This window comes from Rhipicephalus sanguineus, chromosome 3 (genome assembly GCF_013339695.2).
Source record: "Rhipicephalus sanguineus isolate Rsan-2018 chromosome 3, BIME_Rsan_1.4, whole genome shotgun sequence".
NCBI classification, from domain to species: domain Eukaryota; kingdom Metazoa; phylum Arthropoda; class Arachnida; order Ixodida; family Ixodidae; genus Rhipicephalus; species Rhipicephalus sanguineus.
The window spans coordinates 24,299,321-24,535,397 of NC_051178.1; the positions used below are offsets into that span (position 1 = coordinate 24,299,321).

The following is a 236,077-nucleotide window of genomic DNA, read 5'->3' on the forward strand; positions in this document are numbered from 1 at the left end:
GAAGGACTGAGGTCTAGCTGCGGCTTCGGCGTAACTGTGTGGGGCAGCCGGAGGGATTACTGGGGACGGTCTTGCGACAACTTGGGCGTAACTCAGCGGTGCAGGAGCGGATGGCGCTGGTGGTACTCAGGCATGACTTCCGCGATTTCCTGCTAAATCGCTCGACGGAGGGGAGGGAGAAGAGTAGTTGACGGCTGTGGCACGTACTGAGGGCGAGCAAAGTCCAGCAGAGACAACTTGTGCGCGATATCCTCGCGCACGAATGACTTCACCTCTGCGAGCAACGCGCAGTGGTCGGATGTGGTCGACAAGCCAGCGAGCGCGGCGTCGCGTGATGGGGAGCGACGGGTCATCGACCGCTCCCGGCGCAGCTCCTCATAGCTTTGGCAGAGTGTTATGACCTCTGCCACTATGCTGGGGATTTGGCGAGGAGCATCGTGAAGACATCGTCGTCGATGCCTTTCATAATGTGCCTGATCTTGTCAGATTCAGACATGGTGTTGTCGGCTTTCTGCCATAAATTGAGGATATATTCTATGTAGCTGGTGAAGGGTTCACCGGCCTGCTGGGCTTGTTCGCGTAAACGCTGTTCGGCCTGCAACTTACGAACGGCAGGGCGGCCAAACACGTTGATAATGGCTGTCTTGAAGTCGGACCACGTCGCAAAATCGGAGGCGTGGTTGTTGTACGGCAGGCCTGCCACACCCTCGATGTAGAAGACCAAGATGGTCTCTTTTCCTGCGTCGTCCTGAGCGACGTTCTGAAGAGGACGACCCTCTAGAAGCCTCTGGAGAGGGCAACCCATTAAACAGTACCAAGGCTTCGCCACAATATATATATACATGTGTGTGTGTGTGTGTGTGTGTGTGTGTGTGTGTGTGTGTGTGTGTGTGTGTGTGTGTGTGTGTGTGTGTGTGTGTGTGTGTGTGTGTGTGTGTGTGTGTGTGTGTGTGTGTGTGTCAAGTAATAACGACACGTCAACTTTTTATCCCTCTGCAACTGGTTTTCGCGGGCACACAATATTACTCATAAAAACTTGGAGACTCTTCAGCTTCGCCTTCAAGAGTACAACGCTATACCACGATCACGCCCTGTGCACCTCGCCTTCGCAAGTGCTATCTAGGCTTCAGTTCTCGGTGCATGCCTCAAGCGCCCTAAGGAAACGAATGACTGTGCGCTTAACATTGGCCCTTTCAAACTATCCTACAATCTCTACTGCAAGTACAGTTGCTAAGTGCCCACTACGCCATAATTCTTTCTTTTGAGAATCAGCGCAGGGCCCGCTACGCATCCGTAAAGCAACACGGCTTTGTAATGGGTGGGCCTTTAAAACACCCACTCGTTCCGCAATTTAAATGTTTTGACGCCTGGCAGGATTGTGCGCTACTGCGACGCAATATTACACGTGTTAAGGAGACTCCATCCACTAGATGACATACTTAGAGAGTTCTTCCCGAAGCAGATTCAAGCAATAGCATAGATCTGTTGTAGAACACCTGCTTGCCGCGCTGAAGCCTGGGTTTGATTCTCACTTGAACTGAGTTTTTTAGTATTTATTTTATTTCACTCTTTCTCGATTTTCCTGTCACGGACAAGATGGTGATCTTTCGCACACAATCAACGACGCCGACGCCGACGCCGACACCGGAAGTTCTGCAAAATGAGCGTTTTAACGTTTTCCCGTTAATGTTTCTTGGCGCGAGCTGCGCCTGACTGCTCGGAGCCCTTCTACGCTCTCTTCGACTGCCGTAATCAGATTGACCTCGGAGCTATGGCGAACTCCAGCGATAGCCCTGGAATATTCAATCGCGCATGTATAGACGTCGACGCGTTTCAACGAAGTGTCAGATTTTCGACGACCGAATACGTTGTCCGCCGCTATCATTGTGCTGTGGGTGTTACTTGTTTTGCTCGCCCATTAAAGTGTTCAGTGCTGAGAGGTTAGGCTTCTACTTTCTTTCCCGTGAGAAAGCACAGCACAATATTTTGAATTAAATAATATTGTATTTGGTGTCGGCCTTGTTCGGCATGAAAGGTACATGGCCATGTTTGGAGTGGAATTTAGTATATGAAATACACTGTGAGATATCTCGAACCAAAATTATTTGATTCAAGACCCGACATTTTGGAGCCGGCTTGGGTCCGTCCTCAATATTGAATGTCGTTCTGTCGGACATTAGCGGCGAGAAGTGGGGAGAGAAGGGACGTTTGCGCCTAAGTAAGGAGGGTCAAGTGGTAGAAAAAAGGATAGGAAGTACTTGGCATACTGGGTGGTGCGAGGCTGGATGCGGGCGTAATTTTAAGTGTGAAATACTTTTAGCTCCCGTTGTCGGCGGCCTTCAAGTGATCTTGAGCCCCAAGCCAGTACCGTCATCGGGGCACATGAAACGAGACATCCCGAGGCTTTCGGGACATGTACATGCCGCGCCACCTCTCGGCGGTGGCCCGGCGCCCCACCGTAACTGAATGGGAAGCACACAAAAAAATCTCGGTTTCAGATACTGGGGAACCAATGTAACATTTTAGGCGTAATACCAATAACACGCCAGAAAGCGCCTACCTTCCCAGGCTCTTTGAAGATTTTACCACAGCCTATGTGAGCTGCCTCAATTGAGACCCAGTTTGGCCGCTTTCACCTTCGATTGCAAAGCTCAGAGAAGAGTCATACTGAAGATTATAGCGCACGAAAAAACACAAAGAAATACGTGACACACACAGGCGCTGTTAAAATACTATATAGCGGATTTTTGCAATACACAACAGAAGAGTTATTACATTTTTGCTTCTTTAAAGGAGTTCTTGAAGGATGCGAGACATCTCACAACTACAGCAGCCCCTTTCGGTCTCAATCCTAAACAGGCCCGTCCTTACCACCAGCTTCTACTAGGATGCTATGTTGTGGATCTGGCTTGTGCTTCTTTGTGGGGTAATGTTGACCGAACTATAAAATGCGCCTTGCTGGCAAGATGCTACATAAATGCATGACCAAAGAGCAACATAAAAAAGGTGCTTTTTATACACTTACCCAAAAGAGCAAGGATTCTGTCAAAATCCTTCATTAAGTTCTCCAACAAGGTAACCACGCCGTCTTCTCCCTGTGGCAGATGAAAGAAGCGTGTAGGCCGCAAGTAAACTATTTTTCTACCTCAGGAATTCTAGAAAAATTGTAAAGCGACAAAGACACATCCCCCATCCACAGTGTGAAATTTCCTGAATAAAACCGCGTATTAGGCAGAACGCAAATAATATTAGTTTCAACATGGAAAAATGCCATATGCGGAATAATAAGGCTGTTCTGTTTCGCCTGCTAATTTTCATGCTGAGGAAAAAAATGTACCAGAGTGTATCGTGACAAGATAAACAAATGCATGTAAAAACAAAAATTTAAAAACTCTCGTATATCTCGTAGTAGCCTTCCAATCGTCTTGGCTCAGCTGAAAGGGCACGTGGGCATTTCAGCTGGAGATTACAGAGTGAACATTTATGTTATTGTGGTAGCAAATATATGAACACTCTCGGCGGGTTTTTGCGTCGCCGTCGCAGTCATGCTCCGCGTAAAGTCCAAATTGTTAACATCGCCCGAGCATCGTATGTTCTACACGCTAATAAAAGCGTGGGAGCGCTGGGGACCAGCGCGGTTGAAGAAAAGATGAAAGGAGCCGGTCGTCTCATTCGCACAGAGAGCATATGCGATAACATCTCCAGAGTGCGAGGCCTGGTGTCGATCGCTCCTCAAGCAGAGAGAAAACGCAAAGGAGAGTCAAGGGGCACCAGTGGCGAGAGGGGGGGTGGGTGGTAGGGGCTGCGTCGCTCGAGCAAAAACTGCGAACTTTTCTCGTAAAGGGGCCCTGCGACACTTTTTCAAGTAACAAACGCACGGCTTCACTAAAGGCGTTTATTGCATCGCGAATTGGCCCCGGAAAAAAATTTTTAAATCTTCTCTCGTCCCAACGAGCGCGCTGGAAGCTAAGCAGGGAGTGATGGCACGGGAGAAAGAAGTTACGTCACGCAAGCGTCAGGACCTTGGCCATTTTTTTCTTTCTTTTTTTTTTGAACGCGCGGCTGACCTTCAGTGAGATCGCGAGCGTGGGCCCGTGGCGGCCTTCCTCGGCGGGCGCAGTAACTATGCCACCCACGATGCTGGAATGAGCCAATGACCGAGAATTTGGGTACATGGCGCGGTCGTTTCAGTATATGGCATCATTTGTATTGAGAACAGGGAGCGATATTTAGCTACCTTTGAGAATAAATTGCATATTCCAGGCCGCATGCTGCGCTATAATGTTTGCCTAGCGTGTTCTCAGGAGCCTCGACTATCGATCGGCAGCGTTTTCTGAACTTGCTGAAATACTGTTGCAGGGCCTCTTTAAGGACGTGGTTGCGAGCGCTGGCGCACGCTATCTCGACAAACATCAGGAGAAGACTCGTAAACTTGCTGTACTCTCAACGTTTACTTCGCGTTTAAACGACGGAAAAAACGAAACCCGCTTCGGTCCGACGAGTGACCCCATTCCCTTACACCAATAACTCTTTTTTCAGTTACGTGCGATCGATTCTAAAAGGATGAGCTGCCCGGCATACTTTTTCTAACGTTCCAATGTGTCGCTACCCTGTTCACTTCTTCCGATTTGCAGCGAAACTATTATTTATAACACAAAAGTGCTTGATTGGGCTGGTTGGTGCTGCATGGTCGACGATGTGCCAAAACAGCGCTAAACACGGGACGAGAAGAGTCCTCCTCTCGTCCGGTTTTAGCACTGTTTTCGTTCTTCGTCTACAACACAAAAGTGTTTTATGCCAGGGTCCACCAACTCTTCACAGACGTCACTTTTGTTACGGAAGTGGCTTCGGTACAATGCACACGAACAAAGTAACATCATAAGAGAAAGTTTCGTTCATTCGGATGACCTGGCAGTACCCGCGTCCCCTTATTTCGCGAAGGAAGGTGCCGTGCGCTTCACCGATGCATATCCCCGAAGCTTTACAAACGCGCTTTATAACTAGTGCTCCGTGTTTTCGGTGCTTATATTTCTTGAACATCGGCGGGTGTTTATCGGAGTTTATTTCTTGTAAACCCGCAATTCTCCGAACTTCGGAGTTTTGCATTATTGTCAAAAACCCCAAAATTTAAATCAATTCCTATGTGAATACCAAGACATCAAAACACACGAAGCACATTTTAAAGTTGGAATGCACAAAAACATATATGCACAAGCAGAATACTTGAATACAAAACACCTCTATTTATGCGTATAACAAGCTTAGCTTAAAGCTTATTTTAAAACACGCAAGCATACTTTGCGAGGTTTCTGTCAGTGATCGGAGTAGGCTGCTTTCGATTGACGACTCTCAGCTTTGAAAATGCCCTTTCAACTCTAGCGCTAGAAACAGGAAGCGCCAGAAGACGCAGCGCGCAGCGAGAAACACTGGCCACTGGACATTGTGAAGTCTCCATAACGACAGGGGTTCAACAATGTTACATATATCATAGCACTGATAGTTCGCAAAAACAGTCAGGAGCTGGCTCATGTCGTCAGTTTCAAGAAGCACTAATTGAAAAATAGGCGCATATGTTTAGAACGCGCACGGCAGCTCATGCTTCACATTTGGATTCACAATTTCAACACTGTACCAAAACGATTCTTTGGTGCATTGGAGTTGATCGCACGGGTTCCTCTCAGATGTATGTCTTCACTTTTGGGCGACAGCAGCGTATAGTATCGTGAATGTCTGCGACAGTCGTTAAGCGGTCATTCTCGTCAAGGAAGTCGAACAGACTTGTGACATCTGATGCGAAGACCTCGGTTGGATCACGCCATTGGCTGATGAGTGCGTGCAAACGAACCCCAATATGGGATAAACTTGGTGTGCAAGCGTACCCTCTGCCCCAAGTTCCTTAATGCTTGAGAGCACAGCACACGAATTGGTCTTCAGAAACGTCAACTTAACGAGCAAGTTGTGTACGGCTTCAGGCGATGAAAAAACTCTTGTGCTTCTCACAGTTCATTCGCTTGGCTTTGTCGCTTCCCACGAAAAAGAAAATGGCGCTCCAGTAGTCCAAAATATCTTCTAGAGCTTCATAAGAAGCGGACGACCTCGACGAACATATGGTTTTCAGCGACTTCAAGGACATGCCCATGGCCAAGCACACAAGACCGAAACTCAGGACGCAGCTCCCGCAACGACTTCAACAGGGCAGGAAAGTGCACAACAAACTACTCACTACGTTAAGCGTGCTCGTCCTCATTCGATTCTTCAGAGCGTTCTTGAGTGGGTGGCACGGATCTTTAAAGTGAAGCGCCTTGAATTCGGGGTTGGAGAGTTGCAGGTACTTGTGAAGCTTCTGCATGTAGGAAGCTGAGTCGGAGCACAATACAGCTACGTCGCCAAATACAACTGCGCGCGGTGAAATTTAAATCGGTCAAACCAGAAGATGTATCAGTGAGCGCTTAGAACTTACCCTTTCGATAAAGAACGGAACCAGTAGAATAAAAAGTTGGGTGAGTTGGTGTTGGTCCAGGTCATATCGGAGTTTATCGGATAAATCCGAATTGTCAAAAATTTTACCGGCGAATCTTTACCGGACTTTTTGGATAAAACCGAAAACACGGAGCCCTATTCATGACACACCAGTATGTCCCTCTCGTACCGCTCTTGGCTGGCGAGGTCTGTGTCACTGTCTGGGAACGGTGAAGTACGGCATCATCATACCCGCGAGCGCCGATAGGGAGCGCTTCGGTAGTTTTCCCTCAACGGAGGCTTCCGGTCAGTATTGTAGGAAACACTACGGTCGGTGCAACGCAGCGTACGTGGTAATTCGGTTCGAGCGACGCAGTTACGTGCTTTGCCTTTCGCGTGGTGTTAATGTCTGACGACTCGTCGCCAGGGTAGTGCACATGCCACGTACACCAACGGCGTTTCTCAGCCGCCTACGGCTTCGAGAGCGATAGCACCGACTAAAAGAACTGCTTCAATAGACGCCACAGAAAAGCACAGACGTCGACGGGCTAGTGTAACACAGTTGGTGCTTTGGTGTCACCAGACACATGTCAGCGGGAAGCGGAACGTCTTCCCACGTGCACAGCTGAAGCTACAAACTCGGCCTTTCGCGTTCCCGAACCGCTGTGTGGTATATGCAGGAGCACAGGTGTACGTTACCGTATTACTGGGAACGCACACCTTGGCGTTTCTCTGCTCAAATTACGACGTTTTGAATGCGTACGTATCGAGTACCAATGTTTATTATGTGCTCGTTGATGCCATCTTTGTGCGGGACTTACGATATGCTGGGTCCAGGTGTATGTTAAGCTCTCCAGCTCCACAAAGGATTAATCATGACCATAGACGCTAGTAGTCGGGATTGAGATGTGCCACTAGGCCTAAACTTCAGTGCATTAACGTCAAAGAGTGATATAGCTGCCATATACTTATAGCCATCGTACAAGCTCTCGTGTATAAATTTAGAACAATCAACACTTCAGCACACACTTCGCATAGATATCTCACTATACGTAAAAATGTGAATGGCATCATGCAGCGCGCAAGTTAAAGGCTCATGTCCAAAAGGAAAGGCGCCCTGCCGGCTGCCAAAAACCATCAGCCCAAACTTGACGATCGTCGTAGTGCCGCTGAGGACGTCGCATATAGAGCATATAGACGGTCCACAACGTGAGCGAAAGGAGAAGCTGCGTTCTTTAATAATATACTATTATTTCTTGGGCTTTAACATCCCAAAACCACAATATAATAATGAGACACGCGCGTTCTTTAATCAGCACAGAGTCAACTATTGTGTTGTTTGGTCGTTGTTCTGTTCGTTACATTCACACTACTGCATTTCTAAAGATCATCGACAAAACGGTCGCTTGTGCGCGGTGCTTGCAGCTATTTGCGCATGGCACTCATGCCACCGTTCGAACAGAGAACGCTGTCCTGGTTTGGCCACTGAGTCAATTTCAGCGCATCCTGGACGGCTTATCTACTTCGCTGCCTCGTTTTTTTTTTTTCAACCAAGTGTGCTCCGACTACTACTGGAGCGCCAGTGGCACTTCCGCCGCCGGTGGTACAACAGCACAACAACATTGATGGTGCAGAGGACGATGACGACAACAGCAACGGCAGCAGCGAGCGTCAAGCGTCCGTGCTATTCCTATCGCAATAAAGGTTGCACATACGGGGGCATAGCGTATGCTGCACTTTGAACGTCACTTCCAAGGCACGTGTACGGGTGGTTCATTGCTTCTCACCTTTTGTGCGAGCGCCCATACAACAGGGCGCCCGATGAAGGCGGCCTTGGCGCCCAGTGCCAGTGCCTTGGCCACGTCTGCAGCCTGTCGCACTCCGCCGTCCACGTACACCTCAACAGGCGTGCCTCGAAGTACCGCCGATACCTCGCGCAGAGCCTCCAACTGTGTGAAATGTACAATGTTTAGATTTATACGAGCAGAACGTGTAACTGATGGAGTTGGTACATAATAAGAACAAATATATGGCTACTTCTCGCTTCCCAATTCTTAAAAAGAAATATTTCAGTTCATGTGCACGTGACTGCTCGTTTTAATGTGTAATCGAGAAGTATGACTACTAGACATGATGCGTGCAAAGGGCGAACGAAAAAGAAATTAATATGTATCCAACACATCCTGATCTTGGGCGGTGCGTAGCGAAGCTGTCACACCTTCTCTAGTTAGTCTTACTTATTAGGCATCTCCGAATGCCTACACGAAAGGGTGCATTAACTTACTGTTGTTTTTCGTTGGCGGGCCATTGACTACTGGAGCCGGTTGCACTTATGAGCCTTGCCGCCACTGGGTTGGCATGAACAACCACTCGCTCATAGCAGACGCATTGTCCCTAACGAGAGCTCTGAGATGTTGAACAAAAGCCTTCCATTTTGTCTATCTCACTTAGGTGGAATTCGCCCACTACAGTAGTTTCACACTCGTCAGAAGAAATATGGTAGTTTGAGCCAATGCTGCAGTATAGATTTATGCTAATATATACGATGCGACATATGGGGCCACTCCTTGTGTGAGCATGCGAAATTACGTCTAAATTTGAGCTCCATGGCAACAATTGACATTACATTATTGAGTACTCGTGGCGGAACAGAGAAGATTACAAAGGGTGGACCGCTTTCAAGACTACTGCACTGTTCTTTTTACGACTGCAGGCGACTGGTTTCGTCAGCTTGATGTAATTGTCGCAATGTTTGCGGACTAATTAACGAATCATATTAAATTTCCTTTTCTTTACTGAAAGTAATATGCGCTGTCCGTATTATCCGAATGTACGATATTTTGATAACATTCAGAATACGTGAATCACACGTAGTTAAAGCAGGATCCAGTATAAAACAATAAAAAGCCGGGAGGACGCTTGAGCTTCGCCTTCAAGAGTAGAACGCGGTAGCGTAGTCGGGGCCCGTGCGCATCGCCTTCAACCGTGCCGCAGGGAAAGGAACGTTTGTGCGCGTAACGCTGGCTGTTTCAAACTATCCTAGAAAGCCTACTTCAAGTACAGTTGCGAACTGTTCACTACGTCATAATTATTCCTTTTGCAAATTGGCGAAGTACCCACAACGCGTCCGTAAGGTGCCACGCGGACCTGCGCAGGTGCACAGTTTGTAATGGGTCGGCATCTTTAAACCACCCACTCGTTGCGCAGTCCACATGTGTTGACACTTGGTCAGATTCTACAGTTCTGCAACGTAGTATTACAGCGTTAAAGAGAACCCTCCCCCTCGATCACATTCTTATCAGGTTTTTTAACGAAGCAGTTTCAATCAGTGGTGTGGCTCCGTGGCAGAACACCTGCGTGCGACGCAGAAGGGGTGGGCTCGATTTTCACTTGAACCAAACATTGCTTTTTATTTATTTATTTATTTATTTATTTATTTATTTATTTATTTATTTATTTATTTGCGTCTGTGCCAAATTTTCGCTCATGGAAAATGCCAATTTTTCGCTCACAGCCAACGACGCCGCTGCCGACGCCGACATCTACACCGGCACCAGAATTTCAGCGAAACGAGCTCTTTAACGCTATCGCGTTCAAAGTCTTTGCCCCGTTTCGTCGACACAAGCTCGACGTTGAAGATCCCAAAGGATGCGGCAGGAGTGGATATTGGACAGATTTAGTTGAGCGTCCGCAACAACGTACGGACGCAGCCTGCCATAGGAAATGGCTGGCAGGCTGCGTCCGTGCGTTGTTGCGGACGCCCAGCTAAATCTGTCTATTGTTAGCAAAGGAAACGTTGCGTGGTTTTCCGTCGCCCATAAGGTGCGCCACAAGGCGCCCTAAGGAATGGAGAAAAGTGATACGGTACCTGATGCATTCGCCTAAAATGACTCGAATGCCAAAGCCATCTTTTTCTTCTCATTCGATTTCATTGATCCCGCCGCAAACGAAAGGTTTCCCAACCTAGCCTGGTTTACAGTGCCTCCGACATCGGAGGCATCGCAAGCTTTCTGCACCTCACGCACCACCGGGATCGACGCAACTATGACCAAGCGATGATGTCATGTGACGATGCCATCATGCGCAGTCACCGCAAGTGACGTCACAATCTCGTGCTGTGCGCTGCGCCATGTTGGCGTATCGTGATGTCTTCACGTCATGGTGATTTTTTACATTACTCGTGTTGACGCCCACGGTCACTTTTCGTGTCTGATGAGGCGCCTAATGCTTTCACGTCAATAACAAAACAATATTAGTAACTGGGGTTTTACGTGCGAAAACCACGATATCATTATGAAGGACGCCGCAGTGGAGGGCTTCGGAAACTTAAACCGCCTGGGGTTCTTTAACGTGCACCTAAATTGAAGTACACGCGACACAGCATTATTGTTTCCTTCGAAAATGCGACTGCCGCCGCCGACGGGTAACAGAACAGCAGGGAGAGAGGAGATGGGAAAGTGTAGCATGCGGAGGTATGTCGGCATGTCTGCGATTTCCACTGAGCAAGCGAAGAAGCCTTCTTCTATTTTGTGCGTTCAGTAAAGCACAATACTGTTTTCCAATCAGTGGGTCCCGACTATCTCTTTTACTTGAACGGAATTTTACAACGTCAAGGAAACTGCGTCCACATATCGCAACCCAACCTAATAAAGGGCACACATTTGTTTCGGCACGAGGAAACATTACATGAGACAAGTTGGTCCATCGCGCCTTCCGTTACAGGATATTTAAACATCCAGGGCTTCTGAAAAATTAACGTTTTCTGCGATTTGACGATATTGATACTTACGGTAAAGAACTTTTAATAATGAATGAACCCCCCCCCCCTAAAAAATGCGGGAAGTCCACACTAAGTCGCGCAAAGCCTGGAACATCGAAGCACGGGCCCGTCGCCACTCGCTGGGCAACGTATTTTGTTGCGTTAGCTACACTTGCCTAGCCGGGGTCGATTTCGCGTGCATCCTCATGAGCCGTGCTGCGCATGCGCAAGGACCAGTGATGTCACACAGCTGGCTCACCGCTCTCCGCCACCGCGCTCTCTGCGCCACCGTAATCTCACGCGCTCTCCGCCACCGCCACGCGCGACTCGCCGATGCTGTTCTGCGCGTTCGGGAGGCGTGGCGTCGTAGCTGCGGCAGACACATTGGCGCCGACGCCTGCGCAGACTCCGCCACCGCCGCGCGCGACTCGCCGCTGCTGGTCTGCGCATTCGAGAGGAGTGACGTCGTAGACGTGGCAGACACACTGGCGCCGGCACGCGCGCAGCTATTCGCATTCGCTGTGCAGTCGCCATCAGACACTGCGCTGGAGCCGCGTGATAGCGCCTCTGACTGGCGTTTGCAGGTGGGTAACGAACATGGAGAAGGAGAGCGCAAATGCTGCTCAACGGCGCAGAAGAGCCGAGAAGCTTATCTCATCGGATCCCGAAGTAGTTGCCTGGCAATTAGCGGTTCAGCGTACGAACAATGAACAGAAGAAGGCTAATAATACTAGACAATCTGGAAAGCTAAGAATAATCAGCTGAACCTTTGCTAACACTACGTATATCCTGGCATAGGCGAGTTGAGCCACTGCAAATTTTTTTCTATTACTCTTCATTTCTCTATAGAGCTGGGTGTCTTTCTTTGTTTCACTTTAGTTTTCTCTTTCTTTTTCTCCCTCCCTTTCTTTTTCTCTCTCCTCTCTGCTTTATCTGTATTTTTTATCTATGTTTATATATACTGCCTTCTTTTTCCTCTCTCTCTTTCTATTCATTTCTCTTTTTATCTTTCTCCTTTTTCCTATCTTTTTTCTTTCTATCTCTCTCTTTCTCATTCTCTATACGCTATGCTCTACTCTCTCCCCTCCTTCGTTCCCTCGTCTTCACACTCGCTTCTCATTTCTACTCCCTTGCTGTACGATACTATACAAGGCTGTATGTTCTGTCAGCGTGCCTGGACAGCCGAGTGGTTGACATTCGCCTTCGGATCGTGTTTGCGCGGGTTCGTATCCCGCCGCCTCGTAAAGAAATTTTTTTCGCCAAGATTTTCTCGTTTTTTATACTTTCTCTCTGTATCACTTTTGCTTCCTCTCTTTCTTTCTTCGTCCTCCTCCTCACCCTCACATCTCGCCTTCACTTTGTGCTTCAGCCTTGCTATACACTGAACAAATCGGCGCCCATGTTCGGGAGGCGAAGCAGAAGAGAACGAAGAGTGCGTGTGACGGTTCGTAATGATGATAATTTTGGGTCACGACATTTCACGCCGAGCTAGAACACCTTCAGAACTTCAGGCTAGTTGGTTCATGTCTAAGTACAAGCCACAAAGAATGGCTGTTTCTTGCGCGAGGAAATAACGAGGGAAGGGGTCCAGGGGAGCGCTCCCCTGGACCCTTCTCTCGTTATTTCCTCGCGCAAGAAACAGCCATACTTTGTGGCTTGTACTTAGAACAGCTTCGCTGTTAGAAGCCCGATCGGTAGAGCAAGGCCGTATAAAAAATATTTCCCATTTTTTATCTGTATTATTGTTGCGTTTACGTTTGAAATCTGTTTATTTACAGCGCGAGGTGGGTGGTCGCATAATGATGGAGTGCATATGCTACAACACCTCACGTCTCCTTGCCCGGCTCTCCATGCCCGGCTCTTGCCTACTCCTTGCCCGGCTCTTGCCATAGGAATCTATGGTTCCCTGACCAAGGCCACTGGGCGAGTTCAAATCACTGGAAAATCTACGGGAAATCACTGTTGAATTGCCACGCGATGAGCCGGGCAAGAAGAGGAAGAACGCGTGAGATGCTTCAGCATATAGATACCATCGCTGCCTGACCATCAAACGCGCCATGTAAATAAACACATGTCGTCCACAACCAGATGATTCTTTCCGATGTTACCACCAAAATTGAAAACGCTGCTGTATAAGAGGAAATACATTCCGTTGCTGGCCTAGCAAGTAGAAAAGTGTGTACATGAGAAGTTTAAAAGTAACAACACAAAGAAAAACATGGCTGATCCCTCTGTCATAGAAATCGGCATAACACAAAAGTAAAGCGTGTCTTCGCAGATGTAGTTGAGCGTTTAATGTGTATTGTTTCGCTCCGAGGGCGAAGGAATGAATGCTATAGCAACAAGTTGTAATCTCACGCGAAGAACGGCAAACAGCTCGAAACTTGCAACACACTGCTCAAGCAGAAAGGACGCACCGAACGAACATACACAGGATCAGCGCGAAATAACTGTCACAGCTCGACAGTTAATGTGCGCTGCTCAAATGCAAAGGAGGACGCACGAAACGAACGCACAACTATACACAGAATGATTGCGAACTGCGAAAGTTCTACCTTATTTGTTTGTGAGCAGCGCGCTTTCGCAAAAGCGGCTGCTGCCGTTAGCGAAGCGACCTTCGTGCTCTAACTTCAACGCAAGCTTGCAGTATGAGCGCAAGACATACAAATCATCACCATCACAGTTAAGCGCGCGCGCTCGAGCGACCACGTCCCGTAAAGACGCAAGCTCATCTCAACGCGTGGGGCGACAACCTTTAGAGCGCGCCTTTCGAGCCCTTCGCGCCATTTCGCTAGTGATAACGAAAACACGCCGATGTACCACCGATCTCTGAGTACCGCCACAGGCAAAAGGTGTATATAAATAGCACGCCGTTAGTACGACGAAGAACGTGCCTTCTGTGGCGGAATCGAATCGCGCTCCGCGCGGGGAATCGAGGGGTCATAAGTTCTACACCAGGTGACGGAACTTTTTCTTCTAGTTTTTTCTTTGCCATATGTTCGTCTTTATATTTTAATACGTCACATCTGTGACGGAAATCCGTCAGTGGAGCCGTGGTGGACCCCGCCATAAAACAATTTCGTGTTAAAAAAAACTTGGAGGACGCTTGAGCTTTGCCTTCAAGAGTAGAACGCGATACCTTAATCGGGCCCCGAGCGCATCGCCTTCTCAATTGCTAGCCTCGCTTTGGTTCTCGGTGCATGCCTCAACCGCGCCATAAGGAAAACACACAGTTTGACCGCATGGGCAATGAATGCCCATGCGATAGCAAAAAATTGGAATGTCACACGAAGAACGAGAAGCAGCTCGATACTTGCAGCGTGCCGCTGAAGCTCAAAGAAGGACGCCCGAAAATAACGCACAGGCATGCACAGGGCAAGCGTGAACTAACAACTGTCGCAATTGTTTCGTCTTTGTGCTTGAGCAACGTGCTCCAAGTATCGACAATATAGAGTTTGAGATTTGGGGCCCCAAGAACCTTTAGGACCAAGGAGCTTGCGAGCTGCCAGGGCGCATGCGCAGAACCCAAGCCACTCATGGGCTCTTGTGCTCGCGTTGGCCCAAGACCGAAAAATCGAATAGTAGCGTGGGTCCCCAAGACGTCTTGGGTCACCGCGAGACTATGCAGACGCCGCGCGGGTCACGACGTTGTATGGCCCGCGTCTCGCATGATTTTAATTTCACCGCGTGTGCCGCCTCGTGCGTTTGGGCCAACGCAACTTGCCTTTGACCCAGTTCTCAAGCTCTGCTGATCCTCCGAACGCAAGAGCAGCCTACCCAACGCAGCTTGGTGACCCAGTGCCTTGGGTCCCCAATTCCAAAACTCTCTAATGGAGAATCAGATGCATTTAGATATTTCTTTTTCTCTTAAACTGCGCCGCGTGGAGTGATCCCCTGCCACACGGGGGCGTCTGATGCAAGGTGTGCCAAAGTCCCTGGATATCTTTTTGGAAAATACCGTCTTTCCCTTAGCCGAGCCGTCGAGCCGCGCGCCCTCCTCTCCCTCCTCTCGTCTCGGCGCTTTCCGGAGCGCCGCTCGGGCCATCGCCCAGGAAACGCACGCGAACCATTTTTTGTGCGTGTTTTCAATATTCGCTGGCGCTATCAGTTAACAGGATCGCTATCACCTACCAGCCAACGCACTGGGCCGGCGCCCGCACGGCGGCCGTTGGGGAAAGGGTATAGAGGAGGTGCGGCCTGTTGAGAGAGGAGGCTCAGCCTTTGAGGAGAGGATGTAGAGGACGAAAACGCCGGAGTAGAGGAGAGTGTGGCTACTTTCTATATTAGGGGCTTTAGTTGTGCCTGGTGTGCCCAGTGTTCTTTGATTTTTTTTTTCTTCTACGTCACCAGTGGGTACAGAAAAGGGCCAATTTGTCGTGCGCGTTTCAAGGGCAGTTTTCACATCGAAAGAAAATTAGGAGCGTTGAGTCTGGAAGTGTCGACAACGGAGATTCAGACGCTCTTAGATATTTCTTTTTCTTTTAAACTGCGGCGCGTGGAGTGACCCCCTACGTCTCCTACCACACGGGGGCGTCTGATGTAAGGCGCGCCAAAAGTACCGTGACCGTCCTGCCCGCCGCCATATTTGGTCCAGCGCGGCCGAAGCTTCGCCGGCGCGGTGTTGATTTCATGCGAAGTAACGCATGTTTTACGCATTACCTGCGCTTTTGCAGCCCCGAATGAAGCATATCGTTGTTCTCTAACTGATTAGGAAAGAAATAGCGGCAGTTTTCACTTGCCTACATGCGCACGCACGCGTACTAACGCGATAAAGAAATGCGAACTGCGCTGCATTTACGCGCTCGGCTATCGGAATTTAATAAATGCGAATAATTTATTAGCGAACTTCTGCGAGTTTCAACGTAGTATCTATCTATCTATCTATCTATCTATCTATCTATCTATCTATCTATCTATCTATCTATCTATCTATCTATCTATCTATCTATCTATCTATCTATCTATCTATCTGTCTATCTATCTATCTAGCCGCCCACGACTATGTGCTCTCCTGGCCGTTTCGTTAATGGGATGTATACGAAATTTGGTATGGCATAACATGACTGTATGACGAATATACACTACATGTGGTAACATGAAAATAATGACATGTACGGCATGATTTACATGCCACGCTCATGGTGCGCTCGCGGCTGCTTCGCTAGAGTGACACACACCAAAATTGGTATGGCGTGACAAGAGTGTATGAGGTACATAAGTTACTGGTTATAACGTGCAAATCACGACAGGCATACCCTGTAAAACATAATTTACATGACATGGCCTCAGGGCGCTCGCGGTCGTTTAGTGAAATGCATATATACGAAAATTGATATGACAAGATATTTCTGTATGATGAACGTTAGTCACAGGTGGTAACATGAAAATCATGACTTGTATGTCATGTACAGCATCACTTACTTGCCACGCTCATGGTGCGCTGGCGGCCGGTTCGGTAGCTTGATATACACCAAAATTGGTATAGCGCGTGGTGACTGTATGACGAACATGAATGACAGGAGGTAACGTAAAAACCACGACATGCATTACATGTACGGCATGGTTTGCATTACACTGTCTTTGTGCGCTTCCGTCCGTTTTTTAACTGGATGTATACTAAGTTTGGTATGGCATGACGTGGGTGCGTGACGAACATAAATTACAGGTCATGCGTTGTATATACCAGATTCTACATGCATGCATGCATGACAAACATGAGACATATAGTGAACTAGATGTTATGATATGAATGACTTCATCTGTCTCAAAGACGAACAAGGCGATATATGCAGTTATTTGCTGGTTGCTTCGCATTATATTGATTCCCACAATGCATGGGATCTGCAGGATTGACACAAAAGGCACATTATACAGTCACGTCACGCGCTACCAATCTCGGTGCATATCAAACCAGCGAACCGGCCGCGGGTGCACCATATACATGGCATGTAAATCATGCCTTCATGACATGCGTACCATTATTTTTATGTTACCACCTGGTATTTATTTTCGTCATACAGTCACGTCACGCAGTACCGATTTTGGTGCTATAAAGCCAGCGAACCGGCCGCGAGTGCACTATGGGTTGGCATGTAAATCATGCCTTACATGACATGCGTGCCATTATTTTCATGTTACCACCTGGTATTTATGTTCGTCATACAGTCACCTCACGCAATACCGATTTTGGTGCATATCAAGCCAGCAAACCGGCTGTGAGTGCACCATGGGGTGGCATGTGAATGATGCCTTACATTACATGCGTGCCATTATTTCCATGGTACACACTGTTATTTATGTTCGTCATTCAATCACGTCACGCAATACCAATCTGTAGCAGTCAGTTTTCATGGCGCACTGATCATTATATGTGAGCCCAAAGGCGTCATTTATGCCAAACATAAATAAGAGCTGCCCGGCAATATTATTGTGCATGAACCTTCTGCAGAACCACGCCAAACAAGCTGCACTAGTGCAACGGAGACGCCAACTTTAACCGAAACAGCATTTGCGAATTCTCAATGAAACGCTTGCCTCACAAAGGCGGGTATCAGTCGCGGGAACTAATTTTTCGCGCCGTATTCTGTGCAGCCACACATCCCGTCGCTTGGGATCCTTTTTCCCGCTGGGAATAGCAAAGAGGGCTTTGCCCGTTTCCCGCCGGTTGCTGCTCCCGAAAGCGCAGCCGGCGCAGCACCCAGGCCTTCATCGATGCCTCAACATGCTTGCGATGAAGTGTCAAAACGATACGGGATGGCGTAATGTTCATGCACGCTTTTCTGAGGCTATAAAAAAATTGCCCTTCAAAGCGCAGTGCGTCGGCGGCCGGGAGACGCTAGCGAGGCGAGCGAGCTGGACCATTTATGTGGCGAAGCCGACGAAAGGGCGCGGCGGCGAAGGGAAAAAGAACGCGGTACTTTTCCCGTTCCAGTGACTTTAGGCGCGCCCGGTGTTCTTTGTTAATTTTTTCATTCTAAAACGACAGGGCGTGTGCAAACGGACACAAGAAAGAAGTCAGGACACCGCAAGCGCCGAATAACAACTGAATATAATAATAATAATAATAATACCTGGGGTTTAACGTCCCAAAACCACCATATGATTATGAGAGACGCCGTAGTGGAGGGCTCCGGAAATTTCGACCACCTGGGGTTCTTTAACGTGCACCTAAATCTAAGTACACGGGCCTCAGACATTTTCGCCTCCATCGAAAATGCAGCCGCCGCGGCCGGGATTCGATCCCGCGACCTTCGGGTCAGCAGTCGAGTGCCATAACCACTAGACCACCGTGGCGGGGCAATAACAACTGAAGAGACGCACAACGGCGGAAAAGAAAGAAGGCACGAAAACTTATCTGCGCATGCCCATGCAACAGGCGAACCTATCAATCCGGCACGCGTGGGGGTCTACGCGTAACATAACTGATAAGGTATTTATTTCATCTTCATGCATGTTAATCGATGGTTGGCTCACGCATGCGCTACCACTGTTATCGATATGACATGCTTCAATCATGGAAACTTTTGAAGGCGCCTTAGGTAATTCGGGTATTAAGGTTTTTCGTTATGTGGACGATTACTTCATTTTTTGTAGTTGGGAGGACTTTGAAACTGTGGTTACCTGAGTAAGCGAAAAATTTGAAATAAATGGAGGAGAGCTGTACTTTACTAAAGAGGTGCCTCAGAATAATGGAATACTATTTCTAGACATTTCCTTAACGTTCCAGAAGAACCACGTGTGCTGGCAGTATTCTCCTAGATCTTCGAAACCGCTGTTAAATTTTTCGTCGAAGCAGTCGAAGGTTCTAAAAAGCGGTATAGCCATGTCTTGGCTTAGGTCAGCCCTCACCAATTCGTGTGAGCACAAAATGAATGATAGCTTTAACGCACAGGTTACGCGTCTTTTAAATGTGGGGTATCCTCGTGATCCAGTGGGAACTGTTGGTGAACGTTTAAAGAAGTCCATTATGTTAAGTCCGAGCATGGTTGCTGAAAGCGATAGGAAGAAACGTGTCGTAGGTATACCGTACATTCATTGCGTATCTCACAGGCTAAAGAAAGTATGAAGTAGATATGGCGTTAATGTTGTTTTCACGGCTGCGAATAAGCTAGGTAAAATTTGTGCCGCTGTGCAGAGGAAGAATGAGCGAGTAAAAGACAAGGAGCGGACCGATATTTGTTTCGTAAAACACAACAACAAATTCACTGATTGCCATATATGTGTGGTGTATAAGGTCCCTTTCAGCTGCGGCAAATCTACGTAGGACAGACGGGCCGATGCATTAACCAGAGATTGTTGGATCGCTAACATGAGGCTCACCTTCTAATGTATCTTTGCATTGTCGAGATTGTAAGTGCACGCCAAAATTCGATGAATGCGCAGTGTTGTGCCGGCATAGAAATGAAGAAACGCGCCTGATGATTGAAGCATGGCATATCGAGAATAGTCGTAGCGCATGCGTGAGCCAACCGTCGATTAACTAGCATAAAGATGAAATCAAATACCTTGACAGCTATCTTCCACGTAGACATCCACGCGTGTCGGATTGATAGGTTCGCCTGTTGCATGGGCATGCGCCGATAAGTTTTCGTGCCTTCTTTCTTTTCCGCGGTTGTGCGTCTCTTCAGTTGTTAGTCGGCGTTTGTGGTGTCCTGACTTCTTCCTTGCGTCCGTGTTTGCACGTCCTGTCTTTTTAGAATGAATACTTACCAATTAGCTCAGCTCTCCGTTATGCTAAGCTTAATTTTTTTCTTCCACATCACGAGTGTGTACAGAAAAGGGCCACTTTGTCGTGCGCGTCAGTTTTCAACTTGAAAGAAAATTAGTAGCGTTGCATGATAGAAAACACGCTAAAGCTCCTCAGGGATTTGCTAACCACTAGCGGTAAATGGTGAATATAAAGTAGTCGCTATTATTTCGCCGGCGCATTCATGGGGTATGCTTGACTTGTCCAGTGCAGCAGGCTGGGGAGCGAGGGGTCGATGGTTCGAATCGGCGGTCGGGTGCTTCGGAATTTGTTTGTTCTACTTTATTTTATATATATACGTAACATACATATCCGAGGCATGACGGCGATGGCGACGGCAAAAATCAGCCGAGAGTGTCCATATAGTTGCTTTCGCAATAAAACGAACGACTGTGCGCGTAGCATTGGCCGTTTCTGGGTATCCTAGAATGGCTACTGTCAGTACAGCTGTTAAGTGCCTACTACGCCATAATTATTGCTTTTGCGAATCAGCCAAGGGCCCACCAGGCGTCCGTAAGGCAACACACGATCCCACGCAGCTGTTCACTTTGTTGATGCTTTTGCTGATGACGATTGAATATGGCTGAGCTCTTTGTAATGCGGGGGCCTTTAAAACACCCACTGATTGCGCAATTCACATATTTTGACTCCTGGCGCGATTCTATGCTTCTGCCACGCATGGTTACACGCGTTATGGAGACTCCGTCCACTACACGATATTCATATAGTGTTTTTTCCGAAGCAGTTTTAAGAAATAGCGTGGCTCTGTGGTAGAACACCTCCTTGCTACGCAGACGGCCTGCGTTCCATTGTCACTAGAACCCGAAGATTTTTATGATGATTTTTCGCTCACAACCAACGACACCGTCACCGACGCCGGCGTTCACACCGACGCGGACGCCAACAACGGAATTTCTGCGAAACGAGCTCTTTAGCACCTATAGCGTTAATATTCCTCATAACACTTACATTTAACCTCCTGTTCGAAAGGCCAACTTGTGCGTGTTTGTTCCTGAAGTACCCATCTTGCAACCTCATATCTGGTCACTGTTGACGTGATCACGTCGCTTAAAGTAGATATAAGACGGTTATGCGCACTAATAGACGTCAGACTCTGCCCAGGCGGCGCTGCGAAAAACACCGCCACCAGCGCCCTCATCGTAGCCCTGGCACTAACTGGGTAGTGCAAAGAGAGCCGCCCGCAAGCGAATGTGCATAGGCCGCAATATAACCCTCCTCTTTCGTTGGTGTCGAGGCGCGGTTTCCTGAAAATCAAGGACCTGGAAAGCTTGTTCCGCCAATCCACGCTTCAGAAACAAAGGAAGCTGATCAAAGCGAACTGCGAGTACAATGCAAAATAAGTTTTAGTTATTCCCGCGCGCTGCAACTCGCAAGTACAAGCGAGCATCACACGACACCGAGTTCGAGGCAAGCCCTCCGACACCCGTTCTCTAGAGCCTAAATGCGTTAAAATCGGGTATATACGTATGCCACAGCGATAAAGTACCTACATACACGATCAATTTACTTAGCTATGCATCTTACGATCAGTGGTACAAAACTCGGTTCATCAGGGGCGAATGGCTCCGGCGATTTTTGCCTTTTCAGTTGCATTCTCCCTTAATTCATCTCTCGCTTCCTGTGCATTGGAGTGTTTTATTACGCATCCTCAAATGGTCACTTGATGGTCGTCTTCCGTTTGTACGTACTGCAAATGGGGATACGTGCGTGTCCACTTTCGCGGGGTACAACCAAAGGCAAAACCGTGGCCTCCGAGATAGCTACGGCAACCGCGGAGGACACGGGCGAAACAAACCTGAAGGGGGTCACGACCAACATTCTGCGATTTACTTGTATGACGCACGTGGTGTTAGCTAGTTAGAACCAGAACTCTGAGCCTTCAAAACGTACATACGTCCGCGATGCAGTGTTGTGACGACCAACTCGTCGCGGTGTGCGTATCACGCGTCTCCAGTCTGCCTCTAGCTGCTCACTTCGTGTTACACGACAAGCACGGCGGTGAGAGCCTCTGCTGAGCTTCATAGTAAAGGTTACCACGGTTTTGCATCAGGGCTACGCAAAACAACAGCAGAGCCACACATTCATGCCACCGTCTGCGGAGAACGCGGGTACTTCGCTTACCCAACACGCTCGCGACGGCCCGTATCCAGCGCTCTCGCCTTTCTTCTTCGTACGACAACTATGGAAATCGGTAAAACTGAACGTTGTTATTCAGTCTTTTACGTCCGTGGCAATTCACAACGCAACAGTGCGTCTTTTGCGGAGTTTCTTCGTAGCGTGCGGAGGGCTCTCGTCTGCTGCTGTTTTCGCCGTCGTTCAGGCGAGTGATCCAGCAAGCATTTCACGACGGCTCGGTGGCGCGTCCGACTAGCGGAGAGCAATTAACAGCTCTCGTTCTGAGTGCTAAATGCGCAAACACACGCAATATTAAGCTCAATCGTTGTTTCGCACTCGCTAGTTGCACCTGGTCCCATAGCAAACTGTGCGAGAGAGTCGGTCTATGCACTACTCAATACTTCTCCGACAGGTGGCGCCACACATCTTGGAAACTCCAGAGTCTGACGTCTATAACCACAAGAAACACACAGAGACGGACGAGGACGCCTCGTCCGTCTCCATGTGTTTCTTGTGGTTATTAGTGCACTATACCGTCTTATATCATGGAATACCAACTAGCCCAATCACCCACCCCGCTTAAGGTAGGTCACCACCTTCTAGAAAAAAATTTACAGTTTTAGTCCAAAAGTTATATTTATGGTTTTGGCTAGTAGGGCTTAGGTAGATTTAAGTTTTAGAATGATGAAACTGCTAAAAATGTAAAAAACAAAATTTATAACAATAAATATGTTCCAAAATATGCATGTTGCGCCAACAGTCATACGTACAATATGGTTGGTGCGATCGAAACGGAGCTTGGAAGGTGCGTTGTGAGGACACTATCTTGTGCATCTAACCTCCAAGATCAACCCATCTTTAAGCTAAGGCGCATTATCGTAAAAAGACTGAAAAATTTATATTTGTCGGGTTTGTTTTGCACACAATTCGCGCTAGTGCAAGAAGTTACAGCTTGTTTTCAATATTCTGCTTGAATGCGCAGTTCAATCTACAAAGAATTAGTACGCAAAGTTGCATGTGAAAGTGTTTATCAGAAGGAAAGTTATCACTGTTCGCGTACGTGTAGGATTCAAAAAATCATGTTTTGAGAAAAATCGCTTTACATATTCGAATCGGATGTCCATATAAGAAAGAAACATTCAATATGTCTGAAGTTCTCCAGAATCATAGCTTGGGACCTCCTCTGAAGCGGCGCATTCTCCTTTAAATCGAGCTGAAGAATATATGCTTTCTTTTCTAGCTCGTTTTGCGTGTCCAGCTGACTCTAGTCTACATGGGCCACAGCGGGTCCACGCTTGGTATATTGATTCCATAAGTTGAATTGATGCTTTCTTTTGGTCCTATACTTTGGCACAGTTCGTGGAGTACTATAACTTTCTCCTTAAAAGGCCAGGACTAAGTCCACGAGCTCGAAGTGGTGTACAAAAAAGCACGGACAGCCGAGCGAATACACGCGCAACCTAAACAACAGAGTGCCGCTACTCTGTAGTGGAAATTTTCAAACAAATCGTAAACATCATGTCCCACAAGCTTAAGAATGTACTTAGACAACTTAGCATTATGTAATACGTATAAGGAAAAATATTTATGATGATATGGCAAGAGTTGTGAAATGGGAAACCTTCAGTTTCGGTTTGGAATGCGTCTGAGAGGGGTTGGAAAAATGGTCATAACTTTCGAACAGCTGAAGATAACTACACAATTCTTTTTTCTCGATATTTTTGAATAGACAAGGAGCTTGAAAATTTCGAATCCAAAAAAAAGCATTTTTTTTCGAAAAAATGCCATTTTGAAGGTGGTGATCTACCTTAACACATGGGGCGGTGCCAGATCAATAGCTGGAGGTGAACAGAATTGTTTTCTTGATGTAAGCTCAGCAAGCTTGAAGTATGATTGAGAAAAAGAAAGTGGCAAATTTAGCGGGTTACCAAGAAATTTAGTTACTGACAAAGCAAGCTTCAATGCGAGACTTCAAAATAATAGCCAGGCAACTGACAAAGAGATTCAGTTAGAATAACAGAGAGCTGAGCTAGTTGGTAAGTATTCATTCTAAAAAGACAGGGCGTGCAAACATGGACATAAGAAAGAAGTCAGGACACCACAAACGCCGTGATGTCCTGACACAAACGCCGGCGTTTGTGGTGTCCTGACTTATTTCTTGTGTCCGTGTTTGCACGCCCTGTCTTTTTAGAAAGATTCAGTTAGTTTGACAAGCTAGCCTGCCTCCGTGATTCCCAGCAGAGTAATCTGCATTCCCTGAGGCTCAATTACACGAAGTCATGCTCAGCACGCACCATTTCTCTCATCAGTGCACATACCGTAGTTATCGTTCCATCCAGCTGGCGTCCACCATGATTTGACACCAGTATAGCAGCCGCGCCATGTTTTGCAGCAAGCAAGGCGTCGTCTCCTGCGCTCAACAAAGCATGTGACGTACAACAGAAGCTTTAGATTCTTAATAAGTGGCCTCTAAAGCACCTCCAATGTCACAGCAAAACAAAACTTACATTGCCGAGTAAAATCACGCATATAGATAAAATTTCAGCGCAGGCATCCCGCACTCACGGCTTCCCTAAACGTAACCTTAACGACGGTCCAGCATCGACCAAATCACTCGCATATTTAGCATTCGTTCGTCCTCAACTTGAATTTGCCTCATCAATTCGGTCCCCTCATGTGGCCTACCTAATCAAGGTCCTTGAACGTGTTCAAAACCGCGCCGCGCGCTTCACTGCTAAAAATTACAGCCAACATTCCAGCATCACTCACATTAAATCTTCGCTGTCATTGCCTTCCTTAGATTCCCGCCGAAAGATCGCTTTGATCTGCTTATTCCACAGAATAGTATCCGGGTAAACACGTAACCACCCTCCCTCTTTCCCAACCTACACGAACGTCCCGCCGTTTGCACAATAGCCGTTCCTTCAAAGGCATTTTCGGACGTCTAATGCATTCAACTCATCTGCATTGCCAGTAGCACTTGAATAACGGAACGGTCTTCCCGATAACGTTGTAACATTCATGACTCTATATTGTTTCTTCACGAAGTAAGCACCATTTTTTCATGACTATAGTGGCTCCTACCTCCCATTAAATCATATACGTGCTCTTTGCTAACTATTGTATAATTTGTTGTAGTCAATGATGTCCCCTTACAAATGAGTATCTCTGCATTTTGTTTATTATTTGTACGTCACGTTTGCTCTCGCTAACACTTATATAACGTTATTTCATAGTTTTATGCAGCATAACATGTATTCGTTTTAAGGATTCCACTTATGTGATCTTATACACTGTATAATTTCCCCCCTCACGCAATACTCCTGCTGGAGCCTGTGGGAGTTTTGTGAATAATAATAAAAATATAGGAGCATGACAAGTTGTCGCTACGTGTGCAGTGTAGGTTAGGTTGCCCATGCAGTCAAACTGAATCATTCTCACTAAAGGGCAACTCGTGTAAGACAGACGACACCTACAAGAGCCAACTTATGAAAGCCAGGAGTTGGCGAGATTCTAAATGCTTTATAAGGATGTTCACAGCCTCCTTTGCCAAAAAAAAAAAAAAACATCATGAACTCTACGGCGTAATCACGATTTATTGTATATACCTCACAGAGATGTTTCATTTGTGTTGCTAGACAGGGATACATCAAATTTATAGGCTTCCACATTGCGCATTCTTACTGCACGTCTTCATATGCGCACATACTTAGCACTAAGCGTACATTCTATCCGGTTGTCATGAAGTACCCCGACGAAGGATTGCGGACGACGACGAAACGGCAGCAGAAACGCGCCGGCAGGCGCACAGCCGTAACAGCCTTTGGCGCCTCAATGAAGACGCCTAACAGCACGTGCACACGTGTCACGCGCAAAAGACGAAGCAAAATTGGCCGCGTATCTGCGTGCTTCGCTGCAAATGTCGTCGAAAGAGGGTAGTCTTCTGCCGGCCGTGCTACATGAGTCCTCCTCCTCTATGTTGAATCACCCGCATTTTCAGCGCAGCCTTAGAAACTCTATATCTTCAGAATTACGCATGACTTTTTTTGCTAGTAAAAGAACACACCACCTAATACTTACGTATTGCTGTTGCCCCTCAGATATGCGTAATATTTGCTTTTTGATCGACACTGTTCACAAGTATGAACGTCGCTACCAGTTCAAGATGGCTGGGCTTTCAGCAAGTACTTTAACTTTGGCCGGATGGCTCAATCGTGTGAGAGACAGACAGACAGACAGAAAAAAAATTCTGCGTTCAAGTATCCAAAGAGAGACTATCGGTTTTAATAACGTGCCGCCTTAGCCAGACAGACGAAGCCAGAAGCGGGAGCGGAGTCGACTCGTTGGTCTGGTCGGACGTCAACGTTCGGGTGGTCCACACTGTTGGAGGCGCCTGGTCGAGCGTCAACGCCTGAGAGACACGTCTTCTGCCTCGGTGCCCAGCGAGCGCAGAAGAACCTGCGACAAACCTCCTGGCCCTTCTTGTCCAAGAACAGCAACGTAGCCACCACCGCCACGTTCAAGCCCGAGTGCGCGAGCGCGGCGTTTCTTTGAACTAATTTCTAAGGACAGCCTCTTTATTGTGCCTGCGGTGCTTTGTATTGTGTTGTTTATGCTTTTATATATCAGAATAAATATGTTTGTGTGTCGTGCCAGCTGCGTCCGCTTCCATACTGTCCTAACCAACGTCTCTGATATCACTCAGTAGGCCTCCTCCTGTATCGTAGCACGGGTATTTCTCTCCTCTCGCCTTCCCCAAGTGAAGCGCACCAAATAACATAGTTCTCGTAACATCACTGTCTCCCGTCTCTTTCTTATTTTCCTCTCGGATCTAAGCGAGCTGTGAATGCTTTGATTTACGCTGTTTTTTGGTGCTTAGCCTGTCACAAACGCACGTGCTTCATACCTCCGGTATACTTCTTTGTGCTTTACCGTAGTATCTAAATTTGAGTGTAGATATGTAGCCAGCAAACCTATAAACTATCAAAGAAAATCTATGATGATTCCGTATCCGGCTGTGGCTTCATTTTATAGGTTGAATAAACCCGCCACGGTGGTCTTTTGTACGTTAGCTACTCTTCCCTAGCCGGAGCCGATTTCGCGTGGATCCTCATGAGCCGTGCTGCGCATGCGCGAGGATCAGTGATGTCACAAAGCTGGCTTACCGGAGCCGGCATCTCACGCGCTCTCCGCCACCGCCGCGCGTGAATCGCCGCTGCTGGTCTGCGCGTTCGAGAGGAGTGACGTCGTAGCCATGGCAGACACACTGGCGCCGGCGCGCGCGCAGCTATTCGCCTTCGCTGTGCAGTCGCCGTCTGACACTGCGCTGGAGCCGCTTGATAGCGCCTCTGACTGGCGTTTGAAGGTGGGTAATGCCATGGAGGAGAGCGAAAATGCTGCTCAACGGCGCAGAAGAGCCGAGAAGCTTATGCCATCGGATCCCGAAGTAGTTGCCTGGCAATTAGCGGTTCAGCGTACGAAGAATGAACAGAAGAAGGCTAATAATCCTAGACAATCTGGAAAGCTAAGAATAGTCAGCTGAACCTTTGCTAACGCTGCATATATCCTGGCATAGCCGAGCTAAGCCACTGCAAATTTTTGGTTATGGTGCTCGACTACTGACCCGAAGGTCCCGGCATCGAATCCCGGCCACGGCAGCCGCATTTTCGATGGAGGCGAAGATGTTTCACTCCCGTGAACCTAGTTTAGGTGCACAGAAGGGAACCCCAGGTGCTCGACATTTCCGGAGCCCTCCACTACGGCGTCCCTCATCATTATATCGTCGTTTTGGGACGTTAAACTCCAACGATTATAATATAGGTTGAATATATTTTTTCGCCGTTACTGGCCATCTGCAATGGCAAGGCCGATCAAGCGGCACAGCAACGCTACGCTGTTTCTTGGCACCCTCAATTTTGAAGTGGAACTGGCCACAACTCTTGTATCTATGTAAGCGGCTCAGCTTAACATCTCGTTTGCGATGTAATATATATACGCAACTAATAAATCGTATCGATTGTGCCATTTTAATGAACAAGGTACAGAAAAAGCATTAACAAGTTTTCGGTAATGGTAGATGTGAACTATCATGTTTAAGGCGAAGGTATCAGTGTGCTTGCCCTGCGATGGAAGCTCGACAGTATCGCAGAACTTCATGTCGAACAAGTTAGCTAATGATCTTCAATTTAACTATTTAAGAAAAGTCTACGTCATTTAGGAGGCAGTAGAAAAAAGTGCCAGTGCGCAATTTATATGTCCAGCCGAATGACAAGAATATGCAAAAGCGGACAGATGCGCAGGCTTGCGTATCCTACAGCATCTAAGCCCGTATTTAGAACAAAGCGAGTAACGACAAAATACGAAATACCCATGTTAATTTTTTTCAAGTGCACGTTTTTGTCGATTCATTTACATAATATTTGTTTTCGCGTGCGCGATAATACGAACCGCAATTAGCGATACAACATACTGCGCTGATAAAAGTCTAGTAGACATGGAATAGCGGCGCTATGTTGCGAATACACATTGTATTCAATAGTTAAGCAGCTCACAGTCGCAGCATATGTGTACCTAAGGACCAGGAGCAGTTTTTAACGCAAGAATACCTTTACCACCGAACTGGCATCAGTCTAGTACAAATCGGTATATTTGTTCTCCATGGCACATAATTCTGCGGAGGAGGTCTGCGAGGCAGTTGGCTTGAAAACTTGATGTATGTTAAGAGGCAAAACAAACAGGGCTCAGTTTATGGTCCAGGTCGCGACGATTCCCATCAGAAATTCCGTTTTACAGCCAAGGCATATATAACTAAGGGTCCTTTAGTTTACACAGTCCGTGGACAAGTTGTTAGTTTCATCTGGCTCCGAGGTGGCAGTAGTCATACATACCGAACGCACTCTGCCACTTGGGGCAACAGCAAATTATTAAATTGATAAAAAACGTCTTAGGGCATCCATATCTTGTTAGAAGGCGGCGTAATTGCCGCTGGAAATGCCTAGTCTGTTCCATGCCATGAAAACTGTCGTGTGGGATGCTTTACCACATCTATTACGTGAGTGTGGGGAACCGTTCGCCGAGCTCGCTGTGTGGCCGGCGGGCGGCACACCTTCGCTTGGCTTAGCACAAAAAAAGACTTCTTTTCCCATTTCGAAAAACGTGAGGTCGTTACCGACAAAAAATTAACGAGATACCTATGTCCTGCACAATACTGCAATATAAACGATATATCGAAAAACTATTTCTCTACGAATACATACTAATATATTTTTAAAATGCATAGAGTAAAAATTAAAATAGATTGCACTGGAGGGAGGCACAATGCTAAAGAGACAGCAGAGCTGATGGGCACCTATTTTCGGATACAGATTTAGAAGTCCGCGGCACTTCCTCCTCAAAGGCGGATGAATACGAGCCTGCATGCACTAATGGGCGCGTACTCCACACAGACGTCATGAGCTGGACGGCTGGTGACACCGTCCTCCGGCTGTACGTCCGGCTTATGAGCGAGACCATTTCTTTAGTCGCGGAGCCACTCAGCGTTCGCGCTTCGGTTGTCCAGGCGAGGCCCCTCCAGACTTCTGAAGTTGTATCCGACTATTCGTAGTCCTGGCTGTTTTGCTTAGTTTTGCAAATGTTCTTTCTCTCTTCGTCTCTTTCTTTGTTTTTCTTTTCTCTCTCTTTTCTTTGTGTATTTTCCCCCAGTGTTCTTTCCAACATGTTTCTCTCTCTATTTCTTTCTCTTTCTCGATCTCTCTGTCATTTTTTCTCTATATTCCGTTTCTTTCTCTCTCTTATTTGGCGCTTCTTTTTCTTTGTATCTCTTTATATCATTCGCAATTTTTTTGTCTTTACTTGCTTCTCTCGCTTTCTCACCTTCTTTTTCTTTATGCCTCTTATTCATTCTATTTCTCTCTTTTTCTTTCTGTGCTATGATTTACTTTCTCCCCTCCCACTTCTCTCACATTTCTCCTTCTCGCCAACACTTCCCTTTCCTACCCCCTTGCATACAATACATGGCTATGCTATGCGCTGCTAGCGTGCCTGGATAGCCTAGTGGTTAAGACGCTCGCCTACGAATTCTGGGTACGCGAGTTCGAATCTCGCATCGCGAAGATTTTTCCCCATAGAAATTCTCTCTTTCTCTATCTTTATCTCTCTTTCTTTCACTCTCTCTCTCTACTCGTTGTCTCGCCCATCGGAGTTATTGAATCCCGCGTCGGACCAATCGGCTCACGTGTTTTGGCAGCGAATGAGAAGATGAAGTCGACGACGATGAAGAAGAGGACAAAGAGAGTGCGTGCCCGCGCAGCTGTGGCAGTAGAGGTTGTTAGGCAGTGCGATGAGCTCCGAGGCTTTTCTTTACTGCGATAGCAATTATATAGACACTTTCGGCGGATTTTTGCCGTCGCCGTCATAGCCCGGATATGTATATGCATATAAAAGTCACAAATAAAAATAACTCAAACGAAAAAGATTCCAAAGCACTCGACTGGGGATTCGAGCCTGCGAGCCCTCGCTCCCTAGCTCGCTGCCTTAAAGGGCCCCTCACCAGGTTTGACAATTTTGAGCTGACGAGTGCAATGCATGCACTCGGCGTTCACGATTACGTCTGCCAAAATTTGCAACGCTACGCGCCGCGTAAATGGGTCAAATTTCAAGCTGAACGCTGCTTTCCCTTCTTCTCGCGTCCGCGCGCCCAGAGAATGAGGGGATGACGTACATGAGAGAATGGCCCTACGTAGATGGTAGTGCTGTGACGTCGCTCCTCTACGTAGACGACAGTGCTCTGACGTCGCCAACAGTAGCACGTGACACTGCGATAATTATTTGACACGACGTCTAGTTTGTGTAATTTGTTGCTTGAATGGATGAATAAAACTTGAGAGCAATGATAAAACACACAAACGAAATGTGTGCGTTTTCTTTTTTTAATTTTTACTGCGAATCGCAGCGAGATTCGAGACTAATCTACCTCCGTTTCGCACGCGTTCGTGTTCTCGCGCTTTGCGCATCGTGCAGACGCCACCCTTTGCAAAGAAACTAATTTTCTACCGCGTCCCAGCGCTCATTAGGCTCATTTATCCTCCCGCGTCTAACTAGATGTTCATGCGGCACACCGCTAGTCTCGCGTCCGTACAAATGTTGCAGCTTTCGTGCTCAGTAATAGGTTAAAAGCCAAGTGATCGGCGAGGGCGCATTTGGCATAACTTGCAGAGATGAAGCGCAAAGAACGCCGCCACAACACCGCTCGCGTCTCGGGGGCTGGGGCTGGTTCGGGCACGTCATGCGCTCGTGACATTTTGTGCGCATGACGTGTTCATGCGTATGCGTTATGTGATCCTTCTGCTCGCGTGCCGAAGAGGGCAGGGAAGGGATTTGGCTTGCGAAGGCTACACGGGGCGAGCGGCAAGGGCTTGCAGCTCACCTCCTCGCATCATGGTTTCGCGCCGCTACAAATTATCGTTTTTCTCAGCTTCTAACCGACCGATTAGAAAAATTCTTGTGGCAAAATGCTCTTTATTGGGCTCGCAACAAATTGCAATGTCTAACTAAAATTCGTTAGGTCACCTGGTGAGGGGCCCTTTAAACAATTACGCCATGCCTCATTCATTCTCCAGGATACTGACAGCAGAATAAAAACGCACGCGGCGCTGGGTGAAAGGCACGGCACGCCACACGTGGCGAAATTAAAAATATGAAATACGCGGGCCATGCTGCATCGCTGCCCACACTGCGTTCGCGTCGTATCGCCGGCGACCCACGCTAGTTTTGCATTTTTGGGGTTGTTGCCCCTCGCCATTCGTGGCCAGTCGGCCAGAGAAAAAGAAGAGCGTCTCGTTGCTCGTGGTGGCCCGAGCTAGTGGGAAAACTTTGACTCTTGTAGACTTATGCCACAGGAGTAGGGGTGTGCGAATAGTGAAATTTCACCTCGAATCAAACAGTGCCCAATTGTGTCCAGAAATATCGAATAACGAGTCGAATATCGAATGGTATATATACACGAAATGTATACCGCCAGTTACGGCAAGACAAAGGAAAAATGTGGGACGCTATAGCGTGCCCACAGTTTTATTGCGCACTTGTTCGAGAATCCTTTTATTTTCCGTTTCTATGGGCGCGCAAGCATGTGGAGAGAAGAGCTGCCATTCCAGTCAGCAGCGCCACTCTTAACCTCATAACAGAGAGGAGTACGGTGGCTAGTTTTCTTTCCCCGTGGTCGCGCAATACGGCTCATCTGACAACGGTAATGTTGTGCTTCATCGCCACGGGTGCTCCGGGCTCCAAAATCTTCGGGCGCCCGTTCGCAGCAGCGTTTTACCTGCGTGCCGAAACTATGGAAGTTTCTTAATGAGTGGTTCGGTGCGACAGTGGCGTCTGCCCAGAGTGAACAAGTTTTTAGATGCAAAGCCAATGACCGTGGGTTTCGCAGGCAAAAGTCAGGACGTTTTACGACGCTTGCGGCATACGCGACCGAACTACGGAAGATGTACGTGCCTTAGTTTCGCGAACGAAGTTGCGAAGCGCTTGACAGTTTCCTCATGTGTTTTTCTACGTGCGGAAATCACATAATTCCCTTTAAGATCAGCATGCGCTCGCTCATGAACCAGGACGTCAGTGAAAGTTTTAACCAAAGGCCTACTGTAACGACGTTACCATTAGTTTTTGCGACCCCACCCTAACCAAGTTGCACCATTAGCCTTTGTCGCGTTTTAGATATTCGTCCGGTCGAACTATTCGGAACTTCGAATACTAGCTATTCGAAAGTCGAATCGAAATATTCGATCAGGTACTATTCGATTCGAATTCAAAATTCGAATATTCGCACACCCCTACACAGGAGGGAAGAAACCTGACGGCTGAACCACGATCACGGTATATATCTTACACCGCGACCAGATTCCTGAGACTAAAGTTACAACGGAAATGCTCAAGAAACCCACGAACAAAAGAAGTGTACGGCACAAGCCCTGACTAACAACTGCTTTATTCTTTCATACGCCAATGCATATATATGCTCAAGGCAACCTTACTGTTGTGTCAGTGCGCGTGCGTCAGTGCGTGCGTGTGAGTGCAGCGCAGTACGGGACCGGCAGCCCTACAGAACCTCGGTGGAGGACGGCGGCATGGCTGCACATGGGCGGTTCGAACCGTTCGTCGAAGATGGGGACGAAGACTTCGAGTCGTACGTCGAGCGCTTCGAACACTACCTCCAAGCCACACAGGTGAGCGCTGAGCTGAGGGTTTCTGTATTTGTAACGGCCATGGGAAAGAAAGCATATCAAACGCTGAAGCACCTGCTTGCCCCAGAAAAACTGGATAACAAGGATTACCAAGACCTCGTGAAGGTTCTCAAAGCTCATTACGCTCCGAAAAGAATGGTAGTCGCGGAACGGTTCCGGTTTAACCGCAGAGCAAAGCAAGAAAATGAGCCCGTGGCAGCATTTGCGATTGAATTGAAAAGGCTCGCCACGTCGTGCGAATTCGGTGATTTCCTAGACGAAGCTTTGCGAGACCGTTTTGTCGTTGGATTTGGAGACCAGGTGACTCAAGCAGAACTGTTGAAAAGGAGCAAACTGTCGTTTGTGGACGCGTGCCAAGTCGCAAAGATTATCGAGCTGGCCTGCGCAGAGGTAAAGGTAATACAGCCGAACTTCTCTGAGGAAACAGAAATTAACACGGTAAAACGGCACGCTCAAGGTGAAAGGTTGGAATCAAAAGCCTGTCGGAAAAGAGCGGCAACGAGTACATGGGCAAGGTCAGAACACAACGTAGAAAAATGTTTCCGATGTGGACAGAACGACGCCGCCAGCGCATGCCCATTCCGAAAGTACCGGTGCCGTGCTTGTCATCGACTGGTACACCTTGCTAGGTGTTGCCAAACGTCAAGGGCAATACAAAGTCTGGAAGACAGCACCGATGATACCGAAGCACACAGTGCCAGTGACGTACTGCTGCATAATATCTTTTCTTGTGACGATAGCAGTCATAGCTACACTGTGACCGTTAAAGTAGCCGGAAGAAATGTGCAAATGCAAATCGATACGGGGGCGTCTGTTTCTATCGTGCCAGAAAAGGCTTATAAGAAATATTGGCCTGATTTGCCTCTAACTCAGTGTACCTTGCGGTTGAAAACGTATGGAGGCGTTTCGCTAAAAGTTCTAGGTCAGTGTAAAGTGTTTGTTGAGCATCACGGCCAGAAAGCAAATCTACCACTTGTGGTGGTACGAACAACACAAAAATGCGAAACGTTGCTGGTCGGTCGAGATTGGCTGGAGGCGTTAAAACTAGACTGGATGAGCGTGGGCGGTATCAGTCCTCATAAAGCGGCGACACGGATCGAAAAGTTTGCGGAAGTGTTTGAGCCAGCACTGGGATTAATCAGTGGCATTCCGGTCAAGTTGATCTTGAAAGACCGGTTTTCTGCAAGGCCCGGACGGTGGCTTTCACTTTGCGAGACGCCGTTGCACAAGAGTTGCAGTCCTTGGTGGAAAGCGGAGTGCTAGTCTCCATTCAGCAAAGCGACTGGGCAACGCCCCTGGTCGTAGTTCCGAAGCCAAATGGCAAGGTCCGCATTTGCGGTGATTACAAAGTGACTGTGAATCCTCGCCTGTGGACTGACCATTACCCATTACCCGTAATGAAAGACATCTTCGTAACCTTGCATGGATGTATATACTTCACTGTATTTGAACTTTCTACAGCTTATCAGCAACTACAGCTAGACCAGGCTTCGCAGTCACTCGTCACAGTAAACACGCACGTGGGACTGTTCAAGTACACGCGACTGCCGTACGGAATTACCAGTGCCCCAGCAATATTTCAAGCGGTCATGGATGAAGTGCTCAAGGGCTTGGATAGAGTGTCATGCTATCTCGATGACGTCATTATAGCGAGGCAAACACTGGAAGAGTGCTACAAGAAAGTGGAATGCGTACTAGCAAGGTTCAAGTATCGACGAATCAAACTGCGAAAAGAAAAGTGCAAGTTTTTTGAAAGATCGGTAACTTATCTGGGTCATGTTATTGACGAAAGAGGGGTCAGGCCTTCCAACGAGAAGCTGCGCGCCATTAAGGAAGCACCAACACCTCAATACAGGCAAGAGCTCCGATCCTATCTCGGGCTGTTAAATATTTACGGCAAGTTTGTGCCAAACATGTCGACACAGTTAAAGGCGCTGTATGATCTCGTGAGTGAGAAAGCAAAATGGGAGTGGACGGCTGAAACAGAGCGATGGTTTCGGATGACGAAAGAATGGCTGACGCAGAATTTCGTGCTGTCTTTCTATGACCCGACAAAGGAACTTGGTCTCGTCTGCGACGCATCGGCTTACGGTGTTGGTGCTATACTTTTCCATAAGATAGGCTCAGAAGAAAAGCCTATAGCATTGGCATCCAAAACACTGAGCAAGGCGGAACAAGGCTACGCCCACATCGAAAAAGAGGTACTGGCGGTTGTTTTCGGGGTACGCAAGTTCCACAAATATTTGTTCGGCAGAAAATTTACAATATACTCAGACCACCAACCACTGCTTGGCATATTTGGATATAAGAAGCCGGTCCCTGCTATGTCAGCGGCACGCGTGCAGCGTTAGGCCTTATTACTGGCAGCATACAACTACCAGTAGGTATACCGCAAAGCAAATGATATTGCAAACGCGGACGCATTGTCAAGGTTGCCGCTTCCAGGGCAGGGGGAGGAACCGGAGGAAGTGCACTTCTTTTCGGTGTTTGATGAAGTTCCGCTGTCCGCGAGGCACACCAGGATTGAAATGCGGAAAGACAAAGTGCTCTCTAAGGTCCTGTTATTCACAACAAATGGGTGGCCATCAAATGTGACAGACGAGGCGTTGATGGAATATTTTAGGCGACGCAGTGAACTTTCGGTGGAACATGAGTGTGTAACGTGGGGAAACCGGGTGATTGTGCCAGTGTCCTTGCGACAAAACGTTCTGTCAATGCTGCATGAAGGTCACCCAGGCATGGCACGAATGAAAATGTTATCGCGAAGCCATGTATGGTGGCCCGGCTTAACTGAAGACATTGAGCAAACAGTGACTGCCTGCGCCACGTGCCAGCTGACCCAAAATTCAGCATCTAGAGTTCCGCTGTTATCTTGGGGATGGCCTGCACGCAGGTGGCAGCGAGTACATCTCGACTTCGCATATCGTGATCAACCGTGGTTTCTTGTGTTGGTGGACGCTCAATCGAAGTGGCTGGAAGTTTTTGCTATGAACTCAACAAACAGTGAAAAGCTGCGCAGTGTGTTTGCTGCCTATGGTTTACCGGAAGAAATAGTCACGGATAACGGTTCATTTCGTCCTGCTTTGAGACCTTTTTGAAACGTAATGGAATCCGCCATACAAAGACCCCTCCTTACCATCCTGTCTCGAATGGCACTGCTGAGCGTTGCGTGCAAACGGTAAAGCGGCACCTTCTCAAACAAGTCTTAGAGGAAATACAAAATGGCAAACCGCGGTCACTCCATCATCGTATTGACCGATTCCTCTTCGCGTACAGGAATACGCCGACCGGAACAACAGGAGAAACACCTGCCCAGCTATTTCTATCATGGAAGCCTCGGACACGGCTCAGTCTTCTGCACCCCGATCTTTAACAACGAATGCAAGAAAAGTTGGAAAGGAGGAAGGATACCGCAAACCAAACCCGAGGAATATGGCGAGAATTTGTGGCAGGACAGCCGGTGTTTGTGAATGGCTTAAGGCCGGGTGAGTAAACATGGCAGGCAGCAATCGTGCTCAAGCGCGTGAGTATATCCATCTCTTTGGTACGTACGGGGAGTGAAGAGCGGTATGTTCACGCAGACAACCTACTACCTCGCAGTTTACCGGAGAAGTCGACGCCTAATATTCGGCCGACAGAATCCTACGACGAAGCAGACACACCACCCTAATGGCGCGTTCACACTGAGACATTCGGCGGCGAGAGCGCGCGGAATCCGCTTCGGCGGCAGCGAGATCCGCCGGAAAAGCCCATTTCGCGCCGATCGGTCCTGGACCGACTTTTGCGGCAGCTGCCGCCGGATTGCCTCACCGCGAACCAATTGGAACGCGAGTCGAACATTCGAAAAATGGCGGCGCGCTTGTGATATCGCAGTCGTCGAAGCCCGCAGCAACAGCGAAGTCTTTCGTAATCATCCTGTAGCTCTCGACAACTGCCAAGTGTTGTCGCGATTAGCATCTTTGCAATACATCATCGCGATCTCGCAAAACGGGTAGCATTATCTCGGCTCGACCAAGCTTCTCATGTCTTGCAAATCAGAGCGAACCAACCACGACTGCTTGCGTCGTTTCTTGTTCGGCGAACGCATGTTTCTCCTCGTCAGACATCGCCAGAAAGTTCCTTTCCAGCAGGCCCAGCGGTTCCACGACCCTGCTCCTGTTTATGCGCTCCGCCATAACGAAACGCGTACACAACGCAGAGCGCGTCGATGCCAGCGTTCCTTCGCGCGAAGGGACGATGATAACTGGGCGCCCTAGTTTCGGCGGTGCGGTCGCTAAGCGGTGTGAACAATGTTGAATTTCGGCGGCGCGCGAATTCCGGTCGCTGTGGCCGGCTGATTCCCCAGTGTGAATGAGCCATTAGTGACACCGACACGGGTTCCAGAAGGGATAGACGCAGGCACCGGGGACCTCACATCAGTGTTAGCACCAGACATGGTCCTGCGAAACTCCAGCCAACAGCAGGGGACTACTTCGCCCATCCAGTCGCCACCAGAACAAGCCGAAACAGCCTCTCCACAAGGCCACTCTCCACCTCCGTTGCGTCGCAGCAATCGAGACGACCCCCAGATCGCTACGTCCCGTAGCGCCCTGTTAACTCTCGCATAAAGGGGAAGAAGTGTTGTGTAAGTGCGCGTGCGTCAGTGCGTGCGTGTGACTAGACAGACGTCATCACTATCGCGATTACTGCCCTTATAAAAGGCAACCAACTTATGTTCTCAGTCACTCTTTCTTTTAAACAATTTCTGTTAATAAACCCTTGTTACTGTGCAAGCAAAGGTGTTGCGCCATGTCTGCTGAGGTCACAAAACTTACCGCACACAACAATAGCTCTAAACCAAAATGTGTTACAAGGATGATAGTGTATTGCATGCGCGAAGACATGAAATTATATGCTGATGGATGCAGGGACAAAGAAGTGAAGAAGAAGTAAGAAGGTCAAAGAAGTGCGTTTGCGCTTTAATTTTAGCCTCAGCAATATGTACTAACGAGTCAAATGAAGTTAAATCATAGTACCAAGAATTGACACCCGCAGGGAACGCGAGCCGTAGCTTCACGTGCCAATGCCAAGCACCGTCTTTATTTCCTTCTCTTGAGGTCGCGCGCTCTGCTGTTTTGTTTGCCGCTCAAAGGAACGCGCTCCAGGGTCTTGCGTCAACGCGAGTGCAAGAATCCGAGAGTGGCGTGCGTTCTGCGCGTGCATCCTGGCGGCTCGCAAATTTCTTGGGCCCCCAATTCTAAAACTGTCTAGTGTTTCGCCAGAGTTTAGATGTGTGCCTTTGACTTGTACTTAGACATACAGGGCGTGGTCGACCGTGCGCGCGCAGTTATCTTTCGAGGGGGAGCCTTGCACGTCTTGTGCTTTCACCGCAAAGTTTGCGTTGAAGCTAGAGACCACAAGTAGTATCAATTTGCTCGCTGCAGCGGCCGCATTTGATATGCTAGCTAGAAAAGCCAAAGTAAGGGTTTGTTGAAGTAACAACTGTTCCAGCTCGTGCTCGTCGTATGTATACCTGTGCGTTCTTTTCGTGCCTTCTCTGTGCTGCAAGTATCGCGCTGCAGGTGTCAAGCTGTGACAGTTGTTAGTTTGCACTCGCTGTGTGTGTTTTCTTTTCTTGCGTCATTTGTGCTCGAGCAGAACGTAGCAAGTTCCTAGCTACCGGCCGTTCTTCCTGTGAAATTCCAATTTCTTGCTATCGCTTTCATTGCCTCGCCCTTGAGGCGAAACTGTGACTGTTTCTTTTCGTAAGTGACCGTTCGCTAAAACTTTTACGGATGCTGCAAGATAAAAATATTACCTTGCATTCCTTATAATACGTATATAGGACTTTCATTACTAGCAGGTCTTCTTGTGGACGACTACAGCTATCTTCGCACACGATACAAATAATGGTTACCGCAAAATATAGGCTATGTATGCTGTGTTTGGTATCACGCACTGCGCAGTACTCCTTTTACCACGATGGGCAGCTCTGTGATGCTTCGGAGCCACTCGAGGTCTTCCCACGTAGCACCGGCGTCCCAGAAGGCTGGCCTAGCCGCTTCCATGCCCCACTCGTCGAAGTTCGGACAGCTGCGAGAGAAATCAACGTCAGAGTTACGTTTCGCGAAGCCGCTGGCGGCATTTCTCGCATCAAATCCACTTCACACAGGTCAACATGCTTTGCTACCCTGTGACACATTTTTAGAGCGAAGCTTCAAATTGAAACTGTCCCTCACTTTCTGGACCATGTTGCTCGATCTTGGCGAAAGAATGTCAGCAGCATTAAAAGAGTGCAAGATATACCGAGACAAGAAAACAGAGACAGAACAGGAAGGATGATGGACTATCAACTGACTTTATTCGATGAAAACGCGAACAAGAAACCGATATGAACATGCGCGGCTGCCACAGCAATCACATTGAAAGGCACCCTATCACTACGTGCCAGTGTGTCGGAACGGAACGAAAACCGAAAACGAAAAACGAAAAAAACGATTGTTTTGACCGCAACGAAAACGTAACCGAAACGTTATCTACTATTTCGTTCCGGAGTGAAACCGAAATTTTTTCAATAGTTTTTTGGTTCGCGAGAAAACTTCGCAATCCGGAACAACTGAACTCATCCAGTGTGAGCATATCTCAGAGTACAGTATTAGCGCGTACCTCAGGCAGGAATTCCAAAGCAAAGATATGTTGAAATTGTCCGAAAACCAAAAACAGTGGCAACCTGAGATGTTTATATTAACGCAAGTGGACTTTAGCGCGCCTGTCGCGCAGGCCAAAGTGGACAATAGTTATTGTGGGGTAAATAGAAGAAAAACATAAATGAACATACCCCGACCCGTACCACAAGTATAACGGGTTTGTATCCAATAAAAATAAATAAATGAATAGAGCAGATGCCAAAAGAGAAATTTTTGGGGAAAAAAAGAAGAAAAAAAGAAGAAAAAAAAGGAAAAAGAAGGGGGGGGGGGACTACTCCTAGCGAACCACCACCAAGGGAACGGGCCCGTCAACAGCGGGCATTTATTTAAGTTTTTCTCTTTTTTCTTTTTCTAAAGCGGTGTCTTGAATCCTGAACCTTGATTGGGAAGTTGTCTTGCTTCCAAAGTGGCTTGAATCTTGAAACTTGAAATTGGGAGGTTTTCTTGGTTCCAAATGGTTTGTTGATCCATAGTGGCTTTTGGCTTGTGGATCCCGAGGCCGGCTGAAGATTACTGGTATGAAGTAGTATTTTCGCAAACTGGGAAGTTTTCTTGCTTCCAAGGTGGTTTGTTATCCCAAGTGCCTCTTGGGTCGTTGATCCCGTTCCAAAGTGGCTTTTCCATCCAAGGTAACTTTTAGCTTGCTGATCTAGAGGCCAGGCGAAGGGTAATGGTATGAGATGAGGTTGTATTGTCCGTCGAGGGGGCTGTTGCCTTCATCTGTTTTCTAGGTATGATGTCTTGAGACGTCTTCACTGATGGTTGATTCTTCATCACCCAGAACGCCCCGAGGAGCCCGCCAGGACGAGAAAGCGGGAAGTGCTGCCAGCTTTATTGAAAAAGAAATAGATATAGATGTAAGTTGAGTATAATATGAGGAAGAGTAGAGTGGTGCTATGTTGTAAGCCTTTGTTGGTTCGTAATTGTTTGGCGATTTGGTTTGGTTTGTAGGAGCGAAACCCTCATTGAGGTATTGTTCTGGAGCATATTTAGATACGGTGACCTTCAATGGCTAAGATGAGATGTCAACCTCTACAATGGGGTCGCATATAAAAGTATTTTGTCCTTGATGTCATTTTCCTTGTAGATGTCTTCGAGTCCAGTACATCTGAGTGTGAGCCCGGCCCTGCAACCGTTTGTCAAATTGGCTGAGGGCTCAGTGCTCGTTACTCATTTATGTCTTAAGTGGTTTTCTTTCTTTCACGATGTGTATCGTAGTGGACCGGACTTAAGTGGCAGGGATTTATCCCTGTGAGTCCGGTTGATTCCAGGTGGTACTCCGCTGATGTCAGGTCACTGGAAGTTTAACTTGATGGCTTGTTTTCATCATCAAAATAGGGAGTGTGTTATATTTCAGATGGCAAGGTGACTTGCTCATTTTTAGTATTTGCACCAGAACATAAAGAGAAAGGTTTGTGAATTATTGTATGAGGAATGAGAAAGTGAGATGGAAATAAGAAAAGAAGTATGAGAAATGAAAAATGAGTTATGTCGTTGAAGAAGTAGAGAAGTACGCCGGCAGCACCCCACGCCCCCAATCGCCCACCGGGCCTCCCGCGGCACTCCGAGGAAAATTTTTGTATTTTTCTTTAGATATTTAAAACAGAAGCCTTGTCTATGCTGGGAGTGAGGGGGAGGACCCCACCTCGTTTGGCTGAGCTCACTTCCAGCTCGACAAAAGACCTTGGTTGTTAACATGAATTTTTTTTTCTAAGTATGATTATGTGGAATGGATTCATTAATGTATTTGATCATTGTTTCCAATGTTTTTAGCTGTTGCAATTCTTTTACTATTTCTGGTTTGTTAACTAAAATGTTTCGAGTAAATTTCGAGAGTTCATCTCTGAATTTAAGTGTGCTTTTGCATGTAGTTAAGTAATGATCAATATCAGTGACGTTTTCTCCGCAAATACAAATATTGTCATTTGTTTTTCCAAACCGCTGCAGGTAGAATGGGAATCGTCCATGTCCTGTTAATAATTGACTCGTATAGTAGTTTGTTGGGAAATGTTGTGGGATGTGGTAGACACTTTAATTCCAGTCGTGGACTGTTGTCTTATTATGTTCTGTTTGCCAAATTAAGTTCCATTTGTTAATTGTTTCTTTCTTTAACTGAACTTTGATGAAATGTTTCGTTATTGGAACTGTCAACGTTGTCCCTGATCTAAAAGCTTTGGAAGCTAATTCATCTGCTAGATCATTGCCGAAGTCACCTGAGTGGCCCTTAACAAAAGAAAATGTAATTTTATTTGATAATTGTACAGATTTTACCAGTAACTTTATTTCATTAATGAATGTATTCGTGTTATTTGCATTGTTTAATCCTCTAAGGCATGACAAACTGTCTCTGTTGATTTGAAACTTTTCTTTACTTTGCAAGTCTTTGATGTATTGAAGTGCTTTAATTATGGCCACTGCCTCTGCTTCAAAATTTGAGCTGTATGTTGGTAACGCATATTGTCGTGTGTTAATAATTTTATTATTATTATCCATGTGAACAAATGCCGCTCCTGTAGTTTTATCTGTTTTAGATCCATCCGTGTAAATCAAATTTTTGATTGAGTTTGATTTTACTGATTTCGTTGGTATAGCCACTCTATCTGCAGGGTGTGTACTCCTTATGTCATATTTATTGGATATGTCTTCACTATTGAATATCTTGTCTTCCCATGTGAATGTCTCTTTATTGTGGAGGATTCGATATATTTTGATTTCCTTCTCTATGTTAGGTGTACCGGCGGGACATTTGCAATAACGGGCAACACTGTGTTTGAAGTTGTGCGAAAGGCTTTTGTTATTTTGATAAGTGGTATACGTTGAATTGCTTGTAGGTTACGTAGAATATGTGAGTGTGGTCTGTACCATGCCGGTGCTGCGTATGTGATCATTCTTTCTGTAGCTCTAATATATATATCCCGTATTGGTTTGCTTGACCTGCCCCATGTATTGCCAGAAAATCGAGCTAGGTTAGATGTTAACTTATTAACCTTGTGTTTAATTTCATCCAAATGTGGGAGCAATAAGAGTTTACTATCGTATGTAACTCCTAAAATTTTTAGGTCATTGGAACATTGTATTTTCTTTTCTCCTAGTTTAATAATTGGTGGTCTGTTTTGATAATGTTTTCCTATAATTAGAAACTTACTTTTCGCCAAGTTGAAGGTCACTTTTTTCTTTTCTGCCATTGTATTATTTTTAAAGCTTGATTTGCTGTGTCTTCAATTACTTTGCGAGTGGGTCCTTGTATTATAAGTGTTATGTCATCTGCAAACGCTTGAATTTTGGTATTTTCGGGGAAGTCTGTTTGAAGTAAGTCTGAAATTGTTATGTTCCAAAAAAGTGGGCTTAGTGGTGAACCCTGTGGCGAGCCTTGTTTGAGATTCTTTTCAATGTTTAAGTGTGTTGTGGTATAGGAAATAACTCTATTCATTAAAGTGTTCAGTGCTAGGGTGCCAATATCGCTTGGACACTTAACCCTTTCGAAGTATTCTTTAATATGTCTTGGTTGTATATGATTAAAAGCATTCCTAATATCTAATGAGATTAGAATTGATTTGCATGTTGTGTTGCTGGCAATAGTGTTTGATATTTCTTCAATAGTGTTTGATATATTTCTGCTGTGTGTAAATCCAAACTGGTTTCTTGGGAAAAAATTGTTTACATATAAAAAATGGTATATTCTATCATTAAGAACTTTTCTAACACCTTTCCAAGTATGGAATTAATTGCCAGCGGTCTGTATTGTTGTGGTTTCGGATTATGTATGTCCAGTTCCTTTTTTGGTATTAGTATTATTTTAGAGTTCTTCCAAACTGACGGGAAGTGTCCTAGCTTTAATGCAGCATTGAAAATGTTAAGAAAAATTTTTTTATGTTTCAGATAAAGACACTGGATTAATTGCGTAGATAAGTTATCAGGGCCTACTGCGACTTTTTTGCGAAGGTTACTCACAACATTATATATTTCTTCCTCCGAAAAAGATTTATCCTTATCGGTATTTTCTAATCTTATCTCTTCCTCTACATTTGTTCGTTGTGTTAACGTAGGGAATAAAGTTTCCAATATATAGGTAAGTGATTCTTCTATTGATTTCGTTTGTTTATTTCCGGGTAATTGCATGGACTTAATTAAAATGGGTGTTTTTAATTTTTCTGCTGCTATTTTGTATGGGAGTGTAAAGGGATTGTTTTTTGTTACCGTACTGCAAAGATTTTTCCAGGATTCATCTCTAGCTTTACTGACTTGTTCTTGATAACTCTTAAGATTTTTAAGGTAGTTTTCTTGATATAGTTCTTTGTTCTCCTCTAGCCTTTTGAAAACGTCTTCTTAATGCACTGACTCGTTTCCTCTCTATTTCTAATTCTGCAGTCCACCACTTATTATATGTGTTTGAACAATTATTTATATTTTTCGAATATTTCTTTTTTAATATGTAAATTTTTTCATATAAGTGCTTTGTGACAAACTCTAATCTTCTAATTGTGTTAATTTCATATTCTGCTGTTTCTTTCATCCAAGGGTCTTTTTCTAATTCTTTAAGTAGCCTGTGCTCTCCATTTTGCGTTAGTCGTTTTCCCTGTTTTACTGCTTCATTAAATATGTTATATTCGATATATCTATGGTCGCTAGAATTTTCTTCTTCATTAACGTGCCATTCATATATTTTGGGATAGAGGTCTGCAGAGGCGAAAGTTAAATCTATCCAGCTTCTCCCGTTTTTGGTTTCGAATGTAGGTGGTGCGTTTGGTAGGTTTAAAAGTTGAAGATTATGTGCTATTATGAATTCAAATAATATTTCCCCTCGTTCATTATTTTGATTCCCACCCCAAATTTTGTTAAAGGCATTGAAGTCTCCTGCGATTAGTATTTGGTCACTAGATTCTGCTATAATAGGTTCAATTATATTTAAAAGCTCCTCAATATTTCCTTTAGGTGGTGCGTAAACATTCATAATTAGAACTTCCTGTTTATTCCAATATATTTTTAGTACTATAACATTTTGTAAAATTAATATAGGGAACGTTTGAATATTAGGATTATGTATTATAACTGCTACTTTTGGGTTTGTTTTGTGGCTTATAATTGTGTGTTTGAGGGGGAAACCAGTTATTTTGTTTTTGTAATGATAAGGTTCTTGGAGAATAGATAGATCGAATTGGTTGCAGTTTCGATGAACGTTAAGGGCTTCATTTGCTTTGCTGCAGTGGGCTAGGTTAACTTGAATTATTCGGAGAGAGTGTATTCTTGTGTTTGTTTTAAAGCTTGCCGATGCGCTGTTTGGATTTTTGACGTTACCTGTGTTTTTTTTGCGGGCTTTGCATATTTGTCCGTTTATCGTTGTTGTTTTCGAATAAACTTTGTACTTTACTCTTCCCAATTTCGTTCTGCCCGTTCACGCCACTCTTGGGCTATCGGGCAGTTTGGGTCTCTGATTGAGTGATCGTCTGCACCATCAGATCCCGCACTTAAGCATGCAGCGCACCGGGAAAAGTTGGCTCTACACTCTTCAATACAATGGTTGCCCGCACACTCTATGCAGCGTCTCCTCTGCCTCCTGTTGCAATTTTTTGCAAGATGTCCAAAACTAGCACAATAATAGCAGATGAGGGGGTGGTTATTGGCATAGATGGCTGCGCGAGACCATCCCACATTAACTGTGTACAAGTTCCTCAATTGTCGCCATATAGCCGGGGCGGTCTTCAAAATGTTTACTCTGTTTCGTTTCTGATTTATATATTCTGCCAGAATTGTTATTTCCTCTGGGCGTCCTGTGATGTTGCTTTGCTTTAGAATTTTCTCTGGGATATCGTCCCTTACTGTGTCTGGGTCGATACCAACCACTTTGAATGTGGAAAGTCTTGGTGAAGGTGTGAACACCTGCATTTCATTTGCTTCGGGGAGTCTATTAAGACATTCCTTTAACTGTGTCATTGCTTCACCATTTGTCGTGCTGATGGTGACAGCTGCGTCATTTACGTTGAGTTTCACGTCTGTGAGTTTTAACTTTGCCGGATCAATATCCTTGACAATTCTCTCCTTTAGTTCTTTTGTTGTCACTTCCCCTGTTGTGGGTTTTATGACCAGAACCGATCGCTTCCCCGGTTTCTTCACTTTGTCTTGTTCATCACAGTGTTGTAGGACACTAGCATAAATGCGCTCTGTTACCTTGCTATTCGGTTTCAGTTCACTCAGCTGGCCCCTCATTGAGGCGTTGTCCAAGGCTATCTCTAAGAGATTTGTCTTAATTGCCTGAAATGCTTTCATTAGCTGTTCGCATGTGTTTGTACCTGCACCCTGTTGTTGTGCAACCAGGAGTGCCTGGTAGAATGCTGTTTCACTTTCATTTATTTGTTCTGATATGGGAGGCTTTTTTTTGCTCTTGCAGCGTCTCATTTACTGGAGGCTGTCTGACTGTCTCTGTTTTTTCCTCTTGCTGCCTTTGAGTGTCAAGGGTTTGAGACCTTTCTGTGTCTGCTTTGTTGTGTACGTTTCTTGAGGATTCATCCTCGCTTTCCGACTCAGAACTGGCATGTACATGCTTGCTTAGTTCTGCATGATACTGTCTCATTACACAGGTTGAAAGCGCAAAAGACGAAGACAGAAAAGAGGCTTGACACACACCAAACCAACAAGCCCAAACAGCTACCCTAGTGGACTGTCTCATTCTTTCAATTGTTCTCTTCTTTTTTCCCTTTCTCTGCGTTTCTGTATCTGTGTCACCCCACCAATAATCAGTGGGGTCACCTGTGACCTTGGTCTACTCATTTTCGGTGTCATTATCTTCTCTCGTGTTGTGATATTTGTCAGGATGCTCAGATCTCTTGTTTTTCTCGTGTTTTGTTTTGTTGTCTGAGATGGTTGAGAGGGCATTGTCGGCGCTGAAGTTTGTAACAGCAAAAGCTGTTATGGGATCACAACAGCTGATTTTGGCGCCACACTTGTCCGCCGCCGCCTGTGTCCGTAACCGCTATCGCATGGTATAAGAAAAAAATTAAATGAGAAACAAATTTCTAGGATCGGATGGGATTTTAAACCGCGCCCTTTGCGTGGCAGTACGGTCTCCCACCACAGTGCCACGCTGGTGCTTGTAACTCCTTGGCACAAATACTCTATACGGGCATCATTTCGGGCAAGGAATCGTGTTAACATACCTGATATAGCGTGGCAGAAGAGTAAAACAACAAGCAGTCATAAGACAATGATAATAGCGCAATGAGTGTGTGGTTTAATGGTTCCCACCAGTGTTGCGGAGTTACCCCGCCAGAATTGCGATGACTCCGGAATCATTCCACATTTTCGCGACCCCGGAATGGGCACAACGTTTGGAGGAATCAAATGGGAATTGAATTAAGCTCATTTTGCACGGAATGGAATGGGAATGGAATTACGTCTTTTTCCGAAAATAGAGCGCGTTTTCGCCAACGTGCCCTTTTTCAAACTTCAAATATTAGTAAGTCAGAGCTTAGAACATTGACAATAAAGCAGTATTTTTAAAATGGCTTGGCTTATTACAAGCACGATACATTTATAGGCAACGCGTTATAAGCAACGGTTTTGTTCCGCATTAACCAAATCTTAGTTTTCTTCATATTCACGACCGCTCCAGACGCGTGGCAAAGCTGCTTGGTCCTCTTGAATACTACTTTTGTCAGCATAAAAATACGCTATGCCTCATTTTAGCATTGACACATTTAAGCCTAAACAATAATAAAACACCACCATTCGTTCAAACATGCTGGCCATGTAAATACTCTAGGTATAGCGGGAGAACTGCCCCCATGGGAATTAGTATGGTAGTTGTACACACCAGATATGTCACCAAGCTACTATCCCTCGACCATGGTAACGTGCTCTGCGTAGTTTTGCAGTTCTTAATGCATCTGATGACATCAGCTTTATGGGCGTTTATTCTTAACTCGAAAAAACTATATCAAGATGTCTTTCCTACGTTGAGGAATGACAGGAATGGGTTTGAACTGCCCGCCCATTCCCAGAGTGCGAATGGGCTAAGTTTTTTTCATTCCGAGGAACTGAAGCGAATGAAATTGCGGCAAGTTCTAAATCCCCGGAATGGAATTGGAATGTTATGGAGGCACCCATTCCGCAAAACTGCTTCCCACCCACTGCAAAGTGCCCAGGCATAATACTTGATCATAATCAGCCACAATACGAAGTGCACATAATGCCTTACAGATGTGTAGCGGGTACCACAATTCTCCGAGGAATGACGAAAAATGGCATAGTGGGAACTTCACTACTTCAGAAAAATTGCAATGATTTATGGCGTAGTGGGTACCTTGCATGTGTACTTGTATTAGTTGCCTCAAGAGACTTTACAACGGGATCTACAAAGTCTGCTCTTCCAGCTTTCGCTGTGACTGTGCTGCGTGTTTCGCGATCTTTTTATCAGAACAGCGGTCTCGCGCATCAGAGAGTATACTCAATAACGTGCTGCTTCTAACATCGTGCTCACTGCCTGGACATAAAGCACTGAGCCCGCTAAAAAAATTCGTATTTGTCTTTTCAGGAAATAAATACTGGTTTGTGCCAGTTAGTAAAAATTTGTGGTACAGTTACTTCTGTTCCTCTGAGAAACGTGTTTTACCCTTGTCCCACTTTCTTATGAGGAGGGAAGTAACTACATCACAAATCCAATGTTATTCCCTATTGGAAAAAGTCAAATGGTGGACATGGTGGAAACCACCATCCACCATTATAGTGGATTAATGTAGTGGGTGGATGGTGGACGGTGGTGGATGGTGGACGGTGGTGGGTGGATAGTGGACGGTGGTGGATGGTGGACAAGGTGGGTGGATAGTGGACAGTAATTTAGGTGGGCAGATGGTGGACGGTAGCCTTGGTGGCTAAAAATTATGCTGTGTACAAGGTACGCGGCAGGTATGGAGATGGCGGGCATATTTGTCAATGAACTATTTCCCTTTCAATGCTATTTCAGTTATATTTCAAAACATATTTGTTACACAAGGCATACAGGTTAACCACAGATTGGTAACTCTCAGCTTTGGTTCCAAATGTGTTATCAGGCAAAACAGGCACAATAATACCATGTTTGCACTAAGCAAAAAACACACTGGCTCAGTGAATAAGTTTATTCCCTTTTCTACATTTCTTGGCGTTATGCTTACTCCTTTGCCTCGACGAGCAGCTTCTGCAGAAAACCCTTGTAGAAAACCCTCACCACGACATCACGGTAGTTCCTCGGTGGCTATAATTGAAGCGGCTACAAAGAGATACATTTCTCCAAGCAACCTGAAAAATATTTAAAAAGCATCATTAAAAAATATAAATGATTTGTTTATAATCAATATATTGATGTGTCTTACACTGCTCCTTTCAATCAAATAAATAGTACTATAGTGAGTGCTGCAAGTATGGCATGTTGTTGGGCTAGTTGGTTCATAGATACAGCAGACACTTTTAAACTGGGCGAAGACAACACGTTAGAAGACAGAAATAACGTGTCTGCTGAACTTACGACTAAGTGACTTTTGAATTAATACAGTAAAATTGCACTACAAATCACTACAGCTGGTGAGGTACTACCGGCTGTTATATTATTTTTTTCGCGAGTTGCCGTAAGCGAAATAGTGCCGGCATTCCGTGCGAGGACAATTACTTGCCCTCGCAACAGGTCGGCAGCGTTCACTTGATTGTAGCCCTTGAAATAAATCTTATTATAACCACAAGTGGGTCAGTTCTCGCGGCAATTAACCTAACCCTCGCAAAATGAACGCGGGATTCGCTAGCCCGCGTTGAGCAAGAGAAAAAAAAAAACACACCGAAACCACAGCCCAAACTTTCAAACGTTGCAGCGGCAAAAGAAATCCACATTGGACGATGCCGGCGGCCAGCCAACGGGGATACACAGCCGGCCAGTTGACGCTAGCGCGGCAGTGCCGAACCCCCACCTAGCGCGGCAGTGCCGAACCCCCACCCCATTCCGCCTAACGGGGATACACAGCCGGCCAGTTGACGCTAGCGCCGCAGTGCCGAACCCCCGCCCCATTCCGCCTTCCCCGGAAGCCCACCTACCACATTATATCGTCCTTCAGGGGCGGATTCTGAACAAATTCCCGTTATTTCCGACGTAAAAACTTATGAGTGCACAAGGGTGCTAGCATAATCAGTGTTGTTTATTGCATCGCCAAATGAAACGTATCGCGCCTCACCGATTCCCAGTCACAGCACAACCCGGTGGCAGTAGCAATAATTTTTTTAGTTTGGTTATTACAAGTGCAGTGACGATTGTTAAATACCTGTGTAAGACGAGAGGCTGTCGAAAATTTGATCTATGTTTTCAGTTTTATGGCGGGTAGTGCGCCCGTCTCACATATTCAAGCACTTTGTAACAGTAGCGATTTAAGCTGTTCACAAACGTCGGGCGGGAGCAGCCCGACGTTTGCAAAAACATTCAGCACCACCGTATTCAATATCCCTTGGCAATACGCATACAGCAATAATAAGGCATAACGTGCACAGAGTAGCACTCACAGCCACCTACCTTTCGCAAGAGAATCATGCTGGCAGCGTACACGTTGCGACGTCCGCCGGTCTTCAGGTGATGTAACGAGTCGGCGTTGGCTGACCACCCCGTTTGCAGGCATCCGTCGGTCTAGAGGCAATATGGTGAGTTCCCATGTGCACGAACTGTCACGTCGATTCTCCATGCCACAGCGCGCGTTGCGAGAAACTATTCCGGCACTCTTCATCGACGATGATCACCAAGAAAGGAATCGTACTTGGGAAGCTGGCGCCTGCCGCTCACTTAGTGTGCCGTGTACCGCGCATCATACTGATTCAAGATGTTCCGCCTAAGTCAATGACCGCAACATAAACCACAAAGCACGGGCACGCACGAAAATCAACCGCATCAGCACAAACACAATCACCACGCCATGATCACGTTGTACGCAGCGCGCCGCCATGACAGGAAAGAAAAATCTGGGAGGACGACAGCGGCGACGCCAGTGGCCACGGCCTAAACGAATTTCACTTCCGACGATGGCGGACGTGACGTCACCGCCGCCATTGAGACTGCGCCTATGGCGAACACGGTCTCAGAGACCGGCAGTAGACATTAATCTCAGAGGCTAGGTTGTAAGCCGCTACCAGCGCAGCGAGGAGGAGGGAGCTGGGAAGCAGCTGCTCGGCTCAGATAATAACTGCTGGGGTTTGACGACGTCCCAAAAGCACGATATGATTTTGAGAGACGCCGTAGTGTGGGGGCTCCGGAAATTTCGACCACTTGGGGCTCTTTACGTGCGCCAAAATCTAAGTATACGGCTGTGCTTTGCACCTTGCCCCCGTCTAAATGAGGTTCTCGGCTCAAGCCGCAAATTGTTTTTGCAATACAGTACATTGTCAATCTGTTTACGCGAGGTGATTCGGTTGCAGCATGCATTTCACGGACCTTTTTCTCAACATTTACATCCGTAGCGCACATGATGTTGATGTTTACTTCCAGCCTTATCATAAATGTGAGCGAGCAGCAAATTCAGCGCGAATGTTAAAGCGCAACAGGCGTGGTCTCGGGTAGGTACATCCCACGGAAGTCCAAAAATTAACTGCTATCCAGTGATCACTAATTTTGCTTTTTCTTCGTGCTCGAATCAATATTCTCAGCCAAGAAAATCGTATTAAAATTTACGAATAATCAGGCAATACACTCTTGAGCATTTTTTCGCGATCAATAAAATAGGCACTGCAAACAAATGTAACATTGAAAACGAAAGCTCAAGGGGCTCGACCACTCACCACAAAAATATAGATTTATTTCATGTCAGTCAATAAGAAATAAAAAAAAAAATGCATGCTCACAAGGGGTGCATTACAAATACAAAACAAGTTCGATATCCTGTCTATTGAGTTTTACATTGCTCCATTAGGCATTACCAACTCGCTCAAAATGCTGTTCATTTGCACTGCAATGATATTTCACATTATACTCATCATAGTTGCCACTGCTTTCGAGTATAATGACGGTGTTTGGTGCAGCTTCTCCAGCATGGTGCAGCATGGTACACCATCATTTTCCTCACCCACCATTCCCTCGCTGCTTTCCACCATTCGCGCCATAGTGGGCGCTGTCTCCTGCCCCTACCCAGTATTTTGCTGCTACCCTCCACCATCGTCCACCATCATTTCCACCTTACCCAGCTAACGTACACCTTGCCACCCACCACTGTCCACTATAACACCATGATTTACAGCATACCCAGCATTATTTCCACCATATCCACCACCTTTTCCAGTATCCACCATGGTAGTTTTTCCGATAGGGATTGATGATTACCTTAACTTCAAATTTTTGCATACCAAAAGAAATTGTTACGAACGGTTACGGAACATTTTTTTTTTGTTCCGGAACAGAAAGGAAACGGACCTTTTTGCGGTGGAACGAAACTAAAACCGAAACGAAAAACATTTCGTTCCGACACCCTGCTATATACTATTATCATTGTCAAGAAACCGGAGCTCTTTGTCATTCAGAAACACAGATGGCGCGCTCACACACTTATCAGGACTAAGTTTCTAGAGCTGAAACGCTTCAATTATTTCCCGATCTTTCTATGTTTGAGCCATTGCATTCACTGAAACGTTGCTGAATGGGAGGGTGCCAGTGCACACTTTGCAATGAATTGGTAGAGTGCCCTCCGTGCCCGTAGGGAGTAAATTGGCGTGCTCGCGCGTCCTATCATTACCATACTTCTCTGATCGCCCGATGTATTCTTTGCCACTGGTAAAGGAAATTCTGTAGACAACAATGAATCGGTAGATTGCCACCCGTGCCTACGGGTACGGGCACGGGTGGCAATCTACGGATTCATTGCAAGGCGTGCGGTTGCACCCCTCTATACAGCAGCGTTTCAGTGAATGCAATGGCTAAAACATAGAAAGAGCGGGAATTTATTGAAGCGTTTCATATCAACAAACTTCGCCCTGACAAGTGTGTGAGCGCACCATGTGTGTTTTTGAATGAAAATGAGCTCCGGTTTCCTGACGATGATTGTAGCATGTAGTGATAGCGTGCCTCTCCATGTGATTGCGGTTGCTGCCGCGCAAGCTCATACCGGTTTCTTCCAGTTTTCATCGAAATAAAGTCAGTTGATAGTCCAGCATCCTCCATGTTCCTGTATCTGTTGTCCTGTCTCGGTTTTTCCTGCTTTCTTTTAATGCTGCTGGCATTCTCTTACCTAGAACTATGTACCAACTTGGCAGAAAAGCCACCCCTATGCTGCTGGATGTTGTATCAGTGCCGAACAGCTCACACGCAGCACAACACTATTGTAACCAATCGGCTTATGTTCCGCACCCTGTGAACAACTCATACGTATGTGCTCATTGCTGTGCTATTTAGAAGAACAGAAAGTTAGGCGCAGAACACACACAATGCACATGAGGAGCGCTCGTCTTGTCTAGTTCTTTATGTGTATTAACGCGATAGCGTTAGAGAGCTTGTGTCGCAGAAATTCCGGTGTCGGCGTCGGCACCGTTGGTTGTGAGCGAAAAATCGTCCGTGTCCGAAAAATCGAGAAAGAAGCAAATAAAATAAACAATAAAATCTTCGGTCCCATGGAGGATCGAACCCGGGCCGCTCGCGTGGCAAGCAGGCGTCTTACCACAAAGCCACGCTGCTACTTGCAGTTTCCTCGGAAAAAAACGCTACATAAATGCCATGTAGTGAAAGGAGTCACCTTAACCAGCGCCTTCTTCGTTAACGCATTTTGTTCGGCAGGTGTCACGACGAAAACGAGTCCATAAGGCGATTTGTAGGCGCATTCGCGAGGCCATCAAACTACGTCGAAAAAAGCCGGGATAGTGCAGCCATCGCCGCTAAATACACACACGAACTTTCAAACAGCTCTAAAAATGGACAACTATGTCCATCTAGCGGAAAACATATCAAGCCAACGCAGCAAACAGCAAATGCTAGATAATGTGCTGCCATCGTGAGGCATTGTGAGAAATGTGTCTCGACTTTTTATGGCATCCGAGAGGGCGGGCGCACGGCGTGTATCTTGGAGGCCATGCGACTCTTGCTTTAGATCGAAAACCTCTGCAATTCGCGCGCGTGCGTGCGTGTGTGTCTGTGTGCGTGTGTGTGTAACAATACACATTAATAGGTATCCACTTAGTGGTCGAAGTGCGCACTAGGGGCTGGATTTCGCTATCGCGTTCAACTCTTAAAGGCGAAGCTTAAGGGTACCCCAATTTTTTGCGTGTTTTACGCTTCCAAGTACCTTTATGGCTGGCTCTCTTTCTTTATGCAGTCCCGCATTCAAATTACGATTGATGCCAATTTTTCTTCAGTGGATCAAATAACGTCCATCGAGAGCACAATTACCTGAACAAAGTTACTTCAGTTGGGCCTGCTTTCCCACCAATGGTAGTTTTGTGCGACTGCTCAGTTGGACTTTCACAGCACTACATCCAGTATAGTCCATCTTCACGTGTATATATATATATATATATATATATATATATATATATATATATATATATATATATATATATATATATATATATATATATATATATATATATATACATATAGCATTCCGACGAAGGCTGGCCCACCAGCCGAAACGTTAATACAACTACATTTCGTACGCGAGTCCTTCTTTTCACCCATATATATATATATATATATATATATATATATATATATATATATTATGAGGTCTTGGTTGGGCAGACGTTTATTTGGCCCGAACACCCGGCAGCGAACAGGCACGATCAACCCACACTGATGATGATGATGATACACGACGAAGATGAGGATGCATAACCAAATGCATTATGATGATGATAATGTACGCATGAAGAAGATGTGCATAATAAATGCCCACACTAATTCCCCCCACGTGAAAGCGGCCAGCCTGGCCGCTGCAGGTCAAGGAGACGAGGAATGTCGCATGAAGGGCTTGATGCTGAAGGCGAGGACAAACCATGTAGTGCGGTAACGGCGGTCTGCTGGCATTACAAGTGGCGTCACGCGATAATTCACAGGTGAAGTCTGTTCCAGAACTGCGTACGGCCCGATAAACCGTGGCTGAATCTTCTCACACAAACCAGGTGTGCGAAAAGGCGTCAAGAGCACTACCTCGTCACCGGGTCGGAAAGAGACAGCACGATGCGCTTCATCATAAACAATCTTCCTGTCTTGCTGTCTGGCTTCGGTATTCAGGCGAGCACGCTTGTGGCACTGGGCGAGTCGCGAAACGTATTCCTCGGAAGAGGATGGTGACGGATTTACGTTGGAGGTAAAGAAAGAAACGTCCAGAAGGGAAGTAGGGGAACGTCCGTAAACTAGGTAAAACGGTGAATAGCCGGTTGTCCGCTGAATGGCTATGCTATAGGCGAAAGTGACGAATGGTAAAATCGTGTCCCAATTTTTGTGGTCTGGTTGAATATAGGCGGCGATCATGTCGGCAAGCGTGCGATGAAATCGCTCGGTCAGGCCGTTAGTCTGGGGATGGTAACTAGAAGTGGTCTTGTGAGTGGTGCCGGAGGCTCGGAGAAGTTCGTTCACTAGTTGAGAGAGGAATGCCTTTCCACGGTCACTGGTCAGAACACGTGGAGCGCCATGGCGCGGTATAATGGCTTGGAGAACGAAATCGGCAACTTCAGAAGCAGAACTAGTAGTCACAGAAGATGTCTCCGCGTAGCGGATCAAATGGTCCACAGCTGTCACGATCCATCGTTTACCGGTGGCAGTGATTGGAAGGGGCCAAATAGATCGACCCCTACAACTTCAAATGGTATCGCGGGACACGGAAGAGGCTGTAGTTTACCGGCAGGAGCAGATGTTGGAATTTTTCGACTTTGACAGATACTGCAGGACCCGACGTACCTGGCTACGCTAGTAGTAATGCCAGGCCAATGAAAACGACTTCTAAAGCGGTCGTAGGTTTTATGAAAACCGAAATGACCTGCAGTCGGATCATCATGGAAGGCTGTAAGGACGTGAGAGCGGAGAGAGCGAGGTAGAGCTGCCACCCAGCGCTAGACTGTCAGGATGGTAAATTCGGCGGTACAGCACGGAGTTGTCGAGCCTAATTTGCGAGAGATGGCGACGTAGCCGAGCGTTAAGTGGACAGGAAGTTCAAGAGAAATGGCCCATGATCCGTCGACAGTACGGGTCAGCCAGCTGGCGAGACGCCAATTCCTGGTCGTTGTCCGGAGGCAGGTGGTCTATAGAGGCCAGAGAGGGAACCGATGTAAAAGTGGGCTCACAATGTTTGTTATGCGAAGCGGTTGCGGAAGCGCCGAGCGGGGCCGTAGGTAGCGGGCAGCGAGAAAGAACGTCGGCGTCTTGATGTTTTTTAGGGGCGAAGCTCCCTAAGGCGGCACCCGTTCGTCCCTCGTAGTAGTGCGTAACCAGTCGTAACGCTAGTACCAGATCTTGACCTCCAAGGTGGTGCCGGTGGGAGATTTTTCCTGTGCGTTGTTGAACAATAAAAAATTCGCAGCGTGCGCGTTAACTAAAAGCCGAATTCTTCTGTCTCTCATTCCCCATTAGCAGCCATTGGCATGTTCCAGTAGGAAACGTTAGTAGAAGTAGAAGTGTAAGTGTTAGCTAAAAGCCTACTTCTTCTGTGTCTCATTCCCATTAGCAGCCATTCTTTACCTCCAAGGTAGTGCCTGGTGAGATTTCTCCTGTGCGTGATTAAACAATAAAAATTTCGTTCAAAACGCCGTTGATTGATGAAATAAACCAACGAAAGACGTCAGATGTTTTCTAAAAGCAAAGCGAAAGAACGCCAGATGTTTCTAAAGCATAACGAAAAGACGCCAGCTGCTTAACGAAAGACGCCAGATGTTTTCTAAAGCAATGGTTTTATAAACAATGAAAATTCACAGCGTACATGTAAAATTAAAGTGAGCTGCAAGTCGTCATAACTCATCGAACCTTTAGTATAAACGCGCCCGATCTCACGTCGGTGATCATGTACTGGGGAGAATTCACGGAAGATTCACTGTTTACCGATGAACCTCCGCAGCTTCGCCCACTCATCATCACTCACTCCGTGGATATGCTGCGATTTTTTTCGACACTTGTAGATGATATCGAACTCATACTCCTGAAGACGCAGAATCCAGCGACCGAGGCGTCCCGATAAGTTCTTGAGTGTGAAAAGTCATCATAACGCGTGGTGGTCAGTAACAATGGTAAAATGACGGCCGTGCAGATAGGGACGAAACTTCTGCACCCACCAGATGACGGCCAGACATTCCTGCTCGGTGATCGCGTAGTTCCTCTCGGCTGTAGAGAGTACGCGGCTGGCGTATGCAACGACTCGCTCTCGCGAAGAGTTGTCGCGTTGCAGAAGAACGGCGCCTAAACCGCGGCCGCTAGCGTCTGTGTGCAGGAGAGTCGGAGCGGCCTCGTCAAAATAGGAAATAACAGGGTCGGTCATGAGGGCACCCTTCAACATGTCAAAAGCCGATTCACATTCCTGAGACCACTCAAAGGGCATACCGGAGACAAGTAGCTTGTGTAGTGGTGCAGCTATGGAGGTAAAAATTCCTATAAATCGAGGAAAGTAAGACGCGAGGCCAAGGAAACTTCGCAAGTCTTTAGGCTTCTCAGAGCGAGGAAAGCGAAGCACCGCAGTGGTTTTGTCGGGGTCAGGACGTATTCCGTCCTTGCACACGACATGACCGAGGACTTTTCTGAATTTTCTGGTGAAATGGCATTTTTTGGTGTTAATTTGAAGACCAGCGCCCACAAGGCACGCCAGGACTTAATCCAAGCGTTGCAGGTGTTGATTAAACGTTGATGAAAAGACAACAATGTCATCTAGGTAGCACAGGCAAGTATTCCATTTCAGGCCACGCAGCACGGTGTCAATCTGCTACATCGTGGTCGGAGCGCATAGCATCCAAGAAGTACGCCAGACGAAGGCTGCCAGAACAAGAACCCTTTATTAGAGGCGGCTATCGTTTTTATAGCCACCGTGAAATCATATCATGTATGTACAATCAGCTGCGACTCGGTGCACGCATAAACAAACGCTATCTTTATACAGTAAGCAGCCATGCGCGCGCACGTAAAGCGCAATCTACTTTGCAGCAGCCCTTCCTTCTTATGGTGGATACCGCTGCACTGGTTTCTTAGCTCGCGTCGAACGCCGTAGCGCAGGCGCAGCTGATTCTTCGGTGTATGAGGCTTCATTAGGCTTGACTTGAGTTTGAGGTGATGACCCGGCAACTGTTTCGCTTGTTGCAGCCGCGGAGCTGTCCCTCAGACGAACCTGGTCCATGTGGCGCTCAAGTAGCCCGGCTGATGTCTCGATGGTCATCATACGGGCGCCGTTCAGTTGTTTGATTGTGCCAGGTAGCCACCTCTCCCCATCTCCGAAGTTCCGGGCCCAAACTGCGTCGCCTGGACCAAATCTGCATGGCGTGTCTTCCTGCGAAAATAAAGGAAAAGACAACGGCGGAGGAAGACACATGTCTAAACGAGATCGAATCTGGTAGTTCAGAAGCCTCTGCGAAGGTGACTTGTCGTCTTGCGGTGTTCTTCGATAGTTGAAGAGAAGCCTGGTCAGTCTTGTAGACAGGCTACCATGCGGAAGCTTCTTGAGGCCGTCTTTGATTGTACGTACGGCCCTTTCTGCGAGCCCGTTCGACTGCGGGTGGTATGGTGCAGTTCGAAGGTGTTTCACGTTGTTTCCGGACAAGAACTTAGCGAACGTCTCCGATGTAAACTGCGTTCCGTTGTCCGTAACAATCGTCCTAGGAATGCCAAAGCGACTGAACATCTCACGCAAGGACGTGACGGTAGATTCAGCTGTGGCATGTTGCATCGGCACTGCCTCAATCCATTTGGAATGCGAGTCCACTGCCACTAATATCATGGTACCGTTCACTGGACCAGCAAAATCGAGGTGAACGCGGGACCAGTTTTCTTGAGTTGGCGGCCAGTTCATCGGTGTCTTCGCTGGAGGCAACGGCCTTGCTTGCACGCATATATGGCAATTCTTACCCAAGTGTTCGATTTCTTGGTCTAGTCCCGGCCACCACACATTTGTTCGCGCGACCGCTTTCATAGCCGATGCTCCCTGATGCGTCTCGTGCAGCATTTGAAGCGTCCTCTCGCGCGCAGCCTCAGGAATGACTATTCTATGGCCCCAGAAGATGAGGTCATGCGCAACCGTCAACTCAAGTTTTCTTGCCACGTACGCTTTCAAGCATGGTTCCACGTGTTTTCCTTGCGGCCAACCCTTTAGTATAAACGACTTGACTGTTCGCAATACCTTATCGGCTTCTGTCAATCGGGGAAGCTCGTGTGACGTCACAAGTGTGTCGTCAAGTTGCCGCAATGAGTGCACGTAATCAGGTATTTCTTCGGCGACATCGTCAGGGGTCGTGAGAGGAAGTCTGCTGAGGGCGTCGGCGTTTTGGTTGTCTCCTCCGGGCTTGTATTCTATCCGGTATTGGTAGGCTCCCAAAAGCAAAGACCAGCGCTGGATGCGAGCAGCTGCCATGACAGGTGTAGGGCGGTCTTCGCGGAACAAGCCAACCAGCGGCTTATGATCGGTTACCAGAATGAAAGGCCGCCCCAGCAGGTAATCACGGAACTTGGTTACGCCGAAAACCAATGCCAAGGCCTCGCGCTCGAGCTGCGAATAATTCCGTTCCGCCTTGGTCAGTGTTCGCGAACGGAATCCTACCGGCTTGTCGACGCCGTCAACACGATGGGAAAGAACAGCTCCTATGCCATGCGGAGAGGCGTCACACTCGAGCCGCAACGGCTGGGTTGGGTCAAAGTGCATGAGCATTTTGGCATGTCGGAGGGCTTCCTTAGATTGTTCAAATGCCTGTTGCTGACTTGAAGTCCACTTCCACCGGCAATCCTTCTTCAGAAGTTCGTATAATGGAGCAAGCGTTGTTGCCATGCACGGGAGGAACTTGCTGTAATAAGTGAGCAGACCAATGTAAGAACGTAGTTCACTCACGTTTCTTGGACTTGGTGCTTTCATCACAGCTTCCATGTTCTTCTCCAGTGGATGAAGTCCGTCACTTGTGATTTTGTGTCCCAGATACGATACTTCCGTCTTTCTGAAGGAACATTTATCCTTCCGTATTTTTACGCCACATTCACGGAAGCGCTGGAGCACAGCTTTGAGATTGCTTCCGCTGTCTGCTTTCCCTTCTGCCACCAGGACGTCGTCTAAATATGCTTGTACGCCACTTAGACCACCAAGCAAATTTTCCATAGTGCGCTGAAAGATAGCCGGTGCGGACGACACCCCAAAAGGTAAGCGGTTGAAGCAAAACAAGCCTTTGTGGGTACTGATGGTGGTCAACTTCTCTGACTCGTCATCCAATGGAATCTGGTTGTAGGCGTCCCGTAAGTCTAAGGTGCTATAGACGTCTCCCTTGTGCAGTGCTGCAAAAATGTCATCGATGACTGGAAGCGGATAGTGTTCAGTGACGCATGCTGCATTTACGGTGACCTTGTAGTCGCCGCAGATCCTGACAGATCCGTCTTTCTTCAGCACCGGCACAATTGGCGTAGCCCATTCAGAGTGAGCGACAGGAGAAAGCACGCCAGACTTCACTAGCCTTTCCAGCTCTTCCGTAACCTTGTCTCGCAATGCATACGACAGAGGTCTCGCCTTGAAAAATTTTGGAACTGCTTCTCCTTTCACGTAGAGGTGAACAGGCGGAACCTTGAACAGGCCCAGTTCTTGCTCAAAGACGTCTTCATACTCAGACAAAATTGCTTCCAGCTCTTTGTCATCTCGTCTGCTGGCACTGCTGAGGCTTAGAACAGGAGCACCCAGGTTGTTCAGGGCTCGAATAAGGTCGCGACCACATAAACAAGGCCCTGAATGACGAACTACGGTCATGGAGGCAGTCAGTGTCTTGCCCTCGTAGGAAATTGGCAGCGTGGGCTTACCAGCGATAGGCAGCGGTCCCAGGTAGCAGGACAACTTCAAGTCTGTCTTCTTGATTTTGGGCCACTGTTCGCGGTGCCTGTTGTACACGTCCCAGGGTATTACGCATACCGGCGACCCGGTGTCAATTTCCATAATTAGGTCAACGCCTCCGCAGCGAAACTTACGTCGTACAGGACAGATGATTTCGTTGTCCGGCACCGACGCTTGACTTTCGCTGATTGTGAACAGCTGAGCAGTACACGCCTCGTTTCCTTCGGGGCTTCCGGTTAACGCAAAAGTGCTCTGTCTCCTGGCACTTGCCCTGCACGCTACGGATATATGCCCCTTTTTACCGCACTTGAAGCACTTGGCATTTTTGTACGGGCAAGCTTGATCCGAGTGGGTTTTGTTTCCACACCTTCCGCACTCTTTGCTTTCTTGCTTGCTTGTGCATCGTATTGGCCGCCTGTCAGCCAACCTATGTAGTTCCGGTTCAGTCTTCACGTCGACGTTCTTCATAAGCCTGATGCCTTGACCCGCCGCCTCTGATGCGAGCACCATGCTCTCGGCTTCCTTCAAGGTCAATCTTGAACGACAAAGTAGTGCTTTCTGTAGCTCTGCGCTTCGGATTCCGCATACAATCTTGTCCCGCAGCATTCGGTCCAACATGTCGCCAAAGTTGCACTTGTCGGCAAGTCGACGGAGCTCGACGATAAACTGCTGGGCAGATTAGTCTTCATTTTGGACACAAGTGAAAAATCTGAAGCTCTCTGCAATTTCGTTCGGCTGGGGATCATAGAAGCTTTGCAAAATTTCCACCGCTTCCTTGTAGGTGAGCTGGTTCACCTTACGAGGAGCGCACCGCCCACTGAGGACGTCAATGGACCGTGATCCGAGAGCCGAGACAAGAAGCGCTCTCTTCTGTGCGTCTTCCGTGATGTTGTTCCCTTCGAAGTAGGACTCGATGCGAATGACGTACGACGTCCACTTGTCCTTGCCATCGTCAAATGGTGGTACTTGGTACGCCATTGCAGAAGCAGCGAAGTCCTTGGTCTTACGTGGGTGGGTTTCTCGTCGCCATTGCTACATCGTGGTCGAAGCGCATAGCATCCAAGAAGTACGCCAGACGAAGGCTGCCAGAACAAGAACCCTTTATTAGAGGCGGCTATCGTTTTTATAGCCACCGTGAAATCATATCATGTATGTACAATCAGCTGCGACTCGGTGCACGCATAAACAAACGCTATCTTTGTACAGTAAGCAGCCATGCGCGCGCACGTAAAGCGCAATCTACTTTGCAGCACAATCATACGCTCAAAAGTCGCGGGTGCGTTGCATAGCCCGAAAGGCATCACGTTGGACTCATATAGGCCTTCCGGGGTGGCAAACGCTGTTTTTTCTTTGTCATCTGCGTGCATGGGGATTTCCCAATAGCCGGAACGCAAGTCGAGGCTCGAAAAATATTCCGCACCTTGTAAGGAATCAAGAGCGTCGTCAATGCGTGGCATAGGTATGCGTCCTTCCTAGTGATCTTATTGAGCGCCCGGTAATCTACGCAAAAGCGTACAGAACCATCCATTTTCCGCACCAGAACAACGGGAGTTGGTGCGAGCACGGGTACAGCACAGCGATAGTGAATTGCGATTAATGGGATTAATGGGTGAATAATGTCATCGATTAGCGCGTGGGCAGTACACAGAGCGGAAGGGCGAATTGTGTTCCCCTGGGCTGCAACCAGTGTGGGTCCATCGTAAGGCGTCATCACTTTCCTGAGACGGGCACAGAAATCAGCACGAAGAACAGAAAACGTAGCACCAGTGTCCACCAAGGCATCGAGGTGCACTCCTTCAACTATTACAGAAATCATCTTGCAAGGGCGTGCTGGAGGAACTTGAGTCCTGTATGTGAATGCAATTTTTCCTCCAAAAACTGCATCGCTTAGTTTTCCGGACGGTAGTCAGAGGTGAGAGAGGCAGGCCGAAGCGGAGACGAGGAGCGACAGAAGGGCGAAGGTGAACGGCGTCTGGTTGACCGATAACTATTGCGCACTTCACTCGATGCGGGCGGAGATAGAGACCGACGCGGAGGTGACGAATAACGGCGGCCGTGTTAAAAGGCTCCTCCGGGGAAGTCACGCTCGCACATGTATCCTCGACTCTCGTCTTGCTGGCGCTTGCGGCAAAAGCGTGAGATGTGACCGCGATAGCCGGAACAATAGCACGTAGGGCGAGATGATCGCCAAGGCGGGTAGTAGGCAGGGTTTGGGGCACCGGGTGATAGCGCAGTCAGATGGGCAGACGAGGGCTCAGCTGGTGGTGAGGGGAAGCTCGCGGGGGGCGCGGCAGCAACCGACGCATATGTTCATGGCTGCAACGTCGATTTGGCGTTCCCGAAAGGTGTGGGAGCAACTTGCGCGAATGTTGGTAGGAGGCGAGAGGCAGCGGGTTGAATGTGCGCCGAGTGGGTCAAGGACGCTAGCTCCTCCCTGATGCCATCACGCAAGGCCGTGCCGGAAGGCTGACTGGGACACAGTGTAGGCACTGAGAATCCCATTAATCGCAATTCTTCACGTATCAGTGCCCTTATCATGCCTCTTAGGTCTGCGTCCGCCATAGAACGTGTTTGATCACTGTCCGGTGGGAGGCGAACAGACTCGAGTTCGTCGAGGCGCTGACACGTTGTGAAAACTTCAGCAACGGTAGCCGGATTGTTGATGGCAAGAGCATTGAATGCGACAGTTGTAATGCCCTTGAGAATGTGGCGTACCCTGTCCGACTCTGACACTGATGCGTTGACACGTCGGCAGAGCGCAAGAACATCCTCGATGTAGGACGTGTACGACTCGCCGAGATGTTGTTTGCGAGCCTCGAGGGTTTTCTTGGCGAGAGCCGACCGAATGGCCGGTGTGCCAACGACTTGGCGCAGCTGTTCTTTGAAGGCAGCCCAGTCGGGGATGTCAATAAGGTGGTTAAAGAACCACGTCTTCGCCACACCCGTAAGGTAGAAGGAGACGTGAGTTAGGCTGTAGTTGTCGTCCCACCGATTAGCAGAAATGACACGCTCGAAATCGTCCAGCCAGTCCTCCACATCTTCTCCGCGCAGACCAGCGAAGAGATGAGGCTCGCGCTGTTTGCGACGTGAGAAGGCGTGGCTTGCGGTGCCAGAGTGGGGACGGTAGCAGCACCGACCTGCTCGTGCTGTGACATATTGCCGGACGGTTGGCGCAAACGGCGACCTGAGCGAAGCTCCAGGAGGTAGAGCGGACGAGAAGAGGACGGGGGATCCAGAAGCAACCTCCACCACGTATGAGGTCTTGGTTGGGCAGACGTTTATTTGGCCCGAAGACCCGGCAGCGAACAGGCACGATCAACCCACACTGATGATGATGAGACACGACGAAGATGAGGATGCATAACCAAATGCATTATGATGATGAGAATGTACACATGAAGATGTGCATAATAAATGCCCACAATATATATATTTATATATTTATATATATATATATATATATATATATATATATATATATATATATATGTGTATATATATATATATATATATATATATATATATATATATATATATATATATATATATATATATATATATATATATATATATATATATATATATATATATATATATATATATATATAGACATTGTGTCACAGTGTCGCTATGTGGCTGGCGAGAAAAAATAGCTCCGAAGGTATACAGGAAACCAACCGACGTTCACCGATATCTTCATTTTAAAAGCAGCCATGTTAAACATTGTAAGACTAGTATACCCTACAGTCAAGCACTTCGCTTCAAGAGGCTGTGCTCTGAAAATGCGGACTTTGCTAAAAACTGCGATAGGCTTCGCGATGCCCTAACTGAACAAAAATATCCGCCTCAAATAGTGAATGACGCGATCATGTGCTCCGATGCGATGGACCGCAGGGCGCTTCTAAAACCGGGTGAACAAACTGCGCAACGAAAACACACCAATTAAGTTTTGACACATTTCGCGTCGATTCCAAATGTTAACGTCATTCTTAAAAAGCAATATAACATACTAATGCAGAGTAATCGTCTCAAAGACGTCTTTCCGGAGCTTCCACGAGCAGTCTATCGATGATCGAGAAACCAACGGGACATACTAACATCATCTAAAGTAACAACGCCTGTCCATGTGGGATGTCATCCGTGTAACAAGACACGTTGCAAGGTGTGCCCCCAAATGACGACATCGCAAATAGTTAAGAGCGCTGCATCAAACTTTACTTCAAGAATAAAAGGCAATTTCGACTGCGACACGAGCAATGTAATTTACTTCCTAGAATGCTCAACGTGTAACCTTCAATACATTGGCCAAACGGAGACCCCTTTCCGATTGCGCTCTAATAATCATAAGTCGCATGTCTTGGGCCTGCCTAGCCTTCCCCTGTCCAAGAACGTCGCTACGCCAGGCCACTCTTTTGACAACCTAACCGCCACAATACTCGAATCCGGCTTTAAATCCCACTACGAAAGGGAGGTTCGCGAATCTTTTTTGATTCATAAGTTTAATACCATAGCATCAGGGATCAACGAGAATCCTGGCAGGTTAACATTGTTGTAACTTTGCCTTTTCCCGCTCTCCCTCTTCTTCCTACCTCCGGGTGGTCGCGACACCAAAGCAGTGCCGTAGATAACGAAAGTAACATTAGCAGATTGATGACACTGAGGGGCGGCGACTCGCGGGAGAGGAGAGGGAGAGGGGGCTCCCCTTTTGGGCTGCGACTCGTGAGAGTGGGGATGTACGAACCAGTTGCAAAGAGAGGACCAAACCGACAGGCTGGGTTTTTCACTTTAACGGTGCCCAGCCTTTTTGTATTCCTCGGCGAAGCAGTTTTTAGAGTGCGTTTTTGCCTTTGTTACGGTTTATATTAAAGACAGTTTACATTCAACGAAGACGTACAACGACTGTTTTTATGCGACAAGTGTTGGTGCCGAAACCCGGGAATGGACTAAACATCTATCGACCAGCATCGACTGTTCCTGGCAACGATTCTAGAGACAAGGATTCCTCGGACTATGGAGATCCTAAAGAAAAAGAGGAAAGTGATCAGGTCGCAAGTGACGCGCTTCACCAACGACGCAGACAAGATCCTGAGCAGCCCTTCTGCCATCGACCTCGAAGAGGTGAGTGTTCTCATAGAACGTCTGCGGTTAGCCGAGCGGCAACTCAAGGACGCAGACAATGCGATAGAGCTTCACCTCAGAGAGGAAGACGCAGAAGCCGAATTTGAAACTGTTCTCGAATACAGTGATAAGGTAGCGGCGTACGTCGGGCGACTTGAATATCGACGGAAATGTGCCCAAAAGGAACCGACGACTCAGGAGACCTCAGCCGTTCGAAATCAAAGAACGAAGCTTCCCAAGTTGGAATTATTGAAGTTCGACGGCAGGAGGAGGAACTGGCAACCCTTTTGGGAGCAATATGATATTGCCATTAACAAGAACCCCGAACTGAGCAACACCGACAGATTCAATTACTTGAAATCGCTGCTCACTGGGGAAGCTGCCGCAGCGATTGCCGGTCTTCAGGCAACTTCGCAGTGCTACGCAGACGCCATCGACATCCTTCAGAAGCGCTTCGGGGACTCCTCCGCCTTAGTGCAAGATCACATGCAAGGCCTGATCGACATACGTCCGGTGAATTCCGCAAGAAATGTGCGCGATTTGCGGCGTATGCTTGATTCCATCCAAGTGCACATTCGTGGTTTAAAGGCCTTGGGTGTTGGAGAGGAGTCGTACGAGGCCATGCTGTACCCGGTGCTCCTGCGAGCACTGCCAAGGGAGTTGGTGCTCAACTACCATCGAGCACGGACGGAGGAGGCAGAGAAAGATGGAGCTGCGACATCTGACGATGGCGCTGCCTCAGCTACGTCGTCGCCTTCGGGATCATCGCATCAACCGACGCTCCGTCATCTGCTCCGTTTCTTCGAGCTGGAGCTACAGAGCCGAGAACGCACCCAGGAGGACCGGCCGGAAGAAGCAAGCGGTAAGCCACCTCTAAAATCATACACGAAGACCCGGCAACGGGATGACGCCCGCACTTCGTCGGCGGCCGCATTGCATGGTCTGACATCGAGCATGGAATGCAAGCTGTGCAATTCACGAACGCACGATAGCCAAGAGTGTAACGCCACTTTAGACTTGAAGGAGAAGAAGGCTATCCTCACGGCGAAGGGCAGATGTTTTCGTTGCACGAAGCATGGACATCTTTGAAAGAAGTGCAAAGTAAAAGCAAGATGTAAGAACTGCCAAGAAAGGCATGCAACAACCATGTGTGACCCTGCATTTGACAATGTCGCGCAGACAAGGCATTCGGAACAAACGAGCGCAGGGAACATCACATTGCATGCCTCGGAAGCTGAAGGGGTTCCATCAAACCGAACCGTCTTGATGCCCACCGTAACGGCCGTGATCAAGGGAACGAAGACGAAACGCGGCTCGAGGGTACTATTTGACAGCGCCAGCCAGCGGACATTTATTACCGAAGCATGCTCCAGAACACTCGGATGCAAACTGCTGGGTACCAAAATACTCTCTGTCGGCGTTCTAGGCGGAACCCACAGCCAACGCACTTTCCGCAGAGTTGAAGTGTGCCTGGTCAGTGCTGATGACGGTAGAGCGCTCAAGATCGAAGCACTCGAAACGCCTTCAATATGCCAGCAGTTAATTCCTTGCCCCACCGACGAAGTGAAGACAATTCTGCTCGAGCTCTCATTGCCAGTGGGTGACCTTTCACAACAGAGTGTAAGTCCTACCATCGATGTGTTGATTGGCTCCGACCATTTCTGGGACTTCCTCACTGGGAAGGTGAAAAGGCTCACCAGCGCATTGACAGCGTTCGAGACAGTCTTCGGATGGGCAGTACAAGAGAAAATATCGACTGCCTGCAACGGAATTAACTGCTCTCAGGCGATCGTATTGAGGACGACTGTTACAGATCAAGAAACAGCGCCGATCTTGAAGGCATTTTGGGAGCTAGAGAGTATTCGAGTGTCCGACCTTCCAGAAACAGCAGCGGATGAGCGCCTAATGAAGGAATTTTCGGTAATATAAAAGAAGTGAACGGACGCTACCAAATCCGACTACCATGGAAAAACGAGGTTGAACTTGCAGACAACCGCGCTGTAGCAGAGAGACGCTTCCGTCAGTTGACAAAACGGCTGGTAAAGGCACCTAGCTTACTGCAAGAATACGACAATGAAGTGAGACGGTTACTGGCTGAAGGCGTAGCCGAAAGTGTGCGCGACGAAACCCATAACGACGGCCAGCGCATTTATTACATGCCACATCAGCCAGTACTCCGCGAAAGCAGTACGATTACGAAGCTGCGGATCGTTTTTGACGCGTCTTCGCACAGCGTGGGAGCGAAATTTCTCAACGAAAATTTGGAAAGCGGGCCTAACCTAAATCCTGACCTCCTACGAGTGCTGCTGAACTTTTGACGCCACAGAGTTGCACTCGTTAGTGACGTGCAAAAGGCATTTCTGCAAATTGCCGTCAATTACAGTGACCGAGATGCATTAAGGTTTCTGTGGTTCAGCGAAAAACCTGACATTAGCAGGCCACTTCCTGAAGTAGAAGTTTTTAGGATGGCAAGAGTCCCATTCGGGACAACATCGAGCCCTTTCCTTTTAGCCGCAACGCTTCAACATCATTTCGCAACGATGAAACATGATCTTCCCGAAACAGTGGCCATTCTGCAGCAGTCTATTTACGTGGACGACCTGCTGTGTGGAGCAGAAAATGAAGAGGAGGCCACGAAGATCTACGAAGAGGCTAATTTCATCTTTGAAAAGGCGTCCATGCGCCTCCACAAGTGGGCGTCCAATAGCGACCAGCTGAGGACAATATTCGCTTATGAGGACACCACCGCCGAACGACCGTTGGGGCAAACGACAAACCCACTGAAGGTGCTTGGTCTCGCGTGGGAGCCGAATGGAGATTATTTAACTCTTCTCCCAGACTCTGTGATCGAATTCTCGAAGGTGCAAGCAAACACGAAACGCTTTGTACTGCAAACTACGGCACGCCTTTATGACCCTCTGGGATTTCTTTCTCCCTATACGGTGAGAGCAAAGGCTCTCTTTCAAGAAATCTGGAAAGAAAACTTGTCATGGGATCAACCACTGCCAGAACACCTCCTCAACGACTGGACGAACTGGTGCGAAGAGCTCATGTGTGTCCGTCAGATCAAGATACCCCGAACATATGACGCTAACATCGATGGGAAGCCGGCGCGTTGTACTCTGCATATTTTTGCAGACGCTAGCCCAAAGGCCTATGGCGCTGCCGTCTATCTCTGCACCGATGATGACACAGGAGCACGCAGCTGTACACTTGTATTAGCGAAATGTCGAGTCGCTCCGCTCAAACAGATAACCCTGGCAAGACTGGAGCTCATGGCATCATTGGTTGCATCACGACTCTACCAGTTTGTGAGAACGAATCTCGACTTCCCAGTTGACGGTTTCTACCTGTGGACAGATTCCACGATCGCTCTAAACTGGATCCGGGGTGAAGCGTCACGGTGGAAAGAATTTGTCCGAAATCGGGTTTTGGAAATTCAACAAAACACTGAGATTTCCCCCTGGCGACATTGCCCCGGAAAGGAGAACCCAGCAGATCTTTTGACTAGGGGAATTTCAGGCCAAAGTCTGACGTCCAACACAGTGTGGTGGAATGGACCGTCGTGGCTGCCACAGGCAGCAGAAACGTGGCCGATCGAACCGCAAGCTACTCACTTCACTCCGGAAGAATCTGAACAACGAAAACAGGTTGAAGTGCTTGCTACGAGCATCAACAAGGACGATTTGCTAGATCTTACAAGATTTAGTTCTGCCACAAAGGTGGAGCGAGTGACGAGCTGGATTTTCCGATTCATAAGGAACATTAAAACGAAGGAAAGGACCTCGGGGCCACTGACAGCAGCAGAGACTGGTCATGCCCACGTCTACTGGTTAAAAATGGCGCAAAGCTCGGCATTTTCTTCTGAACTTGATTGCTGCGCAGGTGGACGAACATTACCTCGAAACTCCCCTTTGAAGGACTTCAAGCTCTGGACCGACGACAGAGGTCTTTTGAGGATACGCGGGCGGCTCTGTTCGTCGAACGTGACAGAAGACGAAAGACACCCAGTCCTGCTCCCAAAACAACATCACTACACGCAACTGATAGTGCAACGGGCCCACCGACAGCTTCTTCACTCAGGCGCCAGAGACAGTCTCGTGCAACTGCGCGAAAAGTACTGGATTGTGCGCGGACGCCAGTTAGTGAGAAGTGTTGTGCGGTCATGTGTTGTGTGCAAACGTTTCAGTGCGACGAGCATGGTTGCAGTGACAGGACTTCTTCCACCTGACCGAACAACTAAGGCAGAGCCCTTCGAAGTGATCGGTGTTGACTTTGCCGGCCCCCTCTATGTCAAGGAGAGGGCAGTGCAAGTGAAAGCGTACATTGTACTTTTCACGTGCGCGGTGACTAGAGCCGTTCATCTTGAACTCGTGTTGGACATGACAACTGAGAGTTTCTTGAGTGCTTTCCGTCGATTTGTGGCGCGTAGAGGGCTGTGCAAAATAGTTTACTCCGATAACGCCCTAGCTTTCAAACGCGCGTCGAAAGAACTCGCTGTTCTTTGGAAGACCTTGCGGCACCCTGACACATTGGCTTATTTCGCCCATTGTAACATAGAGTGGAAATTCATTGTCGAGCACGCTCCATGGTGGGGAGGCTTCTACGAGCGACTGGTTCGCAGTGTAAAAACGGCGCTCAAGAAAGTAATTGGACGCCGATGTCTCGGCTTCATTAAGCTGTCGACCGTCCTAACAGAAGTGGAAGCGGTCATAAATTCTAGGCCCCTCACCCACGTGCACGACGACCCCAACGACGGGCCCCCCCTTACACCGGCCAGCTTCCTGACCGGGAAGCGTCTAACTGCTTTGCCAGCGGCTGGTGACCGAGCGCTCGAACCAGACGCCAATTCTTTGCGAGCGCTGTGGAAAAACAGAAAGCGGATGCTCAACGCATTCTGGCAGGTCTGGCACAGCGAATATCTGAAACAGCTGCGCTCGGCGTATGCAACGAAGCAGGCAAAGGGGAAGGAGCCGAGGGTCGGAGACGTGGTGCTCGTACAAGAGAATCTCCCGCGCTTACTGTGGAGAGCCGGTGTCATTGTTTCGCTGTTTCCCGGCCGAGACGGGGCAATACGATCTTGTGAAGTCAGGACGCCGCAGGGCAAGCATGTAAGGCGCCCCGTACAGCGAGTGTACCCGCTGGAAATGGCGGAACTGTAGAATGAGCAAGCCCATTCGGCGGGGCAGTGTTGTAACTTTGCCTTTTCCCGCTCTCCCTCTTCTTCCTCGCTCCGGGTGGTCGCAACACCAAAGCAGTGCCGTAGATAACGAAAGTGACATTGGCAGATTGATGACACTGAGGGGCGGCGACTCGCGGGAGAGGAGAGGGAGAGGGGGCTCCCCTTTTGGGCTGCGACTCGTGAGTCGAACCAGTTGCAAAGAGAGGACCAAACCGACAGGCTGGGTTTTTCACTTTAACGGTGCCCAGCCTTTTTGTATTCCTCGGCGAAGCAGTTTTTAGAGTGCGTTTTTGCCTTTGTTACGGTTTATATTAAAGACAGTTTACATTCAACGAAGACGTACAACGACTCTTTTTATGCGACAAACATTTTTGCCAGTAAAAGAGATACATTAATCATCGTAGTGCGCGTGCATGGTTGTTTGCTGCCGTGAACGAATCTTTGGTGACATCAGCCCAATCATTCAGGTGACCAGAATGCGCATGTATACTTGCTATCATAATGTGACGTCGGAGCTGGTATTTTGCTCGTGTACATTTCGTTGCGAACAAATGTGACCTATTAACATTGTATAGATTTTCTTTTTATTTTTTCCATTGCGTCACAAGTGTCGTGATATTTCAACCACCCTACATACTATCTCTATTTTATGTTTGATTTGCTTTGTCACATTTTCAATATGTACTGCTGCTCCGCTATTTATGCTATCACCATACAAAATACTGCGCATGTCTGAATATCTGTCTGTTAACAGTGAATACCTCTGTGTAAAAATTTGTTAGCAGTGAATATGCACAATGGGGGCGCCCCCTGCCATGTCTTTATTTAAGTACGCATTAGTCATATGCATGTGTGCCCTGACGAAGGCCGGTCCTCGGCCGCAACGTTGGCAATCAAGCATCGTTTGTCGTTCGTTCGTCCACTTCACTTGAGCATCTATAATTCTACCGAGTCCAAGAAGACCTTCTATATATATATATATATATATATATATATATATAAATATATATATATATATATATATATATATATATATTATATATATATATATATACATATATATATATATATATATATATATATATATATATATATATACATATACATATATATATATACATATATATATATATATATATATATACATATATATATTGTAAAGGCGTTTATTGACGGCTGGATTGACGGCGACGATGCACGACAGTCACGACGAAGCGCAGACTCTCACGAGCACGAGGAGCTCTTCGTCTCCGAGAAGAGACGAAGAGGGCGACCCACTAGAAGGCGCTGAAGAGGACGGCCCATTACAACGTTCCAATGCTTCTCTACAATTACCCCGGGTACGAAAAGGGAGCCGTCCGGCGACCTAGCAGCTGGTCACTATGAGCGGGTCATGGTAGGGCTTGAGGGCGCTCCACGTTGACAATGTCGCGCCCTCGACGGCGCATGTCGGAAGATGGGTCGATGGGTTCAATCAGGTAGTTGACCGGGGATGTGCATTCGACGACACGGTAGGGGCCTTCGTATTTGGGCAGCAGTTTCGAAGAGAGGCCAGTTGCAGTGGTAGGGACCGAGAGCCACACGAGTGCTCCAGGTAGGAACGTGGGTGCAGAAGTGTTGGTCTCACCGCGGATGCTTTTCTGCCGCTCTTGGTCCTGCGTAGTAAAGGTCTTCGCAAGCTCGCGACACTCCTCAGCAAGTCTGGCTGTGGCAGAAATAGGCGCACACTCAGATCGATCCGGCTTGTATGGAAGGATTGTGTCGATTGTGTGCGACGGGTGCCTGCCGTACAATAGGAAAAATGGTGAGAAACCAGTGGTGCTTTGAGGGGCGGTATTGTAGGCGTAGGTGACGAAAGGTAGAATGGAATCCCAATTTGTGTGATCGGCGGCGACATACATCGAGAGCATGTCTCCGAGCGTGCGGTTAAAGCGTTCCGTGAGCCCATTCGTCTGCGGGTGGTAAGCAGTAGTTTTGCGGTGAACAACGTTGCACTCTTTGAGGATGGCTTCGACAACTTCCGACAGGAAGACACGGCCTCGATCGCTGAGCAGCTCCTGGGGTGGACCGTGGCGCAGCATGAACCGGCGGAGCAGAAAGGAGGCTACATCGCGCGCTGTAGCCGCTGGGAGGGCGGCAGTTTCGGCGTATCGCGTGAGGTGGTCTACAGCGACGATGGCCCAGCGGTTACCAGCAGAAGTCAGAGGGAGTGGCCCATACAAATCGATGCCAACGCGCCCAAACGGCCGGTCAGGGCAAGGTAAAGGCTGCAGACCTGCTGGTGACTGGTGCGTTGAAGTTTTGCGGCGCTGACAATCGATACAGGAGCGAACGAACTTCTGCACGTAGCGGTACATGCCTCGCCAAAAGTACCGTTGGCAAATGCGGTGGTATGTTTTCGATACCCCAGAGTGCTCACACTGCGGATCAGCGTGGAACAATTCGCATATTTCAGAACGCAGACTGCGGGGTATTACCAGTAGCCACTGGCGGCCGTCGGCGTTGTAATTGCGTCGGTGGAGGAGGTCGTCGCGAATGGCGAAATGGTGGGCTTGACGACGCAACGCGCGAGTGGATGGTGTTGCCGAAGGATCAGTGAGCAAGTCTAGCAGTGAAGCGATCCATTGATCCTTGCGCTGTTCGGTAGCGACAGTGTGAACGACGATGGAACAAACGGCATTGTGAGACATTGAGCTGTGGGTATTGTCGTCAGGCAAGGGGGAGCGCGAGAGTGCGTCGGCGTCAGCATGCTGGCGTCCGTTGCGGTACAGCACGCGGATATCGTAGTCCTGTAGGCGAAGTGCCCAGCGGGCGAGGCGGCCTGATGGATCCTTCAATGATGACAACCAGCAGAGTGCATGGTGGTCGGTGATGACATCAAATGGGCGACCATACAAATAAGGTCGGAACTTCGTAAGGGCCCAGATGATCGCCAGGCATTCCTTTTCGGTGACGGTGTAATTGGTCTCGGCTTTGGTGAGCGTACGACTTGCATATGCCACGACATATTCAGGGAACCCTGGTTTGCGTTGCGCAAGAACAGCTCCGAGGCCTACACCGCTGGCGTCCGTGTGTACCTCCGTTGGGGCCGTAGGGTCGTAGTGGCGTAGTATGGGAGGAGACGTCAACAAACGACGGAGCTTTGCGAACGCGTCGTCGCATTCGGACGACCACGAATGTAGGGGCCCGTTACTTCCAAGGAGCTTCGTCAGCGGCGATATGATGGTGGCAAAGTTGCGTATGAAACGTCGAAAATAGGAGCACAGTCCTACGAAACTGCGGAGTTCTTTGACGGACGTTGGTTTGGGAAATTCGGCCACGGCCCGAAGCTTGGCCGGATCGGGAAGGATTCCGTCCTTGGACACGACGTAGCCTAGGATTGTCAGCTGCCGTGCTGCAAATCGGCACTTCTTCAGGTTCAGTTGGAGGCCGGCGTTGGTCAAACGCGTCAAAACATGCCGCAGACGTTGAAGATGTGTAGAGAAGTCCGGAGCGAACACGACGACGTCGTCCAGGTAACACAAGCACGTGTGCCATTTCAAGTTGCGCAGAACGGTGTCCATCATGCGCTCGAAGGTCGCCGGCGCATTGCACAGACCAAACGGCATGACGTTGAACTCGTACAAGCCGTCGGGCGTGACAAAGGCTGTCTTTGGTCGAGCGTCATCAGCCATGGGTACTTGCCAGTACCCCGAGCGCAAATCGAGAGATGAAAAGTATTCTGCTCCTTGGAGGCTGTCAATTGCGTCGTCGATTCGCGGCAGCGGATAAACATCCTTGCGAGTGATCTTGTTGAGCCGTCGGTAGTCCACACAGAACCGCACGGAACCGTCCTTCTTCGCAACGAGAACAACGGAGACGCCCATGGGCTGTCCGAGGGCCGAATAACGTCGCGTCGAAGCATATCGTCCACTTGCTCATTAATTACCCGACGTTCTGTGGGAGACACGCGATATGGACGTTGCCGCAGTGGCGGCTGGGCGCCAGTGTCGATGCGATGCGTAACGGCGGAAGTGCGGCCGAGAGAAGTTTGAGCGACATCGAAAGAAGAGCGAAATTCGTCCAATAGGCCCAGAAGCTGGGAGCGCTGGACCGGTGTAAGATCGTCAGCAATGGAGGAACCAAAGACATCAGCGGGTGATGAACCAGACGTCGAAAGAGCGCCGAGCGTACTGGAACTGCGGCAGTGCATTTCATCTGGTTCGTCCATAACTTGTGCGTCTTCGAGGGGTTCCACGCTGCCGAGACATTCCCCTCGGACCAACGTAACACTGTTCGGAGATGGGTTGATAACAAAAATTGACGTACTGCCCTGAGTGACTTGCACGGTCGCGAAAGGCACCAGCATGCCTTTCCTCGTGCAAACATGGTCAGATGGCGAGAGAAGTGCAACGGTGTCGGAGAGACTGGCGCAGTACACTGACACCGCCGTCGACGAGTTTGCAGGCACCTTTGTGTCGTCTTTGACAAGTACCTTGCCCACAGCCGATGGACTGTCTGCCGGCGCCAATTCAGAGAAGGGTGAGAGCTCTATTTCGGCTGGTGCGCAATGAATGACGGCGTCGTGGCGGGAGAGAAAATCCCATCCTAGGATGACGTCGTGAGAGCAGGCAGGAATTATGATCAATTCGACGGCGTACAGAGCATCCTGAATAATGACGCGAGCTGTGCACACCGTTGTTGGGTGAATACTTTGGGCGCTGGCTGTACGGAGGGAGAGCCCGGAAAGCGGCGTCGTCACTTTTCGCAGTAATCGGCTAAACTTGGCGTCCATAACGGATACGGCGGCTCCAGTGTCGATAAGGGCAGATGCGCGAACACTGTCCACAAATACGTCAATCACGTTCGAGGGGCTTCGCTGAGGGCTTTCGCAGTTCGATAGCGTCGCAGCCCTTGCCTCGTGGACTGCGACGACTAGTTTTCCTGGTCGCGTGAGCCCGAACGTGGCCGCATCGGCGACAGTGAGCGACGTCGTGGAGACGGTGAACGGCGGGTAGATGGTGCGGGGCGGGACGTCGGTGACATAGGCGGCGCTTGGTCATAATAAGGGCTGCTTGATGAGCTGGTCAGGGTTGATGCGACCCGAGGCGGCTGCACGCGATTGCAGTAGCGTGCGACGTGACCGGCGCAACCGCACGCAAAGCAAATGGGGCGGTTGTCGGAAGTGCGCCAGCGGTTCGCGGGTCCCATCCATGTCGCAGAACGGGATGGACGAGGCGGCTGCTGATATGAGTGCATTGTGGGCAGCAGTCGGGGCGTGGGGACGACGTCGACGTATGTAGGCGGCACAGCCGCGTCGAAGGTCTGTGGTCCGACGACGGCTTCGGCGTAACTCCGCGGGCCAGTCACAGGAATCGCTGGGGGCGGCCTGGCTACAGCTTGCGCGTAGCTTAGTGGTGCAGGCACTAGAGGCGGCTGGTGGTATTCGGGAATGACCTCCGCGATTTCTTGCTGAATCGCTCGGCGGAGAGGAGGCAGAAGTGTAGTTGGCGGCTGGTCAACATGCTGCGGTGGAGTGAAAGCCAGTAGAGAGACCTGGCGGGCAATTTCCTCACGCACGAACGACTTGATTTCGGCGAGCAAGGTGGAGTGGTCAGGAATTGCCGACAAGCCTGCGAGATCAGCATCGCGTGATGGCGGTCGACGGGTCATCAAGCGCTGCCGTCGCAGCTCCTCGTAGCTTTGGCACAGGGTAATGACCTCTGCCACTGTGCGAGGGTTTTTGGCCAGCAGCATAGTGAAGGCATCGTCGTCGATGCCTTTCAGAACATTCCTGATTCTGTCAGACTCCGACATGCTCGCGTCGGCTTTCTTGCACAGGTCAAGGATGTCCTCGATGTAGCTCGTGAACGATTCCCCTGCCTGCTGAGCTCGTTCACGTAAGCGCTGTTCGGCTTGAAGCTTACGAACGGCAGGGCGGCCAAACACGTTGACGATGGCGGTCTTGAAATCGGACCACGTCGGGAAATCGGATGCATGGTTGTTGTACCACATGCCTGCCACACCCGCGAGGTAGAAAACCAAGTTGGTCAGCTTGCCTGCTTCGTCCCATTTGTTGGGGACGCTCACACGCTCGTAGATCGCGAGCCAGTCCTCGACGTCGGTGCCATCCGCGCCAGTGAAGACAGGAGGGTCGCGGATACGGGGGACACCGGGACAAGCGGTCGGGGCAGGAGGCGGCGTTTGCAGAGCGGCGTCTTGCGGCATGGTAGATGGCACGGTACGGGATCGGAGCTCCAGGGGCATCGAATGGAGACCGAAGTTGTGGTGACGGTACAGCACTCTCCACCACTTTGTAAAGGCGTTTATTGACGGCTGGATTGACGGCGACGATGCACGACAGTCACGACGAAGCGCAGACTCTCACGAGCACGAGGAGCTCTTCGTCTCCGAGAAGAGACGAAGAGGGCGACCCACTAGAAGGCGCTGAAGAGGACGGCCCATTACAACGTTCCAATGCTTCTCTACAATTTATATATATATATATATATATATATATATATTGTAATGCAGAGAAACAAGAGACATAGACACAACGCCTGTTCAATAGGCCGGTTGTTCTATTCTGCACCTCGTTCTTCTCTTCCTCGTGCTGGTCAAGCACGAGTGCCCAAGCTAGGCTGCCGCTCATCGTCATGACACTCGGCCATGACTGCGAAAGGGCGAAGCCACAGACAATGTCTCTGGTGGCCGATGCTGGCTGTGTCGCTGTGGTCGTTCGCTACAGTTCTGGCGCTTGGCTTGGAGCTTTGCCGATGACGCTTCTGGTTGGCGGCATTGGCTGCATCTCGGTGGTCTGGCCCAGCCAGGCTGCGATTTCGTTCGGGGATCTGGCAGAAGTGTATCTGGAGGACGAGACTGGCTACATCGTTGTGGTCGGTCTCGGCCACGCAGGGATTTTTCGTGGACAGCTGCCATCGATACCTTTCGCGGCGGGCTTCGACTATGTCGTGGAGAAAGCGGCAGACGCGGCACGGCCAAGGAGGCTTGCCGGACCAGCATCCGAGACGGCACACCGGGAGTCTTGGCTGGGGGTTGTACAGCAGGCTTCTTCGGGATAGAAGATAGTATGTCAATGGGCTCTCGGATTATCGACAGGGCAACATTCTTGCGCTTGTCCCGGAGGTCCTTGTCACTCAACATGAGGTGACCGGGTGCGCATTCGGCTAAGGAATGCTCTCGAAGCAGCAGAAGTGGCTCCGGTGGGTCTGCGAGCACAGTGGTGTCACTGGTGTGTGTCATCGGCTCTTCCGGTACCTTCGCGAAAGGCAGGCCAGGCACGAGAGGTGCTGGAACCTGAGCGAAGGTAGTCGTGGTCTCTGGCAACGTCGCGGAACTCGAGATACTCGGCGGAAAACTCTGATCGCGGGCGGTGTCGATGTCTGCCCCGCCGCCTTCTGCGTTGCCCTCGCTAGAGAGGCTGCTGCGGGTGTCTTCCACGCCGAGGTTGCGTCCATCATGAAATTCGTCGTCTAGCACAGGGATGAATACCTTCGCCTCTTCCGGTGCCTGCACTGTAGGCGTGCAAAGCACGAAAGGAGCTGGTGTCTGTATGTGCTCCAGCAGCAAAGGCGCAACTGGGGGCCTATTATCTAACTGAGTCGAATGAGGAGTGCCAACGCAGGCCGCTCTACGGTGGTGGTGAGCTTTATCTCTGAAGGAGGGCAGGTTGGTGGACGCCCGATCGGCACCGTCGTGGTGGTGTGTCGCAGCGTTCCCATCCGCGGTAGAGTCTGGGTCTGCAGAGATAGGGTCGGATGAATCGAAATGCGGGCGAAATACATAAGTAAACCTGGCGCAACATTCAGTCCAGGATTGTTGTTTGACGCCTTCGTAGTTGTGCCATGCCTTGGCAGCATCGCGAAGGCGGTCGATGGCCACCAGCCATTTCCGATGATCCGGCCAGGCATGGCGGGCGGCGAGGTCGTTTACTGCTTTGATCCACAGAACGGCATTATCCTGGAATCCTCGGAACTCCGGTAGTTCCGATGCAACCGCTGATGGTAATGTGGACTGCAAAGATCTGGAGGCTCTGGCGGCGAAACGGTCTAGTTCCTGGGCAAGCAAGGATGTCGCCTGCATGACGTTCGTGGGAAGGTTGAGCGAGGAGCCCGAGGAGCCAGGGGTGATGGCCGTGGAGAATACGGGGCCCCCGGTACTCACGGCGGCGGTTGAGAACCCACAGTTTGAAGGCGCCAAGCTGTGAAGCTGTTCGGACAAGCGTGTGGCTGCGCAGATGATCCTCGCAGCATCGTCGGGTGAGCCGCCTGGAGAACCATTGGCTTCGGCCGCGGAATATGTTTTCGTCGCAGCAATCAGCATGGCGATGTCCTCAATCAGGGAAGCATGGTCAACACGATGAATGGCATCACCGGTAGAATACCGTCGAGTCGCCGAGGAGGCCTGGACGCCTTCCCCGGACGGTGCTTGTAGCGCCGGCAGGTAAGCGGGTGTCGAGGAGGCTTGGACGCCGTCCCCGCCGAACTGTGCTTCCTGCGGCGGCGGGCTTGCGGTTTCCATGCCCTAGGAAGCGTGGACGGCGTTCCTTGACTGGCGGCTCCGCAAAGCCGAAGACAGACGAGCACAGGCGGTTTCTGCCTTAAGGCTCCGTGTTTGACGACTGCGCCATTGTAATGCAGAGAAACAAGAGACATAGACACAACGCCTGTTCAATAGGCCGGTTGTTCTATTCTGCACCTCGTTCTTCTCTTCCTCGTGCTGGTCAAGCACGAGGGCCCAAGCTAGGCTGCCGCTCATCGTCATGACAATATATATATAAGCATTAACTTGAGCCACAAACCGGAGATCGTGACCACCTGTTTTTTAGTGAATGTGCCTTTGTACACTCTTCCCGGACTTTTACTAAGCTTTTTGAGTTAACTGCCTTTAAGCGCTTATTCCTTCTTGTGAAGCTTCATCCCCTCACAGGCTTCAGGAGCAAAAGTGGAGGTGGGTAGCCGAAGACGTCAGGAGTGACAATGGGCTGGTGGAATGCACCCATCTTGGGTTGGGGCTTCAAAGCATTGGAGCTCGACTAGTGACTACAGGAATCTACCTCACCTGGACGATCTGTGTATACCGGTGTAGTTGTTTTTTTCTGTTTTTTTTTCCTTTTTCAGAAAACACGTGTTTTTCGTAGGTCAAAGTATGTGCACGTGGGGTGTTCACGACCTTTCTTTTCTTTTTTTTTTCAAGAAACACGTGTTATTCTTATGTCAGTCAAAGTATGTGCACATGGCGTATTCGCGACTCTTTTTCGTCAGGTTTCTTCCTTCTCTCTCTCTTCCTTTTTTTTCTGTATGTACTTTTTCCTAACCTTTTTCTCTCTCTCGCGGCTCGGAGAACGATGATATAAAAGCGCATCGAAGCCTGGTAAATTTCATCCTGATGAAGATCGGTCTCCGATCGAAACGTTTACAAATAAACAGTTTTTATGTTTTTTAGAAACGTATACCTTTATCCTATATATATATATATATATATATATATATATATATATATATATATATATATATATATATAAAAGCTAAAGAAAGGCAGAGAGAGGTAAACCAGGTTGTACCCGGTTTGCTACCCTACGCGGGGGGAGGGGGAAGGGGAGATAAAAGCAGTAAGAAAGCAAGGAGGAAAGACGGAGCACGTAATACGCGCACACACATCAGTGTTAACAGCTCACAGACAGACAGCCAGAACCGAGAAATATTCGAGATGGGTTCCTCTGCGGTTGTCTAAAAATAGGCTAGAATCCGAGATGTTAAAAAAGGCTTGCAAGGACTGGCTCCGATGAATCCAGAACTTGCAGGGCGCATTGAGCTGACGGAGTTGTCATTCCGTTGAGGAGAGGCGCATCGTGGTCATTGGAGACCTGAACACAGCGAAGACTTGTTGGTTTTCGTCGTGGCAATCATCTGTGGACGATGAAGCACATTACGGGGCATTCCGCATTGGCTCTTTGTGAGTGCGCAGTGGTGGCAGTGAGGGTCATGCGACATTCGCCGTCGCTTTCAAAGCCTCTGCCTCTTTTTGGCTCTCCGATTGTGATGCATTGGGCGGTGGTGGTGGCGGCAGTGGTAGTAGCTGTAACTTAAAGGAAGTCTGACGGTCTGTCGGAGTAGGAGATCGCGGTGTCCGTCCAGATTGGGCACCAGTAGTCTTAGACCTTCGTCGCCGACACGAGCGTCGTTGTCTATTTCTCACCACATCAGTAGCCTCTTTGTGCGTTGAGCCGTCTTGCACCATCTGTTTCATGACGCTCCATTCTTTTTTCACTAATGGACAGTCTCTTGATGAGGCTTCGTGCGATCTATGGCAGTTAATACATTTTAGGGCATTTGCTCGGCAGGATTTTGCATTTCGTGGCTCTGCACAGCGGGGGCAGATCGCCACGTTCCTTGAAACTCGGCTCACATGACACATTTTTCGACGTTTACGGCACAGGAGTGTTCTTAGTGTAAATGGACGGGCCACGTGACGAAAGTGTCCCACCTTCACGTGGGATGGAAATATGTCGCCTCTGAAGACAGCTTTACGCAACGCGAGTTGCCCTGACGTGAGACTTGGACGATGTGCTATGGTCACTAACTGTCTTGATGAGCATTGGAAGGTCGCCACAAGGAATGGAGATGTCGACATCGTATATACCACCTACCTTGTTAAGTCCTTGTTAAGTCCTTGTCCTTGTTAAGTGGAAGGTGAGCTTAAACCTTGATACCGTCGAAGTCTCTGACCCTGGTCAGAGCAAGCTGAGATGCCTGGTGTATACCGTCGGTGGCCATTGCAATGTGGGTCGCTCCCACGGACGAAGACATAAACTAGGAGTGATTACGTTAGGCAGGCTGCCTTTTTAGGCGAACGCTCTTAGAAGCATCACTCTCGATCCTGACCTACAAGCGCGTGGTAATGACACCGTAGTCGAAATCAAGACCAACAAATGGGCATGAGCAGGGAATGTATCGAGAAGGCAAGAAAACCGACAGACTAGATTGCAAGAGATGGCAAGCGTGGCAGTTGGCGGCAGAAAGTTATGTGGGCAGACGAGGAGGTTGTGAGTGAGAAGATTGCGGGGCCGCAGCTGGCACAGCACCGCGTTAAAGGAGCACTGACACAAAATTTCGAAGGCGAGATAATGAGTGAAATAGATGTATGTGGAGCCGTACACAACGTCTACGAAATATCAAGGGCCAATATAGCCTAGAACATATATAAAATCAATTTTAAAGTGCATGCTGCGCGACTGAGCGAGATGCGGGCGCTTCGCGACGCCGACATCAACGCGGGGTGTGTGTAAACAAACCTACGTCACGAGTTTGTGTTGGCTGGTGGCTGGTTGTGCCGTGGTACCTGCCATTTCTTCTTCCGTGCCTGCGGCTTTGCGTGTGCTAGTTGTGTTCTCTTCCGCTGTTCGCTCGTCGTGCCCGTTGGCAGATGTTATGGCCCGCTCACGCTAGCGGCAAGCCTGCCGCAACGGCGCGGTGCCGCAGAACGTCGGCCGTCGCCGCACGCGCGAGAGCTGTCCAACTTGCACGGCAAGCTTCGCCGGCGAGGCATTCGCGCCTCCGAAAAACATGGCAGCACTGCCAAAAGCGGTTGTCGTCCACTTCGAATCTATCAAGTGGCCGCCGTGCGCTCTGTAACGTGTAAGTTCCGAACTGATGCTTCCATTTGCTTTAGATTCATGTCCTTAAGCTTCGACAGCAATGTATTCGTCCCGATTCGGCGCCGTTTTTGAGAGCCATAGTCAAATAATCCATGCTAAAAGCTTAGCGAGTCGAGATGGGCGCTTCCGAATGCTCGGAGGACATAGATTACGCGTTTGTTAGTTGTTTCTAATCCTCCATAGCTGGCGCCACTTGACCTGGTTCGGCGCCCACCGCATCCACGCTCGCGCGCCGCCTACGTCACAATTTTGCGTGTTCACGTGGCAAGCTGTGTTTTCCCGGCCCCCAGAGGACGCTGCCTAGCTCGGTGCTCTTTGAAACCGAAACTGCGACTGGGCGCTCTAAAAACGTCTCTAAATAAATAACCGTCGCGCACTCGCGCAAACGAGGTTTGCAGCCGTGATAAGTGGATCATAAGCTATCTATTGCAACAAAAAAAACAAGGTGCAAAATTTTTGTGTCAGCGCTCCTTTAATTCAAGAAATAGGGGGGGGGGGGGGGGAGCCTCTTACCAGCAATTGGCATAGTCAGGCTGATGATACTATACTTTTGAAGCCTTGCAGTCAAGTGTCGATTGACCTCAAGAAAACTGTTTGACGAACTATTGCTGTAAGGGACACGTCGGCACGCTGGAACGTTCAGACACTCCCAGTTATGTGCCGTCTGTGCTCGCACATGACTGCTGACGTTACATTTGGGCACAAACTAGCTTCAGGCGTTACGGTGTGTCCAAAACCCTCACGTAAAACACACGGGTATTGGGTTTACACGAAACCGTCGGGCCGCCTCTCAGTACTTACAATGTCAAGAAAGTGGCGTGTACAGGTTGTCCCACGTAACTTGAGCCAAGGCTAAAGAAATGAGATGCGCATCCGAAGTGAATTGAATCGAATGCACACCATTCGCATTAGCCTATCATACTCAGGCTTCGTCGCCTGAGCCCGGCGGGCGGTCCAGGCCAGAGGGTTCCTGGAATAAGGGACCCTCCCGTCTTCACTCACAAGCGTTTCTGCAATAAATGTATTTTTATCTCTCTCCCTCTCCTCTGAAGTAACTCGCTAATTTTGTTTAATTGCCAAACTATTTTCTTACTGTATGAAGACCCAAATAATGATCGCAGAGTTGTCGAGGACCTCGAGACACCACAGTTGGAATGGTTTCCTGTACCATGCGTATCACGTGATCTTCTTTCTCGCGTGCTAAAGAAAGCCCGCGAGACATGAAACAGTCACGCGACGGAGCAGTTGCTCACTGCAGTTGTGCTGCTGTCTTTTTTTTCTCTCGAAAGTCTGCTTTTAGGCATAATAATTATTCATTCATCAATAATTCAATGCTGCTGTCAATCGTGCATTCGCTGAACACATTCGTGCTATTAAAGCCGACGCTAGACCTGACTGAGCGTGTATGAGACAAGGCTTTTATGCTTTTTTATGTTCTTACCAGCCTTGTTCTTGGCATTGAGCATGCGCACATGCATCTTACCTGACTCAAAAAGCAAAATCATTCTTCGAATAAACTCTGTTGCAAGTACAGCGTTGTATGTGTCTTCTCTTTTTAGGTGCCGTGTTTAGCGCTATTGTTCGAGAACCTTGCATTTCAACCAGCTCGTACAGTCTGCCCAACGTTACTAGACTAGGTTCAGTTTACAAACTCTCCGCCGGCACCGTGCTTCGCTTGTGTCTCCGTTTTTCGTTTGGCGGACAGGTGGCGGGAGCGTTCCATCGAGATCCATCCTCGCCGTTCGTAAGGCTGTCCACGGGCGCTCAAAGTGCACGTTTATCTAGATGTAACCGTGTGTAAAACCTCAAATGCATCGCTGCATTATATCTCAGCTTATCTAAACACATACAGTCGTTGCGTGTGTCACTTCTACCCCTTGTCCGGCGTCTTCTTGACTGGTTTTTGCCTCAGCGTCATGAACCAACTGACCCAGACTTCGACCTTATAACATATCTTAGCCACTGGCATTTTATGTGCTTGCTTCAAAACATGTGAGCGCGGCATGCTTTAATCTCGAGTCCAAAGCTCCCGGAACATCAGGCGTTTCGCATTGCGTGCGTGGTTTCGCTACCATTTAGTAACCTTGTTCGCTACTTTCCGGCATGCCCTGGTTTTTTGCAGTTAGCCTATAAGGTTATAACGCGCGTCATTTGAACAAAATATTTTGCATTTCTATTTCTATGCAATTGATTCGCACAGAAATCCACGCGCGTCACAACTAACGACCGTGGCTTCCGTGCTCGTGAGCACCCCCCTTTCAACGTGAATGCTGCTTCATGCTAACCCGTCCGGCAAATCGTGACGACTGTACTCACTAGCGATTCAGCATAAATTAGAAAGTAACAAAGCAACAGGCCTTTCATTCATCAGTTTATTCAGGTGTATTCACTTCTGTCTACTCCTAATGCCATGAAATAAAGGATAAATGCACTGGTTGTCCTCCCAAGTTTAAGTAAACTTAGTTCACACTCCACAAATCTCATGTACTGGCCGGTACATATGTCCACCGCAGTGGTATAGCGGTTACGGTGCTCGGCTGCTAACCTGAAGGTCGCGGATTCGATCCCGACCGCGGCGGTCGCATTTTGATGCAGGCGAAATGCTAGAGGCCCGTGTACTGGCGATGGCAATGCACGTTAAAGAACACCAGATGGTCGAAATTACCGGTGCCCTCCACTGCGGCGTGCCTCATAATCATATCGTGGTGTTAGCACGTAAAACCCCAGATATCATTGCTTCAGCCAGTACTTACAAGAGCTTTGCACGCTTTCTGGTAACTTTAACTTGCACACTCGTGTCTTCGTGTTGCCGTAGAAGCTTTTCATAGAAATGCATGGGAGTTAATAAAATACTTAATAAAACTTAATAAAAACTTAATAAAACTTTAAAATACGTAGAGAGAGCAATGAGCGGAAAAGAAATGGCTGACCGACCGGCTTGTGTCGTTCCGGTACCCGCTCGTATTCGCTCGGGCACACAACACGTCGGCATTACTTGGTCGGCTTAGATGCACACACATCACTTCATCGAATTAGCAGTCATGCAAACACATCACCTACGGAGCACTGGTAAACATCCGAACACACGGCAACAGAAGAAAGAATGCGGGAGGTTAACCGCCACAAGCAGTTACAACAGAGACTACACGGAGTACTGCCAGAGAACATCTATACCACTTTACTCGAGTTAACTGCGCAGCGCGGACAGCGCCGGTCACCCTAGCGCGGGATCCCGATGCGACTGCAGCGCCAGTAAAAGCGGAATCGGTGGTGGTTCCGCGCGAGGCGGCGCAGTTTGTAAACTGAACCTGGTCTAGTAACGTTGAGTCTGCCATTCTACTTTAGCAGTTCCTTGCGTCGCCGTAAGAAGCGCTTTGCCTACGTTCGCCAAACCACGATAACACGTGTGAAGCTGCACGTCTTCTCCTCTCCAGTGTTGCCAGTTTTAACTATTTTTATCCACATTAGGCTATTGAAAAAAAAAATTGCCGTTGTGATGGGTAAGTTGTCTACGTGGCTATTATTGGGCTACATAAAATTTGCTACTTGTCTGTGTTGGGGCTATGAAAAGCCTCCGAATTCCAGCGCTCAAATTTAACCGCATTCCCCCTGGAACAATTAACAGGTTTCAGTAGCAAAAATTGCCAATGTTGCTCCCAAAACTATGGTTTCTGATATTCCCTGTAAATATTTATGGCCACAGGTAGTGTCTGGCGCCAGCCTCTTTCTAAATTTTCTACTAAATTGCTGTCGATCACAAAAAATAACAAAAAACTAAACTCACAGGATCCCGTATGCATTCGCATAAGACGACTCCAAGATGAAAGCCATCATCTTGTTTCTCCTCTCAGTCGATGCATTGATCTTCCCCGCCAACCTGAACCCTCACCTGACCCGCCACGGTGGTCTAGTTAATATGGTGCTCGAGTGCTGACCCGAAGGTCGTATACATAAATTTATGCGCACGTTAAAGAACCCCAGGTCAACGAAATTCATAGAGCACTCTACTACAGAGTCCCTCATAATCATATGGTGGTTTGCGAAGGTTAAATCCCAACAATTATTACTGCGATAGCAATTACATGGACAGTCTCGGCTGGTTTTTGCCGTCGCCATCGCCGGCGTCATGCTCCGCATATGTATATATATGTATATATATATATATATATATATATATATATATATATATATATATATATATATATATATATATATATATATATATATATATATATATATATATAACTATTTACAAAAAATAATTCAGAGAAACTTTCCGACTCGCGTGATCGAACGGGCGCACTCTCCCTTCGCAGCGCGAAGCATTAGACGGCTGGCCACGAAGAGTACCGTCTTTCAGCCTGCTAACGGCGAGCTATTTATATACATAATTTACTTCAGCATGCTTTCTTGGTCACCACCGAGATGGCCGTAAGTGCGCGCGGGGCACGTTTTAAAGATCGTCGCCCCACCCCTGCGAACGCCGTTGCTCTTCGCCCTACAGGGCGTGGTTGCCTTCGTGCGCTTATCTCGAGGAAAGAAGGGGGCGACCGGGGAGGGGGGGGGGGGGGGGGAGCGGGGGGTTCTATGTCTTGTGCTTTCCCCGCGATGTCCGCGCTGAAGTCACAGAGCGTACGAAGGAAGGAAAGTGGAAATTTTAAGAGCTCGTTTTGTCATTGTTATACACAATATTAATGAGAACTAACAGACAATAATGCGAAGGAAAGTATAGGGGATGTTATCAGTAGTAAATGTAACGTAAATATGAAGAAAGAAATGTGGACGAAAAGATGACTTGCCGCCGGCAGGGACCGAACCTGCGACCTTCGAATAACGCGTCCGATGCTCTACCAACTGAGCTACCGCGGCGGCCACCCCCCGTCCACTTTATGGGTGATATATGTGCATTTTAAACGTGGAGTGTCAGTCAGCGCCGCCAGTAGCCATGACGGCGAGTGCGGAACACTCTTTTTCTGCCATTTGGCGTCACGTATTACGTGAATTTATTACGAGCTGGCAGCTGACCAATATTCTCTCGCATACTACCTGAAAGCATCGATTCTGCCAGAACGAGACCCTCACTATGAACGAGACCCTCACTATGAATGAATCACCCGCCGATTAAGACGCGAGGCAGCAAGCTGAGCTTTAACCACAGTGAAGCGAGATGAACTGCTCGCCTCGTTTTTTCGGCTCTCGCGTCATGCTTGCAGTTTTTTTTTTATTATATCGACTTGACAGGCATATAAAACCTGCTGCGCGACCGCGGCTAGAAAATCGCACAAAGTCAGAAGGTGGTTACTTCAAAGTTGCAATTGCAACGCATGTATTAAGTGCCTGTTATATTTAGCGGCTTTAATATATATCACCTTAATCAAGTGACAAAAACAAAGCAAACCTGCAGGACGATGTCAAAGCTTGCTGAAAATGCACAGAGGTCCGTTCCGGCGTGATAAAGCAGCCTTCCCGACGCGTGAATTGCAGGCGCCGAAATTCTGACAATGTGCCGAGTTCAGTTCACTTCAACCAACCGCGCAACGCTAACGGTATAACGCGAGTGTGAACGTTCAAAAACGATGGGTAGGTCTCACGAACACGGGGAATCAAGACACAAAGTTGTTTCACCTACAACCGAAACTGGACTTTCACAATGCGAGAAGACAGCGAGTAATCATTAGAATAACAGACAGCTGAGCTAGTTGGTAAGTATTTATTCTAAAAAGACAGGGCGTGCAAACACGGACGCGGCGTTTGTGGTGTCCTGACTTGTTTCTTGTGTTCGTGTTTGCACGCCGTCTTTTTAGAATGAGTAATCATTACTGTAGTCACTGCGTGCATGCGCCGCATTGCGTACCGATTCAGGTAGTCGAAACTAACGAAAGGGATGAACTCAGGCAGCCAGAATAGAAGGCGAGACAGCGCTGTCAGCTATACACGCTTGCTGCCTTTTTTTCTCTGGACACGCCCGGGAACCGATACAGTTTCACACGTGCATCGCGTGCCTTGGTGTTGTCTGCAGTGTTGTGGCACGCCACGACACCGCAATACTTCGGACCTCGCTTGCGCTTCCGCCGGGTCGCTTCTGCTAACGTGGAAATGCAGCTTCGCACAGCAAGCCTCTCGTCTTAGCGTGCCAAGCTATCGGCACGTCGCCCCAGTTCCCCGCACCGACTGAGCAGAGCGCGCGCGCGCGTGTTCCCGCTGCCGAGAAAGAGGTTGAGTCGGCTGCGCTTGCACCCAGTTGCGCCAGAGTTTCTCTCCAAAGCCGCAGAGCGGCGCTGTCATCGCGCCGGAAACTTGAGCTAGGGTTCCCTATACTCATTTATTTCGAAGTGCTTATTTGTATTTATGGAAGCGTCTTAAAAAATATATTTGTCACTTTCTTCAATCGGAAGCCCACTTTCGTCATGACGATTGTTTGAGAGACAGGTTCTCATTTAATGCTTCAAGGGACCGATTAGACAAGCGCGCGCAGTGATTCTAATGCGGCTGCGGCGAGCCAGTGGAGGCTTCAGCGTGCCGTGCGCAGTGCGCCGGCCATGGGAGGGGAGAAGGCCGAGGAGAATTGAAGAGGAAAACGCGAGCGCGGAGGAGAGTGCCGTTACTTTCTAGATCAAGGGGCTTTATTGGTTACGCTGGAACGCGGCGTAAAGTCAAGGGCGGTCGACAAAGTTGGGTGGTATCTGCAGACCAGAGACATCTTCTTTCGTTCGTTTGTCGTTCCGCTGAGTGCAGAAGTCCACCCATGCAAAAAAAAAGCGTCAGAAAGATTTACTAACAATATTTTTAGAGGTACGGGCTCTTTAAATTCCTTTTCAAGCGTTTAATGTTTGCAATAAGTATTCTTTAGGATAATCAGCACTGCGGCCGGAGGATATCGCCCAGACCACGTGTGTAATATCATGGTCGGCCTGTACATACTAGCGCGTTGCTCCGCCGGCGCGTGCCCTCTTCGTCCTCTTATTAATCGCCTGCTCGCCCCCCGAGCACGTGCGCCCGGCTGACTAGCTAATTGGCTGGTCAATATACCTAGCTAATTAAGCCAGGACATGACGAAGCTAATTAAGGCAAGTCATGCTAAGACCGAGTCATGCTGAGCGACATTTTACCAAGACCCTGCTAATGAAACCGTGTAAAGCTAAGGCAGAGCTAATTAAGACCATGCTAATTAGCACGAGGCTAGGTAATGGCGCGCTAGTAAAAGCAAGCTAATTAGGACGCTACTCTGAGGCCACGCTAATTAGGATCGTGAAAAATATGATTATGTTAATTAGGTCTTTAATACTTAGAACCTTGCTACTTAAAGCGGGATAAATAATGTCGTGTGAAGTCAAATATCTATTCAGACAGAACTATACAATATCATGGTAATTAAGATCTAGCTCATTAACATCATCAAAATTGAGACCGAACTGACGTGGTTTTCACTCCGAAGCAGACTGAGTAGACGAGCCACGTAAAATGCAGGGAGAAGCTTGGTGACCACAAGCTCCTCCGATGGGTCCAGCCTTGCACAAGTAGTGCAAGCGGACCAAATTATTTTATATGCAAATGATCTGCTGCTTAGCGTCCACCGCATGAAGCGCTTGACAGGCACACCGGCATTATGACAGTCACGAGTTGAACTGGGGCCTTTTCAGAATCAACGAGATTGTGCCCGAGTTCGCGCGTCAATCAGTTTGATTGACAGACGCCCACGGCGAAGATCGGCTCCGCCCACCGCGTTTGCTCTTGCCGAGGCGCAGTGCTCACGCTGCACCGCCAGCGAGCGGAACGATTCATCTATGAACTTTATCGCACATACTATGCACACACGCAGAAAGACCTAAACGTTATATCATCACGTGGCTACGATGTCTCGCATTCAATTTCATCGCGCTTACGACGTACCATAGAATTTCCTAAAATTACCTAGAGGGGACTCCGGCGCTGCGATCGTTCGGCCACCATGGGAATGATGGGGGTAGTACACGGATTTACCTAGTCTTCGTGCTTGCGGGCTTCGAGCGCACTTGTGGCTTTGTTTATTTTTGGGTTTGGTTTTCTTTCGGATAAAAGAATGAATCCTTGTGAACTTCGTGACCAGATTTGAATTGGTGAGCCTAAGAGGGTTAAAGTAATGAAGTTGAACTGCTGGCTTTTGCTGAACATTGTTTTGCGACAAAGCGGCTGCAGGCGACGCGGAGCCAAACGGAGCCGTAAGAACGAAGTTCAGAAAAATCCATGTACTACCCACCATTCTCATGCTGGCTGAAGCGCCATGAGTTGCAGCTCCCATAGACACTAGCGCAGAAGCGTAGACAGATGTGTTTTTTTGGGGGGGGCGGGGAGGAGTTCAACCACCCTTTTTTATATTCGTGCGTGCGTTTGTATGTGTGCGTGTATATATACACATGCAAAATCGAAAAATTTCTGGGGGGGGGGGGGTTGCAACCCCCTGAAATTTTCGATTTTCGATTCCCCCTGGCTACGCCCCTGCACTAGCGCCAGAGTTCCCTCTAGTAAGTATTGTAGGAAAGTCTATGCGACGTACCACTCACAGCCGTGAAGCAAGCGGCCCTGGTGGCATTTGTGGCGAGAAATGTTACTATTTACTTGTTTGCGGAGACATTGTTTCTACCTATTCGTTAGTGCAGGAAAATCTTCGGACGTGTATTGCAAATAGCAAGACCCTGTCTATTTATTCACCTGTAATATTCGAGAGAAGCGAAACAAGCTGCACGAGAGTGCTGCGTGTGCGCCCTTGTTGCAGGGGCGTAGCCAGAAATTTTTTTCGAGGGGGGGGGGGGGTTCAACCATACTTTATGTATGTTTGTGCGTGCGTTTGTATGTGTGCGTGCATATATACGCAAGCAAAACTGAAAAATTTCGGGGGGGGTTTGAACCCCACAACCCCCCCCCTTGGCTACGCCCCTGCCTTGTTGCCTTCAATAGGGGAAATTTCCATGCTGCAGGTGGAATGAAAGAACTTGCCCGAAAGAGGAAAAACGCCCACGAACACGCCTGTGGGAAGCGCGATGTTCAGCTAGCTAAAAGATAGCACGACAATCATGCTGGCGACACTGCACTATTGAAACGTTGACTCAGTGGCAGCGCTGACGCGTTCGCACGCGCTGTTCTGTTGAAACCCGCCGCAAGTGCCGCACATGCGCTTGTGACATCATGCTCGTTCTCGTAGCCGCTATTATCAACGCTGATATCGCGCGCTTCGCACTGTCTTCCTATCATGGCCACCGTAGTGCCAGCTCGGAGCAAACTCGTGTTCCCGAGAAGGGCGGGCCATCCTGCATAGCACCCTAGGGCGTCAGTACGAATTAACCGCGTTCGAATTAACGAGCTTTTACTGTACTACCTAGTAGATAAATTGGAGCCCAGGACACATGGGATGACGAAGGTGTAGAGTCGGCGCTTAGCCAGAACATCTTGCAAAATATAATAGGAAACGGGCGGTTCCTGTGGCTTTCTTCTTGGAATGGAAGAGGTTCTGGTTTTAGAACAGGTTACCACATATTACAAATCACAGAGCCATCTAATAATTAACTGTATGAAAGTGCGCTCTCAATGACTTGCGCGTGAAGGCAACCCGTGAGCTACAACTATAGACCTCCTACCATAATATAGCTCCTATAACCGACTAATGTTTATTTATTTTTATTTTGTAAGATTTTTGTAAGAATGTGCGGTGTGCAACGCAACTCACATGATTACCATCATCCAGATAACACTATAAGATATGCCTCGCACCGTTCAGGCACACCGCAATAACCCGTGTCTGTAATGAACTTTATCAGGAAACAGGAGAGCTCGAGAGGCAGCGTAAATGCATCTAATGGTACATTCTCATCATCGTTATCTCAACTCAAACGAACATAAGCAAATTTACGTAATCAACAAGGTGAGCAAAATACGCTAATGATAGTTTAGTTTGACCTACCTTATTTCTTTTTTCTTCGAGTGTGGGCAAGTGTACAACAGTCACGCGTGAACGCTGCGCTCTTTCTTTTTCACCTGTCGAAATTTCTCGAATATGTGCACGCGATCCCGCGTGATTGTCATTGGCGCAACCTTATTTCACTGCCGTATGCCAACTTTCGCATGCGGCTAAGAAATGTTTTCCTTTTATTTCTCGCTACTCTTACCGTATGCCTCTCGACTCCCAGTCATCAGCCTCTGTCTCAACACTGCCGATAACCGGGGAGTCTGCTGTTAAGACGATGGCGCCAAATCCCAGCTGCTCGGCCCGCTCCACTTGAGAACGTGTGATGCTACGATTCTTGTAAAGGTACACCTGCGTAAATAATGTACTTAGGTTCAAATGATATGCGCTATTCTCAGAAGACATCACTCAGAAACAATAAGTGTGTAACTTTTCAATTGATGAGGCACTACTGATAGGGTATTCACTGCCGTACACTGTAACTTACTGTGATTACTACACCCTGTAAAAGTAGTTACAGCTGTATGAAAAAAAGCACTCTGATTTTTCTTTTACGAAGCATAGAAAGCGTGACTAATTGCCCTTATAACTGATGTTAATAGGCAGCTTCACATGACAGCGCCCAATGCGCTCACGCAACATACTTCATGGTATGACATAGAATGTCGACGACCCCATGTTTATGTGTAACTGCCTTTGCATCTTACCAGCAGCAGCGCGGAATTTCGCATCTCCTGTCGGTAGCTCCTTAACTCTCCTCATTACAGCGCTTCTAATAAAGAGCTCTTGTGCAATGTTAACATCTGATAAGCGTACGCAGCACCAAACACTGTGTCGCACTCTTCAGGCTACAGACGCATAAATCCTTGCTTATTTTCCGTCCACATCAATTATTGTTTTGAAACGACTGCGGCGTGCGCCACGCAGCGGTACAAAACGAAACAAAGCCACAGTTTCTACTGTATTACACCACCTTCGGAATAGCCCCAGCCCATAACAGAAAATAATACTACGTATTATCAATAGAGCGTAACAAATCACCCCTAATACCGCCGCAGTCATGCGGTAGTCGCTGTATGCTTGTGCCTGAAAACACACGTTCCCACGCAACGCGACGTGACACACACGTTTTGGCCTTACTGCAAGCATGACGGTTGACCTGGCGACACTACGAGGAACACAAAATTCTTCTGAAAGCCTAGCTAGTCTGATGCTGGTGTCACAAGATACTTTCTCATCGCTATTAAGCCTGCTTTGGGATCAACTTTTTCAACAGGGATTTGGTCCCCTCTGCAGCATGCGTATAGGTGTCAATCACGATCGAGAATTTCCATCAGGTTCAGGTTCGATCATGATCAAAAGTAACCGTGCGACACCGGTATTAGAAATTCCGAGTAATATCAGCCCGCAGAATGCGTGCATTCTAGGCATTTTTCTTTCAAAACGTTTCATAAAATTGACGTTCTTGACTTTCGAACAATTTTTCTTAATTTTCATCAAATGTTGCTGCCAATTTATTAATTTTTTTCATGACACCCTTCATGCGTAATCACAGAAGAAACAATCGCCCGGCTTCTGCACCTTGCAGAAACTGGGACATCGTTGAATGCTCCGAGTTAAGTAAATATTCTACTAATCACTGAAAAAAGTCACAGTTTCGCCGCAAGGGCGAAGCATGAATGCGATAGCAAGAAATTGGAATGTCACACGAAGAACGACAAGGAGCTCGATACTTGCAGCACGCCGCTGAAGCACAAACAAGGACGCCCGAAAAGAACGCACAGGTATACACAGGACAAGCGTGAACTAACTGTCACAGTTGTTACGTCTTTCTGCTTGAGCAACGTGCTGCAAGTGCCGACAATGGAGAATTAGACGCTCTTAGATATTTGTTTTTCTTTTAAACAGCGGCGCGTGGAGTGACCCCGCTGCGTCTCCTGCCACACGGAGGCGTCTGACGCAGGGTGTTCCCGATGTTCTTTTTTCTTCGTTCCACATCACGAGTGGGTACAGAAAGGGGCCACTTTGTCGTGCGCGTCTCAAGGGCAGTTTTCAAATTGAAAGAAAATTTAGGAGCGTTGCGTGATAGAAAACACGCTCAAGCTCCTCCGAGATCTACGTACCACCAACGGTAAATGATGTATATAAATAACTCGCCTTTATCCCACCGGCGCACGCATGGCGTGTGGTTGAGTTGTCTAACGCTTCGCGCTGGGGGGCGAGGGGTCGCTGGTTCGAATCCCCAATCGGGTGCTTCGGAGTTTTTCTCTTCAGCTTTATTTTTCTTTCTGCCTTTTTTATATAGTTAAATTTAATTTTAAATGAAACAAAAACAAAATGTGCTCTTTTCCGCGCTCTCGGCACATCTCTTCAGTTACCAAATTTTGTTACCTTAAGTCCATACAAAATTGCAGAGACCAAATCAATTAACACGCTTGGAGTGATTTTTAATGAGCATAAACCTTGCATTGAGCATACACGTCACATTAGCTTAAAGTTTAGACGCGTGGTTGGCGCTTTAAATCGTTGTCGACGTCTCTTGCCCGTTACTGTAAAGCGACCTATATATCAGGCTCTCTTCCATGCCCACTTTAACTACTGTGCTTTAGCTTGGGCAACGTCGACAAATTTAAATATGCTAAAAATACTTCAGAAAAGAGCGATAAGGGCAATAGAAGACGCACCATACCTTGGACACCCAGGACAACTTTGAGTGAAACATAAACTTGTTATGGCAAACGACATACACAAATCCAGGTTACTACAATTCTACATTAGCGCAAACCTAGGGAAGCTCGACGCATTTCTGACACTTGCAAATCTTGAACATACAGAAAGCATTTACTTCAATCGATATAAACCCCCATAGAAAATTCCGGTACTACGCACCACTTACGGCACCCAAAGGCTTAGTCACATGTTACCCACTATACGCTAGTCATATGAGCAGCAAGACACAAAAATCGATGCAAGAAACACTATGGCTCTACTAACATTATTTTTGCAGGTGTGCATTCTTTACATTGTTCACATTGTGTTGCTTTGCATCAGTTTTTCTTACCAAGTGTAGAGCTACAATGGCATTGTGTACTTTTCATCTTATGTACAACGATTATATACGTTCTACGATTTATTGTGTTCTTGTGTTTATGAGATATCCCTTTTTGTTTGTATATCTTGGCCTGTCATTCATTTCGCCTTTTTTTTGCTGGTATTGTTACTTGCTTTATCTGTGCATTTTGTTTTTACCCTGCTATTGCTGCCGCGGGGTGGACGGTGCGTAGGCAAGCTGCAATAACTGCAGCTTTTTTGCCGTCTCCCCATTTTTCGCCATTGTATCTGTTTTGATGAAAAATGAACGCACTATATACACATATACATATCCGAGACATGAGGACGACGACGAGGGCAGAATTTCGCCGAGAGTTTCCGTATGATTGCTCTCGCAATTAAACTGTTAGACTGAACATTTCAAAGAAAGTTGAATGAATCATTTCTAACTGCTATTCACTGCTACGAAATTGTTCGCCCGTAATGAAGCATTCCTCATGCAAATCGGGGAGACCACAGCCTCAAAATATTAGCAGATAATTCTACTTCACAGCATCAGCGCAATATAAAAAGCATGATACTGTCTGGCAGTATGAGCGCTTCAGGAATACTGCTTATTTCTCCTGATAGATGTCCTCTGGTCGTCAAGCTTTACTACGCTTTTGATATATTCAGCCCATGTATGTTAAGACACTTTTTAGTCAGTTTATCCTTGCATGACAATAAATTATGAAGGTTTTTTACCGGCTGTAACACAGATAACAGCTTTTATAGAGGTGATATCTGCATGCAGAGCAACGTTATTTTTTATCGGTATGCAAATACACAGCACGTTCCTTACAGATTGCTGCGACTTTCACTGAAACTACTTCGCGGCCTTTTACTTAGCTTATTGAGAAATTACTCACTAAAAATAGTTGGACTGTACATGAGATTTTTTTAGTCTACGCAAACAACATCGCAAATTATATGCGCTGGTTGTATGCCAACTGCGTTTGTGACCAATGTGACCAGTGTTTTCGAAAACACTGGTCACATTGTTGGTGCAAAAGAAATGGTCAAAGCGCTGCCTTGGGATACAAAATTGGGGGGCAATTAAGCTTTGCCTTTAAGAGATCTGCGCTATAGCGATATCCTGCCCCTAGTGCGTACTTCGACCACTTAGTGCATACTTGTTATTGTATGCTGTTACTAGAGAAGTTCAGATTGTGCATTACTCCAATGTAATCCACGAAGTACCAAGAGGTCGCATAGCCGCAGCACGCAGAACTTTCCTGCCTGCCTTCTCTGCCTCCGCCTTGCGTGGCCGCCGTCGTGGTTTCGTGCCACTTGACACTGATGCCCCACCAAACTCGCAGATGAGGAAGACACAACAGTGTGGTTGGCGCTTGTACACGACACAGAGTCCACAAGCGTATCGAGAGCCTGGTGGCGTGAGAAAACGTCTGAGCGCGTGGCATTTTTATACACGAAAGTGTTTCATGCCGGGGTTTACCAATAATTTCATGACGTATTTTCTTCACGGAAATGCGTCAGCAATATAAACGCCATCACATGGCACAGAAAAAACTACAGGAAAAAGTTCCATTGAGAGGAGTCGAACCCATGACCCCTGTGTCTGCGGCGATGGCTTGCAGGCGATTAGTCCACTGAGCCACCACCAAACACATAACGGAGGCTACGTGAACGCGCCTTTTCCTTTTCACGCTTTCCTCTCACAGTGCTCTTGGATGGATGGATGAATGCTATGAGCGTTCCCTGTATAACGGGGCAGTGACATGCGTGCCACCAGGCTTGAAAAAAAAAGACGAGCCGTTGCTACGACCGTACCATTCGGCGCGTTTCCAATACAAGTGTACATTCGTCAATGCTTTAACAAACCGTGAGATGGTGGCTTTATCCCAAGCCTCGCTCACAGCATCTATCCATATCGGAAAATCGCTCTCCCACGCTCACCTGTCGGTCGCACCGCGTTCCCCGCTCGCCCTGTAAGGATTAACAGTCAGGCTAGAGGGAATACACGGCACTCGTAGCGATTCCCTTCGCGTTTCACGACGCTTTGAAGGAGTTCATATCGAGTATCAGTGTTTATCATGTGCTTCTTGATGTTTATTATGTGCTTCTTATGTGCTACCTCGGCGGGACAGCCTCTAGGTAAGGCCCTTGTTTCGGCGTAGCGGGTGAGCTACGGCGATTCATTTATTTCCGCAAGTCGACGTAGGCAGCGGCCCCAATAGATCCATACCGATTTGCTGGAATGGTCGCGGCGAGGTGGTTCGATCTGCTGAAGAAAGCCTGCTGGTCTTGTCGGCGGAGACTTGCGCCGGTGACAGTGTCCTCATTTCCTTACGTAGCGAGCGGCGTCGGCGGCAACAAGCGGCCAGTAGTACTTTTCCTGCATTCTTGCGAGCGTGCGGGAAACACCGAGGTGTCCCGCCGTCGGGTCGTGGTGTAGGGCCTGGAAGACTTCTGGTGTCAATGCTGAAGCAACCACGAGAACGTAGTTGGTTCGAAGGGGCAAGAAGTTCTTCTTTAGGAGAATACCGTTTCACAAGAAAAACGATGCCAGTCTTCGCTTGAATACCTTCGGAACACTGGCGGTCCTGCTATCGAGGTATTTTACAAGGCCCCTCAGCTCCGAGTCGGCTCGCTGTCGTTCGGCGAAGTAATCGGCACTTATGGTTCCCAGGAAGCAGTCTTCATCCTAATCTTACTGCGGCGCTGGAACGACGACGGCACGAGACAGGCATTCAGCGTCGAAGTGTTTTCTTCCGGACTTGTAAATGACGGTAATGTCGAATTCTTTGTATGCCACGCGCGTCTCATTGTCAGTTTGATGTAACTAGTCGGTTGAACGCGTAGCCGCTGCCTTGCGCAAGCCGCGCCTTACTATCTGGGAACTTTCCAGATTATGTTAGAATTCTCTTATAGAGCAGCTGCGATTATTGATCTAGCGCGGCCACCAGCAATAAGGCTCCAATATTCGATGCCGCATGTATAAATGCCGACGCGCCTTGCTGCAGATCAGTTTCATGGACGGACGACGCTCTGTTCACCGCTATCAGTGTATAGTGTGTATTACCGCAGTTTGACTTTCCCTTTCCCGGCGAAAAGTTCGACCAAATAAAGTTCTTCCTTCACTCCCCGCATCAGGAAGCGATCCTTTTTTTCTTCGCGCATGGCGGGGTCGGCATGGCGAAATAAACGTGCCGTTTCTTCGGTGTACAGCCCGATGTTCTCTTTTGGGAGCTGTACATGGGTCTCCAGAAAGGTTTCAGCCTTTTCGTTCCGGACGATGCTCGTGAAGGTACAGGTACATACAGTGAGAGCGACGGATCCATGGAGGTAGGTTACTGAAGAGAAGATGAGCAAGCTCGTCGCACTCCATGTGTACATGGTAATCGTTGAAGTCCCGCGCTTGCATTGGTGTTGGTGTCGACGACACATATTTCCAGGCCTTCGTCCACCGTCGTTGATTGCAAGGAAATGGTTCAAGGCTTTTTGAGTGTCTCTGATCTGAAGAAGACGACCGTCGCCTCCCACGAGAAACTTCACCATGTGTCTTCTCTATTGCAACACATGAACGATTCTTCTACGCAATTTTTAACACCGTCGGAACCTTTCAGTGCACGAGAAAATGGTGGAATCTGAAGGTCATTATGGTATTCGGCAGTATATGAGGGAGAAAGAGGTCAAATGAGGGTACAATTATGGATTTTGCAGATATGGAACAGGCTACACTTATCATTTCAACGAATACACAGGAAAATTGAAAAATACCAGAACTGCGACCTATGCTAGGAATGTTGAACAGAATTAAATTTTTTTTTCTGAAACATGTGCAGCCAGCCTTTGTTACACCGCGTCGAGGAACTGCATCGCGCGGTGGCATGATAGGCACTAGTGCCTATATTCTTGTATTTATGTAAATCTTTGTACTTACAGAGCTTATATTTTCATTATCATTCTACGAGGTCTTTGCGTTCAAAACGTATATTTCGATTTTTTAAAATGTTTATCCTTTGCAGAGTAGCACTGATGTTTTTATGAATCTTTTTTTTTTCTTCTTGGTGCATTTTTTTATATTTTTTTATTATATTCGAAATAAATCCATTGTAAGTATTAATACTGTTGGAAAGACCAATTCTTCCTCTATCATTTGATACCCTACACTTAGCATCGATTATTTTCGGTGGCAGGAAAAAAAATTTTTCCTGGACTAGCCAAAAACAACCGCTTTTTCCGCGGTCACGGAAGTGTTATACCGATTCCTAAAAGAGAGGAATCAGCCTTGTTTTACAGCGAAAGTTGTTATGAGATCACAGCAAGGACCGTTTTTGGCGCCGTAGTTGTCCGCCGCCGCCGGTGTCCGTAACCACTATCGCTCGAAATAAGAAGAAATATCCGGGGTGGAACCAGGTTCGAATCTGGGCCCTCTGCGCGGGAGCCCAGTGTTCTACCCCAGAGCCTTGCCGGTGCTTGAAAATGCTTTGCAAAATGAACCTTCACAGGCTTGATCTCGGGAGGGAACCACATTAACATATGTAATGTAGTGTGGTAGAAGAGAAAAATAACAACCAGGAGTCACACAACGCGAATTCTGTAACTAGGCGTCACAGAACGCGAATTGCGCACCGAGAGCGTTGTTGAATGCTTCCAACCCAGTACACAGGGATCTGCCATTATTTCTTCATCGTCATCAGCCACAACATCAACAAAGGGAACATAATGTCTTACAGGTATTTAGCGGGTACTACGGTTCTTCGCAGAATGACGAAAAGTTGCATAGTGGCTGCTTCCCTTCTTCATAAAAATTATGATTTTTATGCATTTCTAGTGGTTGCCAAGGAAGCCTATAAGGTTCCCATGATCCATTTCCTCAAGGCCCCAATAAAATTCATTCCCTCTCTCTCAATCTTTCTCTCGTTAACGTATGTTCTAAAGCGTGGTGGTAGAGTTCAATAATGACCGGGCATCACACAATGCGAATTACGTAACTAGTGGGTCTTTTAAAGCTTCCAACCCATTACAAAGGGCTCAGCCATAATTCTTCATCGTCATCAACCGTCGCATCAACGAAATGCACAGGATGCCTTACAGATGGTACCTCGCCTCTCCGCAGACTGACCAATAATGTCGTGGTGGTTGCTTCTCAACTTCGCAAAAATTATGATTTGTGGCGTAGTGGGTACGTTGCTAGTGTACTTGTATTACAGCAGGATAGAAAGTTGGGCTAGTTGGTACACATGCATTATAGAGGCAGCGCTAAAAGACGTAGCTGAAGAATAAACAAGCACAAAGGACGAGCGCTGATTCGCAACTGAAAAATTTATTTGGAAAGAACATCGAAGAAAACAACAAGAAAAACAACGACAATTGTGTGCAAAACAGCGTGTCAAACAGCAGAAAACGCTAATCTAGTTACTAACATAGGCATCACTTTACAATTCATGTGCCAAGTAGATAATCAAACTCTTTTTCTGTCAGTGACAGTGATGGCTGACTGACGCATGCGTCTCCCATTGTTTTGATGTGGAATGCCTCTATCGCCTCTCGAGTAATCTTGCATTTGTGTGATGACAAGATCTTCGTGTCTGAAAACACAGGTGAACAGCCACACGTGCAGCAGTGTGATGCGCGATGTGAAACATTCGATTTGTTCAGTGACTGGTTGTGTTCCTTTAGGCGCACGTTAAGGCTGTTTTGCCCCACGTACGAATTCCCACAAGTGAGGGGTTTCTGGTAGACGACCCCACACTTACACGGCACATATGTAGGCTTTAGATAGTTTGTTCTACAACCTTCATTATTAACATCATTCTGCTGTATTTTTTTCTTAACGATAGGACAAATTGCAGAAAATTTGTTAGGAGCAGAAAACACTGTTGTAACCCCGTACCTATTGCCGACATTACTCAAGCCATGGGAAAGTTTGTGTACATAAGGCAACACTGTTACCTTATCGTATCTCTGCTTGTCATCGCATTTCTTGGAACGATTCTGGCCCTTCACCCATCTCAATAGCCTCTCGCTGCAACTTGATAGCACACAGTTCGGATAACCCGCTTGTAGAAGCCTCTGAATTTGTGTAAGAAAACTACGCTCTATCCCATGTTCACAACACTTCCGCAGAGCCGATTTTAAGGCGGAGTAAGCGGAGTAACACAGGAAGAGAGCAGAGTGGGTCAGGGAACAAACGGGGGTTAAGGACATCATAGTTGAAATTAAGAAGAAGAAATGGATATGGGCCGGGCACGTAGCACGTCGGCAGGATAACCGGTGGTCATTAGGGGTAACTGACTGGATTCCAAGAGATGGCAAGCGCGTGAGGGGGAGAGAGAAAATTAGGTGGGTAGATGACATTAAGAAGTTTGTAGGTATAACGTGGCAGCAGAAAGCACAGGACCGGGTTTATTGGCGGAACATGGGAGAGGCCTTTGCCCTGCAGTGGGCGTAGACTGGCTGATGATGATGATGATGAAGCTATTCCTTTCTTTATTACTTTTGAGTGTCTAGACGAAAACGGAAGTATCGGTTTCCGCGAACTTGGAAGATATTGCCAACAAACATGGTTCTCCTCAAATGAAAGGTGTGTTGGACCTCAAGGTCCGCCGGCTACCAGACTGTCGTTTAGAAGAATAGACGGCACGTCCGAACGAACACTTTAATGGAACATGAAGAAAGAAAAGATGGCTTGGTGCCCTCGAGCGAGCGGCAGCTCGAGAGGAGCAGTCACGATGATGATAAACGGCGTCTGCTTGATGAAGACGAAGTTCCAACATCTTCCCGCGCCCAGCAGATGGCGTTAATCGACTAAGAATGGGTATAGCAGCTGAACAGGGCGGTTGACTATGGCTCCGCCCGGCAGAAGAATGGAAGAGGAGCAGACCTTTTACACAAACTTGTCTGCCCTTGTCGACATGAACTTAACCGGGGTCATCGTATGAATAGGCCTTTCTTGAAGGCACATCAGGTTGTCGACGAGGTGTCCTTAGTCTGAGATGTAGCGGGGATAATTCAGTCTCATGAAGTTCAATCAAAAGCCCCTGTGATGAAGTCGGCTCTCTTGTCAGCTTTCTCTTGCATCTCATTAAGAACGAGGTTAATCGTAGAACATTCATACGAGAACTGAACCACTCGGTGTCAATTAGTCGTCCTAATGGTGGTTTCGGGCTGACAGCATGAGTCAATGTCGTGGCGGCATAATCTGGAACTTCTGCTCGCATGTCTTGACCAGAGTCTTCTGGCCACCTCGAAGAATCCCCGATCCATTTTGATTCCTGCCACCGCGGTCCTCTCTGCTGTAGCTTCTCTGCTGATATGACTCTTGTCTGTAAGTCTCTCGGATTTTCTTTGCCTCGGTGGAAGCGCCGCACGAAGGCTACGTTGGCTTGTGGATTTTCGCCACCCGGTTCCCGACGTAGGTCTTTCTTGTTCAATGCTCGATGTGTCCTCAGTTTGTTGTCCAACACAGTTTCTTCATCAGCTCCACCAAGTAAACTTTCTGGATACCAATTATCTGTGAGAGCGTCAGAAGCACAGTCCTCTTCTACGCATGTCTGAAGTACATTGACTGTAGAAGAATGAGTTCTGTTGCTTGGCAAAGGAATTGGCCCTTGCACAGTCCGTCCTAGTTTAGTGTGCACAGCCTTTAGATCTTTCCATCTGTTGCACACGCTTCTCACGTCACCGGTCACAAAACGCCAGTAGTAGTCGGACCCCACGAGCAAGGAAATGGAGTTTTCGTTTTCTCCTTTTAGACAAAGGGCTCGCGTGTCCAATGCAGTTTGCTCCATCTTCTTTGTGACTTCTTCGCTTGGAATTGGAATGTGCTCGCTACAGATGTCCTCTACTTCTAAAGCGTCGATTACAATCGGATCCTTCGTGGCCTCTTCGAAATTGCTGACACGGACTTTTCTCATTGTTTTCTGCGTCTTGTGACCTCCGAAAACTCCAACTGTCACCGTTTCTTCTTGCAACAGCTGGCAGCGAAGTTGGCGAGATGCTTCGATGGTGATGAAGCTCCGCTGGCTCCCTCCGTCGAAGAGTGCTGTAGTACCTTGAAGACATCGTGCCTGCTATCTTGGCTGTCAAGGACTGTAATAATATAAGAGGGCTCGCTTGTTCCGAGAGGAGATTGACTGCTGTCGCAGAACCCTCGTTTGCCTTCTTCCGGAAGTCCGGGTCACACATGGATGTTACATCTCGTCGAGAGCATCTGTCGCATTTTTGTCGTCCCCTGCAGTCTCTTGCCATGTGACCTTGCTTGAGACAACGAAAGCATCGCCCGGCCTTGGCGAGAATCTGCTTCTTCACTGCCAAATTCGTTTCGTCGTCGCAGACTTCGGCACGATGCTTCGTCGACTTACAAAATAGACATGTATCAGGCTTCCCCAGCACACATTGCAGAGACGTTGCTGACGACATGGTGCGGTGCCCAACTCGTCGCGGCATCTCTCCAGTTGGATTACGGATTTCAGGTCTTCTTGGGGACGCACACGCCGCCAGAGTTTCTCTGCAATGAAGCTGATGTTCGAGGAAGTTCATAAGGTCTTGCAGCTCTTTCTCGATTTCGGTCGTTCTGTCCTGTGGGTACCTTTGCGCTTGCATCGTTGATACCGCAGTTGTCGTCGGCTTGTGAAGTTCATGATACTTGAGCACCAAGTCGGATGGTATGACTCGCAAGAGAATCTCCCGTAGCATGGAGCAGTATGTATTGGGGCTTGTTCCGAGCGCTTTGAGACTCCTCACATGTACTTGTACTTCGTCGTAGATGTCTCAAAGTTCGGTAGTGCTAGAAGACGACAAGACTGGCCTGAGATCTAAGAGGCTTCGGAGATGTTCCCGAACGATAATCCTCTCGTCCCCGAAGCGTTTCTTGAGGATACCTATTGCGTCTTCATAGCACTCTCCCGTTGCCTGGAGTCCGGAAATGGCTGCAGCGGCAGTTCCAGTGACAAGCGTGCTCAAGTAGTTGAATTTCTCGGCAGCGCTGAGGTCGTCGTTGTTGTGCACTGCCGTCGAGACCTGCATCCAAAATCGATGCCATTTTTGTCGGTTGCCGTCGAATTTCTGCAGTTCTGCTTGCGGCAGTCTCGACCTGAAACTGACGGAAGCTTGGCTCGTCGTCGTCAAGGCTTGGCTCGTCGTCGGGCGCGAGGCTTGAGACGACTGGTTGTTCAGAATCGCAAAGCGAAGCTTTGCCGTCCATGTGACAATCTTGTCCCCATAATTGCTCGCGTCTGTAATCTCTGCCTCGATCAGCTCGTCAGGCGTCTCGTCTATTAGGCTTTCATCGATCTCAGTTATCTGTGCGTAGATCGCGTTGATTCGGTCAATTGAAACGCTGACCTGTGATGACGACAGCTCTTCTTCTCGTAGGAGGCCTTCCGCTTCTTGGACGATGCCATCCAGTTGCGAGCGCAAGCACTTGCGTCGTCGGAGTAGCCGTTCCATGGATCAGTCGGCAGCCGGGAACTCTTCGCCGAAGGCTCAGGGGTCGCAAAGCGACACCTTGAATCGATGAGGCGTCGTTCGGAAGATCCCGCTGGGTTTCGGCACCATGTGTTGAACCTCAAGGTCCGCCGGCTACCAGACTGTCGTTTAGAAGAATAGACGGCACGTCCGAACGAACACTTTAATGGAACATGAAGAAAGAAAAGATGGCTTGGTGCCCTCGAGCGAGCGGCAGCTCGAGAGGAGCAGTCACGATGATGATAAACGGTGTCTGCTTGATGAAGACGAAGTTCCAACAAAATGCACAAATCTAAAAACTGTAATATACCATTCTTAATCAGCGCAAGCGTGAACTTCAATCCATTGCCATATTGACGGAAAACTTTCAAGATATCGGCTGCCCTTCTACTATAGTTAATGCAAGGAAAAACACTATGTAGTCGTCTACATATCGGAAAACAGAACCAGCCAAATCTTTGAGGTTATCCTGAAGTACTCGGTCAACTCGGTTTAGGTACACGTCGCTTAACACAGGGGCTACTCTCGAGCCGATGCGTATACCCGTTTTTTGCACCTACAACCCATCATCCTATTTGACAAAACTGTTGATAAGATAAAACATCGACAACTCAAGAAATGCTTCTAAACTCATCCCACAACGCTGCGTAAATTATAACTCGTCATTGTATTCCGTAACTACTTCCTTGACGCTGCGCATTAGTTCACCTTGTTCGAGCGAATAAAAGAGATCTTCGACATCAATACTAATTGCCCTGAAATTTCTTGGGTTGTTGTTAGATGAAAATTTTACTACTTCCTCATAATTGTTCACTAGGTACGGGTCATTGAGACACATCGTTGAGAGTGCTTTCTGTAGAAAAGACGACACCTTATACTGCCAAGTTCCTTTTTCTGAAATTTCTGATGAGTTTAGAAGCATTTCTTGAGTTGTTGATATTTTATCTTAACAACACTTTTGTCAAATGGAATGATGGGTTGTACGTGCAAAAAACGGGTATATTCATCGGCTCTAGAGTAACCCCTTTGTTAAGTGACATATACCTAAGCCTACTTGACCGAGGACTTCAGGATAACCTCAAAGATTTGGCTGGTTCCGTTTTCCGATATGTAAAGGACTACATAGTGTTTTTTCCTTGCATAACTATAGTAGACGGGCAGCTGATATCTTGAAAGTTTTCCGTCGATATGGCAATGGATTGAAGTCCACGCTTGAGCTGATTAAGAACAGTATATTACAGTTTTTAGATTTGTGCCTTTCATGTGAGGAGAACCATGTTTGTTGGCAATATCTTCCAAGATTGTGGAAACCGATACTTCAGTTTGCGTCTAGACACTCAAAAGTGATAAAGAATGGAATAGCTTACTCCTCCTTAAAATCGGCTCTGCGGAAGTCTTGTGAACATGGGATAAAGCGTAGTTTTTCTACACAAATTCAGAGGCTTCTACAAGCGGGTTATCCGAACTGTGTGCTATCAAGTCGCAGCGAGAGGCTCTTGAGATGGGTGAAGGGCCGGAATCTTTCCAAGAAATGCGATGACAAGCACAGATACGATAAGGTAACAGTGTTGCCTTTTGTACACAAACTTTCCCATGGCTTGAGTAATGTCGGCAATAGGTACGGGGTTAGAACTGTGTTTTCTGCTCCTAACAAATTTTCCGCAATTTGTCCTCTCGTTAGGAAAAAAATAGAGCAGAATGATGTTAATAATGAAGGTTGTGGAACAAACCATGTAAAGCCTACATATGTGCCGTGTAAGTGTGAGGTCTTCTACCAGATACCCCTCACTTGTGGGGATTCATACGTTGGGCAAACCAGCAGATGCCTTAACGTGTGCTTAAAGGAACACAACCAGTCACTAAACAAATCGAATGTTTCACATCTCGCGTCGCACTGTTGCACGTGTGGCTGTTCACCAGTGTTTTCGGTCGTGTCATCACACAAATGCAAGATTACTCGAGAGGTGATAGAGGCATTCCACATCAAAAGAATGGGAGACGCATGCGTCAGTCAGCCATCACTGTCATTGACAGCAAAAGAGTTTGATTATCTACTTGGCACATGTACTGTAAAGTGATGCCTATGTTAGTAACTAGATTAGCGTTTTCTGCTGTTTGACACGCTGTTGTGCACACGTTTTTCGTTGTTTTTCTTGTTGTTTTCTTCGATGTTCTTTCCAAATAAATTTTTCAGCTGCGAGTCAGCGCTTGTCCTGTGTGCTTGTTTATTCTTCGTCTACGTCTTTTAGCGCTGCTTATATGATACTTTTATTAGTACCCACAAGAGTTTATAACGGGCTCTAGAAATGCCGCTCTTCCAGCTTTCACTGTGACTGTGCTGCGCTATCCGCGCAGGCCTGGCGTATTTTTAATTATTCCATTACTACTTCGACATTGATCCAGCACATACAATATCCCCTTCGAAACGTACCAATGTCCTGGACTTGGCGAATGCTATTCGAGATAACTATTCGTATCGCTTGTGTTTCGCAATTTACATGTAATAGCTAATCACGTCAATAGAACGATTAGGCCAATATTAGACATCATCCAAAAAGAGCCAACGTTTTTTTCCATATCTTTATTGTGCATCGCGAATGTTGCGGTTTCATTACAACAATTACCTGTAGCCACAGCGAGCAGTTGGGAGCCGCCTTCCGCACGTCTTCCATGCTCACTGTGCTGAAGATACTCAGCACCATCACGGTGTTGGCTCGAGCGCAAGCTGCGTGTTCAGAAAATAACCAGGATGCATCACTCGAATAGAATATAAACTCCATTAACGTTTTTTTGCTGCGCGGTAAAAAGCATTATAAGCGCATTTTCTTTGCAAAGATTCACAAGCATCAATTGAGGCCTGGCTTTCAGCAATGCTTTAATTTCATTTTCTTTATCGTACCCTCAAGGCCAAAGAAGGCATTACCATGTGATGTGGGTTACATGTTACAATGAGAAGTTGCGCAACATAAGTAAAATATAACTCAGTAGGAATATAAAACAAAACGTGAAAAATTTCAGAAATTAATATACGGTTCCAATATACGTCAGCGCTGCAGAACGTAGAGCTTCTTTAACTGATTTGAAAAATGAGGCCGGGTCCGCTGATCAAGTTCCTTTAACTGAAATATTCGCTGCTCATAAATTCGTTTAAGTAAAAAAGTTTTGAATAGAATGCGTATGAAAACAACCGGACGTTTTCTAGAAGTTCGTTATTCCTAAATACTCGTTGAAAAGACGTTACTACAACTCAGAGTTTAGTGTGTACAGAATTGTCTTCACTTGTATGTACACGACGGGCGGCCGGTAGCCCTATAAACTTCGGCGATGAGAAGATTAGTATGCATCCCAAATAAATATGTTTGTGTACGCTATAGTAAGCAAAGCCAATAGTCGCGCGCATGCTTCAGGATCTAAACACTCGTCATTCAGCGTAACAATATTCCGCAACAAAAGATGCACGCACAGATGCAATTTCATTTCGAGTGCTCTTCATTGGAGGCTTTCCTGGGGCTTTGGCTTTCATGCCCGTTTGTAGCACGCAGCCACAAAAAAATTCCCAATGATTTCTTGTGGCTTCGCGCTACACACGGTTAGCTGTCAATTTCCCAGCTGTAAATTTCCCTTTCTTAACCCTTGCGGCACCGTGCGGGATTCCGCAGAACTGATTTTCAGTACGATGTGTCCATGTGCTTCGAGTTGTCGGTGAATTTGCCCTCGCGCTGCCAGTTGCTAGCTTCCTCGTTAGTCCAATTGGTAGAGCGACTGCCCCGCAAAAACATTGGTCCCGAGTACGATCCCTCGACCAGGACGAATTTTTCCGCTACTAAGAAGTTTCCTTTCTGAGAAATCCGTATGTACTTCTTTGCGGATTCGGGCTATAAACGGCTGGTTGCCAATTTCCCTTTCTTAACCCTTTAACTTACATGCGTTTTCCTCTTAGAAATTGATTCGTTGACGTTTTCATTATACGTGATATCTAAGGCTTCGCGTTTTCGGATAAATCTGAGAAAATAATCGATAAACGCTCGCCGGTAAAATTTTTCACAATTCGGATTTATCCAATAAACTCCGCTTTTAAAAGGGCATTTAGAATTTCAAAGAACATTTTCAAAGCTGAGGATCATATTTCGAAAGGAGCGCACCTCCATCAGCGGCAGAAAACTCGTAAAGTGTGCTTGTGTGTATTACAACATTAAGGTTGTAATACGAACAAACGTCGGTGTTAAGTATTCAAGTATTTGTGCTAAGGTGTATATGTGTTTGAGCGTTCAAACCTTCCAGACATCTAAAATACACTTAATGTGTTCGCATGTTTTCCTGTTCAGATATCATTTTATCTAAGACTTCAGAGTATTGAGAATAATATTAATATTAGGTCCTTTATTTTTCATACAGATGGTGATGGATGCTGGGAGTAAAAAGCTAAGAAGCAGCTTGACGAGCTCCGGCCCCCCGAATTTACACTTTGGAGCGTTTACGGCAGAGCACATCAACACCGTCATTAACAGGGTAAATAAACAGCAATTGAAAGAAAAAATAAAAGCATGGAGAAGAGGATCATCAGCAACAACGCAACACATTGTCATTAGAAATAAAGTTATTAAGAACACATTGTAACAACTTACAATGCAAAATTAAGCACCGAATTCCGGAGAATTGCAGATTTACACGAAATGAACTCCGATAATCGCCGAATTTCCTAAAAAAAAATAAAAAACTCCGAAAAGCACCCTCCGAATTTCAAGAATAATAAACTCCGAAAACACGGAGCCCTAGTGATATGAAACGTATAAATTGATGAAATTGTACATGCTTGATAACCATTCTATGCTACTGCTGCATACCAATTCCGACTTCATTTCCTTTGTCTCAACTGGTCGCTACCCCATAGCAACATTTCAAGGTGCGTAATGACATATATGAGTAGTACACAGCTTGGCCACGATGGCTTTGAGACCTAGACTATAACTAATTTCAAGGCTTACTTGAGGGTGCTACTCTTTCTTTTCGGCATGAACAATTACTCATTCACACCTTGTAGTAAACCGCGAAAGGCGTGTGCAGTGCTCTTGTCTTATGCAAAGAAACGGAACGATCACCTCTGGCCGTGGCGAGTTCTCCTTCTGCATTCACCAGCTTGTGCAGAGCGGTTGGAGCGACGCACACTGGCATGAACACCGACTTGCCGAGGACACGCGTCTGCAAACGCCTCTGCGATACGCCCCTCAGCACCCTAGGCAAGAATCGCCACCTGCAGTCGAGGAGCACGTCGTGAGAACACGTTCGCAGGGCGCATAACCTTGGCGTTTAAAAGTGCAACGCAATAGCATCATCGTCCCCCGTTCGCATCGTCTTTTTGTTCTCTTGCCATGATTGGCTCCTCGGTGGACACCTCAAGGATGCTGTGAGGGACTGAGACTCTCACTGCGCGCCTACAAAGCGACAATGCGCACCTAGGTAGCTGCGCGCTTTGTGGATGCTAATCGCGATGAATTATATCTCAGCTCATTTTAGTGGGTTGGCAGCTTTTACCCACTCGCTCGTTACGCAAATGCCCTGACAGGATGACTGTATAGGGCATTTTTCTGAAGCACCTTCTACGCCGGCGGGGTTCGTGACGCAGTACTACCTGGTAGAGGTGTGCACGGGCTCCGGGTAGCCTGAAAGCCCGAGCCCGACCCGGCCCGCGGGCCGGGCTCGGGCGGGCCGACGTATTTTCACCTCGGGCCCGGGCCGGGCTCGGGCTACTTGGGGTTTTATCGGGCCGGGCTCGGGCCCGGCGCAAAGCCCGACTCAAGCCCGAAATGTAGAGAATGAGCGGGAATAGTGAGGAAGAACCTGCCACAAAAAAGCAATGCTTGCAGTTGTTCAGCGAGTGGAGCGACAGTGGTGAGAATGTAGCAGTTACAAAAGATGAGCTCTCTGATTATCTCTCTATGGAATCGCCCTCCTGTCCATCTGAAGTTTTAGTCTTCTGGAAGAAGAAGCACCAGAGATATTTCTGAAGTACCCGCCGCGGATTCGAACCAGCAACCACTGGCACCTCAGCTTGCTGCGTTAGACAACTCAGCCACACGCCATGTATGCGCCGGCGAAATGACGGCGAGCTATTTATATACACCACGTACCGCTTGTGGTAGGCAAATCTCGGAGGAGCGTGGGCGTGTTTTCTATCACGCAACGCTCATAATTTTCTTTCAGTTTGAAAACTACCCGTGAGTCGCGCAGCACTAAGTGGCCCTTTTCCGTACCCACTCATGATGTGGAAGGATAAAAAAATCACAGCATATCCACGGAGTGAATGATGATGAGTGGGCGAAGCTGCGGAGGTTCATCGGTAAACCGTGAATCTTCCGTGAATTCTGCCCAGTACATCATCACCGACGTGAGATCGGGCGCGTTTATACTAAAGGTTCGATGAGTTATGACGACTTGCAGCTCACTTTAATTTTACATGTACGCTGTGAATTTTCATTGTTTAGAAAACCATTGCTTTAGAAAACATCTGGCGTCTTTCGTTAAGCAGCTGGCGTCTTTTCGTTTTGCTTTAGAAACATCTGGCGTTCTTTCGTTTTGCTTTTACAAAACATCTGGCGTCTTTCGTTGGTTTATTTCATCAATGAACGGCGTTTTGAACAAAATTTTTATTGTTTAATCACGCACAAGAGAAATCTCACCAGGCACTACCTTGGAGATAAACAATGGCTGCTAATTGGAATGAGAGACAGAAGAAGTCGGCTTTTAGCTAACACTTACACTTCTACTTCTACTAACGTTTCCTACTGGAACATGCCAATGGCTGCTAATGGGGAATGAGAGACAGAAGAATTCGGCTTTTAGTTAACGCGCACGCTGCGAATTTTTTATTGTTCAACAACGCACAGGAAAAATATCCCACCGGCACCACCTTGGAGGTCAAGATCTGGTACTAGCCTTACCACTGGTTACGCACTACTACGAGGGACGAGCGGGTGCCGCCTTAAGGAGCTTCGCCCCTAAAAAATGCCCCCACCTCCCCGAAGAGAATCGTGAGCAAATGCGAATGCATTTCTTGCGCCGAGAGTACACGGCCTAGTAATTTTAATGACGTAAAGCTGGACACATCGACGCGCTCAAGTGTCTCCCTTTTGGGTGCCTCTTTCAACGAACGCTTCCTACGTGCGTTCGTAATCACCTCAGGGATGGTTCCACCGCCTTCAATGCAGCACAAACGCGTCTCGAACGTGCTGTTTTCAGGCTGTGCCAAGGCAGCACAAACGCTACAAACGCGTTTCAAACGCACTGCATTGAGGCGCTGGCGCAGGGAGGAGAGAGAGCGAACGGCGAGAGAGGGAGCGGCGAAGCACTGCACCTAAGGGACCTTAACTGCACCTATAGTGTACTAGAATAATTATAACTGCACCTACCCTCGCGCGCGCCCGCAGCTGTTGCTATGGGAGAGGGAGTGAGAGCGGAGAGGCGCGCGGATAACGCCGGATGCCTCACATAGCCCGACTAAGAAATGCATTCGCATTTAAAAGAATGGACACCGGGAACACCTTGCATCAGACGGCCCCGTGTGGCTGGAGACGCAGGGGGTAACTCCACGCGCCACAGTTTAAAAGAAAAAGAAATATCTAAGGGCGTCTGATTCTTAATTGTCGACACTTGCAGATGCAGCGCTTCTAATTTTCTTTCATTTCTAATACTGCCCTTGAGACGCGCACGACAAAGTGGCCATTTTCTGTACCCACTCGGGATGGGGAAGGAAAACAAAATCACAGCATATCCACGTTGTGAATGATGATGAGTGGGGCGAAGCTCCGGAGAGAATCATGAGTAAAAAAAAAAATGGCCGCGTATCTGCGTGCTTCGCTGCAAATGTCGTCTAAAGACGATAGAAGAGGCGCTGCGTGAGATATGGACGCCATCTGGCAATACGTCGGGAAACATGAGTGCTGTGTTGCGGGCTGGTAGTCCCGGCGCAGCGGCAGGCGAACACCTGCAGTGACCAACGCGACCGGCGGGGACGCCAGCCAGCCCGAACACACGGTTTGGCGGGAAGCGCCGAAGCAGAAGAAATGTCTGCACTCAACGAGTACTCTCCACACACTTTTTATTTACACGTCGCCTGGATAAAACAGGAATGCCAGAGCGGCGGCCGATGGCATCCGTACAGTGCAATACGGAACCGAAACCGAAACACGACAATGAGCTCGTGCAGAGGGCACGGAGGAAGGCAAGTTTCAGCGCAGTGGCATTTTCAGCGCAGCTTAAGAAACTGGGGTCTCTAGAATTACGTATCTATGTATTTTCTATTAAAGGAATACACCACCTAATACATACCTAGTGATTTTGCGCCTCAGATATGCATAATGTTTGCTTTTTGATCAACAATGTACACAAGTATGAACCTAGTAAGCCGTTCAAGATGGCTGGCGCTTGGGCAAGTGGTTCAACTTTGGCCGTGTGGCTGAATCGAGTGACGTGCCGACAAACAGAAAGACAGAACAAAATTTCTGCGTTTAAGTTCCCCAAGAAAGACTATCGTCTTTAAAAAAAAGATAAGGAACACCGGGCACACTTTGCATCAGACGCCCCCTGTGTTAGGAGACGCAGAGGGTCACTCGGCGGGCCGCAGTTTAATAGAAGAAGAAATATCTAAGAGCGTTTAAATTTATTCCTCCTCCTCCTCCCTCTAAATTCTAAATTTCCCCACTTATATTAACCGCCGGTCTCATGGCCAATCCCCCGTAGTGGGTAAGAGCCAAGAATTAAGGGCAAGCAAGCAAGCGTCTGATTCTTCGTTGTCGACACTTGCAACGTGTTGGTCAAACACATAGGCATAACAACTGTAACAGTTGTTAGTTCACGCTTGCCCTGTGCATGCCTCTGCGTTCATTTAGGGCGTCCTTATTTGTGCTGCAGCGGCACGCTGCAAGTATCGAGCTGCTTCTGGTTCTTCGAGTGACATTTTGATTTCTTGCTATCACATTCATTGCTTCGCCTTGCGGCGAAACTGTGACTTTTTTTAAAGCTTTTTTTATGACATAGAGGCATCTTTATTAAATGTATTTCATGTTTTTCTAGTGAAGGAGATTTCATCGTAGGTTTAATTGGTTGTTATCCTTATCACCAATTCCTGTGAATCTTAGCCTGTCCGGTACTTAGTCACTTTAGGATGATCGTTAAGAGTTTTTCCGAAAATTCGGCAACTGTTAAGTGGACGATTGAGAACGTCATTGAATGCCACAATGCTTTCAGAAATTACTAAGGGGGCGCCATAAACTTTCCCAGGATCGGTATCAAATTAAACCGCAGTCAAGGCCCAATGCTGATGAGGTTGAATCCAAGTCGGCTCGACAACATCCGGTACGTGGCATCACCAGGGACATCCAGCGCATCCATTCAATGAGCAATGATGAGTAACGTCCATCCAATGAGCGAAAACATAAAAATAAAAGCAAATATTTCTTTATTTTGCTCATTCTACAAGCCACAGGTAATTTGAATATAAGTGAATATATTATTTATTTATTAGCTACAACTGATTCACCCTAAAAGACATGGGCATTACAGAGGGCATTGGCTTAATGTACGCACAAAAAGAGAACAAAACGCAGCCAATAAAAATGGAAGATATATGGTGGTGTTAGAATATATATGTCGTGAAGAATATCACGGCCTTATAGTCTATGAAATATGTTGCCCCGCCACGGTGGTCTAGTGGTTATGGCGTTCCACTGCTGACCCGAAGGTCGCGGGATCGAATCCCGGCCGCGGTGGCTGCTGTTCCACACGTAAATAAGCCGACTGTGAGTGCTTCGGTTGACAGGCATAACCTTGTAGTTTCCGACATTTTTCATCAATTGGACGCAGCAATTAAATCAAATTTATTGTTATTAAACGTTGGACCACCGTGTAGTTTATGCAGAATACATGGAGTACTTGCCAGAGTCAGAGAGTAGCTATGACACATTTCAGTCAACAAGTCAGTAGGAACATTAAAGGTTCAAGTAGTCTTTCCCTGAAACTGCAGAACGAAACTGGTTAATAGAGTTATCATAATACCAGTCAGGCTTTAAGTGGTGAAATCCGGTTGAAGACGAACATTCCAGCTTCATTTTGTTCCTGTCGTCACTTTCTTTGTCCGTGTCTTCTTTTTTTTTTGTGCGCCACGTATCACCACCAACAAGCGCATCCTTACATGCTTTCATTCTGTTGCACATCTGTTTTTGTCAAGTACAAACGAGAACACTCGTTCTGCATCACCATTACAATCTAGCTTCAGCGTGAGCAACGTGCGATCCATTGATTGCCAACATACACGCCACTTCGCCGCTCCGTCTTTACTGGTGCGTCACGCATTGCGATGGGGTACCTCGACCAGCCTACTGGTACGGGGAGGTCATGCGCGGGTATTCAGACACGACACAAACGCTTAGAAATAATTGGTAGTTTTTAAGGCTGCTCGTTATTTGATTTCTCAGTAATAAAACAATTGGCTACTAAATGTGTCGAAATAGAAGTTCAACGTAGCCAGGAAGTAGCCATGGAGCCAACCGAAAATTTTCGTCGCCATAGCGGGGCCGGACAGTGTCCAATTTGTTGCAACGTAGCCACCAACGGCAACCCTGAATGTGGTCTCTCGCTCTCACCTCCTCTCCCAAACGGCCACCTCACTTCACCCCCAAAGGCTAAGTATCTGAATCAACCGATCATAACGGAAGGTGAAAAGCACATGGAGGACTTCATTAGGCCAGCAAGGGACTCGGCATAGAGTATCTTAAACCCCAACAATCGTAATAAATGATGCTTCTTGAGCTATGGCTAGAGGCGGATTCGCTTTATTAACTGAATGATGCAAGGGGTGGTGTGCATTTATTACATTGACGATATTGTTGCTTTTTGCTTCCTGGCGCATTTCCAAAACAGTCACGCACCTATAGCCGTAGCATGAGGGGCTTAGCGTACAAGCCCCTTCATCATATGCATGCTGCACAGTCGCCGCGAGAGATCGAGCCCCGGCCTGCAGATGCAGTGCCTGTTCTTGGGACGCCTTTAACAGCTTAGAAACGACGTGAAGTCGCGCAGCAACAGAGTGGAAGAGCACCACCACCATCGCACTGTCACGACGTCATCGCGCAAGTACTTGTGTTCAGAGCTGCGCGTGCGTGGAAAAACGAGCAAGCATATCGCTGGGAAATCCATCAGGTCAGAATGACGCACTGGCATGCTATGTTTTATCGAGTGTGATGGAAGTTGAATAAAATATGTGTGCTGTTGAGCATACATACTGGATAGACGCAGATGCCGCTGATATATCCCACACGTTGGAAGATGATGAAGTAGTTTGATCACGAGAATGTTTGAAACAACCTAAGTGCTGGTGTTGTGCCACTGTCCGTTTTATAGAATAAAACTTCATTATCAACACCGTCGCCGTGAAATAGACGACACGACTATTTCTATCGCATGTATGCTAATATGTGCCCAACATAATAAAAGCGCCTTTTCTGTCTTGCATTTCTAACAACTGTATGCACGATGGTACACGTCAGATCCTGTAAAAACTACGGCGAAAACAATATAATAATAAACGTGAAAAAAAGCGCCCGACTTAAATGGATGACACATTGTATTACGCAACTACTGCCAGCTCCAAATAGGTGCGTCCTGATACAGGTCGTGCTGCCCTGATGCAGTGCCAGATGTGAGGAAGATATAAACAGCACGCTCACCACTACAGAATTTCCGATAAAAAATTTTGCACAGCTTGCAGTATGTTGCGCAAGGCTGGATCACAGCACAGCTAGTGGGCACGTAGCTGGTGCTGGCTCGGTTAGTTTTTCACCCCCTCACCTCTGTTTCTCAGCCCTTGCTAGTCTCTTTATTCTACCTTTTTTTCAATTCGTTTCCCTCTATCTGTTTCTCTCTCTGTCTATTTCTTTCTCCTGTTTTTCTATCTTTTTCTCCCTTTCTTCACTTTATTTCTCTCTCCCTCTCTCTTTCTGCAATCGTTCTCTCGTCTTCAATCTCCTTTTCTCTTTCGTCCCTTTTTTTTTCTATCTATTTCGCTTTGTTTCTATATCTTTCTTTCTTTCTCTATCGCTCTCTCTTTGCTCGTTCTCCCCTCCTCCTTTTCCTCACCCTCACTTCCTTTTTCTACCCCCCTTGCTATAATATACTGTACTACAGTATACAAGGTGTACGCTATGCTCTGCTAGCGTGCCTGGGTGGCTGGGTGGTTACGACGCTTGCTTTATAATCGCGGGTGCGCGGTTTCGAATATCGCCTCGCCAAGAATTTCTGTTCCTCTCTCTTCTTTTTTGCTGGCTCTCTGTACTCGTTCTCTCGTCCATCAGAGTTATTGCAACCCACGCCGGACAAATCGGTGGACGTGTTCTGAGAGCGACGCCGAAGAGGAAGATGACGAAGAGAGCGCGTGCTGGTTCATGATAATCATAACTTTCTATCTACAACACATGACAAACCTCGGGCGTCACAGCTCTGCTGTAATAATGAATGTAAATAGTTCGTTTTTAGTGCATGTTTACATGTCCCAGCTACGACAATTTCCCGCTGTTTCGCTGCAGCCATCACTTTACTGCTGTATATTTTATTCTAGAAGGGTAAAAGTTTGGGCGAATTGGTGATGCCTACTTCGTAAAGTAAAACACAACAGGCCGGGCAGAGAGCCATCGTCCGGTCGGCCTTACTTTCCTGTCCCGTCTACAGTGCTCCACTTCATAAAGTACTGCTCTTTACTCTGCAAGACATAAAATAAAAGGTGACGAGAGATCTCTCAATCGTTGTTAACACAACGCTTTAAGGGTTATATGAGCCCTAAGGCACCTGTAGATGAATAACGCACAGTATAGGGAAATTAGGGAAAACGATGTTAACACTAACGCGTATAGTAAGGAAAGCACTCGCATTTGCTTAGACTACATATCAGCAATTTCTATCGAGCAGCAATGCAAGCAAATATATCTAAAATATTGTGGCATTTGCATATTCAAATATTACCTGCGATTTCTAGTTGAATATTAACATCCTTCACTCAGAACCAAGCACTTGAAATACCGTCACATCTGTGATAACAATATGGCGGATGTATCATTATCGAGTAGATCGGGTCGCAAACGAGTTTAACAGTTTAGACGAATGTAGCACATTGTTTTGTTGTAAACGAAGTTAGGCGGTCGTGAAAAAAACGAGGGCCGTGCACCTCTTTTTAGCAGTTTATGCAGGGTTCTATATGTTCCGAATGACCAGCTAATAAAAAGCAAAAATAAATGATTCAGCGCCAATTCGTCACTCCAATCATATTATTTGTTCAATGAATCAATCCATCACTCAATCAGTGAATAAATCAATCAATCCACTTAATTACGTTTGGGTAGGAGGACTACGGGAATAAAAGCTCGAGCAGCTTGACGAGAATTTGGGATGTTTATTCTCAATATATATTCGAGCCGCCCCTAATCCTTAACTCAGGTGTCTGGTGGCGGCACCGCTCGCCCTTCGGCGTGCGAGTGCCGTTGTGTATTTCCACGGGTGAATTTTGTGTTTCGTCGCACTTACAAAGCTGATCTCCGAAGCCGCGTAGAAAAACAGAAGCTCGTGGTTGAGATCTGCCCCGCCAGGTGCCGCAACGATCCTAGCTGCCCACAAGAGAAGCGTCTCCTCTTTCATTGTACTCACTCCATCAGTCTGATTAATTATGGCGACAGTTAATGAGCTCTTATTTGAAGAAAACTTAGGCTTCGATACGATGTGTATCAAATATAACTTCTGTTAAGTCGAGCCAGCGCCTTCGATTTCGTCTCAGTTTTATTTCTTTTCAACAGTTTGTCTGAATATTCGGAACACATGAAGAATTATTCGGAACACAGGAAGAATTATTCATAATTATGAGCATATTTCTGCGGCTAACGGCTTGATTTACGGAAAAAAACGCGATGTTTGATTGCACCCTAAGCTCACTTTTATTATGTCATGTATGACTGGTTATTCGTGTTTGTACGCTGGTGATCGGCGCTTTGTCAGGCTTTCTTTGCTTTTACGCCGATCCCCTAGTCAACTATGTATACTGGTTGTCTGAAATAAATATGATATATGATAAAGTGCTGGACCAGAAGTGATTCAAAGAGAAAGAAGAGCGTCAATAGTGCCTCTAAAAAAACAGCTCCGCTGATTGATCCGGTATGAACTCACCTTTGGAAAGCCAGCTCGTTTTCGCGAACTGTTTGGCCTCTGCCAGATCCCATCTCGAAGTACCGCCTTACGCTTGCTGGAATCACACTTGCTGCCTCATTACCGTCTCCCATTGTTCTCGCCTGCTCATCCTCCCTTCTGTCGCAAGGGCTTTTTGTCGAAGGAGGGTCAGCTGCGTACAAAAGACCGTAAATCAAATTGCTGTATTTGGCACGCCGAAGCCATGATACTACTTATTGTAAATGCACGCAGTACTAGAGGATACCAAATAGGGTCATTCCACGCAAAACGTCCCAGCCATTTTGCGGCAACTTCAAGTGTACTCGAAAAGATCCTGCTCATTTGTTGCATTGAAAACTGTCAACTGCTACAATATTTCGCAGAGGAAAATTTTCTACTTACGTGGGAGCCTTCCGAATTTCACAGAATATCGTCTTAGTGTTGTCTGTCAGAAAAATTATTCTGACAGTATCGTGTCTTCTTTCAATACCAAATTAGGGTTATATATTAATGAGAGGCATTCGCATAAGCAGTTTGAAGCCCGGTATTATTACTGCAATTTTTTAGTCTTATATGCCTCCATCATGTTTCATATTTGCATTTTCTTTCTCTACAATATTCCGCTTGTCTTAGAATATCTGAGTAATAAAACCTTACCCTACAAAAGGTATATTATGCGTTAAAAATATTTTCAGGCCAGTGACCTTTCTAAATTTTACGAGAAAAAATCATCAATTTGAGAAAATCATTTTGATCCACATTGAGACGCAATTTACACCACGTGGGGCTCCAATGAAAAACCAGTTTTGTACCTCAATGTAATGTAAATAAATAGTTCTTTTTATATGGTTAGTTTTATCATTACAATTTTCGGTTTATGGAAGAAAATGATTTTTGCTCTTCCCCATTGACGGCTATCTTCCCGTTTGGTCATACGGCAGCTTCCTCGTTGAAGTTCCCCATAGCCGTCAATGGAGAACGTGAGAATTTGAGATTTTTCTTGTAAAATTTTGAATTGTCAGTGGCCTCAAAATATTTTAAACCAAAATGTACCTTCTGTAGAGTAAGTTTTAATTACTCGGATATTCATTCACTGCGCAATATTATAAGGGAAAAATGGGAACATGGAACATTTTGGTAAACTTGCTGGAGGAACGTAAGAGTGAAAAAAGCCGGCAGATCCCACGCATTGTGGGAATCGATGTAATGCGAAGCAGCCAGCAAAGAGTTGCATACATCGTCTTGTATGTCATTGAGGAAAATGCGTGTCATGGTTTTCTTGTTAACTCCTAATATTTATGTTCGTCACACAGTCACGTCGCGCAATACCAATTTCGGGGTAGATCAAGCTAGCTAAACGGCCGCCAGCGCCCCGTGAGCGTGGCACGTAAGTCATGCTGTACATGACATGCGTGTCATGATTTTCATGTTAACTCGTGTTATTTATGTTTGTCACACAGTCACGTCGCGCAATACCAATTTCAGGATAGATCAAGCTAGCGAAACGGCCGCCAGCGCCCCATGAGCGTGGCACGTAAGTCATGCTGTACATGACATGCGTGTAATGATTTTCATGTTAACTCGTGTTATTTATGTTTGTCACACAGTCACGTCGCGCAATACCAATTTCAGGATAGATCAAGCTAGCGAAATGGCCGCCAGCGCCCCATGAGCGTGACACGTAAGTCATGCTGTACATGACATGCGTGTTATGATTTTCATGTTAACTCGTGTTTTTATGTTCGTCACACAGTCACGTCGCGCAATACCAATTTCGGGGTAGATCAAGCTAGCGAAACGGCTGCCAGCGCCCCATGAGCGTGGCACGTAAGTCATGCTGTACATAACATGCATGTCATGATTTTCATGTTAACTCGTGTTATTTATGTTCGTTACACAGTCACGTCGCAAGATACCAATTTTGGTGTATATAAACCTAGCGAAACGGCCGCCAGCGCACCATGAGCGTGGCATGTAAATCATGCTGTACATGTCATGCGTGTCATGATTTTCATGTTATGACTTGTCACTTATGTTCGTCATACAGTCATGTTACGGCATGCCAATTTTGGTGTACATTCGGTTAACCAAGCGACTAGGAGAGCACAAAGTCGTAGGCGGCTAGATAGATAGATACGCTCAAAGTCGCAGAAGTTCGCTAAGAAATGCTTCGCATTTAAAATTGCAGTAATATTTTTGGGCTTCGAACTCCCTATAGGAACGCATTTCCTTAATATATAACCCAAATTTGGTATTGAAACAAGAAACGATACTCTAAAAATAATTTTTCTGACAAACAACACTGAGAGAATATTCTGTGAAATTCGAAAAGCTCCCGCGTAACCAAAAAGTGTTTTATCTGCGAAATATTCAAGCAATTCACTGTTTTCAATGCGACAAATGAGCAGGGTTTTTTTTCGAGCACATTGGACATGGTCGGGAAAGTGCCTTGGACGCTTGGCGTGGAATCATCTATTTAAATTTCACCTCGCGTTCTTCAACGTGCACCTACATCGAGGTACATTGACTTCTATATGCCAAGCATTTTACGCGAAACCAAGGCATTTTATTTGAACCTATCTATCTATCTATCTATCTATCTATCTATCTATCTATCTATCTATCTATCTATCTATCTATCTATCTATCTATCTATCTATCTATCTATCTATCTATCTATCTATCTATCTATCTATCTATCTATCTATCTATGTGTGACGTGCCGTTGTGAACGTCAGTCACTCTAAAATCTGAGGCGGCGTAGAAGACAACCAAACACATTGCACACCAGGAAGGAACTGTCTCTCCCTTTTTATCTTTCGAAGAACACGCGTGAGCTCGGCGCCGGCCTTCTTTCGTTTTCTTCGCACCAATTAAGGCGCGACACACGTACCGAGTGTCGTCTGGTATGGCTTGACCGTTGGCTCGAAATGCTCGGATTTTAAAACTAAACGTCCGGACTCAATAGAATGCGAAATACATAGGCTGACAGTAAAAATGTGGTGGGAAGGTGACTGTCGCGTAATTTTTTGCAATGAGCGAAACGTTACGAAATGACGCTAAAGATATGTGCAAATTGAATACCCACACATGTTCAAGAGTCGCACATGTGTTACATAACCAGTTGTTCAAAGTTCCGTAACGATGCCAACAGCAAGATGGGTATTAAAAAAGTCACAGCTTCGCCGCAAGGGCGAAGCAATGAATGCGATAGCAAGAAAGTAATGCTATACGAAGTGAGGCTCGCCAATGGATAACCTCAGTTTGAACAGCTATCCTGTTGCAAAGGTGGCCAAAGCAGCGAAGGAAACTGGAGTGCTTCAAGTGTCGAGCTGTGACACTTGATAGTTCACGCTGATCTTCTGTTTGTTCGTTTAGCGGCATCCCTTGAGCTCGAGTGACTTTCGTACGCTCCGTAACATGAGCGCGGACATCACGGTGAAAGCGTGAAACATCCCTCTTCCCCTCAGCACGAGAAAACCGCGCGAGCAGACAGCGGAAGGGCAAGGTTCTCCCTCTTAAATATAAGAAGAAGCGAGCGAGCTCGCCGACGACATTTAAATCCGCCCGCCGCGCTCCTACGCCATCTCGATGGTAATGAAGAAACGCTTATAAGCGCCTAGCGTCTCTGAGCCCGTCCAGCGGTAAAGGGTGTGTATATAACGCTCGCCGTTAGTCACGTGGAGGATCTGCGTTTCGTGGCGTAGTGGTTAGCACCACTCGCTGCGGAGCAAGAGGCCCCTGGTTCGATTCCGCGCTTCGGAAGCATTTCTCTGAATTATTTTTCTTTGGTGCTTTTATATATATATATATGTATATATATGTATATATATATATATATATATATATATATATATATATATATATATATATATATATATATATACATATATGGTGCATGACGGTGGCGACGGCAAAATTCAGCCGAGACTGTCCATATAATTGCTGTCGCAATAAAACACCAAACGCGGTAAGCTGATATGTTGTGACTATTGGCCGCGAGATCGAGCGGAGTCGCCGCCTGGCGGCTTCTCGCTGAACCGCGCCTAGTGTGGATTGCTCCATGCGTCGTCTGCTAGCCACGTTTTGTTTGCATGTGCGCGTACGTCACGCAGGTCCTCAATAGGCGGCCTGTTCCGTTGCGTTAGTGAAACTTTAACCTCTCGTACGTATGCCTAACACCATGCAAAGAAGCATTTGGCCTTGATCGGCTGTATATGTACTGTGATAAGATCAGTGAGTGCACTTGCAGAGAGTGCAGTGTGTGGTCGTCGTACCCTCCGTTCACGAGAGTCATATCAGTGTAGATGCCGCTCTGTGGTCCAAGCGCATTGCAAAGTGCACTTGGCGTTGTCCTAAAGATGAGAAGTATTAAATCTCGTGTGAATATAGTCTTTTAGCGGCTCGGTGTTAAAAAAATGCTGTCATGCACTTGCACGTTGTGTTAAGGTGTATAACTTCGGGACTGTCGTTTATAGGTTACGCGGCGAGTATTACTTGTGTGCGGTCCTGGTCCCACTGCAGAGAAATATTTCTGTGAAATCACGTCTGACACTTCGGTACTTAAATTGTCCCCTAAACAGAACAGAATATGGAATGACTCGAAAATCGCAAAACTGGGTTGCCTTGCGCAATTATAACTTGTGGCGAAATGTATATAAAGACACCCGTGTACTTAGATTAAGGTACGCGTTAAAGAGCCCTGATGGTCAAAATTAATCCAAACGGCGTACTTTACATTTATGTCGTAGTAATTTCACGCGAAGCCACATCTTTCTTTTTTCTTTACATTATCTTGAGCACTTGTGTCGCGTTGTTATAGTAGATTGACGGAAGGCAGCGGACATTATTCTCATGAAAAAACGTACTTCGGTCCCGTGAAATAACCGGGCCTTTGTTCCATTACTGTCGTGAAAGTAATCAATTGAAGAAAGTTCCGTGTTGTAAACTTACCTTTGTGTACTGTTACTGGAATAAAAACAAGCGTGTGCGTGTTAAACGTTTCCGTAGTGCTAAAGCGCCTTTGTGTACTGTTACTGGAATAAAAACAAGCGTGTGCGTGTTAAACGTTTCCGTAGTGCTAAAGCGCTGTCAGGCTTTCCTCAGTAAACCTATCAACTGTCCTACATTTCATGGAGAACTGAATAAGAAATGCGGATGCATATTTGAGCACACAGTGCACATAGTGCTATTTAAACTCATCGTGCAGGAATACGGGTTTTCTTTTTGTCGGGGGGTATCCAGATGAACAAGAAGTGAATACTTAATTCAGTCGCGCTACGGCAGTGCGTAGAAGGTGGAACACAAGCTAAACATGCACAAATAAAACAACAAGAAAACGTCATTCATTGTGAAAACGCCGACTGTCGCCGAAGGCGAGCAACCCGTTCGTTGGCAGAATGCGCTTCTCTCACAAGTAATAGTAACGTTCGGCGCGCTTCGTGCATTAATTCGGGAATGAAGAGCGCACACATTACTAGAAAGCTGCAGTCAACGCATTTTGTTTGCCGGAAATCGGGTCAAATCGCTCACAACGAAGCGCTGTTGTGTGCGTTTGTATACGCGCCGACAACCGCCTATCCACACTAGTACGGCGATGGTACTGCCACCTGTAACCCGATCTCGCGGCGAATACTTGTCCGTTAGGATAGAGAACGCATGCACGTTTCATGAACTCGTGTGCATGTGCGGAACGGGTTCCTGAGAGTTCGCAGGTAAATGGCGGCGAGTGGAATGTTATTGCAATGGATGTGCGCAACGACAACCTCGCCGATTCCGCTGCTTGTCTGTGTGCGTTCTGTGTCTGGCGTCCGGCGAAGTGGGATGTGGCCTACGTTGAAGTTGCGCATCGCCGTGTTCTCATATGTGCCCACGCCTCCACACATGCAATGAAGCGTCTTGCTGTGGACGACACAGTGGGCTCATCGTTCCAGGTTGCAGAAAGTGTTAACACGCCAGTTTCTGTGAGCAGAGCGTCTCTTCCGAGGTCGTGCGCATGCGCGTGCACAGAATGTACGTTGGGAGCGGCGAGCGTGAGGTAATTGTTGTGGTTATAGCAAGGAAATTACCGTCGTAGAACGGTCCGAGACAGTGTCTAGAGGCTTGTTTGCTAGACGGGTCATGTTGTCTGTCGATAAAGCCGGCAACATGTCCGAATCTGAAGTCACCTTTTGCGCTTGTGAGGCATAGGCCCTCGAGGCTGGTAGCCCTGAAAATTGCTACGTAGACCATCTTCAGTGGTTGGCGCTTATCGTATCCGTAGACTACCTGGGCATATGTGACCCTTTGTGAGTTATATATAGCTATAGCGTTTGCCTACGCAAGAAGAAACTGTGTCCTCTTACACGAGATAACTTTCTGGAGTATATCGTGGGTGTGATGAATCGCATTACCACTAGCACCCATTTCAAAACGAGTGAGGAGTGTGCGGTAGTGATGTGCTTCGTCCTGGCTGAGACGACAGCGCCTACCGTGGACGTTGAAAATTCAAGACATACTCGCACGAGGTTGCCGTGTTCATCACGCTCTATGTACCACAAGGTCTCCATGTTTCCATAAACGAGGTCATCACTTACGTCAATGTTGGCTGTGAATCACCTGTGCACATACCCGCATAACATTAGCTGTGGTATGCGAATATGTGCCACACGTATCTGAGGGAAATGGTTTCATGACGTACGCGACAGGCGTTTTGCGTTAATCATGTCGTGACCAGTGAATCGTGTTTGTCATACACCGATCCCCTGCTATGCCAATTTTGGTATATTATAAGTTATGGAGACGACCAAGAGAGCGTCCAGACGTAGGCGGCTAGGAAGATATATGCGTTGATAGAAACGGCCAGAGTGCCCGCGGTTCGCTATGCAATGCTTCGCATGTAAAAGGAAAGAGGTCACGCCTAAGTGAAATAACTTAAACAACAGTGCTATTCGTAACTATTTACGAAAGGCAAGTTTTGCTTTCCATTTAAACGCACGCCAAAGTAAATACGTAACTAGCAATAATTCACACTGCATGGAACACATCTGTCATTTAGCCCGAAACATGAGGTTGCTCCATGTAAGCAGCAGGGCTCAAATAGGGTCTTGATTTTTCCGCGTGCACAATGTTACTTCCCATGTTACCTGCGAGTTCGATGTTGTAATTCACTGGAGACACTCTGTTAACTGTTTTCTTGGGCCTATTGTAAGATATAGTCAATTTCACACTGGACGGTGGAACACTGAGGCGGACCGATTGCTATCTTTTAAATGTTACGTCCTTGCTGCACTTCTCGCAGTGCTTCTTGCGTTTTTCTCGAGTCAGTCTGATATACATGGCCGCGTGCTCTTTGGCTTGTCGCAATCGTTCATGTAGTACCGCACAATAGCTGGATTCTTCATTGAGCTCTTCATGTTCTCGGTAACTGTAAACGACATAGAGGGGCAGCACTGTCACCCTACTGTGCACCAAGAAGACCACAGTTTGGCGAATGGCGCCTTGGTACCCGGTGTTCGCGCACAATACAACACATGGGAGATCATCGGTCCTCTTTTCTCCCCCGACTCTACCCTCGACATTCATTTGCTTGATGTCGCCATTTTGCACAAGCCTTTTGCTGCACGATAAACTCCGGTGGTAAAGCATGCCTGATGCACCGATGTTTCATGTAGGCTTCAGTAAAGGGCGCCATCATCTCTGTACCGCGGTCGGTAACATTAATGGCGGTGCGTCCGTGCTTGACGATGATTCTTCATTCAAGAAACCTGATTAACTGTGGCCTCTATATTGCTTTAGATTTTGCTTCAATGAATGGGTGAGGTAGTCAGTGACTACGGTGATATACTTTTATCCGCTAGAAATCTTCAAAGGTCATCTTATGTACATACCGAGTGTGTGGAAAAAACGGTGGATTCTATTGGTGAGACACGTGCCGTCTGACAATGGCACAGACAATCGTCAACTAGTGCTTAGGCCTTAGGACATCGCATCTTCATGTGATGACTATATGGCCCACGTATGTGCCTCCATGCATTATCACGATGGCCTCAGCTTGTCGCTGGTAATGTAGGCAGCGGAGAAATCGATTGCTGATCTCGCCTTGGTTTCTTTTACACAAGACTTCATTGCGCATGATAGACTTCTTTTGGGCCCGCTTCTATTGCTGCTTTGTTTCCAGCGCACCACTAAGTTTGTTCAAGTCCTTAGCGCAAAAGGCATCCTGGCGCTGTTCCTGAAACATGTTCTCAAACACCCCAATGATAGATCAAATACTGCAAGAATTTGGTCCTTCTGAGCAACAAAGAGAGGTTTCCTTCAAAGACGCTCCGGTGTGCTGTGCAGGGTTCCTGAATAATACATGACATCATGACTGAACTCCTGCAAAAGCAGCGACCACCGAAGACGTTGGTTTACACATTTGTAGCGCAAAACCCATAAATTGCATGGTGGTCGCTGAGAACTTGAAAGTGGTGGCCTATCACGCATGGTAGCAAGTATGGTCTGGTAGCATACGAAGGAAGGCTAGCAGCTAACTCTTTTCGGATACGATCGCGCGAACTCCACAATTTATGCATGGCTTTAACTGACTTCACGTCGTAAACGACAATGTACAGCGGAGCTGAGGGGAAGCCTCAGCGATGAAATGCACAGTGATGCAAAGCTAGGCGAACATGGACATAGTTTAAAGGGACTTAGAATAACAGAGAGCTGAGCTAGTTCGTGAGTGTTCATTCTAAAAAGACAGGGCGTGCAAACACGGGCACAAGAAAAAAGTGAGGACACCACAAACGGCAAGGCAAATAAAAATTTATGTCAGAGTGAAAGCTCAATGTATGACAACGTCTAAAACGGCAGTATTATAAACAGCAGTGCCCTACGTACTGAGAAATTAAGTTAAATGTATCACACGACGAGCGCCACGAGTGGGACATTTTGGAAGTGATCCCGATGACGTGGGAGAGTCTGAATACAATTATTCACTAGTAATCAAACTACTTGCAATAAAAAAAGAACCTTGCGTGCATCAAGAGACGTAATAAAATGCTTCTTGTGCGTTTCTGTTTGATTCACGGAAAAAAGAACCTCTTTAGCGTTGCCAAGGGGAACGGCGCGCGTGGTTCAAAAGTTCCGTTTTCGCCAAACTGCGCTTCGCCCGGCGCCCTGCTTCGCTTACGCGGTCGCGTCGCAGTGGTAGTTTCGGTATCGCGTACTGCCTCGTGTGTTTTGCGCGCTCGTTCAAGTCGCTCTGACAGAAAGTTCGACAAAATACCGCATGCATGTGATCTTGCCGGATGGCCGAATGGTGCACGCCGCCAGTGCACGCCGCCGCGGAGTAAAGGTGGGCAACGTGGGGCACGGCAAAAGTCACGTCTGAAATACCGCTTTCAGGAGGGTGATTTGAGGTGCGCAAACGCCATGCGGACCACTAAAACATGATTTTATTTCAAAATAAGCACTTCCTTGGCATAAAAGTAGCACTACGAGTTTCTGGACCACTATTTCAACATTCAACGTCGACTTAATATTTGCCTTTAGTGTCCCTTTAACGCTGAAGGAACCTCCCTCTGCCTTACCTCCAACTAGCCTCCCTCCTCCACTCGCCTCCGCTAAACTATGCTACACTCTCCCTCCTGCTTTTCCTCCTCCTACTCACCCTCCCTCTCTTCTCCACCCTGCTATACTATACCATACATGACTTTGCAATATATGGCATAGTGCGTGTTTCTATGTTCTTACGTGTTGTCTTCTTCGCGCAGTTACCAAACACCAATTTTAGGCTGAATTCATGAACCAACTAGCACAACAACGCTGCGCTTCGTGTATGTGCCTGCTTCTACGTTCTTACGTGTCGTCTTTTTCGCGCAGCTTGCCGTCTGCCGAGATACCGCACACGCCATCGCTCGCGACCGCGCCCTTATGGTGATTCATTGTGGCAGAATGGCCTGGAAAATGGGACGAGAGCACGCTGGACAGAGCGCTGTCTATAAACTGGTTTCTTTATTAGAAAGGCAGAGAATGTACAGGCAGGCGAATAATGACAAACGAAAAAGCTAAAAAATGGCAGATACCCTATCGAGTGACTCAGCCGGCCGGCATAACTACGTGGGCCTCTCCTTTCCCCGTCCGTCCCCACCTCCGTTTTCGCAAGGAAATAAGTCACAGTTTCGCCGCAAGGGCGAAGCAATCAATGCAATAGCAAGAAATCGAAATGTCACACGAGGAACGAGAAGCAGCTCGATACTTGCAGCATGCCCGCTGAAGCACAAAGAAGGACGCCCTAAATGAAAGCAGAGGCATGCACATGGCAAGCGTGAACTAACTGTCACAGTTGTTACGCCTATGTGCTTGAGCAACACGCTGCAAGTGTTGCTCCAATGGATAATCAGACGCTTGCTTGCTTGCTTGCTTGCTTGCTTCACCCTTAATTTTGTTCTGCCATGCGGAACAAAATTCTTCCTCAAGAAGTTAGACTGCTGTTTGGTGAGTTTACCCCATCCGTCGGACATGGCCTAACAGTGTGCAAGATCTTGAGGACCGAGTTCACGAGGCAAGTGCGACTGCTCGGGCAATGACTCTCGCTTCATGTTCTGGGCAACATGGATGATGCCGCGGGAAGAAGACAGCTCCGAGAACTTCAGCGCATCATTCACCAGACAACAGAAGCCATCTGGGCCTGTGACTTATCTCGTCTGAGGACTGACGTCAAACCAAGGAAAATGCAAGATCAGAAATGCAAGAGCAGCGTTCACAAGTTAGAGCCGTTACAGTTGCCGCCGGAAGTGACTGAGACCCTCTCACTTGGACCGAAAGTTGCGGTTGAGCCGAGGCTTTCCGCAGCTGAAAGGCTCTCATTGGTCTGTCAAATGTCTGGGAGGGCACCAGACTCGGAACAAAGCCGATGTGTTTCAGCGGGCGTTGACGTGCTCCTCCGTTCGACGCAACACATATCCAGGTTGCCGCTGAGAAAAGTGGAGGCCTACCTCAAGGACAACGCCCTCGCCGTGCTTCCCGCCGACAAGGAAGGAGTGTTTGCCGTTCTTTCTTTCAACCTTTTCAATACTAAAGCAAGCGAAGCTGTTTCATCGCTGTTCAAATGCAACGACAATGTTATTTCAAAAGTCAAATGTGAGGCTAAAAAGTTGTGTGAAAAGCTTAGCCTCACTAAACTAGCTAGCAGCATAGCAAATAGCCAAAAATGTTTTCTTGAGGCATTCTTCAGTGTGAAAACACATAAGCCTGAAAAACCATTTCGTGTCATTGTTTCAGAAAATGGCACGTTGCAAAAATGTGTAGCGTTGTTCTTGCAAAGTAAGCTTGACCTTTGAGCAGTAGACGACCCGTTTCTCGTCATAAATTCCGGTCAAGCTCCGGATTTCATCCGACCTCGTTCTAATCAGCACATGTGCGCATTTTCCATTGACGTAAAAGACCTGCATTATTCACTGCCTCATGAATCACTTCTTTGTTGTGTACAAGAATGCATTGATAAGTTAGGTAGTATAGCGTTTCAGTACAGTGCTGGTGTGCCGTCTAATAGTTTTTTTAGAACTTTTATCCGTTTACTTGAGAGCTACCTTTATCCAATGGGACGGGAAGCCCCACCTTCAAAAGGAGGGTATATGCATCGCGTCATGTATTGCTCCAATCTTAAGCGACTTGTTTTCAGCCAAGCTTGACAGAACCGTTTCCGGCGACCTATGTGACAAGCATATCACGCGCATTTTTAGATTTGTTGACGACTTCCTTATTTTTCTTGACTGTGACCCCATGTCCTGTGCTCTAGACATCCTTAATTTCATCAAAGAGCGGTTTAAACCACTCTTGTTAACTTACGAGTTGCCGACTAATAATACTCTAAGATTTTTAGACATAGCCTTTACTTTTCACGAAGACCACACCTGTTGAGCGTACCAGCCCAGGAGCAACAAACCTCTGCTCCCGTACCATTCCGCCCACACAAAACTCGTTAAAAGAGGTATTGTAAACTTTTGCTTTCGCAATGAATTACAAAAGTCTTGCCCCCATCTAATGGCAGCCAGTTTTAAAGAGCAAGCAGAGCGACATTCTAATGCCGGGTACCCCTGTCACATACAGGTTTCAGTCGCGGAAAGTTTGGTGAAGAAGCTTCAACTCTCGGAACAAGCGCTCCCACGTCTTAAGCCAGTAAGGCCTCAGAGGCTTGCTGTAGTCCCGTATCTACATGGAGTCTCCCACAACTTGAAAAAGGCTGGGGAGCGGGCCAATGTGAAGGTGGTTTTTTCTGCCCCGAAAAAGCTGTCGTACTTGTGCACTAAGAATGTTTCTAATGCAAAACGAGGTTGCTCAAAAAACATAAAATACCGTTCGTCACGTGTACAGCAAATGCAATCTATCAGATACCTCTTCCATGCGGCAAGAAGTCCATAGTACAAACTGGCTGCTGTATTAATGACCGGCTCCGGGAACACGCATGCAATGTCAAGAATGGTCGCGATGGTTTCTTGGCATTGCACTGCAGCACGTGTGGCTGCAAACCGCTTTTTATGACACCGTTATCGTGGGAAGAAACAGAAATAAAACAACAAGAGAAATTATCGAGGCAGAGAGGATTTGTAGATTAGGGCTGAACTGCGTCAGCACTCCCTCTCTCGGGCTTTGTCAAAAGAAATTGTCTTTCCTGAAAATGTAAGACTTTCGCGCATGGCAGTTGTGGGCTTCTTGAATGATTTGTTTTTCGCATTTCAATATGTGCACGCTCCTCGAAATAAACCTTGTTGGAAGTAAGCGCTCGTCTTCGTCCCTCTCTTGTCCAGTGTCAAATTTTGCGCTACGAGATCAGTTATGCATTACCAACATGACCAACCTCATACTCTTGTTACGACTTTAATATGCTCCTGGGCCTGCATAGCATATGGCAAACCCGAACGGCCTTTCACAATGCCGATGCGGATGTCAGACCTGTTCGCGATTACTTTAGCGAATGTGTGTCTCGTTTTGTCGAAATGCAGAGAGTACAGATGGATATACCAGAGTGGGTTTCCCTAGTGGAGTCGTTGTTACACATATCAAAGTTTTAACATGCAGTTAGCTAACAGCTGATGGTGTATCATTGTACTGTTCTCTGGTTTACGATTAGTGTGTGAAAATACTTGTGTGAGGCAATAAGGAAAAAAATGGCGTGTGGCTGAGTTTTCTACCACAGCGCGCTGGGGAGCGAGGGGTTACTGGTTCGAATCCGCCGTCGGGTACTTCAGAATTTTTTTCGTCTGCTTTTTATTTTTCTTCGTGCCTTTTTGTATATATACATTCATATACATATCCGGGAAATGACGGCGTCGACAGACGGCGACGGCGACGGGAAAAATAAGCCGAGAGTGTCCATATAATTGCTAACGCAATAAAAATTGATGCGCGCAAACATTCTTTTTCTTCGTCGCAGTCAATACCGTTGTGACCACGTGAGTGAATGAAGTTTGATGAAGTTTGAAGTTTATTGCCACATAGTTACAAAACATGTATACACAGCAAGGATGGTGGGATAAAAGCTGCATATAGGCAGCTTGACTGGTCCCACCTCCCCATACAATAACAGCAGCAACATGACAAATATTCCCACTTGCTGCAATAATAAAATAAAATAAAAGTACACAAAGCAAAGTGATAAGCATCAGCAAGAGACACACATTTTCAAGGAACACAAAAGCAAGGTTGTTATTCATAATATTAGTTGAAGCAATGCGTTTTTAGGAACATAACGTATGTTTTCATCGCATAGTTTATATTTATTTAGAGTGGAGGGAAGACAGTAGGAAAGTGTTTGAAAACCATAGTTTGTGCGTGGTCGCGGAACTGCCCAATGTTCAGTGTGTCGGTTTAGGCGAGATGATTGGTTGGTTAACAAGTTTGCGATGTTCCTAATATGGGTAGTACCCTTAGTCGTTTCACGTTTAAAAGAACACATAAGCTGATACTCATATAGATGGTCAACTCGGATAATTTTGAACTTTATAAACAGATCACGCGTATGGTCATTGTAGGGTACATCAGCAATAGCCCGTAACGCTTGCTTCTGCAGTATGACTAGATGACCTAGTGATTGTTTTGTGCTGTTTGACCAAACGAGGTGACAATAACGCAGATGTGAAGCAAATAGTGCATTATATATCATGAGTTTCTGTTGTATTGGTAGCAGTCTCTGGCACCTGCGCAACATGCCTAAGGCTTTGCAAAGCTTAGATTTTAAGTAATCGGTATGGTGGTCCCAAGTCATCAGTTCATAAAAAATAACACCCAATGTTTTAACTGACGCAGAGAGTTCTACTTTTGAGTCATTTAGCGTAAGAGTCTTCGTAATATCACAAGGCATAGATTTCGCTCTAAAAAGCACTGCTTTTGTCTTAGAGCAATTTAGCTGGAGCGAGTTTTTTACCGACCAACTATAGATTTTTCTTAGTACTTCATTTGCCAAATGTATAAGTTCGTCATCCTTGGTTCCTGAAATGAAGAAACTAGTATCATCTGCGTAAATAATGTAGTTAATGGAATCATGGACATTCACAATATCATTTATATATATGACAAATAAAAGTGGGTCCAGTATGCTGCCCTGAGGCACACCCTGCCTAATAGGTTTAAACGAAGAATGATGTCTATTTATTGATACGCATTGCTTTCAATTTGTAATGTAACTACTAATTAATTCTAAAACAATTCCGCGTATGCCATAACAATTTAATTTATCTAATAGGGTTGCATGATTTATTCTGTCGAATGCTTTTGAGAAGTCTAAGAATACTCCCAGTGTTAGTTTCCTAGCCTCAATACTGTTCAAAATTATTTCTTTTTGTTTAAGAAGAGCAGTTTCAGTCGAACAGCCTGATCTGAACCCATGTTGTGACGACGTTATTACGGAATGCTTTTCAAAGAAATTACTCATTCTGAGGAGGATAATTTTTTCTAAACCTTTAGAAAACAAGGGAAGAATTGATATAGGTCTATAATTGCCTAAATTATCTCTTTCACCACCTTTGTGTACCACAGTTACCCTTGCAACTTTCATCTGTTGAGGAAAAATGCCAGTCGTTAATGCCATGTTGTAAATGTGAGTGAGGCAAGGTGTGATCAGGTCGATGACGTGAAGGATTGGTGCAATCTTTAGCCCATTCACATCCTCACTTTTGCTTCGCCTGAATTTTTTGAACACGGTTAGAATTTCATTATCGTCAGTTTCATATAGATACAGAGAATGTGTTAGGGGGCTGGGTAAGTACACCAACGCATCTTGATCATGAGTGCTTTCAGCCAATGATAGAAAATATTCATTAAATTTATTTGCTAGGGCTTCATCTTTAAAGCTCTCGCCTCCTACTTTAAGCTCATTAACAGTAGAGGCGGGCCGCGATCGTGATAGGACAGAATTCAGCTTATTCCACATCTGCTTTACATCCACAATGCCATCAAACATTGAGTAGTAATAGTCACGCTTAGCTTGTTTTAGCAACTTAGTCATGTTATTACGGAATGTTTTAAACTCTTTCAACACGCCGAGGTCACGAGTGCACACAAATAAATGGTATAATGCATTCTTTTTCTTTATCATTTGAATTAGCTTAAACGAAATCCATGGTTTACGAGCTTGTTTTGGTTTTTTTGCTTGCTTATAAGGAAAATGTTTCCGATATACTGAGCACACGGTATCAATAAACTGGTCATAGGCCTTTTCAGGTGAAGAACAAGACAGTATGTCATTCCAGCTTAACAAGCTTATTTCTTCACGGAAGCAAGATAGAGATCGTGGATTGATGTCTTGAAAGTAAATATCTCTTTCCACTGAATGTTTTTGTTTAGTTTGTAAACTAGTAATTAGATAGATTGGCAAATGATCACTAATTGTAATACTAATCGTACCATGATGTAGTATATCAGCAGTATTTGTTATAAATAAATCTATTAAAGTCGCTGTAGTAGCTGTAACGCGAGTTGGGGTAGTTACGACATTCGACAGGCTGTACGAAAGAAGCAGGTTGGAAAAGTCGGTTTGTTTGTTAGATGTTGTGAGCATGTCGATGTTCAGATCCCCTCCAAGCACTAAAGTATAATTGTTTTCATTTACGAACCTAAAGTATTCGTCTAAGAAGTGGAAAAAACTATTGATGCTGCCGTGAGGTGGTCTATAGACAACAGTAATGAGAATTTTTTCAGATTTCAAGCACATGATTTCAAAGTCTTCGCAGCTTCGAGACCAATCATCAACATACTCATAGCTGATACTAGCTTCAACATATATGCATACACCACCGCCCCGGCTTTTTCGGTTCATGTGAACCACATTATACCCATCTATACTCACAACATCGGCATCATTGGAGTACCAAGTTTCACTTAGCATAATGACCGAAAACTTGAAGCCAAATTCATCAAGAAAACTGCAAAACTCGCCCTCTTTAGAGCGCACTGACTGTACATTCAAATGTAAAAAACTTAGAGTCGATACACACCTATCCGCCAAAATTGCAGTTAATTCACAGGGACTAGTACACTTCGCAGCCATTTTGAAGCCAAATGTTCAGTAGGAGCCAAAAATGAAACATTGCAAAAAAGAAAAAGCAAGAAGAAACAGTGGCATGAACATAAAGGTTAATAACGCTATACGTACAAAGCCAATTTTTGACGAAATTGTTACAAAGCAGAACTCTTTAGGCCTGGTGCCCCCAACAGCAACACTATCACAGGGATGAATACATAAAAATAACAATGGTGCGGTACAGGCTATAAGGCGTAAATAAACGGTACTGTTGAAAAAGGCGAACTTGAATAATAGTACCCGAGCTTCGTTTAGTCGGGCAGAGTGCGGTACATGTAGATCAGGAATGAAAGCTAAGCTAAAATCCACATAGTATCGGTAAATGTAATTAGCTTTTCGAACAAACGTGCCTTTAATTATCCAGTGAAAAGTCACATGAACCACGAAGAACCACAAAAATGTTGTATGCCTTGGCCCCATTTTATTAGTGGGCATAAGAAGAGTGAGCTCAATCAGACGTACAGGGCACTTAAGTAACTTTGTCCAGGTCAGCATCACATGCAATATGTAGGACAGGCGATTGCTCGGATTTGCGCATGAGGATCTTCCCCTGCGACACCCAAACAAACTTCCATTCTTTTTCACGCCTTAGTTGGCGAGCTTTGCCCAGCAGTCGCTTATTCTCAGCGCACAGGTGCTCGTTTATATAAACAGGGCTGTTCGTTTCAAAGCCCAAAGTGCCAGTGTTTAACCGGACGTGTCGTGCTGCAGAGAGAAATCTGTCTCGTGCAGACCGAGTCGTGAACTTTATGATGACATTTTGTTTGTTCTTATCCTTAGAAGGAACACGATGCATATATATTGACTGCACTGACGAAAAATAAAGTTAGTTGAAAGTTTGCGCTCGTCGCTGTCTTCTGCGTCCTTGTCTATAGTTTGCGAGCATCCATTTTTTCTTTGTAAGTATGAACTAACTCGCTCAGCAGCAAGTTTCATTGAACCATGTTTCCACTACAGCGGGCCCTTTCTTCAGTGTTTGTTCTTCCCCTTCGTCGTCCACTTTCAATCTTTTGGTGAGCCACATTTTCATGGCAACATGCCGCAAAAGATATCTCGCTTTCTGTTTACGGAAAGGTCTGGTACCTGCAGAAGTTCTTGGGCTGTTCGGTTTAGCGTGGCCATCTCTGGGACATCCAAGACGTGTGTGTCGGTTACTACGTGCTGAACTTTGGAGGCACATTAGCCTTCTTCAGGATTACATTTGCATAGACCTGTGCTACAACAGTGACCCTCCCTGGAAAGCAGTAGCGAAGCTCCGCTCATTAATGACCTGCACTGCTCGTCTGGCGGAAGCTTGGTGGGCAGCCTACCTGGCCAACGCTCTTAGCCAGCTGAACAAGAAAGAGAAGAAGGAAAGAGGGGTGTCACAGGCTTGGTCCTGGGAAAGGTCGTGGAAATTTCGGATAAAGTCTACAGTCTGCTCAAGAAGGGACCGAAGAAGGCCTTCAACCAGTTGTCCCGCCTCATGAGTTGTTGGCGTTTAATAGGCGTGTTGCTAATAGAGCACCTCAAGATCAACACGTCCGGTGCCTTCTTGTAGGTGTTGATTCCTTGTCAAGGACTTTACACAAGAAAGACTTCCGCCGGTGCCGGGCACCGACAGATCTAGTTGTAAAGCATTTTAGAAACCATGACCACCGACTGCTTCAAGCCGATAAAGAAGGTGGGTTTGTGGTTTTAAGCGCAGGCGCTTTCAATGAGAAGGCTAGCTAGGGAGGCCATCACTAAGAATTTCAATGAGGTCAAAAGTAGTGCTGTTCGCGTGAAGACAAAAGCAGCTAAACTGTGTCAACATTTTCAGCTTGATAAGTTGGCCAGAGGCATTAGTGCTTGTAAAGGTAATTCACTCAGTGTTTTCTTCACTGCGAAAACGCACAAGCCGGACGTCCCGTTCCATACAATAATAAATGAAAAGGGATCTTGACAGCACCTAGTAAGCCAATTCTTGCTAAAGAAAGTCAATAGGTTAACGGTGAACGACCCCTTTGATACCAAGAGTTCAGACAATATTGTGCTATTTCTACAGAAGGAGAATGATATTTATTTTATGTTCTCTGTGGTTGTTGAGGATTTATTTTATTCTGTTCCTCATGAGCAGTTATTTGTTGCTGTGCGTCAATGCATCGAAGCCGGTGGGGTCATTATTATTCAAAGCCCTACTGGTATATCGGTTAAGGATTTCATGACTTTACTTGAGTTTTCTCTTCGTTCCATATTTTTTGCTCGAGAATGGGTTTTATCTGACGCGACAAGAATGTTGCATTGGGTCCTGTGTGGGGCACCTGCTATGTGCAACATATATGTGCGGACGTGGATCGTGCTTTGTTAAGCATCCTAGAAAAAACCAATGTCATCAAAGTTTTAAGATATGTTGACGATTTTTGAGACTTTTTAAAGAAACCCGCTGTTTCTACTCCAGACAAGTCTGTTGATTTTATTATTCATGCGGTTCAACAGTGTGGCAAGGGCTTGATATTCACCCATGAAGTCACTTGCTGCAGTTTTTAGATTTACGGGTTCGTTCAAGCGATCGCCTTTATTGGTACTACAGGCCCCGAGCGCAAGAGGCACTGTTTTCATAAGACTCTGCGCAGTCAAACTAGTCAAGCGGGGGATTCTGAAGCTTTGTTTCGGTTCTGCTTTCAGGAAGTCATGCCCACATGCTAAGCAGGATAGCTTTAATGATCAAGTACAGCGTTGGAAGCCGGTTACCCTTGCACGTTTGTTACGGCGATCGCGGAAGTTCCCCTGCGTGAGACAAGAACACCCCGTTCCGGTGAGTCACCAGGGTAGCAATCTAGAAGCCGCCCTGTAGTTTTGCCCCACATGCACCGCACTTCTCACAGTTTGAAGAAGATTGCGAGCAGGCATGATGTGTCGATGGCCTTTTCTGCTCCGCGCAAGCTGGCAAGGCTCTGCCGGAATATATCTTCTGCTAAGAAGAAACCTGCAGGGTGCGAAAAAAGGCACGAGCTGCCTCATGTAACCTGAGCGCTTGGCGTTGTCTATGAGCTTCCGCTTTTGTGTGCAAAGTCTTATGTCCCCTACAGAAACGTTCCGTATGCCATTCCAATAATTCCATATGTTTGCATACGGAATCCATATGTCTTCCGTATATTGTCGTCATATGTTCCATATATTTCCGTAAAATTCTTACGGAAACAAGAGGAATTATTTCACAACAACAAGAGGAAACAAGAGGAATTATTTCACAAAAAAGAGGAACGTTTCAGTAGGGTCGGGTAAACCGGACGGTGCATCAACGTTCGTGCAAGGGAACATGAATTATCGTTAATCAATAAAGAGAATGCGCATTTGCCTGCGCACGTCCGGCATTGCATGTGTGCTCCGAATTTCCGAGGCATCAAAATTTCGGGCAAAAGCCATAATAGCACAGCTCTGGAGCTGATAGAAGCCTTTTTTATCCCGATAAAAAGGGACGCCTCTGTTAATCAACTTCAATTTGTTTGTTGGAAAGTGAAATGAGGTTCTTGCCTGGCCTGTGCAGAGCATGACAGTGCGTTTACCTTTGTTACCACGTGAGTGAATGAGCATATATAACGACTGCGACGAGGAAAAATCAAGTTAATTGAAAGTTTGCGTACGTCCGTGTGTTCTGCGTTCTTGTCTATAGTGCCACGCGTGTTCCTTTTGTTATGTTTTTGTAGCTGGTCCGTTGCACGTGTGATCGCTGTCTCGCGCGGGCCACGCGCGGGCCACCAGAATGTCTGGGAACACTCCAGATTGTAGAAGGTTATTTTCTCGATCTTGCGCACATAACGCGAATAGTCAAGATTATTCTAGAGGTTGCGCAACCACCAGTGATAAGGCTGGGAAGTTCGATGCATGATGTGTAAACGACGGCGCGTCCGAGCCATGATCAGTTTTATCGACGGCCGACACTCTGTTCGCCGCTATTAATGTACAGTGTGTATTGCTGTAGTTTGGCTTTCCCTTTCTCGGCAACAAGTACGGCCAAATAAAGTGTTTCATCTTCGACATGCCGACTGCTGCCTTCGTGGACGTCACGACCCCGTGGCATCTGGTGGAGGTGCTGGGTATGTGTTCCAGACGCCCCTGTCAAGCCGTGAAATCAGCGCCGTTCGTGAGGAAGACAACGACGCCATCAGGGGCAGTCGAGCAAGCCGTAGACTGAAAGGACTACCCCCTCAATTTCGACTCCTACCGGACAAGCCAAGAGCCACGGCGACGAAGACATCAGGCAAGATGACAGCCGCAGTGTCCTCTGCAGCTGTCGTGATGCAGCCGCCCAGAGAGCCGCCGACCTTCCATGGATCGCCATGCGATGACCCCGAAACGTCGCTGGAGACGTTCGAAAGTGTCTCAGCATTTAACAACTGGAACACCAAAAACGAGCTGCGCCACGTGTTTTTTTACCTGGAAGGCGCCGTAAGCACTTAGTTCCAGAATTGAGAATCCACTCTTCGAACCTGGGACATCTTTCACAGCGCTTTCTTGGGAACGTTCACACGCGCCGTCCGAAAGGAAAGGGACGCAGCCTTGCTGCAGACACGGATGCAACTCCCGATCCAAAGCGCAACCATGTTCGCGGAGCAAATGACCCAACTATTCCGCCATGCTGACTCTGCCATGACCGAGGAGAAGAAGGTCCGTTTCCTCATGCGAGGAGTAAAGCAGGAGCTCTTCGCTGGGTTGATGCGGAACCTCCCTCGACAGTTCAAGAAGTTGTCTCCAAAGCAATGACCATGAGAAGACGCTGGAAATGCAAAATGCAAACCCGCCAGTACAATCGCCGATCGATTGAAGACAGCCCAGCTGTTCATGCGCTCGGCTCCGACGACCTGTGCGAAACGATCCGAGCGATCGTGAGGGAGGAAATGCGCAAGCTGTTGCCCTCACCAGAGCCTCAAGGCGACTCATCGCCGAAGTCGTTCGATCAGAAATCCAGCAGTCGCTGGGCAACCTTGAACCGCCAAAGCCTCAACCGCAAGCCATGAGCTACACTGCTGCTGCCCGACGCAACGCCCCCCGCCCCTCTTCGCCCACGTCAAGACGCCGCGCCGCTGCAGCAGTTCCGCCGCCATGCACCACCGCCATCCCCAACAACGTCAAACCGCCCGCCAACCGGCCAGCGATACGCGTCGAGGAAGACTGACGTTTAGCGCTTCCCCGACCACCGCCCACCCTACTACCATTGCAGTGAAGCTGGCCACCCCTTCCACCGCTTCCAGTACCAAGAGATCAGGCTGCATAGATTCGCCATTGACGCGCCCCGTCCACAGCGGGGTGAACGACCGTGCGACATCGCCGTCTACCTCGCAGGAGCGCAGTGGAGACCCCGACGACCTTCCCGTTCGCCGTCGCCAGGCCGCTACTTCTCTCCCCAACGCCGACGATACACTGGGCCAACTCGGGGCCGGTCACCTAGCCCGTATCCGGAAGACTAAACCGACGGAGGTGCGGTTGCTGTACGGCGAAATACCGAAGATCCTCCGCCACCTACCATTACACCGCGACGAAATCAAAAGAACGCGCCGCGAGCCGAACGGAGCCCTGACGTCGAAACGTTGCGGCCCGATGAAGACATGACGACGCAACGGGGAGGCAGTGGAACAAACCAACGTAGTCGTGAGCCGACGCCCCGACCTAACCGTAACGCGAGACGAGGAACTAGCGGCCTCGCCTTTCTTATCGACGGCCACAGCGTCACAGCTCTCAGACAAAAATTTGGAGGCACAAAGGAACAAGGACAAGAAATGACAGGACTGGTGCCAAAGTCCATTTCTTGTCGTTGTTCCTTTGTGCCTCCAAATTTTTGTCTGACCATGCACCAACTAGCCCAAGAACGCGTTTTAGTCAGTCACAGCTCTCGTCCACACCGGAGCCGACTATTGTGTCGTCAATGGACCGTTCACCACGAAGCTGAAGAAAGTTAGGACAGCCTGGGTAGGCCCCGAAATCCGGACAGCTGGAGGTCATCTAATAACGCCGGAGGAGACATACCATTAAAAACCGGATTTATCCCGCGAACATCGCAGTCCTGCAGCGTTGCTCGAGAGATGTCATCCTTGGTATGGACTTCTTAAGCCTTGATGGTGCACTCATTGACCTGAGATCCAAGTCGATAACACTATCCACAGAAAAAGCACTACTGCCGCACCCTCCGCCAGGAAAGCACGCCTTGAATGCCCTTGAAGACCAGGTCAGGTTTCCCCCTCGCTCCAGTGTCATCATTTCCGTCGGCACTCAGAAATCAGCAGACCCCAAAGGCATCATTGAAGGCGACCAGCACCAGTTCATTAACCGCGAGATTTGCGTCGCCAGAGGAGTAGCCGAGTGGCGGGGAGAGAAAGCAAGAGTGATAAGCTCACAAATTTCAGCAACGAGTATAAGCACGTAAACGAAGGCACGACGGTCGCCTACATTGAAGCAATTGTGGAAGCGACCAAGTCTTTCGCCCTCGCTGATTCTTCCGAGCCTACTCCGATGAACCAAGCTCCTCAACCAGCCTCCGACGTCAATGCTCGCCTTCCGAAGCATAAGCCGTACGAAAGCACTCCGACGCTGATTTCCTGTCCCGTGCCACCGTTGACACACAGCCACACGATGAACAGGTTGGTGGCTTCTTGGGAACTTTAAGTGCTGATGACTTCGCAGAACAACCGCAAGCCGACCCGGAACTCAAAGATCTTGTGTAATACCTAGACTGCAAGACCACCGTTGTTCCAAAGGTATTCGAGGGAGGACTGGCGTCGTTTTTCTTGCGGAATGGCGTTCTCCGAAAGAAAAACCTCTCGCCGCTCCGGGCCAACTACCTCCTCGCAGTACCTTCCGCTTTACGTCCAGAGGTTCGGGAAGTTTACACGACGAGCCGACGGCTGGACACCTCAATGTTTCCCGCATGCTCGCGAGAATACAAGAAAAGTACTACTGGCCTCGCCTCAGTGCCGACGTCACCCACTACGTAAAGACTTGCCGAGACTGTCAGCAACGGAAGACACCGCCAACAAGGCTAGCCGGGCTTCTTCAGCCGATCGAACCACCTTGCCGGCCGTTCCGCAAATCGGAAGTACTTACTGCGGCAGTTGCCGACGTCGACTTGCGGAAGCAAGTCGTCGTAGCTACCGTGGTCGTAGCTACCGACTACCTCACCCGCTACGCCGAGACAAGGGCCCTGCCCAAAGACAGTGCCGCCGAGGTGGCCAAGTTCGTTGAGAACATCGTCCTGCGTCATGGCGCCCCAGAGGTCCTCATTACTGACAGAGGTAGGGCCTAACTCAGGCGATCTTGAGATACAGCCAGAGAAGCCACCGCCGGACCACCGCCCACCATCCTCAGACCAATGGTCTCAGAGAGAGTCTAAACAAAACCATCGCCGACATGCTGGCCATATACGTCGACGTCGAGCAGATGACGTGGGATGCCATCCTTCCATACGTGATCTTCGCATAAAACACGGCAGTACAAGAAACCACGCAGCTGTCACAGTACAAGTTGGTCTTCGGAAGGAGTCCGGCAATGACGCTCAACGCAATGCTGCCAGCTACCACCGACGAAGACAATCTCGACGTCGCCACTTATTTGCAACATGCCGAAGAAGCTCGTCAGCGTGCCCGCCTGCGTATAAAGAACCAGCAGCGGATCGACAGCCGTCACTATAATCTTTGGCAACACCACATGGAATACCAGCCCGGTGTCCATGTTTGGGTCTGGACGCCGATACGCCGACGTGGACTCACTGAAAAACTTCAGGCCATACAATGTGCTTCGACGTGTCGGCGCTCTTGACTACGAGGTCATCCAGGACGGCATTTCGAACTCCCAGCGACGCCGCGCACTACCTGAAGTCGTCCGTGTCGTGCGCCTTAAGGATTTTCTTACGCGTTAGCGAACCCGTGAACTCAACTATTTGCTTTGCTATTTTAAATAATTTGCGTAGGCATTTGTTTTTCCCCCTTCTATGTTTTGTCACAAGCATCGGGACGATGCTTTTTCAGAGGAGGCCATGCCACGCGCGCTCTTTTTGCTATGTTTTTGTATCTAGTGCGTTGCACATGTGATCACTGTCTTGCGCGGGCCACGCCAGAATGTCTGGGAACATTCCAGATTGTAGTAGATAATTTTGTCAACATTACATACATGACGCGAATAGTCAACATTATTCCAGAGCATGCGCAGCCACCAGCGATAAGGCTGGAAAGTTCGATGCACGCTGTGTAAAAGACGGCGCATCCCATCCATGATGAGTTTTATCGACGGCCGACGCTCTGTTCGCCGCTTTCAGCGTACAGTGTGTATTGCTGTAGTTTGACTTTCCGTTTCCCGGCCGCAAGTTTGGCCAGATGAAGAGTTTCATCTTCGACACGCGGACTGCTGCCTTCGTCGACGTCACGAAACCGTGACAATATTTTGCGCTCATCCCTTTTTTCCAGGCAAGTATGAACCAACTCGCCCAGCAGCAAGTTTTACTGAACCGTACATCCGATTTTGCACTTGTCCTTTCTTCTTCTTTTGTTTGGGTTGGGGGAGAGCGTACAAAGCATACGCATACATGATCTAAGGTAAGCAGCTGCAGCTAGAGCACTGCAGGGGCTCGGGCCAGTTAAAGTAGATTTCACGGCGGGCCCTGGCCGGGCTCGGACCTCAGACTCCGGGTTTATGGTCGGAACCGGGTTTGAGTTGGCGGGCTTGGGTCAGGCCGGGCTTGGACTTTGCTCAGATTTAGATTAGGTAATTTTAGTTTAGCGTTAGCGTGGTAGCGGGGTTTAAGGGAATACGTTGCTGTGCCGCAAACGTTAATTGCGGATAGCACATTTACTTGCTCAAGCTGTGACCATGGGCGTTCGGAGGGGGCTGCAAGGGGGGGCAGCTGCCTCTCCCTGGAATTTCGGATAATATTTTTCTATGTGGTAGCAATGAGCTACACAGCTTGATTAGCACACTCAGGTGCCGGCCTTCTCTATTTACAACCAATTTCGCGCTTTGCACATTACTGAATAATCTTGCCGGTGATTTCATGGCAGTGAAAGCTGTCAGTGCTGGATCCCCCCCCCCCCTCCCTTGCACCCCCCTGCAATAACTTCTGCGGACGCCCTTGGCTGTGACTGCGGCGTCACATAGCTGAGGATGAATACGTTAAAAAGGTGAAACGAAGAACAACGGAATGTGCTCGCCTATATTCCTGCGTGCAGCAATACAGTATTACTACATTTTTAGTAACAGTACAAGTAAATAAATATGTACCACGCACCAAAAGGAACATTTGTATGTTACAATTTGTTTACGCGGATTGCCTTGTTAGCCCTAGGCACGCTCGAAATGGGACGGGATCTCAAAAACGCCCCTAATTTATCCTTAATACTAGGTCACCGAGCCTCTCTGAAAGCAAGCGAAGCTATTTAACATATCCATTTGCTGCGAACGAAGTGAATCCTTCAACAGCAATGCCAACTTCACTTCGAAAAGGACGTCCGAAACTGCCCGCATGTTTTACGTGCGCCGCGTGAACAACGCAAACACGGTAACGCTAAACGCTAAATCGCGCGTAGCGCAAACGGTTCAGGTCGTACAGTGTACTGCACAGGAGCATATGAATCACGCTATTCCACTAAGCACGCTATTCCGCTAAGCCTTTTAAACTATAACTGCCTGAATGTTCCACATATGTTGTGCATACATGTGCGTTCCACATCTCTTATAATGAAAAAAACGCTTTTTTCTGTAGGGCAAGCTCTTTGGAAAAGTTTCATGCGGGACAAGTACTGAACTTGTTTTGCTTCTTGCACGGGTCTACTTGATATATCTGAAACGGTCGATCTAAAAGTAAATAGACTAGGCGCTTATATAGTTACCATCTCACTATTCTCTGCTTTATTAATTGCATTCGCTCTCATTTTATATCCCAAATGTTATTTTGTAATCACAGTAATAAATGTAACATGAAAACTGGAGAGGGGCGAAGCATGTAGGGAAGAGTGTTTCAGCCCCACTAACGTAAAACCTGGGGAGGGGCGAAGCATGCAGCGTGCGCCGGTGTTTCCCACTGGAACATCACTGCTAATGGGCAATGAGAGAAAGAAAAAGAAGAGACAGAAGAAGGGGGGCCTGACCGAGGTAATTCGCCACATTGTTTTGAGAGAGATTACTTTGATGAGGCACTAGTGGTGCCAAGCCTGCAACTGGACATGTCGGGAAGGGTGTTTCAGCTCCACTAATGCCTTCAGAAAACTGCGTCGGAATGAAGCTTACACTAAGCTGGTTGGTTGGCTGGAACCTAGGGGAATGGCTCAACCCACCACGGGAGATAAAGAGAAAAAAAAGAGAAAAAAAAGGGTAAAACAGGAGTATGCGAAAAAGATCATTTATAGTTCAGCAAAAATATTAGTGGTAATTTTGATTTATACATGAAATGCTAATAAACGAGTCTTAAATATTATGAATAATTAGATTATTAAATACAGACAATTTAAATACACGAATGAAATGATCTATATCTACTTATAATATTAACATGGAAGTCTCTTTGCTTCTTTTGTATAACAGAAAATGGCATCATATATGCCCCTGTTGCATTGCCCCAGTTCCGACGCCCCCAGGGAGAGTTATGCCGGTGTGTAAAGCTCAAGGCCAAGTTCTCTAAAAGGCGGTTTCAGTAATATTTGCCCTATATTTTTGTATCTAGCTGCGACATTCTGTGAAGTAGTGCTCTATCGTTTCTGCTTGATTATGAGAATTACGTTCAGGGAAAGGAACGAAACCAGGCCTGTGCAAATAACAATTTAGTGACGATATTCTGCATCGCAGTTTAGGTAACCTTACTTCCAATTGCCTTTTGCTACACCATGTGCTATTCCACGGAAACCTAAGGTGCTGAAAATTTTTGTTGTTTAGGACAAAAGGTTTAGTACCTTCCTGTTGCAGATAAAGATTTCTGAACCGGGCGATCGTGCTATTAGAGGGCGGCCTTAGAACATTTCAGACAGGTCCTTTAAGGTTTGCTGCCACCAGGCTGTCCACCGCTTCAATATCAATCAAGTGCGGCCTGGTACCCAAACCAGACAGACGTGCCGTGCATGGTTGGGCATATATGAGTAAAGTTCTGTTAGCTAGCTCGACGACTGTCCTACTGTTAAATCCGCGTGCTCAGACAAGCAATTCGTTAATATACCTGGTGAAGAGATATGTGCTGGGAGTTCCCGCAAAAAATGAACAATTTCGATTAATTTTGCCTGGAGTATCGGTGTGAAGTCGGGCAAGCGAAGGGAAAATTAACAATTTAGTGCTCCTGAATAAATTCCAACTCCTGGCTTCTCATCAGTAACAGAAGCATCACGGGCAATTACTGAATTTATCCGTATGCTTTTAAGGTGGTCTTCCAATAACCCGTTTAAATATCTCATCGGCAGTAGCTTAGCATTTTTTGGAAAGATATCATCAAATTCTATTACTCCTGTGTGATTGAGTGCGTGCTCTTTCTCCAGTGTGCAACCTGTGCTATGTGGAGTGCCGCAAGGCAGCATATTGGGACCACTATTATTTAACATATATCTTAACGATATCACAAATATTTCCAACGAGGCTAAATATATCATATATGCCGATGATACCAGTATATTCTTTTCAGGGCATGACATTAATGAGCTTATAAAAACTTGTAACAAAACAATGAAAACGCTAGAAAGATGGTCAGAAGCAAATGCTATGCGTATTAACGAAAACAAAACAAAAGCTGTTATATTTCGAGCGAAGAACAAAATAATTCTATCTCACCAAGATATAATACTGAGTACTCGAAAAATTGAGATTGTTGACAATTTTAAATGTCTTGGCACAATTTTTTCCGAGAACATGACCTGGGATTCTCATGTGGAATACGTCTTGCAAATATTAGCTCAGGTAACAGGTGTAATAGTTCGAATTCGGTATTTGCTTCCAAAAAAAATTTAGCTTTTGCTATATCATTCACTTTTTAACTCTCGTTTAAACTATTGTCAATTGGTGTGGGGTACAACGACGGCTACTAATGTTGATAAAATATACATGCTTCAGAAAAAATGTATTAGGCATATATTCAATGCTCATTTTGTGGCATCCACTAGGCCCTTATTTTGTAGCTCAGGAATAATTAAGGTGCACCAGCTATATAATTATGCATTAAGCCGAAAATTCAGATCAGAAACTATTAGGCACATAAAAAATCTACGCAGTCTAGCCAACCTGCGTGCAAGGAATCTAAACTACCCCACCCGTCATGGAGAGAAGTGGGAGGTTGATAAAAGACGGTTAAACTCCGGCAAACAGCGTTTATCTTACACTCTTCCAGCTCTTCTGAATTATTGTGGCCTAAAAGGTTTTGACTTATTCAACTGCTCATACCACGACATCCATGAATTATTTGCAATATAATACTTGACCTTTAAATCAATAGTACGTTCAGTTACATATTTTTTCTCTCAGTCCCAAATCAAATTTCTTAGATATACATTTGCTTTTCTCACTTGCATGTAGATACTTCTAGGGTTGTAATCTATATAACGTATAATGTTGTAATCTATATAATGTCTTTTTATGCAGTGTATATGTCTTATATTTTGTTTCTGGATGACAATCGCATTATCATGTTTATGTTTTCCACACAGTGTAATACTTTCGTTTTCAGTCTGTGGTTCGTATATGTATTAAAATCACAACTACAATGTTTACGCCCTGTTGCGGCGCACTGCCCGTGAGGTGCCATATCGCCATGTTTACCGCGGTGCTGCTACAGCTCCGACTTTTTACTTTATATTTATTTTCTGCTTTCTTTTTTCTATGGGGCTGTGAACTAGTCAAGCTGTCTAACACAGCTTTTTTTCACAGTCCTTTCTTTCTGTACGACAGAATGGAAAATAAACTTTGACTTTGACTTTGGATAGAATATATCACGAAATGTTACCTGTAATGGCGCCAACAGCTTTTGTACAAAAATTATTTGAGGGCGTCGTAGTCGAGACCACTCACATTCAAAAAATTTTGACGGCTCTCCAAGAAATAATTAATAGAAGGAAGCGTTTTTGTTGGTAGGCAGATATGCTTAGAAATGGTGTGAACTATTGAAATTGTGAACATTTTAGGAGATGGCAGGTATGTTTAATGGTAAAGTATATTATTAGCTACAAATCCTGGAAGACGGAGACATTAACGTAACGCCTCACGTTGTATAGGTAGAAAAGGGCGTAAGTTGTGCTTGTTCTCCTCCTTCGTCCTCTTCTGCTGTCTCTCATTGCCCAATGGAAGCAATTTTGCTGTATGTTCTCTTCGTGATACACTCCACAACATGCTACGAAGTATGCTTTACTGGAGAAAACTTGGCATTTGAAACCAATTATGAGACGGAATTTAACAAATTTCTTTTAAATAGTTCAATGAAATCCTGACACGTCCTCGGCTATTTGTTGGGCGAACTTCACTTTTAGTGGACCGGTGGCAAGTAGTGGAATTTAGCGAATTTTTGTGGCGCATGCCCGCTTATGTTGGACCGTGACGATGATGTGACAGGCCGACCAGCCGAAACCCCAAGGTGCTCCACCCCTAATCAATTTATATCTTGCAATACAATAAGATATATCAATACCTTTTCATCGGAAGAGCGATCACAGAGCTTCCAAGAAGCGCAACGTTCTTGCAAGTTCCAGCAGTCTACTAAAACGAAAGGTCTGCCAGGAGTCTCGTTACGTAGAATCGCTGTAAAGATAGATTCTTTTTCCATGGCTCGAAATGGACAGCTTGTGACGCGACATGGACATGCACAGCTTGCTATGTGCGCGTACATTGTTAAGCTTTCGTCTTATTAAATTAATTGGTGCAAGAACTACACGATACTCTCGCAACAGCGTTAGAATATGCAGGAATAGTATAAGTCCATTAAACAAGATGTGGAGCAAAGTATATCCACTTGACGAGATATCAGGCTTGAAAAAATACATTTACGAATTCGGTGCCGTGATGTCCCCTTACCTCGAACCATATTAATCTGAGTAAGCGTCGAGAAGCTTTTCGCACCTTTATCACCAAACTGGTACGGACCCCGAAAATAGATCGAGATCTCCTCGTCCACCTCCTGCCAGTCCTGCCCGCGTTGTCGAATCGCCAACTTCTACCAGTACAACATCGTAAACAAGGCATACACCATTATGATATCAAATAAGGAGCACAGTACAAACCATGCATAACATACTCTCCTAAAACGTGCAAGGAGAAGCCGTCAGGGAGGAGTTCTATAGATTATACTGAAGAGTGGCACAACGTGAGAAATGAAGGGATGAGCTGGACAGCTACGTTCATTCTACAGAGGTCCGCAGAGACGTTCAAAATTAGCTTCACTGATGGAAGTCTGCGAACAACCACTACTGACGCCTTCACAATTCACCAAGCAGATTTGTGCGCCCCGGCGGCTAGCGCAAGCAGTTCAAGACACAGGCAGATACTACGGGGAATCTAGAGGGCTCGCCCCCACCGCCCCCCTGGACAGCTTCAGGAGAGGCAGAGCCCCTCCCCCTCCCCTACCCCTGCCGCCGGCCCGGGATATTTTTAGGTGTTGGGTGCTCGTCCACTGACAACAGACTGTTGGCGTCCTATGTGGCAGCTATTTCACAGAGGGCTGTTTATGTCCCCTTCTAGTTTCATTCAGGTTTTTAAAATTTCGACCACGGGCCAGTGACAAGACAAACATTCAGTGGAAAATGCCCCTCGAACGGGTTTTTTTTAGCAGAAACTGTTGCGTTGATGAACAACGGAAGCGACCGCTTATGTTATGACATGATAAAAGAAGTCTTGAACCGCGTAGTGACTGGTTTTCAGAAAACGAAAATGCTTCTGAGAATGAAAAGCATCCCTGACACACGCAGTCATCCAATGCCTTCGCACGGACTTGCTTGCCAATAAAAAAAGTAATTTCTTGGTTGTCTACAAATGGGTACCCTCGATCTGCCTACTTATAAAAGTGCCCAGAAAAGATGGTACACATTTTTTTATTTACAAACAAAGAGTCATGCTAAACAGCCGAAAGGCCGCGCAAAGAGGCATGCTCGGCCGCTCACTAATTGTGCCATGGAAGTGGTTTACGAAATGCCCTTAACGTGCGGTAAAAGCTATGTTGGCCACGCGGGGCGCTGCGACAATGATCGAGCGAACGAACTCTTACTTACTGTTATAAATAAGGACAGTGTGCATTTAAGCGCGCATGTGACACCATGTGGATGCACGCCACGCTTCACAGAGACACGGATCTTGTGAAGAAGTAGCACGGTAAATTTTGGAGGCACTTTTCATAAACAAGAGGGGTAGCGATTGGATAAGTCAAACTTCAACAAATCTGTGTGAGTCGGAAGTCCGGTATCTAGAAAGTGTTCGATAGCGTGATCACGTAGGCGAAGGCACAAGCCCGTTGAGCACGCGTTGGCGAAAAGTGAACTTGTTAGCCTCTATTCTTCAAGGAATGAACAGTTGTAAGTGAGCTCCCGTCCTGTTTAAGTGTTCCTTCGTGTTTCTTTGTGGTCATGGTTTTGGCGCGAAATTCACTATTAGCGAGTTTTAGTATAGCGGATAACAGCAAACGCAAGGATTTAGCGTTAGCGTTAGCGTTGCGTGCTCCTCACTGCGCATGAGCAGAACGTAAACGCAGCCCGAGCTCTTACGTACGAACGCTATTTCTGGAATATAGCGTTCAACGCTAACGCACGCAAGAGATCCCGTACGTAGGGCAAGATGGCGGTGCCTGTTGAAGCGAGAGCCGTCCACTTCGAATCTTTGTAGCCGTCGTCCTGCATTATTGAACTTATTCATTCCCAAATAATGTTCGTATTTGGTTTAGATTTGAGTAATGAGGCTTCGCCAAGCGTGTACCGCCGATAAAATAGCTCCGTTTATGAGATACAAGTGGATTTGCGCTACAGAAGGCTTAGCAAGATTTGTTTGCAAGGTTCGCTCATGTTTTCTGTAGCAGCGCAGAGATGGCGACGCTGTCTTTAGTCGCCTCTTTCCAAGATACGGTCACAAGTCAAGCAGATACACGTCAGGTTTCGTATCCCTTCATGCCTTTCGCGACAGTGCATGAATGTGACGCGTAATGCGTCCCAGCTTAAAAAGGCCAGGTAATAGGGGTCTTGAAGAATTCTCGAACGCAACATGTCGACAGAAACCAATGTGTCAGAACTCAACACTTCTGCAAACGCGGCACGGAGACGCAACAATGGTGACTTTGGATCAGCTCGACTTGGTGGCGCTTTTGTGGATTCTACAGTGCATTTAGTGTTTTTATGTCTAGATGGCGTCGTATGTGCTTGCGTTAGCGTTAGCGGGAATGCCTTCCGCTGTACTAAAAGAACACCAGTTGACACGCAGCGCGTTCCGTTTTAGCGTTAGCGTTGAGACGCACGCTAACGCTAACGTAAGCGTTTCCCGCTATACTAAAACTCGCTATTGATTCCACGCATTTTGAGTGCGGAACACGTTAGGTAAGGTGCTTTAAGGACTCGGCTTGTTGTCCATCGTCTCATGACGCATGGTCAGGTAGCGGTCAGTACAAGCCTAAAAAGGGCTACAAATACTCAAAACCTGCGCAGAAGGAACCGATACGCAAGAGAAATAACAAAGAAATATTTGGAATAATTTGCCTAAAATCGCGACTGAATTATCCGACTGATACCCACGCCGCGCAAGAGGGCACCACCGTCTAGCAGGCGCGCGATTGGCGAGGGAATCGCTGGGTTGCCCGTGCTATGCAATTCGTCAGATTTCACGGTAGTGGAGCTGCATTAGGCGCAGTATTTAGAACTACATCGGGGCTCATACAAGATATACATTAGCTCATGATTTAGCGCGTGATTTGGACCTACACCAACGTCTACACAAGAACCACATTAGCGCTACGTTAACCACAAAATTTATCGCTTTCAGCCATGAACCAAGCGTTACGAAGTGAATGGACGTTGTTGTGCAAATTTAAAAATAAATATGGAGTCTCTGACTTGAGATCTGCATAATGATACCGCAGTGCCGGCGCCTAAGAGAATAAAGTGATAAGAAAATTTTCAGTTTGGAAGTCGGACTCTCCCGCTCTCTCCACACACACACGCACAATATGTATATATATATATATATATATATATATATATATATATATATATATATATATATATATATAGAACAAGAGAGAGTACGACGCACGTTGGTTTTTGCGGTATGTTTACTGACGTTTCGGCTGGTCCACCAGCCGAAACGTCAGTAAACATACCGCAAAAACCAACATGCGTCGTACTCTCTCTTGTTCCTTATTCTACCGGGGCCAACGTGACTTCCTTGCTGCAACTATATATATATATATATATATATATCTATATATATATATATATATATATATATATATATATAGAGAGAGAGAGAGAGAGAGAGAGAGAGAGAGAGAGAGAGAGAGAGAGAGAAATGGGGAAGAACAAGGCCCGCCCCCACCGACAACATAAAGTTCTCCGCCCTTAGCGAGGCAGGATGTCTGATGCAATGCCGTGCTGGCAGCCCGCCATCAGAACATGGGAGGAATGAGAAGCCCTCCTTGCGTCGCAAGATCTAGACGCAGAGCTTCGGTGTGTGAAGCGGTGTGCCATTTCTCTGGCCCTGCGTGGTCTGGACACATGGGTGCAATGTGATGGCCGTGCGGTGACCCAGGGCCCGTTAAAGGCACAAACTCGCTCGCCCAATAAAGTTTTTCTTTCCTTATTTCCTTACAGCCGGAATCTCTTGATAATATGACTCTTCGCACAAGAAAATGTGAAGAAATGATCTCTAAACTACGCCACAAAAAACTTACAGACTGTACATACTAGCGTTGGTGTGCTATATGGAAGGAATTTTATGACCAATAGCGTTTTTCTTCTTTTCGGCTGATCATACGTATTTCGAAAAGTGCACGTGGTGCACAGAGTTCGCAATAATTTTTATGTGGGTTAGTGTATTTCAACAAAGACAATAAATTTTCTTTCGGCATTTCTCTTGCTGTGGCAAGGTGCTACTATGCTGAAGACAGGTGCAACATATTCAGATGAGGGCACGATTGCGTTTGTTGGTAGAGCTTGCTTTAAATTTCAGTAGAGAGCACAATGAGAACAAATTGAAAAGAACGTTCTGCTCTTTGTCCCCTCTGTCGTTATTGCGCTCGTTTAAAATTGAACTGATGCTGCAAATCGCTTTTCTTGCTACAATATCTGCTACCGAACACTCTTGATAATTCGCATCGTAATTGCAGAAACAGAAAAAAACACTCACAAGGTCCCTGATGCATTTGCGTAAGACGACACGAAGGCGGAAGCCATCTTTTCTCTTTTTATGTAGACGATGTATTGTTCCTCCTCCACCCCCCTCCAAAAGCTTTCTGGACGTAACGGGGCTTTGCACTACCTCCAGGATCAGAGGCATTGCAAGTTTTCTACACCTCACGAGGTATAGCACTGCCTCCGTGATTAGTGGGCCGATCACGGAGGCAGTGTAAGGCAACGATGTCATGTGATGACGGCATCATGTGACGTCACGTTATGCGACGTCATGGAGATGTCACAAATTTTGGTTATCTGTGACGTCATCTCGTGATGATCATTTTAAATGCGGAGCATTTCTTAGTCGCACATGCGGCGTCGGCGGCGCCGTCCACACCCCCACTGCGCATGCTCCGCTCGTCTCGTGCCGGCAGCAAGCCTCTCCTCTCCCTCCCTCCCTCCTCTCCCTCCTCCCCCTCGAACGCGGGCGGTGTCTATATAAGCGGCGGAGCGCGCGTTCGCAATTGAGTTAAGGGCGTCTTTACTTGGCTTTCTCTTGATTTGCTTTGCTTGACTCAAGTAAATGCGATGGAAGCAAGAGTACCTTCAATCGGCGTCCCGCCACCCGTTGAAGGCAACGTTACCCCACCCTCACCGTCGTTGGCGTCAACAACAGCAAGCAACGCAGAAGACAAGGCTGCGAAGAGACGAGCATACGACGCTGAACGCAAGCGTTTGAAGCGAGCTGCGGACCCGGAACTTCGTGAACGCTGGAGCCGTTCAAGTCGTACTTGGTGTGTGCATCGTGTAACAATTTAGCATTCCCAAACCACACCTAATTACGCAACATTCACGCGATACCCCCACCACTCTGCGACGCATTTACTCGAGTCCCCTCGCGGGAAGATTCGGGCGTTTTTTTTTTTTTGCATCACTCGCGTGCCGCGGACGCGCCACGCCGACGGTCAATTTTTGCGTTTGATGACGCATCTAAAATTTTCGCACTAATAGGTACAGTTATCGTTCATCGTACCCAGTATGTCCGGTCAAGTGCTAACACAGTGAGGCCATTTTGTGCAAGAAATTACCGTAAATTAAAGCATACTGGTTTGCGTAGCCTGCGCCAACAAAACGTAGATATTTCCTACTTAAAACAACTTGCTGTCGGCTCCATGTTCGGGCAGCACCACCTAGATTATTGACTTGGGCCCCTGTCGGGCCCGATATGAGGTCGAGCCAGGCCGGGTAGGTGAAATTTTTTGTCGGGTTCGGGCCGGGTCCGCGCCTCGCTTTGATTCACCGGACCGGATTCAGGCGGGTCAATTTCAATGATTGCCGGGCCCGGGCTGAGAATCATGGCCTATGCAGTGCTCTAGTCGCAGCATTGGAGAAGACAAGACCGCTTGTCGAAACGTTGGCTCAAGCGACACCTCGTGTTCGAGATTTTTTTTATCTCTTCAAGATTCACTCTTCCGCTGAGCCTGACGTATTTTCATACGCGACATGACAAAGCTGCCATCATAATACCATGGTGGTCGTTTCATTACCTCGCTATAATGAGGTCGTGTACGACAAACACGAATGATTTGGAACGGCATGAATGTTCATAATGTAGCGAAGAGTAACGCTATAGTGGGGCATCCTCCGAAGCGCCATCTGGTTGGTCTGTCTCTGCCGTGCATTGCTCGGGGACACCGCTCGCGCTCGGGGTCTGTGAATTGAGCTATTGGCTGAGCTACCTGTCGACCCTTACGGCAGCGTCCAGTAAATGTCTTAACCATGACATAATATAGACAGAAAGAAGAAGAGCAAGCTAGAGTGCTTCTTCGTGCTCAAACTTCAGGAAGGATGAGCAAGGCTCATATAATGACACTGCTGAGAAAGGCAATGCTACCCTTGCGAAGGCAAGTCCGCTTGTCAAACCGTTGGCTCCAGTTGAAATTTCTAATCAACAGTGGGTGTTGAGATCAAGGCCATCATACATTAAAAACAGGTCTGGCTGACTGGCAAATATACATTGGTGTTATCTTATCAAACAGTCACTGAACCGTAAAAATGCTTGAACAGTTATTACTTTGATCTAGATTTGAGAGAAGAAATTGGCGATTTCAAATGTTGCCGCGGGTTTGCTAGAACTTCCCGTAAACCAAGGCGCAAGCCAGCGGGTCCTGTCCCAATGGCTTTATCGGACGTAGCTTTTAAGTTGGTTCTCTAGAAAATAGCGTGAGCCAAAATTCACGCGGATGCACTTACGGTAAATCGTGATAACTATGTACCCCATCGAATATTACTGAGCATTTTCGGTACGTCCATCGCAGGTGACGCCTTTATTGCTGCGTTTCTAGTCTATAGACGCCAGTTTGGCTTCCTAGAATATAAATTCTGAGGTACTTGAACTTTTCGACCATGGGGAATGCCTGCATGATGGAATCACATGACCAGGGGCGTAGCGAGGAATTTCTTTCGGGGGGGGTTCAACCATACTTTATGTATGTTCGTGCGTGCGTTTGTATGTGTGCGTGCCTATATACGCAAGCAAAACTGAAACATTTCGGGGGGGGGGGGGGTTTGAACCCCCCCAACCCCCCCCCCCCCCCTTGGCTACGCCCCTGCACATGACAACCGTGAACTTTTGAACAGTAAGGATGAAGTGGACACTGTCTTTCTATCATTCTAAGAAGCATATGTGTTGAGGGTACTGACATAACGTGGTTCAGCCACGCGGAATCAGCTCTTCGACTTCCAGTGCTCCGCCAGCCGTCGCTCGTGTAGTACGATGAAGCTTGTGGTCGTGTGTGGCACGTGCAGTCCGCCGTGGCCAAGGATAGCCAGGATAGGACACTTGCGCGCGCTACCCTTGTGAAGTTGCCCGCGTACTTCTCGCTGACTTTTTTCCGAGGGGAGGGGCAGTATGGGGGCGCTCGGCGGCTGTGAGCGCGTAGAAGAAAACGACGATCGCATGTGCGCTCGTGTCACGCGGCAGCCGCTGGCAGGGGGCAGTTGCGGCCAAGGCTTGGACCAGTAAAGATGTATCTCTTTGGGTCTTGGCCTCATCTGTAAAGGTTTCAGGGCTAGATGCAGCCGCAAAACCCTACAAGCTTCAGTGTTGCTTATTCTCTTCTTCTTTTTTTTGTTGTTCCGTCGAAACAACTTCGAGATTATAGGTGATACATCAGTACAGGTGGTAGGACATGCCAAGCAACTTTTCCGAACAGTTGGGTACTTTATACAGCCTTAAACCGTTTTGGGACTGCCATTGTCGCCTTGTGTGGTCATAACAGGTAGGCCATGGAGGTTGAGTGCGCTGGTAATGGAAAAGTTAGGAAACCAATGTGTCATCAAATGGGTACTATAGTGTGGTCGCAGTAAAGCAAAAACTATTCTTCTGTGGAAATGGCGTGCAGCGTGTCATGTTATGAGTTACATGCTTCTACTTGCAAAGGGGGCACGTTTGACGTGAGAAAAAAAAAGCACACTCTCGAATTCTTGTTATTGTTTAGTGCATACACATCTTCCCGACTAAGCGCAAGACAAACTGTTTCGCCATTTCGCGGCAACTAATTAGGCAACTTAGCGCTCCTACCGCAATTCTATATATGATCTGAAGGAAACAAACTTGAGCCATGTGCGCGTGACTGCGTCCGACAGTATCTTTGCTGCTGTTTACTCACGCGGCTTCTCTTGTCCTTTGTTATCTGCAGAGTCCGATGAAGGACTCTGCTTATCGATACAAGGCAGCTCGCTTTCGCCAGCGTGACGAGAAGAGCACTCTTATTCGCTGTAGAATTTTAATATTTATGCATTTCTTGTCGCTACGCGAACCTTTGTGTACTCGAAAGCATTATGATTCTGCAAGATGTAGCTTACAGTGGTCTAACTAGCGCTTTTACATTTAAGTAAAAAAACATGGTTGATCCCTCCGTCATAGAAATCGGTATAACAGGAAAGTGAACCACTTCTTCACAGAAGTAGTTGATTATTTATTGTACATTGATATGTAAGACCTTGCACAATGCATACCGCTGTTTGGCAGCTATGTCACCGTTTGACGTCGTAGCACCAACGTTGAAGCCTGGTGGCACACCTCTATCATGACGACTAACGTCCACAATCATGATATTACCCTTTTAGTAACTGAAGTAGTTAGCATACACCTTGGCACAACATATGGCGAAACCCGTGTAAAGATGGCATGAACAAGCACATAATAAACACTGGTACTCAATATGCAACCAGTGAAAGCGTCGTCGTTTGACGAAAGAAACGCCCCCAATAATAGGGTAACCTACACGCCTGTGCTCCTTCACATTCCACACAGCGCTTCAGGAACGCGAAAGGCAGAGTTCGTAGCTTGAGCCTTTAACGCGGCAAGGCATTTCGCTCTTTTCTGGGGTGCCTCGCACCTAGACCGAAAGCTAAAACTACCGAAGCGGTCCCAGTCGACACTCGTTAGTGTCCTGGTGAACTACATCACCTCACTGACCCCAGACGACGAAACAGCAGCCCGCCTAAAAGGTCACTACGAAAGAGATAAGGTGTGACAGTTATAACGCGCTTTTGCGAGTACTCGTGGATGAGTGTTGGTGGTGCAATGGGATGAGTGCTCGGCTCCTATCGTCGCGGAGCGGGAGGTCGGGGGTTCGACTCCCAGGTCATCCAAACCAACAAAACTTTTGCTTCTGTTTTAAAGATGATAGTCTTTCTTGGGGAACTTAAACGCAGAAATTTTGGTCTGTCTGTCTGTCTTTCTGTTTGTCTGTCTGTCACCCGATTCAGCCACCCGGCCAAAGTTGAACCACTTGCTTACCGCCCACCCATCTTGAACTGGTACGACTGTTCATACTTGTGAACGTTGTCGATCAAAAAGTAAATATTACACATATCTGAGGCGCAACATCGCTAGGTAAGTATTAGGTGGTGTGTTCCTTTAATAGAAAATGCATATATAAATAATTCTAAAGACCCTAGTTTCTTAAGCTGCTCTGAAAATTCGGCTGCGCTGGAAATGCCATAGTATGCGCGCCGACGAACGCCCTCTGCCACGGAGGAAGGAAACCGTCTGCACAAGCTCATGTTTCGCGACGTATTGCCAGAGGGCGTCCATATATCACGCAGCGCCTCCTCTATCGTCTTTTGACGGCATTTGCAGCGGAGCACGTAGATACGCGGCCAATTTTTGTTTGCCATTTCTTCGTATGCATTTCATCGACGTCAGCTCCGTCAAGGAAATGATGTCAGTGAATTCTTGGTTGACCCTGCATAAAACACTTTATGCAGGGGTTGACCCTGCATAAAGCGAACCACGGTGACGTCGCAGACCATATTAAGCGTGCGTGATCGTCTCGTATCGGCTGCTACTCACTCAATAGTTGCGTTCCCAGTCCGCACGCAAAGTCGTCTGCTCGTGCTTCCTTCAAGCAAGCGCCCGGGACATCGGTTCATTGCTCATTTGAACCTTTATTACCCATGCGTCGCGATGCTTTTTATACTTCGGGCAAAAGTGAAAATGCGCTCTCCTTCGCTTGCTTGTTGCATTGCGGCACACACTAGGTGTACATCAAGGCTCACTAAAGTATAAAGCACAGAGCAGACTGCTCCTTGGAAAATACGGCGCGTCTGTCTAGGTTTTAAGGCCATAGTCTATAAGAGCCCGTGCCTCACAAAGTGCAACGTCGACAGCATTTTCGGCGATGAAAAATTTCGATGGGTGCAACGAATAAATGAAAATGAAGTCAGCTTCGCACTAGTGGGGCCAGGCCTCAAGGAAGTGTGGGGCTGGGCGGCCTTGTTCGTTCCTTTTTTATTTTGCTCTTTCGTCCTTCATCTCTTGCTTGATTTCTTTCTCTCTCTGTCTGTCTGTCTATATATATATCGTGTGTATGTATGGGTGTGTGGCGTGAGCAGGCAGTGATGGCTGGCAGAAGCCGCGGATGAAGTAAGCATGCGCTAGAAAAAATCGGCAGATCCCACGTACCGTGGGGATCGATGTTATGCGAAGCATGCGCGGGATGGTGACTGTGCCGCAATTTTTCTCATTGATCGAAACGTTACGGAATGACGCTAGAGAAATATGGAAGTGGTATACGCACACTCACATGCTGAAGAGTCGCATATGTATTATATAACCAGTTGTTTACAGTTGCGTAACGATGCCAACCGCAACATGGGTGTTACCAACAGCAGACGCGGTAAACTGATATGTTGTGCTTATATTCTTCAATACTGGATAGCGCTGATCCGAACAGGACAAAGAAGGAACATAGATGCACAGGACAGGCGTTACTCGCAACTAAGCTTCAATTAGGAAAGTTTCCCTAGATATGTACACAGCCGAGTGGCACGCGCAGGCACACTGCCCGTACGTTACAGTCACAGTTATAGATGTTATGCTTATACTTGTCCGTTATGACGGAGAACGCACGCACGTTTCACGAAGCCGTCTGTATATGTAGAAGGGGTTCTTGACACTTCTTGAACAAGGTCATCATCACAGTGATCAGTGAGCTCCAGGAGCTGGACCGGACTTGTTAATCGGATCCGCTCGTGCTCGCGGCTATGATGAGTCTTAGTGTAGGGTGAGGTATAGTGCAGCCGGTGGAAATCCTGTGTGCCTCTTACGATGAAACGATCTATGATGCCTCCTGTCGTGGACGTGGCAGCGAGGTATTTTGATGTCCTCTCCACATCCAAGCTGTCTTTCACGCAGTATAAGGACCAAGCGTTGTTGGGTCTTGATAAATCAATGTTGAAGTCACTGGTAATGATGAGAGGCCTGGTTCTCAGCATATTTATTGCAGGAAACATTGACCTCGCTTTCTGCGTAATCCACGTGGTCCACGTTGCGGACCACGTGGACGAGTGGATGGTAGTTGAGCATCTTCTAGGGGTGTTCTGTCTTCAGCCTCCTCACTTTCCCTGCGTCCGCCGCAGTGGTGTAGCGGTTAAGGTGCTCGGCTGCTGACCCGAAGGTCGTGGGTTCGATCCCGGCCGCGGCGGTCGCATTTCGATGGCGGCAAAATGCTAGATGCCCGTGTACTGTGCGATCTCTGGATGTTAAACAATACCCGATGGTCAAAATTTCCGGAGACCTTCGCTACGGCGTCCCTCATAATCACGTTGTGGTTTTGGGACATAAAACCCCCACAATTATTATTATTATCACTTTCCTTGTATGTCAATGTGTGTGTTCGCGGTTACTGTGTTGGTTGCGACTCTGTATCACTTGTGGCACATACCCGCATAACGTTAACTCTGGTTTACGGGTATGTGCCGCATGTGACTGAGAGAAAGGGTTTCATGACGTAGGCGAAAGGTATTTTGCGTTATTCATGTCATGACCAGTGAATCGCGTTCGTCATACACTGATCCCCTGCTCTGCCAATTTTGGTATATTACATGTTATGGAGACGACCAGGAAAGTGCCCAGACGTAGGCGGCTAGATAGATAGATAGATAGATAGATAGATAGATAGATAGATAGATAGAAACGCCCAGAGTGCGTGAGGTTCGCTAAGAAATGCTTCGCATTTAATAAAAGTGTGGCGACTGCGCCACAGCACGTCTACCTCATCTAGCGTCACACAAGTCGACGGGATGAAGACCTGGCAGCCGATTCATCGGCCTCATGTCGTCAACGAAGTTCTAAACACGACGCCGTGACGTTATGCGGACTAGATAAGCGCGTTCCAACTGCATACATTCACCAACTCCATACTTCATGGCAGCATCATCGACACACATTGACATCCCCAAGTACGCTGGATCAGCGTACCATGAACCAGTACAGGACTGCTTCAACCTATTCGAGCTCCACGCGACCGCCCCATCATGATCGGAACGGGACATAAACTCTAATTTCAGCGACTACGTCACCGGCAGGGGCTTCCGATTTTTTATTGCGATAGCAATTATATGGACCGTCTCGGCTAAATTTTGCCGTCGCCGCCGTCATGCACCGTATACGTATAAGTATGTATATATATATATATAAAAGCCCCAAAGAAAAATGATTCAGAAAAATGCTTCCGAAGCGCGGAATCGAACCAGGGACCTCTTGCTCCGCAGCGAGTGGCGCTAACCACTACGCCACGAAACGCAGATCCGCCCTGTAGCTAACGGCGAGCGTTATATACACACCCTTTCCCGCTGGATGGACTCAGAGACGGCAGGCGCTTGTAAGCCTTTCTTCATTACCAGCGAGATGGCGCTAGGAGCGCAACGGGCGCATTTAAAAGTCCTCGGCGAGCTCGCTCGCTTCTTCTTATATTTGCGCAGGGAGAACGTTGCCCTCCCGCTGTCTGCTCGCGCGGTTTTCTCGTGGTGAGGGGAAGAGGAATTTCAAGCTTTCACCGTGATGTCCGCGCTCATGTTATGGAGCGTACGAAAGTAACTTGAGCTCAAGTGACGCCGCTTCAAGCATTCAGCATTCAGCAGTCTTCAAGCATTCGAACACCGAGCAATAACCGGTCATTCCCACAAGACAAAGTAATGCATCTGCCAGCTGAAAGTCACCCAAGACGTTTTTCGAAAACACCCTATCTTCCACCAAGATTTTCTTCTGCGGGAAAACGGTCGTTGCCTAACTCTTCACTTCACGAAACAATCGAAGGCATTACTGGTGCCCCAGATGGACTTGATACCTCGTGCCGCACACATAGAACACAACCTGACTTGGCATCACCTGGCCTCAATATTACTGGTAAACTTGACGATGCACCTCACAAGATCGTTGCATTTACGCATGGCAAACTGGCAGATCTGCACGAAACCAGACAGCACCGTGACTCTCTAAAGCAATGTATTTTGTCGAAAATTATCAGCTGGGTGTGTCCAGATAAGATCGAACACGAGGTCCCGGTCCCCATTCCCGATTTTGATGAAATTTACTGTGGGTGTAGGCATTACACCCAGAACAATGGTTTCACAGTTAGTTTTGCGAAAAAAAGTTTTGTTCGCCTGAAAAAAAATATACAAATTTTGGCCGCAAAAAACATTTTTCAGCCAATTTCGCGATTTCTGAATTTTGAGCGCACCTAGGGAAAAAACGGTGCACTGCTTCGCCACAATATTTATTCCCCTTAAAGAACAAGTGAAATACAATCTTATGAGTCTTTTATTTCCCTTGCTTGTCGAAGCACTTTTGGAGAAAAAAATCACAAACTTGGCAAATCGCACAAAATACCTTTATTTCGGGAATTTATTGCTGCATGCAAGTTAAAGTGAGGATAATAAAACTCGGTACATTAACTTTGATACCTTCGTTCTGTTTTAAAATAATTTGCATGGTTTTATCGCGTTTTGTTTCACTTGATAAGTGGGCGGAAACGTAAGTGATTTACCAAAAACGCCGAAATTTGAAAATGTTTTTCTCAAAAACTCCATTTTTAACTTTTTTTCAAATCCCTCTGATTGAAGTCAAGGACGTCATCTACAATTCTGCAGAAAAAAAAAACGTTGCATTATTTTGGTTGCTAACAAGTTATTGTGCGTCAAACGTGACCATGGCAGCCTAGCGGCCGCGTCGTTCGTTATGTGCTGGAACTCGGATATAAGCTCCTAAAAATACTTGTACATGACATAATCACAAATCAACAGCTCCACGCCAACAAATGCGCAGCCAGGTGTCATGGTTCAGCAAGCTTAGTCTTGCGATCAGCCGCTTGACAAACCCGCAGCAGCGGCCGTTTCATGCTGCGGTCGCTCACTTTACATGAGTGCCGCTTCGAATGCGGATAAGCTCCGCTTGCGCGCCAAACTACGCTCAGAGGACGAACGAGGGAAGTAATGCATCACTGTGAAAGTTAAAGGCTGTTAAGTGCTAATAAATGTCATAGCATGCAATGAAAACTCTGCCGGCAATTTCCCACTGAGCGCCTCCAGTAGTGCGCTCATGTGTTGCTTTTTTCTGATGGCCTAAAGATAATTAGGTTCATTCTATGAGCAACATATGACACAAAAGAAAGCCATTGACATCTAAAGAAAACTGTCATACGTGCTTCCGATGGTCGAACAACTCAAACTGCAAATGTTCATCTCGTGCCAGAACACTTGTCAGCCGGCTGTGAAAAGAAGTGTGTCCAAGTCCTTTGCTTCACTAAAGAACCGCTTTTAGAATACTGTATTGTTGTGCGTCCGCAGATAGAATATCCAACGCAAGTCGAGCGTTTACACGATATTTTGCGGCTTCGCGCATAACAGCAGGGAAACAAAACAGGCGTGCTGTAATGAAGGCGCTCACTGGGAAATTGCCGGCAGAGTTTTCGTTGCATATTATGACATTTGTTGGCACTTAACTGCCTTCAACGTTCACAGTGATGCATTCCTTCTCTCGTTTGTCCTCGTAGCGTAGTTTGACGCGCAAGCGGATCTTGTCCGCAGTCGAAGCGGCACCCATGTAGTGTGAGTGCCCGCAGCATCGAGCGGCCGCTGCTGCGGGCTTCTCAAGCGGCTCATCGCAAGACAAAGCTTGCTGAACCATGACACCTGGCTGCGCATTTGTTGGTGTGGAGGTACTGATTTGTGATTATATAACGTACAAGTATTTTTAGCAACTTATATCCGAGCTTCAGCACATGAGGAACGACGCGGCCGCTAGGCTGGCATGGTCACATTCGACGCACTATAATTTGTTAGCAACCAAAATAATGCAACGTCTATTTCCGACTGAAATGTCGAAGCGATATTGGTTCGCCAAACAACACCAGCTCCAGCAATGAAGACGAAAAGGCATTTATTACTTCGGGTGAGAAGGAACATGCGCATCTCTCACCAGTGCATTACGCTGAGACAACCAACTGTGTGGGTTTATTCAACTAAGAAGACAATCAGCCACTTCTGCAGCAATATCAGCAGGAGCGGCGCGGGCTAGATGAACTTCGGCTATTGCAAGCAAAATTGGAAGGACCCCGACGAACTAAAGCATAATCGAAAGCACAGTTCTGGCTTAGAGGAGGACGTCAGAAAGGAAACGAACAGAAGCAAGTCAAAATTCACCATCGAAGACATCTCCGCGAAAAGAAACGTCAAGCAATTTTTCTGCACCGGAGGTCACGACTGAGCTACGATCAAAGCGACTGACACGAAAGCACTGAAAAAGACGACAAAGACACAAAACCACACTTTGTATTCCGGAAGGAAACGGACGTTACCGCATCAACCTCGGTCAACGAACACGCAAACTGGATGCACCGCATGGGTAGCAGTCACGGCAAAGAATGCGACGCACGCGACATCCTACGCGCCGATGCTACTAGGTGTACCACCATTTCATTTCTTAAAAGGGATCAAGCCCTGTCATCATCGGTGTGCATGTGCAGAATATGCTTATGTGATCCGATGCGGAAGAGTCACCCTCACCCACCCGAGCTCTCCTAGATATGACCAGACTGCTGCCCTCTCCTGTGCAGACTTTTGTGCGAGTTTACGGAATTCCTTGTGACATGGCACTACTGCGCTTTTTGACATTTTTCGCTTAGACGTCTCTCCTTGTTGTTTTGTTATTTGTGACCTGCGCATTCTTTCGAAGGGAGGGGGAATCTTGTGACGTAAGAAGACAATGATGGCTGGCTGACTGAAGATGAAGGAGTGAGCATGCACAAGAATAAAGGTATGAGGTCTGAGCAACATCACGTTTATTAGAGCTAGCGTGAGACACGCACACACACAGATATTTATATACAAATATAAATAATAAATATATATATATATATACATATATATATATATATATATATATATATATATATATATATATATATATATATATATATATATATATATATATATATATATATATATCCCTATTGAAAATCGTGGGTTGGTGGATGCTGGAAATCTTGGTGGACAAGGTGGAAACAATAGTGGACAAGGTGGAAAGAATAGTGGATGTGGTGGAAGCTGTGGTGGTCATGATGGCTGATGATGGCGAAAGTGGAAAAAATGGTGGCAGATGGTGGTGGTGGTGGCGAGTTTCTTTTGGTGTTAAGTGGAAAATACTGGCTGATGGTGGCGAGCAAAACATGTTTTGGTGGATGACTTGGTGAGCAAGCTGGATGACGGTGGCAGGATGGAAGCATGGTGGATGACGGTGGCATGATGGAAGTGAACGTGACATTATGTGAAATCGCTGTCAGTTCTAATGTTTTCCTCTTGAATGTGCAGAAATATATGCAGTTCAAAGAAGCCAACACCGATCATTAAGCTTTCCAGCACTATTTTTTTTATTCATGCGGCGCCAATAACCGCCACAAGGTTTCTGGAGCACAGCAGCCGTGAATGTTTACATTTTACGCACGTACTTATCAGGTTTACATCCGCGATCTGCTGCTGCATTTTGAAGTTTACAAGTCTAGAAGTGTCGGTGTGAACAGCGACAGTAACTGTGTTACATCGCCGCGCATTTGCCGAGAAGTAAATCAGTCCTTCCAGCGGGGAGACCAGAAAACAGGTTCCGCTTGATACCGCCACGCTTGAAACGCAACTCTGGCAATTCTTGCACACTCACTTACCTCAGCGGCACTTTAAGGTAATAGTGAAAATGCATGCAAGGCTAAAATGCACAAACTTTTACCTTCGGCCTGCGTCGAGATAAGCCCCACCAAGTATGACTACCACCATGATTGCCACCAAAGGTTAGGCATAGCGTAGCGACCGAGTCCGTCTACGTGTTATCGGCGCTTCTGGTTTCAGTATACACGATTCCGGTGAGTACGAATGACTTTACAGCACACCTGTGGCATCGGCTAACCTAAATGAAGCATTTTTTTCTTGTGTACGGTGTCCGCACAAGGAGCGATGAGCATAGACGCGACGCGGTTCCAGCAAACGCCTCCCGTCACCAACCGCCGCCGGTCGCACTCGCCGGCGCTTCTCTGACACGTATGCGAGAACATAGACTTGTCAATTCGTGCGCCTTACTGAACCAATATGATGGCATATTTTTCCGCGCACTGCACTTGTTTTGGCCCAGCTGTTATGCAGTTGTAGCTAATGATACAGCGTCAGATCAGTGCGCTGGCACGGCTGCGCTGTACGCTGCGCGCAAAAAAAAAAAAAAAACATCACAATACTCAATCAATCGTACGCGCGTATTTATCGAATGAGATTAGAGTAGACAGAAAGCCTCTGCACATGTCGCACTTTGGAAAAAGCGAGAAACGGCTATTAAAACTTCCCAGTAACACCCGTTTGACTATACTCGCGCTCCTCGCTCCACTTGACATATTTCTCTGGAGTTACGTTGTGAATTCTAAAAGAAAGTTAGCGCTGTTGTCATTATCGACGTGCCCTTCGTTACCGGCAGCAGTTTGTTTGCGTTTCATAACTACGCAAATTTTAGTAGGATGTGAAGACCGCCTCTGTCTACAGTATAAGACATACAAAGCTGAAGTCAAACGGTGTATTAGTATGTTGACTAGCCATTTTGCAACTCTCTGAGCAAGTGTCAGCGTGGCGTAGTGGTAAAGTACTTGGCTCGGGATCCGCAGGTCGGAGGTTCGATTCCCAGTGGCAGACGTTTTTTTTTTTTTGCATACAGTTTTTTTTTATTTTTTTGTACTAGTGCTATCTACATCGCCTTCTATATAATTATTTATGTGTGACGGCTAGGCATGATGGTGCCGACGCTGTAGAGCCGTTTTACGCTCCGTCGTTCTCCAGCATCCAGCATACACCACGTGCCACCATCTTCCAGCACCATAATCCACCATAATGGTGGATGGTGGAATCCACCATTCCTCATGGTGGATGAATTTTCAATAGGGATATATATATATATATATATATATATATATATATATATATATATATATATAATATATATATATATATATATATATATATATATATATATATATATATATATTATATATATGAGTGGGCATGGTCGAGCAGCAGCTATGCAGTCGACTAAGAACCCGTTTTTCTTCTACTCCAGTTGCTGACGATGCTGGCTTCCGCCCCCTGCCAAGAAGCTCAAACGGACGGCTTTCACCTAAAATTCGCAACACTGAGGTTTTACATTGCAAAAGCGCCTACAATTTTTACAGATCAGATCGAATAACAAGAACAGGGGGCGGTGTTCTCATCGCGATATCAGATAAATTTTCCTCTCATATTGTTCCTATATGTTCGCCACTAGAAATCGTATGCGCGTGCGTTCGCTTTCCGTATCAGGAAGTGATGTTATGTGTTTGCTACCGTCCGCCTCACTGCCCCTCAGACTTTTGCGACAACTTCCATGACTGTTCGCACGCAGTTTCTGTAAGATACCCAAATTCTCATATATCTGTCATGGGCGATTTTAATTTCCCAGAAGTTACTTGGAGCAGTGAGGATGGAACGGCTAGCTGTCTTTCAGCGGAAGGTAATCGCTTTTTAAATATATGCAATGATTTTAATTTAACCCAAGTAATCCATGAACCCACGCGCATCACAGCATTTTCTTCCAATATACTTGATTTGGTTTTCACAACTAATCCTTCGGTTATTTCATCGATTCATTACCTACCCGGGCTTAGTGATCATCGCATTGTACACTTCACCTGCGCAATGCAACCACAGCGTCCTATGCACGCAACTAAAGTTATAAAAGATTATGCGAAAGCTGATTATGCATCTATATGTACTGAGTTAGAAGTTTTCACTGAAAAATACATTGCATGTGCCGCTGATAACACTGTAGAGGAGAACTGGGTATCGTTAAAAAATAAGTTTATTTCACTTATAGATTGTTATGTTCCTTTGCGAACTGTTCGAACGGCGTTCCGCTCTCCGTGGTTCACATCAGCACTTCTTCGCTTACGTAATAAAAAAAAAACGACTTTACCGCAGCGCTTGATCATCTGATACCACTGAGAAATGGGCGGCTTATCACAGCGCAACATTAGAATACAAAAAAGCTTATGCAGTTGCTAAACATAGTTTCTTTAGCGATACCCTTCCTTCTCTTCTACAGTCTAACCCTCGTAAGTTTTGGTGTATAGTAAATGGTCCAAAAAATAAGAACATTGATCTTTGTGACGAACTTGGTTTGGCGATTGCAAGTGACAGGTGCTGCGAAGCTTTGCAAGAAGTATTTAAAAACTCATTTTCTGTTGACAACTCCAATCATTTACCAATTCAAGCCGATCCTGGATATCCCCGAATGGAACCAATCATCATTGATCAATTGGGGCTTTTTCACCTCATACTAAAAATGAAAGCCTCAGCACCTGGCATAGATAGAATCGCTCCCCAATTTCTCAAACAAACTGCCATTTATTGTTCAGTCATTTTTTCCCAGCTCTTTTCACAGTCACTGCAAAATGCCTCATTGCCCAGTGTCTGGAAGGCGGGGAAGGTGGTTCCTGTGCCTAAACCAGGTGACTCATCTAATCCTTCTAATTACAGGCCCATCACTTTGACTAGTATTCCATGTAAGCTTCTCGAACACATAATCTATTCTAACCTAATTATATTTCTCGAAGAAAATAACTTCTTTCATAACAGTCAGCATGGTTTTAGGAAACACTACTCATGTGAAACCCAACTACTTCTCTTCACCAACGACTTATTTTCAGCATCTGACACTGGCTCCATTATCGATTGCATTTTCCTTGATTTTCAAAAAGCTTTTGACACCGTTTCTCACCGTTTACTCCTACTAAAACTAAGCATGCTAAATATTGACTCAAACATATTACGATCGATTGAATGCTTCTTATCTAACAGAACCCAACATGTAACAGCTAACGATCATGACTCACGCAATTGTTCAGTAACATCTGGTGTGCCGCAAGGTTCTGTCCTTGGACCCTTACTCTTTCTAATTTATATTAATTACCTTCCATCCAGCATTACATCAACAATCAGGCTATTTGCCGACGATTGTGTCATCTATCGCATAATAACTATCTATCATGATTCATCACTACTTCAATCTGATCTTGACAACATTACATCTTGGTGCTCACTCTGGGCAATGAAACTGAATATTAACAAATGTAAAATAATGAGGATCTCTCGAGGAAGTACTGACTGCACTAGCCCTGTTTATTCAATTTCTAATTTTCAGTTGTCGTCTGTCAATACTTACAAATATCTAGGTGTTCACATAGATAACAATTTAACATGGAATAATCATATCAGCTATGTGATTAACAATGCTAACCGCACTCTCGGCTTCTTGCGCCGTAACTTTTCATTAGCACCCGTTTCATTAAAACTTCTTCTTTATAAAACACTAGTCAGATCTAAACTCGAGTACGCCTCATCAATCTGGGATCCTCATTCTTGTTTACTTGTTAATGCACTGGAAACCATCCAAAATCGCTCAGCTCACTTCATTGTCGCTAATTACTCCCGTACTGCTAGCATTTCATCAATTAAAAATTCTCTAGACCTTCCTACCCTTTCTAACAGGAGGAAGCAGGCCCGCCTATGTCTGTTGCACAAAATTGTTTTCATGAATCCTGAAATAAAAGGCACATTGTTCTCGCCACCTTCTTACGTTTCATCTCGCATCGACCACAACTTCAATGTCCATGTGCCATTCTGCCATACCAACATATACTTCCACTCCTACGTGCCGAAGACTTCATCCGAATGGAACCACCTTCCTGCCTCCATCGCCAGCAACCCTGATCATGCATCATTCAAGACTGCCATCTCTAACTTGTAACCACTCCTCTCTGTAACGCCGCAAATGGTATTGAGAGTATTTAAATAAATAAATAAATAAATACATAAATAAATAAATAAATAAATAAATAAATATTGTAAGGAAGCATGGTGTCCAGCATGCATGATGGCTCGCGTCCGTATAAAAGAAAGAACGGTGAGAATCCTGTGGTCGCTTGCGTATCAGTGTTGTACATATATGTCACGAAAGGAAGGACAGTGCCCCAGTTGGTCTGGTGTGATGCGGTGTACATCGTCAACATATCACCGAGAGTGCGAATAAATCTTTCGGTTAGGCCATTGGTTTGTGGATTATATGCGGTCGTCATGCGGTGAACGATGTTGCACTGCGCGAGCAATGCTTCAATAGCTTCGGGCAGGAAAACACGTCCTCTGTCGCTCAAGAGTTTGCGTGTAACATTGTGTGGGGATGGGTTGTCATCCCTGCGGGAAAAGTAGATGTCAGGTGTGCAAGCACATGCAAACAACCACGACAGCTGAAAGTACGCATGGTAATTTTACACACACCATACATGGTGACCCTAATTGCGGCTCCCCAAACGTTGTCTACCTATTCGAATGTGGAATCTGCGCTAAACAATACATTGGACAAACTGATTCACCTTTTCGAATCAGATTCATCAACCACCGCTCGCATGTGAACACACTACCGAACCTTCCCCGTTCCAAACATATTAAGTCAGAAGGCCAGAGTTTCGATTCCATTAAACACTACGCCAAGGAAAGTACCGCTCTCAGAGAGAACGTGAACAGCGTGAGTCGTACTTAATACACAAATTCCACAACGTTGAACATAGAATAAATGAACATCCGGGTGCTTTTCCTATTTTACGTGCCTTAAAGCGCAAATAGTACTCTCTCACATATCGGCCTTATCGAAGGGTCTTACCTTTTGCCGAACCTCTAGTGGATTCAATGAATTTCAGCTTTTAAAAGACCTCATACAAACACTGGATCCCACCAGCGCAACGTGATAAATGTCTAGATTTCTATATAAGCGCAGCGCAACGTGAAATACTCGAGGCGTACAAGACCCGCGTCCGTTACCGACAGAATATGACGAAGGAAGAAAAAACAGCGCTTGAACAGCTTTCAAATAATCATGATATCGTCATTAAACCCGCAGATAAGGGAGGAGCGATTGTTGTTCTCAATAAGAGTGATTATATCATGGAAGCGATTAGACAACTCTCGGATGCCACTTTTTATAAACCCCTCGCAACCGACCCAACCGATAACTTTAGGACCATTTTAATAGATCAGCTCACAAAATTACTAAAGCAGAAAAAGCTAGACGAAAAAAACCGTTAGGTCTCTCATACCGCTCAGTCCCGTGGCTGGTAGGTTTTACTTGCTACCAAAGATTCACAAACAAGGTAACCCAGGCCGCCAGATCATTTCCGGTGTGAACACTACAACGGAAAACCTTTAACGCTATGTAGACTCCCTTATTAACCAGATTCCTGGAACATTTCAGTCATTCGTAAATGATACCAATAGTTTTCTCCAACATATATTACACCTTAGCATTCTGCATAATTCAATCCTTGTAACTCTCGACGTCACCTCGCTTTACACTAACATACCGCATGCCGATGGGATTTCAGCAGTCCTTAAAGCGTATGAAGACTGTCGTGTCGAAAAGCCTGTAGATAAAGAAACCCTGGGATCGCTGCTAAAGCTTATTCTTGAACTTAATAACTTCGAATTCAATGATAGCCATTACGTTCAGGTGAGCGGTACTTCGATGGGAACCCGAATAGGTCCGAATTATGCTAATATCTTTATGGGAATTTTCGAGAATGATTTCTTATCCAGCACTGACATGCAGCCTTTCTTTTATAAGCGATTCATTGGTGATATATTCTCGATTTGGACATATGGGGAGCAAAACCTCTTGAAATTTATAGATGCGTGTAAACATTTCCACCCGTCAATCAAACTGTCGCATAGTTACTCGCCACTTTCGGTAAACTTTCTAGACGTCACTGTGTCGCTATGCGAAGGAAAACTGCTGACTAAACTATATCGTAAACCTACTGATAAAAACCCGCTTCTGCATTTCAAGAGCAGCCATGTACGACATTGCAAGACCGCCATTCCCTATAGTCAGGCCCATCGCTTTAAACGACTGTGCTCCAAGCGCCAGGATTTCATAGCTAATTGCGAACAACTTAAAACTTCTCTCACTAAACGGCAATATCCATCGGCTTTAATCGATGACGCAATAGGTCGAGCAGATAAATTAAATGGAGCGGAAATTCTGAGGGGGAACAGTTTGCCCGAAAAACAGAATAGCACCAACCTTGTACTAACACACTCAGCATCAGCACCAAAGGTACACCATATTAAAACGCCACTACCATAGCCTTGCCCAAAGCGAACATCTCAAAAGTATTTTTCCTGAACCACCTCGCGGTGTGTACCGACGGTCTAAAAATCTCCGAGATTTATTAACGTCATCGAAAGTAAATAAGCCCGAAATAACTGGCTGTGCACCCTGCAACAAATCACGTTGCAAGGTGTGCGTACATACGCAAACGACACAGAAAGCCAATAGCACGTTTTCAGACTTCTCCCTTAACATTCGAGGTTCATTTAATTGCGATAGTTCTAACGGTATATACATGCTTGAGTGTACCGTCTGCAAAAAACAGTACATTGGCCACACGGAAACTTCATTTAGAATACGCTTTAACAACCATAGATCGCATTTCAATAAGCTTCCTAGCCTACCATTATCAAAACACATTCGTTTACCTGGAGATTCTTTTGAAAATATTCGGGCCACTATACTTGAGTCAGGCTTTCGCTCTCATCATGATCGTGAAGACCGCAAGTCTTACCTAATCTATAAGTTTAACACCGTCTCATCCGGTATCAACGAAAGCACAGGCACACTTACAAGCGTTCCGACTAAGCACTATTAATCATAACCGGGTCTTCAACAGGATAGGCAGCTCTGTTTCTAATATCGCTCGTGTTTCTTCTACGGTTACGTTGGTAATCACCCACTATTTTTCAGCTTTAATACCAGACTACGTGCATACGTACTGAGTTGGGTGCATCATGTACGGTGTCTGTACTGTTTTTTTAGTTTTTTTAGCTTTTTTTAAAGTTTTTTTAGTTTTTTTAGTTTCTTCTCGTATTAACATTGATGTGTGTGAAGCGTACTTCAGGAGAAGTTAAAAAGTAAAAATTGATCTTAGTGCTGCGTAGATTTTCTGTTTGCGATCTCAGACTGTTTGCAGTTTAATGGTAGCATGTGATTACGCTCCCGCGAAAATATTAGATAAAGCGCAGATCTGATGTCATCCCCCCCGCCTTTTCCTCCATGTGACGTGCAATCCAATAATTCTGTCATATCACTAGTGTGTAATGCCATATCAAGTGCGTGTGCAATCTATCTTACTCTGTGTAACCTGTCTTCGCTGCCACGAGTCCCAAATGTGCGCGCATGAATCTATGTCGACTGCGTGTGACCGCTATCTTATGTTGTCATTCTTGCTATCGATAAGTTCTTTGAAACTATCTACTTTAAGCGTGTTTATAAGGAAACCCACCGCAATGTGCTTGTTACTTTGACAAAGCTTGGTCCACCAGACGAAACGTTAGGGAAAATATACAGTGCCGAACGAACGAAAGTCGTAGTTTCTATTTTCATTCCTTATTCTATCGGGGTCCGCGTGATTCTTTTCCCACTACTATATATATATATATATGTGTGTGTGTGTGTGTGTGTGTGTGTGTGTGTGTGTGTGTGTGTGTGTGTGTGTGTGTGTGTGTGTACGGATGGCTACGATGCTCGCTTTCAGATCCTTGGCACGAGGGTTCGAATCCCGCTTCGTCAAGAAACTTCTTTCGCCAAGAATTTCTCTGCTTCTCTTTCTTTCTCTTTCGCAGTACTCGTTCTCGCACCCATGAGCGTTATTCCATGCTGTGCCGGACCAATCGGCGCATGTGTTCTGGGAGCGAATCAGAAGATGAAGGGGAACAAGAGGACGAATATATCGCCTGCGGTTTCTTGATGACGATAGCTTTCTGTGCGCGGATTACAACCGATGGCTGGCGTAGACACCTCCGCTGTTAAAATCAGGGATTGAGTCGGAATCAAACCCGGGCATGTTGGGTGGCAGTCAAGTGCTCGTGGCACTGGCATGCCAGAAGGTACGCCCGTGCTTGAAACTGCTTCGGAAAAGGAGCTTATAAATAGGTCATGTCGTGCGAGTCCTCACGTTAACAGGCGTAATGTTGCGAGGCAGAAGCGTAGAATTGCCCCCGGCGTCACATGTGAACTGCATAACGAGTAAGCAATGTAAAGATTTTGAACAAACGAACTGCGCTGGAACAGTAGAAAGACGAGAGGGCACAAACACGGCGCTGACTAACAACCGTGGTTGTTAGTCAGCGCCCTGTTTTACAGCGAAAGCTGTTATGAGATCATTTAACCGGCCGTTTTTGGCGCCGTAGTTGTCCGCCGCCGCCGCCGCCGCCGGTGTCCGTAACCAGTATCGCTCGAAATAAGAAGAAAAAAACGAAATAAGAAAAAAATTCCAGGATGGAACGAGGTTCGAACCTGGGCCCTCTGCGTGGGAGCCCAGTATTCAACCTCTGAGCCATGCCGGTGCTTGGAACTGCTTCGAAAAAAAGGTCCTATACAGGCTTCATGTCGGGAAGGAACCACGTTAGCATATGCAATATAGCGTGGTAGAAGAGTAAAATAAGCACCAAGCGTCGCACACCGCGAATTCTGTAACCAGGCGTCACACAATGCGAATTGCGCAACGAGTAGGTAGTTGAATGCTTCCAACCCATTACAAAGGGCTCTGCCATAATTCTTCATCGTCATCAGGCACAGCATCAACAAACTGCGCATAATGCCTTACATGCGTTTAGCAGGTACCACGGCTCTCCGTAGAATGACGAAAAATGGCACAGTGCCTGCTGCCCTACTTCTCAAAAATTACGATGATTTATAGCGCAGTGGGTTCCTCGCAAGTGCACTTGTATTGCTTGCCAAGAAAGCCCATAAGCGCATGATCCATTTCCTTGGGGTCTCAGTAAAATTACAATGATTTATAGCGTAGTGGGTTCCTCGCAAGTGCACTTGTATTGGTTGCCAAGGACGCCCATAAGCGCATGATCAATTTCCTCGGGGTCTTAGTAAAGTTTTTCGCCCCCCCCCCCGTCTCTCTCCCACGTCAAGGTATGTTATACAGCATGACGGTAGAGGGAAATAGCGACCGGGCGTCACCCAATGCAAATTACATAACTGGTGGGCCGTTTAAAGCTTCCAACCCATTACAAAGGGCTGAGCCATAATTCTTCATCGTCATCACTCGTCGCGTCAACAAGGTGCACATAATGCCTTACAGACGTGTAGCTGGTGCCTCGATTCTCCGCAGAATGACGAATAATGGCTTAGTAGGTGCATCCCAACTTCACAGAAAGTGTGATTTATGGCGTAGTGGGTACCTTTCTAGTGTACTTGTATTGTAGCCCCAAGAGAGCTTACAGCGGGCTCTAGAAACGCCGCTCTTCCAGCTTTCGCTGTGACTGTGCTGCGGTTTCAGCGCAGGCCTGGCGTTTTTTTTTTGTCCTCTCGTCTTCGTCTTGTTCCAGCGCTGTTTCTTCGTTCAAAATCAGTATGTACCAACCAGTCCATTTCAAGAGGCTAATACAGTACTGCCCACCCAGTTGCCCACCCATTACAAATGACTCAGCAGAAATTAGTCTGTCACCATTGTCATCACCATCAGCCAAAGTATCGAAAAACGAAAAAAGTGTGCGGCATGATGAGTACTTCACCACCTTGAAAAATGGTGCATGGTGTCATTGGGCACTCCGCAACTGTACTTTGAGCAGGAGCTCAAAGGCCAATGTCACACGCACAAACGATCGTTTTCTCTCCGCTCACACGTCTTCACAATACTACGTGCTTCGTTATTTACGCTAAGTGGTGGCAGAGCCGATTATGGACTGTGCTTGTATATACATAGCAGTTTGCATTCGCCGGGTGCGGCGTTTACCGAGAAGCGAAGCATCAATCGAATGAGAAGGCGTGACTGGGTGAAAGGGTTTTACGACTACGCGCGACATGCATGTCATGTTATTCACGTCATGAGGCCATGCACTAATGTCATAGATAGATAGATAGATAGATAGATAGATAGATAGATAGATAGATAGATAGATAGATAGATAGATAGATAGATAGATAGATAGATAGATAGATAGATAGATAGATAGATAGATAGATAGATAGATAGATAGATAGATAGATAGATAGATAGATAGATAGATAGATAGATAGATAGATAGAATAGATAGATAGATAGATAGATAGATAGATAGATAGATAGATAGATAGATAGATAGATAGATAGATAGATAGATAGATAGATAGATAGATAGATAGATAGATAGATAGATAGATAGATAGATACGGTGAATGCGCCTTTAGTTCTCGAAGAAATGGTTCGCATTTAAAACCCATTAAGAAACGTAATCAAAACATTCCATTCGCTAAATATTGTGGATAGATCCTTGTACATACCTTCCATAGTCGGGAGATGCAAGCAGACGCGATCGAATAAGCTCCTTTTTCGTTCCACCAAAGCTGTTCCGTGACAGCTGTTTGTGAACTGGGTACGACAGACGGTTACACGTGCTACATACACGAGCGACTGCAGGAAATAAAAGGAAACTCAAATAACGCACAATGTGTGCTCGTGAGGCCTCCGCAGGTGGATAGGTCGTTCAATGCGGGCCCAAGCGTAAACAGCAGAGACGATGCAGGTGTCCTCAATAATGATAGAGGTGCACATCATTGCCCTGCCTCTCGTGTTAATCGCATCGCTCCATTTCTAATGCACACAGCTGCATCATTTATTCTTTCTTGTCTATTTGCAACGTATCCGGAAACGCGTGATTTATAGAACATTTTACATTTCCGTAGCTTGATAGTTGTCTCGATGCCCATGATATTTTCAATTTTTCGCAAAATGTGAAATTCGCAACCGTGTAGTGCGTGCGCGCAATGCACCGCCATTTAGGTGCAAAGCGGAAAAGGAGAATGAAGGCGAAGGGAGGAAGTGCCGTGGACTGGGTTCTTGTGAGCCAAGAACAGCGGGGAAAACATTCGGGCACTAAGTTGTATTGTATCTGGTCACATATATCACTCGATGATCCCGGACAATTTCTTTCACAGCACTGAGTCAAGCGGTGGGCGTGTGAGCCCCATTTAAGCCCCGCCACCAGCAAATATTATCGTGGTGTTTCACATCATAAATTTTTTGGACGCGCAAGAGAGAGGGCGCCGCCGCAGCTGCCAAAGCCAGCAGAGTACCTTTGCATATCCGGACCTCATCTCCTATTCCTCTTGGTGGTAGCAGGGCTGAACGACCTCAAATCTGCTATGTGTTGTGTTACAGCGAGAAGGGATCATTGCTGTGTGTGTGATCGTGAGTGACATCTCCGAGACATACTTTACTCAACGAGGCGTGGGTTCCCTTGCTGCCCTATCGGAAAAAACAGCGTTTCCAGTGCCTCCCAGTGCCTTTCAGCGCACTGGGTGGCACTGGAAACGCTGTACAGTGTGCCCCAGTGTACCACAGCGCGCTGGGAGGCACTGGGACAAACTGTACAGCGTGGCCAGTGCCGCCCAGTGCGCTGAAAGACGCTGGGAACACTGTACAGTGTGGCCCAGTGTCTTACAGCGCACTGGGAGGCACTGGCCACGCTGTACAGTGTCAGCTCGCGCACTGGGAACACTGGCAGCACATTGGAAAAAACTGCACGCACTAAGTGGAATTCATATAAGATTTGGTATTGGCTCGCGAGAAGTCAAAAGAAAAACTTACGGAATATCTTGAAAATATTCTGCTGTGTGTCCTGTACATATCTAGCTTTAGTTTTAGTTAAGCGACGGAGGTTTGTATACGCTGAAGCAATCATCTGTCGAGCGCTCGCGTGCGTGCTTTCTCTGAAGTGTGTGATCAAGTGTCGTAAATGTAGTTCATATAACTGCATCGAAACAACTTATCATTCGCAACACAATATGACATTAGTATTAGTCTGATAATAACATCAACCTACGCTAACAGCTAGTCCTTCCATATGGGCTCGTACCGCTGAAAGTCGCACGTCACCGGCAACAGTGAGCCAATGTAACGCTCAATCTCGGAGTTTTTAGCTTCTGATTCATGTAGTCGAAGGTGCAAATATGGCCTCGCTTGAGTCGAGTATGATCAAAACTACATTCTAACGGTTATTAGATTCTTCGTAATTGAATATCCACGTTCTTCACAGCGATCGCGGCGCACGGAGTACAGCTCTAAGCCTAACGGCCGGTTCGGCTAGGATGCTGTACTGCGGCTGTATAGTACGCGGAACGTAAACAAAAAGAACAGAAAATGTGTTCAAACGGGTGACGAAAACTAAAGCCTTCTGTGTGCAGGTCAGATGCACATTGTTGTTTACGTAGGTATGACTGACTGCTTAGCGAGCCAGTGCGATTGCCGCAACACATCTGCGGTTACGCTAATATTTTTTGCGGCAGAACGGGCCAGACAGACGTTCCGATCCTAGGCAGCACACAAAAAACAAATTAACTACCTTCCCTTAGGTTCTCGCGAACACGAAGAAACTGAAATCTGCGTTTGTAAACGAGAAAAATGAAAATACTGGCTACCGGACGTAGTTATAAGATGAAGAAAAAAGTATCAGTGTCTCGTCTTCCAGGTGTGGTGCAGCGGTAACGTGTCAGACTCAGGATGTATGCTGCATCGAGGTGGTGGGTTCGACGCCCGCTCGGTGTCTTTTTTTTTTTTTTCGAGGTTTCTCTTTTTTTTTTGTCGCGGTGCTCGCGTATTAGCCCTAATTACGATCGGGGTATGACCATTGCTTCTAGAAACAATTTAAAAGCCCGATTTCGGCCCGTAATGGGTGGCCCAGTGTGCAGTGCGCCGGCGTCCAGTGTGCCGCGTGCAGCGTGCCAGCGTCCCAGTATCCAGCGCCACACTGGTCCAATAATCAGGTATGGCACTGGGACAGTGCCACTGGGTTTTCCGATAGGGTGGAGCAAGAATTTCCCGAGGCTGACGTAACAAACTTCAACTTTTGTAGCACTTGCCAAGGCGGGCTTCGGAAAAAATCAGCTCCCGTCTTTCTCAATTTCGAATGGGTGCCTGTATCCGCCCAAGCCACGTCACTTCCCCAAGCCCAACTCAGTTGCAGAGCGGCCTCCCCACCAAGGAGTTATATCCCCCCCGCCCCCACACTTCTATTTGATGACTGGTTGGCATTGGAAGACGAGTAGCATCTGGACAATGTCAGTGGTGATGTTTGTACCATTGGGGAGGACATAGTTCTGGCAGGGATGAACCAGCACGCGCAGTGAAGCACCAAAGACAGCACGAAGCTCTGTCTCTATAGCATGTTGGCGAATGACTGCACGGTGAGGCCTATCATATGGATTCTCTTGTGGCTGTGTTTCTGCAACTCGCTTTGCCTGTTATTCTTTAAAATCCTCTCTCATTACCGCTTCATACTGCTTCAGGAGTTCGGGCTGTACCTGGAACCTGCTCAATAGCGGTTGTAGATAGCGCTCGGCTAATCTTCAACTACAGCTGCCTGAAGGTACCCCTGGAACTTGCGTCTCCGGCGGCACTTGGTTGCGCGCATATAAGTCCACGCTGCTCTTTTCAAATATATCAAGTGCTGGCAAAGCATTGTCCTTTTCTTCAGTGGATGGCCTGACTCCGATGACGTCGAGACGCCGCATTGTAGTATGATCGAAGTGAGTAAGGGAAGTCGTGCTGCAGTTCAGGAATAGAGCACTCGTAGTTGCTGAACTTCCTGCGAGTCCCATAGTTCACTGAACGTTCCATCGGAACTTGGTCTCCACGGCTGTCAGATCACTGGACAAGCGATCTATGCTTCCAATTCCTACCTTCCACTAGACGTCGGAACCAAGTAACACGCCTATTTCCTGTGGGTGTCATGTGTCGGGATGAAAGTTGTCCGCAACGTCATAGTTATTCTTGCACAGACTCTCTATGACTCTACTGCTGATAGGCGGTCTTGTGACCGTACAGACTTCAGGCACCTCCGAGGCCTCCGCGGTTACCGCTATGTAAGTACGTTGGCACCGCAGAGTCAAAGCTACCCGCCGACTGCGCATGGCGGGGCCGAACATAACCAAGGAACGTTCCTCGTTTCCGATAACCGGGCATCTGAGGTCCTTTGAGATGTCTCCTCGAAAAATGTGCGCTGGCTTCCGCTGTCGAGAAGAATGCGCACGAGACGGCTCGATGACCCGCAATTAAGCCCCACTTGACCTGGCTGGAGAAGTACTGCGTTTATTCCGCTCAGGGCGCTTGGGACAGATGTCACTAGCGGCGTGCTGGTGTCTCGGCCGGCGATGCGCGGCTCGGCCTGATCCACTGTCGTCACTTCTGTACGAGCTGAGGCAGCTGGGTTGAATAAATCATAGAGGACGGCCAAATGTCCACGATGGCACTTGCTACACGTAATGCTGCGCGCACGTCGACAAAAACGAGCCAAGTGGTTGCTCTTGCCGCAACGGTAGCAGCATCGAGCCCTGCGCAAGCGACTCCTTTTTCTCATCCGCCGGGAGCTGGACGTTGCATTCCGTGATGGTGAGATGACAACTGTTGCATAAGGGGCAAGCTTCTTCCGTAACTCCAACAGACTCGGCAGCAAGTGCGGGCGCCGTTGGCAGGCGCCCCACTGGTGCTGGCGGAGGTTGGACGCCCTCTTCAGGTATCAAATGCGAGGAAGCTGACGCCGTTTGTCCTGGCCTTCCTTCCTCTGTTACTTCAACCTGAACGCGCAGAAAACGAAGCATTTCTACAGCCTGTCGAGCTCTCTATTCAGGTGTCGCGATACCCGATGTATCCTGGGGCGCTTCATTCGCCTTCTAGCGGTAGGGTATCGCGAGGTCGTCAGGCAGGCACTTCATTAGGACGCGGCTGAGGACAACGTTGTACTGGACAGGTGAGACGCCCAAACCGGTGAATGTGGAGACCCGAAACTGCACTTTGTCGTACAGTAGTCGAAAGTTTTGAACCTCTAACGAAGACTTGACTGGTGCTAAGGCGAGGAGGTGGTCAACGTGATCGTTGATGAGCAAGTCGCGTCGACCAAACTGCTCCGTCGTAGTCTTGATGGCGAGGCTGTAATTATGTTCGGTCATTCGAATACCTTCGATTTGTCTCTTGGCTGCAGCAGTGAAATATGAGAGCATGTACTTAAACGTCTCAATCTGGAGAGGTTCTTTGTTGAGAGGTATCGTAGCGCTGAAGTGGTCCCAGAAGGACTGCCAATCCCGAAGCGCGCCGGAAAACGTTCGGATTTGTAGTTTCGGCAGGACCACTGTGCGATGACGCGGCACGGTTCTTTGACTGTGAGTTATCTCTGCTGCTCGAGGTGAAAAGTCACTGATCTCGCTGCGCGCTTAGGTGCTGCCCCCCCCTGGCATCGGTGTCGGGTAAAGTAGCCTCCGACGTTGAAGTACTCGTTGACGCCGGGTTGCTGGCATGCTCTCGAAGAACCGCGCGGAGAACACGACGTAAGAGACCTTTCGGTCGTATTCTTCAGCAGCATCGAGTTCTTTCTCGTAAGCGCCGTCTTCAGTAGCGTCGAAGATTACCCTATTGAGGTTTACGAGATCGACGTTCTTCTGTATTAGGTAGGCAACGTGAGTGTTCACTTGAGTGGCATCGAGAAGAGAGGCCTGCAAGCGTATTTGTTTGTGTGACGCTGGCCCTGATGACGCCATGGTTCTTGCGCAGGCGCTCCACAGATGGAGTCGAAGCTAGAAGTCTTGGAAAGGCGATGACCGGGGGATTTCGGCAACAGAAAGAACGTCGCGTAATAAAGACCGGAACCCGAGACCTAGCCTTGCCTCTTTTATTCTACTGCTCGTGCCAACGTCTTCCTTCTCTCTCCCGTCTTCCGTGTTCTCGCCGCCTGTCGTCCGCAATCATCATCGACATTCTCTACAATGGTGGCCAATACGGCATTAGAGGCCAGGTGGTTAAAGTGCCCGTGGATGCTGATATTCTGCTCTGTGCACTCCTTCGAAAAATTGTTGACGACGACAAAGTAGTCATGGCTCACCTAAAGAGACATTCTACACGTAATGCACAAGTAGTGGTAGTAGCAGTAAGCATCACGTGACCTGACGAGAGAGAGTGAGGCCCGGCACAAAGGGGGAAATGGTTGTCGCGAGATAGGTCTGCTCGGAGTGGGAGAAGGGGAGAAGCGTCGCTGTACGCTCGCTCGTATGGAGAAATAGAGTTAGAGGAGGGTAACGAATGGTGTTTGTGGAGAGTAGGTCAACCAGAAAGCACTTGGTGAATCCTGAATATCTGGTTCCTTGGTGTGCCGCACGCAACGCCTCATGACGTTCAAACGCGCTGGGTACCTGCCATCAGCAACATTCGTATATCAAAAGTTCAGAAATCTGAGAGGCCTCATCTCGCTCTTATGCAGAGAAGGCGCCTTTTCGCTCAAGTGAGTGCCGCAGGTGTGTCGTCAGAGAACAAGTGGAGGCTAAGTACCTAAGTGAACTCGCATTTATTGACCTTGTCATAAACTATTTATACTACCTAAGGTCCAGTCTTACACACGTTCCTCTAAAACAGGAACGAAAGTTCGTTTCTCACACCTTGCCATTATTGCAACCAGTTCCCGTTACAAGTTCCCTTGATGCTAAAGAAACACGTTCCAGTTCCATTTCTAGGACTGGAACGTGTCGTTACATTTAAGTTGCGTTTGATTGTGTTGTTAATATATAGTGTCGGATAATCCTCTGGCAAAATAACAAAGAGCAGTTTCAAACTCGCGTGGAACTACCTATATTACAGAAATTTCAACATTTAAGATTTGACGTTAACATTTAGGAGAGCCAGCATCGACGCAACCCTGAAAGGCGCGTCCCCGGCGCCGCTGCGGCCGGTACGCGCCGTGGGCCCGCGTCGTGGGCCTGTTCTCGCCGTCCACATATTGGGGTGTCAAGTGCCTGACAGCCGCGCACAACCCCGTAAGGTACGTCACACAGAGGCGACTTCAGGAGAACTTACGTTTGGCCTAGTTGTTGCTTACTGTTTGACAGCTTGACCGCACAAAAAGACGAAGAGTAGAAGGAGGTACGAAGACACGGGCGGTAAACTTTCAACTCATTTATTCACTGAAAGACATAGCAATATATAGCGACTTATGACATGCGCAAACACAGCTAGGTCCGCTCATCAGTCTAGCGGGGCAGCCATTTATCGAAGAAAGACATTTCTGATTGAAATAATCTGATAGAAGTGTCACTGACACAATCATCCGCTTTCTTTCTAATAAAATCAGCTTCTAATAACTGTCGAGCTGTTTGGTTTTGGCTTCTGTCCAGAATCTTTACCCCTTGAAACAGTGGTTCACACGCGCAGTCTTTACAGTGCGCAGGCAGGTACGCCAAAACGTCTTTTTCTAAATTTTGCTCGTGTTCCCTGGGTCACTCATTCAGGCACCGCCCCGTCTGCCCTATATAGGACTTGCCACACGTCGGGGGGGTTTCGTACACGACTCCTGTAGAGCACTTTGTGTACGGCTTTGCATATTTCTTACCACAGCCGAGTCTTCATTTAGGTTCCCTGGAAGTACGGGGACCAGGCCCGTAGCCAGGAATTTTTTTCGGGGGGGCCCACTTGCTGAAAGCCTTGACTATTTGAAAAAAAAAACGCCTATTTTCATTTTTGGGGGGGGGGGGTAAAACACCATGTATCATAAAAAATTCGGCAGATCCCACGTACAGTGGGCGTCGATGTTATGCGAAGCATGCGGCGGCTACGTGACTGTGGCGTAACTTTTTTCACTGAGCGACACGTTACAAAATGACGCTAAAGATTTGTATATATATTATACGCAGACATATATATGTTGAAGAGCTGCATATGTGTTATATAAGCAGTTGTTTACGGTTGGGTAACGCTGCCAATGACAACGAGGGTATTACCAACACCAGAAGCGGTAAGCTGATATGTAGTGCTCATACGTGTCCCGAGACCGCACGCGCGTTTCACGAACCCGTGTGCATGTGTGCAAGAAGTTCTTCACAGTTCTTCAACAAGGGCATCATCACCGTGACCAGTGAGCACCAGCAGCTGGTCATGACTTGTTTAGGATCTGGTCGTGATCGTGGTGAAGAGGGGTCCATGTGTATTGAAGTATGTGGTATAGTAGAGCTGTTGGAATTCGTGGATGCCTCGGTCATTTCGTCGACAAATTGTCTGTCGGCAGAGCCCGCGACATGTCGGAACCTGAAGCCACCTTTCGCGTTGGTGAGGCATAGGCCGTCGAGGCTGATAGGCCTGGTTAGTGCTACGTAGACCAACATCAGTTGATGGTGTTTGTCCTATTCGTAGACTACCTGGGAGTATGTGGCCCACGTAGTCTAGTCTACAAATGGCTGTCAATCAATATGATATCATCCTCGGTCAGTATGAGGCCATCGCCCAGCCTCTTAAGAAATGAAGAGGACACTTCGTCGTTCTGGTGGACGAAGTGCACTTTACGATGAGGTGATGTGGATATCATATGTAACTTTCGTTAATGTATTCCTCCGGGGTCGAGCAATGCTTCAATATAGATTGCTGAATCATAGGAATACAAACGTAATGTTTATTAGACTGCTATAAAAGCGGAGCGAACACTGGAACTACAGACGTCAATCTGATATGACGCCCGTATCGTAGGAGTACACATCGTAGGAGTATCATGCAGTGTTTATTGCTTTCTTGTAAAATTACATAGCCAGCACCACAACCACAATTGACGTTGCACCGCTATTACGCCTGCGTGGGCTGTTTTTCCAAACCAATTATAGACCTGGCGTGGCTCAGTGGTAGAACACCTGATTGCCACGCAGAATGCTTGGGTTCGATTTCTGTTGGGATCCTAATTTTCAATATTTCCATTCGTTGAGTCAACGCTGCCGATGTTGGTTTTACTTAACTGTCTAGCATTTAAGTTACCAATGTCTGTTCACGCCGTTCTTGGGTAGACATAAACTGTCAATCACCTGTGGCGCATACCCGTACACCACGGCCCGTGGTAAATGGGTATGTGCCACACGGGTCTAGTGGAAAGGGTTTGACGACGTACGCGACAGGATTTTAAAGTTATTTATGTCATGACCTGGCAGTCATATTCGTCAAATCCTCTTACCCTCCCATGCAAATTTTGGTCTACACCAAGTTAAGGAGGCCATCATGAGAGCACCCAGACGTAGGCGGCTAGATAGATAGATAGATAGATAAATAGATACGTAGATAGAAACGCTCAAAAGGCCAGAGGTTCGCTAAGAAATCCTTCGCATTTAAAATTTCGGGGGGGGGGGGGGGGGACGGGCCCCCCGGTCCCCCTCCCCCTGGCTACGGGCCTGACGGGGACAGCGCCGCCTCACCTCGAAAGGCGCCGAAAAAACAAGGGGCACACCATACCTGCCTGCTACATTCCTTAGGTTGTGGCTAACCTTGTGTATACAAGGCACCACTCCAGGTCTTACGGAAAAAGTGGTCGTCGTCGTCCTTGCCTCACTCCTCGAATCTTTCACCTTCTGCAGGAGAGTTTACACCACTGGCGTCACCATCGAGTCAGGAAACCTAGCCGTCTTGGGACGGGAAATGTGATTGGCAAATGCATCCTGCATTTTGTCAATGCACGACTTCCTGAGAGCTGACTCTAAACAGAGCAAAGCAACTACCCTTTTTAGAATCTTTGAATGCGAAGAGTCATATGGCACCAAACCTTTCTGTGCCCGACAGTAGCGTAGCCAGAAATTTTTTCGGGGGCCGCTGGCATGTCAACATGTGTGTGTGTGTGTGTAATAATAATATATGGGGTTTAACGTCCCAAAACCAAGATATGATTATGAGAGACGCCGTAGTGAAGGGCTCCGGAAATTTCGACCACCTGGGGTTCTTTAACGTGCACCTAAATCTAAGTACACGGGCCTCAAACATTTCCGCCTTCATCGAAAATGCAGCCGCCGCGGCCGGGATTCGATCCCGCGACCTTCGGGTCAGCAGTCGAGCGCCATAACCACTAGGCCACCGTGGCGGGGTGTGTGTGTGTGTGTGTGTGTGTGTGTGTGTGTGTGTGTGTGTGTGGGTGCGTGTGTGTGTGGGTGCGTGTGTGTGTGTGTGTGCGTGTGCGTGTGTGTGTGTGTACGCGTGCGCGTGTTTGTGTATGTGTGTGTGTTGGCGATTCGTCTTTCGTAGGATGGCATTGCACAACAGTTTTCTCGGGTGTCTAGTTTCGCCGCATATGCAGGAGGCATTCTCAGTATATATACACTGGCAACAAATGAGCGGCGATCGACCATGCAGTGTCGCATACGTTCTTGTAAACGTCCAGCAGGGGGCCGTGGCTGTTGCTGCAAACCGATATCAACCACGATTCCTGTAGTTTCCTTTAGCCCCACTTTCGTTCACGAGCCGACGTCGTCGCATCGTTTAAATCGAAGCTATGTACTGTGCAGGGATGTGCACGAGTGCATATGCGGCGAAACGTCTATGTCATTTTGTTAATAATTGTTTTGTTAAATTGGAGTAAACCTTTCACAATAATAAATTCACCCAACTTTTGGAACGTTTCTACATTTAAAGAGATATCGTGTACATTCTGTACCTGCAATTTTCTCACAAAAACGGAACGCTTTCTTCGTTCTCTGCCCACGCGGCACACTGTCATTTCATCGTTTTAAAGCCCTGACACAAAGACACTGTAAGGTTCTTTATGTGAGGGGACATCTTCCGGAAACGTGGTAATGTGCGGTGGCACTGTTACAAGTGGCACACTAGCGTCGCCAGCGTGATGTCGGCGACGGGAATGACAGCAGGCTATAGGTCGTTCCGTGCTCAAGCAGACACGCTGAAAGAATCAGATGCGTGTTTGAAAAACAAAACAATAACTTTCATCTACCGGTATTGCAGCTCAAGGAATCTCAGCAGTACAACACTTAAAGCAAACTAACAAACATATGCATAAAATCGATAAATCGGCTTACAAGAGACAAGTATCACACAATTAACAAACAGTAGTCGATATATCTGCATATCAACTGCTGTAGAGGCTGGTGTAGAGGCTGTATATCTAGGTCAACTACGTCTATGTGAACAGCGGACATTAATCGACTTAGTAGCTAGAGATGTGAAAGTTCGAAAGTATAAACAGATGAAGGCAAGGCATACGTGCGACGACCGGAAGCGTTGAGTCCCCGACGATCGGATACCAGAAGTCACAAGGAGGTCTAGCATGACTGCGATGTCGACGGAGCTTCAACGTTGATCTTTCCGGGGGCTAGTGCCTAAAGGCGATATCAGAGAGGTTGAGCTAGTTTGAAATTGAAGTTCCCATGGCTACATTGCAGACGTTAAATACGCGTCTCATCTAGACGAACAATTAAGTTTAGGTGGCCAGCCGATACAGAGCCACACTGAAAATTTCTAAAGCGATATTTGCTGCTCGGCTTCTACATTACTTTAGACAAACCACTAGACTGATTATCAGGGCGATATCTCTTCGTGTCCCCGCTTCTCTTCCTGGAGGAAAAGGGACCTCCACCTGGGTCCAATCATGCGTGTTTCAGTGTTACCAACTCCACACTAAAAATATATTGACAACATCCTCTTTTAATTATAGGAGGGTTCTCAACGCATGGGACTTGCCCACCTGCAGTTTTATACTTTGGGTATGGGGCGCTTCCTTGGCTCTCAGCCGGTGCGTCTTGCAGTCCATACCTGGTTCGGGGGACATCACGGCCTTCAACCACCCTGCCGTCGCCGCCGGTGCAGATACGAAGGACCAAACGTCAGCGGCGAACGTTCGAAGAAAAACACCTTTTGTGCTCCAAGGACCACCCTTTCATGGTCAAGCGGTCCCGCCGGTCAGCGGGGGAGCGCGGCGTCCGTTAATCGGCGCGACGCCAGGTGCAACATTGGCAATCCGTGACAGACACACGACAAAGTAGTATGAAAGAACGTAAGAATGGGCTTGTTGGTGGTGATACATGGTGAAACTTGTGGCGCACAAAAAAGGCACGGACGAAGAAAGTGAAGCGCATCGTCCAGTCTTCACTTTCTTCGTCCGTGTCTTTTTTGTGCGCCACAAGTTTCAACAAAGTAGTTTGTCCGTCTCAGCAATGTTCCTTTTCGGGAAAGCAGATCCCGCATCGACTTTTCGAAGGTAAGGGTGCTCTCGCACACAACGTGCACAACTCAACGATGCAGCCTTTCGGGCAAGTCTTCGTGAGTGCCGCCTAATCCTCTCTGTGATGTATATATCGTCACTCCCCAAAAATGCACTGCCGAGGCATTGCCGTCACCCTTTGTGCGCCCACATCAAGTCGCTAGCGCCGTGATGTTGAATTCCGGCAGTGTCATTTGCTCTGTAAATAGTGTGGTGCATCGTAGTCTGCACAGTGGGCGCCATCAACAAAAGCCGCAACTACAACAGCGTGCTTTTTTAAAATATTTTGCCTCCTGCTGGTTTAAAGAGCAGAGCCTTCTTTTTTCTTTTCTCTCACTCCCTTTTCTTGTAGCGCTCCTCTGAGAAACCGCAGCTAATCGCGGAGGTCACAAACGACTTAAAGAACTTAGTGCGGTGCCATGTGATCGGCGCTACATTCCTTCAAAGGTCCTCCAGAGCAACGAAATGGGCTTACTGTGAAGTACTCTACTTTTCACCCGTGTTTAAGGGGCATTAGTTGAAAATACGAAGAAGGCTGCTGAAAACTACTCCCTGCCTCAGTACAGGGGCAAGAGAGCTAAAAGTCCCTGGACAGCTATGAAATATGACCATCCCCTTTTTGGGCCCTCCGCTTCAAAACGACCCCGCCGCAACGGTGAATTCACAATACCTTCTCTCCCGAGCGTCCGGCTAATCAAAAATAGTTGCTCATTCGCGGTAGCACGGTTCAGCATGGGAGAGCGGATCCCGTTAATCAGCGTGTCGTTGCGTCCCAAAATGGCAATCCATGGCACTACGCATCTGTTTCCAGGGTATTTCTGACGGTCATGCGCTGCGCAGCCAGCATGGCAGCCAGTTACAGGGCCGCCATGTAACTGTGTGTGACAGCCAGCCCAAATCAGCTTCAAGTGACTGAAGCACTGAAGTGTCTTTTCGACTGTGGAAAGGAATTCCAGAAAAAAATTGAGATAATTTCCGGTGCAGGTGGCTGTTTTGGTCGGCGGTACATGATAGTACAAAAAATTACACCATATCCCGCTAAAGGGAACCATGTGGGGATGCCAAGCAGCGGAGACATAGCTTGAGCGGGACGGTGTAATTTTTTTTACTTGCGTTCCCCAGCCTGTGCCTTCCTCTGGCGTAGAATAAGCACTGTCTACCAGTCTCCATTCAGCTGCCACTGCGTTGAACTGCCGGCGTGCCAGGTATTTGACTCCCGCAAAGTCGCAAGATCATGTGCGTCTGCCTCTCCAGATCATGTGCGTCTACCTCTCCAGTGCATGCCATTGGCGTCGTCGTGGGATTCTTCAGCGACGGAAGGAGAGCACTTGCGCCCCGCGTCTAGAGACACAGAAGCAGAGGCGGCCATCGGCCGCTCGTGCCATGGGAAGACGCCGGAGGCGCCGCTGCTGCCTACTCGTCGCAGGACAAAATGAGGCGCGTGAGAGGGGGGAGCGTAGGAGAGGAGAGAGAAGGGGAGGGGACGCGCATGCGCTGGCGCATCACGTGGGGGAAGCGGCTGCGCCGCGGTTGCAGCTCGGGGGAGGAGAAAAGAGAAGGCGAACGAACACCTGCTTACCGGACTGAACTCCGCCATAAGCTGCTTCACATTTAAAAAATATCGCGGGGGGGGGAGGGGGGGCTGTAGCCCGGTCAGCCCCCCCCCCTGGCTCCGCCACTGCTACCCGAGGAAAATACTGCCAGCAGGCATGACCATTGGCAAAAGAAATGCGTCAAAAAACGCAGGGTATTCTCAAGTGGAAGCTCATGAGTAAAAAAGAGACATTTGCCAAGACGTTTAAACATATCGAGAATGTCATCACAGGTGGTTAAGGTTCCTTACTCGTTAAAAACAATTAACAAACCGTCCATATACATAAAAACGTTTAAAATGTTTAAACACGCATTGCTTCTAAATGCTTCCTCGAGCACCTTGTCAATGTAACCTAGAAATATATTACACAGTAGCGACGCAATACACGACCCGATCAGATGCCACGCATCTGTAAAAAAGCTCTTCGTCAAAGCTGATAAAAGTGCTATTAGGATCAGTCCCTACAAGCGTTAAAAAATGATCCACCGAGATATACGCCTAGTGCGCGCCGACGGAAGCGCCATAGGCGGCGAACTCGGTCATTACTCTCAGGAAAGCAAGCAGACGGCCGCCGTGGTTACCTACGTCGTTGGACGTGTGTTTCCGCGTTGTTCACGTTCCCGTAGTGAAATAAGCAACGTTCGTCGTGTATGTAGTGACTGAAACTTCAAGGGATGTCGAATAACAATTGCTGCGGAGTGGAGTGCTCAAACACCTACAAAAACTCGCCCGCAACACGGTTTTACTCACTTACCGCAAGGCCTCCTGAGCAAGAGCGACGGAAGCAATGGATCGCCGCTGTTCGTTTGGAAAGGCGAGCCGCTTCGTCATTGTGCGAGTTAACACGTCGCTTCTTGTTCTAATGCTTTCGTTCTGCAATATCGGTGCTCGCTGGATGCACTCGATCACGTTGACACTGGTAGACGACCAAAGTTATCGCAGCCTGGTTTGGTTCGACCGCCGTGCAAGGACATTTCGCTCAAACGTTCCTTATTTATTATTTACAGAAACAGAAATGTAGCAGTGGTTGACTTCAGAAAGAACAAGAAGTGATTGAGACGTCACACTTGTAAACAAAATAAAGCGGGTGTTCCCCACGAGCCGCATCTCATAGCTGGGTCTTGTTACGCTGGTCTGCGCGACGCACCTTTCATATTCACCAGCTTGACGATTCACTCCACGCTGACGTTCGTTCTCCTTTCGCTCATCACATGTCCCCTCGGCGACCCTCTTCAAGAGTTGTCACTGCTCCCGCGGCGTCATCTCTTGATACTTTACTCACCGTACTAGATCATCAAAAAACAAATCTTCTGTGGTCGAGCGAACGATGCTATCACTACAACGACGTAACTTCTTCGCTGACTGACTTCTCACTGACTGACCCTACCAACCCTATGCCGCTACGTCGCCGCGCGCTTGTATTGCCAGTATCGGCTCGCGCCTGGGTTTGGGAAGGTTCTACATGATTCGTCGGTGCCTAGCACAGCGAAAGCTAGGAAAAGGGCTACATTCTCTCGTCTGCGGAATCAGACGGCGCCGCTGGCGCTGCTTTGCTTTCTCGAATATCCCGATCTTTCGCGGGCGTTGGCTGTCTCGGTGGCGTCTTATGCGGAGAGGGTAAGGGGCGCGCTTTCGGCGCCTTTTGATACTTGTTTTTTCGATGCGCGCGCTCTGTCGCGCACGAACCGTCGGCGCCGGGCTTTCATGCCGTCGTTTGAAATCGGCGACGTGCGCTTAGTTAAGCACTCGTTTGCGGCAAACATCGTGCACAAGTCCCGTTTCGTAGAGGCCCGCGCCTTTCCTGCAGCTGCCAGCGCAGAACTAGTTGTCTGGCACCCGCACGAAGGGGAAATAGCAGCCGCGAACTTCATCAATCTCCCCACAGCAAAGCTATGCAAAGCGCTGTCGTCTGCTCGGCTTCCCGCACGAACTGTCGGCGGCGACCGCTAGGTGGCTATCAGTGGCGCCTCTATAGGCGGTGCACTAGGCGTATCAACTGCGTTCTGGAAAAGAATCGAGCCATTTTCGTCAACGCACATCCTGACCGCCCTAAACAGGTCACTATGTGGGATGGAATAAATAATGATCCTCTACATCTACAGAAAATCCAGGGCCTATGACTTGGTTATTCCTAAAAAAGGCAACAACATCGTCCGAGCTTTTAGGAGTTTCAGGACGAGCGGCATCTGACGGGCCCGTAGTGCCCCGTCAGGTGTTCGCAGAAAAACCTCAACGCGTCGGAGGATGGAAAGGAGGAAGAGAGGGAACGAGAAGTAGAGAGGAGGATGAGAATGAATAATTAAATCAAAATAAAAGTTCTTGGCGAGGCGAGATTGGAATCCAGGTACTCACGGTCTGAAGGCGAGTGGCGTAACCACTCGGCTATCTAGGCACGCTAGCAGAACAAGCATTTATGGGAACCATATGATTGCGTCGCTATAGGTGAGAGAACAAGACACAATTATAGTGGAAGAAAAAGAAACAAAGAGAGAGAAAGAAACAGATATAAAGGACACAAACAAAGAAAAAGAAAGCATAGCAAAGCCACGTATAGTATTGTATAACAAGTGGATGAGAAAGAAGTGAGGCTGCGGAAGAGGTAGAGGAGAAGGGGAGAGATTAAAGCATCGCATAGCCGTGCATACTACAGCGTAGCAAGGGGCTGGTAAAGAAAAAACAGGGTGAGGATGAGTGACTTGAGGGTGGCGATGAGGAAAATGAGGAAGGAAAGGCCACCAGCTCCGCTGTTTCCACACTCGTCGCACCACTAGCGCGTAGCTGCCCCAGTTTTTTTTAAGCATCTATCTTGAATTTTCTGTAGAAGACAACACTTGTTTTCCGCTGACAACTAAGACGCTGCCACCGCAACTTCTCCCAAAGGAGTTCTTTAAGGCTATCGCGTTAAAAGAACCACGGCTTTCCAGTTGGCCGAACACAAACGTCAATAAGGTACAAAAATTCATCTTAAAAACACAGCGCTTATTTAAACATGGACAGAAGAAACATCATACGAGGACGGGCGCTGACTGCCAACAAGGCTTTCTCTATCTCCCTCACCCTCCCCTTCCTTTATTTCATAACCTATATTTTTGTGCACGCACAATAAAAGCCTTGTTGGCAGTCAGCGCCCGTCCTCGTTTGATGTTTCTTCTGTCCATGTTTAAATAAGCGCTGTGTTTTTAAGATGAATCCGTACCAACGAGCTCGCATCCAAACTCTTCAAGGTAGAAAAAGGCGCGCCCTTTCCAGGCGGCGGTGTTACACTAGTCACAAAAAATATACCAGAGAACTCATGAAAAAGAATTGGCCGCGTATCTGCGTGCTTCGCTGCGAATGTCGTCGAAAGACGACAGTCTTCTGCCGGCCGTACTACGTGAGTCCTGGTCTCATCCGCGGCCACCCGTGATGCTGCTCCAAGGGTCACTGCCAGGTGACAGCACCATATCGTCTGCAGAGGGCTTTTTCGTACATAGTGTCGCATTTTCACCGCAGCCTAAAATACACTAGGGTCTTCAGAATTACGTAAGTATGCATTTTCTAGAATGGAACACACCACGAAATACTTGCGTATTGATGTTGCGCCTCAGGTATGCGTAATATCTGCTTTTTGATCGACAATAGATCATATTCACGTGACAAGCAAGCGGTAGTAGTTTCCACCGCACTGGGTCGCGCATCCTCCCTGCATGATGGGCGGCGTACGTGCGTCTGTTCAATGCCGTGGAATGTTTACACAGGAACGCCGTTCCCTCAGCTGTTGCTTCGAAAACGTAGCGAGTTATCGTTTCAGTTACATCAACCCTTAATTGAACGCTGCCGTTCCTGCGTTCCTCTCAAGAGGAACTAGTTCCAGGAACACCGTTCTGTAAAACGCTGCTAAGGTCATCCTCATACGAGAACATCGCAGCGTTTTCCAGAGACACTGCTACGGAGCTAGCACAGTCGAAGGTCACATATCCTGCCTACAGAAGACGACAAAGAGGACTCGCCTGTGCGGTGTTCGTGCTGCCCCCATCTTGGTCGATGCTGTGCACATCAGTGTAAATATGCTTGTAACTTAGAGCCAAGCCTCGTGTCATTTTTTACGTAACATGTTTGTGGTGGAGGTGCTGCTTGTGCCCTGTACCCATCACGACGCAGCGAAACGGCCGTATCATCTCGGGTCCGACCATGTCACAGGTTGAAGGAACATCGTCTTCACCGCCTGCCCCTCCGGTGCCTTCTACCGACGTAGTTCTACCTCCTCGTGATCCTGGCGTATTTTCCGGTCAGGATGGCGTCAACATGGAGAACTGGTTCGACCTTTATGAGCCTATCAGCGCCAACTATAGGAGGGACCCGGTCCTTATGCTCGCCAACGTGCTTTTTACCTCGATGGCCCACCGCGGGTGTGGTCCGAGACGCACGAAGCTGATATTAGAAGATGGAAATCTTTCAAAAATAAGACCACGACCTCTTTCGGCAACACCGTTGTACGTCAGATGGCTGCGCGGAATCAACTGGCAACTCGTGCTCAGACCTCTACCAAACCGTACATCGCGTACGGTCACGATCTTACCACCCTTTGCCCCTTGGTTGACTAGCACGTGACTGAGTCTGCGAAGGTATCGCATGTGCTGAAAGGCATCGCAGACGATGCCTTTGACCTGCTTGTCTATGCTAATGGTGACACTGTTAACGCAATCATGAAAGAGTGCCGGCGGTTTGAGCAAGCTAAGAGCCGACGTATAGGTAAGAGATTCACACGACTGTCCAACACGGCCGCAACTTCATCGTGTGAAGCCGCTCGACAGCCGCCCACCAATGACAACGTCACGCATATTGTTCGCCGGGAGATTGAAGCTGCCTGTCCCGCTCCTATTCAACCACTCGTTTTTACAATGCACGCCACTGACACACACTCTTAAAAACTGAAATCCCTCCAGTAACAGTTAAATAGCTTTGTTACTCCCGCACATCTCATTATACTCTCTCTACAGAGAGTCGCTTTGCTCTCTTTTGCCAGGAGGAGTGAAATGCCCTTTCACTCCTCCTGGCAAAACAGAGTAAAGTGCTAGTTCCACTCCTGCATCTCACGAGAGAGTAAAAGGTTGTTTTACTCTCTTACCATATAAGAACTTCTTTCAGAGCTGCTTTTAGTCTTGCACCTCTCCGAATATAGGGAGCTGTAAAGAAACGTTCGTGCAGTCCTATACCTCCGGCTGTCGCTCAATCGATGAAGCGACTGCGAAACGTTCCTGGTCAACTTGTCGCGACGAAAACCACTGACATGCACAAAGAATCCGCGATCATAAATGCACGCGAGTATTTTCAAACGTACGCACTCTCAGGCAGGTACTAGTTATAGACTGACTGGAGGCGGCGCGCCACAGCCTACTCAATAAAATGCTGTGAACACAGAGGCCGACAAAAAAGAGGGGGGCGGGACCCTTACGTTTCGCCATTAAAACGCGACAGCCCTATTCGCGCGCGCGCGCGCGAATAGGGCTGTCGCGTTTGTGTGTGTGTGTGTGTGTGTGCGCGCACACACACACACACACACAAACTATCGCCTTTTCAATCGCTAGCTTCGCCTTCGCTTCGTGATGGAGACGCATACACAGTGCCGCAAGGAAAGCCAAAGCGGAGATGCCCTCTGGCTTCTATCTTTCCATCGACCTCAAAATTTCGCTCATAACCAATGACGCCGACGCTGTCGACACCGGAAATTCTGCGAAACAAGCTCTTTGACGCTGCTGCGTTAAAAGAAATAGACACGACTTTCTTCAAGCGGCCGCTAAACGGGAGGGCTTTTACACGTGCCCCCAAGCCCCCAAGAGAGAAACACGCTAACGCAACGTTACGACGCATGCGTGAGCGAGGGAAGACAAAAAAAGAATTACACCATCTCCCGCTAAATGGGACCATGAGGCGATGCGAAGCCGGAGCACTTGCACGATCACGTTCCGTTGGCTTTCGTTGAGCATGCTACCGACCTCGCGTCGTGGAACGCGAAGAGGAACGCTACGCGCGTCGTGTCTTCCCTCTATACTCGGGGACAACTTCCTGTGGCAATGAAGGGAAAGCTACAGAGCCACAATGCACGTATCCCACCGCTAATGAATGTAGTCCCAAAATTGCGTCCGTATTTTCTGCGTGAGATATATAAAATACTGCTTAATTTTCTACATGTAGCTTTTTGAGACGGAACGCAGCGCACACAAGCGAGATATTTGTAGTTATTTTACTTTATACGTTGTCACTTTGCGTTTTTGCGTGCTTGAAAAAGTCGCGCGTTTACCCGTACCTTAGACGCTAAGCAGCGTTTGCGTCGAAATGCAACGCTAGCCATCACTCTCCACGGTGTTACGAGACGCGCGCCAAATCGGACTACTTCGCGTAGGAGTACATGTGCAGACGCTCCGCCCCCGTAGCTTTCCCTTCATTGCCACAGAAAGTTGTCCCCGAGTATAGCCTTGCCGTTAATTCTCACAGGGCCAGCGGGGAACGCGGTCGTCAGGCGCGCGAGGGCGGAAGCGTAGGAGAGCGGAGAGAGTGGGAGGGGACGCGCATGCGCTGACACTCATTGCGGCGTTGCGCAGGGCCCGTATTCTCAAACGATCGCAAAAGGCGATAGTATCGCGTTTGGTGAGGTAGAATTTGATGCGTTCAGTAAGTAAAAAAAGATCACAGCATATCCACGGAGTGAATTATGATGAGTGGGCGAAGCTGCGGAGGTTCATCGGTAAACCGTGAATCTTCCATGAATTCTGCCTAGTACAACCTCACCGACGTGAGATCGGGCGCGTTTATACTAAAGGTTCTATGAGAGTAAAGACGACTTGCAGCTCACTTTAATTTTACATGTACGCTTTGAATCTTTATTGATTAATCACGCACAGGAGAAATCGCACACACGCACTACCTTGGAGGTCAAAATCCAGTGCCTATATATACGGGGTGGTCAGTGAACGGTTGTGCAGCGCGAGCGGTCGGTTTTTTCAATCAAGACGCTGCCTCGCGACGCTGCCTGCGTCGGCGCCGCAGCGCCGCGAGGCAAGATAGGGGGGGGGGGACCGTAGCCATGAGGCGATGCGAAGCCGGAGCACTTCCACGATCGCGTTCCGTTGGCGTTCGTTGGGCATGCTACCAACCTCGCGTCGTGGAACGCGAAGAGGGACGCTACGCGCGTCGTATCTTCCATCTAGCCTGGCCGTTAATTCTCACAGGGCGAGCGGGGAACGCGGTCGACAGGCGGGGGAGAGGGGGGCAGCGTAGGAGAGGAGAGAGAAGGGGAGGGGACGCGCATGCGCTCGAGCTCATCGCGGCGTTGCGCAGGAGAGAATTTCGGCATGTCTAGCCCGCGTTTCAGAGGAAGAGTGGAAAGGGGGAGGGGAGAGGGGAAGTGCAGAGGGCATGGGAGAGGGGAAGGGGAAAGGGTGAGTGGAGAGGGAAAGGGGAGAGGGGTAGAGGACATGGGGAATGGTGAGGGGGAGTGGAGAGGAGGTTGTGGAGAGGGTATCCGCATGCGCAGTAAGGGCCGCACACCACCGCCACCACCACCACCACCGGACGGATACTGCCGGCTGCCGGGAGATACGCCGGACAACGGACGCATGACAAGGTTAGACTAAGAGGAGCTACGCCCCTAAAACACTTGTCTGTGGCGTCATTGTTGCAACTGGCCGTTGGTAGTACGAATGTCTCACAACACAGGAGTGAGCGCCGTACGAGCGCAGAACAACCCGAGTGCGGCGTTTTCGAGCGTGTGCTGCTGCTTCTACGCAATGGCCAGGCTTGGCCGGCTTGGCTGTGGCTACTTGAAGTATAAGACGTGTTGAAAGTGCTTTCAACGTGTTTTTGTTCGATTATTTATTGCACAGTATAATATATAAAGAATACAACTTTGCGTGAAACGTATTTTCGTTGAGAGTTTAACTCCGCGCACTCGGAGAGTTCAGCTGTAGCGTGCCGTGGCAGCGACATCGTCTCAAGATCTCAACATGTTGCCGGCTCGCGATAAGCCACGCGAGCAACGCACGGTTCATGTTCCTGGGACGTTCAAACCACGAAAAAACACGCGCTGGCAAAGAACGAGTGCTGATAACACCCCAAGGTAATGCTCGATGAAAGCGTCAGCGTAGAAAATGCTGCGTGTATCCACCGAGGATTGAATACTAGAAGCTACCGCCTACGTCACTGAAATGCTATATTTCACCACGAACCGACGGTTAACGGTGCCTTCGTTTATTGCAAATATGTCGAGAGCACCGTCGAGCACCATGACGCAAAATTGACGTCGGCGGAATTACCCGATGGCGCCCTAACTTTTCCGGTTTGCTCAATAGCCAATCAGTGCGCACCAGAGGCGATACTTTTGCGTTTGTCGCCTTTTAAGAATACGGGCCCAGGAGAGGGGCGATGCGAAGCAGCGTTTCGGCATGTCGAGCCCGCGTTTCAAAGGGGGAGTGGAGAGGGAGAGTGGAGAGGGTTAGAGGGGGAGGGGAGAGGGGGAGGAGGTGTGAGGAGAGGAGGTATGTGGAGAGGGTTTGCGCATGCGCAGTTAGGGTGGTCACACTGCACACCACCACCGGTTTGAGCGCCGCTAAAAGATGCTTCGCATCTAAAACACTCACACACATGCACCGGGAGAGGAGAAGCGTGCGTGCTGAAGTCGAAGTCTCGTCGTCGCCTGTCGGTGCCTTCGCCTTTTTAACACGAAAGTGTTTTATGCCGGGGTCCACCAAGTACTTCCGTCACGGTTATGACGTTGATAAAATGGACGCCAACGGGTGAGAAAGAAAGAAACTAAGAAAAAGATCCGCTGCTGGGAATCGAACCCACGACTTTGCGGCCGCGACGGTAAGCGCCCGACGTTCAACCGACTAAGCCAACTTGGCAGATGGCGGACACTCCACGAACGCGCCTTATATCTTTCACACATTCTCTCTCGCAAGGTGCTCTCTGTTGGCGGTGTAGGTAGGCGGGCGGAGCGGGGCGGTGCTGCCGTCTGTGAGAGGTAAAAAGAAGTAATGCGTCACGATCGACATTTACTAGCGCTTACTCCGAGATTGCGCGTGATATCGGAGGACATGGTTAAAGCGTCTCGATACCCGCAAGGGACACTTGCCGCGCTGGCGTCGCCGAGGGAACCTAGACGCAGTTGCGTTCTTTGCCTTTCGGTTCGTGTTAGCCTGCGCCATCTCATCGGATTAGTGCAAGTTCCACGTGCACCAACGGGGTTTCTCCGCCGCCGACTGCTTCGATTGCGAGAGCACCGACTAACAAAACTGCTGCAATACGCGTTGCAAAAAGGACGCGATTTCGACGGGCGAGTGTCGTGCCTTAGTGGAGAGAGACAGAGGCCAGCGGGACGCACGCGCTTGCGGCTCAAGCTACGAACCTCTGCCTCCCGTGTTGCTGAGGCGCAGTGTGGTAGTGCATGCATGAACACAGGCGTCGGTAACCCATTACTAGTAAGCGCACACCGTGCCGCTTCTCTCCTTCATTGACGACGTTTTGAAGAAGTGCATATCGGGTACCAGTGTTGATTATGAGCTTGTTGATGTCATCTTTACGCGCGATTCACAATTCGCTGATTCCAAATATATGTTCACAACTTCAGCTACCACAACGATTTAATCATGATCATGGGCGTTAGTCGTCGCAATAGAGACATGCTGTCAACATGGGTGCATCCACGTCAAACGGTGCTATAGCTGCCAAACACGAATAGACATTGTACAAGATCTCATATATCACTACAGGATAAGCGCAACTTCTGTGAAGACACGTTTCACTTTCGTGTTATACCGATTCCTATGACGGAGGGATCAGCCATGTTTTTTTCCTTTGCCCGGTCATCGAAGTTTCTAAATTCCTCAGCTGTGTCGACAGTGCGTGCCCGTGTGTGCGCGACTGTGATCTCGACGCTGGACGTGAACGGCATTTAGCGACGGCAGTGCAGCATCCCGTACTGGGAGCGTGTTGGTTTCATGATGGTATGGAGACTCAAGCGAGCTTGCACCTTTGTGTCTGCGTGTCCGTCCAGCACTTGGTTCGGCACGGTCGGGAATGCGAACGGTAAATGGTGTTTCTGTGTTTTCAGTTTCGCGTCCAATCGTCGCTCAGGTGTGTAGTGCTGCACAGTGTGTCGCGTGGAAAGTACAATGAAACGCAGAACAGAAAATCATTAGGCGCACATGCTTCTAATACCTGATGCGCATTTCAAAAGCTTTTGTCAAGGCGCAGGCTTCGCACGGCGAGTACGCCTCAATGAAGACAATTTGTGCTATATAATTTTTTTGCTTGCCATAAAGCGTGAATGCGGCAGCGTGCTTTCAGAAAATATATACAAGCGAGAGGCCGCGGCTATCACGCCATCGTGGGTGCATTAAGGCTAACTTTTGTTTTCATTTGATTCATTTGTACGTGTCCGCCTTGGTGGTACGATGGCTGCGGTGCTCGGCTGCTGACCTGAAAGTCACGGCTTCGATCTGGACTGCGGCGGTAGTATTTCGATAGAGGCGAACGGCTAAACGACCGTGTACTCTGCGATGTCAGTGCGCGTTAAAGAACCCCAGATAAGCGAAACTTCCGGAGCCCATCGTTGCGGCGTACCTCTAATCATATCATAGTTTTGGCATGTAATACTCCAGAAAATATTGTTATTATTAGTTGGCATACATGATTTGTTTGCGTTTTCCCTCAGTCTCAGTGGTCGACATGTGCGCATTTCTGACATGTGGCATCACTGTGCGCTATTATTTTCCAGATGTAAGAATGGCAGACTGGGCTTGTTGGTTTAACATATTTGAAGTTTAAGGCGCGAATAAGACACGGACGAAGATAAGGAACACACACACGGAGCGCTTTACTTCCAAAAAAGATTTATTTTGAAAGAGCACAGAGCACATTTATACACCACGCGCAGCCGTTACCATGCCTCAGTGCGCAGTCGCCTTCAAGTAGCGTAACGCTTTTGGCGATAATGGAATGGAGGCAATGCTGACGCATAGATCACCTGACTCGATTATTTTCTTGGCCTCAATAATTAGTCGTACTGATCTTTCGGGGCTTCGGCCAACTACCGCGCAGGCGCTAAAGTCAGGAACGTAATGACAATCTCGGCAGTGTATCGCAGTGTAGCTCTCCGTGTGTGTGTTTTCTTTATCTTCGTCCGTGTCGTATTCGCGCGTTAAACTTCAAATATCTTTTCCAGAGTTCACGATGGATACACTTGTGAGCTACGCTGGACGTCCTTGTGCCGCTGCCACGCAACTGTGGCAATTCATCAACGCATAGAATAGGCGGTTTTAGAATAGCGTACGCAAAGCATTGCGTTAGCGTTTGTCGGTACTGCGTATACGTCGCGCGCTATCCTCTTGCGGGCGCCCGTTAAGTGACGGAAATAGCGGGCGACCGCAACAAACGCTATCTTTGCGTACGCCAGGCCCGTAGCCAGGAATATTTTTCGGGAGCTGGGCACTTGATGAAGGCTTTCACTTTATTAGAAAAACGCCTATTTTCATCATTCATTTTCGGTAAAACACCCCCTCCATCCGAACTTCGGCGGGGGGGAGGGGGGGGGGCTGGCGTGCGCTATTCCAAAACTCCCCAATATCAGCAAGTGGGAATACTTTTCGATGACAATTTTGCATTGCGCACTTTGTTCGTCTCTAAGACAAAAAAAGATACGGCATACTATGGGGTAATGACGTCATTAGGTTAGATTCAATGACTAGAGCGAATTAATTATGCTGCACAAATTGTTATGGCCATATTACGTGACAGTCGTCTGCTAAGTGACAGAATGTATAGTAAAGCACATGCATTTTACGATATTGTCACTTAATTAGTGACATACTTGTGACATAATTAGTGACATCTTGACTTTCCTGGATTTTATGTGAATATTGTCAGCCAATTGAAGATGTGTGAGCTGTACCGGACTAACTTGGTCACGTCAGTGCAAGTCAGCTCAATGCAATCCCATGGCACAGGGACGATCATAGAAAAATATGTGACCTGCTTAACTTTGGTATGAAGCGGCGACGCAAGGCTAAGCAGCCATTCAACATTATCGCAGTAACACCTCTCTTCATTTCTTATGGTGTACTTCTGCCCTGCCATGGTGGTCTAGTGGTTACGGCTCTCGAGTGCTGACCCGAAGGTCGCAAGAACGAAACCCGGCTGCGGCGGCTGCGTTTTCGTTGGAGGCGAAAATGTTTGAGGCCCGTGTACTTAGATTTAGGTGCACGTTAAAGAACCCCAGGTGGTCGAAATTTCCGGAGCCCTCCACTACGGCGTCTCTCATAATCATATCGTGGTTTTGAGACGTTAAACCCTAGATATTATTATTATGGTTTACTTCTGTAAGTCATATGTAAGCTTCCTGTCTTCATGCTTCTGGATGAACCTAAATATTGAGTTTAGTGCAGCCCCAGAAGGCACAATGGCATGTAGGTCACCAGATGACTATATCGCAAATTCTCAAAAGGTGTGCTGTTGTGCACCTACTCCATGCTGTATCATGCTTTGTTTTGAGGTGTTTTATTAGCATGATACCTTGCAAACAACTTAATTTATCAGAAGCTCAAATGCCGTGTTTGACGAAATAGTAGGTGGGGAATGAGCTTGAAGCTGTAAATATTTGCTTTTTGGTCTCACACCGGCAGTCTAATTTTTGTTGGCTGTAGTGCGAAGGTTATGAACGTTTGTGCAGTTGGCAAAACTACTCTAGTGAACATGATGTGTACGTTTGGAAATGCTGCAAGACTTAAAAGGAAGGAAGGAAATGTAATAATAGATGGAAAGACAAAAGGATTAGCCAGTTCTTAAACTGATTCGCCATGCAGTGCAAAGAAAGAGGGTACGAGGATTTAAGGATAATAGAAGAGAAACTTTACAGAAAAAGAACAAAACAGGAAAGAGTATGACGCCTCTTAAAGTCTGTCTCTAAGGTCACTTTTGCGTAAGAAGCACAGCAACGCTTTCAATGCTAACATCAAACGGGAGCAGCAATGACAAAAATATAACAGTTGTGGAATCTGTTTTCCCGGAGTAAAAAAAAACGCTTGATCTACACTGCCAGTTTTGTTTTATGTGCTGAATTAGTTCTTGGTGTTCGTGTGCGTTATGATAAAAACTTTACCGGTAAAAGATTGTGCCATGCATGGACTTCAAACTGAGTGTATGCCATTTATCTTATTTAGGTATTGGTGTGCTTTACAGCTGTTAAGTGCAGCATGAAATAGTGGGTCACTGCAAAAATGCGTACAATTTTTTTACTTTGCAGATGGTGCTCAAGATGGCACATGCAACGCTATGCAGCTGTGGACATCAGGAGCTTTCTAGGAACTCGTGAAGTTCATCTGGATGCTTCACAGAACCTGGGTTGGTAGCAGCAATCTTGTTAGGAGAGTGTGATAAAATAGAATGCATTTCTGAATTGTGTGTAATGAAGCAAGTCATTGATACATTGGAAACCTTGACAGTGCCACTATTTTGAGTCCTATTTCATGGTAGCTCTTATCTAAGTCATTTGATACAGTATGCAGAATGTGCACCTGCACTTTGTCAGAACTATAACACTATATTGAATTTACAGTGGAGTGCCTCGATAATAGACACCTATAGCATAAAACTGACTGTATTGTGAGGGATTCGTAGAGTTCCTGGCTAAATGGTCAGTACTGTATAATAGCAGTGCTAAGACAAGGACAAGAAAGTGCACAACACGAGCGCTTACTCACAACTGAGAGCTTTATTGCTTCAACAGAAACTATATACCTAAACCCGATCCTTTCCTACTACCGCCTTTCCGTTTTGCTTGAAACAATCAGTATTGTGATCCATGACCTTTACAATGAAGTGTAATGTAGATCGAAGTACTTCGAAGCTTCTCAGCGGATTGTTACTATGGTGTTTACCTTTGTTTTTGTGTTCGGTAGTTGGAAAACTGTTCACAAATTTACGACACAAATATTAGTCCTGCTGTGACTGCTTGAAATGAGGTTTTAGCCCTTAACTACGAAACTTATGTCTGCATTTTAATTCACGGTGGGAGATATTTTTGGCTTGTCTTACCTTGCCTTACCTTGTCTTACGAAAGTCAATTTGAAAGGTAATGCACTGTCTCCATGCTCTGATTTCTATCTTGAAATCACAAGGTTGAACCAGCCCTTTGCAAGTTTCTTAGACTTTCCAAATAAGCAAATGTGCTGAACAGAGGTGAACACTACAAAGGATGGCCTGCATGCACATAGTAATTTAAGTTATGAATGTTAGGAAAATTTCTGCATTCATTTACGCATGATAGTTATATATAATTGCATGTCTAGTTTGTGTTGTCTAGGGGACATTTGTGGTAATGGCAAGTAGTAAGCAGCATAGAAAGTTTTCAGTGCGCACGCATTTCATAGTTGGCAGAAGCAGGATGGTGCAATGCTTATAGGCAGGTGCTACGTACACTGTTGGTTTAGTCAGATAGAAGTGCAGTGAGAAAGACAACGTCTAGATGCTGCTTTTGCATTCTCAAATTTTCATATTTAAATGAAAATAAAGAGTCGAGGCTGTCCACTGTGGCATGCCTCAGAGGCATATATCTATATTTTGTCCCGTCTAGGCTAGGATTTTAACTCTTTGCATCCAAGCGTCCACATATGTGGACAGAACATATTAATGAATCACGATCAAGCTAGCAAACGCCTTTCCCTAAAATCGATTTGAAACGTTGGCATTGCTTCTGCATTATTAAGGCCAAAATTTCAAAACTATTTTAAGGCAACTTGTTGGCTAGCATAAACAATATTTGCTAATATGTTCTGTCCACATATGTGGAAGCTGGGATACAAAGGGTTAAGTAATTTATTTGCCGGAACTTGCAATACGTTTTGAGGATAAATGAATCATTTTTCTAATAGGAGTTGCTTCCACGAAACTACAAGCAACACTGTACACTAGCTAGTGTGCCTTGTTTTCCTGCTACGTGTATAAGACATGTCACAAAAACATGGACAAGCAAATGAGCCCCGTCTTTCTGTATTCTAATGCTGCGTCTTTCTAGATATTACAAGAAAGAAAGTGTGCTGCACACTCATTGCATATCTCACAAGAAACTACTTGGCAGTGTGATAGTGAAGGGCACGTTTGAATTGTGCGGCTCTGAAACGTGCGCGTCATAAACAGAAAGACGACAAGGAGTGCGCACGCGGAGATGCGAACAGTGCTGAATGGAAGACAACGACGACGAATACCTTCAACAGGGCGCGAGGCGCAATGGTTCGACGTACAAGTGGCCCGATAGGTAAGCAGCACGGAACATGTCCGGGGCCAATCACATGTCAACGCGGCAGTCGAGCAGTCTCCAATCGGGCGATGACAAGTTGACCCGAGAGTGGAAAAAGCCTTGTGCACGGAAGATCACAGGGGAGTTCAAAGAGAAGGAGACAAGCAGAAGGTTGTCACCGGACCGGGCGCTGAAAATGGGCCGTCGGGTTGCGGACCCGATCCTCCAGGACTTCAACCGGCCGTGGCTTCCTGCCATCAAGTTCCCATGCGAGGCCATAGCCATGGTGCGCGATCCCCCCCCCCCCCCCCCAAGGCCTGCGGACTCCGGTGCCGGCAGGCAACGTAGCAGCAGCAATTGGGCTACGGGCCCGAGCTGTGCGTCCAGCTGCCTGGCCAGGTCGCGGACGCCAATTTGTTATGCAGGTTTTGTGTCGTGGTTGTTTTCATTGAGGCACAATCTCAACTCAGGAAAGGAGATTTTTACAGGGAAAAATTAATAACTTTAAGGCAAACAAAAAACAGGAAAAGAAACAAGTAAACGGAACAAACAGAGTCTAGTTAAAAATGCGTAAGAGGTACTGCAACCGGCAATGAACTAACCAAAGACGGTTCCGCGGACCGTTCAAAGAAACGATCACAGTCACCGATTGTTGCGACGCTTGAGTGGACGTGAGCGCCGGTCTCGTTGTTGCTAGGCGCTTGCGTTGGCGGCGAGGGCCCTCGTAGAGCGGACGAGGAGTCGAGTCGTCTGAGATCGTATAAGGCAGCACCCTCATGCACAGCATGCAGACGACCTCCCTGCCCACGTACGCAACATGGAGGTTGGTGGTAGGCACTTGGGCTCGTCCCGTGGCAGGCAACCGGCAGCAGGAACCCACTCCCCCAACCGGGACGGTGAAGCCTGCTCCACAAGAACCGGGTCTCCAGACGTCCTCGGAAACGGGCGTTGCTGGGTGCGAGGGGTTCCCACTGTCCGACCAGCTGGTCAGACAGTGGCGGCGGCATGATACGGAATAGTAGAGGTTATTTAGTAAAATGGTAGCTAGTCCCTGAATATAAAAGTCAGTTTCAATGCAACGGCGAAGCAATAAATGCGATAGCAATAACTTGGAATGTAACGAGAAAAACGGAAAGCGGCTCGAAATTGCCAGCGCGTCGCTCGAGCCCAAAGGACGCATGAAAAGAACGCACACAGGACGAGCGCGAACTAATGCGTCACAGCTCGACACTTCAAGTGCACTGCTCAAACATAAAGCAGGACGAACGAAACGAACGAACAGGTACACACAGGACGAGCGTGAAGTAATTGTCACTCTTGTTACTTATTTCTGTTTGAACAGCGCGTTTCTTTCGCAAACGCGGCCGCTGCAGCGAACGAAGTGACCTTCATACCCCCCGGTCCACCCTTCAGGCCGCCCTTCTTTCCTCGAGGTAAGTGCACGAAGGCGACCACACCCTGTAGGGCGAACAGCAACGGCCTTCGCAGGAGCGGGGCGACGATCTTTAAAGCGCGCCACGCGCGCACGTCGTGCCATCTATGTGGTGACTAAGAAAGCATTGTAGTAGGATCTCACCTCGCCAGCCACTGCCGGGATTGCGGGTGCATGCCTTCGTTTGAGCAAACGTCCATCATCACTCGCCATCATAATCAACGCACACGTGAGATTTCAGAGGCGTACCACATGGCAAAATGGGATACTGATTGTATTAGTCAGCCATTAGTCTGAATATCGGAAGTAGAAATCCGTTTCATTGATCTTGTGTAATCTCGCGTGGCATGTGTGTTTCTGTATATATATTTGTTTTTTTTTTAAATAAAATCTTTCAGTTGAAGATCAGCGCTTGTCCCGCCCTCTTCTCTTGTGTGCCCTGCCAATTTTGTGCGCTGCGCAAAGATGGATAAGAAAGCATGCTGAAGTAAATGGTGTATATAAATATCTTGCCGTTACCAGGCTGCAAGGCGGCACTGTTCGTAGCCTAACCGTCTAACGCCGCGCGCTGCGAAGCGAGAGGTCACCCGTTCGATTCCGCGCGTGGGAAAGTTTTTCTGCATTATTTTTCTTTGTGGCATATATATATATATAGATATATATATATATATATATATATCTATATATATATATATGTATATATATATATATATGTATATATATATATATATATATATATATATATATATATATATATATATGTATATATATATATATGTATGTATGTATATATATATATATATATATACGGTGCATGACGATGGGGACGGCAAAAATCAGCCGGGACTGTCCATACAATTGCAATCGCAATAAAAGCAATTTAATAGTGACTATGACCAATTGAGCTCTCTATGTCGTGCCTCAGCGCGCGCAAGTTCTCATTGCGCAAGTATTCGTCTAACTGCTCAGAGGTCCCGGTGACCCCGAGTACAGCTCCTAACTGTACCTACACGCACAATAAATGCACATGCTTGTATAGGTACACGCTAAAATACCCTTGGAATTCTCACATCGAGGTATGTAACAAAAGTATCCGACAGGTGATGGTCTTCGAAGAGCTGAGAACGCACTGCAGACACTTGCAGCTCGCGGCAAACATCACCAAAATTGCTCAATAGCACACGCTTTCAGAATACACATACGTGAGTTTCGCTGCCTAAATGTACTTGTCACACTGGTATCAGCAAATATTTGGGCGAGTGAGATATCCACGATGTATGGTGAACTCACAGAATGACACACAAAAGGACGTTTATGATTTCTGCTGCGGCACGACAAACGACGAACCGAACTCGGATCTGAAGGTGCTAATGGTGGTGTTCGTCAGTTCATCGCGCCGCGCAATCTATTTACTAACCAAATGCACGCACAAACACACGCCGATATGCAAGAAACGAAGTTGCAAGCTCCGCCCTCTCGTTGCAAAGCATTTTGTAAATATAGAAGTCTGTGAAAACCTTAAGGAAGCATGCGGTGGATCTGTGGCGTAGTGGTTAGAGTGTCTGTGATGGGTGCTTCTGGTTATGAGTTCGATTGCCGTGTGATGTGTGATTACTATGTGATGTCATATGTGTGGGTTTGCATAGATGTCCATTTTCTAATTATCCCTGGAGATAAGTGTTACAGAAATTCTTCCGTGAAACGCTATTAGAGTGCCAATGTTTCTTTTCTTTTTCGCGAGGCTTTAGGGCCGCCTATTGACAGGACGCCACGCGTAAGCGCTGCAGGCCGTACCTAGCCAGGAAAAATATCACGTAAAATCCTGCAAAAGTCAAGTCAAGACTATTGTGCTGCTTTCTCTGGGAGTCGCCTGTGCGGATTCGCATAACGAATCGACTAGCAGCGGCCGTAATTTGAATGGATTTCCTGTCTCCAGGCGTGTATTCTAGGGAGTATTTGACTAACAGCGTAGCAAAACGCTCACTAACATCACATCTGCGTTCACATGTCTCCTAAAAGAGCGGGAAGGTTCTGTTTTAATGTAAGCGTTTTGGTTATGAATTTTATTCGAAAGCTGTTTCACCGTGATAGTTTTACTCCCGCGGAGGAGTGCTTTCACTCTACCACAGGAGTAGCATTGTGCTCCATGAGGAGGCATTGGATCACTCTGTCTAGGGAGAGTTGTTTAACTCCGGAAAAAGGAGCGCCCAGTGGGACAAGCGAAAACACCCGCAAAGGGCGTTGGGACACTCCCTTTGTTCTACGAGGGCATGGCTGTGATCAGTAGCCTTCGTTAAAGCTGTAGTCAGGCAGGAGTTTGCAAACCTCAGATTCCGTCATCGTGTCCAATGACTCGCCCTGAAGTAAGGTCTTGCTCCGCAGGAAACGCTCGCCAATCCTGGCCTACATTGCCCTCCCGCAACCCGACGAAATGGCGAACACCCGACGACCAGCCTATTATCTTTTCCTCTCATCAGCCTGGACACGTTTCTCGCTATTACCGTCGGCGTCAGTCAAATCCAACACGTCAGACCGTCCCTACCTACGTGCGCCCTACCCCCTCTAGACGTTCAGCCTCGCACCTCCCAATTTGTACTCGTAGTCTTCTCACGAGCCTCTCACCAACTTCATCTTTCAACTTCAACCTTTATTCTTCTAGTTACAGACGAGAAACGTCATCCAGGGCTAAAAGCTGCCCAGCTTGACTGGACCCAGGAGGCGTTGTACATGACAGCGCGATAACAGTAAACATTTCGGTACAACACTAAAACGTAAATTTGACATTCAGATACATGCTTACGACAGGATGTTTAACATTCCGTAAGAGAGATTGTTGTGCAAATAGCGAGACAATAACAGAAAACATGGTCATTTTATATGCATCGTTATACATAAATATATATGCTTACATGTTAACGAAATACATCTTCAATTCCTTGCGAGATAGATTAGTAGCACTCAAATGATTATTTAGAATTTTCGGCAAATTGTGTTTATTGGATTGCAAATTATATTGTTGCGAAAGCGTGGTACAAACCAATGTTCAGGGTTTCTGAGGTGCACAGGTGTCCCATGGCCTTGCAAGCTGGCTATTGATGTAAGGAATCTTCTATATTCTTTTTTGCAAAATAAAATACTTCATAAACGCGATATTCGCAGTATCGATCTAGCCATATGATTTGGTAATTTTGTGAAAATGTTTCTGTGGTTGATCGGGGTTCGATATTAGCAGAGTGCGGCGAAGCGACTTTTGCAATGTAATTATTTTATTTATGTTAGCTCGCGTTGTGGTCGCCCATGCTGAACTGCAATAATTAAATTGTGAGGTGAACAATGCGTGATAGATTTGTAGATTGGCTTTAATGCGAGATAGTACACCGGCCACAGCAGAAAACTTGTTCCGAAGGTCATCAAAATAAGCATCCCAACGCAAATGATATGAAAATATTACTCCAAAGATTTTATGCCCAATAGCTAGTTCTATATTTTGACCTGAATACGCTATTGAATGCTCCGACTGAAAAGGTTTATTTCTGGCTCCGAAAAAAATGGCTTTGGTGGGGTTAATTTTGATCACATTTAAATGTGACCAATTAGATCGTTTCATTAGCAATGCATTACATCAGAGAATTAGTTCGTTTGCGTCCTTTCCAGTAAATAGTATAGTGCTATCATCCGCGTATATCAAGAAATCAACCGTATGATCTATATTTACTCAGTCATTAATATGCAGGCTAAATAATAGTGGACACAAAACACTCCGTTGCGGCACTCCGCGTACTCCCTACATTGGTAGCTTATATGTGATAATGTCATGGCTTAGGCAATCAAATGCCTTATTAAAATCAATGATGAGCTCGAGGGCTAATTTTTGGCTGTCTTTGCTTCGCACGATAGTTTCTTTCAAGGCTAAAAGGGCTGCCTCAGTAGATCTACCTTTTCTAAAGCCAAACTATGAGTTTGGTATTACATTATGTTTGTCTAGAAACGTTGTTAGGCGTGCAGCAATAATTTTTTCTAGCACTTTAGAAAATATGGGTAGGACAAATATTGGCTTATAATTGGAAACATTATTTATATCGCCGTCTTTAAATAACACGGACACCCTAGCTTGTTTCATGCCAACTGGGAAAGTCGCCGATTCTATTGCTAAATTGACTATATGGACTAACGAGCGAATAAATGCAAAGTAATCTGAAACGTATTTTATACGCTTAATTAGTAAATTGTCCCTATCTAATGCTGTGCTGGTATTTAAAATTTTAGTTGTTTTAAAATCCTCGTTTTCGTCAGTTGGCTCCATAAATATGGCTTCGGCAACGCATATATCTAGTGAATACCTAACTTCGGAGTCATGGGTGAGCGTAACAACTGTATTCACGAAATGGCCTGCCAGTGCTTTGCCGCTCAATTAGCAAATTTTATAAGTTATCGAATTTGGTACATTACTTTTAGATTGACGACCTAAAACGGTATTTATTACTTTCCAAACCACATCCGGACGTTTCTTGTTAATTTCAGAAAACACGCGTTGATAGTAATCTATTTTTGCTTCCCTTAGTATTAAATGCGAAGCATTTCTTAGCGAACCTCTGGCACTTTGAGCGTTTCTATCTACGTATCTATCTATCTATCTATCTATCTATCTATCTATCTATCTATCTAGCCGCCTACGTCTGGGTGCTCTCATGATCGCCTCCTTAACTTGGTGTAGACCAAAATTTGCACGGGAGGGTAAGAGGATTTGAAGAATATGATTGCCGGGTCATGACTTGAATAACGTTAAAATCCTGTCGCGTACGTCGTCAAACCCTCCCTTTCCACTAGACACGTGTGGCACATACCCGTTTACCACGGGCCGCGGTGTACGGGTATGCGCCACAGGTGATTGACAGTTTATATCTACCCAGGAACGGCGAGAACAGACATTGGTAACTTAAATTCTAGAGCGTTAAGGAAAACCAACATCGGCAGCGTTGACTCAACGAATAGAAAGAATGAAAATTAGAATCCCAGCAGGAATCGAACCCAAGCATTCTGCGTGGCAATCAGATATTCTACCACTGAGCCACGCTATAGGTCTATAAACTGGTTTGGAAAAGCAGCGTACGCAGGCGTAATATCGGTACAACGTCAATTGTGGTTGTGGTGCTGGCTATCTCATTTTACAACAAAGCAACAAACACTACATGATACTCCTACGATGTGTACTCCTACGATACATGCGTCATATCAGATTAACGTCTGTAGTTCCAGTGTTGGCTCCGCTTTTATAGCAGTCTAATAAACATTACGTTTGTATTCCTATGATTCAGCAAGCTATATTGAAGCATTGCTCGACCCCGGAGGAATACACTAACGAAAGTTACATATGATATCCACATCACCGCACCGTAAAGTGCACTTCGTCCACCAGAACGACGCAGTGTTCTCTTCATTTCTTACGAGGCTGGGCGATGGCCTCATGCTGACTGAGGATGATGCCAGATTGATTGACAGCCGCTTTGTAGACTAGGCTACGTAGGCCACATACTCCCAGGTAGTCTACGAATATGACAAACACCATCCACTGATGTTGGTCTACGTAGCACTATCCAGGCCTACCAGCCTCAACGGCCTGTACTTCACCAACGCGAAGGGTGGCTTCAAGTTCCGACATGTCGCCGGCTCTGTCGACAGTCAATTTGTCGACGAAATGACCGAGGCATCCACGAAATCCAACAACTGCACTATACCACATACTTCACTACACATCAACCCCTCGTCACCGCGATCACGACCGGATCCTATAACAAGTCATGACCAGCTGCTGGTGCTCGCTGATCACGGTGATGATGCCCTTGTTCAAGAACTGTCAAGAACTTCTTGCACATATGCACACGGGTTCGTGAAACGTGCGTTCGTTCTCGGGACACGTATAAGCACTACATTTCAGCTTACCGCTTCTGGTGTTGGTAATACCCACGTTGCCATTGGCAGCGTTACCCAACCGTAAACAACTTTTTATATAACACATATGCGGCTCTTCAACATATATATGTGTGCGTATAAAATTTATACAAATCTTCAGCCTCATTTTGTAAGGTGTCGTTCACTAAAAAGTTACGCCACAGTCACCTACCCACCGCATGCTTCGCATAACATCGACTTTCACGGTACGTGGGATCTGCCGAATTTTTTTATTCAGTCGATTTCTTTCTGTCTTGGATTCCTTAAGTTTAATTTATTATCTGGAGTATAGAAACGCATGGTATAGACGGCTCTTGTTTCTTATCATTTTGATGTGCTCGCTCATAATCCACGGTTTTCTTATCTCTTTAGATGTCCTAACTTGCTTGAATGGGAAATGTGCAGTGTAGATGCGCACAAAAGCTTCCACAAACTCGTTATATGCTTCGTTTACGTTTGTTTTCCTTAACAGAGAATCCCAACTGCGCGTAATTACAGCTAGACAATAAATCCAGCGCTTCGTCGAAATTGTATTGGTAAGCAATTAATTTATTGTTTTGTTTGATACTGTTTTCCAGTGAGTACACTATGAATACTGGACAGTGATCGCTACTATCATTAGAAATCGTACCCGCAGTATACGCAGACGTTTCGTACCCGCAGTATACACAGACGAAGGTCGAGGGCAGATGAGGTCGACTGAGTAACCCTCGTTGCTGTAGTGATCAGATTGGTAAAGCCAGACGACAGTAGTAGTCTGTTTAAATCATGCACATGCTTATTGTCGTCTAAAATATTTATGCTTAAGTCGCCTCCACAGACAAAATGAATAATATTAAATGAGCAGTATTCTAGAAGCTTATCAAAACAACTAAAAAAAGTCTCAATACTTCCGCTCAGAGGACGGTATATTACTGACAAGACCCCTTTCTTGTCCTTGACATTTAACACCTTGCAGTCAAAACTTATGAATGTAAATTCCGGCATCAATTTGTAATGGCAATTATTTTTGGCATAAAGAGCGACGCCGCCCCCTCGCTTATTCTGACGGTTTATGTAAAATGACGTATAACCATCCAGTCTGACGACATCGTAGCTATGCTGAAAACTAGTTTCAGATATCATTATGACGTCGAACCGGAAAGAAAATTGCTTGAGAAGACAAGAGATACTGTCACTTTTGTAAACAGCGGAACGAGAATTAAAACGCAGAATAGAGGTAAGCTTCGTATTTCGCAGAAGAATGTTTTGTGGTTGAGCAAAGTCAAAATATTCCATTTTGAACAGAAAGGGCAGAACCTTACGGAACACTAGCATATCTTTGAAAGGTCTTCATCATGCTCTATTCTTACAATAGGTGCCTCGTCAGACTTCCTAGCGAAGATCTTGCCATGGTACAACCAAACGGACTTCCATCAGTTGTCACGTTTTCTACCAATTGCAATTCCAAGCAGTCGCTTTGGGGTAGGGCATAGGTGCGCGTTCACTTAAATTTTCTGAGTGTTGTCATTGCCAATGTCCTTGTTAGAAAGACGCGCTTTCTTTGCTTTGTTAAGCACAGCATCACGCTTGGTCCGGGATTTAAACTGCACAATAATGTTCGATTTTTCTGGGTCTCGGGTGGGCACACGGTGACATATTTCAATGTCAGTCTCGACAGTCTCTTCTTTGATAGCCTTCCCTATGACTTGAACAGTATCCAGCACACTTTCATCATCTGTACTCACGACGCCCTGTATCTCGAGATTTTTTTTCTCGAGTACTGTTCAGAGTGCACAAACCGTTGCTCAAGACCTGGTACTTTGCATTCGAGTACCTGACATCTTTTTTGAAGTGTTATATTTGCATCTTCTAATTTCCGTCTTGCGGCTTCCGCAGCACTCGGTTTGCCTTCAGTTCCTCAACTGAACTGTGACCGAACTCAATGCTCTGAATCCAATTTTTGTATTCAACCTTCCATTCTCGGATCTCATTGCGCATGTTCCTTTCCAATGCCTCACGATGCTGCTTTAGTTGCTCTTTAAATTCCCGTTTCATTTGACCAAGCTCAGCTTTCATTTCTTCTCTTAGTTTCGTTATTTCCTTGGACATACCCTATCAACACAAGTATTCACATCACAAAATAGAAGCAAAATCAAATCGAAAAAAACAAAAGAAACCCGGCAGCAATGACGATAAATTGTATGCTATACTATTAATGAGCATTCAAAGCACCAACATGCATCAAAAGCGCAGAGAAGTGTTCAATGTAGCGGTAGATACGTCGTCGCTGCTGCTAAGTGAAGTGAACTCCCGCGAAGCACTCGTTTTTAAAGCTTTGACGCTGTGACGTCGCCGCCGATGCCGCAGTTGATTGACTCAGCTAACAGTCTGCAGCTCACAGTCTGCAGATTGACTCAGCCTGCAGCTACCAGCAAAATTGTCGCCGTGTCTGCCACGTCACAGACAGACTTGCAGAACGAACTGGTGGGAGCACAACTTGCAGCTTCGGAAAGAGGAAATTTGCAGCAAAAATGCACACAAGCGTTCAGCGTTGCAGCAGATACATTGTCGCTGCTGCCACTGACGCCACTTCCCCCGTTCCCCGCTACTCCCGCTCCCCGTCGCAGCAATGCCGCCAATTCCGTTAAATCAGCTCTCTCCAGCATCGACTCTTTTCCTTGCCGACCTTCTCTGGACGCTCGCAGCAGCAAAGCCAGATATTGCAGCTTATAGACGTGATGCCGCAATACCATCGACGCCTGCAAAGCCACTACTGACGCTCCCCACACACCACAGCCTGCTCGAAGCGAAAGTCTACAATTGTCCTCCAGTATAAAACTGGATCGCACCTGTCTATTATGAGCGCTCCTCTACGACGCCGTTCGGAGAAGTATATGACGCCGTTTACAACACAGGCAATACTTGTTGGCGATGGCGGTACTGTGGAAGTGATAAAAAATGTGCACTGCCCGTGTGAGCATTGCCGGTCGTGACACCATGGTCCTTTTTGCCGTCCTTGCTCGTTGCCCTCATGACTTCGTACTTGGAGTTGATTTCCTTTCGACACACTCGGCCTTGATTGTTCTGGCACACTCAGCCTCGATCTTCCCATTTTCTTCGATAACAATGAAAAGGCAAGTTTGAACCCGACCTCTTTAGTTCGCCTGCCGCCTCCAGCCTTCACGTACGCGTGTTTTTACCGACCCCTCCATTTCCCGACCACGACTACACCGTTACACCGATACCTGACGTACGACTGACGCCCAATGTTACTGTGCCGCATACCATCGCCACCACAGCGTATAACTGTGTTCCTTCCGCTCCTAAATTATGGCATCATCCCCCAAGTGTTGCCCTACCAGATGTCGCTTCCCGAGCTCACTGCTTTAACAGACGATGATGTCAACGTTGCTGCCGTAACTGCTCCTCACCAAGCTGAAGTCCACGCTTACCCACTTCGGACGGCACCATTTTTTGAAATATGATTGAATGAGACCTTTCGCGTCACCAGGCCGACGCTCTCTGCCAGGTTTTGGCCTTATACAGTGGCATTTTCGACATCCATGATCGTCCATTGGGCTAGACAAAGGTAGTCACTCACCGAATCAACAATGGTAACTTTGCGCCCATTCAATGTCGGCCTTACCGCCTGTCCACATCAGAGGGAGAAGTGATTCAAAAAGAAGTAGCCAAAATGTTTGCGAAAGACATCATCGAACCATCATCTAGCCCTTGGGCCTCCCCCGCAACGAGTGGGCGAGGCTGGGTCCTGAGGTCCATAGCGTCTACGTTGTAGTCGCCGACTAGTGTAAAGGGTTTGTGCTTGTAGGAGTTTTATATTGCTCTGTCACAATTATGATTTATATTAGTGTACTGTTCAGCTTTCTTGTGTCTCACATATGTTACCCGAGCGTTGCCTCATAAAATGTAAATTGAATGACAGGGTAACACAGAGTAGACGCCAAAGTTCGGTCCTAAGGTCCATAATGTGTACGTTGAAGTCGCCGACTAGCATAATGAGTTTGCGCGTGTAGGTGCTTATATTGTTTTGTCACAATCATGATTGTTGTTCGTCTATTGCAAGTATTTGTTTATTCACACACACACACACACACACACACACACACACACACACACACACACACACACACACACACACACACACACACACACACACACACACACACACACCCATATGTTTCGACTATAGCAACGGTTTTCTAACCACCATGAGAGCGGACAGTGAACGTCGACGACAAAGCTAGGTCCTAAGGTTCATAATGGCTACGTTGAAACCACCGATTAGTATAAAGGGTTTGTGCTTCTAGGTGTTTTATAATATTCCGTCACAATTATGATTGAGATTTGGCTATTCTTAAACATTTTTAGGGGATTTTACACGGTGCTGTGCCGTGAGCACAGACACCACACAAAGGAGAAGCCTAGACCGTAAGGTGCTTCGCCCCTAAAAGAAGGCTCATGGTGTTTCTGCATTGATTGTCGGCACCTCAACAAAATGACCAAGAAAGACGTGTACCCTCTTCCGCGTATTGATGACACATTCGACTCTCTCTATGGCGCCACCCTCTTTTCATCTCTCGACCTCCAATCTGGCTACTGGCAAGTTGCTGTAGACGACATAGATCGTGAGAAGACCGCCTTTGTTATGCCTGACGGCCTTTACCGATTCAAGGTGATGCTCTTCGGCCTCTGCATTGTTCCAGCAACATTTGGGCGAATACCGTGACGTTACCGGTCAGTCTCGAACATGTTCTTTACAGCGATTCGCAACAGGACATGGCGATACAGGCTCTTTACAAAAGGTGCGCGCTTTACTGCAGCGTGCAACCTTCGGGCGTGTCATGGGCCACCGTTACACTTGTTGAGACACTTCCATTCTGGAATAGCTATCATAATAGTGCAGAAGTGCAGTTAATAAAGTTGTATAACCAGCTGGAGAGATAAATTCTACCGCAAATGAAGATGCTCACAGCCAGACTGCAAGCACGAATTATTGTAGCGAACCGCCTGGCCGTGCGCGCATTAACTCTGTGAAATATCGCCTGCTACGCCGGAGCAATGCAGGCGGCGCCACGGTCGATGATGGAGAGCGAAAGAGAGAACCGCGGAGAAACCAAGGCGGCTACTTCACGAAGATTAAGGGGCTTTAAGAAAAAGCATGGCTGATCCCTCTATCACAGGAATTGGTATAACGCAGAAGTGAAACGTGTCTTCACATAAGCAGTTGAATGCTTATAGTGCATTGATATATCAGAGCTAGTACAATGCCGAATAATGTTTGGCAGATATAGCACTGCTGGATGTGGACGCACTCACGTTGACGCGTAGTGGCACATTTCTGTCCCGACGACTTACGCCCACGATCATGATTTAACCCTTGCGCTGGCTGAGGTTAATAACATATACCTGGACACCGTATATGGGTGAATCCCGCACAAAGATGGCATGAACAAGCACATGATAAGCACTGTCACTCGATATGCCCTCCTTCAAAGTATCGTGAAAGACGAAGCGATACGCGACGTGCGTCGTTTCTTCCCTCAAGCCTGGCCGTGATTTTTCACAGGGCGAGAGGGGAACGAAGTGCGACAGCCAGGCGAGCGTCGGATAGTTATTTTTTTTAATTTTAATGGATGCTATGAGCGAGGCTTGGACTAAAGCCGCCATCTCGCGGTGTGTTAAAGCACTGACAAAATTACACTTCTATTGGAAACACACTCAATCGAACGGTCGTGGCTCTGGCGGGCGAAGGTCATGCATTATTTCACTCTACCACTTCCAGGTGGCGAAAGCACCCCGCCAATCAAGAGTACTGTGAGAGGAAAGTGTGAGAGATAAAAGGCGCGTTCGTCTAACCTCCTTCATGTGTTTGATGGTAGCGCCGTGGCTTCGACGCCCGCTAGCCATCGCCGCAGACTGGGAGGTCGTTGGTTCGACTCCTGTCAACGGAACCTTTTCATTGTCATCTGATCTCGTTTAGTTTGCTGACGTATTTCCGTGATGGAAATACTTCAGCAGATGGGGCGGACGCATGATGCGACAAAGGAGCTCGGCCAACCACCGCATTGCGTCGGAGTAGTACCACGCGTTCGTCGCGTGTCCGGAGAATCGGCGTTCCCCGCTGCATCTTTATCGAGGTGTTGTATCGTTTGTTGTCGTCGGCGCATCTCGACAGTCCGAGCGTAACGGGAAGAATGATGATAAGTTTATTGCACCACGCCTTATATACATGCGCGGATCAGGAGAGCGAAACACAAAGATCACGTGACTGATCGACACGTGTAGCGATATCATCCGATACATCCTCTTTCGTTTGAGAAAACAAAAATAGAACAGTTAAGTTCTTAATAGAAGATTAGCAAATATGACAGTCCACTGTAGAGGCAATGTTCACTGCACGTCACCCAGAAGCTTATCACGACACCTGCACAAAGTTTCTGTCATAGGTCAACCATTGTGGTGACCGCCTTCGTCTTGTTGACCTTCTCAAAGTTGTGGTGGTGCTTGCAGCATTGGGTGCATGTAGGGAACCCGGTCCCCTTATGCCATCTGCAGCTTGTTCGCCGAAGTCCTCACCGCTGGTGGAACCCGTTCGCCTTCGGAAGCTTTCACCGGTCGGAAGTAGGTGTTGCCGGTTGCGGCGGAGCACTCTTCCTTCCTCTGTGACTACGTGGTACGACCTGGGAGTGTTGCAGGGCTCGAGAACTTGTGCTTTGTTATCCCATGACCTTGTCTTAACTCGAACGGTGTCGCCTGTGTTCAGTGGCGCTAGTGTTCTCCTTGGGGCGTTGCTCTGGCGATGCTTTCGGACCATAAGTTCTGGAACGGCCCGGGCATCCGGCAGCGTCGTTCGCAGTCGTCTTCCTTGTAACACCTCGGCAGGTGACGGGGCGCCCTCCATTGGTGTCGTCCTGTAAGCGAGTAATCCGAGCCAAAAGTCTTGTTTCGAGTCCGTTGATTTTTTTAGAATCCTCTTAACAACCTGCACACCCTTTTCCGCGAGTCCATTTGACTGTGGGTATCTCGGGCTTGAAGTAACGTGTCTAAAATCATACCGCTGAGAGAACGCCGCGAAGTCATTACTTGTGAACTGGGGCCCATTATCGGTACAAAGTTCAACTGGTATGCCGTACCTGGCGAAGATTGCACTCGCTGCTTCTATGACGGTTCTCGAAGATGTGTCTTTAAGCAACTCCACCTCGGGAAAGTTTGAGAGCGCGTCATAAAAGCACAAGTATGCCCTACCACCATATTCGAAAAGGTCAGCCCCTACTCGGTACTAGAGCACTGCACGGGCTCGGGCCTACCCGAAAACCCGGGCCCGGCCCGGCCCGTGGGCCGGGCCGGGCCGGGTAAAGTAGTTTTCACGGCGGGCCCGGGCCGGGCTCGGGTTTGAAGCTCCGGGCTTAGGGCCGGGCCCGGGTTTGAGGTGGCGGGCTCGGGTCGGGCCGGGCTTGGATTTGCTCAATTCTTAAAGGGACTTAACGCGATGCAATGAATCGGTTAAGACTGATAAAGTGAGAACACGAATGTAACTGGTTTAATTATCATAAGGAGAAAATCAAGGGCAAAGTTTCATTTTTAAATTTCGCGCCGAAACCTCCGCGCGTGGCGTCACGGATTTCAAACTGTATTTGTCGTATTCTGGGGACATTGGGTCAACGAAACTTCTTGAAAGCTCGTATGGTAAGTCTATGGCCCTCTCAGAGGTCAATGTACTTAGTTTTTACCGATTGGGAACTACGTAGACCCCAGTGGACGCCGTCAAAATCTATGACGCCGCGATGTTCGTTGCACGATAATCAGGATGGCGTCGGCACCCGCATTTTCTTTTTGCGCGTTTTCTCGCTTACGAAGACTCTTGTCGCAGCGAGCGTAGTCATTATGGTATTTTATGAGTAATTTACTGATAATAAGAGAATTTTTTTTCTTTAGTGTCCCTTCAAGTGTGTTCCTCATGCGTTGCACGTACATATACGCTTCAGATTTTATCTCGATAAAACGATTCTTTTTTTCTTTTTTTATGTGGGGCAAGCTATTTGGACAAGTTTCATGAGTGAAAAGTACTGATCTTCTTTTGCCTCTTGCATATGGGGCTACTTGATTTACCTGAAACGGGCGAGCTAACAGTAAATACACCAGGCGCAAATATAGTTAACATCTCGTTATTCCGTGCTTTATTTGCATTCGTTATTATTTTATACCCCGAATGTTATTCTGTAATCGCCGTAATAAATGTAATATAATAAATTTCTATCTACAACTTATCATCGCAATTGCGATTACGGAGCTACCAGGCGGGGAAACGTTCTTGAAAGCAGCCCTCCACTAAAACGAAAAGACTGGGCGGAGTCTTGTTGCATAAAATCCCTATAAAGACATTCTTTTTCCGTGGCTTCGTCTATGTTCCCAGAGGTCATGTGACGCGAGATGGACATGCACAGCCTGCTTTGTGTGCCCGCATTGTTGACATCTGAGCGTTCGTCTATCAGGGGTCTCAAAGCCGCCTCAGCTAACGGGCCGCATTTACGAAAATTTACTTTCACAAGGGCCAGGACAGTGACGAAGGTAAGAGTCGAGGGAGGAGGGCGTAGGGAGGCATAGGCTGTACCCAGGCCCGCAGCCAGAAGGGGGCCTTAGCCCCCCCCCCAAAATGTTGGTGAAGCAGGTGTTTTTCTCAAATATATATAGTCAAGGTTTTCAGCAAGTGCCCCCCCCCCCCCGAAGAAAATTCCTGGTTACGGGCCTGGTTGTACCAGATGTCAGACAACGTTGCCATTTGCAATATCTTTTTAATATATCATATATGGGTCATTTCTGAAGGGCATATTTGGCGGCAAGTTTCCACCGACATATCGATACCATCTCCAAAATGACTAAAATCTGGACGCCAATTCTGCAATATAGCGTTTTCTTCACGGTTATGTATCAACGCATGGTGGCTGCAGGCGGTGCCTCACGAAAAAAAAATGCTTTAGACCTGTCATGACAGTGTAGCTCACAAACGTACTTATAAATAAATGAAAAAGTGGGACGAAATAGTCATGTGCGGGCCGCAGGCCGCTAGCAAGTGGTCCGCGGGCCGCGTGTTTGAGACCCCTGCACTATATAGTGCGAGAGCTACACGATAGTGCCACAACAGCGCTGGAGTGTGCAGGAACAGCACAAGTCCATTAAACATGTATATTCATGTATAAAGGCAAAGTATATTAGCTTGACGAAGTATCTGCCTTAAAATAAGAATCACGAATTCCATGCCGGGTGATGATGTCCCCTTACCTCGAATCATATGCAGCCAATGGGTAAGCGTGGAGAAGCTTATTCGCACCTTTATTACCAAACTGGAATGAGCCCCGAAGATAGATCGCAATCACTTCTTCCACCTACTGCCAGTCCTATGTGCCCACTAGCGTAGGCCACCTTCTACCGGTACAACATCGTTGGGAAGGCATACACCATTATAATAGAAAAAAAAAAGAAAAACAGAGCTCTGTGCAAGCCGTGCATAACAAACACTGCTGAAAACTGCAAGGACAAGCTCTCAGAGGCATTTATAGAGAGTGACACAACGTTCGGGAACGAGAGAAATGAAGGGATCAGTTTGACAGCTATTGTCATTCTGCAGAGGTCCAAAAAGACCTCCTAAATTTGCTCCAGTGGTGGAAGTTAAGAACGACGAGACGCCTTCATATTTCGCAAGGCAGATGTGCGCCCGTGGGACTATCGCAAGCAGGAAACTTTAGCGCGGCAGGACATGTGATGCAACGGCCCATGGTGTGCTTATAGCGGAATCTTTTTATGATTTGATTTTTGTTGTACAATAACGCGCGAGCAAATAAACTATGAACTATGCCACAAAAACTTGTAGACTGTATATAATGGCAGTGGTGTGTATATGAAAAGAATGCTATGACAAATAGTTTCTTCTTTGCCATTACGCTTCTTATATTAATGCACGCGGTGCGCGCGGTTCGTTATAATTTTTATCTAGGTTAGTGTAATAACAACAAATGTAATAAACCTGGCTTTTTCCCTCTATTTCTCTTGATGTGGAAAGGTGCTACTATGATGAAGATATGTGTACTACATATCCAGAAGGGTGCACAGTTGACTTTGTCTTACAGCACGCTTTAAAGGGACCCTAAAGGGAAAAGCGATTTTCGCATTATTAGCAAATTACTCTTTCACAATTCCAAAATCCCCACGCCGGCCGCCGCGAGAAGACTCATGGGAAGCGAGAAAACGCGCGATAATAAATCACGGCTGGCTACGCCACCTTGAAATTCCCGCATCAAACGCGTCATAGATTTTGACGGCGTCTGCTAGGCACTACGCAGTTCATAATCGCTAAAAATGAAGTGCATTCTTTTCCGAGGGGGGGCCATAGACTTAACATACGAAGCTTCAGGAAATTTCGACAAGCCAAAGTCTCCAAAATACGAAAAATACGCTTTAAAATCCGTGTTGTCATGCCTGGAGATTTTGGCGCGAAATTAATTTAAAAATGAAACCTTGACCTTAATTTTATCCTTTATTAATGCATCTGTATTGGTGAAATTAACAACATTAGATTTCTCAGAGTACAATTTATCAATCTAAGCTGATTCATTGTTTCACTTTCGTGTCCATTAAAATTTCAGTGTAGAGCGCAATAATCAAAAAGTGAAGAGAGCGTTCTGTTGTCTGTCCCCTCTGTTTCTATTGTGCTCCTTATTGAAACCGGACTCATCCTGCAAATCACTTTTCTTCCAACAATGTCTGCTACAATACGCTCTTGATGATCCCGATTGTATTTCTAGAAAGTTAGGTACAGTATACCACTGCCGAACGAACGTTCATCGTACCCAGTATGTCCGCTCAACTGTTTCCACGGCGAGCCACCCCTTTTTTACAAGAAAGTACCGTAGGTTAAAGTATACTTGCTAGCGAAGCATGCGCCAAGCATGCGTAGATCTTTGCCACTTAAAGCGCCTTGTGGTCGATTCTATGCTCGGGCATTACCTAGATTAGTGGCTCGGGCCCCTGTCGGGCCCGATCTGTGGTCGGGCCGGGCCGGGTAGGCGAAATTTTTCCTCGGGTTCGGGCCGGGCCCGGGTCTCGCTTTGAGTCGCCGGGCCGGGCTTGGGCGGGTAAATTTGAACGAGTCGCGGGCTCGGGCCGGGTCCGGGCCGAGAATCCCGGCCCGTGCAGTGCTCTACTCGGTACCAAGGCTGGGGTGGCGCTGGGCGCATCTTCAGGGGCTCTGTCGGCTGTTTATATGCGTATTTCCTGCATGATGCGCATTTATGGCACACCGCTTCGATATCTTGGTTCAATCCAGGCCAAAAAACAAGCTCTCTTGCCCTCGCTTTGCATTTGTTCACGCCTAAGTGGCCTTGGTGAATGCGATCTAGCATTTCCCGCCTCATGGTAGCGGGTATTGCCACCTTACAGCCTTTCAAAAGTACGCCTTTAACTTGAGATAGTTCTGCTTGAAATGGCTTCCATTGGCCTTTGATATGCTCCCCGGACTCTAGGCTCTTCAGAACATCCTTAAGCTGTTCGTCCCTCTCTGTTTCTGCTGCCAACCGCTTCCATGTTCGGTCGCTCACTAAAGAAGACACCACACTTACCGCGTGGACTTCTACGTCATCGCTTTCGGTTCCGTCCGCTTGTCTGCTTGTGGCTCTCGAGAGCATGTCGGCAAGGACAAGCTGCTTCCCTGGAATGAATTGCAAGTCAAGGTCATAACGAAGCAGACGCAGGAAAAAACGCTGAAGTCTTGGCGGCATATCGCCTATTGGTTTTCGAGCAATAGTGATCAAGGGCCGATGATCGGTCTCTGCTATGACTTGGCGACCGTAAATGAAGTGATGAAATCTTTCGCAGCCGTACAGCAGAGCTAACGTTTCTTTTTCAATTTGTGAATAACGTTGCTCTGTTTCGCTGAGCGCTCGTGACGCGTACGCGACCGGCCTCCACGTATCATTGTGGTATTGCAACAAGGCTCATCCAACCCCATTTCGCGACGCGTCGCACGACACTTTAGTTCTTAGCTGAGGATCAAAGATAGATAACAAAGGTTCTTTGCTCAAACTGTCGCATAACTGCTTCCATTCTTGATCGTGGTTACTTGTCCATTCGAAAATGCGGTTCTTTTTGATCAGGCCCCTCAGTAGCGTTGTTCTTTCAGCGAGTGACGCCAAGAACTTGCCAAAGTAGTTGGCGACGCCAAGCATTCTTTGCACCGCAAGCCTGTCCACCGGCGTTGGCATCTGTAGCATGCAATTTATCAAGGATGGGCTTGGTCTGATGCCGTTTTTGTCAATCACGTCCCCGAGAAATTCTATCTTTTCGACCGCTATTGCGCACTTTTCTGGGTTGAATGTTAGACCGGCACGTTCGGCTGCTCGTAGCACCGACCTAAGGCGCTCATTATGTTCTTCTATAGACGCACCCCAGATGAGGACGTCGTCCACGTACACTCTTACTCCCGGAAGCCCTTCAAAAATTTCATTCAAGGTCCTCTGGAAGACCTCTGACGCAGATGCTATACCAAAGCGCAAGCGCATAAACCGGTAGCGGCCGAATGGTGTTGTGAAGGTACAAATTCGGGAGGTTTCGTCATCTAGAGGGATCTGGTGAAATCCCGAGTTTGCATCCAGCCGCGAGAAAACTGTCGCCCCGGCGAGATCTGCTTCAATGTCTTCCCTGCGAGGCATTATGTAATGTTCTCGTTTTATGCACTCATTTATGTTTCGTGGATCAATGCACACTCGGATTTTTCCGTCCTTCTTTCGAACAATAACGATAGGACTCACCCAGTCTGTTGGCTCGGTCACTTTCGTGATAATTCCTGCCCGCTGCATGCGGTCCAATTCCATCTTGAGGGGTTCTTGTAAGGCCACTGGAACACGCCGTGTGGCCTGGACAACGGGTACGGCGCCGTCCCGTAACACCATCTTGTATACTCGTTGCACGCACCCGGTTCCGGTGAACAAGTGGCGAAATTCGTCCACGATGCCTTCTTGGATGCTCTTGGATACGCTGTAAACACGCGGCACGAGTCCCATGAGTTGGCATGCTTGAAGTCCGAGGATCGCTTGGCGCCCCTTCCGGACGACGAAAAAATCTAGCACTGAGGTTGTGTCATTGAGCGTCACCTCGGTACGTATGACGCCGACGTGCTGAATTGCACTTCCTCCGTATGAGCGTAACACGGCGCTACTTGGCTTCAGAGGTGGTTTAGGGCGCATCTTGAGGTAGCACCCCCAAGGCAGCAGATTTGCTTGTGCTCCCGTGTCGACTTTTAGGTCCACTGGCACGTTCTCAACTTGAGCTTCCACCGTCCAGTCGCGCTGACTTTTGCCTCGATTTGAAACGTCCAAAATGTCAAAGTTGTCTTCGGAGTCTAGGAGCTCGTGAACTTCCGTGGATGCCTTGCAGCATATGGCGAAATGGTTGCGCCTGTGGCACTTCCTGCACTTCATGCCGAAGGCTGGACATCTTCGTGGTGCATGCTCGCGCCCACATCTCAGACACTTCGAGAAGGCGTGTTCTCGTGGGAAACTTTTGCTATTAGGAGCCACGCCCACCGGATCTACTTGCTTCTGTTCGCGCGCCCAGATTTCTTCGTGCGCTGCTGCTGCTTCCGCAGCTTTACATGCCAGCTCTGCCTTTTGCAGAGTCAAATTATTATCTCTTAACAGCTTTTCTCGAAGGTTGCTGTCTGTGGTGCCGTATACGATTTGGTCTCTGATCATCGACTCCTTAAGGCTGCCGAAGTTACACGCCGTTGCCTGAGTCTTCAAGTCCCTTACAAAATGCTCGAAGGGTTCTCCCGGCGTCTGGATCCTTGAGCGAAATACATAACGTTCGTGCACTTCGTTAGTCTGTCCGGCAAAATATGCATCGAACTTCTTCCCGATGGTTTTGTAGTCTCTGCTGTCCTCGTCTTGCTGGTATTCGAACGTGTTAAAGATCTCAATGGCTTCCTCACCTGCGATACTTAAAAGGAGTGCAGTCTTTGTCGCTTCCGTTCGAGGCTTGCCACTGGTCTCCGACGCTGTCAAGAAGAACTCGAAGCGCTGCTTGAAGCCCTGCCAGTTCTTGCTGATATCCCCATTAGTACGTAGCGGGGGCGGTGGCTTCACAAAATCCATGTTGTACGTGTTTAGGCCCTTGCTTCACTTCTGACACCATGTATCGTTTGTTGTCGTCGGCGCATCTCGACAGTCCGAGCGTAACGGGAAGAATGATGATAAGTTTATTGCACCACGCCTTATATACATGCGCGGATCAGGAGAGCGAAACACAAAGATCACGTGACTGATCGACACGTGTAGCGATATCATCCGATACAGGTGTGTTCAGACATTCGTATATTGCGTGTTGCTGTGCGTGTTTCCGTGACTGCTGATTTTGGAAATATGGAAGAAAGGATGCTTAGATGCTGTGAAAATACTGCGTACCGTGGTGCAGCAGCAACTCGGACCCGAAGGTGCACGTGATTATGTTCCCGAGGTGGGAAACAGCGAGGAACGCTTGGCTATGCCCTGTGCCGTGCGAAAACATCTCAGTTGCCGTGAATTCCGGGGTAAGCCTGCAGAACACCTTGCCGACTACTTCCACTGACCAGCTGTGGCAATGTGTACGCAAGTAGGTAGAGTCATTACAATACACTTGCAATGATTTCGTAAGCAGCGAGCCCTTGTAGAATACGCAGGACGTCGTTCCGATCCTGGTCTACGTCGCAGGATGCGCAGTGTACGCGAAAAGTTGAACTGCGCGAAATGCAGGCACGTCTTGATTATGGCAGAGGCGATCGAAGTGTCCGCTGCTCTTCAACACTAAGATTTCGTAAAGCATTTGGATCGAGGAAGTTTAGTCAACTCATCGATGTTTTCACTTAACGCTTTTGCTCACAGCTACGCCATCCTAGAGCAGCTCGCTACGCGGCGAGAACTGCCAATAATGCCGGCACAAGGCCAGGTCGTCACGAAGCTGACACTGCAATCGCTGGCCAACGAAGAGGAATCTGACTTCGGCGCCTGTGAGAATGGTCGCGCGAGCGAAGTATAGTGCAAAAAAGCGACCTGCGGTGCTGTACCAACGCATTGCTGAATAACCTTTGTTGCAAGCTGAATGAAAACCTTCTCGACGCTGCCGATAAGTAGAAAAAAAACGGAAAGCCACAATTCTCCACAAGAAATAAACAAAAGAAAACTGGATTGTGTACATAAATGTTTGGTCCTAGTGTTTTCTTACAGTTAGATTTCTTTCTAAATACAATCATGTTCGTTCTTACAAGCAAAAAGTTTGCAACGGTGCATCTGCGAGACATCTCCTGAACAGCACTCCGTATTTTTACCAATCCGCCCCCTCGTGTGACGTCACGCGGAGAGAGCTAAGGCCTTCGTTTCTATAGCATATTGGTGGACCCCGGCATAAAACACTTTCGTGTTAAAGCCGAAGTTTGGCGCGTCCATAACAGCCACCCCCGTGCTGTTAGAGCGGGGAAGCCGGCCACACCTACCGCCGCTGCTAGTATCGACAGATGGGACTGCGTGGTTACACCATCAACGCCCGCGCCCACAGCTGAGTGAACATCCGCGCGACATCACTGACTACCTCGCCAGAACAGAGTGGACGCCCCGGTGACTTGCGCTCACCGTCGCTAGGCTGCTACATCTCACCGCAACGCCCGCACCACAAGGACCCTCCCTACACGGGGTCGTTCCGGTAGCCAATATCCGGGAAACTATTGGAGCAAAGGATGGAAGTGCGGTTGCTGTTCGTCGGAATACTGAAGATCCTCCGCCGCCAACGACGGCGGCGCGACGAAACCTTAAGACCACTCCGCAAACCAAACGGAGTCCTGATGACGAAACTTCGTTGCCTGAAGAAGACCTGTCGACGCGACATAGAAGTACCGCTACAAGCTGGCCTAGCCGTTACCTGACGGCGCGACGTAACCGCAAAGCAAGACGATGGACTAGCGACATCGACGTACTACTCGACGGCCACGATGTTACCACTCTCGTCGACACAGGATTCGACTATTCCGTCGTCAGGAGACCATTCGTCGCAAGGTTGAAGAAAGATAAGGCTCCTTGGGAAGGCCCCAAAATCCTGACCGCTGGAGGCCCTTTAATAACGCTAGCTCGAGTCTGCACAGCAAAAGTCACCATCACCACCCGGAATTATCCAGCTACCTTTGTAATCCTACAATATTGCTCCAGGGATGTGATACTTGGGATAGATTTTCTGAGTCACCATGGTGTCGTCATCGACCTCAGATCTGAGTTCACACTAACCGCCCAACACGACGCCAGGGAACCACACATTGAATTTGCTTGACGAGCCGGTCACTGTTACGCCTCTCTCGAGCGTCATCATTTCCGTCGGGACCGAAGAAGCCAGACTTAGAAGGCATCACCGAGGGCGACCAGCAGCAGTTCGTCAGTCGCGACATTTGCTTCGCGAGAGGAATAGCCAAGCTTCGTAGAGCGAAAGCAGAGGTAATGCTAACAAATTCCATCAACCAGTACAACCACGTCAACAAAATGCACGACAGTCGCCTTTATAGAAGGAATTGTGGAAGCCAGCAATGCTTTCGCCCTCACCGATTTTGCCGAACCCACTTCCACCACGCAAGTGCCTCAACCTGTTTCCGACGTCAGCCTGAGTCTTCCTCTGCACAGGCAAGAACAGATCAAAGTCCTGCCCAGACGGTACAAGGACTGCTTCTCGTCATCATCGCGAATTCGACAAAGCCTGATTGCCAAACACCGCTATGTAAACCAAGACTATGGCGAAAACATCAAGCACCGACCAATCGCTAAAATACACGCAGAAAGACAAAGATGTATTTTTAATAGGCATTCATAGGAAAAAAATTTAATTCATTGTGAACAAGGTCCCCGTTGCGGGACCGAAATGTCTTTTGTCTTTGTGTGTGTTTTAACGATTGGTCAGGGCTTCATTTTTCCGCAATGACTTTCCCGACCAGACGGGTTTCCGTCGAACCCTGGACTTCAACCCAAGACTATGCCCGTGCGCTCCGTCATAGCCCGTACCGAGTTTCGACGCGACAACTTGAGGCTGTTAAGAAAAAATTACACTATCTCACGCAAAAGTGGACCATGAGGCGATGCGAAGCAGCGGTTCGGCATGTGAAGCCCATGTTCCATCCGTACCAGTTTCCCACCGGCGTTGCCGTTTGCGCCGGGCTTCCCTAGACCAAAGCTCGGGGTCCGCTTGCCGACGTTTACGATGCGCTTCGGCGCGTCGAGCCTTCCGCTGCTCCACCCGCTGCTCCGCGATCTCGGCAGGCGTTAAGGTATTACTGCAACTGGCACCGCGTTGACGTTGGAACTCATGACATCGGCGCAGCCGGCGCAGTGACTGAGCGTGTGTACGACCTAACGCGAGCCTTTTATCTAAACGAGGAGAGGGAGTGGAGAGGAGTTGAGGAGCGGAGAGGGGGAGGGATGGTATGGAGAGGAGGTGTGTGGAGAGGGTTCGCGCATGCGCAGTAAGGGTGGTCACGCCGCACACCGGATTGAACTCCGCCATGAGCTGCTTCGCATCTAAAACAAGTCGACGAAATGCTTCGCGACATCATCCAGCCGTCCAAGAGTCCGTGGCCGTCTCCCATGGTGTTAGGGAAACAAAAGGAGGGAACCCCATAATTCTGCGTCGACTATCGTCCCCTGAACAAAATCAGGAAGAAGGACGTGTACTTCTCCTACGGATATACGACGCCCAGTGTCCACTGCACAACTTAAGAGGGTGTTGAGGCGAGCTCGTTGGTACGGATCCATTAGAATGCAGCGCTTAAAGAACACAAACACTTACAACGAAAACGAGGACGGGCGCTGACTGCCAACAGTTGGTTTATTGTGCGTTCACATATATAAAGAGGACGAGAAAAAGAAGGGAGGGGGAACATGGAAGGAAGAGGAGTTATGCGCATGGGTTTGACTATGACATTATACCAAGCTGCTTCTGATTACTGGCTGAGATATCTGAATTCCTTGTCTGTAAGTGTGAGCGAAGGGGCACTGACACAAGCCGCGCCTTTGCACATCATGGTGTACGTTTCAAAAATTTCACGTGCCAGATTGTCCTTGTATCGGCGCAACACTTTGGCTTTTTTCTGGAGCGGAGTGCACCCACAGTCTGCGCAATGGATTGCTAAATTGCTACCGTGCTTGTTCTTGACGTTGTTCGCGTGCTCTCGCAGACGATCATTGAGACAACGTCCCGACTGGCCGATGTACGATCTGCCACAGGTCGTGGGAATCTCGTACACGATCTCTTTTTTGCACTGTACATAGGGCGGAGCGTGATTCTTCCCACAGGATTGGGAGTCGGGGGATTTCCGTTGACGGGTTTGCACAAAGATGAAAGTTTATTCGGGGCTGAAAACACTACACTCACACCTGTTCTTCCAGCCGCTTTTTTGATTCGATGCGACACTGCATGAACATAGGGTAGGACAACTAATTTCGATCTGTCGAGTGGAGGCCGTTCTTTTGATCGTCTGCGAGAGCACGCGAACAACGTCAAGAACAAGCACGGTAGCAATTTAGCAATCCATTGCGCAGACTGTGGGTGCACTCCGCTCCTGAAAAAAGCCAAAGTGTTGCGCCGATACAAGGACAATCTGGCACGTGAAATTTTTGAAACGTACACCATGATGTGCAAAGGCGCGGCTTGTGTCAGTGCCCCTTCGCTCACACTTACAGACAAGGAATTCAGATATCTCAGCCAGTAATCAGAAGCAGCTTGGTATAATGTCATAGTCACACCCATGCGCATAACTCCTCTTCCTTCCATGTTCCCGCTCCCTTCTTTTTCTCGCCCTCTTTATATATGTGAACGCACAATAAACCAACTGTTGGCAGTCAGCGCCCGTCCTCGTTTTAGTTAAAACTGCACAACGCCAAGTACTTCTCATTGATGCACCTCAACAGCGGCTACTGGCCAATCGGAGTGGACGAAATTGACCGAGAAAAGACTGCCTTCATAACACCAGACGGCCTGTTTGAGTTCAAGGTCATGCCCTTTGGTCCTTTATCGGCGCCTGCGACTTTCCAACGTGTTATGGATACAGTACTCGCCGGCTTGAACTGGCCGACATACCTCGTGTACTTGGACAACGTACTTCTGTTTGCCTCAAACTTCAACAATTACCTGCGGCGCCTTGAAGCTGTACTTCAAGCAATGAAGACCTCCTTACTCATCCTGAAGCCAGAAACTTGCCGCTTCTCGTACGAGCTCTTCATCTTGGGCCCCGTGATTAACAAGTATCGAGTTCGCCCCGACCGATGCAAAACAGCTGCTATCGCTGCCTTCCCGCCATCCATCGACAAGAATGCCGTACGCCGATTTGTAGGCTTGTCCGCCTATTACAGACGCTTTGTCAAGGTATTTGCACCGATCGCCGAATTGAAGTGGGGAACGGCACAAGTGGAAGTATTTCAACAACAGAAACGACGCCTGCAGACGCCCCCGATAATTGCGCACTGCGATGAATACGCCGACACGGAATTACGCCGACACGAACGCCACACCTACGCAAGCAGCGGAGCCGTGCTTGTGCAGAGGACTGACGGGCTAGAAAGGGTAATCAGCTATGCCAGCCGCTCGCTATCTAAACCGGCAGCCAACTATTCCACAACATCAGTGTTTCGTCCGTACCTTTACGGCAGGCCCTTCAATGTTGTGAGCACCACCACTCATTGTGTTTGCTAGAAAACTGAAAGGAATTTTCAGGTCACCTCGCACGGTGGAGTCTGCAACTTCAGGATTTCGATACTATCGTCGTTTACAAGTCCAGACCATGGCGGTACGGACGCAAGCACACTGACGCCGACTGCCAGTCTTGTAACCCCGTTGACCCGCCGCCGCAGGACGACCTGGAGAATCACTGCTTCTTGGGAACCGTAACTACCGACGAATTCGCTGACCAACAGCGATCGGACCCGGCGCTCTGGTTCTTTGTGGAATACGTCGAAGGCAAGAGCGACGTTGTTGCGAACGTATTGAAGTGACGACTTACGTCATTTTTCTTACGAAACGGCGTTCTCAAGAAGAACTTCTCGGCACATCGAGCCAACTACCTCCTCGTTATACATTCAGCACTACGTACAGAGTTTATGGAACCTTTGCACGACGACTTCACGGCTGGACACCTTGGATTTTCCTGCACGCTTGTGAGCATACGAGAAAACTACTACTGCCCTCGCCTCACTGCCGACGTCGCCCATTGCGTAAGAACTCGCCGAGACTGACAGCGAGGGAATACACCACGGACTAAACCAGCCGGAAACCATCGAGCCACCTCGCTGACCACTCCAGCAGATCTGCGTGGACTTACTGAGGCCGTTCTCCACGTCGACTTCGTCGACTACCTCACCCGCTACACCGAAACAAGGGGTCGGACCAAAGGCGGTGCTGCCGAGGTAGCCAACATCGTTGAGAACATCGTCCTGCTTCATGGCGCCCCAAAGGGCCTCATCCCCGACGGACAGTGCGGCCTTTTCTGCGGACCTGACTCAGGGGATCATGACATACAGGCAGAAAAGGCATCGCTGGACTACCACCTACCACCCGCAGACAAACGGCCTCACCGAGCGTCTAAATAAGACCATCGCCGACATGCTGACCATGTATGTCGACGTCGGACACAAGACGTGTGATGCAATCCTTCCGTACGTGACCCTCCCATAAAACACGGCTCTACAAGAAACGACGCAAATGGCGCCATACAAGTTGGTCTACGGAAGGAACTCGGCAATGACACTCTACGCTATACTATGCTGCCGAACATCACCGATGGAAAGCCTAAACGTCGCTACCTACTTACAGCACGCCCAAGAAGCTCGACAGCTCGCCCGCTTGCGTATCCGGGACCAGCAGATGGTCGACAGCCGTCACAACTATCTTCGAAGACGCAACGTGGAATACCAGCCCGAGGAGCTTGTTCGGCGATATTTGGGGCCATAGAAAGTGCATCGACGTCTCGGCGCTTTGATTACGAGGTCATCCCTACACGACCTTGCACATGCGTTCGTTCAAATCATTCAATCATCATAATTCAGAACATGCAGTGAACAAAAAGGAATGCGGCCATTCTGTAGCGAGGGAAACTTGCAAATGATCACGTCACCTGCAATTACAGCGCGAAAGCATTCAACAAGACGGTTATCCCCTGCATCGTTGGCAAATTCACTCCGCACAAGCACATAGAAGAATTGATGTCTGGGCAAGTTGTAATTGGTTATGCATCTTCAAAAGGGGCGGCGCAGAAATAAGGACAAAGGAAAGACTACACACCACAGAGCGCCTTCTCACAACCAGCTTTATTAGAAAAAAACACACACGTGTAGAGAAGCATTGGAACGCTGTAATCGGCCGCCCTCTCGAACGCAATCTAGTGGGTCGCTCTCTTCGCCTCTTCTCGGCGAGCACGCCCATCGTGCTCGTGTCAATAAACACCTTTACACACTACTTAAACCTTCACCAAATATCACGTGCTCTTACATCATTGATAGCCGAAAGGATACATAAACATGCGCTCCTGTAAAGATTAGAAACGGTTACAAAACGATGATCACATGTGCACTTTTTGACTATGTGATGAAACGATTGAGGAAAGAAATTTCATCGTCATGCAGTTCTATTAATGGCATGCTTACACATAGATTGCCTTTTTTCTTAATGTGATGAGCCTCAACAATTTCTCTAGTAGCTTGATTTTTATGCCTGAAAATACATACGGTGTCACGAAAGTTGGGGGTGCATCCATGTTGTGCAGAGTATCGAGCGACGTGCGAGTACGCATTGCCGTCCAATGAACGCTTGTGTTCGGACAGTCTTACATTGAGGCAACGACCAGTTTGGCCAATGTAAACATGACCGCAGGAAAAAAGAAGCTGGTATACAACTCCCATTGTGCAAGTCACAAACGGTGACGTGCGCCTTACAGTGCAGCCTTTTTTGTCACACCTGAACTTTTTTCTGCCAGTTTCCTTTCAACTATACCACAAATGCTATTCCTTTTTAGGGGCGGAAAAAACAAGATTACTCTTATACCGACCAGCTGCATTTTTAGCGCATTCGACAAGTTATGTACATACGGAATTAGTGATTTTTTTTCTTTTTCTGCGGGCTTATTATCTGTGGTGTGTAATCTTTTCTTTGTCCTTGTTTTTGCGCCGCCAGTTTCGAAGACGCATAAGCACATAGATACTTACAGCGCAAGCCATTATTTTCGCTAAGTTGCTTCTGTTTCTAATGTCGGCTTTTTCGAGTGATCCGGAGGATTAAGGTACGTGTGAATGTCCAGGTGCAATAAAAACGTTTCGGTACCTCTGAAATATATTTTACTTCGCAATCATACTCTCTAAAAGTGGCTAAAATTCCTATGGATGAGAATGATCTAACAAGCTGGCACAGCAACAATACACTATCAGTTGATCTTCAAG

The 236,077-nt window shown here is 47.3% G+C and overlaps 1 protein-coding gene across 1 annotated transcript; it reads right to left on the bottom strand.

Annotated features, from left to right (window-relative positions):
- Nucleotides 1-39,270: 39,270 nt before the first annotated feature.
- Nucleotides 39,271-207,225, bottom strand: LOC119385325 (2-Hydroxyacid oxidase 1-like). The gene is made up of 6 exons (XM_037652789.2): nt 207,099-207,225; nt 138,994-139,096; nt 110,507-110,658; nt 108,032-108,132; nt 93,085-93,233; nt 39,271-39,412 (listed from the first exon to the last, which is right to left on the bottom strand). Exons 1-6 carry the CDS (start codon nt 207,223-207,225, stop codon nt 39,271-39,273), a joined length of 774 nt encoding a protein of 257 aa, XP_037508717.2.
- Nucleotides 207,226-236,077: the final 28,852 nt, after the last annotated feature.

Excerpts from the sequence above, each read along its gene's own strand:
- LOC119385325 (XM_037652789.2), bottom strand. The coding sequence starts at position 207,225 with ATGCCGCCGCCACTGTCTGACCAGCTGGTCGGACAGTGGGAACCCCTC. Across the intron at positions 139,097-207,098 it reads TCACCGTCCCGGTTGGGGGA|GTTTCTTCTTAGCAGAAGAT; the intron begins GTGGGTTCCTGC and ends CGCACCCTGCAG. Across the intron at positions 108,133-110,506 it reads AGAACTCGCCACGGCCAGAG|CTTGCGCTCGAGCCAACACC; the intron begins GTGATCGTTCCG and ends CTGAACACGCAG.